This window comes from Pelodiscus sinensis, chromosome 2 (assembly GCF_049634645.1).
Source record: "Pelodiscus sinensis isolate JC-2024 chromosome 2, ASM4963464v1, whole genome shotgun sequence".
Taxonomy (NCBI): Eukaryota; Metazoa; Chordata; order Testudines; family Trionychidae; genus Pelodiscus; species Pelodiscus sinensis.
In genome coordinates, this window is record NC_134712.1 from 41,458,337 (window position 1) to 41,746,694 (window position 288,358).

Below are 288,358 nucleotides of genomic sequence, written 5' to 3' on the forward strand. Positions count from 1 at the left end.
TGCCTGTGTGAATTTGGGCAAGACTGTTACGTCTGTGTTTCAGTCTCTAACTATAAAATAGTATGAATCCCACTTGTTTTCTCCCATTCTTGGACTACGTTGTCCATTTAGCCTATAGACTCTTCAGGTGAGTGTGTAATGCACCTACCACAAAGGGACAGTCTTGGTAGGTGCCTCTAGGCACTACTGTCATACAAATTATAATCTAAAATGTTAAATTCAATTTAATACAACAGAATTTCACTAAACCCTAACTCCCTAATCCACAGACTTTGTAATTCACAGGACAATTGCTGTTTCTTTGTATTGATTGTAGAGTCCATATTATGGCAGTTGCCAAGGCTCACAGTCAAGAGGGAAGCCCATTGTGTGGGCATTGTACAAATACAATTTAAGACACCATTCTTGCCCAAGATACCTAAATATCTCTTCTGTCTTCTCCATAGCATACAGAGAGACCAGTGCAGAGAGAAGGAACTGAGGCGGGGTAGACCAGGGGAAGAATGGCTCGGCATTGGGTTGAAGACAACAGATTGCCTCCAGAACCATAGGTGCACAAAGCCCAAGGCAGTGCTATATTTTCCAGGTAGCCCCCCCGCCCCCACATACACACCTTGAAGATTGTGCAGGCTGTTTTAGCAAGGAGGTGCTCTGGGAGTGTGCTTCACCGGAGCTGTGGTACAGGGCGCTGGGCAGGGATGGAAGGCTGGGCTCAGAGTGAGCACGGTGACATTGGCCTCCTCTAGATCCTCTCAGGAGCGGAACTGTTAAGAATGTTTTTTAACTAGAAGTTTTTCTGATAAAAAATGGCCTTTAAAAGTGGTGGGAAAGGAACTCAGTTGTTTGTTTTCTGTAAACAATTGCCATGTTTCATCAAGCATTTTCAAAGGCATTCTCCATGCACATTTTTCATGTACTGAAAACCTAGTTTGAAAGGTTTCAATAACCATTTTGACAGAGATGTATTTTTTTTAATGTGCAAAACATTTAAAAATTGAAAAACAGGGCCCACTTTGAACCCCTTGAAATTGAAACAACATGAGCATTTTAAAGAATTGTTTTTCAACTAGCTCTGCGTGGAATGCTCCAGATGTGGAGTTGGTCCTTCAGAGGTCCAAACCTCACACTCTGAGGGGACAGTATGGAGGAATCTCTCTGTGATGATTCATGTTGAATTTTCCTCTTCCAGAGATACCCCTGCAACTTTTTGAGCAGGAAGGGATAATCTGAGCCTTTAGAGATTCTGCATTGTTTTTATGTGGATAGCACCATGACAGGTTGCACTATAAAACCCTGAAATAGATAGACAGTCGTCTGTCTATTGAAATGAAGTAAATCACTAGTGATTTTCTGTAGTTCACAGCACTCAGCTGTTCACAGCTAATTGTTCTGATTTTTGCCCTCAATGTTTATTCAGACACCATTTTGCACTATTATTCATACTGTTCGTTTTAATGGTCTTGTATAGGGCATTTATTTTCTTTCTGAATCTTAAATCTTAACAATCCCATGGTTCTCTAATGCCTCAGAGAGACATATTGCTTTCTGCAAAGAACCATCTGCCTTGAAAAGCCCTGCTGAATTCCTCCTCTTGGATTCAGTACGACTTCTCTTTAATGCAGCTGGGGCAGATCTTTCATTTTTCTCCAATAAGAAACAGATAGTAAAATATTTGACATCTTTTGAGTTACACTAGAATTCCTCTGCTGCTTACCACATATGGGACATCATCCATGAGGAGAGTAAAAAGGAGACTAGTTTGCTTTTTTTTTTTTTGTAAGTAAGCAATTAGATATGGCACAGACAACCTGCTCTTTTACAAACCTGGCACCATTTACAGTGGATGAAGCAGGAGTTCTCAATAGTAGCTTATTGTTAATTTCCTCTCATACAAGTAATGGTACTGATGATTTTTGACCATGTGACAGGTTTGTGAGTGATGAGCCTTGAGACCCCAGTAGTGACACTTTTCTTTCTCTAAACTGGTAAATTATTCATTATTGATGCAGCCCTGGGAAAGCATAAAAAGGAAAAGCAGGAGAGAGAAGGGATTATATTGCTAATGATAGAAACTGCTGACAAGTCCATTGGGGTTGGGGGTGGAAAATACCCATTGGCTTGTATGTGCCAGTTTAGGAATTCCGTTATGGCAGTTTCAAAATATACTATCCAAGGTTCATTTCACTAATCTTCCTTAGAAACATAAGCTGCAAGAGAAAAAAGTATAAAACGAGAGAAATGTTTTCCATTGGGGATCTCTCTTACTTTTATTTTTTATGCTATGTAAAATTGAGGTAATATCAGCTTGTGGTTCTGAAAAATTCTTGAAAAATTTCAAGTAAAAACTAAAGGTCTTAGCTCAGTTTGGATACTTGGATTCTATTTATGTGAAATTCTCCCTGCACTTTAATTTGGACTCTTTACTTCCTATCCTAAATTACCGTGTCACATTGTTGTGCATTGTTAAATATTTTCTGCATTCCACCTCAGAAGTGGCTGCACTTGAAGCTGGGTGAAGTGATTCTCTTATGCAGTTTGTGGAGCTCTTTTGGGGATCTTTCTCGGTGAAAGATTCAAATATTATCTACCAATATCTGCTTTACTATGTATGAGTCTTCCCCAGTTTTTTGAATATGCACTCTTCATTCCCAGTGTATTGATGGAGGCAATGATTAAGTAATATTAGACTTCTCCAGGTGAGATTATAGGGTGCATTACATGTCCTTCATTCCAAGCTGCTATTTTTTTTCTCATTCTTGTCCATGCACTCATCTCTGCAGCTGGAATGGAGGGATACTGAAAAACTGGATGCTTCATTTATTATTCAGTAAGGAGCATTAGTAAGAATTACATGTATTAAATTGTTATTAATATCCATTTCTATTCACCTCTGGTATACACTCATGACATAAATGAATTCCCCACTATAAACTGTTGAATGCCAGAGAGAGATTAAATAGACATGGCAGCTGTTTCACCTTTTGAGTCCCAGTCCATATCTGAAGGGAAATGGGTAAGGCAAAGTTTGAACATTCAGACATTCATTCAGCAATGGCAGTCTTTAATTAATCTGAACCTAAGACCTACTCACCCCACTAGCTTCTTTGCTTCTTCTGTGCTTCTTCGGCTATGCAGAAGAGACCTGGTACACATAAGCAGCAAGAGCCTGCAGCAGCACTATCAAGAAGAGGAACATCTACATTTTAAATGAACTGGACCATCTCAGGAGAGTAGAGAATGTGGGGAGTAGAACCCAGGGTTGATGTGGCTCCCCAGTAGGCTCATAAGAAGTGTGATATCTTGGATACTGGCCCTGCAGCTCCCTGTAAACTCAAAACCTGCAGATCTATTTTGACATGGGTTTGAGGTTAACTCAGGTGAAGATGAGTGAGGTTGTCCTGTGTTAGGAAGAAATCAGAGGAATAGTAAAAAGAGAAAGTAGCTTCCTTGGGTTGGGAGAGATTCTCTTGGATGGCTCCTGGCATTGCTGAGAGGATTTTGAAATTGCAGGATTACAGCTTTCAGGGAGACAACTCTCTTGGCCTGAATGGGGGAAACACTACCCCAAAGCTGAACAAAGCCTCAGCTGTTACCTAGAGAATTTGTGGCTGTTCATTTTTAGTAGCATTTTCAAGTAAAAGAGAGCAGGGGATGAGGGGAACACGGCTTTCCTTCCCCAGTGAAAGGAAAAGGAATATTTCCCCTTCTCCTCCTGAACTGGTTGGGGGAGGGAGGGAAAGAGTGCCTCACTTTCCTTGGCACATGGACTGTAGGGATACATTAGATGGGATGATGAAATGGTGGAAGGAAGAAGAACTAGTCTCTGGCTGAGAAGTTTTTTGGGGCTCCGAGGCTTCCTATCAGCAGATGGAGCAGAAACAATGTTTGTCAAGAGAAGTGTTCTCTCTAAGGTATCCTGTAACCTCCTCTAAAGGAAGCTCTCTCCCATTGTATACGTACATGGTAAATTTCATCAAAATAGCTGTATCTTCTGAAACACAGGAACTTGTTCTCATCATTGCTTGTTTTTTCACCACAGTACAGAAGTCTAAATGAAGGAATCGAACAAAATGGGGGCATGTGACAGACTATATTCTTCACACCCAACATGCTATTGCAATAATCTCTGGAAAATGTGTGCCTTGCAAGGTATCATGTGAAAATTCATAATTTGCTGCTCAGTATCATCCTGGTAAAATGTGTGACAGCATTGTATATGCAGAATTCCTTTGTATGGTGTTGTAAACACATGTTACAGCCCCACCGCCCTGCTCAAACAGAAGCTAGCAAACAGGTCTATTCTGTACAAAGGATGGTATGCACTGCTTAATTTGCATTTAAGCAGTAGACAGTCATCCAACAGGAAGGAAAGACAAAGGAAGTTCAAACAGATGAAAACAGCAGCAGGAAATATTCTTCCACATAGACTGCGTGGCTTCTGGTTCTCAGCTGGAAGTATTTTTCAAGAGGCAGACTGAAAGAGGAGGGACAAACATCCCCAGGCATCCTCCTTTTGCTCTCGCTGCCAGTTGCACTCACCACACCTGAACACACTAAGGAAGCAGTTGTTGGACTGTGGGGGAGGGACTGAGAGTTTGATCCATATGACTGCTGAAAGCATAAAGTAAAAGAACTTTGCTTTGAATCTTATAAGGTTTGTTATGATAGGTACTGGTAAGTGTTTTATCTTTGTTTTTTTAGTAACCATATTTTACTCTTATGCTTTATCACTTATACTTACTTAAAATCTAACCATTTTACTGTTTTTCTAATCCAATATATTCAAATTGAAGTGTCTGGGTGACTTGATTTGGGTTAACACATTGTGTGCATATTATTCCCTTACAGGAACAAAGGACTCAGTATAGCTATGCTAGGAAATACAAGACATATGTTTGTGAGGGGAAATCTGGGGCTAGGAATGTGAAGGGTCATCCTGTGGTGTTCTTTAAGGCTCATAAGAGCCACGGTCTGGTCAGCGGGCTGCAGCACACACAGACATAGCTCAGAGTGATTTACATTACATTAACAGGTATGTTGTCAGCAAGACACGAGAAGTCATTCTTCCACTCTACTCTGAGCTGGTTAGGCCTCAGTTGGAGTATTGTGTCCAGTTCTGGGTACCGCATTTCAAGAAAAATGTGGAGAAATTGGAGAGGGTCCAGAGAAGAGCAACAAGAATGATTAAAGGTCTAGAGAACATGACCTCTGAAGGAAGGCTGAAAGAACTGGGTTTGTTTAGTTTAGAAAAGAGAAGATTGAGGGGGGACATGATAGCAATTTTCAGATATCTAAAAGGGTGTCATAAGGAGGAGGGAGAAACCTTGTTCATCTTGGCCTCTGAGGATAGAACAAGAAGCAATGGGCTTATGCTGCAGCAAGGGATATTTAGGTTGGACATTAGGAAAAACTTCCTGTCTGTCAGGGTGGTTAAACATTGGAATAAATTTCCCAGGGAGGTTGTGGAATCTCCATCTCTGGAGATATTTAAGAGTAGGTTAGATAAATGTCTATCAGGGATGGTCCAGATAGTACTTGGTCCTGCCATGAGGGCAGGGGACTGGACTCGATGACCTCTTGAGGTCCCTTCCAGTCCTAGTATTCTATGATTCTATGACATGTGGAAAGGTATTTGTGACCAATCCAAGCTTTTGGTGATAGCAGCAAGGAATTGGAAAGGGCATCCCAGGTTACAGGCAGGGCTGACACAGCTACTCATTAGTCTGGATTGTACCCTGCTACATCACCGGGGTGGCCTTGCACAGGTTCATGTACACTTCGTTTTGACTAACTACAGCCGGTCCCCGAATTGCGAATGGTTGGGTTACGACTGTTCGCATTTATGACCAAAGCTCCCATGGAGCGGTTGTAAAGGCAGTCGCCGAGTTATGAACGCAACCTGCGCTTATGAACAGCATAGTTGCTATGTAACTCAATGGGGTCTGAGTTATGAACAGATCGAGTTATGGCCAAGTGTTTGGACCGTAACTCGTTCATAACTTGGGGAGAGGCTTTATGGGTCTATTATTTGGTGACAGAAACTTTTTCCAGCTACATCTCTTCTGTCTCCATTCCCCATCTGTGTCTGCATTGCATCAACACAAATTGATGCAATGCCACATCACCGCTTGAAATGGTTGCCAACTTTCTAACAGCACAAAACTGAACAACCTTGTCCCGCTTCTTCTCTGAGGACATGCCCCTTCCACCTTCTTTCTCCATGCCCTGCCCCACTCACTACATTCCCCCTCCCTTTGTGGCTCACTCTCATTCTTTTTCACTGGGTGGGGAGAGAGGGTTGGGGTGCAGGCGGAGGTGAAGGCTCTAATTAGGGGCACAGGCTCTTGGGAGGGGCCAGAAAGGAGGAGTTCAGGGTGCAGAAGAGGGCTCTGGGCAAGGGCAGGGGTTGTGTGAGAGGGGTTGAGGCCTGGATCCAGAGATTCTGCAAAATGGTCAAAACATGATTGAGTGGCAATTAAGGGCTCGCTGCACCTAATAGTTTCAGATATGGGTTTTCACAGAGATGCTGCAGAGCTCAGGAACAGTAGACTTGACCACATATGCTACAGATTGAACCTCTTTAGTCCAGCACTTTGGGACCTTGCCAGTGCCATACCAGAGGATTTGCCAAACAACAGCGGGACAGTATTGTCGGCAGCATTACCAACACTTCCACTGCTTACTGGGCACTTAGAAGACATTTAGGGGTAAATTAGAGCTAAGAGCTAACAGCACAGAACACAGGGGCTACGTCTAGACTGCGCTCTCTTGAGCAAGAAAATATGCAAATGATGAGAAGTGGTGGGGAAAAAAAGCGGCAGAATGTCTCTTGCGCAAGAGGGGGGGTTTGTGCAAAAAGGAGCTGTGTAGATGGCTCCTTTTTGCGCAAAAGTCCCTTGCGCAAAAATGGTGGCTCATTAAGTATGCAAGTGAGGTACCGTGATATGCTCCACTTCGCCTCATTTGCATATTTTCTTGCGCAAGAGAGTGCGGCCTAGACGTAGCCTGAGAGCCAGGCACGGTGGCTGCAAACAAACTCCATGGGGAAACTTGACCACACCCATGAGAAATGACCAATCAGCTACTAAAATAATGCTGGACCATGGATTTTGCCAGACTAGAAAGTGCCAGAATAGAGGTTCATTCTCCAAACTGACAGGATGACAAACCGGAAGCAAAGCACGGTATCAGGCAGTAAAGTCAGTTCAGAAGGAGAAAATTTCCATAAACACAAGTCAGACCAGGTAAGCAAAACAATAATAAACAAACCCTAGGCATCAACCAAAAGTCCGGGTAGACATTCCTAAACTTTTCCTGTGTCTCTCCAGCAACTCTACTTATATTCCTTTCACTTAACACCTGTGCAAGGAGAGGGCAAAGAGAAGTAGGAGTTTGATCCCTAGTTTGCTGGGGTCCAGGAAGTGCCCCAGGCCCCAGTCACTCAGATACTTTCAGTCAGACGGCAAAGCCTCCTGCTTTCTCTTGATTTAAAAAGGATCCCTGGTGCTATTGTACTGTGAGCAGTTTTAGTTTTTATTCCCTCCAGTTTTTCTACAATATAAAAAAGTTCAGATCTTACTGTGGAATAAATCCTTGATTTAAGATTGTATTAAAAAACCATCTTGGTCTTATGCTTTGATGGGTCCCCACTGTACTAGGTGCTGACAACTGGATGGGGCCTCAGATACAGCAAGGAAAATAATAAAACTTAATATTTGCTTAAAATAAAAATATTTTATTTTGGCTTTCTTTTTGTTCACAGCATAAAATCTCCTAAATTTCAGTTTTAAACTGGTAGAGTTCCCATCCTCCCTTAATGAGATTAACCACACATGCATGAAGATGCCAATAGCAGCATAAAGCTCAACAATACTGTCTTGCTGCTTTTGGGCTTTACTGGTATCTTAAAAAGCAGAGTAAATTTTCTATGCAGCCATGATCACCCATAAGGTGTAACTGAGGGCAGGTCTACACTAGGAAATTATTTCCAAATAACTTATTTTGAAATAATAACGCCCCAAAAAACTATTTCAAAATAGCATGTAGTATGGAAGCCTTGAAATTAGTCCAAGGCAGGCTCCCTTAATGTGGATACACTACCTCGACTTAGAGCCCCAGGAAGCACTGGGGAGTAATGACTTTGAATGACTCTGGGGAGTAATTATTTCAAAATAGCAGCAATGGAGTGTCCACGCCGCCACTATTTCAAAATAATTATGTCAAAATAAGTGTTATTTGTCATGGAAAGCATAAATTAGTATTTTGAAATAACCAACTCCTTTTTTCAAAATAACGGGCTTGATAGTGTAGACACTCTGCCTGTTAATTCAAAATAATGGTAGTTATTTTGAAATAACTCCCTAGTGTAGACCAGGGCTGAGAGAGGCTCCAAGTCCTTTTATATTCCAGTTGAGCTAACTGACTCTACCAATTGGTATGACTCAGCAGTGATTATAGTACTCTTTCATATAGTCTTCAAACTTGTGGTAACAGAATAGCTCATTAGTGGAGCTGTGTCCTTTTGTGGGGTTCTTAATTTGACCAAACTGATAAATGATAAACCCCTGGAAACTGAGTTTGATAAGGCATATGTTCACACAGCCCTTTGCTATTGCACCACGAACGATGCATATTAGCAAAGGAATTGAGTGCTCAGCAGAGTGAAGTGCAAGTTATAAGTACGTTATTCTGCTAACTTGCACAGGTGCCTTACTGTAAAAATATTTGTCAGTCTAACTCTAGCAAAGATTTCTTAAATCTATAAATGGAAAGGGGAAAAAAGATGACAGTTCCCAGGCATTTGCAGTTAGAAGGAACTCCATTTTTCATTTTTAGCACATCTGTAAAGTGAAGAAAGAAATTATTCAAGGTGATTCATAGTGGCAGTACTTAAAGAGAAAAATGAGCTCATGGCTAGTCATTTCAAAGCATGAGAAACTAACTTCAAGGAGAGATCTCTGGGCAATCCATTTGGGCAGATTTGCAGTTGCAACTGGGTGGGTTTTATTTAGTGGCTGCAGAGATGTGATAATGTTACATGATTGGCTAGGTTCTGCTTAAAGTTAGAGCTGATGTAGAAAGTGTCAGGCCAAAGAGACCTGGAAAACAGCATTTGTGCAAAGATGGTTATTTTATTTGGAGCCATTGAAATAATACAGATCTATTTTTAACAATGTTTCATAGAAGTCTCTTCCCATGCTCTGTTCCTCGGGAGGTATCTGAGCAAAGTTTGATTTATATATATATATTTTATTGATACAAATGTTTCTGATGGTTTTTGTTTTAAATTGAAACTTTTAAAAATAAAATTCTACATAGTACTCTTATCTATGTAGCTAATTTATGGAAAGATTGCAAATATTTATCTTTACATAGAATGACTATTCATATTAATTTCTGAAGTGTTTTAAAGTACATATAATATCACAGATGCTGCAGAAAAAAGAACTGGTAGCAAAACCCAGCACATTAGATTTCTGTTTACCCATTCATGTGGCATCTGATTCCAACTTTACAGGTGATGCTGAAAGACAAACACAGTTGTTGTGATGATCAGACGACACAAGGGAAACACAGATACCAGTAACTAGATAAGAGTGTTGGCTGCCAGGTTGGCCAGTAATATTGCAGTGTACAATCTGCCTGATTGATGCAAAGATCATTAACTCTAGAAAGAATCTACATGGAAAAAGGTTGGGCCTGATTTGGATGTCAGTTACGCCACTGAATGTGAGAAAACAGTTTAACCATTAATGTTTTGGTTTTAAAATTATATCTTCATTTGATGAGCAATAGAAAGTCTGATTTTTAACTTGTTAACAACTCTTCATGTCACATTCTACTGCAGGCACAGCATCACAGAAAAACTGAGGGATTCAATACAAGAACGTGCTTCTGTTATTGCTACTTATGGGCTTCCTGTGATTTCTCTTCCTTGCCAGCTCGAGGTAATATCCTGATTGCCATCAGTTTGTTTGATGTCAGGGCCGGCACTGCACTGGCTTGACATGTGCATTAAACACACTGACAGCAGCTAGGAAGTGCATTGATGCTGGTATGGCAAGAAATGAATAGAGTCCAGAAGCAGTAAAAAGCACTGCTAGTACATCACAGTGGAGGTTTCACTTTCCCGTGAGAGACTGGGCTATTTCTTGTCTGAGACACACTTCAACACAGTGTGTCAGGGTGGAATCATGAGAAAACTTGAGAAGTATTTTTCTTAAGACTAATTGATTTTTAAATACTCTATTATCCAAAGTTGGCATCTAATTATTTCTTTCAAAATCTTGACATGTTATTGGTAGTCACAAGAAGCGATGTTTGTTCATAATGTAGCACAGTGGTGATGGCAGAGGTTCAGCATGAAAGGAAAGGAGGAGGGTTTTTATATTTTTGTCTAGCTGACATGTCTGAGGCTTCTGCAAGAATTGTGGGGCACTAAAAAGAGGCACGAGATGAAGTGATGGGAAGTTGGTGGATGCAATCAGACTCCAGCTGGAATAGGATAGGATACAGAGAACAAACTGTTTGGGCAGATAAATTATTACGTTTCTGAAGCCAATCAGGCTGGCCTTTCAGTCATTAATGCTTGTAGTGAAGTATTAATTTGGATAATCAAACCCTGTGCACTTGAGAGATCATTTTTTAAAAATCACCCATCTTTTCTTGTACAGCTCAGCACAAAAAGAAAGAGAGATAATATTAATAGAATAAGGGCAGCTGGAAGAAGTTCAAATGTTGGCAATATGTCAGGATCAAGCAGGATTGATGTCTGTGTTGGGTACAATGAGCCTCATGTCCTGCCTCTCCACAGACTTGCCCCTCGTGCAGTCACTAATCTCTGTACAAAAAGGGTGTGGAAAGCTAGTAAATCAAAATGATAGTATTTTAGAACCACTTTGCTCAGTGCAAGTGAATGCACAAATGCAAGCATTGTGAAATGCGGAAATGGAAGATGCTCTCAAGTATATGTGTTTCTCTTGAAGCAGAAAGAAACACAAAATGGCAGCTGTCCTGTAGCAGAGAGACTTACCATTAAAATATACAGAAAACAATAGTAGCACAAAAATATACTACCAATGAAAAGTATTTTCATGATACATAATATTTATTCACAGGAATGAACAAATACTGAAATTTCTCATATTTACTGCTTGTCTTTTTTAGATGCTACAATTTCCTCTCAGTAACTTGACTTCCTATAGTAGTTGCTTCATACTTTATGACTCTCACTGGCTAGCCAAAAATAGTGTTTGCACAGATTAAAACTGTCTCAAGCACATATGGGTTTGGTTTAAAAGATATAGATTAAGTTGGAAACTAACAATTTCAGGAAATGAAATACAGTTTTGAATTTTCATAAAGTCTTTAAATATTTTATGAAGTACCAATGTTTGCTTGTATTTTTTTAAAGTATGTGTTTTATTAGGTATTTTAGTTGGATACAAACCAAAGAGGAATGGTAGGAGAAAATCCTACACCTATGTACAGTAAATAACCGGATTACCAATTTATATTGTAATCCAAATGTAAGAGAATAGCAGAAAGAATATAATTAATTTCCTATTTATCTGTTATTCTTATTGCTTTTATTTAAAATGCCTAGATCTCTGATAGGAAAATGTCCTTGCTAACATGAAGTGTCTGTATGATGTGGACATGAAATAGACAATACAAATGTCATTTAATCAAATTGTCTAATTGCCTGTTTTCCTCATGTGAAAAGATCACAGGGTGTTATTTGGAATCAGTCATGTTGCTGGGCTGGTGATATTCTCTGGGATCATGGTAGGATAAGTAGGTGGATAAGACAAGCCCAATTTTGGCAGTCACACAGAGACACATATACTGTAACTACAAAGCAGCATTTTCCAAGCCTATGCTTTCTCTAGATAGTAGTATTGGGAACATTGTGTTCCTTTAAATTAAACCAGTTCCTTGGATAATAACAAAGTAATTAAAGAAGCCACTTGAGGAAAAAGAGCCAATTTATTTGAATCATGTTCATAAAAAACCACAACAAGGGCCTGAAGGTACAAAATAATATAGTTAATATGGCAGATTGACAATTTTTTAAAATGCATCTTGATATTCATTTAAATTATTATCCCTAGTCTGAGAATAATGGACATGAGTGTTTAATTTTTCTGATAGCCTTTAAGTTAAGAGAAATTTGTTTAAAAATACACAGAAGCAAAACTGGCACATATGCTTCTAGACTACTTGGCCTCCAATTTAATTTAAGATTAAATTATTATAATATATTAATATTTTTATAATTATTACTGTATTAGAAAGAACTGCAGGCTCTTGTTCATGGAGCTTTTGAAATTAATCTTGGTTGATCTTTAAACATGCCAGCCGGGATCATACAAAAAGCTGCACTTGAAATTGTGAACTTTTCTTCATGTGCAAGATCATGTAAACTGTATTTAAGATTATGGTATCAAGCTCTTCTTATCATTCCATGGGAAAGGCCTTAAGCAAGTGAAAATGGGCTGACAGGTTTTCAAAGCAACCCATCACCATTTTCTTTACATTCCCCTAGCTTGTTCTTGTGTTATCCCCATAGAATCACAAAGGATAAAATGGACCTGCCAAAGCATCTTGCCTGTGGAGGAGAAGTGGGCCTGCTCTGTAGTAACTTGTGAACACGAGTATGTTGACTCAGTGGGATATTTTTTCTATGAGGTTAGGTAGGGGGATGTTTACTGTGTGAATCATGTTTTAGTTTAATAGCGGGCTGGTAGGGAGGCAAAGAGGAAGACAAAACAATGGCTCAAGGAATCCACCCATTTGCTAACATATTAGTGATAAAGCAAGCATCACTCACTTTCATATCCTCCAGCACTATCTGTTTGCCAATGTTCTTGCTAAGACTCTGGTGTGCTAAACTTTCTTTGTCTGCCTTTATGAGTACAGGCAGTCCCCGGGTTACGTACAAGATAGGGACTGTAGGTTTGTTCTTAAGTTGAATCTGTATGTAAGTCGGAACTGGCGTCCAGATTCAGCCGCTGCTGAAACTGACCAGCGCTGACTACAGGAAGCCCGAGGCAGAGTTGCTCTGCCCCAGGCTTCCTGGAATCAGCCTCTGATCAGTTTCAACAGGCTGAATCTGGATGCCAGTTCCGACTTACATACAGATTCAACTTAAGAACCCCAGGCGTCTCCAAGTCAGCTGCTGCTGAAACTGATCAGCGGCTGATTCCAGGAAGCCCGGGGCAGAGTAACTCTGCCTCGGGCTTCCTGTAGTCAGCACTGGTCAGTTTCAGCAGCGGCTGAATCGGGGACGCCTGGGGCAGAGCAGCTGGGGTGCTGCCGGGTTGGTCCAGTAGCGCCCAGAGCGGCGCTGCGGGACCAACCAGCAGCGCCCCAGCTGCTCTACCACAGGCGTCCCCCTGGTCTGCTGGTCTGCTGGTGTTCCGCGGCTTTGCTCCCCGTCTCCCTGGTCTGCTGGAGACCAACAGACCAGGGAGACGGGGAGCAAAGCGGAGCAAAGCCGCGGAGCATGCCGGCAGCGGGACAGCCGCGGCGCTTCTGGGCTGTCCGCTCCCCGCATGCTGCGCGGATTTGCTCCACGTCTCCCCATACCAGGGAGATGGGGAGCAAAGCTGGGGAGCACATGGGTAGCGGACAGCCCAGACGCGCCACGGCTGTCCCGCTGCCGGCGTGTTCCGCGGCTTTGCTCCCCGTCTCCCTGGTCTGCTGGAGACCAACAGACCAGGGAGAGGGGAGCAAAGCCGCGGAACACTCCGGCAGCGGGACAGCCGCGGCGCGTCTGGGCTATCCCGCTGCCCCCGTGCTCCGCGGCTTTGCTCCGCTTTGCTCCCCGTCTGCCTGGTCTGTTGGTCTCCAGCAGACCAGGGAGACGGGGAGCAAAGCCGCGGAACACTCCGGCAGCGGGACAGCCGTGGCGCGTCTGGGCTGTCCACTGCCCGCGTGCTCCCCGCTTTGCTCCCCGTCTCCCTGGTCTGGTGAGACGTGGAGCAAAGCCACGGAGCACGCGGGCAGCGGACAGCCCAGGCGCGCCGCAGCTGTCCCGCTGCCAGCGTCCTCAGAGGCTTTGCTTCCTGTCTCCCTGGTCTGCTGGTCTCCAGCAGACCAGGGAGATGGGCAGCAAACCCCATTCGTAACTGCGGATCCGTCATAAGTCAGATCCTCGTAGCTTGGGGACTGCCTGTACAGGCTCTCCTGGGCTTTACGTCTACACTGCACGATTATTTTGGAATAAGGTATTTTGGAAAAAATACAGGGAAGACTAGAAATTAGTTCAAGGCAGGCTCCAAGGCAGGTTCCCCTAATGTGGATGTGTTTCCTCAATTTAGAGCACCTGGAGCACTGGAGAGTAATTACTTTGAATGGTCTGGGGAGAAATTATTTTGAAGTAGCAGCAGTGGAGCATCCACACTACTGCTATTCCGAAATAGCTATTTTGGAAGAGGCATTACTCCTCGTGGAATGAAGTTTACAAATGTCAAAATAAGCTACCCTTTATTCAAAATAATTGGTTAGCTGTGTAGACGCTCACATAGTTATTTTGGAATAATAGATGTTATTCTGTACCTTACGGAAGTACCTGATCAGAGCATGTGTAAAACAAGGGACACTGCAAGTTAACTATGCATGGTAGTAGTGCTTCAGCTCTTGAATATTCCTATATCTAGATACAGCCTATCAAGTGCTCTGTGTGTGAGAAACAATGTATAAGAGAATACACATCTTATATAAACTTAAATATTTCTTAAATGCTATTCACCTTGAGGAGTTTAAAGTAACTCTTCTCTACCAAGATAAAATTCCAGAGGATAAAATGTCTGACTTACATCCTATTTTCAGAATGAACATTTGTCTGCCTTCAGATTAGCAGAGAAGAAACTGGAAATGGTGGAATTGATCATAAGTTTTAACCTATTTTTAATTTTGTATGTGGATGAATGTTGAGTGAATTTTTTGTTGTTATCAAAGAAGCCTAGCAATCAGCTATTTTACAGGACTTTTGTGTTTGAACTTGCCATAAACACAAGGTCATCAAAACATTTATATGTAGATAAAACCATTCCTGATTCCTCATTTTCAACTTATGTGTCCATTTTTTATGTATTTGGGGGAACACAGGCCTATAGTTTCTATTGTATGTGAAACACTGATTTTTTTTTTTAATTTCTGATTTTTCCCAAAATTGCTGCTAGTTAAGAGTGAGACCAAGTAGACAAGAGTCCAATGTAAACATCACACTTGACTCCTCTGATGACTTTGGAGCAGGGAGTTTCTGCTAGGTCGAGTAAGTGAAGTGAATAATTAAAGTTCACAGAAGACTCAAGCTTAAGGATGAGAAACCTCACCTTTTGGGTCAAAGAGCCACCTGAGGGAAGCCCGACCTTCCAAACCCCCCAACAACCAGCCACCTTGGGAAGAGAAAAAGCCACTGGAGACTGTGGCCAATTTCTTCTTCACATGGAGGTGGTCCACTAGGGAGAAGTGCTATATCAGGAGAGCATCACCAGCTGCCTTTGCTAGCAGTTCCAGCTTCTACTCAATGAGAATACAGAAACCATGTGCAAGCTGAAGAGTTCACAACCCTGCCACCACCATTTATCTCAAGTATCACGGTTTCTCCTTTTCTATGTTTAGTAGCTGGGAGATGACCCAACTTTTTTCATTCTGGAGTATGAAAATAAAAGTATGTGAGTACTCATAAAGTCCATGACAGAAAGGCACCAGAAAGAAAAATTATCCGGGGTTAAGTAAGTCTAAATGCTATTTCATAAAATTACTCATTTCTAATTTCTGGTAAATAAAACTTGTTAAACTTTTATTTAGCAAAAGTGTTTTGTTAAAGTCTGTATTATAATATATTTGCTGAGGGAAGGAAGAAAGGGTGAGCCATCACACAAGAATTGAAATCTAACAAGAGAGGCCTTACAGTTGGTTCCAAGATTATGGGTCAGACATTTCATAATTTTGATTTCAGTACTGAGAGATTTAACCATATCCAAATAATAGATTTCACTGACTTCAGTGTAATGTTTAATTAGAATTTAGAACCAAATGACCAGCTATTCAGACTCCTTCAAATTTATCATTATTTTTAGTATTAATTTTCTTTATTTCCAGTCAAATATTCAGACTAACAGGCTAATTGTAATGATGCATTTTTAAATTTAGTTTATTATTAATAGTAACCTTGCTTTGATTAGTATTTTCTTAGTTTTATTTTAGTTTGTTTTAAATAATATTTATATAAAGATATCAAGTCATGTTTCTTTCATTAAGTAACATGGGTCCAGAACCTTTGACAGCCTGGATGAAGATTAGTTAGCTGATTTAAAAGCCTGACCAGGTTTTCCTATTTAGGATTTGATTCTCTTACTTGTATAATCACCAAAAAATTAATATCTTGGTGTAAAATGCTACAAAGCACACTTTGGAAGCAAACAGACTTAAAATTTTGTGGCTAACATAAAATGCATCAGTGTTAATTGAATGTGTCCCTGTTGACAGGGATGGCTGGCAGCAAAATGAAAGTTTAGAAAGAGAATTGGCATTTGGGTTTTATTATGCTCTGTATGTTGGAAACAAGGTTTTCACCATATTTAAACCTGGGAGTTGGGAAACTGAAATTGACAGACCCCTAGAAGTGTACCTCTCAGTGCAGGACATCTCTCAGGACACTCTTTCTGGAATGTTCTTTGCTGTATAATTTCAGTGACTGTCCTTTTCCCACCACTGCCACAGAGAAGTACTGGACTATATCTATTCATTTAAGTGAGACAAGATTTTCCCCCAAACTAATGCCTTTTCAGTTGAGTTGATGGGGTTTTTTTATTTTAATGAAACACCTTACTTTAAAATGTTTATATAATGAATATCACTGAGATTCCTGCTATATCTAGCTGGATTTGGATTTTACAAACACTGGGAGTACAGTGGAGAGTCTGTCTTCTGTAACTATGTGTAGCCAAAGATTCCAAATGTTTGAAAAGCCTTGTTTTGCTTCCTAGTCTATAAGCCTGTTCTTCACTGATAAAACTTTTGTAGTCTAGTCATCTACTGTTGGGACCTTCCTGAAAGGAGGAGGAGTGAATGAGCCAAACAAGACTTGAAGGCTCATTCTTTGTCATTTTTTGAGGAGTAATGTTAGTTCGAACCAAGGAGTTTGATTCGAACTAACGCATCCCGGAGCGCACTTCCTGGTTTGAATCAGCAGTTGAGCAGAATAACGCAAGGGCGAGATTCTGCTAATGAAACGTGGGATATTTAAATCCCCGCTTTATTAGCAATTTCGGTCAGCTACATTTGCATCCCTAGCTCGAACTAGGGAGCAGGTGTAAATGTATCCTTAGTGCACATCTACACAGCAAGCCTGTTATTTTGAAATACATTCGAAATAATAGGCTTCTTGCTCCGACTTCTATAAACCTCATTGTATGTGGAGTAAGGGAAGTCGGGGGAAGAGTGCTCTATTTTGAAATAAGTGCTGTGTAGACATGCCCAAAGCTGAAATAAGCTATTTCTACTTAAGCTACGCAATTGACATTGCTGAAGTTGTGTAGATTATTTCGAGTTTAGACCTGCTGTATAGACGTGCCCTAACAGTGGCTAGTATCAGACACCACAGGAAGTGACACTATTGAGGAAAGGACAAAAAATCCTTCAGATGGCAACTATTGAATAACATGCCCACAGAAAAAGTTATTTTTAAACTCCCATTAGTTAGTGGTTGGCTTACGCCTTAAAACATAAGGGCTTGTCTCTTTCAAAACTCTTGGTTTGGTTTAATCTTTACTATTGTAACTCTGGATGTCTTTGTAATAATTATAAATGCCCAGGTCTTATCTTGTACTCTGTTAAGTTCTTAGGCTCATGATGGTGTTTGCCAAAGACTTCTACAGACTAATTGTGCTTCATAATAGTTAACATTGCCCAAAACACTGTGGACAGAAGAATAAAGTCCTCGGTTCCATGTACAGCTGCAGTCAAAAATAAAATATGATATTAGAATACATAAAGAACAGAGTGGAGATTAATATGTCCTTGTGTATTATAAAATGTTATTGCACAAATCAGTATTTTCCCCTCCTCTGGAATACTGTTGTAACCCCCCTGTTGGCTAGCCCAGTGTGAGGTTATTCAGCATAGGGGAAGCTTGTGACTTCTTAAACCACTGCGGGGGGGAGGGGGGGGGAGCTAGGGCTGAGGCTGCTCAGTGTGCTCTGTGTTGTGTATGTGTGAGTGCACCTAGACCAGACCCACTCCGACAAATCACCAGGAACAGGCTTTATTCTGTAGAAAGCATAAAAGAGGAAAACAGTTCAGCAGCCCCTTCTTTCAGCATGCAGCCTGTGTGCTGCTTCTAGTACAGTCCTTGCTGAGACCCTGCTGGGGCAGAGGGCACATCCTGGCAGGAACCAGGAAGTTCTCCCAACATGCCGCAGTTTGTAGTCCACAACTTGTAGTTCCCAGGGCTGCTGCTGAAACACACTGGACCTTGGGCTACACTGTGTTCAGTACTGGTCACCCCATCTCTGAAATGCTCTTGCGAAATTTATGTGGCTTCAGAGAATGATGACAAGGATTAGGAGAATGGAAAACATTCATAGCAAAAGGGATTAAAAACATTAGGACTGTATATCTGAGATAGAAGACAAATTAAAAAGGGACATGATAGTATATATATTTAAAAACTGATAAATGGTACTGTTATGGGGCACCCGGAGCCCACAAGCCCATGCCCTGCTGTCAGTCCCGCGGAAAAAAACCCACGCTGCGTGCTTCCCGTCACCCACCCTGCCCAGAGTCCGGTAGGGGTGGTCCTCTCCTAAAGTCCTCTCCTCTGGTGCGTCGACAGGCTGGCGAGGTGAGGTAGAGGGGCTCAAGCCCACCGCCACTCTGAGCCCTGACCCAGGGCCCTAAGGACTGGGGACCGCGCCCTAGTTCTGGTTGGCGGGGGGAAGAATCTGTCCCGAAAAAACACCAACCCCCCGGGGTTGCTACCCTGCCCTGGGTCGATTCCTACCTCCCCCACTGAGCCGTGGTGGCTGTGTCCTTTTAAGCGTCCCGCCACCGCGGTGTCCAGCATGCCAGGGGAGGGGCCTGCATCCGCCCCTCCGGCTGCTCCACCTCTCAGGCTCTCAGCTAACTCTGGCTTGGGCTGGAGCTGCCGAGAGCCCTGCGCATGTGCTGCCTCCGGCTGCGCCGGCCCTCCGGCCCCACGGCTTCCCTGCTCTCGCCAGGGCCATGCGAGCTCGGGCACTCCCTGCCTATCTGCACCCCCAGTCCTCCCTTTGGCCACGGCGGAGCAGGCCACACAGGGCCAGAACTGGCACGGGGCCGCCACTTCTCCCCAGCACGCCGGGGACGGCACCTCGGTTGTACGGGGCGCGGAAGAAGCTGCCCCGTCACAGGTACAGAGAAGATTGGACACTTTCTTGCAAGGTTCCCTGCATACTCTTCTGAAGCCTCTGCTGGCCACTCTTGGGTACAAGACTCTAGAAGATATAAACCATGTGTCTGATCCACTATCACACTTCCTGGCTACGTCTATACTGTGCTTTCTTGCGCAAGACAAAATGCCAACGAGGCGAAGTGGTGAAAATCGCTGCACCTCATATTTAATGAGCTGCCATTTTTGCGCAAGTAGCTTTTGTGCAAAAAGGAGCTGTCTACACTGCTCCTTTTTGAGCAAAAACCCCCTCTTGCGCAAGAGCTGTTCTGCTGCTTTTTTTCAGGCAGAACAGCTTTTGCGCAAGAGGGGGTTTTTGTGCAAAAATGGTAGCTAATTAAGTATGCGAATGAGGCGCAGCAATATTCACCGCTTCGCCTCATTGCATATTTTCTTGCACAAGAGAGCGCAGTATAGACTTAGCCCTGTGTTTCTATATTCTAAAACATAAGTAAGTCATACATAAAAATAACATGTAGAAATGTCTGTTTGAGAAGCAGTGGGATTTTCCACAAGGACATGTGATTTCTGGGTTTTAATAGAACAGAATCTAATTGTACAAGTGGTTGGTGGCTCATTGGCCTTGAGGGCTGTTAGCAGCCAACACTCTCCTGCTCTATTGCTGGATTATTGGTTTACAAACCCGTTATTACCATTTAATTTTATAATTGAAACAATAATTGGTGAAAAAATTGAGGTTATTTTCTATAGATATCTCAGTGGCCACTTAACTCTGCCCTTCTGCTAGTACCCCCATATTTACCATTCTCTTTTTTATTACAATTAGTTGAGATTCCAGTTACTCATATTTCTTTAACTGTTGACACTGTCTCTTGTAGGGAGGTGAATCACTGGGTCATTAATTTATTCCTTCTGTCTATCTTGGCAGAGTCTAAATAACTCAAGTTACTTTCCAGGCCCTAAGATTTTGAATCACCCTATGGTGACTCCACATCCTTACTTGCCACTGACTTAAATGAAAAAGACCACTACATTCACTGCACTGGAATTATACTGGGGCTGAATTTGGTCATGACTGTTTACCCTTTGGAGGCAGCTTTTGTGCCATGTAGAATGTTTCTATTTAGTCCAATACAAATTGAAAAAGTGATCTAAAAATAAAGCACAATACATATTGAAGTGGCTTGGAGCTGAGTCCTGACTGATCCCAGATGAAGGATTTTGCCAGACCAGGGAAGGTCATTTTTGTACCCCAGCCACTGGCCCCTCTAACCTAGCCTCTGGCCTCCCAGCTGGCTCCCCACCTCCTGCTGTTCCCACTGCCCTGCCAACTCACTGGGTAGCCATCGCTCTGCCAGGCAGCCCGATGCTGAGGCTCCAGGCAGCTGCGTGCATCACGTGTTGGGACTCTGGACAGCCATGAGCACTGGGGCTCCCTAGGCAGCCACACATACACCATGCACTAGGACTTCCTGCCCAGCGCTGAGCAGGCCCATCGTCAGCTCCCTGCAGGCAACCTACTGCCCTGCCAGACCAGAAGGGATCCTTACTGCTAGCCCTCCACCGGGACTCTCTGGTCCCGCAACATCCATGCCGGACCATTGATGTTGCCAGACTAGAGAATCCTTGTTAAGAGAGTTTCAACCTGTATAAATCAAGATGAGTCCCATTCTGTTGGCTTCATTTACATGCATCAGCATCACTTGGTGGCACATGGCATTCATGGCTGAGAATAAAGTATGTTGTTTATGAAAATGTTCCAAAAATGGCATTTCCATCTAGTGGAAATAGTTTGAAATTTGTTTCAGTACAAAATTATAGGCAAACATCACAGGAATGCAGGGGCAAGATTAGAAAGGCAAAGGCGCAGAATGAGCTCAAATTAGCTACAGGCATAAAGGGAAACAAGAAGACTTTTTATAAATACATTAAAAGCAAGAGGAAGACCAAGGAGAGGGTAGGCCCACTGGTCAGTGAGGAGGGAGAAACAGTAACAGGAAATTTGGAAATGGCAAAAATGCTCAATGACTTCTTTGTTTCGATTTTCGCTGAGAAGTCTGTAGGAATGCCTAACATAGCGAATGCTAGTGGGAAGGGGGTAGTTTTAGAAGGTAAAATAAAAAAAGAACAAGTCAAAAATCACCTAGAAAAGTTAGATGTCTGCAAGTCACCAGGGCCTGATGAAATCCAGCCTAGAATACTCAAGGAGCTGATAGAGGAGGTATCTGAGCCTCTAGCTATCATCTTTGGAAAATCATGGGAGACAGGAGAGATTCTAGAAGACTGAAAAAGAGCAAATATAGTGCCCATTTATAAAAAGGGAAAGAATAACTATCCAGGAAACTACAGACCAGTTAGTATACCTTCTGTGCCAGGGAAGATAATGGAGCAAGTAATTAAGGAAATCATCTGCAAACACTTGAAAAGTGGCAAGGTGATAGGGAACAGTCAGCATGGATTTGTAAAGAACAAATCATGTCAAACCAATCTGATATCCTGTTAAAGAAAGCTAACGAGTCTTGTGGGTAAGGGAGAAGCGGTGGATGTGGTATACCTAGACTTTAGTAAGGCATTTGATACGGTCTCGCATGATATTCTTAGCAATAAACTAGGTAAATACAACTTAGATGGGGCTACTATAAGGTGGGTGCATAACTGACTGGATAACCGTACTCAGAGAGTAGTTATTAATGATTCACAATCCTGCTGGAAAGGCATAACAAGTGGGGTTCCGCAGAGGTCTGTTTTGGGACCGGCTCTGTTCAATATCTTCATCAACGATTTAGATCTTGGCATAGAAAGTACGCTTATTAAGTTTGCAAATGATACCAAGCTGGGAGGGGTTGCGACTAATCTGGAGGATAGGGTCATAATTCAAAATGACCTGGACATATTGGAGAAATGGTCTGAGGCAAATAGGATGAAGTTTAATAAAGACAAATGCAAAGTGCTCCACTTAGGAAGGAACAATCAGTTTCATACATACAGAATGGGAAGCAACTGTCTGGGAGGGTATGTCTACACTACAGCACTAATTCAAATTAACTTAATTCAAATTAGTTAATTTGAACTAAGCTAATTCAAATTAGTGCATCTAGACCTAAAAACTAATTTGAATTAGCATTTTGCTAATTCGAAATAGCATGTCTACATTGAGTGGACCCTGAAACGAAGTTAAGTCTGGCTGGAACCAGTGCCGGCAGGCCATCAGGTTAGGACTTAGTGTAGGAGCTGCTGCCTCAGGCTAGCCGAGGGCTGTGCTTAAAGGGACTCGACTCCCACTCCGGACAGACAGTTCTCAGGGTTCCCTGCTTGCTTGTCTAACTCGATGAGGGACAGCAAAGCAGTCCTGTCTTGGAGTGCCCTGAGTGCCCACACTCGGCACATCACAGCACTCGGCCATTAGCCTGGCTGCACTTGCCGCAGGCTGCCATTCAGGGGGGTCAATCGGGGGGCTGTCAGGATCCAGGAGGCCCTGCAGGAGAGCTTCCACCCCGAGGAGCCCGCAGAGCCACCCCAGTCCTCCCCATCAGGGGCTCGTGCCCCATTCCTCCCTCACCTCCTTCCACTTATCCCTCCCTAGTCCCCCTTCCTGATGTAAAAAATAAAGGTCACGTGTTCAAAAATAGAAACTCTCTTTATTTAACAAAACCTCTGGATTAACCTCTGGGGAGACTGGGAAAAGGAGGTGGGAGAGGGGAAGGGGAAACCTGGGAGGAGGGAGATGCAAGGGGGAAGCCAGGGAAAGAAGGAGGAGGGGAAGTATAAAACTATGGTAAGCCATATATTCAGTACTGTGTACAGATGTGGTCTCCTCACCTCAAAAAAGATATTTTGGCTTGGAAAGGGTTAAGAAAAGGGCAACTAAAATAATTAGGGGTTTGGAACAGGTCCCGTATGAAGAAAGGCTAAAGAGACTGGGACTTTTCAGCTTAGAAAGAGGAGACTGAGAGGGGATATGATAGAGGTATATAAAATCATGAGTGGTGTGGAGAGGGTGAATAAAGAAAAGTTTTTCATTAGTTCCAATAATAGAAGGACTAGAGGACACCAAATGAAATTAATGGGTAGCAGGCTTCAAACTAATAAAAGAAAGTTCTTCGTCACACAGCACATAGTCAAGCTGTGGAACTCCTTGCCACAGGAGGCTGTGAAGGCTAGAACTATAACAGAGTTTAAAGAGAAGTTAGATAAATCATGGAGGTTGGGTCCATGGAATGCTATCAGCCAGGGGGTAGGAACGGTGTCCCTGGCATCTGTTTGTGGAAGGCTGGAAATGGATGGCACGAGACAAATCTCTTGGTCATTGTCTTCAGTCCATCCCCTCTGGGGTACCTGGTGCTGGCCGCTGTTGACAGACAGGCTACTGGGCTAGATGGACCTTTGGTCTGACCCAGTACGGCCATTCTTATGTTCTTATGTTCTAAGCTCAGGGCTCAGGGTTGGGGGTCTCACCGGACCAACTTGATTTTCATGCAAACCTGCTCCTGGGTTCACATGTGGCCTTTGGTATCCAGGCTGTCAGCTATCGTGCCTTAGACGGCCACATTCCTGTGCCTAGTGTGGAGGTTGTGGATGTTGGAGGCCTCCCCCCAAACCTTGATGAGGTCCACGATCTCTGCACTAGACCATGCGGGCGCCCGCCTCTTGCAGCCCTGGGAAGGCTCCTGGGAGCCACCAGCCTGGTCGTGGGAAGAGGCAGAGGGCTGGGTGGCAGCGGGTGGCTGGCTCATGCCGTGCCAGGTACAGGGTCTGCTGGCTGGGTGCCGGCAGGCTTGCAACTGGCACAAGCACCGTAACCAGACCGTGCCCCTTTAAGGGCTCCGGGGCCGGGAGGGAGGAAAAAAAGTTTCCCTGGTTTGGCCCAGAGTGGCCACCAGGGCAACCTGGGAAGGGCTAGCCCCCAACTATTTCGAATTAAGTGGCTACACAGCCCTTAATTCAAACTACTTAATTTGAACTAGGCATTAGTCCTCATAGAATTAGGTTTACCTAGTTGAAATTAAGCATTCCGTTAGTTCGATTTTAATTTGAACTAGCAGTTTGTATGTGTAGCCCCTATTACAGTTAATTCGAACGAACGGCTGTTAGTTTGAATTAACTTTGTAGTGTAGACATACCCGGAAGGGGTATGGCAAAAAGGGATCTAGGAGTTATAGTGGACCACAAGTTGAATATGAGTCAGCAGTGTGATGCTGTTGCAAAGAAAGCAAACATGATTCTGGGCTGCATTAACAGGTGTGTTGTGAGCAAGACACGAGAAGTCATTCTTCCGCTTTACTCTGTGCTGGTTAGGCCTCAGTTGGAGTATTGTGTCCAGGTCTGGGTACCGCATTTCAAGAAAAATGTGGAGAAATTGGAGAGGGTCCAGAGAAGAGCAACGAGAATGATTAAAGGTCTAGAGAACATGACCTATGAGGAAAGGCTGAAGGAACTGGGTTTGTTTAGTTTAGAAAAGAGATGATTGAGGGGGGACATGATAGCAGTTTTCAGATATCTAAAAGGGTGTCATAAGGAGGAAGGAGAAAACTTGTTCTTCTTGGCCTCTGAGGATAGAACAAGAAGCAATGGGCTTAAACTGCAGCACAGGAGGTTTAGGTTGGACATTAGGAAAAAGTTCCTAACTGTCAAGGTAGTCAAACACTGGAATAAATTGCCCAGGGAGGTTGTGGAATCTCCATCTCTGGAGATATTTAAGGGTAGATTAGATAAATGTCTATCGGGGTGGTCTAGACCAGTGGTCCCCAACGTGGTGCCCGCAGACACCATGGTGCCCGCTGGGGCATTTATATGCGCCCGCCGAAACATCTGAGCTGCCCCCCCCCTCCGGCGTGCGGCACATGCGTTGTGCTGGCCCCGGGCGCGTGGCGCATGGGCGGTCCCTACCCCGGGCGCGCGGCACATGCGTGGTGCTGGTCCTAGGCTCAGGGTGTGTGGGCGGCCCCCATCTCCGGGAGCATGACACATGCGTGGCCCCATCCCCGGAAATGCGGCACGTGAGCAGCCCCGTCCCCAGACACCCGGCATGTGAGCAGCCCTGCGCCTAGGCGCCCGGCAGCTACAAAAGTTTGGGGACCACTGGTCTAAACAGTATTTGGTCCTGCCATGAGGGCAGGGTACTGTACTCAATGACCTCTCAAGGTCCCTTCCAGTCCTAGTATTCTATGATTAAAACATTCATTTCATTTTTTCCTATGGAAAACTAAAAAAACAAAACAAAAATCACTAAAATTTTTCCAGGGAAAATTTGGATTTTGTGGAACCTGCATTTTCTGTCAAACTGACAGGAAATCTCTAAACAACTAAAATTTATTACACGATGTTGCAAAATAACAAGGGTTACTGTATGGTATTTTGGAGTGTTACAACTATCATGGTTTGGTAATTCACACAAACTGGGCACTAAAAGGAATTTCCAATTTATCTTTTCCCAATTGAATAGTGAATTTGTTTTCAGTTCAGTTGGTTTTTTGTTTTCTGTTTTTGTTTTGTTTTGTTTTTCGTTTTTGCATATAGAGGCTGCGTCTAGACTGGCATGATTTTGCGCAAATACTTTTAATGGAAAAGTTTTTCCGTTAAAAGTATTTGCGCAAGAGAGCGTCTATACTGGCATGTGCCTTTGTGCAAAAGATTTGCTTTTGCGCAAAAGCATCTGTGCCAGTGTAGACACTCTCTTGCACAAGAAATTAACGTGGCTGTCTACACTGGCCCTCTTGTGCAAGAATACTTGCGCAAAAGGGCTTATCCCTGAGCGGGAGCGTTGGAGTATTTGCACAAGAACCACTGATTTTGTGCCAGTGTTCTTGCGCAAATACTTGCGGCCAGTGTAGACAGGCGGCAAGATTTTGCGCAAAAGCAAGTGCTTTTGCACAAAATCATGCCAGTCTAGACACACCCAGAGAGTATTGAAAATGTAAAGCTTCTCATATATATCTGTACTACACTCTATATGCTATTCTCTGCTAAACCACAGCCATTTCTCCACTACATATAGGTTTGAAGCTTTGAGTTTGTAGTATTTTTATAAGTAGAAACCAAGAAAAATATTTTGTTAAATGCTGAACAATCTGCTACATCTTTTTCACGTTAATTTTGTAATGAGATTGTTGACCACATGAGAGCTGAAATAAGATCTGTTATTGAAAATGTTTTTAGCAATAGAATTTTTAAAAAATCTCCCTTCTTCGAATAGAATACTGTTGATAGCACTTTATTCCACTATGTTTTAACTTTTGTCATTTGTTGATTTTTTCCATTGGATATATGTAGTAATCTGGATGCATTTTTTCAGCTGTTTCACCTACTTTACCAGCAGACAGGCTTCTTAAAGAACTGAAAATAGTGACTTTTCTTCTCTGAGAGTTAAAACAACATCTGTTAATCTACAGCAACTAAATCACTCCTTAGAAAAGGTGGCTAGCATTTAGTAACATGAAATGTCTGTGCCAAGGAAAATTGAAATGGCAGTAAAAAATTTCTGGTGGTAACAAATATTGACACTCACACAATGTTAGTTTAACTGTTTCGAGAGGCAGAGTGGCTCAGCAGAGAGAGCAACAAAACTGCAACTCAGGAGAACTAGGTTTATACCCAGCTTTACTACTAATCAATAACTTCACTGCTGATTCCCCTCCCACTCTTTGCCTATCTGATTTATTTAGATTATAAATGCCTATGAGGCAAACATGGTCTCTTAATAAGTCTTTGGACAGCGTCTCACATAATGAAGCTGTGATCGCCTTTGGGACCTCTGGACTTTGTCTGGATACAAATAATAGCAGTTATCAACCATGCCATATTGTTTATGGTGCCCTATTTCTCTCTCAAGATGTACCGTCCATATAACAAGGTTGAAATGTGCAATCTGCTGCTGCCATATTTAAACCACTGGACCATCCTTTGGGCTAGATGGCCATGTGGAGCTCCAGTATCTCAGTGGGAGCTGTTGAATACTCACAATACCTACAGGAACACAAGTTCGTGGCTTCTTCACAATGCTCTGTCAGGTACTTATATATGCTGCTACTGCACAGTCTAGGGCCATGCCTTCTGGGTATCTGTAGAGTCAAGGTCTTTGATTACCCTGAACATGACACAGGTTCTGAGTATGGGTGCAAATGAAGTAGCCTTCCTGCACAGCTGGACAGATAAAATGAAGCTCTCCCCATCCTTAGCATTGCTCATGATTTAAGCAGTTTTCCAACTCATTCTGACACAAGAAGAATTGGGATTTTTTTTCTTTTTCAACAGCATATCAGATTATACATTTGTCAAGCTAATTTTTTAATCTGTAGCTGTTTGCATTAGCTATCAAATGGTGGATTTAGCACAGCCAACAGTATAAGTGGCTATGGTTACTTTTGTAGAAGTAAGCATTGCAATTTAATGAAAGTCAAATTCTCTCTTTCGACCTGGAAAAGTAATTGTACAATTAGGATTCCAGTCTTCTAGTTTGGGCCTGAGTCTTTCATTGTCTGGTGGAACTCAGGCCACAGACTTAGTGAGGGAAAGTCTAATAATCACCTGCCATTCCTTGTGGGCGCAGAATCTAGTGGCACATTCTGAAAATGGGCTGGTCCACCTGGAGAGGGGTAGTATCAGGGAAACTAGAGGTGCATTGAGCTAATACATCTCTTGGGAACACCATCAACTGCTTTCCTATGAATATAAAGTTATTGCCCTTACAGGGACAGTAGAGTACAAATAATACAATCAGGCCAAGATTTTGGTTATACCAGCTGCCTCCCTTTAAATTTGCTCAGCATAACTTCTAAGCGAAGTTTCACAACTAAAATTTGGAATGGCCAGGGCTCCTTTGTAGATTAAGCATTGTTCTAACGAGTAGTGAACAACAGCAATACTATATGGAGAGATGAAGAGAGTCCTTTTGGTGATCCAGACTTGCAAATTCTCACTCAGGAAAGCTGAGGGACCAAGGTCACACAAGGAATGAACCCAAATCTCCCAAGTCCCAAACTAATGTCCTAATTATTGGACAAACCTTCTTCGCATCTAACAGATATCTTTAGAATTCATTTGGGCATACCTGGCAAAATCCGGCACTTGCTCAAACCTGCATAATCCCAATTATGTAATCAGGTTTCACATGTGTAACGTAAGCAGAATCTAGCCTAGGGTGTATATTCACTGAAATGGCGGCACTTGGATGTGTCAATCTATATGAATTCTTTACATTATAGGCCATTAAAGTTCACTCTGTGTTGAACTCAGCTACTTCTGGGCTAAAATGTATCTTCCAGAAAAACATCCAATTTTGCTCTGAAGTTAGTAAATGGAGAATGCAGCTCTGCCCTTGGTGGTTTATTCCAATGACTCGTCATCTTCACAGTTAAAACCTGTATGTATATTTCTATTTTTATTTTTCTGGCTCCAACTCCCACTCATTGGTACTTGTTATGCCTTTCTCTGCTAGAGTAAGGAGTCTTTAATCAGTATTTTCTCCCCGTGATCTACTTATACACTGTATTCAAGGCATCTCTCAAAATTTTTTGACAAACAGATTAAGCTAATTAAGACTCTTACTGGAAGACCTTTTCTGCAACCCTTGATTCATTTGTGTTGCTCTTTTCTGTGCCCTCTCCAGGTTTCAATATCCATTTTAAAACGTGGACATTAAACCTCATGGAGAAATCCAATATCGGTCTCATCAGTGCACTATATAGAGGTAAAATCCCCTCCCTATTTCTCAATGTATGCATCCAGGGATTGCATTAGCTCTTTTTGCTGCAGCCTCATGCTAGCAGCTTAAGTTGAGTTACTTATCCATTACATCCCCTAAATATTTTTTTCAGGGTCACTTCTTTCCAGGATATAGTCCCACAGTCCATAGGTCTGGCCTTCATTTCTTGTTCTTTAGATGTATCACTTCACATTTGGTTTTACTGAAACACATTTTGTTTGAATGGGCCCATCTTACCAAACGATCCAGGCTTCTGTTCTTGATTGCAAATCCCAAATGGGCTACTTGCTAGATCTTAAAGTAGGGAAAGGAAACTTATAGCAGCAGCCAAAAAAATAAGGAAACACCAGTATAGATATACATCCAAGGACTAGCTTCTTAGCTTCTGAGCTGGCATAAATCTGCATAGCTATATTGATTCCCATGGAGCCACCCACTGTACACTAGCTGCAGTTCTGGCTCTCGAGTGTGAGGGAGTCACCCTTCCACAGCTTCTAAGGTCAGAAGGGACCACTGCGATCATTTAGTCTGACTGCCTGCATAACTCAGGCTTCCCTGAATTCATTCCTTTTGCCCTGGTCTACACTAGGACTTTATTTCAAAATATCCCCTCCCTCCCACAAATGTCATATTTATAAGCGGAGCATCCACGTTACCAAACCTGATATTTCGAAATAATGGGCCACAGAATTTGAAATCTGTATTCTTGCTTTTCATTAGGAGTAATGCTAATTCCAAAATAGTTATCTGAAATATCAGTAGTGTGGACTCTCCAGTGCTGCTATTTCGAATAATTACACCCCAGAGTAATTTAAACAAATTATACCTCGGTGTTTCCTGGAGCTCTAAGACCAAGGTAGTGCATCCATGTTAACAGAGCCTGCCTTGAACTAATTTCAAGGCTTCCCCTTAGTGTGGACACACTAGTTCAAATTTGTTAAATCTGGAGTTAAGTCAAATTTACTAATTTTGAAATACTTTCCTAGTGTAGACATGGTCTTTGGGACTAGTGTATACATCCCATTTTGATTTAAAACCTGCCATCTATCCTTTGAAAACTTCGGCAATCCTTATTCAAGGGGTCCTGAACTTTGGAAAGTAGATCATTTTTATGAGATTTTATTGCACCATTTATGCACGAGAATTGCATGATTTTTTTTGCATTTAAATTACACTTTCCCTTCATAATTTGATTAACTTGACTAAGATGATGGGACAGCATGCCATGAGAGAATCACGCAGCTCTAGAAAGCTTGCTGTAGTTAGACACAGATGAAATATTGCCAAAAAAATTCCCAGACATCCCAGAAGGCTGGCAAATATTTATGCAAAATGACTGTAGCAGAATACACTGGCACTGACCACACAATGTTCAGGCTCACACAATGCTGTCATTCATGTATGCTTATAATGCCACAGGCAAAAGCACTACACAATGTATTTTATACAAAGCTAGCATATTTCCAGCACAAGGTTCTTTAAATACCCTTTTGTAAGAAATTCTCTTGTCAGGGACGTGCTGTCTCCCTAATATTCTCCCTAAAAAGGGAAAAGGTACAGAAGAGAAAATAATACAATAAACTAACATGCAAAATTAAATTTCACTTTTAAATTGCATTAGTGAAGAAGAATATACCATACTCCCGAGCAGTCACAATGCAGGAGACATTGGTATGAAACTTATTCTCTCGTAAAAGAAATCAGATCCAGTCTGGTCAGTAACATCTAAATTTTTACAAACTATTGATATAAAAGAGCTTGAAGTGTAAGTTACTAAATATATTAATAATTGTGTTTATCATATGTGACACATTAATGGACAAATCATGCCTCACCTTGAGATTCATGAGAGTAGGATATCTGTACTATAATTGGAAAATATAAGAGCAGAATGAGCACAAATCTCAAGGATTTCAGAACAAAATGTTAAACTTACTTTTTAACCTTGATGCTCCTAATACTTTCCCCAAAACTACATTTAAAAACAACAACGACGAAGTTCTTACAATTCCAGGAAGAAAAAAGATACACACATAGATTTTTATGGGCAATACACTAGCAAGGTGCTTATACATTAAGGTATTGAAATCTCTATCCTGTGTGGAAAAAAAAAATGAACACATGCCTACAACATAATCCTTGGCTGCACAGAAAATAATGTCTTAAGGCATGACTACACTAGGAAATTATTTTGAAATAATCACATTCAAAATAATAACTCCTGAAATAACGGTCTCAAAATAAGCTTATTCCCTGCAGAAAAGAGGAGTACAGATTTCAAAATAACTAGCCTGTTATTTTGAAATATTGAGCTTGGTAGTGTGAACACTCCATTTATTTCAAAATAAGGGGGATTATTTCAAAATACCTCCCTAGTGTAGACCAGGGCTTAGTAATCTACTAAACAACACATGTGATTTGACTCCCAGACCTTTTGCCCACAAAGCACAGGTCTCTCTCACTTAAGTTACCAATTTAACTACCTGTCAATAGTATTAAGGCTTTTTGCATACCCAGTGTAGCCTGTAGGGGGCAATAGTAGTACACATCCCATAAATACTGGCAAGTCCTTTGCGCATTGGCAGGCTGAAAGGGGGAAGGACAAAAGCAGAGGAAAAAGATGGGGTGGCTGAAAATCTTCTGATCTCCCACACTGATGTGACCTTTTTGACTTAGCATAGCAAAATAAAAAGGGAGAAGAGTAGCCAGGGGCTTTCCTGTCACAAATAGAATTACAAAATACATTTAAAGTAAAATAGTAGAAGCATCCAGTGAGAAATCAGGTGTCTGTTCTCCCTGTCTAAGATACCAGAAGAAAATAAAATTATAAAATGTACACACTACGTAGTCTGTTTCAAAATGAATAAAACATTTTTTTAATTCCTGTGGGGCTTTTCTGTGAAATCCAGGTGTCCTCTCCACTGAAGCTCCCAAAAGAAGACAGAAATTTTACTATTCATTATCCCAGGCACAACATTTTCATAGAATATTCACCTGTCAAAATATCAGTCACTCTCTGGCATCAGCTCTCTGACCACCATTCATCCCTTGTGACACTTAGACACATTAGACACATGCTCCCTACACTATGTAAACTCCAACATGCTAAACTGGGCAACCAAACCAGAGGCAGTAAAAGCCTGCCAGCATCATGGAGATACCTTGTTTGAAGGTTTAGGCAATCTCTTTGCTGAGACCACCGTTGTTAGTAAAGCCATTGTACTCAAAAGTCCATACGTCTCAGATAAAAGCAGGCATTTATTTTAGAAGTACATTTTATGAAATATTGAACTTTGCTACAGAAATAAAGTATTCATTTAAAATCTATTCTTTTGTCGGGTCATTTTTCTTTTTACATCTTTTCGCACTGCCTCATGGGAAGTCAGTTTGTGGGAGCAAGTTTATTCTATTCCTTTAAGGGGGCTTCCCTATGTAATGCTGTTTCATTATGATGTATTAAATGAATGGGAGCTATAGGAAAATTTATTTAAAGGCACTCATCTGTATTACTATTACCTTAAAACATGTATGTAAATACCAGCCATTATTTATGAAGGTATTTCTAGCAGGCCCATCACTGTACTATATGACACAGATTATTAAATTGTAATTAAACTCATCAGTGTTTTGCATCACAAAAATTTGCCTCTGTGAACCAAAGAGTTGCACAACATTAAGAAAGTTAATAATTGTAATAACAAATAGTTCTGCAGCATCTTAGAGATTAACAAAAAATGTAGATGGTGAGCTTTTGTGGGCACAACCCTCTTCTTTATTCATCTGAAGAAGTAGTTTGTGCCCATGAAAGCTCATGATACCACCTACATTTTTTGTCGCTAAGGTGCTGCAGAACTATTGTTAGTTTTAAGTTTTTTTTTCAGTTACAGACCCCTCTGAGAAATATTTGTAATGTTATTGGAAGTCACTATCTTGTAGTTCTAGAGACAGCCTACAAGTTCTATAGGCCCACAAAACAGATATCAGACAAGATCACAAAGAAAAAACTATTTCTTGCCATTTCAACCAGAAAGGACACTGTCTCAATGACTTAACCACCTGCATTCTGCTACAAAGACCTTTTACATCTGCACTTGAAAGGGAATCCTCTGAACTGTCATTCATGTTAAAATTCGACACTCTCCGGGGGAGATTGAACAAAGACCCCAACTACCTTACCCATTACCAAGATAGCTTCCCCAATTATCACCTCTAATACCATTAGCTCACAGACATCTAATTTTCCCCACCTCTAATATCATTAACTCACAGACACTTACCTTCCTCCCCCCCCCCCCCGCATCCGCCTTCTGTTCTGAAATGAGATTTGTCCTTTTCATATGTGTTCTTTTTTTTTTAAGTGTATCCTTTGGTATATATGGTTGTGACTATTTTCTTCCACTATTTGATCTGAGGAAGTGGGTCTGGCCCACGAAAGCTCATCATCTAATAAACCATCTTGTTAGTCTTTAAAGTGCTACATAGTCTTGCATTTTGCTTCAGCTACACCAGACTAACACGGCTACATTTCTATTACAAGTTCTATAGAATTTACTGTATTAGTTCTTGAAAAAATGCATTGTTGTGATTCAGTTCCACATAGCAACTGTGTATATCTTTGCATAAAATGTTTCACTGTCTAAGTATGACTGGAATATTGCATAATAATCATTGTTAATAACTAATTAGTACCTTACTCTGATATAGCACTTTTCATCAGTAGATCTCAAAGTGCTTTACACAGGTGGTCAGGATCATTATCTTAAATACAGAGTTGCTGTATGCAAGATACCTATGCAGGCAAAACTAAACTGAATTGTGTCAGAAATATTACAGGATTAATAGGTCTGTTTTAGATTAACAGTTTTCCCATCCAAACACTCACACAAATTCAGCACTGCCAACCACAAGCATTCAAAACTCCTGAGATTGACTGAAAAATCATGAGCTTTTAAATCAACTTCTTATTTGCCTTCTAATTTTTGAGTCTTCAGTGTCCATGTTTTCAAGCTTTTCTCAATAACCATAAATGCTGTCAACTTGCCTTTTTCAAATGATAGCTGACATTCTTTTGTAATCGCAACTCTCCAGAGGCAGGAGCTTTAAGAAAAAACACCAAATATTTGGGACACAATTGCGAGAATTGGAGTTATGGAAGTAGAGCTGCTCTGTAATAATTTATGAGTACTGGACCTTGACTAGATGATCAGGAACTAGATCAAAAGGACCAGTGCTATTTAAGAAGGAACACACTCAAGTTGAGGGGGAGTTGGTCGGGGGGACAGACAGATGCACATGATCTGATAAGGTGTCTAAAGAAGCTAAATCTGCTTGGGTGGCTATCAGGGGATAAAACTTTGGTTAAGATCACATGTCGCTCATCATAGATTCCCACAGGAAAGAACTACAAGCACTGAACCTAGATGGACATACCAATAAACAGGGTGATGAGGCTCAGGATTCAGTTAAGAAGTGAAAGAATTGCAAATTCTACCTCAGCAGAGGTAAAGGCATTAAGCTCAACAGCTGAGGCCTTCAGAGATCAGAAAGGGGACAGATGTGCAGCTAGCCCTGCAACCGTGACAGTTGATGTCGCTGCACATTAGTAGTTAGCACCATAGAATCTCATCTGTCAGGTTTTTATTGCTTTTTGCTTAGCTGGTGGCATATCTTTGGATGATTGAATAGATAAAATCTGAATTCCTATAAGAAACCAAAAGAGACATAGAAGAACGAACTCTCAGATGTTCCATATATAGCTTGTGGCAAACAGTTTTTTTAATATCTTGCAGTGTCATGTAGGATGCAACTTCAAGATTTCCCCATTGCCTGGCTTTACTCTATGACTGGAAGGGTTTATTGCTGAGAATTCAAAAAAATCCACAAATCTTAAATGCTGCCCTTTCTGTGGATGCACCACAGACCCGATTCTGCTCACAGTTACACATGTGAAACATGGTTACATTTATTGGGATTATGCAGGTATGAGCAAGTGCAGGATTTTGCCTGGTATGCCCAAATGAACTTGACAGATTTGCATTAGATGGGAAAAAGAATTTTCCAGTAATTAGGGCATCAGTTTGGGACTTGGAGATTTGGGTTAATTCCAATGTTTAGATTTTGTATAACTTTGGACAAGTCATTTAGTCTCTCTGTGTCTCAGTTTTCCACCTGTGAAATGAGGAAGCCAGTATTTCCTTACCTCCCCGTAGTCCTGTGAAGGTAAATGCATCTTGCTTGTGTGGTGCTCAGATACTATGATGATAGGAACCATTTTAGATATATAATCTGTTAGTAATTCCCATATCATACATTGGGGAAATGTTAGAAATTCTGCAATGTTAAGGGCAACACTAAATTCAATTTTAGTCCCATTAGTTGAAAAGGGTGGTTTTCTTGTTTCAGGAATGCCCAGGGCAAAAAAATCTTCAGGATTTGACCAGAGTCATGCATGAAACATCTGTTTTCCTGAATAGATTTGTTGCAAGCCAGCCCCACTGCTCCTCTGGACAACCTTGTGCTGTGATTGGATCCAGCCCTTGAATCCCAAATGACTCTAAGCACCCTGGGTCAGATGATGACTGAGCATTGGCCCTAGCTCTGGCTCACTAAGATGCACTCCCAGGTGCAGATCCCGGTCTGACCTGATTCTTGAGCAGTCTGCCCAGACCCTGGTACCTAGTGTCACAGCCTTCCTGCTCCAACAGCTGATTATACAGATTCCCCTCAAAGTTCATGTAGCTGTGGGAACTCTGGTTTCTTAACCTCTTCAGAAACAACATGGTAGGAAAGCAAGAAAGCAAGGCTTAGTAAAGGAATTTCTTTCTACCCGCTCTTTACTCTTAAAAGTACATGACATTCACAGATCTATGCAAAACAACAAAGTTCTGACCACACACCGCGCAGTCTAATCTCACTGCCCATATGAAGTTTGGATTTCGTCTGATTCTTTAGTCTAGGCACCTGTTCTGGCCTTCTTAACCTGACCATCTTGCTTCTGGCACTGGAATGATCTCCCCTCCTTAGGTTTGTCTGCGTGGATGAATCAACTAAAGGAATGAAGTCAAAGCAGATAAAGCATGACAGGCTAGGTCTACACTATAGCCTTTTTTTGGAAAAAGCTACGCAGATTTTCTAGACGAGGTGTTTCCAGAAGAGTCTAGACTGGGCCAAATGGCAGAAAAGCCTCCTCTTTTGGAGGAACCCTTATTCCTTGTAGAATGATGTATACAGGGCTCCCTGAAAGAGTGCATTTGCTCTTCTGCAAAAAAAAGCGGAAGAGCAAACGCGTTCCCTGGACATGGTAGAGATTTTTTGGTATCCCAGAAAAATCCCGCAATCTAGATCTACCCTTAAGCCCCTCTGTAGCTGTTCTCATTTAGGAGTAAAGTGTTGTTTAGGCTTGTCTATTCTGACCCATAGTTCAGACTACATGGTTGTGAATAGCTGTGCCCTTAGTTTGCTACAACATGGGCCAAGTCTAGAATGGAGGCTTATGTCCGTATAACTACATCACTCAGGTCAGTGACAGATCCAAACCCCTGAGTAATGTAGTCATAATGACCTAGTCTGTTAGGTAGACAGCATTTCTTCTTCCTGACGGGTGGTGAACTAACTATATCAGACAAGAAACACCCCAGTGGAGCTGCACTGCCATTTCACTGTACATGAGGACAAGCATTGAATCCTCTTTGGAGAACTCTGTTCAAGGAGAATCAAGTTACAGAGAACTAAGGGCACTTTACTTTCCAGTGAGCGCATCCACACAAGATGTTAATGTGGGTTGGGGGTTACAGTGAATGAGAAGCTGGATATGAGTCAACAGTGTGCCCTTGTAGCCAAGAAGGCTAATGGCATATTAGGTTGCATTAAGAGGAACATTGCCAGCAGATCCAGAGATGTCATTATTCCCCTTTATTCGGCTCTGGTGAGGCCACATATGGAGTATTGTGTCCAGTTCTGGGCCCCCCACTACAAAAGGGATGTGGACGCATTGGAGAGGGTCCAGTGGAGGGCAACCAAAATGATTAGGGGGCTGGAGCATATGACTTATGAGGAGAGGCTGAGGGAGTTGGGTCTGTTTAGTCTGCAGAAGCGAAGAGTGAGGGGGGATTTGATAGCAGCCTTCAACTTCCTGAAGGGAGGTTCCAAAGAGGATGGAGAGAGGCTGTTCTCAGTAGTGATGGATGGCAGAACAAGGAGCAATGGTCTCTAGTTGTGGGGGGAGAGGTCCAGATTGGATATAAGGAAAAACTATTTCACTAGGAGGGTGGTGAAGCACTGGAATGGGTTACCTAGGGAAGTAGTGGAGTCTCCATCCCTAGAGGAGTTTAAGTCTCGGCTTGAAAAAGCCCTGGCTGGGTTGATTTAGTTGGGATTGGTCCTGCCTAGAGCAGGGGGCTGGACTTGATGACCTTCTGAGGTCTCTTCCAGTTCTATGGTTCTATGATTCTATGAGTCTATGGGTTAATGTATATACATTGACTTCAGATCTTTATTTGATTGGACTTGTTTCATGGGTGCCCCCACATAGGTAGGCCATTATAGAATAGTCTTCTAAAACAGCTTCTGTCACTCTTTTTGCCCCTGTACTTCTACTGGGGTATTTATACCATGCTCATACCCCCACAATCCTCTGCACCACTTCAGAGAAGAGAGTTGTTCAAAAGGCGTGGGTCCTGCTGGGAACAAACTCATTGTCTCACTAGTGTTTACAGCCCATTCAATGTTATTGGCCCTGTCACAACTTCCCAAACCTTGTGTCTCCATTAGGTAGCAAAGTCCTGAACACAGAACCAGAGATACTCGGTAGGAAGATGCCCAGAGAAACAACAGCAGGGACTAAAGAACTGGCATTCCAGTTATAGGATCCATGCACTGGAATTTGGTGTAGCATGCAGGGCTAGGTTCTCTGCCAACTACTGGTGTGGTGTCGGAGAAAACTGAGATAGAACTCAGCACAATCTAGAGATGGTATTTGTACAGTTGTTTGTAATCCTGGAAGGGATGGACTAAGTGGTGACCTGGCTGGAAAGCCAAGTTACCAGAAGAAAGATGATTGCACAGGGAGCAATGAGTAGCAAGGAGTTACCTAGTGCAACAAGAGCTACATTACCACCATACCTAGATACAAGGAAGCACACTGGCTTTGAATGGGAACCTTGTTACAATACTGTATGTAGGACTCAGTTGACAGGTGTCTGGCTTGTCTTCTTATGTCTATATCCTAAGATAATTCACTCTGTGTCATGGAAACTTCCTCAGTTACTGGCAAGGTAAAGTGTGCATTGCCTAATAATATTATCTATAAAGTATTATAAAAATAAATAGTTTGACTGCTTACTATATGGTAGGGAATATTGAGCACCCATTTAATCATGGAATCACAGGGTTGGAAGAAACCTCAGGAGGTCATTGAGACCAACCCCCCTGCCCAAAGCAGGATCGATCCCAAGTAAATCATCCCAGCTAGTGCTGTGTCAAGACAGGACTTAAAGACCTCTAGGGATGGAGATTCTTTCATCTCCCTAGCTAACCCATTCCAGCACTTCACCACCCTCCGAGTGAAATACTTTTCCTAATATTCAAACTCCCCCTCCCCCTCTGGAACTTGAGACCATTGATTCTTGTTCTGTAATCTGTCACCACTGAGAGCAGCCTCTCTCCATCCTCCTTGGAACATTCCTTCAGGTAGTTAAAGGATACTATAAAATTCCCCCTCACTCTTCTCTTCTATAGACTAAATAAGCCCAAACCCGTCGTCATCTCCTCACAAGTCATGTGATCGAGCCCCCTAATAATTTCTGTTGCCTTTTCATTTTTACAGAATTTAGCACAGCTGTAATTCTGATATAGGGAATTCTGTGAGATGTATAGCTTACAGAGGAGGTCAACCACAATAGATTTCTCTAAGGTACTTGGTACCTTGAGACATTTGACTTGGTACGTCACAACATTTTGATTAAAAAACTAGAACAAGATAAAATAACCATAATAACCATTACATGGATTATAAGACAGCTAACACATAAGTCTCAAAATGTAATTGTAAATGGGGAATCAACACAAAGTGGATGAGCATCAAGTGGGGTCTTGCAGGGATAGGTTCTTGGCCCTACACTAGTTAATATTTTGATCTATGACCTGAAAGAAAACAGAAAATCATCACTGGTGAAATCTGCAGATGACACAAAAATATGGAGAGGGGTCAATAATGAAGGGGACCAGGTCACTGGTTTTGAGTGGTCTGGACTGGTTGGTAAACTGGGTACAAGCAGACAACAAGCATTTTAATAATGTTAAATGTATCTGGGAACAAAGAATGTAGGCCATACTTACAGGTGGAAGGATTCTATCCTGGGATTTACAACCAATCAGGTGCTCCCAGTGAATGCATTTACACTACATCCGTAGCTCGAAATAAGCTATGCAATTTGAGCTACGCAAATTAGTTATTTTCAAAATAGTTTTTAAAATAGCTTATTTTGAAATTTGGCACCATCTATCCAGCACCAAATTTCAGTGCTCTGTAGTCTTAAACCTGTAGGAAACTGACAGACGTAGTAGTTTTAAAGTCAAATTGAAATCCCTGCCGATCAAGGCTATTCCCTGACTAAATCTTCGGAAAATATTCCTACAGTATAATTAGGGAGAAAACAAGAATAGACGATGTGCATCTGCCTTTTCAAATGCACAAAAAATTGCAAAATTCCTCAAATTGTGTGCCCTATCTCAATGTTACTAAATATTCTTTCCACGCCGGGCATGTTGTTTCCATCATTATGGTTCCTGATCATCATGATTTGAAAAAATCTATTCCCATTTGCTTCAGAAAGTTTTTAGAGCCTTGTTAACTGGTACAGAACTCCTTTCTTTGTGATAGGAAGTAATCCTCTCCCTCCCCCCCCCCAAATTGAGCCCAGACACCATCGGAAGAGATGTGCTATATGCATTAAATTATCGTTGGTTATTAGCTGAGTCAATTTGGTGCTGTCCATTCCTCACCAAGTCTTGTTAATGGAAGAAGGAAGTCAGGATTGTTGACAATGGGAGCTAAGGGGGCAATATCATTTTTTCCTAAGCTTTATCCTCTGAGCACTTCACTATAACTCCAACAAGAGTCTAATTGTTAATGCACAGAACTGTCTGAGATAAAAGACAGTAACGATATTCCCAGTGGAGAGTCCAACAAGCCCTCTTATCTAATTGCTTCCAAAGAGATATAAAAAGATCATGAGATCTGCTTCATAAGATTTACAAATTAAGTAGTCATATCTTCATGTATCAGGGATCACTACTGCCCTGCTAATACAACAACACCTGAAGAACACAAGTGCTTTATCTTGAGCTCTTTGTAATTCTCTTTTCCCCATAATTATTAAAGCAATCTGGGCCTCTCTTGTGTGGCAGGAGATGAAAAAATTCTCAAAGTGCAAACATTAAGACAAATGTTTCAACAGAGTAAATTCATCAGGAAAGGGAAAAGCCCTTAGTTGGCTTGCTTTCATTAAATTTAATACAGCAAGCTAATTTAGCTGTTATAACAGTGTTGACAACCTTTGGCACATGGACCATCAAAGTAATCTGCTGGCAGGCTATCAGACATTTTATTTACATTGATCATCTGCACACATAGCAAACCATGGCCACGGGGAACTGTGGAACACCATGCTTGTTTTGTTGTCTAAGAATGAAAAAAACTGTTTGCTGCTCTCTCTCTCTAATTAGTAGTTTACAAATGGCCACAGTGCAAACCACATAAGAACACGAGAGAGCCATACTGCCTCAGCCCAAAGGTCCATCTAGCTCAGTATCCCATTTTCCAACACTGGCCAATGCCAGGTGCTTCAGAAGTAAATAAAAACAAACAAACAAACAAACAGGTAATCATCAACCATTTTTGTTGCCCTGTCTGAACCTTTTCCAATTCCAGTGTATCTTTTTTGAGATGGTGACACCACATCTGCATGCAGTATTCAAGATGTGGGCATAGCATGGATTTATATTTTGTCTTATTAATGTACGCAGGGTCTGAACCACTGCTTCCAATGCAGCCAGCTGAAAGGGGAAAGGAGTCCTGGGTGTTGTTATGCTCACTCTGTTGTTTGGCCCTGCAAGATAATTAACTGTTGATATATAAATACAGTTCATGCTGGAATGGGAAAGAGATCCTATGTGTGGTTATATAAATCCAGTTCAGCCAGTACTATAGGCCTGATGGATGGTCAATTGTTAGAATGGAATGTGGTATATTGTACCTAATTTGGCTGTTGTAGGGTCACAAACCATGTTAACCCTAAATATAGGAATTGTAAAATATGACTACCAGTGCTTGCAGGAGAGACACAGTTATTGTAAAGAGTCTCGGATAGACAAGCCTGCCCGTTTCAGACTCAAGTGGACTGAATTGGGGGGAAGGGGCTTCAACCAGCCAGCTAAATGCCCCCCAAGTGTGAGCTGTAAGACTGGTTCAACCTGTCTCTCTTCCCCCCTGTTCTAAGGATAGACCTAAAACAAACTCCATAAGGAGTCTCTTTATTATTTTGAAATATTATTCCAGTGGAAGCTGGAATCTTTTAGCCAGCCAAGGTGGTGGGCCAAGAGCTGAAATCACACAGAAATTGACAAAGAGCTGAAATCACTAGGTTTGGCCCAGAGCCAGACCCATCCTGGAAGGAGCAGCAGGTAGCTGGCAGGAGCAAGGGGCCAGCAGGCAGCTGGTGGGAGCAGCAGCAAGTGGTCAGTGGGGCGGCTAGCAGGAGCAAGCGGCCAGCAAGCAGCTGGTGGGAGTGGCTGGCTGGCAGGAGCAGCCATCAAGAGCAGCATCAGGTGGCCAGCAGGGTGGCTGGCAGAAGTACCCAGTGGGCAGACAGTAGGAGCAGTGGCAAGTGGCCAACAGAGTGGGTGAGATGCCTCCTATCCACACACACCCCAAGGGTGAGAGCTGAGCTCTGAAAATCAACTCTGAGCTCTGGTCTGCCCTGACCAAGGGCAGCAACTGAGAGTGGGGTACAGAGAAAGGTTGGGCATGTAAATGGGACACTTACATTGTTGGACTTGTGAGCCTGAGAGGCAAAGGACATTGCTCAATCCTCTTGAGCTGGGATGTTCACTTGCGGGTTGGTTATGAACTCTGGTTGTGGTGTTTTCCCAAGTTATTGCCATGTTACTTCTCTGCCTCTTTCATTAAAAGTTTCTTTTCTATGCTCAGACTCTGTGCTTGCAAGTGGGGAAGCATTGCCTCTTGGTGGCACGTAGGGGTGTGTATGGATTTCCCAGGCTACTGGGTGGGGGGTTGAGCCAGTTCTGTGTGGGATGGATGAAATGGAACCCCTAGATATTGAACCCGGCCCTGGCTGCTGCCAGCGGTACCTGGCAGAAGGGTTACATTAGCTATCCCTTTTTAATGATTCTTATCATTCTGTTTGCTTTTTTGACTGTTGTTGCATTGAGTAGAAATTTTCAGAGAACTATCCACAATGACGTCAAGATCTTTCTCATGAGTTCCTTCCACTTAGGAAGAAACAATCAGCTGCACACATACAAAATGGGAAATGACTATCTAGGAAGGAGTACTGGTGGACCACAAGCTACATATAAGTCAATAGTGTGGTACTGTTGCACAAAAATCAAACATTATTCTGGAATTTATTAGCAGGAGTGTTGTAAGCAAGACACAAGAAATAATTCTTCCATTGTACACCACACTGATTAGGCCTCCACTGGAATATAATGTCCACATTTGGGTTTCACATTCAGATGTGGACAAATTGTACAAAGTCTAGAGAAGCATAACAAAATGATTAAAGGTCTAGAAAACATGACCTGTGAGGGAAAATTGAAAGAACTGGGTTTCTGTAGTCTGGAAAAGAGAAGACCGAGAGGTGACATGATAGCAGCTTTCAAGTACCTAAAAGGAGGAGGAAAGATTATTCTCCTTAATCCCAGTGATAGAACAAGAAGCAATAGGAGTAAATTGCAGCATGGGTGGTTTAGGTTGGACATTAGGAAAAAACTCCTATCTATCAAGGTGATTAAGCACTGAAATAAATTGCCTAGGGAAGTTGTGGAATCTCTATCAATGGAGATATTTAAGAGCAGATTAATGAAACACCTGTTAGGGATGGTCTAGAGAGTGGTTGATCCTGCCATGCATGTAGGGGACTGAACTTGTTAACTTCTAAAGGATCTCTGCAGTCCTAGAATTCTGAGAGTGGTAAAGACTAATTAGGCCCCATCATTTTATATGTGTAGTTGGGATTATTCTAGTCTGCATTATTTTGTGTTTATTAACATTGAATTTCATTTGTCATTTTGTTGCCCAGTTGTCCAGTTTGTGAGATCCCTTTCTAACACTTCACGATCTCCTTCACACACTGTTACAGTTAGCAAAGAGGTCTAATGATGGACTAGACAACGATTGAACTACACTCTACTGCTTTGATGTGATCCCTCTAAGTCAGGCTTGGTTATCTTTGAGGGTGCACAGCTGGGAAGCTCACATTGCCTCAGCCTATGGTTCACCTATTCTGTGGAGAAATGTCAGGCATTGATTCCTAAATCTATCACCCAGACACTTTTCATAAGCATTTACTTCACTCAGAAATACCAAGCAACTCTTCTCATCCTCGCCTATTACTTATAAATATAGCTTTATTACATATTTTTGTATTGTAGGTCAATGTGGATAACAGTTAATCTTATTATTATTGCATCGCAGGATCAAGGAATTCCAATGCCCATATAGTGCTGATTCAGTTTTAAAGTGTCTTTTCACACATTCACAATCTCATTCAGTGTCATAGTTTGTTCATCATATGAATGTGAGAGAGACACTTAAAGCCATAAGAATGATTGTATCACATCAGCTTAAAATATATGATATTATTAACAGCAGTTACAAATAGTTCAGGCATGAATGCAGGGCTGCATTTATTCTTAGGGCTCTGTTGCCATCCATAAATTACTTGAGCTGTACTCTGTTGGCATATGATACCAACTGAGCCCATTGAGTGAATTTACAGTCTAGTAATTACTTCATGTACATCGCTAGTATTTGCCTTTTTGGAATTATACTGTTCTGCTTGCAGTATCAGCTTGCCAAACTACAGCATGAAATAAACTGCATAAAATTTCCCTCTTGTGAAAGAGAAATTAAAGTACAGAAAACAAACTGAATTTCTCAAAGGTAATTTTATGTATAAGAAAGACCAACAACATCCTTTAAGGCCTAAAATGTCAAGCTTGTAAAAATACTATTCTGGGGAGTTGTGTTTGATCATTTGTTAAATACTGTGATATAAAATGTAGAAATCCATGTGTAATGCTTCAAATCCCTAATGTAGTTTAAAAGGTCAGACGAAGCCTAAAAGGACTTGACATTTTCCCTTTAAAAATTTGACTTCTTGACTCAGAGCTAACAACATTTGAGCTTGAATGACCTGAAGGAAAAATACAAAAGCTGATTTCAATTGAACTATTTAGAAGCAGGGGATCTTCTAATTTGTAAGATAGCATTGAGAGAGCTTTTTCCATTAAGAGCTCAATCGACTGAAAAATGATTTCCTTGCGTATTCCATGATCTTTCAATGCTTGTGTAAATTTTACACAGGAGGGGGTGGTGAATGAGGCTCAAGATGTATAACACTATGCCACAAAAGCAGAAGGTCCTTTTACGAGGCAGAGGGAATTGGTGTTTGCTTTGCAAAATTACACATTGCCCTTCTCTACCTATTCCACCTTCAGGTGGAAGGCAATGTGTATTTTAGATGTTAGGTAGGTCTCACAATCTGTAGAATTCAGAGCAATCCAGCCTTGGTGACTATTCAGAATATTCTAGGAAAATGATTACAGTATTTTACATAGACTCTCAAAACCTAACAACATTTTAATTACACAATAGAGCTCTGACTCAGGAAAGTACTAAGTACATGCTTAAACCCATCCTCTTTTAGGAAAACACTTAAAGGCATGCTAATGTGTGTAAGTCCCATTGACTTCAGTTGGGAGCCTCCAATCTATACATACTGGATAACTTCACCAAAGGCATACTGGCAACTGGAAATATACTGATTGTAGACACTTGAGTCACATTTCCCTTTTCCCCCAGTCAAACCCACCCTCCCAGGGCCACAAAGGGGAATGAATGGCCTAGAGCAGGGCAATTGCCAAATGAACATTTCCATTTCCATTTCCTTTGTATATAATAAACAGCCCAATGAAAAATTCCTTTCCTTAGCCATGCTGTAATAATAGTCCATGGTACTTCTAACTGCTGGATATAAAAGATGGAAACAAAGAGCGGCGGTTGGTAGAAAAGGATCCAGGAGAAAGAGAGATGGAGACAAGCCTTCTTGAGACACCAGAAGAGGAGAAATTTTCTTTTTAAAAAGTGGGGGATAAACCTTGCTGAATGAAAAAATGACCTGCCTCGCTGTATCATCCATGGGAAAACAGAAGGTTGTACTGGGACTGTACAGTTAAATCCAAGACCCAACCATCTAGGCATATCACAGGATGGAGTTGGATAATATATCTCCTGACATGCACTTCTCTTTATTTTACTGGGAAAGAATCCCATGAAATATGTAGGGGTGGCCTAAACCAGAAACCCGAATTCTAACTCTTGTCTTCATGGTTGGATCTATCCTAATAACAGACTAAAATGAACTTCCAGATGTGAACACTGTAATCAAGTTCAGGTCTGGATCCAGACTTTGTGGCTCCTCAAGACCGTCTCTAGGGATAGGAGTAACACTCATGTTATCATTATACCAAATAATCATTTTGTCATTTTGCTAACTGACTGAATGGATAACAATTAAATAAAAATATATGTAGCCAATCAGAAAGCAAGTTATACATAAAATACAGTGTGCTTTTGAAAACCCTATAGGATCTGTGGATTAGCTCTTTTATGGTTGGCTGACACATACAATAGCCTGTTCTCTAAAGCCAATCACAATATAACTACTCAGGAATGGTACAGTGAGCAACTTTCATTTTATTACACTGACATCCATCAGACAAAATGATTGCGTCTACAGCAGTCACTTGGTATAACAGAAATAAAGTCATTTTAACAGAACATTATCACAGGATCAATGTCTGCCTGCTTTTCTTCAATGTTTATTTTTGATAAATGCCTCAGCTTCAGCTCAGCATTTATCTAGCAGCTGGGGACTATTATACTGTGACAACCTTCCATTCTATTGTCATAGTGTCAGATTCTCGTAAAGGAAAATAGGTAGATATTTTTGCTTTTAGAATGTTAAGAAATAAGTGGCATTCCTATTCCTAATTTAACTATTTCTTAATTTTAATTAATAGTTCTAGTGATAATTACCAGATTTCTATATTGATAAACAGCTAGCATATACTGTATGTTAATAGCACACATTTTATATGTATGAATTGCTATTCTTTCACAAATATAGATATTTGGTAGTAGCCATTATGAAAAAAATCATTTACATTTGAAAAAACATCCTATTATCCCCTTTGTCCATTATCTTTTAATGAAGTAATATTGAGAACTTTAGTAGGATTTTATAGTCACACAGCACAGTCATTGTATTATTTACTATAAATACCATATAAAACACTATACAGTATAAAAACTTGCATTTCATTTCCGTTAAACTCACCATAAGAGACAGAGGGAAACTGAGAGTAAATTTATTCCACATCCCAGTAACCACTTCTCATCACGTGTTCTACCTCCATTGTCTTCCAGTCTAAATCATCTCAGACTAGGTTCCTGGTTCATGTCTCGGTTTTGCCAAGAGCTGTTCTGCTTTCTGAAGGTGCATCTCCACATATAAACCACCTACCATCCACAAATCTATGGGCAGTCAGAAAGAGTGGGCCAGGTATCAGAAAAATACCTGCCATGCTTTACCAACTACAGTACCACCAAAATAATTGGCCCTTATTGCTTCCAGATACAAAATTCACATAAAGTAACACAGACCATGCCAGTTTTCAGCATGTAATACCAATAATACCTACAGCCCCAGAAGCCTCAGCCCTGGTTCACTAAATCCATTAGACACAAGAAGAGTTTAAAATAAATATAGATACATCCAAGACAACATACAAATGTCATGCTGCCCATCATCAACAGAAGGGTCCTATGTTCACATGTGTACAAGAGGGTAGACTATCAGCAAAGCACCTCAAGACAGGCAGACTGTGACAAAGTGCTGACTAGGGAGCTGTCAGCCAGACCTCTGTCATACCAGGGCCAATTAAGAAAGGTTAATTGGAGCTGTCTGAGCAAACCCACTTCTTAGTGGCAAATGGGAAGCAGATACTGGCATTATTAACCAGGAGAGGCTATATAAGGCTGGTGGGAAGGAAATAGAGGAGGGGAGGAAAGGGAGGAGCCAAAGAGTCAAAGGCTGTGCTCTCCTGCTAGCAGTCCATCAAAGGCGGTGGGAACTGACACTGTCAATAAAGAGCACAGATAATTGCACCAAAGCAGAGGTCTCCAGCTGGTTTGTGGGTGCAGAAGTTGCAGAAGGGGAAAGGGCCCCCTTTCACGCTGCTACACAGACCCATATAGAAACTAGACCACCAGTACCTGGACCTTATTAGATTTGTAGGCAAATCAATCCAGTAACCTTGGAACTTTGACCTCCCTGTTACCTCATGGTGTACCTTCTATTACATATCTGCCGATTTTTCCACAATCCCTTTCTTGAATGAAAACCTCCCCCACTCCAGTCCAAGGCCAAGTACAAGAAGAGTACCCAGTCCATAAGATCCTGGACTTCCAGAATCAATGAAGGAAGATATGATACCTTCTTGACTTGAAAAGATATGGACTGCAAGGGTGGCCCTGGGAACCAACCTTTTCTCTGCATACTCCTGAAAAAAGTCAGAGACTCCTACAGAGTACATCTGTACAACCCCAGTCCATGGGTGCCTTGAGGTCATCCCCAGGGTTGAAAGTGATACTAGTACCATAGTATCTCACCCAAGCCTGTTAGGCCCTTAGGCAGAATCCGTGGATACTGTACCAAAGCAATACACTGAATGGGCACCCCTACCCACAACCTTAGTACTAAAGCTTACTGGCCCAGAGCAACCCCTGATTGGATGGACAGGCAGCACTTTCACTGAGTTCATTCTTACCTGAACCTGCATTGTTGCCTTGTAAAACCTCATGACTCCAGACCAATGAATCTTCTGCTACTGATCCCTATGGGACCTTGACCTTTGTTCATGACTGCCTCTGATACAGCCTGACCTGTTGGCTATCCATACTTGGCTACTGCTCTAGACTGGCATGGGAAAAGTCAGTGGATGTTATATACCTTGACTTTAGCAAGGCTTTTGATATGGTTTCCCACAATATTCTTGCCAGCAAGTTAAGGGAATGTGGATTGGATAAATGGATGGTAAGATGGATAGAAAGATGGGTCGAAGGCCGGGCCCAGCGGGTAGTGATCAACGGCTCAATGTTAGGATGGCGGTTGGTTTCTAGCGGGGTGCCCAAAGGTTCAGTTCTAGGACCGGTTTTGTTCAATATCTTTATTAATAACCTGGATGAGGGGATGGATTGCACCCTCAGCAAGTTTGCGGATGACACTAAGCTGGGGGGAGAGGTAGATACGCTTAAGGGCAGAGATAGGGTCCAGAGTGACTTAGACAAATTAGAGGATTGGGCCACAAGAAATCTGATGAGGTTCAACAAGGACAAGTGTAGAGTCCTTCACTTGGGACGAAAGAATCCCAAGCATAGTTACAAGCTGGGGACCAACCAGTTAAGTAGCAGTTCTGCAGAAAAAGACCTGGGGGTTACAGTGGATGAGAAGCTGGAAATGAGTCAACAGTGTGCCTGTGTAGCCAAGAAGGCTAATGGCATATTAGGTTGCATTAAGAGGAACATTGCCAGCAGATCCAGAGATGTCATTATTCCCCTTTATTCGGCTCTGGTGAGGCCACATATGGAGTATTGTGTCCAGTTCTGGGCCCCCCACTACAAAAGGGATGTGGACGCATTGGAGAGGGTCCAGTGGAGGGCAACCAAAATGATTAGGGGGCTGGAGCATATGACTTATGAGGAGAGGCTGAGGGAGTTGGGTCTGTTTAGTCTGCAGAAGCGAAGAGTGAGGGGGGATTTGATAGCAGCCTTCAACTTCCTGAAGGGAGGTTCCAAAGAGGATGGAGAGAGGCTGTTCTCAGTAGTGATGGATGGCAGAACAAGGAGCAATGGTCTCTAGTTGTGGGGGGAGAGGTCCAGATTGGATATAAGGAAAAACTATTTCACTAGGAGGGTGGTGACGTACTGGAATGGGTTACCTAGGGAAGTAGTGGAGTCTCCATCCCTAGAGGTATTTAAGTCTCGGCTTGACAAAGCCCTGGCTGGGTTGATTTAGTTGGAATTGGTCCTGCCTAGAGCAGGGGGCTGGACTTGATGACCTTCTGAGGTCTCTTCCAGTTCTATGGTTCTATGAATCTATGACTGGCCCTTAGTTCCTTGGTCACCAGAGAGGGTTGCCAACCATCGGTAAATTCTTGGACAGTCCAAACAAAGAACTAAAATTGGACCTACCCATAAAACATTTAGATATCAGTAAAAAGCACCAAGCTTTGCAGTGGAGCAGTGGAGTCCCTCCCTCTTTGCCCCAGGGCAAGCTTTGTGCTGCAGGGCAGCTCCAGGGAGTCTACAATTCTGAGGACAGGGGTAGAGAGGGGAATTCTTCTGGTGGGGGCTTCCCTCCGATCTGCTGCTGGCTGACAGGGGCTGCTCTTCTCTACCTCTGGCTTTAAACTCTTCTTCAGCATCACAAGCATCAGCACAGCAGCAACTTTTGGTGGGCATGCGTGCAGCACTCACCCCTGCCAGGCTCCCCTCAGTTCAGGGGGTGGGGAATGGGGTATGCTGAATGGGGCATAGCAGCCTCCCACAGGCTCCCTGTCGGTAAATCACAATGGGACCATCACTGGTGGCAGCCCCTGAGCAGCTCTTAAATCACAATGGGACCATCACTGGTGGCAGCTGAGTGAGCAGCTCTTAAGTATCCCTTCCCAGGGTGGTAGTAGGAGAGGCCAGAGAGGGATGGTTTGGGGTGCAGGTGTGGGTAATATGAATAGGATTGTGCCTGCATGTATGTGGAATATTGTTCACTTTTGTCCTTTGAACCTTCTTTATATTATGTAAGAATGTGTCTGTAAAGGAGTTTAGTTGTCTGTAATTTTGTCTATACAGCCCCAAAAAATAATTTTAAGCAGTTGGCAAACCTACCACTGGACATTATACAATTTTACATGAATAATGTAATACATGAGCTTGGACTCTGTTTTGAACCTTAAAAAATAACTTTGTTGCTCTCCCAAGTTTCAGATCTGTAATGTTTCACTCATCCTTAGTGTAATACATGTTCTCTTTGCAAACATTTTGTATTGCTCCTTCTAGATTTACTTGTTCTGCAGTCTGAAATAGACAGCTACATTGAACTCTGTTTTAAGGTGGACTGTCTGTTAGTGCAGTGCTTAATTACCGTCTTTTGGTAATAATAATAAAAAAGCAATGGAAACATGATTTATCTTACAAGCAATTTCCAAGTGGTTGCCAAATATCTGCTCAAAGCACCCTGCATTAAGGCAGCCATACTAGTGAATATGTTCTCAACATCTTTGTGATGCGGCAAGCGGAATAATGTAATATTCTTCCTCCAGATGCATTACATTGTTAAGCACTTAATCTCAAGGACCTTTTTGAAGTTCAGATAGTCCTACTTTATTCATCATCTAGTGTTTAGATAAAAGTAACAAATGATCGAGCTGGAAGTCTTTCAGAAACAAAATTCCTTTTTTCCCCATACATAAACAGAGTTGCAGCCCTTGCATTTTTCACCATCTGGCCTGCAGTGTGAAATGACATTAGTAGCATGTCAGGTTTATTCCCTTTCAAAAAAAACAAAAAAACCATAATCCTAATCTATAGTATGAAGAGTATTAAAATGAAACATCTGCCTCACTAAAATGAGTGGATGAACTTTGCAGTCTACAAGCTGCTGGAGTTTGTCAAGTATATGTTTACATTGCTGACTGTTGTAAATTTTCAGGATGGTGACAACATGTCTACAACTAAAATATCTTATTCATATGTTTTTAAACACATTTTTTTAACTTATCAACTCTCTTTTTTAAAATGTACATTTTCTTTTTAAAAACAGAGACCAGAACAATGCAGCATCCTTGTGATCACAGTCAGATTGAAGACATAATAATATCATTATTCATGTTGCATAATAAAAGTTGTAAAGAACTGATCTTGAGAGATTCTCATAACTACACATAAGTAAAGTTTCAAGCCTGATTTCTAAAATCAGTTGAGTGTTTTTAGGATAGCTGTAAAACTCAATCCAAAGGAAACACAAAATATGATCAATTTCAAATGCGCCCTAAAAGGGTTGCTTTTATTCTGGCACTTGCTATAGAGTTGATCACAAACTCCACTAACTTTGTCCTATACGTCTTCTAAAGATCAAAGCCAGTACATTCCTCAAAAGCTTTCTAAAAACAAAGGATTACTGGAAAAAAAGAAATTGGAAAGTCTAACCAACTAACCTTATCCCCTCTATAAAAGATTATCATGCACTTCTTCAGTTTCCAGTCCTAGTATAAACACCCCCTTTTCACCATCAATTTGATCTAGTGACAATACCATGCACCAAATAGCATTCCTTTTTTCTGTGACAAGTAAAACACCTAAAAATGGCCAGAGGTCTGAAAGGATTCCATTGCTTTTTATTTAAAAAATACAACTATTTCTTAGGTGAAACTTTGAGTACAGGGTAAAGTCATTACTAATGAGGGGAAAGTCTTAAAATTTTACTAATTTTTTTAAGCTCTAAACTAATTATGTGACATAATAGAACTTTCCCCCAAAATGCCTGAAAATACATGGAGACTGTTGTCCAAGTGAAGTGGACATTTCATTAGCTGTCCCCACCATTAAAGGGTAGCCAGACTCAGAAGATATTTAAGCTCTAAACTCAGTGAGATAATAGATTTCAATAACACCTCCTAATGTCTTTGATCAAATAAAACTGTGGGAGGAACTATTCAGGTCTTAATTATCCTACTTAGCTTTATCCTAAGCAGCTTAGTCTAAATGATTATGTGTTGACTCTGAAGTTTCCCAAAAAGATAGAACAAAAACAAGTAATGAATACATCTTTGCCATTAACTGACTGTTACCCTGAGCAAGTCACTTTGCCACTCTTTGGCTCAGCCTCCCTATCTATCAAATGGGTATAATAATACATACATTTCTACAGTACTTGAAATTTACAGATGAAAAATGCTGGCAGTTATCTAAAGACTGTTTGAGCAGCTGGATTCTTTGGTAGAAATGTCCATGATACGTGTTAAATGGCTGAATTACAGCACGTCTACCAGGGTGATGAGAAAGTAGAACAACCTACTTCCATATCAAATCTCCTATAAGGAGAGCTGTGTGGATGGAAACAGAAGCGAAAGAAGCTGGATTTATAAGCCAGGAACAAAGAAAGGAATGAGTGCCCTCTCAGCCAACCACCAACGATCAGAGGTTCAATCTTTGGGACACTGCTCAGGCAACACTTTCCACCAAAGAATGCTACTAAGTTTGAGTAGACCCTTCATATTTATCTGTAATGTAACTTTTAGGCAGCAAGGTCTACTAGCTCGCTCTTAATATTGTCTTTTTCCACATAGCACCATATTTCCTGACCTTTCTAATTTTGGCCTTGTAAATAGTGTATTGTTATGATTTATTATATCGTTTTCTTAGCAATGGCACCTAGGAGCCCACACATAGACCTGGACCCTATGCATAAATTGTATCAGTGTAACTCGTTTTGCGTGCACCATATTTCAGGAAGCAAATTTTCAAAGACTTTAGGTCCCTAGAGGATTGTCCTACTTCAGGATAGTTTTCAGCCATCACTTCAGAGCTACATTTCTTGTTTCTTTGCTCTCCCTCTCTGGCTGGAACAGGGACTGAAGATCCAGCGCCTCTCCATCCCACACCTCCCATATCACTGCAGCTCAGTCTTCGGTGTCGGAGAGGTTCAGGCGATAGCATATGAGGGAGTCCAGAAAGGAGATGATGAGACATCTGGGGAAAGACTCCATGAGAAAATACAAAAATATTAAGATGTTTATTCTAACAATAAAAAATTACCTTTATAAACATCTTTTGTCTGAAAGAATACCATTGTGCTTTACAAACTTTATATAGTATGAATAGTTCCAGAATCACTTCACTAGCTGTGTAGGTGCCTCCTCCTTAATGGAGGAACATGGAAATCATGACATGCCACCACACTGTATAGTTGATTAGAACTGGAAAGAAAGTTGGCATCCAGTTAAAACTGCAGGGGGGAATTTAGGGTATGTCTAGACTACAAAGTTAGTTCGAACTAACTTTCATAGGCGCTACACTAGCGCTCCATTAGTTCGAACTTAATTCGAACTAACGGAGCGCTTAGTTCGAACTAGGTAAACCTCATATTACGAGGATTAAGCCTAGTTCGAACTAGCTAGTTCGAATTAAGGGCTGTGTAGACCCTTAATTCGAACTAGTGGGAGGCTAATCCTTCCCAGGTTTCCCTGGTGGCCACTCTGGCCAACACCAGGGAAACTCTATTGCCCCCCTCCCGGCCCCGGAGCCCTTAAAGGGCCACGGGCTGGCTACACAGTTTGTGCCAGTTGCAAGGCTGCCAGCACCCGTGCCAGCAGACCCTGCACCTGCCACACCATGAGCCAGCCACATGAGGACACCCACCCCTCCACTGCTCCCCAGGACCAGCCTGGCGGCTCCCAGGAGCCTGCCTGGGGACGCAAGAGGCGGGCACCCGCTTGGTCAAGTGCGGAGATCGTGGACCTCATCGAGGTTTGGGGGGAAGCCTCCAATGTCCACGATCTCCGCACTAGCCACAGGAACATGGCCGTCTATGGCCACATGGCTGACAGCCTGGCCGCCAGGGGCCACCAGCGCAGCCAGGAGCAGGTGCGCTGCAAGATTAAAGACCTGCGGCAGTCCTACTCCCGGGCCTGCCTGCCAGGGGCCGACCCGGAGGCCTGCCCCCACTTCCACGCCCTGGACCGCCTCCTGGGGGCTCATGCCATCCCTGCCCCCCGGGACGTGATAGACCCCGGAGCAGAGGGACCGCTCCAGGAGACGGAGGAGGAGGGCTCTGAGAGCCAGGAGCCTGCTGGCAGCCTGCCCAGGACCCGGGACCCCCGAGGCACCCCACAGAGCCGCTCGCCTGTGTCGTCCGAGGCTGGGGAGGCGTCCACCTGTGAGTACCATCGTGCTCCCCTTATGTGTACGGGGGGCTGGGGGAAGAGGGAGCCCCGGGACCGTGCGCCTGGGCCTTGCCCACCACGGAGCAGCAGCTGGGGATCCTGCAGGGGCCCTGGCCTTGCAGAGGGGAGCTGAGTTTCACACACCTGGGCCCCTGGGGTAATTGACCGCTGGTCTTGTTGCACCACAGCTGCAGCACCTGGGCCTGCAGGGCACACCACCCCGCCTGCAGCAGCTGCCCGTGCCCGGGCAAGCAGGAGAGCCAGGAATGAGGAGGAGTACCAGAGGCGGCACCTCCGGTTCCTGGATCACCAGCTCCGCACCCAGGACCACTGGGTCCAGGAGGACCTGAGGCTGCGCCAGAGGAGTTTGGAGGCCCTCGAGGAGCAGGGCCGTGCCCTGCGAGGCCACCTCCAGAGCCTGCTCGACCGCTTCCCATTTCCTCCTGCTCCTGCTCCTCCTGCTGCTCCCCCTGCTCCTCCTGCTCCTCCTGCTCCTCCTGCTCCCCCTGCTCCTCCTGCTCCTCCTGCTCCCCCTCCTGCTCCCACTCCTGCTTCCTCCACACCCCCCGTCCCCCCTGCCCCCCCTCCACAACCATTGCCCACCGACGCCCCCGGACCCGCAGTGTGGCAAGATGGGAGAGGCAGCCGGACTCCCACCCCTGAGCTTTCCTTTCCCTTCCTCCCTTCCCTCCCCTTCCAGCTCCCTCATCCCAGGTTTTCCCCTCCCCTCTCCCACCCTCATTCCTCCCTTCCCCCACCCCAGTTATGTGAAATAAACATATGTTTTTGTTTGAAAAACAGGTGTCTTTATTTTACAGTAGGTAGGGAGGGGAAAGGGGAAGGGGGGTAGGGTGGAAGAAGGCCCCAGTGGGGCATGCAAGGGAGAGGTCAGTCCTCCTCCTCCACCTGGAAGCTCTCCCGCAGGGCTTCCCAGATCCGGATGGCCCCCCGCTGGGCTTCCCGGATGGCGGTGGTGCGGGGCTGACCGTAGTGTCCAGCCATGCGGTCAGCCTCAGCCATCCAGGCTGGCAGGAAAGCCTCCCCCTTTCGCTCACACAAATTGTGGAGCACACAACATGCTGCCACCAGGGGAGGGATGTTGTGCTCGGCCAGGTCCAAACGGGTGAGGAGGCATCGAAAGTGGGCTTTCAGTCGCCCGAAGGCCCCCTCCACCACGATGCGGGCCCTGGTCAGCCTGGCATTGAAGGCCTGGTGGGAGGGATTGAGGTGCCCCGTGTAGGGCTTCATCAGCCATGGCTTCAGTGGGTAGGCGGCATCCCCCACCAGGCACACGGGCATGTCCACGTCCCCGACCCTGATGTGGCGGTCGGGGAAGAAGGTCCCGGCCTGCAGCCGCTGGCACACGGAGGAGTTGCGGTACACCCGGGCATCGTGTGCTTTGCCAGACCAGCCCACATTAATGTCCGTGAACTGGCCCCGGTGGTCACACACGGCCTGCAGGAGGATGGAGAAGTACCCCTTGCGGTTGACGTACCGGGATGCCTGGTGTTCTGGGGCACGGATGGGGATGTGCGTCCCGTCGATGGCCCCCCCGCAGTTGGGGAAGCCGAGGGCGCCAAACCCCCGGATGACGGCGTCCAGGTCGGCGAGGCGGACCACCCTGCGGAGCAGCACCTGGTTGATGGCCTTGACCACCTGCGGAGAGAGACACAGCAAAGCGCCAATCAGTGGGGCGCCCGGATGGCTGGGAGCATTCGTGCCCTGGCAGTGCCCCGCGCCCCACTCCCAGAAGCAACCCCCCTGGCGGCGTGTAGTACAGCAGAGACAGACCGACCCCTCCGGTGCGGGGCGCTTTCGCCTCCTCCCGCCCCCCCCTTTGTCCCTGGGGCGGCCCATCCCCTCCTTGCAGCCCCCCTCCCCACCGGCTCAGTGGCCGACGAGTGCCATACCTGCATGAGCACCGCTCCGACGGTGGATCTCCCCACGCCGAACTGGTTCCCGATGGATCGGTAGCTGTCTGGCGTGGAGAGCTTCCAGAGGGCGATGTCCACCCGCTTCTGGAGGGGGATGGCGGGTCTCATGCAAGTGTCCCTTCTGCGCAGGGCAGGGGCGAGCCACTCGCAGAGCTCCAGGAAGGTGTCCCTCCTCATCCTGAAGTTCTGGGTCCACTGTCGGTCCTCCCAGCGCTCCAGGACGATGCGGTCCCACCAGTCGGTGCTGGTGTCCAGACACCAGACGCGGCGGGGCACGCCGGTGCCGGGGCGCTGCCGCGGCTCCTCCATGGCCCCCAAGGCGGCCAGGCAGAGAGGCAGGGGGCTGACGTGCACCAGGAGGTACCAGGCAGCCTCGAGCCATTGGTGGCAGGCTTGCAGCAGCAAGTCCAGAAAGTGCACCAGAAGGTGCAGGGTGAGCTCTGGCTCCATGTTGCCACCTGCGGCGGCCCCCCCGAAGGGAAGCACCGACACAGATGGGCACAGAGACCAACACTTTGCTGTCCCTCGGCGAGGTTGGCAAGCAAGCAGGAAAAGCTGAGAACCGGCTGTCCGGGGGGGTACCTTTAAGCTCGAGCCTCAGATAGCCTCAGACAGCAGCCACACAAAGCAACTACTGACCTGATGCCCTGCCAGAACCAGTTTCAGCTGGCCTTAAATGCCCCCCTGCGTCCAATCAGTGTGGACGTGCTAGTTCGAATTAGCAAAACGCTAATTCGAACTAGTTTTTAGTTCTAGATGCGCTAGTTCGAATTAGCTTAGTTCGAATGAACTAATTCGAACTAAGTTCGAATTAGCGCTGTAGTGTAGACATACCCTTAGTTAGTCAGAAAGGGCGAGGGCAGGGGCTTATGTCCAACATAAATGATGCTTTGGATTTTGTAGATCTAGTCCAAAGTAATTAAACACCTGGAATTGTGCCAGGTTACTGGGGACAGGTATACTGTCGAAGACCTCAATTTAGCATCATGTTTGAAAATAGGCACTTCTAACAGTTCTAACAAGTATTGGTTAAGTATTAACTGAAATAAAGGCATGCTATTTTCTACATGGCTTGCTTTTCCTTGGTGGCCAGATTACTGAGGATCAACCCTGTTCATCTTGTGAAATCTGATGAGATTACAGTCCCAGATAATATGATTCCAAGATAATACTGAAATAAGTTCTCCCCACTGATGTTTCTTTTCCTAGTAGTGCCTCCTTCTTTTCACTGTCTTTTCTGTCTAATTGAAACTAGTTGTATAATTGATCCTTTATTAGGAAAAGAGTTGATATCACATACACTTGTATACCAAATGTGCTAGTTTCCCCCTGTTTGTCAATGAGCAGCGTGCTAATTTAGACCTGGTTTCAGTTGGACTGAAAGTGATTGAGTGAAATTTTCCACTTCAAAAATGTAAGAGGTTTAAGTGTATGTGGATTTCTGTTTCACTCACTAAATCCATCCCCGTTGAAACCACAAAGCGTATACAATTCAATACAGCAGATAATGCTGGCATGCCTGATGATAGCCACAAATAATCAAAATGCATTTCAAACTTTAAATACAATATAGATTAGAAATAGTAGATAAATACCTGCAGAGATACCTTCTAATGACTTTGTGCAGTTCTACCACACAGCATTCCCACCCACATAGCACAACTTCATTTAAACATTTAGGTGTGCCTTTTATATCCTTAGGTCTCCTAAATGAGGATCTGGATCAAGTGCCAACATGTTTGAGAAATCCTAAGAAAACCCATACAGCCTTACAATCTAGCACTTTATTTGTGAGCATAAATCCAATTAATGTTAATGAATTTCTTGTGTATATACATTGTGGAGAGAGCTGACCAGGTCATCTGTTAAACAGGACTATGAAAAGGGTATTTATTTGACTGTGTGAGTACTAATGGGCAAATCCACTGAAAAACTTGGCCACAGTTCCAGTGATAGCGACAAGGAGTCCTGTGGCACCTTATAGACTAACAGATGTATTGGAGCATAAGCTTTCGTGGGCAAAGACCCACTTTGTCAGATGCATTTGTCAGAAGTTCCAGTGATGTGTTTCCACTATATGGGCTGGAACAGGATTTGAGGATTCCACACACCACATTGTACACAGAGTTTAATTTAATTCAGTATCTGTGTACAGAGCTATAGAGATGATTTATGGGTCAGGCCAATTAATAGGGCAGGGTATTTATTATTATGCAGAACCAATAACTGCATGACTCCAGGTAAGGGGAGGTACAACCCAAGAGGAGGCTACTGAATCTTCAAGTGAAGTCAGTGGTTTTCCAAGAGAAACAAATTTAGTCTATTAAATTATTCAGCTATAGGAGTGCATCTACAGTGCAAATTGCATACCTTATTTCAATCTTATTTTGAAATAGCTTATTTTGTAATTTGGCACTGTCTACACAGCACCAAATTTCAAAATAACCAGCTATTCCAAAATGTCCCTTACTCCTCATGGAATGAGATTTATAGGGACATCAGAAAAGCGAGCCCGTTATATTTCAAAATAACAAGCTTGCTGTTAGGATGAGGGATAGCTATTTTGGGATACCAGAAATAGTTGCAGTGTAGACATAGCCCTTGATACAGGAATTTGCAGCAAGGATGGGAGAAGAAGTCTCATCCTACCTCCCTCCCCCAGGCCCGACCTTGAACATATCAGTGAAGTTAAACTGGAGGTAAAGTTGGTCCAATGTATTGAATACATGGGGCCCAGTGGAGGTGCCATTAAAATGGAGAAAAAAGATGAGGAAGATGACAAGACTCAGGCAGTTTTAATTCTTCTTCTGTGGGCACAAGCATTACCACTTTAACTTACTTTTGAATTTATGAGTAGTATTTAATTTTTCCAGTTGTATTTTATAAATAGAGAATCATCTTTTTATACAGCTTGAATTAATCCATTTACATATTAACTTCAACATTGTTCTCTGCAAAAGAGAGTCGGGCAATCTTTGTATTTGAAAAATAGGGGAAGGAAACCTGAATAAAAAGGTAAATGTCTCCACCTACTTTTTCTTTCTTTCCTATGAATAGTTTTTATTTTGGGGGAGTGGCAGGATGGGTATTTTAAAACCCCAGACTTTGTGCATGAATTTAAAATATGTTAGCTTTCTGTTGCACCCAATGACTAAAAAAAAGCTGGTGATAGGAGATCACTTAAAAATGTAAATACTAGCAAAGGATCTGAAAAGAACTGGAACACTGGCTTCATGTAAATCATAGGGATTTGAATGAGTTGGAATTTCATGCCAATGGATTCATGAAAAATATAAAATAGCATTTATGATGTAATAAAAAGTAGATAGTTGACTTGAGGCTAAATGTTTTGGCAAATATTTCAGCCTATGTAAAAATATTCCAAAAGTAGAAAAACACACTGTGTTACAGCATACACTGTAGTGTTAAAGAAAATACCTAATTTGCCAAACTTCCTTTGCCAACTGTACTAGCCTTTACCTCAATTATAATAGGACAAAATCCTTGGTGTTATCACATGGAGTGTTTAATACTTCCTCAGAAGCCCTTCCCCCCCACCCCCCTCGGTTCTTCACAAGTATAAAATGTAACATGATAGGTCAGGCTTTACTAAGGAGACTCTCATCAAACTACTTGTGCTCGATAGTTTATCTAAAAGATAGATTATGAAAAACCTCTTCCTTGTACAGGAATTTTTTGTATTGTTTATATAGGTATCACAGAGAGATATGTTTGATACAAATTGTTTCAGTTGGAAAGAGCTTTGCCAAAGAAAACAGACAGGCAGCTGTTTGCATTGCATATAAAAAAAATTGTTAAATATGGCTGCACCTGTGTAAACACAAATTTATTTCCAAGAAGTACCCCTGCAGCTGCAAAAGCTTTCAGACACTGCCAGGCAAGTTATTTTTATTAAACCATGTAACATACTAAATAGCTCTTTGGTTGGTTGTCATGCCCTAAAACACATAATATATGAAAGTGTTCATTTTTAGGGCAGATATTTTTGTTCTCCTTTTTCACAATGCTAACTGAACAATGACCTGCTTCCTACTCCATTTTGTGGGTTTTAAGCAGGGGATATAAAATATATTTACCATGCAAACAGTATATAATAACAACCAGAGCTTTTTATTTTAATTTTTCTTCAGCATGGGTCTGATCCATGCCAACTGAAAGATTGCCACTGACTTCAGGGAATTTTGGATCAGACTCTTAAGCCAGTAACTTCAGGGCTGTGTCTACATTGCACGCTTCTTGTGCAAGAATGGCCGTTCTTGCGCAAAAACTTGCTGGCTGTCTACACTGCACGTGCATTCTTGCACAAGTAAATTTACAGTATAGCGTTGGAAAACAGGGCTTCTTGCGGGAGAACTCTGACGCTCCGTATCAGGAAGAAGCCTTCTTGTGCAAGTGTTCTTGCTCAAGAGGCCAGTGTGGAGAGTCAGCCAAGAGTTTTTGCGCAAGAACTGGCTCCCCGGGGGAAAAAGCCAAGTGGCCACTTGGACACTCTGTACCCATACTCACAGCTCCTGACTTCCTGGTTGTCGCGCCCCCCCCCCTTAAAGCCACATGCAGCCTGCAGAGTCCGTGCGGCAGCAGCAGCACAGCCAGCTGCCCCACCATCACAGCCAGCTGCCCCACCATGCGGCTCTGCCCTGTTGCACCCACGAGCCCCCCAGAGGTATCTGTTCCAGGGGGACAGAGAGAGCCTGCAGCCTCCTCCCAGCAGCCACCCCAGGGCTCTCAGCAGGCCCGAAGGGGCACAAAGCGGCATGCTCCTTGCTGCTCCGAGGCAGAGGTCGAGGCCCTTCTTGACCTGTGGGCCAAGGAAGAAGCCCTCCATGACCCACGTGCCCGTTGCTAGAATGTGGACATTTTTAGCCTCATGGCCCAGGCACTCTCCCAGCAGGGCCTCCAGCCTGGACCCTTGAACAGGTCCGGGCTAATGTTAAGGAGCTGTGCCTGGGCTATGTCCGGGCCACCGAGGGCCAGGGAGCAGGAGCCGACACCTTCCCCCACTGTGACCGCCTCCATGCCGTCCTGGGGGAGACGGCTGTGGAAGGACCCTCAGTGCCTGCACCCCCCAGTCATCAGGCCAGCTGAGCCGGAGGAAGAGGGTGACCTGCCCACCAGTTCCAGGTCAGAGGAGGATGAGGACGACCACAGGAGCACCGTCACCCTCCACCTGGAGCCAGTGGTGAGCAGCCAGGACATCTCCCGGGCTTCATCTGAGGCTGGTGAGGATCCTCCGGTGAGTGTTGTGCTTCTCACTCACAAGGGCAGAGGGAGCTGGGTACCCAGTGAGGAGGGGGAGGGAGCCCTCTGACTGTGTGGCATGTGGATGTGGCAGGCAGCTCCAGGGCACGCCTGGGACCCTGCTGCTAGCACATGTCCTGCCTGGGGGGGAAGGAGGGATGCCGGCTGGAAGCAGCCAGGGCCCCAAGAGCTCAGGCCAGACCCACACCTCCTGAAGGGTGCTGCACGCAGATAGCACGCAGCAATGCCTGTCCATGTGATACAGCAGCTGCTCCTGGGAAAACTGCAGTGAGCCAGCTCTGTGAGCACGGCCCCCACGGAGCCCCTTGTCTGCTTCCGGCCCCAAGGCTGCCCCCGAGAGAAGCCACACACTGTGGTCACACACTTCCCTGGGCTACTTGTGTGAGGGGTAGTGGGAGGGAGAGCGGGGAAGTGGTTGGCCTGGCCCTATGGCCACTTGAGTTTCGCTGCAAGGACGGGACACTCCCCAGTCACCCTGGCTCCGCCTCCGAGGACATCAAATGACAGGGGTCCAAGAACCCAGACCTCGTCTGCCACACTTGCTCCCATGCAATGTGGAGATGTATACGCAAACATGACTACGGCATCACTGGTGTGTTGCTCACACACGGTGACAACAGTTGAAGCCATGTGCTCTGCCTTGGGGAGGGAGTGTGCACAGTGCAATGCAGAGACACATAAGAACACAAGAACGTAAGAATGGCCATACTGGGTCAGACCCGAGGTCCATCTAGCCCAGTATCCTCTCTGCCAACAGGGGCCAGAGCCAGGTGCCCCAGAGGGGGTGGACCAAAGACAATGATCAAGTGATTTGTCTCCTGCCATCTATCTCTGGCCTTTCACAAACAGGGGTCAGGGGCACCATTCCTGTTATGGACCTCACCTCCGTGAATTTATCTTGCTCCTCTTTAAACTCTGTTAGGGTATGTCTGTACTTGCAGCCTATTTCGGAATAGGGCTGTAAATGTAGACATTCGGAATTGCAAATCAAGCCCAGGATTTAAATATCCCGCACTTGATTTGCATCTTCCCGGAAGCCATTTTTTGAAATTTACAAGCCCGGAATAACTGCCCACGTCTACATGCAACAGTAAAACGGGTGTTTGAAATAAAGCCCTATTTTGAACTACCTGTTAACCCTCATTGCAAACCCGGGCTTGATTTGCAATTCCGAATGCCTACATTTGCAGCCCTATTCCGAAATAGGCTGCAAGTGTAGACATACCCTTATAGTCCTAAGCCTTCACAGCCTCCCCTGGTAAGGAGTTCCATGGGTTGACACATCACATGCCAAGCGGCCAGGACACAGACAAGGGGTCTCCATTCACAGTGATGTCTCCCAAGGGTTACACTCCATGGAGGATCACTTTACTCCTCAGGGAAGTCCTGTATGCAGCCATACACACAGGGAACTGATTAGGTTCAAGCCACAGTAGTATGGTGTCACCTGGGCTCAGGGCAGAGGGCATGGAGTGCAGGGACAGTGTGGGCAGGGCTGCCTGACTGCCTCATCATTTTCTCTGTTCTCTGCAGCAGGACCACCCAGGAGTGAGGGACCCTCCAGTCCTGCAGCAGCGGCACCACCAACCACCCAGGCACCAGTCCAGCAGGCCAGGCAGTGGGACCAGCTCCTATGGCGGCATGTGCAGGCTGTGGAAGAATTGAGGTGGCAGTCAGCCAAAAGATCGAGGCTGACCTGAAGTGATGGCAGCAGTCATGGGGGCAGTTTCTGCAGAGCTGTGATCGAATGTGCGACGTCATTATCACCCTAACGTCGCACCTCGGTCACACTGTGCACTATGGCATGGCCTTGCCACATCTGCCTGCCCTCCTGCCATGCCCATGTCCCCTCCTGCTGCCCTTCCTGCTGCCCCTTCTTCTGTTCCTCCTGCTGCCCCTCCAGCCGCTCTTTCTGCTACCCCTCCAGCCACCGCCATGCCCCCACCTGCTGCACCCTGTCCTGCCCACATCCCTGTCCTTCCTGCCCCACCCCAGCCTGAGGAATGGTGAGGCCTCCGCACCCACGGAGGCACTGGCAGGAACCGTCCCTCCCAGCAATAGCTCCCCCTCCCAGTTGAGAGGCCCCTCCCACTGACCACCCTTCTTCCCTATTGTAAATAAAAGTAAAAGTTTTCTGGTTTTTCAAGAAAAAATGGTTTTGTTTATTGGGAGGTGAGGGGAGGCAGGGGAGGGAAGGGTTGCGGATGGGAGGGAGATGTAGATGGGAGACAGAAGCAACCCTACTATGGGGCCTGGAAGAACATGTCCTTCAGGGCCTCCCAGATACGCACCCCATCATGGTGCGCCTGGTGGATGGCGGCTGTGTGGGACTGTTCAAATACCCGGCCCTCGGCTGCCATCCACGCCGGGAGGAAGGCTCCCCCCTTCCGCTCCACGATGTTGTGGAGCATGCAACACGCTGCCACGACTTCAGGAATGTTCTGCTCACCCATCTCAAGAAGGGTGAGCAGACAATGGAAGCACGCCTTCAGCCGGCCAAAGGTGCACTCGACGTGGTTGCGGGCCTGGTTCAGGTGGTCATTGAAATGTGTCCATCCATCCTGTGTAGGGCCGCATCAACCATGGCACGAAGGGGTACTCCGCGTCCCCCACAACCCAGAGAGGCACGTTCCCGACTGTAAATGCGCGCTGGGGGAAGAAAGTGCCCACCTCCGTCCTGCAATGCAGGCTGGAGTTACGAAGGACGTGGGCGTCATGTGTCCTGTCGGACCACCCTACATAAATGTCTGTGAAGCGGCCATGGTGGTCCATGAGGGACTGGAGCATGACGGAGAAATACCCCTTCTGGTTAATAAAATGGGCTGCTCAATGTTCCGTGGCACGGATGGGGATGTGGGTCGCATCCAGGGCTCCCCCGCAACCCCAGAACAGTGAAGCCAGCCACCATTGTGCCCACGTCCCGAAGGCGGATGACTCTTTGGAACAGGATGTCATTGATGGCATGGACAACCTGCAGAAGGACACACAGAAACACAGTGAATGCACCGAAGAGGCGGGGTAGGTGCATGATCTCTTGGGGGGTGCCCGCCCCCCTGTGAGGCCCTCTGATGCCCTCTGTCCCCAAACACACCAGGGCCCCCTTGCCTCACAGTCCCCTCTCCCCCATACCAGCAGGCCTGTGTGAAGGAGGAATGGCACAAACCCCTGGGTGATGGGGCTTCCTCCACTCTCCCCATGCCCCCAGCCTACAGTCTTCCCTTCCCCCGGGCAGGGAGTGCAGCACCCCTCCAGGACTTACCTGCATCACAACAGCACCAACTGTGGACCTGCCCACCCCGAACTGGTGTCCTACCGAGTGGTAGCAGTCTGGGATGGCCAGCTTTCAGAGGGCGATGGCGATCCTCTTGTTCACCGGGATGGCGGGCTGCAGCTAGGTGGTACGTCTCCGGAGTGCAGGGGCGAGCAAGGCGCACAGGTCCAGTAACGTCTGCTTTCACATTCTGAAGTTCCGGAGCCACTGCTGGTCATCCCATTGCTCCAGGACCAGCCAGTTCCACCAGTCGGTACTGGTGTCCAGTCTCCAATAACGCCTCTCCACGGTCAGGTGGGGATGCCACAGAGACACCACCACATCCATGGAGAGGGAGTCCAGAGCGAGCTCGGTCTCGAGCTCCTGCGGGAGTTGAGCAGTGGCATGGAGCAGCAGCTGCAGGCACTCCAAAATGGCTGTGTGGGGCCAGAGCAGGCCCAGGGCCACCCCTCGCTCCATGGCACAGCAGCGAGAATGCCAAAGGCACAAAAGGCACTAGGGCAGAAGCTTGTTCAAAGAGGCTGAGGGCAACCACAACTAGAACTGCTATGGCTGTCAGTCCCTACAGGAGGTCCCAAAGCACGCAGCAGGAGAGAAACGGTTGTCCAAGGAGACCCCTTTAAGCACATGTCTCAAAAGAGCCTCCACCCCTGGAAAGTCCTGGTGCCCTTTTTTCCTCTGCAAAGTAGTTACGGGCTGAAGTTTTAGCACAAGAGCATCCCACCAGTGTGGATGCTCTCTTGAGCAAAAGCGCATGGCTTTTATGATGCGCTGTGACCAGAGTGGATGCTCTCTTGTGCAAGTACTTTTGTGCAAGAACTCTTGCGCAAAACAGTTCTTACGCAAGAAGCGTGCAGTGTAGACGTAGCCCAGATGTTTTGATCTAGCAAGAAAACATGGATTCTCTGCCATAGGTGCTAAAACTGGGAGTCCTGGGGGGCAAGGGGTGCTGCCACACCAGTATATTCAGAGTGTACAGTTTTCTTCAGTGGCTCTTAGCATCGCCATGATAAAAATGATTCCAACACCTCTGTTTCATGTCCAAACCCAGCATAAACAAAGATGTGAATTTGAAGATTACAATACGCTGGGGCAGCTCTTAGTCTGTACAATGCACAAACCCAAGGGCGCAGCTCCCCTTACCCCATATTCCCTTGTGCTAATGCGCCATGCCACCACTTCAAGCATGTGGGAAGAAGTAGGCTCTGCAAGGCCACTCCATCTCTGCCATGGGGAAGGGGCACAGAAGCAGGAGGATGCATGGAGTGGGTACAGCTTGGACTCTGCCACCTCAATAGATCTGGTGACATAGCTCTGTCCATGCTTCAGGGAGGTAGGCTGCAACACAAGGAGCCCAGAAACAGAAACAACAACAGGACAGGAATTGCACAGTAACAGGAATTGCACAGTAACATGCTACCCCTTGCTATGGTGAGATGGGGATTGTGAAGGCCGAAAGTATAACTGGGTTTAAAAAAGAATTAGGTAAATTCACAGAGAAAGGTCCATCAGTAGCTATTAGCCAAGATGATCAGTGAAGCAATCCCATGCTCTGAGTATCCCTAAACCTCTGATTAACTGACCCTGGGACTGGATGATGTGATGAGTCACTTGATAATTGCCCTGTTCTATTCATTTCCACTGAAGCATCTGCCACAGGCTGCTGTTGGAAGACAGGATTCTGAGCTAGATGGAACATTGGTTTGACCCAGTATGGATGTTTTTATGTTCTTATTCAGCCATCTGTTAATATATTATTGAGAGGTACATCTCAGTCCATGTGGATTTTTCAGTCTTTCTTCATAAAATAGAAAAGAATGAGTAAAATTCTTGGGGTTTATTTTTAAAGAAATGCCACTCCTTTGAGTTCCTGAAGGGATGTACAAATAAGATCTAGCCAGCATAACCCACTGAATATGAAAGGGACTCTTTAGGAAAATGCATGTTGCTTATTTTCATGAACTAATTAGTATCTAAATTAATGTGCAAAAATTAGATCTAATGAATCAATTTCTGTGCTCAGTTATATTGCAGCAACTGAAGATAGGAATTGGTCCATTGAGGGCCAATAGCTCTAGCCTGGGCATTAGCAATTCAGATGGGATTTTATTCTTATATTTCTTGTAGAGGTTATTTAATTTATATTTCTAGGCAGTAGATAAATTCATTAAACATTCACAGGACAAAAGCTGGAAAGCTCTGTGCCTGCATGCAAATCAGCAGACCTATACACCACAGTGGGACTTAGGGGCCCATTCTGATCACCTGTTGTAGTCCTCTTAAAAATTCATGCAAAGATCCCTCCGCAAGTCCTGCAGAGGGGTTTTCCTGGGAGGCATGTTCTGACTAGAGATGTGATCCACTGTTATGGATACATATTCCCTAAACTTGCAGTGATCTCATACACAGATTTACCTGTCTGGTGTGTATGTGGATTGGGTCTATGTATAGAGCTATCTGCCAGAATATAGGTGTACATTGTGCAGTGTGTATAGCAGCACCATTTTGCTATAGTTCCAAAATTTGGCCCCAAATATGTATATCATTATTGAGCTCTATGCATGTACCTGCCGTATATATGCAATGCACAGCTCTTCTTAATATACTCACGTATCTCCCTTTGACATTTATGCTAGTTACACATGTGAATCACGTTCAAGGAGAATAGAAGCCCTTATATTCTGTAGGTTCTGTAACCATCTTCCTCTAGAAAGCTGAAATCAATAGCGCTTAGTAGTTCAATCAGTGTAAGGTGCAAAACTGTTCCAAAGGTTAGGGCTCCTGGCTGTAATGATAACAGTGCTGGTGAGTCCGTGTGAACTCAGTTTTCTTGCCTTTCTTTTTTGTGAAGATTCACAATAAGGGGCAATAGGTCCACTGAAAGCTGAGATCCATGAATTACAAGTACTTTGTTCACTCGTGCACCATATTTGAACTCAGATATGATCTGGCTACTTGTGGCTCACTTTTATGAATATTTGTAGCAATTAGTACATTGCTACAAAAATGAATAACATGTCTATTACTAAGTATCAGGGTGCACTGCACACATTTTAGATCATGTACAAGAGAACCATTTCCCGTGAACAGAATATTTTATACTGCAATCTCCTTGGAATCATCCAAAGATTTCAGAAAGCAAAACTAATCACTGGGCTGGGTAACAGAGAGATATTTCAACTGCATTTAATGAAAATCCTAAACAGCAAGTCAGGTTTAACAGGAATGTGATCTGAATCAGAAATATTCAGTGTGAGTACACCTGAAATACTGAGAGAAAAGCAATGGAGAAAAAACAATCTTGCCACAGTTTGCATTCTGATACAGTGCTGCTGACGTGATCATTCAGAATATTTATAGGCCTAAAACTCTGGGATAGGGGTGTGGCTAGGAAGAAAAGAAAAAAATGAAAATGAGATGAAAGGGAGAGAGTAGATCAAATATGGCAAAAACAGGGTTCACAAACATTCATTTAAATTCCAAACAGCTGTTTATTAGAACATGACAGGGTTTCTTTCTGTTATTCACAAACATTCCTGTGAATCATTTGCATGAATGTTTGAGAAATGTTTCTTTGTACAAACAGCCATAATCACAAGTAGAATCAGAGCTGGATCAGAACTATGTCCATCTTGCCTAGTATCTAGACCAGTGGTCCCCAATGCGGTGCCCGCGGGTGCCATGGTGCCCGCCAGGGCATTTGTGTGCGCCCGCCGACAACCAGGACCGGTCCCGCCCGTGGCGCACAGGAGGCGCCGGCCCCAGGAGCGCAACACGCACCAGTGCCAGGCACGCCGCACTCGGGCGGCCCCAGTCCCGGGGCACATGCGGGCGTGCAGCGCTCGAGCGGCGCCGGCCCCGGGCCCATGACACAAGGCGCTCGGGTGGCCCCAGCCCCGGCTCTAGGGCACATCCGGCGCCGGGTGCAAGGGCATCCCAGTCCCCTGGCGTGCGCCCGGCGCGTGAGTGGCCCCCCTCCCGGGCACCTGGCGCGTGAGTGGCCGCACTTCCCGGGCACCAGGGAGCTTCTAAATGTTGGGGACCACTGATCTAGACACTGAGGCTACAGCTACACTGCTGTTTTTTTGCAAAAATTGATATGCAAATTGCCTTCTCATTTGCATATCTTCTTCCGATTCTTTTTGAGGAAGAGGTTTTGCCGCTAAAAAGCCCTGTGTAGATGGGGCCATTTGTCGGGAAAACCCCCTTTTTCACAAGATCCTGTAAGCCTCATTTTTTGAGGAATAAGGGATCTAGTGAAAAAGGATTTTTTTTTCTGATAAATGGTCCCATCTATATGGGGCTTTTTAGTGGCAAAACCTCTGCCAAAAAGGATCGGCAGAAATTATGGAAATGAGAGCACGATTTGCATATCTTTGCCCCCCAAAAATGGCAGTGTAGACATAGCCTGACAGTGGATAGCATAAAGTGCTTCAGAGACAAGTACAAGGAATTCTGACATAGATAGAGGGATGATACCTTCATGAGGGCCAGATTATCCTACTAGTCCTTAGCACTGATTGACTCAAATCCTTGAAATGTGCACTTTCATATCCCTGCCAAAATTTTGGTTATCCTTAAATATTATATCTCTTGATAGTCATATTATAAAAATGATTAAGTATTCATGGACTAACAAGAATGGTTGTTATTCATCATTTATTAGTCTCCTGTTCAAAAAGCTTTTGTTAGCCAATCAGGGAGCAAAACAAAACAGAAGAGCCAAAATGAACAGTTTGCAAACAAAAAGCTGAAATTTATTCACAAATACCTGCCTGTTAGCCACTCACAAATAGTAAAATAAATAAATAAAATTTGTAAAAATGGTGACTAATTCAGGAAAGGGAATAAAGGGTTACATTCAAAAGACAGAAGCGACATTCATCTTGATTTGGCTGATGTGCACTTTGACCGTGAGCCTCAGCTTGTGTGTGTAGCCTATCTCATACATAATAGGTGAGTCCATGTTCTGAAGTTCAGATCCAGATGAAAATTTCCTCAGAGTTCCATGTGATCCAAACCTGGTGTTGTTGGTAAAGTCTAATTCAAGAAAGCACTTGTGTCGGAATGATACTAAAATCTGTGGCATAGTCTGCATTCCATTCTACGCTTATCTAATCCGAGCCATCTTTTATGGTGTATCTGTATGATGACAGGGAGCAGTTCATGCTTTATTGGTTCCTTTAAGAGCTTGAATATCTAAGGAGCATTACAGGTCTGTCAGGGTACGTCTATACAACAGAGCTAAAGTTGAATTAAGCTATGCAACTTCAGCTACGTCAATTGCACAGCTGACGTCGAAATAGCATAATTCAGCTTTTGGCACTGGCTACACAGAAAGAAGTTGAAGGAAGAACACTCATGTAGGAGTAAGAAGTCTTCTAGCTCAACATTATTTTGCAATAAGGGCTATGTTATTTCAGAATAACATCAGTTATGCTGAAATAATGCTGCTGTGTAGACATACCATCAGTGGCAATAATCCTAGTAAAAAATTCCCTTAATATGAAGTCCTGGTTCCAATTTGCTGAAACAGGTTCTAAACTGTCAATAAAACCGTGAGTCCTAGATGTGGAAAAAGCAACAAATCACTCAAAAAACAACCACGGCCCTTTAGTATTAAAATTCCCCACAAACTTCAATGGCAGTTCTCTGTGCCAACCAACGATGGGGCAGGTAGTGGTCACCAAACTTTCTACTGAAAGGAGCACACAATGTATTGAAAATTGAATCAGTCTAAATTCAATCCTTACAATGAAGAAAAGAGCTCTCCTTCTAGTTTCCCACACTGGGAATTTACTATGGTCATTTCTGGTTTTGCGGTCAGTGTACAAAATGAAGTGTGATTGAGAAAGCAAAACTGTGCAGAGAAATCTCGGAACATGTTGCCCACTCACGGATGGTAATTCATGTTTTATGGAACAAAGCCCTGAAATATAAAGTGTTAGCTGATTATGCGTAACCAAATTATGTTAGATGTCCATGGGCAATTATAATAAAATATTAAAGCAGTTTTATAGCCTAGAAAAAAGATAAAAATATATAGCCATATACTTTTGATTTAGTTGTTTCAATTTCCTTTTTTGTACATTAAAAATGTATATTAGAGCTGCTATCTCAATTGCATAAGATATGAAGCCACTTTATTTTTTTGAGAAATACAAAGTTAACTGAAGTACAGTTGAGTTGTCCAGAGTGGCAAAGAGTTGCTGCAGCTGATCTGTATATAAACTGAGTCAAGCTCATGATCCTTCCTTTAATAATAAATTTAGAATCCTTATTAGAAAAATGTGTTGCTGTCTAGCACTTGGATATAAACTATGTTGCAAAAGTCTCTCAAAAAAGAAAGAAATAAGTCGCTTAATAAAGTCTAAATCATTCCTTAGGTTAGCTAATAGAAGCACCCGTGGTTATAAAATTAATCAGTCCCTGCTATTACAGCAAATTGGTGAAGATTGTATTGACACATCTTCATCTGCATGTCTCATCAGAGGTGTCCGTGCCATTTAGCTACAAAACCCTGGAGGCTTTACTCTGCACAGAATCTTATAATACTTCAATTAAGGGACACCAAGCTGCCAGCCAGACAGCAGAGCATTTATTTCTTGATGACTCCTTAAGTTGTGCCACAGGCCTATCATTAAGAGAATATTTTTCACAGCATGTTGCAAAGATCCTCATGCCATTAAAAGGAATTGAAAAAGCATCAATTTGTTGTTTTCACCTAACAAAGATATTTTTCATTGCTGGAACAGCCATTAAAAACAATCTGTTTTATTGCATTCTGAAAAGATCACAGGAAGTACACAGTGATTTATTTTAAATAAGACATTAGTATTAAAAGCATTGTGAACCTGCAGTATTTGAAATAATATTTAGGAAAACAAAGTATTAAATATGCTTTTTCCCTGAAGAATTATTTGCCCCATTTTATTTGATACCTTAAATCAAAGATTCTTAAATGCCCTTGAGGGGATACTTTGCTTCTGAGAGAAGAACTGGGTCATTGTGGCATTGTGATGGTTCAGACAGCTAATAGGAGACTCTACACAGTGAATGTGGTGATAAGACATGGAGTTTTTGTGCTCATGCCTCTTGTAAAGCTGTGACCCTTTCTCAAAGCATGGAAATGCATTTTAGCCCTTTGCACTTCTTACATCTTGACAGCCCATTCAGTAGATAACAATAATTATTATTACTGATTGATGTTTTCACAGCCTTGTAACAGCGTGTGAGGCACATTACAAACCAAATATCACTGCCACATAGAGCTTGCAAACTAATTTCAGTGTGATGTGATGAGTGGAGGTAACGGCTGATAGGAAGGTAACCGGTTGAGGACCGACAGGCCATAACACATTAATGCACTTATTTACTTGAGGCTTGAACCAATGCTGGGTGAAGTCAGTGGGAAGATTTCATAGACTTTAGCGGGCTTTGGATCACTTGATAGCTTGATTTTCATTAGCATAAATCATGATGGTATTCATGGTAGCCAGCACTGGTCAAAGAGGCTGCTTTAAACTGTTTCAGATTCACCAGGCTCAGGCACTTTCAGCCCTTTTGAACTCAATTCAGCCTTTGCTCACTCAGGTGCAACGGGAACAGCGTCTACAACTAAGCTCTCTTGGTGTTTTAAAACACTGTCCATTCCTGCACCACCTCCATTTTGAAACTAAGTGAAACCTGACTTTAGGTTCCTGTAATTAAGGACTACATGCCCAAGTAAAAGTTCCCAGGATCAAGTCTCCTATTTGTAGTAAGTGGCTTTAGGATACATCGTTAAGAGGAAGCAGTGCCTCATTTTTAAATCAGCAATGAGATACCACACTAATAGGCTCCTTAGAGAGAGAGAGAGAGAGAGAGAGAGAGAGAGAGAGATTAAATTATTTGGCCTCCTGCTCATATTCATAAATTCAGAATTCTGGATATATATTGAAAGGAGCATCATTTGCAATTTCATCTACTCTCCAATTAATTTGTTTAAAACTAATGTAGATGCTGAGTGTCAGTTTTGTGGAAAACAAATTTATTGTATAGACTAAGGACCAGACCCCACAACTGTAATGCATCTAAATAGTCTTTACAATGACTATTCAATGGACTATTCACTTGAGTTCAGTGGGATTACTCCCATGAATAATACCCTATGTTATCTGCGATGAAAAGTGCCATATAAATGTAAACTATTATAAAAATATTAATAATCTGCATTTTTAAAATGCTGTTGCTACAGCCAAATATACATGTTTCCTACTAGAGTCATTATAACCGATAAAGTAAATAATGCTTCTACCAAGAAATGCCTACTACACATACCAAAATACTTATTTAACTGTGTTACTAATAAGTAGGTTTTTTGTAAGGACACGCATATGCATTCAGAAGAACACAAATTCTGCATATATTTCTGAAAGAGCCTTTCAGGGCTTTCAGGTAAATACTGTGTGTTTCCTTATTTCATGAAAGCAATTTTTTTTTCCTTTTTAAGAATAAACAAAATATCAAGGACCAAATTCGTCACTGCAGTAATATTATTGTCTTCACAGGAATAATTTCATACAAATAGGTAATTTCATACAAATAGTTCCATAAAATCTCTATTACAAGCCATTTCAAAGCTTCAGTCCACACAAAGAGCCCCAGTGAATGTTTTGTTCCATGGAGGATCACAAAGTCATAGTTGTGAAATTCACAGATAGAATAAGATGCAGATCTTTCCTTAAAACAAGTTCCTGCTTTATTCACAATGCTAACAGTACTGGAATATATCAACAGTCATGGAGTTTTTCTTGGCTTTGTGCCAACCAAACATTTAATAAAGCACATTTTTGTATGCATGTTTTCAGTGACATTTTATTATAAGATGATATGAAGAGTAGGTTTAACACCTTCTATTTCAGATTTAAACAAGAAATGGTCAATCTATCTCTGCATGAGCAGTCCTCCCTTGATACAATAATGCTGATCAACCCCTATGAGACCCCCAACTCCTCCTTTTAGAAAAGTAGAGTCACATGTTATGACTTGGATTTATTCCTATTTGTAACAGGTGATAATTTTAAATAAACTCTGTTCTCTAGGAAAACTGTATGACTTCTAGACCAGGGGTGGGCAAAAATTTTTTACTGGGGGCCACTTCAAAAATCTTTGAATCTTCAAAGATTTTTGAAGTGGCCTTGGGCTGACCTGGGAGGGGTGGGGCCTCAGGCAGAAGGGAAAGGGCCAGTACATTTCCCCCTGCTTCCCGACCCACAGACCGTGATTGGTCTGGCGGCGGGGGAATGCGTGAAGTCTTTGCCCCCTCAAAAGTTCCCCCTGTGTGACCACATCCCTGGTGGTGGGAGGAGACTTCACGTGTTCCCTCTTCTGCCCCAAGGCCAATCAGGGCTTGGGGGCAGGGGAGCATGTGAAATCTCCTCCCGCCCTGCCAGGGGTGCATGGAGCTTTTAAGGGGGCAGGATGGGGGCGTGGAGCAACTGATTGGCCTGGGGGTGGAGGAACGACAGGGCCTCTGCAGGCCAGACCAATCCATTTGGTGGGCTGGATCTGTCCCACGGAGGTCCTTTTGCCCATCCCTGCTCTAGACCCTGCCTTACACAAAGTAAACAAATTGAAAAGTAGGGACAAGTACTGTAATAATGTGGAGCATAACTTATAACAATGGTAAGGGGGAGAAAATGCAAACAAAGGTCCTGATCCTGCAAACAGGTATCTGAATAATTTTATTCATCTATGCAAAATTAGAAGTGTTAAAGTAGGGTGACCAGATGTCCATTTTCAAAGGGTCGGACCCACATTTAAGCCCTCTTGCAGGTGTCCCATCTTTTTCTTAAAAACAGGAATATTATCCCATATTTTCTGCTCCTCTCCCCCAACATCAGTACTGGTAAGTCCTGTTACTGGCTGTGCTCGCCTCACACCAACCCACCCATCAGCAGTGAATGTGTCTGTGTGGGTCCAGTAGCCCTTAATAGGGGGGGAGTGTGCAATTCTGGTGCTGAGATGAAGATGTACTGTGTGGAGCTGTCTGTTCCCTAAACTGGTCCCCTGCTGTGCACCTGCTCTCAATCAGCAGGGCCCTGCCCTCTATCCTGTTTCCAGCTGGCACTGGCTGTGAGCTGTGGTGGCTGATGAGTGTGGGCAGGTGCCAGGCAGTGGCCAGTTACATGTCACTTCTGCTGCCCACCCATCAGTCATTTACAATTTTCCTTTCACTGATCTCTCCCATCTTTGCCCCATCACCCCCAATTTCCTAGTACAGTGTTCCCTGAAGTCCTAAAATCAGCTTCCTTGTGCACTGTGCATCCTTAGGCCTTAACTCCTTCTTGCCTATGCCATAGCCAGGGGAAAGGAAGTGGCTGGCTTATGTCAATGGCCAGCAGCATCCTGGAGGAGTTAGCTGCCTCTTGATACTGTGCTGGTAAGAATAGACAAGCTGCTTCCAGCCACACAGTAGTGTGTGTATGTTGGGGAGGGAGGAGGGGGGTTGAGCTCTGCAGAGATACAGGTCAGCTTATATTTTTCTTTCCCCGCAGCTGGAAGCAGCTCCTGTCCCTTCCCTTCAGCACATGCTGAAAGATGGCTGGTGGTGGCCATGTTCAGGTGTGAACCCTGGCAGAGAGCCTAGGAGGGAGGTATGTGACTGCATGCCCCCTGACTTGCTGTCTAGGGAAGATGTGGTGCCAAGTACCAGAAGAGGTGAGTGTCTCAGGGCCCAACCAGGGATGCTGGGTGGAGAGCACCAGGCGGGGAGGGGTGCGTCGGTCAGTCCCCTCCATGTGAGAGAGGTGTATAGGAGTGTGTTGGTGTTACCTCTCCCCATAGTGGAGGTATGAGGAGATCTATGTTACCCCTCTGTGTGAACCCTAAAGCCTTAAAAATAGGAAGGCAAATAAAAAGAATCCAGATATACAGTATTTCACTTAACATGGGCTCACTCAACTTGATGTTCATTTGAACATTTGATTGATTGCTGTTGAAGTTGCTTGAATACGAGTAATTTTGTCCAGTGTCCTGTATTCAGCATAGCGAAATAAGGTCACCCTTTGTTAAAGTATCTGCAGGTATAACCCACGTGCCTAATAGAGAGACATCTCTTTAAGAGACCTAAGGGGTGGGGGGAGGGGAAGGAATTAGGAATAAGTTGTTTCTGAGTCCTTATTGCTACACAGATTTATAATTAGCACTCCATACCCAGAAGTTTCTGGAACTGGGTGTGGTAGTTTTTGGTCTGCTCCAAGAGATTCCTTGTTACTGGACTCAGACTCCGGGACAGCAAGGAGTCAGCGTAATTGCTTTACAAAAGGACACATGCCCAATGAGGTTAGAAGAAGAAGCTGAGGCACACAAGCAGAAAAGCAGGCTGTTTTCTCTAACACTGAAATATTTTTCAACAAGTTTTTTTTTTTTAAATCTATACACTCAACTGAGTGGCCAGTTGGTAAATTAATTAGTTGGTTAGCTAGTGATTGCACCTGAAGCTGGAGGATTGTTGTCCAGACTTACCCAAGGAAGGTAGCAGTGTTTTATGGGTAGAAAGTTAGACACTGCTGCAAAAAGATAAGAGGGGGTCCAGAGAAGAGCCACAAAAAAGATTAAAAGTCTTGAAGATTGAAAGAATCAGGTCTTGTTTAGTTTAGAAAAGAGAAGACGGAGAGGGGACATGATAGCTGTTTTCAGGTATCTAAAAGGGTGACACAAGGAGGAGGGAGAAAAATTGTTTTCCTTGGCCTCTGAAGATAGGACAAGAAGCAATGGGCTTAAATTGCAGCAAGGGAGGTTTAGGTTGGACATTAGGAAAAACTTTCTAACTGTCAGGGTGGTTAAATACTGGAATAAATTGCATAGGGAGGTTGTGGAATCACCATCACTGGAGATATTTAAGAGCAGATATCAGGGATGATCTCTAGACAGTGCTTGGTCCTGCCGTGAGGGCAGGGGACTGGACTCGATTACCTCTCAAGGTCCCTTCCAGTTCTAGTATTCTATGAGTCTGTTATATTGTAGAAATATATTTATTATTGCTATTACTATTATATATTTTTTAATTTTTATACAGTCAATATTTAAGAATTAAATCCAAAAAGAACAATAGACATTAACTTAGATGAGTAAAGATTAATCATGTGCAATAATTTTTGAAAATTCTTAGTGACTGGATTTTAGATCTCCGGATGCTTTTCTATGGAAGTTGGGTTTTTTAGGCTCTAGGAAAAGTGCAGAAAAAAAAACAATAGTGGTTGTAATGGGATGTTAAATTGTACAGTAAACTTCCGATAATCCGGCACCTTTAGGACTCAGGGGGTGCCGAATTATCAGATATGCTGGACTATAGGAAGAGGGGGCTATGAGGAATCTGGGGTGGAGTGGGTGGGAGATGCGCCCCTCTGTGCTGCAGGACCAACCCAGCAGCACCCTAGCTGCTCTGCCTCAGACTTCCCCAAGTCAGCCGCTGCTGAAACTGACCAGCGGCTGACTCCAGGAAGCCGGGGGCACAGCACGCTCTGCCTGGGCTTCTGGGAGTCAGCCACTGGTCAGTTTCAGCAGCAGCTGACTTGAGGAAGTCTTGGGCAGAGTAGCTGGGGTGCTGCCGGGTTGGTCCTGCAGCGCCGAGGGGCGACGCTACGGGACCAACCAGGCAGCACCCCAGCTGCTCTGCCCCCAGCTTCCAAGTCAGCCGCTGGTCAGTTTCAGCAGCAGCTGAATCGGGGAAGCCGGGGGCAGAGCAGCTCCAATTGTCCGGCTGCCCGGAGCACTTCCGGGTTCCAGATGGTGCCAGGCCATCAGGAGTGCCGGACCATTGGATGCCAGACCACTGGAATTTTACTGTATTATGCTGTTCTGCCATTAGGTAGCAATGTGTTTAAAATACCTCATTTAAACTAATCTGAGCCATACTTGGGGGAGCATTAAAGGATCTTATGATGAACACATCTTATGTGTAGAAGCACGGTCTGTACCCAGGTTATATCTGGAATAAAATGTCAGCAGTAAAGTAAGAGGAACATAGCAACAAAGGTTGTGGGCAGAAGGAACCGCAACAAAAGTTGCAAACACGCAGAACAAAGCAACAAAGGTTGTAAGATCTCATCCATGTGCCACTCTACCAAGTCCCAGAGAACTTCTGCTTTGACAAACCTTTGGAATGGGCTGACTGGAAACAATATTTTGCAAAAGTTTGCATTGCTATCACGTTGCACAAAGAATCTGGGGATATACAGGTATCTTTATGCTATGGGGATTGTCATGGCTCCTTCCCCACTCTGGCATGATAAATGCAGAAGTGGGGGCCAGCAAGTGTACCCCAAAGCCTCATCTACCAGGCTTTGGTATAAAAATTCCCCCAAGATCTTAAAAACCTAGATCTTGGGACTAAAACTTCCGCTGCCACCACCCAAATGTTGATAAAGAAACCAGGGGAAAGATCATTTGGGAAATCTTACCCCTAAAATAAAAATCAAGGCACACAATTAACCACTGGCAGGTTAATAAAAAGAAAAGAAAGAACTTTTATTATTACAACAATATTCCTGTTGCAATCATAATGACTAGATAGGGAGGTAACAAAATATACTCATGGAGAAACTCCATGGGCCTAGAACTTAGTTACAAAGAAAAGCCAAAACATCTTTTAAACAGTGCCAGATCTCAGATCCCATACCCAATCCTTAAAACAATAAAACCTAACGAAACTGCCTAAACTTTACCCTACTTACAGAGAATGAGAATGGTGTCTTGGAGAGAGAGAGAGAGACATGCTTGTCCCTCTCTGTAGCTGCAGAGAACTCTCTGAGAGACAAAAGGGAGAAGAGAAAAAAAACCAAATTCCTTTGTCCCAGTTTGAAAAGTCCCACCTACATTCTTATTGGTCACTCCACCTGGCTAGGTGTAGTTAACCCCTTAATCCCCAGGCTGCTGGCTAACCCTCATAATCATGACAGGGATATAAACAGAACATATTTTGAAATCCTTTGACTTTACTGAAGGCAGTCACAAAGATGACTTTGAAAGGATTCTGGCTATGTTTCATACATACTGTATACCTGAGAGAAAGAACATTTTTGCCACAGAATTCAAGAACCTTTTTTATGTAGAACATTTTATAAGAGCTCTACATATATTGGGTGAAAACTGATTTTGGGAACGTAAAAAATGAAAATATCAGACAGGCTAATTGTTGGATTAACAGATAAACATTTTTCACAACAGCTACAACTGAAGAGAGATTTAACCCTAGACATAGTTATTCAAATGCAAAACAGTCTGAAATAGTGAAACAGCAAAATTTAAACTTGAAAAAACACAAACTAGCTTAGAAGACATCTGAGTATTATAAGTTATTACCATAACATCTCTGAGGCAAAGAAAGAGAACTCTGTGGCTCGGAATGGCAAACTCCTAGCTACACAGACAAGGTATGGGAAAACTCATCTCTAGGAGATGATTCATCTTCAGCCAAAGGTACATGATCTAATACATGCAGAAAAGATGGACATTTTGTAGCTGTTTTCCATGCCTAAGCAGTCAGGGAGTTGATTCATGTTACAAACAATGAAGAACTGTTGTTTCTGGAATCTATCATTTATGATGGCATAAAGCCTATGTAGAGAGTTTGAAAACTGCTAGGTTTACAGCCTGGTGCCTGTGTTAATGTCAAATTGGCTGGAGAAAAAGACAGCACCAAAATTCAGCACCAGATCATATGTGATCAAGACCAACAGTGGAAAGTTCAGCAGAAGACATACAAATCTACAGTATATTCCTAAAAAAGAATGATCAACAGGGCAAATTCTACAGATAGCAAATACATAAGAACATAAGAATGTCCATACTGGGTCAGACCAAAAGTCCATCTAGCCCAGAATCCTGCCTGCCAACAGTGGCCAATACAAGATGCCCCAGAGGGAGGGATCATAAGAGGTAATCCTGACGTGATCCCTCCTGTCTCCCACTTACAGAGAAACAGAGGCTAGAGATACCATTCCTACCCATCCTGGCTAATAGCCATTGATGGACCTAACCTCCATGAATCTATCTAGCTCTTTTTTGAATCCTGTTAATGTTCTAGCCTTCACTGCATCCTCTGGCAAGGAGTTCCACAGATGGACTGTGCACCAAATGATGAAAAACTTCCTTTTGTTTGTTTAAAACCTGCTGCTTATTAATTTCATTTGGTGACCCCTTGTTCTTTTATTGTGGGAATAAGTAAATAACTTTTCCTTATTCACTTTTTCCATACCAGTCATGATTTTATAGAACTCTATCATATCCCTCCTTAGTCTTCTCTTTTCAAAGATGAAAAGTCCAAGTCTTTTTAATCTCTCTTTTTAATCTAGAATGAGACCCATTCTAAACCCCTAATCATTTTTGTTGCCTTTTTTCTGAATCTTTTCCAATACCAATATATCTTCTTTGAGATGAGGTGACCACATCTGTATTCAGTATTCAAGATGTGAGCGTACCATGGTTTTATATAGAGACAATATGATATTCTCTGTCTTATTCTCTATCCCTTTTTTAATGACTCCCTATCATTATATTTGCTATTTTGACTGCTGCTGCACACTGAGCGAATGTTTTCAGACAACTATCCACAATGACTCCAAGATCTTTCTCTTTTTAGTGCCCATCATATAGTATATATAGCTGGGATTATTTTTTTCTAATGTGCATTACTTTACATTTATCAACATTAAATTTCATTTGCCATTTTGTTGCCCAATCACTTAGTTTGGTGAGATCTTTTTGAAGCTCTTCCCAGTCTGCCTTGGTCTTAACTGTCTTGAGTAGTTTGGTATCATCTGCAAATTTTGCCCCTTCACTGTTTACCTCTTTCTCTAGATTTTTCACAAATGAGTTGAATAGGATGGGTCCCAATATAGACCCTTGGGGGACCCTGCTAGTTACCTCTCTCCATTCTGAAAACTTACCATTTATTCCTACCCTTTGTTTCTTGTCTTTTAACCAGTTATCAATCCATGAAAGAACCTTCCCTCTTATCCCATGACAACTTACTTTACTTAAGAGCCTTTGGTGAGGAACCTTGTCAAAGGCTTTCTGGAAATCTAAGTATTTTATATCCACTGGATCCCCCTTTTCCATATGTTTGTTGACCCGCTCAAAGAACTCTGGCAGATTAGTAAGGCATGATTTCCCTTTACAGAAACCATGTTGACTTTCCCCCAACAAATTATATTCATCCACGTGTCTGACAATTGTATTCTTTACTGTAGTTTCAACTAATTTGCCCGATACTGAAGTTAGTCTTACTGCTCTGTAATTGCCAGGATCACTTCTAGAGCCCTTTTTAAATATTGGAGTCACATTAGCTATCTTCCAATCATTGGGTACGGAAACCGATATAAAGGATAGGTTACAAACCAGAGATAATAGTTCCACAATTTTACATTTGAATTCTTTCAGAACTCTTGGGTGAATGCCATCTGGTCCCGGTGACTTGTTATGGTGAAATGTATCGATTTGTTCCAAAACCTCCTCTAATGACACCTCAATTTGGAACAATTCCTCAGATTTAAAGGAATGGCTCTAATTGTCACCTAAAAAGAATGGCTCAGGTTTGAGAATCTCCCTGATATTCTCAGCCATGAAGACTGAAGCAAAGAATTCATTTAGCTTCTCCACTATGATTTTATCATCTTTGAGTGTTCCTTTTAGCATCTTGATTGTTCAAGGGCCCCACTGGTTGTTTAGCCGGCTTCCTGCTTCTGATGTACTTAAAAAACATGCAGAACATGCAGAAGCTGACTTAAAGATTCTCAAACAAAAGGAAAAAACTATATAGTACTTTAAAGACTAACAAGATGGTTAAATAGGGGATGAGCTTTCGTGGGCCAGACCCACTTCCTCAGATCATATTCTGGAAGGGAATTGGCATGACCATATATACCAAAGGAATACAATGAAAAAAGTGAACATATTATTAAACTGACAAATCAGATTTAGTACAGAAGGTGGGGTGAGAGGGAAGGAGCGAGGGAATAGCTGTTTGAGTCAATGAATGGCTAATCAGGGGTGATAAGTGGGAAGCTATCTTTGTAATGCTTAAGGTAATTAGCATCTATGTTAAGGCCCATTCGTAAAGTGTCAAATTTAAGGATGAAAGAAAGTTCTGAAGTTTCCCTCTGTAATCTGGTGTTAAAGTCTCTTTGAAGTAAGATGCATGTAGCAAGGTCGTTGAGACTATGTCCAGGTAGGCTGAAATGAAAAGCAACTTGTTTTTCCTTGTGAAGATGTCTGATGTCTGATTTGCGGGCATTAATTCTTTGGTGAAATGTCTGAGAAGTCTGTCCAATATACATAGCAGAAGGACACCGTTGGCACATGATGGAATAAATTATATTTCTGGATGAATAGGAATATGTGCTCTTGATCATATAACTGGCATGGTTAGATCCAGTGATGGTGTCACCAGAGTAAATATGTTGACAAAGTTTGCAACGGGGTTTGTTGCAAGGGAAAGTTCCAGGATTGGTATTAATGTGGTATGTCCTGTGATTGTTGGTAAGAATCTTTCTCCCATTCTCTATAGGAGACTATGGGTCTGTACCCCAGAGCCTCTCGGAGTGCAGTATCCTCTTCCAGTTTAGGTTGTAGGTTATTGATAATGCGTTGGAGGGGTTTAAGTTGGGGGCTATAGTTGATGACACGTGGTGTTCTATTGTTGGTTTTCTTGGGCCTGTCTTGAAGTAGATGGTTTCTGGGTATTCGTCTGGCTCTTTCAATTTGTTTTTTTATTTCCCTAGGTTGGTAATTGAGATTTGCAAATGCTTGGTAGAGATCTTGAAGTTTCTGGTCTCTGTCAGTGGGATTGGAGCAAATGCGGTTGTACCTAAGGGCTTGACTATAGATGATGGATCGTACGGTGTGTCCTGGATGGGAGCTGGAGGCATGTAGGTAAGTGTAGCAGTCAGTGGGTTTTCTGTAGAGTGATATTTAATTTTCCATTAGTGATTTGTACTGTGGTATCCAGGAAATGTATCTCTCATGTTGAATGGTCCAGGCTGAGCTTGATGGTATAGGTTGTTAAAGTCTCTGTGGAATGCGTCAAGTGTTTCTTGGCCATGGGTCCAGATCATAAAGATGTCATCGATGTAGCGTAAGTAGAGGAGGGGTAAAAGGGGATGGGATCTGAGGAACCATTGTTCTAAGAAAGCCATAAAGATGTTGGCATACTGTAGGGCCATGCGGGTACCCATGGATGTGCCACTGGTCTGGAGGTATAAGTTGTCCCTAAATTGGAAATAATTGTGGGTGAGAACAAAGTTACATAGGTCTGCTACCAGATTGGCAGTGATATCCTCTGGGATAGTGTTTCTAATTGCTTGTAATCCATCTTCATGTGGAATATTGATGTAGAGAGCTTCTACATCCATGGTGGCAAGGATGGTGTTATTAGGGAGGTTATTGATATTTTGTAGTTTTCTCAGGAAGTCAGTGGTATCTTGGAGATAACTGGGAGTGTTGGTTACATAGAGTTTGAGGAGAGAGTCTACATAGCTGGATAATTCGGTAGTGAGTGTGCCAATCCCTGAAATGATGGGACGTCCAGGATGTCCAGGTTTATGGATTTTGGGAAGCAAATAGAACAATCCTGGTCGGGGTTCAGAAGGTGGTTCTGTGTGAATTTGGTCCCGAGTAGAGGCAGGGAGTTCCTTAAAGAGATAGTGTAGTTTCTTTTGGTATTCTAAAGTGGGATCAGAGGAGAGAGGTCTGTAAAATGTGGTGTTGGAGAGTTGTCTAGTTGCCTCCTGGTCATAGTCTAATTTATTCATAATGACCACAGCGCCCCCTTTGTCAGCTGGTGTGATTATAATGTCACGGTTGTTTTTGAGACTCTTGATTGGATAGCATAGCATTCAGTGCAGCTGAGATTGTATGTCACTTGCTGTTGTTTGTGCACAATGTCAGTCTGTGAATTGTTGTGGAAGCATTGTATATAGAAATCCAGATTGTAATTATGACCATAAGGGGGAGTCCACATAGAATTTTTTTCTTTTGGTGTTGATAGGGAGGATCTGGTTGGTCAGATTAATGTTCATTGGTAGTTTGGAAATATTCTCGTAGACGGAGGCGGCGAAAGAAAGATTCAAGGTCACCGCAAAATTGAATGCAGTTTGTGGGGGAGGTGGGGCAGAAAGAAAGTAATTTTAAAGATTCTCAAATTACTATAGCCAGTGATTGCAACTAATGGACATCCAAACGACTAAGTTGTTTTATGTTTGGGTCATGTACTTTCTAGAGTACATACAGTAATATACACTATTGTGTATAGGCAAAGTCTGCAGCAAGTCTATATATGTTACAAGAGCATAACACTAGCATAATACAGAGATGAATGGGCATTCATGTTGGATGGTTAATAGCAGACTTACAAATCAGTGTCATGTGATTTGTTTTAATAAAATGCATCATTCTTCAGACAAAGATAGCTCCGGACATAAGCATTATCTTGACCTTAAAAAAACAACAACTTTTCCTCATGTATAGAATTTTGTCTTACTCTAGCAAAACTCTCCTGCTAAAGAACCAAAGTGCTTCAAACTCCCCACTAATGGTACAGTAAATTACATTTTCTCATTTGGAACATTGTAATAGATTTCTCTACAGAGTGATTTATCATGCAACAATTAGGAGCCCCAGGGAATTAGATGACCATTTTACATTTTATCAGCTTGTTTCAATAAACTGTTAATGTGACCCTAATGTTTGGGAAGCACTTTAATATAATCAGATTTCAGTTGTTCAATCTACTGACATTAATGGCTACCTCATTAATCATAGGATTCTCACTGAGACCTAAGAGGCTGTGCAAAGTTCAGTGGACCAGTTCTTACAATAATAAAAACAGGCAATTTTCAACAGGGAAAAACTCTCCCTTTAACTTCAAAATGCTGTTTTTGTTATCCTCCAAGAGTTGACAAGGCTGTGTAGTAATTTTCTAAAGCTTGGAAAAGCAACATTTGTAGTTAGTTCAGATTTACTCTTCAACTGCGCAATTAAATATGGTGCAGTTAGAAACATTCTGATCCTTTGCTATAAACAAATATGGGTCTTTGTAAGGAGATTCAAAATATGAAAGGAAAACTTGAGTGGTATGTTTAAGATTGTGGACCCTTAGCACTTGTGGCTTATAAAAGTCACCCTGTAAATCCAGTGATTGTGATGTTCTTTCATTAAAAATACAACAGTTTGCTACAGTGATGGATCAAAGCACTCTAGCTTACAACAACACTACTATGCCGTTTAAGCCTTTACTCTGGTATACTTCAGAGGTTTTTAACATTATGAGTGGAAATGAAAGTACAATAACATCCATTTAAAGAGCTTGTTTTTCTTAATTAGTGCAGTTTTTGTTAATGGCATCACCTTCTCTTAAATTAAAACTAAAGACTACGCACAAACCTTACTCCTAAGAAGATTAATGTTTGGTTACCAGCCTCTCAGGAACTAGTGAAATAACTGTCATGTATGAAAGCCTTGGTCCCATAAGCCCTTTGAGGGCCAGTAGCAGGAAACACAAGGTTGTCGCACTCCAATGCAAATCTGAGCAAAGGCTAAGTATGGCTTGAAGAAAAATTAAACATTAGACATGGTCCTCTGCACTGAAAAGCAAATATCCAGCCACTTGAGCATCTGTTCCTTTACTCTCGAGAATGGGGTGTGGGCTGAGAATGATGGATGTTACTAAAGTGGCTTCTAAGAAACCAGCAAAAATTATTGGAATCTTATTAACAGGGCTGGCTTTAGGCTGATTCGACCGATTCCCCCAAATTGGGCCCCACGTCCTAAAGCCAGAAGTGTGCCGGCATGCTGGGTGTGCTGCGAGAGGGGGCGTCGGCCCCAGAGGAGGAGCGCGGCGGCTTCCCTATGCCACAGGAGGGGTGAGTCGAGCGCAGGGGTTTCCCTGAGCTGCGGGGGGGGGGGGGGAGGGGGAAAGGGGTTTGGCGGGAAGGCGGGACATGACTCTGCCCTGTAGCTGGGGATTTAAAGGGGCTGTGACTCTTTATTTGTATGCGATGGTTATTTTGGGGGGGGTTTTTCCTCAGCTGTTCGAATTGGGCCCCACACTTCCTAAAGCTGGCCCTGCTTATTAAGACTCCAATATAGGTGCATTAGGGAAGGTAAGCTTCCAAAAGATTTACTGCAACTGCACAGATTAATTCAGTCACCTGAAGACTCTTCTGATACTGACTCATTCATTCTCTGAACTCTGATGGATTCTCTGAACTTCTGATGAATCTCCAATGTCTCCGATTGATAACTATTTCTTCTAACAATGTATGCTGAAGGAAAGTAGACAACATAGTATGTGATTTGGATTTGTCAAACAGCATTCAAGGAGTTCATTGTAGAAGTTGATTTTAATAGCATTAGGTTTCTGTATTGATACTGCAATGTAAATTATGTACATACAATTTATAAATTATTCACGTTACTGTCAACATTGGTTAATGCATACTTAGTTTATCTGTACAGTTTGTGTGTCCAAAATATTAAAATGTTAGCCAGACAGAGAGTGTATAGACTACTGACATATTAATCAGATGTATTGTGTAATTTCAATACAATTTGGTTAACCAAGTTAGACAGCTAATAGTTCAATACATTAGCACAAGTGGTTTAGTATAATGGCAAGAACGGCATGTGTTTTGATTTCCCCTTTGTTCAGTAACATAGTTAACAATGAACAAAAAATGAAATCTGATCTGCTGATTTATATGACAATACAAATTTAAGGGCCTGATCTTGCCCTCACATAAAGTATAGACACTAACTGGAATAAAATGATGTGTCCAAAATGTCAAGAAGGGAAACTTTAGTAAAGTTTTGGATGTCTGGAAAGTAGCAAAGTGAAGTGAAGCAATACAACAAAAAGGGAATTGCTTATATAAAATGTGAGAATGGAGTAAGTACAGAGATTTGAAGCATGTCTTTCAAGGAAGTCTGTACCCTGTAGGGCTAACCTGTTAATTTATTATTTCCTTATAGTTTTGATTATGTTTATTGTAATAAATTTCAATAGGTTTATATTGGCAGTTTGGCTAAATTCCTCGTGATACAAAGGCCATACTCTGTATATTGAGCTAAGCAAGGCAAAGCTAGCATGGCACATTTGGGACTTTCACCCAAATATCAAAATCAATGTGCACATATTTGGAACCTTTCACTTGGGGCTCATTTAGACTACGTGGAAGATTTGAAAAAGGAATCTTTTTATCTCATTTTTGAAAAAGGAATCTTCTGATCTCATTTTCAAAAGCAGAGCTTCGAAGGGAAAGTATTCAAGATGTGGGTTTTTTTGGCAACCCCCCTTTTTCGAAAAGCCGCTTTTCCTCAAAAAATGAGGTTTATCTGGCTTTTCAAAAAAGGGAGGGGTTTGTAAAAAAAAAACGCATCTTGATTACTTTCACTTTCGAAAGCTCCACTCTCAAAAGTGAGATTGGAAGAAGATATGCAAATTTCCATGGAATTTGCATATCCTCTTTCGAATCCTCCACATAGTCTAGATGAGCCCTTAGATAAAGCAGCAGTCAGTGCCTTGGGGCTTCCAAGAATACCCTCAAACTTAGTAGGTACATCACTACTTTGAAAGGCCCGAAATAACCAGGTAGGGCATAAATAATAAATATGACAGACAACCATAAAAAGCCCATGGTAACGAAATGACGTATATGATAATAAGTTGAAATCAATGATATACTGACCTATATGAGAAAGACATGTCACCATTAGTAAGGTAAGAATATACAAATAAGGAGAAAATACAAATAAGGATAAAAGGAAACAACCAGCCCAATTCACTAATCACAACTGTAGCACCCCCTCGGAGATTAGTGGGAGATGGTGTAAGGGGTCCACCCTCTCCACTGGGTCCCAGCCCAAGGCCCTGTCTGTGGTGAGCATGCCCCACCATTTGCTCAGTGGGGAATTCACCCAAAACATGCTGAGCTCTTGGGGATCTAACTCCCCACCCTGGACTACTTCCTACCAGTCCCACTGCAGTCAGCTTCTTCTCCAGTTTCCACCGGGCTGAGGACATTCCCTGGTGACTGGCCTCTGAAGTTTGGTCGGTCTGTCTGTCCTTCTTCCTCAAGAGGTCTTCCTTTCTCTATGGCAGTCTTCCCTGACTGAGCTGCTCCATCAACTTTTATACCTGCCCTCCAGCTGGAGCATGCCCAGCAGGGCTGGAGGGTGGGGCTCTCTCAGTCAGTAGTCCTGGTAACTCTTTCAGGCCCAGTACAGTGTTGGTATACCCTGTCACAGGGGGAGAAATGAAAATATAGAAAAAGGTGACAATTGCAATCATGAAATAAGCTACTGTACTCCTCAAGAGCTTGAATGTTAGTGGTGTATATTAGTGGTGTGGGGTTAGACATCAGTGTTTTGACTGTCATAGTTAAATAAGTTAACATATTAATATTAAATAGATAGCTTGAAGGAGCCAGCATTAGTAAAAGGGCAGGAGAGGTGGAATGAAGGCCCTCCCCTGAAGGCCAACTAAACAAAGTAAATCTGGAGGTGAGAACTCTGAAGGCTGTAGCCATGAACACAGAATCAAGAGGTCACTGAAGTAACATGAGAGAAGTTGTGGAATGGTGTGTGGGAGATGGAGACAAGGGGGAAGCAAGAGCTGGCAGAGTGTATTGCACACACAGAACAGTAGGAGGGGATAAGAGAAGATGTGTAGAAAAGAGCAGAACGATGAAAACCTTGGTGAGACTTGAAGCACTTTAATTTTGGCAATAATCTTTAATATTTTATTTTAAATCCTAATTAATTACTGACTAAATGGATGACTTGACTGTGGATCCATCACAGGAGGTACATAATTTATGGTTTTAGTGTGATATGTGGCATTATTGGGGTGTATTAGCTGCAGTGATTCATCACAGAATAATATGCCAGATTATCCACTGGAGCCCTGGTCATTTTGCTTCAGGTGTTTTTTGTTTACAGTTGATGGAGGCGCAGCTGAGGCAATGAAATCAGGATGGCATATGATGAGCAGAACAAACAACATACATGATTAATGGGAAAGTGCATTCAGTTATATAGGGAGGCAAATGCAGACATGGAACTCGAATTTGAATTTACACCATCATTTGGTCCAAAAAACCCCAGTCTGTTAAACTCCTGGATTTGTAGAATGGCCTAACTATTTACCTGGGCTTTTGGGGAGAAAGGTTAACAATATAGAACAGTGTTTCCAGGGGAGGAGAATATTGTTTGAACTTCATGTATTTTGGCTACACATTTTCTGTTTGGAATGAGTTGATATACTAGCTTTTACTTTAGATTTCACTGTATATTTAATTTTAACAAAGGAGACTGCACACCAGGATAGATGGGTCTTTCTTATTTAGAGACCTAACTAAAGGCTCTGGAGCTGAGTGAGTATGAGCCAAAATCCTGATATGAAATCATTTTGAACATTGACAAATTTTGACATTGAATCCAAATCCAAATGTGGCTTGGTCAGCATCCGTGGGGGAAGAAACACAACAAGGCATACAGAAAGGACATGCAGCAAAAAGGTAGTGGAGAAGGAGTATTTCACAGCAATTCTTGCAATGATCTGAAGAGCTTCTTTGTAACGTGAAAGGAAAGGAGGAAGACAATAGAAACTACAGGAGCAAAAGCTAGAAAAGAGTGGGTTTGTACTGAAAGGGTAATGAAGACCCTAAGGATTAATGGTCTAGTCAACTCTTGATGCACTAGATTTTTATGTGGGTAGCACTTCTTAGGTTTAATGTGAATAATGTGCGAAAATCCTCTGTGCATTGAGAGAAGAATGAACTTAACATTTCCATGAGGAATACTTTGAAACCTTCATAAAACATTCATATTAGATGGAGAGAATAACCTGCTGTAATAAACATGTTTACCACTATTACACTACTCAGCAGTTGGTATTTAATCTGTTCAAATATAATGTTCACCATATTTGCATTACTGGTGCATGTTGTAAGACTGAAATCACTTTACACAAGATAGATAGTTTGTTTATCTAACAAAAAAACTCCATTTTTTTCCAGCATACTTGAAAAGAAATATTTTATCTAAGAAAGCCAGGATTCAGACTCTCATGTTAAAATAACTGTTTGTACTTTCCTATTCCAGGATTATATTTCTGAACCTGGCTTCAGATAACACATACTTGTACCAATATTTCTGACTTCAATATGATTATTATTCATCATTTGTATTGCAGTAGCACTTAGAGCACTACTAAATCAAACCCTACTGTGCTAGGCACTGTACAAGCATATAAGTCGTGATAGCTTCTACCCAAAGAGCTTCAAAATAGAATCTTGCTATGGGACTGGGATCCTATGGGACACACTAACATAAGAGCAGGAGCAAATAAAACGTAGTTTGTGGTAGGTGGGATGGGTGGGCAAACCCCGCTCCCCTTCCCCGCACCCCTGATTGAGGTAATTTGCAGGAAAGCATTTAATCTCTTGTCAGTTTACTACATTTAAATTATGTCTGAATTCCAACTATATATCTAATATACTAGGGTATATTTAGACTGCATTGCTCTTTCGGGATACCAGAAGTATCCCAAAATAGTAATGCTGCGTCTTTAAAAGCACCCACTATTTCCCAAAATAGTGGGTGCACTATTCCGGCCTTCCTGTAACCCTCATTAAGGGATTTGTCAGAATAAAGCCTTATATTGAAATTTGGCACTAAATTTCAAAATAAGCTCTTTTGATTTAGATTCAGAATAAGCTAAGCAATTTGCGTAGTGCAAATTGCGTAGCTTATTCTGAAAGAAGATTGCTGTCTAGACGTACCCTAACTGACCATTGTTATTGTTTTAAGTTGCATGGGAGAATCTGTCTCTCTGACAGGATTTGTGGGATCTAAGGTTTTGTGGCTGGGAGCGAGATAAAAATTCAAGAAACAATGAAGAAATAGGTCGGAATGGGTATTGTGGGGTGGAATAACAGTCACACACAAGATTCTGCTTCAAAACTACAATTATACCAATTTTAGTATTAAATGCTAAAATACTAATCAGATCCATCTTTCACTGAATTGTTTATAAAACTATTACTATTTAAAATATAAGTTTGTATTCAGAGTAACTGAAATTTCTTTTCCATACATTTCTAATGCCACATCTGTAATGTTTAATTTTATCTGAATAGAAACTCGAAGAACTACCATAGATACTTGAATATAAGACAATATTTAAAGATTTAGAAACAGCAAATATTACTAATCTTGTATAAACAAGATGATGTCCACAAAAGGTGACACAGCAAGATATAATTACATATATTTTAATTTTTATAATATAAAATGCTAGCATTTTTATCATTTGTGTAGTCATACAATCACTACATCAGAATCATTAAACAACACTAAATCCTCTTTTATTGGAATCATTTTCCTTTTTATAATCATCGACCTTGTAGACTGCATCTTCCTTGAGACTGATACTATAATTTTCTGGTATCGGCTAAAGGGTGATCTTTAAATTCTCTCTGAAGAAATGGCTTGACCTTGTGTATAATTCGTGGACACCCAAAAATTGCACTGAATGCCTCTTAAATTTGCAATCTAATAGACAAGTATATATGGTAGAAGAATTTGGTTGTTTGATAATATGAATCAAGGTATTGCATCAGAATAAAGATCTTCAGTAGTAAGGCAAAGATGCCAAAAAGTGAACATGTAAGCGGTAGAGATGAAGAAATGAAAGACTGCATCAGAAAGAAAAATAAATGGAAAATGTGCTTAGACTCTATACTCAATTAAACCAGAGTCAATTTAATTGGGATGGACACTGTATTGGGATAGCTCGAAGAGAAATTGTAGATAGATATCTAGTGAACAGAGTGGGTGCTTCAAAAGTCAAAATAAAAATAAAATTATGATAGCTTATTGCAATTATTTCTGTTTTATGGGGACAGAATTAATAAATGGGAAAGAATTAGCAAAAAAACCCTTCTTAGATGGGATTTATTCCTTATGATTAGGTGATATTTAAGCAGGTGCTAAATAGGGCCTTGATCCTGAAAACACTTACACATGTGCTCAACTCCACTACCATGAGGAGTACCATTGGGTAATAAAATTAGGCACATGTGTTACTGTTTGTAGGAACAAAGGCAATGTTAAAATTTAACTTATAACTTCTTTAAGAAAAGTTATAAAGTAAACGTGAAAAAGAAATGAAATAAATGTTTTATTTTTTCTTATGTTTTTAATTTTATGTTAAGTCTTTACTTATCTCCTATACATTTGAGAGAGTGTGTCTATCTTTGGGTATGTTTACACTGCAACACTATTTCAAAATAACTAGCGCTATTCTGAAATAACTAAGTCCATGTCTACACAGCAGGCGGTTATTTTGAAATAGTGTAAAAATACTGTCAAGCTGGAGGACATCTTACACTGGCTCCAGTAACCCTCATTGTATGAGAAGTAAGGGAAGTCGAAGGAAGAGTGCTCTATTTCAAAATAAGTTCTGTGTAGATGCTCCCTATATTGAAATAAGCTATTTTAAAATAAGATACACAATTGACATAGCTCATTTGCGTCGTTTATTTTGAGTGACTCCCTGAAGTGTAGATGCACCCTTTGTTTAAAAACTCCTCTTAAATGCCAAGACCTAGGATCACCAAATTTGGTATTCCACTTCCTTTTACCATAACTGCTGGAAAGGGATAACAAGTGGAGTTCCGCAAGGGTCTGTTTTGGGACCCGTACTGTTCAATATCTTCATCAATGATATAGATATTGGGATAGAGAGTACGCTTATTAAGTTTGCAGATGATACCAAACTGGGTGGGGTTGCAACTTCTTTGGAGGATAGGGACATAATTCAAAATGACCTTAGTAAGTTAGAGAAATGGTCAGAGGTAAACAGGATGAAGTTTAATAAAGAGAAATGCAAAGTGCTCCACTTAGGAAGGAACAATCAGTTCCATACATACAAGATGGGAAACGACTGTCTAGGAAGGAGCATGGCGGAAAGGGATCTAGGGGTCATAGTGGACCACAAGTTGAATATGAGTCAACAGTGTGATGCTGCAAAAAAAAAAGCAAATATGATTCTAGGTTGTATCAACAGGTGTGTTGTAAGCAAAACTCGTGAAGTCATTCTGCTCCTCTACTCTGCACTAGTTAGGCCTCAGCTGGAGTACTGTGTCCAGTTCTGGGCGCCACATTTCAAGAAAGATGTGGAGAAATTGGAAAGGGTACAGAGAAGAGCGACAAGAATGATTAAAGGTCTAGAGAACATGACCTATGAAGCCAGGCTTCATGAACTGGGCTTGTTTAGTTTGGAAAAAAGAAGATTATGGGGGGACATGATAGCGGTTTTCAAATATCTAAAAGGGGGAAGGAGAAAATTTGTTCCTCTTGGTTACTGAGGACAGGACAGGAGTAATGGGCTTAAAGTGCAGCAAGGGAGGTTTAGATTGGACATTAGGAAAAAATTCCTAACTGTCAGGGTGGTCAAATATTGCAATAAATTGCCTAGGGAGGTGGAATCTCCCTCTGTGGAGATATTTAAGAACAGGTTAGATAGACATCTGTCAGGGATGGTGTAGACGGAGCTTGGTCCTGCCTTGAGGGCAGGGGGCTGGACTCGATGACCTCTCGAGGTCCCTTCCAGTCCTATGATTCTATGATAACTTAAAGCAACATAAGGGTTTGGTTGTGCCAGGAAAATGGGTTGTGCCTGGAAATGGAACTGCTTCTCGTAAAATCCATCAGAAAAAGAGACAGAATCACCAAATCAAGTAAAGTGATCAAACCTGACATAAGTGAACGAATGCTGAAAGAGGACTCTGGGAGGGCTCAGGGATAGCAGAAGCTCAGGACGGCTGCGCGGAGTGCTATATCCCTGCCCGCCACCCCAGCATAAAGCTGCCACAGCAGCTCCATTCTGGGCTGGTGAGGGGCTGTGCCAGTTCTGTGCTGGGGCTGTGTGAGGGGGTGCCTCACCTCCCTGGCCATGGCAGCTCTGTGCTGGGGATGGGGAATGAGGTGCCTGTCTTCACACTTAACCTCATCTGCTCTATGCTGGGACGCCTCTCCCCCAGCCATAGCACTCACTTAACCTATCCTGGATCTGCCCCAGTTGGGGGCATGAACCCCTCCTCTGGCTGTGCCTGCTGGAACTGCAGCAGACATGGAGAGGTGCTTCTCACCTGGCCCTAAGCTACTGTGGTGAGAGAGGGCTGGGGTAGAACTCCCTCCCTGGGGCAGCCTGCATACTGAACTCCTCATCCCCAGCTCCACCACAGAGTAATGATTCAAATGAAGAATGTCCATTTTCATTTTAATTGGGATGATAGGCTGTCCACTGGTATGTCCCAATTAAGAGGATTCTGTTGATCTAATTTAGTTCAGTAACAGATAATTTGAACATGTTAACAAATATGATGAATTACTTATTTCCCTTTCCTCAGATTATTTTAGGAAAATGTGGAACCCAGACTCCATTCAAACAAGTAATCAAAATCTGTCTAAATAACTGTGGGTGAAACTCATGCCTGAACAAGAACTTCTGTACTGCCTGCACTTCCTTTGTCCTGATGTGAATTTCACCTTGCATAATAAGCAGAGCCATATGTATATCTTTTAAACTAGATTTTATTTATCATAGATTATTTTGTTAATGTGTACACAAATTCACAAATTAAATACAAAATATAACCAATTTTATATTAATAGTTTATGTACAAATGTATTAACTCTAATATCATATGCCTTTTGATGGCTGCTGCTATTTTAACAACCCTGAATTTAAGAGTAATGCACTTAATACACACATATCATGAGTAAAATCTGCAACACTTCTTAAGGAAATGTTAAAATGTTCAACATCCATGTTCTCAACAAGTAAATAACACATTATATAGCTACATTATGACCAGATTATATCTATTAGTTACTGCTGTGCTCCATGTAAATCTCTGGATTCCCCTGGGAAATGAGAAAATCATTTCAGACTTCAATAACTAACAATCAGTTATTGCTCTGGGCAATAATAAAGCTGAATGCAATTACCTAAAGTGAAGTTAGCAGTGTAACAAATGAAATACAGATTTCTTTCTCCCTTAAAATAAATGTAGCATCTCCTCATCACATGCTGCTGCATAGCATAACAGGGTCTTCTAAACAGTGTATTATCTGAACAGCCTATTTGAGATTTGAAATATATGTGATTAAAACTTACAAAAGTTACTTTTTATGACATCACTTGCATGATTAGTGTTGAAAAAGACTAAGGACTATAAAACTGTAAAAGTGAAACACTCATTCCAGGGAAATAGATTTTTAAAAGGCACATTCTGCTCCCAGTAGTACCCATCACTTGTTAGTAGAGGCAATCTGCACAAAAAGGGATAACAGAATATTTCTGTTCATAAAAGGCCTTTTGATAAGTTAATTCACAAATCAGTCTACAATTGTGTAGACAGAATGTTTAGATTGCTGTTTTCAGATTTTTATACCAATTTCTTCTATCTTCATTAAAGTACAATTTTTAGGAGCAAAAATTATTAGTACTTAAGTACAGTTTCTTCTATAAAATAGCTGCCTGTTAAAATAACTGCCCTAATTCTTCAAACACTTATGAGCATATTTAATTTTAGAACTATTTGCTGTTGTAAAATTAACCACATGCAAAAGTGTTTGCAGGAACATGACTTTAGAGTGTGACTCTAGTATCAGAGATTTTTCTTGTTAGAATGAAAAGAATTCTTCAACAAAAATTCATGACTCAGAATAATGCTTTTACATAGATTACTTTATGCTTTGTTACTGAGTATCAAGTATTCATTTTCTATCTTGAATTTGTTTCTAATTAATAAGTAAGTTGCATGCATATCCTCTTTGTCATAACAGAATTCAATTAACTTGAAATAGATTTCCCAGCTGAAAGTTAATTCTAAGTCCTAATGTTTTGTGAAACCAATTTTTATATATAAATACAGTCTGAGTTCGAGTAGCAAATGCTTCACAAACAATAGACTTTTTTGCATGGTTACTGTGGCTTTATGTTAGATGCTTTAAACAAAATTTTCCTTAGTGTATTATTCTACAACATTCTATACTTCTATTCATAACATAATTGACATTTTTTTCTGTCTTGGGAGCTAATAAAATCAACCTTGCCTCACCTGTAGCATGTATCCCCTGGTTTGTAGTTGTAGGGTTGTTCACCTATGTTAGGTTGCTCATTACTCTTTTAGCCATGGTCTACACTGGGGAATTATTTTGAAATAACTTTCCTTATTTCAAAATAACAAGTGGAACGACCACACTACAAAGCCCATTATTTCGAAATAAGGTGCTGGTCTTGTTTAAATAGTAACTCCTTCTTTCCACAAGGAGTAACACCTTTTTTGAAATATTTATTTTGAAATAGCAGTAGTGTGAATGCTCCACTGCTGCTATTTCAAAATAACTATTTCCCAGAGTCATTCAAAGTAATTACTCCCCAGTGCTTCCTGTGGCTCTAAGTCGAGGTAGCACATCCACATTAAGAGAGCCTGCCTTGGACTAATTTCGAGGATTGCCTGTAGTGTGGACACACTATTTCAAAATAGTTATTTTGGGAGTTTTTATTTTGAAATAAGTTATTTCAAAATAATTTCCTAGGGTAAACATGCCCGTTGAGCCCTTCAAGTACGGAACATTTTTTTGTTCTGTGTTTGCATGGTACACAGTGAGGCTTCCAGAGGCGAGTGCAATACAAATACTAATCTTATTTTTAAAAGAGCATTAGGACATTTATGGACAAAGTCTGATGGCCTTCATTTCAATGGAAGTTGTACTTGAATAAAGATGAAATCTTCTCAGTTTGGCCTTTATTGAATTACAGGACTTTGCAATAGCCAAGAATGAGAAGATGTGTCAGAGTCTGTGCTTACTAGGGCTGTCAAGCAAATAAAAAGTTAATTATGATTAAGCATGCGATTAAAATACCACAATTAATTGTGTGATTAATTTTACTATTAAACAATAATATACTTCCATTTATTTAAATGTTTTGGATGTTGTCTACCTTATCAAATATTTTTATTTGAGTTACAACAGAGAATACAAAGTGTGCAGTGCAGTATTTTTTATTACAAATATTTGCATTGTTAAAATCCAAAACAAAACAAAAGAGTATTATTCTATTCCTCCATTACAAGTGCTGTAGTGCAATCTCTTTATCATGAAAGTTGAACTTACAAATGTAGAATTATGTACAAAAAATAAACTGCATTCAAAAATAAAACAATTTAATGCCATTTATTTTTGTACTTAATTGTACATTTGTAAATAGAATTTGTAAAATAAAACAATGTAAAACTTTAGAGCCTATGAGTCTGCTCAACCCTATTTCTTGTCCACTCAGACAAACAGAAATGCAGGAAATAATGCTGCCCGCTTCTTTTTTACAATGTAATCTGAAAATGAAAACAGGTGTTTGCGTTGCACAACTGTAGCCAGCATCGCAAAATATTTATGTGCCAAAGATTAGTATGTCCCTTCATGCTTCAACCACCATTTGTGAGGATATGTGTCTATTCTGCTATTTGCTTGATAATGATCCAAAGCAATGTGGACCAACACATTTCATCATCGGAGTTCAATGCCACAGGCAGAAGGCTGATTTTCTTTTTTGGTGATTTAGGTCCTGTAGTTTCCACATCAGAGTGTTGCTCTTTTAAGGCTCTGAGATCATGTTCCATATCATATCCCTTAGATTTTGGAAAGGACCTCAGAGTCCTTGGATCAAGTACTGTAGTTATCTTTAGAAATCTCACATTGGTACCTTCTTTGTGTTGTGCCAAATCTTTATTGAAAGTGTTCTGAAAATAAATAACATGTGCCGATCAAGATAGTTAAGACCAAAGTGACTGTGAAGAGCTTCAAAAGAATCCCACAAAACTAGGTGACTGGGCAACAAAATGACAAATAATTTTTAATGTTGATAAATGCAAAGTAATACACACTGGAAAACATAATCCCAAGTATACATGCAAAATTACGGGGATTAAATTACCTATTACCACTCAAGAGAGAGATCTTCTAGTCATTATGGATAATTCTCTAAACATTCACTCAATGTGCAGCAGCTGTCAAAAAACAATATCAAAACTTTTTTTAAAGGATATCGGAAGCAGCAAGCCTGCTATACAACCAGTGGGGCCACTGGATGATTGAAATGCTAAAGGAGCTCTCAAGGATGATAAAGTCATTGTGGAGAAACTAAATGAATTATTTGCATCCGTCTTCACAGCTGAGGATGTTAGGAAGATTCCCATTCTTTTTAGGCAATAAATCTGAGAATTTGTCCAAGTTTGAGGTTTCATTAGAGGAGGTTTTGGAACAAACAGATAAAATTGCTTTTTGAGTTTTGACTAGCTGTTCTTCAAATTCCTTTTTGGTCTTCCCAATTATATTTTTACACTTCATTTTAAAGAGTTTATGCTCCTTTCTGTTTTCTTCACTAGAATTTCACTTCCACTTTTAAAACAATGCCTTTTTATCTCTCACTGCTTCTGTTTACTTTGTAGTTAATTGTGTGAGTTAATTGTGATTAATCAACACTCCAGTACCTACTAACCTTGTGAATAGCCCTTCAGGATAATATCAGATATTCAGAGCAGTTTGACATAGATATCTTTGACGTATTATTCAAATATTTAATGCATGCAGCCAGTGGGGCTGACAGCCGCCATATGCCCGGGGGCAAGGTGTGGTGGGGGCTAGCTCTGCACCCCTGAAAGGATGGGGCGAGGGCAATCAGAGCGTGGTATCCCCCCCAGCCTTCAGAGCAACGTGGAGCATGGCAATTCAAAGGGGCACAGTTGTGCCACCATCACTACTGTGGTAGCAGCAGTGGCGGAGCTCTGAGTCCCTTTGGGTATGTCTACACTATAAAGTTAATTCGAACTAACGAACGTTAGTTCGAATTAACTTTGATAGGTGCTACACTAGCGCTCCGCTAGTTCGAATTTAGGTAAACCTCATTCCACGAGGACTAAGCCTAGTTTGAACTTACTAGTTCGAATTAAGGGGTGTGTAGCCCCTTAATTCGGACTAGTGGGAGGCTAGCCCTCCCCAGCTTTCCCTGATGGCCACTCTGGGCACCACCAGGGAAACTCGTCTGCCCCCTTCCCGGCCCCGGACCCCTTAAAGGGGCACGGGCTGGCTACGATGCCCGTGCCAGGTGCAAGTCTGCCAGCACCCAGCCAGCAGACCTTGCACCTGGCACGGCTCGAGCCCGATGCCCCCCAGCCCTCCCCCTCTTCCCGGGACCAGGCTGGTGGCTCCCGGGAGCTTCCCCAGGATCACAAGAGGCGGGCACCCGCCTGGTCCAGTGCAGACATCGTGAACCTCGTCCACGACCTCCGCACTAGGCACAGGAAAGCGGCCGTCTAGGGCAGGAGAGCTGCCAGCCTGGCCACCCAGGAGCAGGTCTGCATGAAAATCAAGGTGGTCCACTGAGACCCCCGACCCTGAGCCCTGAGCTTAGAATGGCCATACTGGGTCAGACCAAAGGTCCATCTAGCCCAGTAGCCTGTCTGCCGACAGCGGCCAACCCTAGGGACCCTGGAGGGGATGGACCAAGGACAGTGACCAAGCCATTTGTCTCGTGCCATCCCTCTTCAGCCTTCCACAAACTTCGGGCAGGGACACCACTCCTACCCCCTAGCTAATACCACTCCATGGACCCAACCTCCATGAATTGATCTCACTTCTCTTTAAACTCTGTTCTAGTTCTAGCCTTCACAGCCTCCTGCAGCAAGGAGTTCCATGGGTTGACTATTTGCTTTGTGAAGAAGAACTTAGCTGCCCCTGTTTCAAGGCCCTGGACCACATCCTGGGGGGCGGGATAGTGTGTACTGCTGAGGTGGTCGTCAAGCGTGGAGCAGAGGGCTCTGACTAGGGCATGGAGAAAGAGGAGGAGGAGAGCCAGGCACCTCAGCAGACCAGACGGATTGTACTGAGCAGCCAGGACCCTCGAGCCACCCCATTGGATGTGTCCCCAGTGTCATCCGAGGCCAAGGAGGCAACAACAGGTGAGTGCCATCACTGTCTCTTTACGCGGGGGTGTCAGCCGACGGTCAGGGCAGTGTGTGTGTGTATGTTTCCGAGAAAAGGTTTAACGTCCGTGCCTTTACTGCTAGGACCGGGGTCCCATCGCAGAGGGTGGCCAGCAGGCCAACAGACGCCCCATTATATAGGAAGAGCTTATTACATCTTAGATTTCAGCTGCTAGAATTTCATAATTCCTTCGCAGCGGGCAGCCTTGAGGAAAGACTGAAAGATGCCCCAGTGGGTCCTGTCACCTGGGAGTGACACAGATCCAAACGCCCAAGCTCTTCCTATAACTGTCCCTTTAGACCGGCTGAAGTTCTTTTAAATTGTGCTTGGTTCTGTTACAGCAACTGAAGGAGGCAGGTTAAAGCTTAAACAGTTACAGGTTTATTGAGGAAGCTTATAAATCATATGGTTGCAATGGCTATTGTTCTATTTCTTAACTATTAGCAAAATATAGGTCTTAAAATGGTTACAAAGAAGATAAAGATAGAAAAATAGAAATAATGGTACCAAGTAACAGCTTACTCTTGCTATGTGTACACTTAAGACAGAGGACCACATCCAGGTACCATTTTTACCCCCTTCTGTGCCTCTCGACTCCAGCATGTCAGGCCAGGGCCGGTCCCTCAATTCCTAGGAAAGACGAAAATACGAGGTGGGCGTCCCCATAGAACCTCGGGAGGTCAAACACCTAACCCGACCAGCAGGTAGAGGGTAGAATGACACTCAAAGTGAGTGTGTGCTGGGCCCATCTTATATAATCATGGGGTCACGTATTTCTCTTTCTTATCTGTCATGCCAATTGATGCTGGTCTGTCTGCTGTGAGACCAGTTCTTACAAGGGAGTTGTGAACTTAATTTACACTTGTAAGAGAGAATTGAGGTGATTAAATTTTGAAGTACAGGACATTGTTTTCTCAGTGGGAAATTCCTCTTCCTGGGACTGTGTGTTCGAATCAACATAGGTGCCAGCCGCAGCCTCGAGGCCAGCTTATTGACTTAGCTGCTCTCTATCCACATATCTGTGTTTCAGCTTCTCAGGATCAGATGAGCCAGCATAGACTATGCTGATATTATTGCTCCTTCTCTGTCCTGTATGCTTCAGGAAGGCAAATAAGATGGATGATATGGAGGCAGGCTGTCTGGCCACAGGGGGTGGGGGTGGGAGACAGAAACCAGGGATTGCGGGCATTAGCCTTCCTGTCCACGGATCACACAGCAACCTGTGCATGTGCGAGCATGTGCCATGCCACCCCTGGGCATGTGGCCCCAGCTGACTGCTACACAGGAGCCTTACCCTGTTAGCCACATGCGTGTGTGAAGAGGCATGACATTCTTCTGGCTCCGGGGTGGGACATAGCAGGACGTCCTTCCTCCACAAGGCCACTCTACACAGAGGCAGGGGACATCTCCCTCCCACCCACACTATATATACCACAGGGGCATGGGTGCGGTCCCGGGGCAGCTCCTACTCCTGGGGATAGTAGGACATTCCGAACATGGCCTCCGTGCAAGCACATCGGCTTTGATGGTGCAGGGCACGGTCATCCTCGCCTGGCAAAGGGGAGCTGGGCTTCACTCAGTGGGTATGTCTAGACTGCATCCCTCTGTCGGCAGAGGGATGCAGATTAGGCAGGTCGACATTGCAAATGAGGCAGGGATTTAAATATCCCGTGCCTAATTTGCATAAAAATGGCCACAGTGTTTTGCCGACTCAGCACTTTGTCTGCAAAAGCGGAAGTCTAGAGGGGGATCTGTGGAGAAAGAAAGCCTTTTTCGACAGATCCTATAAGCCTCCTTGCAGGAGGCATAAGGGAGCTGTTGAAAAAGGCTTTCTTTCTCGACAGATCCCCCTCTAGATTGCCACTTTTTGCTGACAAAGTGCTGAGTCGGCAAAACGCTGTGGCCATTTTTATGCAAATTAGGCACGGGATATTTAAATCCCTGCCTCATTTGCAATGTCGACCTGCCTAATCTGCATCCCTCTGCCGACAGAGGGATGCAGTCTAGACATACCCACTGTGTCCCCAGGAAGAACTAACCACTTCTCTTGTTTCTCCACAGCTGTACTAGCTGCGCATGTAGGGCATACCACCCCGCCCAGGACATGCTCCTGCACCCGAGGGCTCCGCAGGTCCACCCAACAGTGCAGGGGTACCAACAGCAGCACCTGGGGGTACTGTGAACCCTGCACTGCACCCTCCAGAACTGGGTGCAAGAAGACCTGCAGCTCTGGCAGGAGCAGCTTGCCCAGGGCCGTGCCATCTGCCAAAACCTGCAGGCCCTGGTGCAGAGTATGCTGCCTTCTGCTGTTCCAGTGCCTGCTGCCTCCCCAGCTACCACTCCCCCTCCTGCTTCTCCCTCCACACTCTCCTCCTCATTCCCCCGGGGATGCAGAGGCCCTGCATCCACTATGCTGGGAGATAGTTGGCCTGGCGAGACCTCCACCACTGAGATTCCCCTCCCCCTTCTTCCCCTTGCTTCCCCCTTCCAGCTCCCTCCTCCCAGGTTTCCCCTTCCCCTCTCCCACCGCCTTTCCCCAGTTTCCCCAAAGTTTCCTCTCCCCTCCCCCATTTTATTAAATAAAGACTGTTAGTGTTTGTGAAAAAACATGCATTTTATTTGACATCAAGGTAGACAAGCAAGCAGGGAAACCTGAGAACCGGCTGTCTGGGGGTGGGGAGACCCTTTAAGCACAGACCTCAGTTAGCCTCAGGCAGCAGCCACAGAAGGTAAGTCCTGACCTGGTGCCCTGCCGGAACTGGCTCAGGCCAGCCTTAAATGCGATTCACAGTGCACTCAGTGTGGATGCGCTATTTTGAAATAGCAAAACACTATTTCAAAATGCATTTTTGTGTAGATGCGTTATTTCAAAATAAGCTATTTCAAAATAACACTATAGTGTAGACATACCCCTACTGAGTAGACTTGAGCCCAAAGACTCCTCATTGTCTTGCCCTGCCCAGTAGGTCAGAGCCCAGACTGAGATTACTCTCTGCCCTAGTTAGGAAGCTTAGGCCAGACACTAATTAACTTCTGTTTGTTGCCTGATACAGCAAATTAGTGGCCTTCTTTTGAACAGAGTCCTGCAAATCTGTTGATCTCTGCTTTGTATCCACTGACCTGGTGGTGGATTAATGCATAGACCCAGGGAGCCCAGGCCCACAGGCCCTGACCAATTTAGGGGCTCTGGGAGCACCAGAACTGCGGCCTTGTCCCATGCTCCTCCTCTTCCCCCTCTCCAGACTGGAAGGGAGCTTGAGGCAATGAGTGTGGTTGGGGGAAAGGATATCCCATCCACTTTGATCTTGACCCATCATTTACAAAAACTCTGGCACTCTTGGACAGCAACCTGTCTCCCTGGGCAGCTGCCATAGCTCTTATCCTTGCCCAGCACCAGCTTCTGGTCTGGGCAAGGAGCAGGGCATCAGGAGAAAGGAGAAGGGAGCTGGGCCTTATGGCAAGGTAGTTATGGGATACCCAAAAGTTCATTGTGTAACAGACTCAATAAATCTTAATCTGTCTCTGTGATGATCTGTTTGCAGAATGGATGCAAATTTTGTATCTGTGCAGGGCTCTGCCTCTGAGCCTGACATGAAGGGACAAATATAGGATAAATCAGATTGTGTAGGGGGATTGTGAAGAGAGATGTTGTCTGAGGGACGCTGTCCTTATTTGTTGCAGGAGATTGAAAGTGGGTATTGAATGAGGTAGTGGACTTCAGGAAGAGAAAGGACAAATTGGTGGTTAAGGCAGTTGAATGCCGCCTTGAAGAACAGGGATGTAAATGCGTTTAATTAATTAATTGTGTAACTGCTGAAACATTCAGCAATTACACACAGGGAGCGAGTGTGCAAGCAGCTTCCTGCGTATATTGGGAGCCTGTGTGCAACCGTCTACATGGTTACACTTTCACATCCCTTACCGGAGAATGTGATTCTCTCTCAGTTTCTGCCAGATTTCTTCTGTGATACTAGGCATGCTGATTAAAGCAAACTTTTCATAGGTTACTAATTGGCTGTGTCTAGATTGGCCAGTTTTTCCGGAAAATCAGCCGCTTTTCCGGAAAAACTTGCCAGCTGTCTACACTGGCCGCTAGAATTTCCGCAAAAGCACTGACTTCCTACTGTAAGAAATCAGTGCTTCTTGCGGAAATACTATGCTGCTCCCGTTCGGGCAAAAGTCTCTTTTGCGCAAAGCTTTTGTGCAAAAGGGCCAGTGTAGACAGCTCAGATTTGTTTTCCACAAAAAAGCCCCGATTGCGAAAATGGTGATCGGGGCTTTTTTGCGGAAAAGCGCATCTACATTGGCACGGACGCTTTTCTGCAAAAAGTGCTTTTGCGGAAAAGCGGCCGTGCCAATCTAGACGCTCTGTTCCGCAAATGCTTTTAACGGAAAACTTTTCCGTTAAAAGCATTTCCAGAAAATCATGCCAATCTAGACGCAGCCTTCGTGTTTTCTCTGGGTGCCTAGCTTGATACCCTCAAATCTCACTTGCAAAAATGTTGAGTACTCACAGTGGCAAATGAAGTCAATGAGAACTGTGCTTTAAACTTTAAGTACTGTATACACTCAATACTCTGAAAAATCAGGTACTAGTCATCTCAGATTGGGCACTGAAAATTAGTGAAAACTTTTGACTTTATTCTCTCAATGCCTCAGCTCTCAATCCCTTCCCTCAAGTTGTTAAGATATATTGATCTTTGTGAAGCATTCAGAGACTAATGATGAGTGCCTTGGAAAAGATAAGTATATTAATCTGTTTTCAGACCAAGGTTTGAACAGTACACCGTAAATAAGGCATGAGAGCAACACACTGAAAAATGAAAATAAAACAAAATATTGAATAAATGCTTATTTAATGAGCTGTGTACTGAATGAAGAGGTGGTCTAGTGCAGTGTTTCTAAAAGTGCTTCTTGAAACCACTTTGAGAAACACATTAACTGGCTGCCCCAGTTTGTTTATTTACTGGTGCTGCAGCCACATAGCCTCACGGCTCCCATTGGCTCAGTTTCGCTCTTTGCATCCAGAAGGAACCATGGGAAGCAGCATTGGCCAGGCCACCACTTCTCTTTGCTCTACTTGACTGCAAAGAGCGAAATGGAACCAATGGGAGCTGCGAGGCTCCGTGGCTACGGCACCAGTAAATAAACAAACCAGGGTGGCCAGTTAATGTGTTTCTCAAAGTGGTTTCGTGGAGCACTTTCAGAAACACTAGTCTAGTGGAAAAAATAGTATGTGGCCATGTGACTAATATTTCATAATGCATATATACAAGGGGGCTGACTTCAGATTGTACATGAAATCTAAAATCTAGAATTTTCTAATTTTTCAGTGCACCTAGTATTCTTTTAACATAGTTTTTGTCTGTGTGTAAATATAACTGATATTTTTCTTTTTAGAGCAATCTTTAAAAGCAAATGTTTTGATACAGAAATAAAATTAAGAGTATTGAACAACTTACAACAATTGATGGGTTTGAGCTACAATTATGTTGTGATTAAATATTTCTTTATATTTGATAAAAATGTGTTAGTGTGTTGACAGGATCTAGAGAAAACCTGGAGTTAGATAAATGTGCACAAGATATTTTTAACTATTTATTTTTCTTGATTTTTAGTACCTAAGGTGAAATCTGGCCCCAAAGAAATCTATAGCAAAACTTTCATTGATTGTTTTGGAACTAGGATTTTGAACCTTGTTTTTTTAAATGTTGTAATAGGTAACTGATCATGCCACTTAACAACTGTAACAGATTTTTGAAACAATAAATCAAACTGAGCTCATATTAAATGACAAGTAATGTAGGTTTTCATTTTTTCTTATATTTTATTTCTTTTGCAATATTAGCACAAGTTACCACATAGAATATAATTTCAGTTTTTCCAAATATGTCACAGGCATTATCTAAGTTAATGTACTAGATATAACCCTGTCATACAGTATACATTGTAATATTATTTAGGTGTCATTAATTAGAGAAGTTCTCATAGAAAGAGCCTTAGAATTCCCAAGATTGCACAGAAGAAAAGTATCACATGGGGGAAATCAGTAAATATGTAAGCAGCACTCTAAAAATTGACTCAAAGTAGAGTCTAAACTCAGTGGATAAAAACAAAACTTCCCCACTCTACTAAAAACATAATACAATAGAACAGAAAGTTTAATTTGTAAATTCTACTAAACAAGAATCCACAGCATACTTTTTCCCCTACCCAAAGTCAAATGAAGTCAATGGGAATTTAAAGCAATAAGACCGCTTGTTTAATGTTTATAGATAACCTTTTTGTCAGTGTTGGCTTATATGTGGGAGGGGGTGGGAGAAAATAAATTAAAAGCATCTTCCAGTGACATAAGCCTCATGAAGAATTAACTAGGATAAGCACTTATTCTAGTTGGTGCAGTGACAAGCTGAACAATGCAGACAAAAATAATAATTAAAACATAGCTTCATGCTGAGATGAAACTTTCAAGAGTCTCAACTGTGTTGAGCTTATGATTTTTCCATTTTTTTGTTTGTGAGCATAATTATGTCCCAGAGGCAGCAGGAGCTAGTGCTTGTCATTCCTCATATCCTCCCTCTGAAAGGAGATTAATTTCTCTACACAGAAATCCAAAAGTTGATGCCAGAGCAGTAATAATAATGTAAACAAGCCTTTTATTCTTTTAATCTGGAATGCATAATTTAATGCACAGTAATATAAATAATGAAACCACCACATATACTTTATACAATTAAGAGTAAACTGAAAGGTAACATTTAATGTAGCACTGATTGACTATATCAACAAATGACATCAGACATCTGTATGGACTACAGCATTTAGAAAAATGCTATAAAGTATATCAGTACAGAAGTAGTGGGGGTGGAATGGAGTAGACTTGATGGCTCAGAAAACTGGTAATGGAAAATGGAGCCTTTCACCCCTAGATCACCAATTCAAATTGGCCCAGGTCAATAGTGACTGAAAGTCATTACCATCTGATGGTTTTCAGTGGCCTGTGTGAAATGAATTGTCCCTGTATAGCTCCCAATAGACAGGTGTTCATGTCACAAAACCATCATCTATCACGACTGTCATCCTGTTGGGACTCTGAGATGGGGATAGGAAATAAAAGGGTACAGCGTCTGAATTACCTTTACCCTCCAGATCAGGGATGAGAAGCATTGGCGGATTGGGGTGGGGTAGAGAAACTTGTTCTCTAATTGTCTACACTGTCCATGTTATACGTATAAGATATAAGATTTCAGTTTCTAGGGGTATCAATATAGAATTTTTCATCATCACTAAAATAGCAAGTCCTGCACAGCCAACCTACTCTTAGAAACAAAAGTAAAAAAGCACAAGGATTTAAACAGTGATGGTAATTATGCTGTTAGGGAGTTAGGATAACACATGCATTTTTTAGTAGTAGAATATCACCCTGCTGGTACTTTATCTTATTCCTAATCAGGATTGAAAGTGTGTGTTTTAAAATAGATCTGACCTACGACAGTTTTCTGGGATGAAGCACAAATTATAGATTTCTTCAGTAACAAATCTGCAAATTTAAAAGCTATTCTTGTGTGTGGCATCAAAACTGTTGTTTGCTGTGAAACTCAGGCTCGCTCTACACTGCACTCTTATTTCAAAATAAATCATGTTATTTTGAAAGAACAGAGTGCGTGTCTACACAGCAAGCCCATGATTTTGAAATAATTTCAAAATCATGGGCTTCTTAATCTCACTTCTGTAACCCTCATTTCACGAGGAGTAAGGGAAGTCAAAGGAAGAGTGTAGCTGAAGTTGCGTATCTTAAATTGACTTTAGCCTGCAGTGGAGATGCACCCTCCGGGTGCGTCTAGACTCCAGAGGTTTTTTGAAAAAAGTGGCCTTTTTTCAAAAAAACTTCCCCTGCATCTAGACTGCTGCCAAGTTCTTTAAAAATTAAACAGAAAGAACCCAGCGGATTTTTTGACAGAGGTAAACCTCGTTTTATGAGGAAGAACACCTTTTTTCAAAAGTGCTCTTTTGAAAAAAGGTGTTCTTGAATGCAAACAGGGCTTTTTTGAAAGAGAGCATCCAGACTGTCTGGGTTCTCTCTTTCGAAAAAGCGGCTTGCTTTTTCAAAAAAAACCAAACAAACAAAACGTTGCAGTCTAGACACTCTCTTTTGAAAGAGGCTTTTTCGAAAGATTCTTTTGAAAAAGGCTTGTCGTCTAGACGTAGCCTCAGTGACAGTATTCTTGCCTTTTTATAGATTAATACTGATATGGTATCAGTGCAGAATACGTTTTCAAAAATGTTGTCCGTTAAATGTTAAAGAGACAGAATAGGGACCACTTCTGTTGATCCTGGACACACAGATTCCCACCAGCCTGCATGACGTATAAAATATATTGGAAGACTCACGCTATTCTTCTCATCCAAAAATCTTAAATATTTTAATATTATAAGCTCCTGTTTCACCAAACAAAATTTGAAGAATAGAGACAATATAAAGAAGAAAAAACTGAAGATGAAAAAACTGTCAATGGGTAACGTAAGTTCCTCCCAATGGAGATATAACATAGATATAGTAAGATAAAAGCAAACTTTTATTTTGAAGTTGCTGGGAACACAAAAGGTTTGTTTACAATGGGAAAAAATAAGACTTGGTAAAAATGAGCATCACAAATAGGTGCAGCTAAATTGATGTTCAACACAATTTAGCTGTTTGTTCATACAAAATGTGTTTAGCAACATTTCAGATAACTCAGAACTGTGTAACAAGGTATCTGGCTTCAGATACCTATACAGGCTTATTTTCTGTTTGTTTCAGTGTTTAATAATCAAGTAAACATACAGTATATTTGACTATGACCCCATGTACTATACATACATACTGTACTTGAATGTGCAATTGCACAAACATTTTTTGGGCTTAACTGAGTCTCAAATATTAAAATATTTTTACTTTAAATGTGCACTCATTGTTCTTTATCAGATAAGGATATTAAATGGAAAACAAGTAAAGAAATATTGTAGAGAAAATTTTAAACATATGAAAGTTATGAAATTCATTTCTAATACTAGCAGCAGAGTCATAGATTCTAAGGACAGAAGAGAATCTCATTGTGAACATTGAGTCTGAACATATAAACATTGATCAAAAATGTCATTTTTCAATATAGCCCATTTCCTACCATATTTGCATACAGTGCTTATATTGAAAGTTCTTTTGATTGTTTGTGTGGAAGAGACTGAAGTATAGGTCGATGTACAGGAGTGGTAGAGCTGGATTATGAGTTGACTGAACTGTGCATTTGTTTTTGTAATTTTGAGTAACTGGTATAGGCTCAGAGACTGAGTGTGGGTGCTCTTTATGTCAAAACAAATGCATGTTTGAAAAAGACTAGCGGTGAGCAAATTTGTAAAAATTTTGGTGGTGCCCAGAGCCTCACCCCTTCCCACAGTAAAACTCCTTTCCCCACCACCTGCCTAAGGTCCTGGGATGCAGTTTGGGTGCAGGCTTTGGGAGGGAGTTGAGGTACAGAAAGGATGAGGGGTCTTGGAATATGGATGTTGTAGGGGTGGTCTGGGTGCAGGCTCTGGGCTGGGACATGGTTTGGGATCCAGAAGGGGGTGAGGGGTGCAACCTCTGGGAGAGATTTTGGGGCCAGGAGGAGGGAGTTTGGGGGATGGGCAGGAATGCAGGCTCTAGAGGGAGTTTGCAGGTGCAGGGGGGCAACACTAAGCAGCTCCTAGGCAGGTCCCCACACAATGTAGCCTGCAGGCACTGCCCCTGCAGCTTCCCATTAGCTGCAGGGCTTTCAGCACAGGAGCAGCATGCAGTGACACACCTCCCTCCCAGGGCCATGTGGACAGCCATATGGAGAAAATGGGCAGAAAGCCACATTAGCAGCACCCACAGTGTTGGCAATCGTGGAGGCAGGGACCCCCTGGCTCAAATCACCTTGGGATCACAGGGGATGTGCAAAGGCAGCAGGCAGAGCCAGAGGAGAGACCCAGACCCAGACCTGACTTTGTTCAACCAGGGCCCCAGGGGCCAGGAATATTCTGGTACCTTTGGCACCACTGACTCATACAACTCACCACCCCTGCTTATCGGGTAGTTGAGTAGTGAGTTGACTAGTTGCTCCCCCTCCCTTGCTGCTTCAATCAGAGAGAGGCAGCAAGGGGGGGGGGGGGCGGAGAAAGTACAAACCGGTGCTGGGGGGGCAACCTGCTTTAAGACGGCTTCCCCCAGTACAGTTGCTGGGGGGGCAGGGGGAGGAGAGGCAGAGGCACAGCAGGGAAATGGCATGAACAGGAATACCCTGGTTCTGACTGCTCCACTTCTGCCTTTGAATGTAACAAGAGCCCATTTCAAAGGCTGAAGCGCAGTGGGGAAACATGGGGTGAGCAGAGACTGTTTGGCTATGTCTACGCTGGTGGGTTCTTGCCGTAAAAAAGGCTGTTCTTCTGCAGTGCATCCACACTGCCTGCCTGCTCTTGTGCAAGAAGATTTATAGTACGGAGTCAGAAGATAGGGCTTTTTGCACAAGACCTATGCTCTTTGCTAACAGGTGTAAGCCCTCTCACGCAGGAGCTCTTGCGCAAGAGGGCAGCGTGGATGCGCAGCAGGGACTTCTTGTGCAAGAAAGCCCTATGGCTAAAATAGCCATCAGAGCTTTCCTGCACAAAAGAGCATCCCCACTTCCATGGATGCTCTTGCACAAAAGCCTAGTTTGCACTATACCAATAAAAAAAGAGTAACTGGCATAATTATGATAGTCCTAATTTGTGTTGCCAGAATCTCAATTAACATTTGGATGAAACAGGTATCTTGATTATGTTGACCTGTGTGTGGGTGGAAAATGGGGAGGCTGTAATTCTGTTCTATGCAGTTTTTAGGAACACATACTACAGACACATACCTCCCACCAGGAGCATGCTAAAGTCCTTATTGATGGCAAAGAAAAATACGGATGACTTTGAACTAACTGGACACCAAGAATCTTTTGGACGGCCATGAAAATAGCGATTTTCTAGATTTTAAAAGAACCAGCGATGATGCCTCTCAAGCAGGCACGGCCGGCGGCAGGCAGGAGCGCTGCTCAGGCAGCTAGCGGCAAGGTGCTTTACAACGAGGTGAAACTGCAGAGCACTGACCCACCTAATGCACAAAGAGGCCGCGTTTTCTAGGGAGCTCGGAAAGGCGCAGCTGCACGTTCAGAGGCAGGACCCTGGAGAGCCCGGGGAGCCCCAACGGGAGACAAGAGCCCGCACCTCCCGTCTAGCTCCGTCTGCTGGCGGGGGCGCGGCTGGCCCGGGGGCTCCCCTCGCAGGCGGCTGGGCTCGCCCGTGGCTGGGCAGCGACGACGGGAGGCCGGAGGAGGCGGAGCTTCCCCGCTCGGCCCAGGAGGTACCGAGCCGCCGCCCACTCGTCGGGGCGGGTGACGGAGCCGCTGCCGTTGTCACGCTGCTTCCCCCGGCCTGTCGCCTCACCTGGGGAGACCCGACCCGGGGACTCCCGCCGCCGTTAGCGGATCGTCACCCGCGGTGACCCGCCTTCTTGCGCCTTTGCTTTCTCTTCATTGGTGGAGCAGAACCGCTCGTCTCCGCGATTGGCCCAGGCTCTCTGCTCGCGGCGGTGCTGTGGCCGCGGCGGCCATCTTGGTTCCGGGCGGGAAAGGGCCTGGCGGAAACAATACCAGTCGCGGGGGGAGGGGCGGGGAACAGATCGGGCCGAGGCTGCCTAGGGGTGCAGCGCGCCCCCTGGTGTTACCCCAGCCCCGCGGCCTGCTCTCTGCGCTCACACCCTCGGCCCCAGGCAGGCAGCAGGTGTGGGCGCTGCCCTGCGCGGGGCGTCCGCGCTGCTCGCGGCTCTTCCCGGCCGGGCTGCGGTGGCGACGTGGCCGCTGATGCTTGCGAGAGATTAGCTGCCCCCCGACCCCACCCCTGAGGGCTCGTTCGCAGGCACTTCACCTGCCCGTGCTAAACCTGCTAGGCCCGGCCTGCGGGGCAGTGGGGGGCTTGTTCCCAAAGACGCTCCTTGGCAGACGCTGGGGTTGTCATGGTTGCGTTTGATCGCGAATCAGTACAATTTACCCTCCTAGGAGGACATGGTTTGTGCCTACGTGGAGCCCTCAGAGATATAACACCGCCCCAGGTCAGTATATTAAATATGAACGCAACTGGCAGATGAACAACACTTGCTCTGGCAACTGATTGTTCTGCTGGGACTGTTAGTCTACATTTCTGGGAAATGACCATTTCCCCCTTCTGTCCTTGTTCCTTACCAAATAGTGAATTCTATTAGCCTTTTAATTTATTAATGCCAACCTGCTCAGTAGAAACAAAGCTACTGAAAACTAGACTTTGAAATCTCTTGAATGACTATATCTCTGTGGAAAACCAAAAACTTCAAACATTTAAAGTGCTTTAAGGATATAGTACTTTGAGAGAGATTTGTTTTTTAAAACAGAGAATACTACTGAAATTGGTAATCTTTTGGTGGAAAGAAGTTAAATATGTTTTCATAGAGCCCAGTATTTAAATACTACTATTCATGAAGTGCTTGTGATGGGAGCAGACCAGGCGTCAAATCATTAATTCATTTATCACAATTTATTGTTTTTGGCTGCTCCACAGCTTTTTTTTGCAAAACTGCTGGTGGCAAATTGTAACTTGTTGAAGCAAGGCATATATCTTTATAAAAAAAATTATGTAGTGAATTTAATGCTTATGAAAATAGGAGACTAATAATTTGAGCTAGAGTTGAGGGCATGTATCATGCACATTCCTACATACTCCTCTGACAAATTATCTCAGTTCTGAACTAAAGCTCTTGCTCTTTCATTTTGGAGCTTCTCAAGAAAAACATGCCAGATTGTTTGTTAGCTTTGAATTATGGCTGAGGAAGAGTGAATCAAAGTAACTGTTGATCCAAGGCAGTATTTGAGCACATGTCCCTACAAGAGGTGTGTACTAATCTTCAATACCACAAAGCCTTCTGAGGCCATAATTGTTGACTAGCTTGTAGGATTTACTGTATTTAAATAGTATGCAGTGTTGGTCCCAGAATATAGGAGAAACAAGGTGGATGAGGTAATATTTTTGTATTGGACCAACTTTTGTTGATGAGGGAGAGAAGCTTTCAAACTTAGATTGAGCTTGAGTCACCACCAAAAGTTGAGTCAAAAGATATTATTTCACTCACTTTATTTGTATTTAATAGTTCAGTGAAGATCTGGTCTCCCTAATCTTGAGACATATCTGTGGATTCTTGGGATAAAATTAACTGTTTTCTTTCAGCATGTTGTGTTGTATATCTGCTATGCTTTTGCTTTTGAACCTCAATTCATTTAAAGGCAAAACTTTAAAAAGGAATTAGGAAGTTTTTTGGTTGGTTGTCTGGGGCATCTTTCCATATTAACCACTCAAAATGTTTATTATGCAACAGAAGTTCCTACAGAGAATAACCTTTTAAAATAGCATATTTTGCAGTGCCTTTATGAATTATTATTGAAATTAGGGTGCTGACTGTTACAAATAGTAGTATTTCTAGGGAAAGGATTATTATAATGGCAAGTACCAGAGAGGACTGCCCTGGTTTTGTATTTATAGTATATGTAAAGTGTTATCTGAATGAGTCGTATAAAGAAAGTGGCATGTAAATAGTGAGTTGGAGGGAACTTTCCTTGTCCCCAAGCCCTCTCCCGCAGCAACCAACACAACAAAAACCCAACATATATACATCACAGTACATACGTATTCCTGAGAAACAAGATTGTGTTTTCTACTGTGAAACCACAGAAATATATAAGTTTTGGCACAATTCAGGTCTGAACATGTTCTATGTTTCATTTTCTACCAATAATGTTTCATTTTCTATCAAGTTCCCTGTATTACTAAATAAGAAAAAGAAGAGAATTACATGAAGTATATACAGCCAATCATTAACATAAAAAAATTAAGTGTTTTCAGTGATATGGATAGCTTCATTTAAAATGAAGTCTGCAAATGATTAAATATTAAAGTGATTGATGTTTTAAATTAATGTAAGAACTTTTCAGAAGATTATTACAAAGATTAACTTTTGTAGTGTTTAAATACCACATTTTATCAATCACAGACATTGAAACTGTTTTCACATCACCATACTGATGATATCATGTATCATTGCAGTATTATACACTAACTGTATAAACAGCATGGTAATATTAGTACAGAAGATGAAACATAATTCATGTTATTGCTCTTTAATATACAGTTTTGGTGTTGAAATATTCTTTTGACATGTGAATGAGTGAGTATTTTTCTAATGCTGAAGATGAGATGGAAACCTAGTCCAAAGAATGAAATTAAAGGAACTTTTTCATGTAATGACAAACCTAGGTGGTCTGTAGCAGAAGCTGAAAGAAAAAGCAAAAGCCCTAGCATGTGCTTTCTTAGGAAGGACACACATGAATGCAGCCTTAGTATCCTAAAATTGTCTGCAACTGCCTATGATTAAAGATACATTTTTACTCTTTCTGTCTGAATTATGTTTGTGGGTCATGAGAAAATGTCATGGCACCCCAGGTGCTTTTGTTTCACTAGCTGTATGTAGCTCTACCGCTATAATTCAGAGGATTGACTAAACATTTACCCCAGGCGTTCTTAAAATGGAGGATGCTAATTTCTTTGTTTTGCATTTCTTCTGCATTTCCTTAAGCAGTAGGTTTAGCAATCCACTTTAGTATTATTTTGCTTGATTTCACCTAGCTAACGATCAATCCAGTTGTACTATACAACTTTATTCTGTGTAGTTTATATATCCCATGACACTTTGCAGAGCCAAACACAGAATAGTATGTGAATAAATTATCTATTTGAGTGTCGACTTTGTTCTTGATGCTATACCAAACAGAGAAGACATGATCCCTGCTCTGTTGTGCTTGCAATTGCAAACATAGAACAGTGACAGAATTATTAATTCAACATCATGCAGTGTCTAAGTTCAATGAAAGAGGTTAGGATATAAACAGGCATAGTCCGAAAAGAAGTGATAACATTATATTAGAAAATAGATGAAGAGTAGACAAATTAAATAACTACAGAAAGATTGTTCCAGATGGCAGAAGCTATACCAATGAGTTTTTGCACCAAATGTGAAAAGTTTGAGAGAAGGGACAGAGCACAGGTGGGTGCCAGATGAATGTAGAGAATGGCAGTGGGAAGAGTGATCTATAAGGTGGACTGGAAAGGACAATAATGTATACAAGAAAGGCATTGTCTTTTATATAGGCCAAATTGATGTCAGCTTTAGGAAGTGCTATCAGTGGGTTTATGTCTTCTAACAAATGGGCAAAATCCTGGTATAATTCCATTGAAATCAATTAAAAAAACAAATAGCTTGTACATTCTGGATTGTCCAAATATTACTCTCTTAGTTCAGTTTTTAATATAGCAGGAAAACTGATCTGGTGGAAAGTGTAGAAAATTTCCAGTTTTCAATAGATTTCTCTCAGATTGTGGTATTTGGTATAAAGAAAATAGAGATAACTAGGCCCATGGTAATTGTCTCTCATAGTCATAGTTAATTTCTTGTTTTGAGTAGTCCTGTTAACTTCACTCTGTGTCACGCTGTTAACTTCCACTACAGTTTCACATTATTCTTCACTTCCTGTTTTAAATGCTCTTTGTTTATAAACTGCTGCTACATTCCATCTCAGAGATGGTGACATTTCAATGTTAAGTATACTGCATATCTACATCTCTATTCAAATCTCACCTTTAAAGTGCAGCTCTATTCTGAAGAGTAACTATGTAACAGTGATATTTACTTAGAAAACAGAGATGTTCCTTTCAGGTGGTGTGTATGACAGAATCAGGAAATTATATAACCAGTAGGCAGATTTAATTTTCTGACCCTTGAAATCTCAACTTTAACAGTACATTCATTATAGGTTGATTTGATACTGTCACCTGTTGTTAAGGTTGCCTTACTCTTCCAATTGTCAGACCCTGTTTTCAGTTGCTAAGCTTTTCTTGCTCAGACTGAATTTTTTCATGCTGCATGTGTGTTCCAGACTGCTGTTACTGATGATGACTACTAGTAGTAAGACTTCATCATCCTTCCAGATGATGTTAAGGATATCTCTTGACTGAGGATACCTCTCTAGCGGAGGGAACTCCAGTCATTAGGAAAAGGCAGGTGTTAGTAATGAGGGATTCAATCATTAGAAACATAGACAGCTGCGTTTGTGATGACCAGGAGAACTGTATGGTAATTTGCCTGCCTGGTGCAAAGGTTGCAGGTCTCTCGAGACATTTAGCTAGACTTATGTGTAGTGCTGGGTAGGAGGTGGTGGTCGTGATACATGTAGATACCAGTGATATAAAGAAGGGTAGGAGAGAGATTCTGGAGGTCAAATTTAGGCTGGTAGGCAAGAGATTGAAATCCAGGACCTCTATGATAGCATTCTCTGAAATGCTTCCAGGTCCCCACGAAGGGTCAGGTAAGCAGGCAGAACTTCAGAGTCTTAATGCATGGATAAGATGATGGTGTAGGGAAGAGGAGTTCAGATTTATTAGGACTGGGAAAACTTCCTATACAGGAAGGATGGGCTCCATCTAAACCAAAATGGAACCAGACTGCTGGCATTTAATATTAAAAAGCTAGTAGAGCAGTTTTTAAACTAACGGCTGGCGGAAAGCCAAAAGGTGCGGAGGAGCACATATAGTGAACAGAAACATCTCTTAGGGGCGGGTCTATTAATGGAGATTCTCTATGTTCTAGTAAGGCGGAGAGGATGAAAAATGATAAAATATGAGTAAAATCAGATGAGAAATAATAAAATAAAAAACACATCAGGAAGTGGCAGACAGAAAAATATTGTCAATTTTTAAAGGTGTTTATACACAAATGCTAACATTCTAAATAATACAGTGGGTGAACTAGAGTGCCTTGCATTAAAGGAGGATATGGATCTAGGCAAATGGGGAAGCCAAAACAATACTCCTTGAGGAAGAGTGAGCGAAAGAGAAAGAAAGAGAGAGAAGCAACCAGCTGAACAATGAAAGTTATTTATTTCTGGGTAGTGAATATATATATATATATATAGGGAGCCAGACACACAAAACAGTTACAATATGAAATCTAAATTGAAACTGATTACAAATGTTAGGCCTAGCTAACCATATAACAGTTTACATAGGGATGAGTCATGAGGTTATGCTTAGAGAGAGGTGTGGGGGGGGGAGAGGGCGGGGGAAGAGAGAGAGACAGCACCATATCATGGAGCTTGCACTGATTGGGTTTCCCAGATGGTGATGGTAGCCCAGGGTCCAGAGGGCAGGAGATGAGCAGAGTCCCCAGCATGATCAGACAGGAGATGACGAAGTCTCAATGGAACTGATGCAGTTTAAATCCAGGTATCAGAACAGTTTTTCTTGGGCAAGGGTAGGAGTTTTTATAGGGATAGGACAATAGTTCAAAAAGAATTCTGGATTTTTTTATGGGTAAACAGTGGTGAGACAATAGAGACTGATCACCCCTAGTTATGGGTGATGTTCCTTGAAGGAGCCCACAAATGCAACTAGGCAGTTTCAGTATTTGGGATGCCAGTAGGATCATTACTAGAATTGGTCTGATAATGACTAATTTGGGTGTGAGCAGGCCTGGGTTCATTAGCATCTGGAGCAGAGATTTCCCATCAGGCAGTGCTTCTCTGCTTTTGGTATCCCATAGTGCAGTGTGGTTCCTGCTTTGGAAGAGCTGGTCTCCATTCTGTATGCTAATGAGATGTCCTTCTGTTCTATCTTCAGTGCAGATGAGGCTGGGGTGTTTCCTTAATTAGTTTAGGTGTGCCTTCCCCGGCCTTTTCCTTGCTTTGTCTGATTCTAGCAGAGGCATAGGGGAAGAGGAAGATGGTTTTCCATGAATGTCACTTCTTGGCTCCCCAAGAGCACAGGGCTGGTAGGTAACAACATCCCAGGGAAGCCGGTGCAAGAAGGCACTATCATGGCCCCTGTTCCACAGGTCTTTTTTCATTCAATAGACCTCACACATCCAGCTGCCATGGGAAAAAAGAGCCATGGAGCAGGGGCCGAGCCAGTGCTTATGCAAGCCGGCTTCCCTGGGCTTTACAATGCAGAGCAGCAGGTGTGTGGGTGTGTGTTCTGATGAATTAAGAGAGACCCATGGAGCAAGGACCGAGCTAGCACCTTCGCGTGCCAGCTTCCTTGGGCTTTACAATGCAGAGCGTCAGCTGCGGGGAAGCGACTAGTCGATAGTACTAATTGATAAGCTCCAGCTGATCGGTTAGTCGACCAGATACTAACATCCCGAATTTAAAAAGGGATAGAGAATAAGACAAAAAATATCTTATTGCCTCTATATAAATCCATGGTACACCCACATCTTGAATACTGCATACAGCTGTGGTCACCTCATCTCAAAAAAGATATATTGCCATTGGAAAAGGTTCAGAAAAGGGCAACAAAAATTATTAAGGATTTAAAACAGGTGCCGTATGAAGAGAGAGTAAAAAGACTGGGGCTTTTCATTTTAGGAAAAAGGAGAGTAAGGGGAAATATGATAGCGGTCTTTAAAATAATGACTGGCGTGGAAAATGTGAATAAGGAAAAGTTATTTACTGGTTCCCATAACTTAAGAACTAGGGGTCACCAAATGAAATTAATAGGTAGCAGGTTTAAAACAAGCAAATGGAAGTTTTTCTTCACACAGCACACAAGTAGACAAATTAATGGAGGTTAGGTCCATCAATGGCTATTATCAGGATGGGCAGGAATGGATGACTGGAGAGGGATCAGGCAGAGGCTGGAAATGGATGACTGGAGAGGAATCACTTGATGATTACCTATTCTGTTCACTGCCTGTGGGGCATCTGGCATTGGTCGCTGTCAGAAGAAAGGATAGTTGGCTAGATGGACCATTGGTCTAACCAAGTATGGCTGTTCTTCTGTTTTTTTCTGAGAACATGATCAGGGAAAAATATTTTGCTTTACCAATGTTAAAAAAATCTTATCTATTGTGATGAGAACCTCTAATACTTCCATGCTTTGAATCCCACTGGCAAATTGTCCATTTCATCCCTCGGAATGTCTGTAGAATCTGATAGTTTACTACTACTGCTGCTGTTGGTTATGATGTCTGAAAGGTTAGAGGTGGTATAGTGGATCAAAAAGTTCTGATGACCTACGTGTTTATGAATATGATGCCTCATGATGCAGTTTGTTTTTGCAGTTTGCTTCTTTAAAAACGTAGCTTTTTGGATGTAATTTCCTTAATTGAAAGAATGCTCGGTTGCATAATGAAAAACTCACAATATTACAAAATGCCAGATTGTTTGTGCAAACTTAATTTAGCCCCCTTGTGAGTATATATTATGATACATTTTAAAATTATGATCACATGCTATTTTTCCACAGGACCGTTAGCTTACTCATTGTTATTGGATATACCACTGAGAATTTATCAGATTTATGTAATGAAAGAGGCTATTATTTGTGGGACATGTTCCTTGTGTGGCAAAAATTGGAAGTTGTGTAGTGAATGAGGCAGGGACTGCAGGAAGAGAGAGAATAGTCTAATGTTTAATTGAATATTAAATGTTGCCCTGGAGAATTGGCTTTATCCTTGCCTTTGCCATAGAGTCTCAGTATTTTGCTAGGCAAATCTCAAACCACATTTTTCACAATTGGCTGCTAAATGTGGTGTTCATTTTCTGGGTGCTGGGGGATCTGATTTGCAGAAGTGTTCTGCACTTGCAGCTGTAACTGAAGTAATAGGGAACTGTGCTTTAAACATTTGAATTCCCACTGTTCTCCAGAGTCAGGGTGTAGGTATCTCAAATTAGGCAACCAAAATTAGTTGACACTTCTGATATTAATCTCTTTATACCTCAGATCTCCATCTGTAAAATGGGAATATTACCATCCCTTCACATCGTTGTGGTATTATGAAAATCAATTAATGTTTGTGAAGCACTCTGATATTAAAGTAATGAGCACCAGAGAAAACCCCACAACAACATTTATATTGCTGCCTTCAGAGCAGGGTTTGAACACATATAGTAAAATAAGCCTAGGTCAGACAAAGAAGAGAAAACAAAATACTGAATTGCTGTACATTCAGCAAACACCACCCATTCTGTGCACTATATGATGAATGATTGCTGTGGAAAAAATAGTACGTGATCATGTAATTAGGCTATAGTGTAGGATATAATGTAGTATTCCTGTAAATCAGTGGTTCCCAACCTGTGGGCTGCAGACTCCTGGTGGTCTTCAACGGTACTTCAGGGCATCAGTGGAAAGCCAAAAAGAAGGATCCTTCTGATCCTTTCTTTTCCTTTTTTCCCCTCCCTCGGGGGGGGGGGGGGGGGGGGGGGGAGAGGTGGGAAGGAATGGTCCATGAAATTTTAATATATTGCAAAGGGATCCCTATTAGGGATGTTAAATTTAGATTAATTAACTAATCGAATAGTTGATGGGATTTCCATCGATTATTCAATTTGTCTTTAAGGGCACCTCTGCCTTTGAACTGTAGCAAGAACACTGCCATACAGTTCAAAAGCGGAAGCCCCACAGGGAGCATGGGACCAGCAGGGGACCCCTTTGGCCCCGCATTCCCTACAGGACCTCAGCTTTTGAAATATACAAGAGCCCCAGCATTTCAAAAGCAGAAGGGAGGGCGGGACCAGCGGGGGATTCCCCTGCTGGCCCTGTGCTCCCTCCATTGCCTAAGTCTTTGAAATGTACATGAGGGGTTCTCAATGTGAACAGGATGAGAAGGCTGATAGGTTAGTAATTTCTTTCTAACACTTAATAAGGAGACCTGCTATGCATGTGCCTCTAAAAATGTGTGAATGTGTAATGGAAGTTGCTGCTATAATGTGTATATACGCTCTCTATCTTTTGTGTGATCCAAATCCAAGGACCAGATCCTTGGCTAATGTGAATTGGCATGACTTCAACAGAACTATCCAGATTTTCGTCATCTGAGGATTTGGCCTTCATTGTAATGTATTCACATTGTAGGAGAAGGGGCTGTTGCGTACTATTCAAAGGTAATTATTATGAACAGAACTTTCTGTAATCTGCAGAAGGAAAAGTGAACCCTGCATCCTCCAATTTCTGTAACTACTTGTCACCTATTTATTGAGAAATATGCATCAATATATTTTGTTATCTAATTAGGAAAGCAATGCCAAAATCACCAGGCCAGGTAAGAATATCTGGAAAATCAGTGTGTAGCCATTATAGGTAAAGATGAAAATTCAATTTAAAATGGAAGTAGCCTTTTTAAAGTACTCCATGAGATTAAATAATATTAATAACCTGTTAGCGTAACAGAGCATAATAACTTCATACAAAAGATCCCAGTGCACTTGCTAATATCTTTTATGGCTTGAATAGACTAGACCTGAAATGATTTACAAAGCCAAGATTTTGGATGAAGTCTTTCAGTTGTACATGTAAAGCAAGCCTGTTTGTCTTTCTGTGAGTTTATATATACCCATTGTAATTATGATCTAAATTTGGGTACAGCACTAAAACATAACCATATATGCAGAACAAAATAATGGAGTCAAGAATTCAAGGCACTTGCATTCTGCCACTTACTGTACACGGAAAATGTGTATTGGACAATCATGTTAAATTCTGTGTCTTGACCATAGAAGGACTGTATAGAATTTGCACCATTTCCCTATGTCATTTTCAAGGCTAAGGAATAGTATGTTTCTGTTATACGAAAAAGCTCAGTGCATCTACAGCAAATCTATCAGTCTCTTGTCAGGTGCTCAGACACCATAACTGCCATGAAATAGCTGGGAGCTGGAAGAATATTCAGTGTATTGACATAAATGAACTTTTCTTCATAGTTCTTCAAAAAGTTAAACTGTCATTTGCATTTTACCTCTTCCGCCCCTGCCTACGCATCTGACTAGTGACTTTTCCTCCACCTCCTTTCTCTCATTCTTTGTTAGTTTATCATAGTCCTCTCTTGATATTTTGTCTCTGAGGGTACGTCTAAACTACACCCCTCTGCTGGCAGAGGGATGTAAATTAGATGTATCAAAAGTGCAAATAAAGTGGGAATTTAAATATCCCGTGCTTCATTTGCATAATGGCGGCCGCCGCTTTTTCTGGAAACTGGGCTTTTCGGAACCCCCCCCCCGGCAGTTTAGAGGGGGCATTTTCGACAGAAATGCCCGTTTCGAAAGATCCTGTACTCCTCAAAAAATGAGGAGTAAAGGATCTTTCAAAAGGAGGCATTTCTGTCGAAAATGCCCCCTCTAAACTGTTATTTTTCGAAAAGGCCCATTTCGATATTTAAATCCCTGCTTCATTTGCACTTTTGATATGTTTAATTTACATCCCTCTGCCGACAGAGGGGTGTAGTTTAAACACACCCTGAAGTACCTCCTGCCATTATGTAGCTTCAACACCTGTTATAGCCTGGTCATTCACAGATCTACTTCTTCACTTGTGACCTCCCCTTTTCTAATACAGTTTGCATCTCTGACTCCCTCTCCCAACACCTGGATTTTTCATGGTAAACTCGCACTCAATTTTGGTAACAATGGCAGTGCCTATTTCCTTGTCTTACTGTGGGAATACCAACAGTCTTCCTGTCTCTGTTTTGCAACCACCTAGTCATTTTGAGTCTGTTACCCGCATAACTTCTGTCACTAAATCTTGCTGTTCATTTTTATATAATAAGGGAAAAATCAATCATTTCCTTCTGTCTGTGGATGCTGCTGGTGTGAACTAAAGGGCATGTCTATATTAGGAAATTATTTTGAAATAACTTATTTTGAAATAACTCCCAAAATCGCTATTTTGAAATAAGCTTATTCCCGAAGGAAAACGGGAGTTGTTATTTCAAAATAACCAGCTTGGCCGTGTGGAAGCTCTGCTTGTTAATTCGAAATAATGGGAGTTATTTTGAAATACAGGAGGCCCCCGACTTGCAACGTGATTCGTTTTGGAGGAAGCGTCACTAATCAGGGGCGTCGTAACTCTAACCCGCAGGTGTCGTGCGCTGTTGTAAATGCGGGCCGAGGGTGTAACTTGGGGGTTTCTGGCCCCTTCTTCACTTACAAAAATGATTGTAAGTGGGGGAGGGGGTTGCATCTTGGGGGCCTATTGTAACTCCCTCGTGCAGACCAGGGCTAAGGATACTACTTCACAGTTATGTAATCCCCTTAGAATGATTTGAATGCAATCTAAGAACTTTTTAGTTTGTACCCACAGCATCAACATGAGGGGGTTAGAGTGTTGCATTTGAAGGATACCAATATCCACACCCTTGTAGTCTGGACTGTGGGGTAGCTTGGGTGTACCCTTAGTTTTCTGTAAGGATGATCATCACTCCAACAGTAAACAGTTCTGTTGGGGCTAGAGAGCAAAATTATTTCTAGTTTTTGAGATTTCATCATATGAGGTGATCTTTAAGACAATGGATTTTAGGAAGGCAGATTTTGGTGAACTCAGAGAGCTGGTAGGTAAGGTCCCATGGGAAGCAAGACTTAAGAGGAAAAACAACTGAAGAAAGTGGGCAGTTTTTAAAAGGGACAGTAGAGGAGGGTGACAACCTGGGAAGCAGTGATCATGAGATGGTAGATTTCAGGATCCTGACCAAAGGAATAAAGGAGAGTAGCAAAATACACACCCTAGACTTCAGAAAAGCAGACTTTAACTCCCTCAAGGAAGAGATAGGCAGGATTCCCTGGTATGCTTACATGAAGGGGAAAGAAGTCTAGGAGAAGTGGCAGTATTTTAAAGAAGCCTTATTAAAGGCACAGGAAGAAACCATCCCGATGCGCAGCAACAAAAGCAAATATGGTAGGCGACAAGATTGGCTTACCGGGGAAATCCTTGGTGAGCTTAAACACAAAAAGGAATCTTATAAGAAGTGGAAAACGGGACAGATGACTAGGGAGGTATATAAATATATTGCTTGAGAATGCAGAGGAGTTATCAGGAAAGTGAAAGCTCAATAGGAATTGCAGCTAGCAAGCGATATGAAGGGGAACAAGAAAGGTTTCTACAGGCATGTTATCAATAAGAGGGTGATCAGAGAGGGTATGGGGACCTTACTGGATGAGGGAGGCAACCTAGTGACAGATGACGTGGGAAAAGCTGAAGTACTCGATGCTTTCTTTGCGTCTGTCTTCATAGACAAGGTGAGCTCCCAGACTAGTGCACTAGACAACGCAGTATGGGAAGGAAGTGGACAGCCCTTGCTGGGGAAAGAACAAGTTAGGAATTATTTAGAAAAGTTAGACATACACAAATTCATGGGTAAGGATTTAATGCATCCAAGGGTACTGAGGGAGTTTGCAAATGTCATTGAGGAGCCTTTGGCCATTATCTTTGAAAACTTGTGAAAAAAGGCAAATGTGGTGCCCATCTTTAAAAAAGGGAAGAAGGACAATCCATGCAACTACAGACCAGTCAACCTTACCTCAGTACCCAGAAAAATCATGGAGGTGATCCTCAAGGAATCCATTTTGAGGCACTTTGAAGAGGGGAACGTGATCAGGAATAGTCAACATGGATTCACGAAGGGCAAGTCATGCCTGACCAATCTGATTAGCTTCTATGATGAGGTAATTGTCTCTGTGGATATGGGAAAATCAGTGGATGTGATATACCTTGACTTTAGCAAAGCTTTTGTTATGGTCTCCAAGAATATTTTTGCCAGCAAGTTAAGGGAGTATGGATTGGATAAATGGACTGTAAGATGGATGGAAAACTGGCTAGACTGTTGGGCCCAATGTGTAGTGATCAGTGGCTCAATGTCAAGTTGGCGGTTGGTTTCTAGCGGAGTACCCCAAGGATCTGTTCTAGGACAGTTTTTGTTCAACATTTTTATTAATGACCTGGATGAGGGGATGGATTGCACCCTCAGCAAGTTTGCAGATGACACTAAGCTAGGGGGAGAGGTAGATACGCTGGAGGGCAGGGATAGGATCCAGAGGACCCCGGTAAGCCAATCTGGTCGCCTACCGTATTTGCTTTTCCTGCTGCGCATCGTGATGGTTTCTTCCTGTGCCTTCAATAAGGCTTCTTTAAAATACTGCCAGCTCTCCTGGACTCCTTTCCTCTTCATGTAAGGTTAGAGGATTGGGCCAAAAGAAATCTGATGAGGTTCAACAAGGACAATTGTAGAGTCCTGCACTTGGGACGGAAGAATCCCAAGTATTGTTAGAGTCTGGGGACTGAATGGCTAAGTAGTAGTTCTGAAGAAAAGGACGTGGGGATTACAGTGGATGAGAGGCTGGATATGAATCAACGGTGTACCCTTGTAGCCAAGAAGGCTAATGGTATATTAGGGTGCATTACGAGGAGAATTGCCAGCAGATCCAGAGATGTCATTATTCCCCTTTATTCAGGTGTGAGGCCACACCTGAATTGTTGTGTCCAGTTCTGGGCCCCCCACTATAGAAAGGATGCGGACGCATTGGAGAGGGTCCAGCGGAAGGTGATCAAAATGATTAGGGGGCTGGAGCGCATCACCTATTAGGAGAGACTGAGGGATTTGGGTTTGTTTAGTTTGCAGAAGAGAAGAGTGAGGGGGGATTTGATAGCAGCCTTCAGCTTCCTGAAGGGAGGTTCCAAAGAGGATGGAGAAAGGCTGTTCACAGTAGTGACAGATAGCAGGACAAGAAGCAATGGTCTCAAGTTACAGTGGGAGAGGTCTAGGTTGGACATTAGGAAAAACTATTTCACTAGGAGGGTGGTGATGTAATGGAATGGGAGGTGGTAGAATCTCCATCCCTAAACGTTTTTAAGTTTCGGTTTGACAGAGTCCTGGCTGGAGTTGGGATTGGTCCTGCCTTGGGTAGGGGGCTGGACTTGACGACCTCCTGAGGTCTCTTCCAGCTCTATATTTATTAAGGGCCCGAAAGCAAGCCATTCCACCGCATAGTAAAGATATAAATTATGGCAAAAGACTGCCTTGGCTTAACCAGGAGATCTTGCATGATCTCAAAATCAAAAAGGATTCACATAAAAAGTGGAAACTAGGACAAATTACAAAGGATGAATATAAGCAAACAATACAGGGGCATGATTAGAAAGGCAAAGGCACAAAACAGCCTCAAACTAGCTACAGACTTAAAGGGAAACAAGACTTTCTATAATTCTGCTAGAAGCAAGAGGAAGACCAGAGTAGGCCAATTGTTCACAGAAGAGGCAGAAACAGTAACAGGAAACTTGGAAATGGCAGAGATGCTTAATGACTTTTTTGTTTCAGTCTTCACTAAGAAGTCTGATGATGAAGGAATGCCTAACAGTGAATGCCAGTGGGAATGGTGTAGGTTTAGAAGATAAAATAAAACTAGAACAAGTTAAAAATCACTTAGAAAAGTTAGATGTCACTAGGACCTGATGAAATACATCCTAGAATACTCAAGGAGCTGATAGAGAAGTTATCTGAGCCTTTAGCTATCATTATTGACAAATCATGGAAGACTGGAGAGACTTCGGAAGACTGGAAAAGGGCAAATATAGTGCCCGTCTATAAAAGGGGAGATAAGAACAACTCAGGAAACTACAGACCAGTCAGTTTAACTTTTGTGTCAGGAAAGATAATGGAGCAAGTAATTAAGGAATTCATCTGCAAACACCTGAAAGATAATAAGGTGATAGGTAACAGCCAGCATGGATTAGTAAAGAGCAAATCATGTAAAACCGATCTGATAGCTTTCTTTGAGAAGATAAGTCTTGTGGATAAGGGAGAAGCGGTGGATGTGGTATACCTGGACTTTAGTAAGGTATTTGATACAGTCTCGCATGATCTTCTTATCAATAAACTAGGAAAATACAAATAAAGTAGATGGGGCTACTTTAAGGTGAGTGCATAACTGGCTGGATAACTGTTCTCAGAGAGTAGTTATTAATGGTTCACAATCCTGTTGGAAGGGCATAACAGTGGGGTTTTGCAGGGGTCTGTTATGGGACTGGTTCTGTTCAATATCTTCATCAACGATTTAGATATTGACATAGAGAGTATGCTTATTAAGTTTTCAGATCATACCAAGCTAGGAGGGGTTCCAAGTGTTTTGGAGGATAGGGTCATAATTCAAAATGATCTGGACAAACAGGGGAAATAGTCTGAGGTAAATAGGTTGAAGTTTAATAAAGACAAATACAAAGTACTCCACTTAGGAAGGAACAGTTAGTTTCGCATATACAAAATGGGAAGCAACTGTCTAGGAAGGAGTACTGCAGAAAGGGATCTAGGGGTCATAGTGGACCGCAAGCTAAATGAGAGTCAACTGTGTGACATTGTTGCAAAAAAAAGCAAACATGATTCTGTGATGCCTTAACAGGAGTGTTGTGAGCAAGACACGAAAAGTCATTCTTCCGCTCTACTCTTCACTGATTAGGCTTCAGTTGGAGAATTGTGTCTAGTTCTGGGCACCACATTCAAGAAAGATGTGGAGAAATTGGAGAAGGTCCAGAGAAGAGCAACAAGAATGATTAAAGGCCTAGAGAACATGACTATGAAGGAAGACTGAAAGAACTGGGCTTGTTTCATTTGGAAAGGAGAAAACTAAGAGGGGGCATTATAGCCGTTTTCAGGTATCTAAAAGGGTGTCACAAGGAGGAGGGAGGAAAAATGGTTCTCCTTGGCCTCTGAGGATAGGAGAAGAAGCAATGGGTTTAAACTGCAGTAAGGGAGGTTTAGGTTAGACATTAGGAAAAACTTCCTAACTGTCAGGGTGGCTAAACACTGGAACAAGTTGCCTAGGGAGGTTGTGGAATCTCCATCTCTGGAAATATTTAAGAGCAAATTAGTTAGACATTTATCAGGGGTGGTCTAGATGGTACTCTGTCCTGCCGTGAGGGCGGAGGACTGGCCTCAATGACTTCTCGAGATCCCTTCCAGTTCTAATGTTACATGATTCTGTGTCTCTAGCGGTAGCTATTTACATCTGGACACCAAGGCCTTGAACTTGATGCCATTTTCTCAAGGCCAGCTCTTGGTTTTCTGGGTTCTTTGCAATGAAAACAGAAAAAAAAAAAATTGGGAGGCTTTTCTACTTTTAGCTTGAGCTCCTGTATTGTGTTTCTGAGCTGATAGTTTCATTGTGGACATTTGTACTGTAGTTACATTAGTATCTAACACAACTGATATGAAAGCCTATCAGAGAAGTAAAACTAAGATATCAGGCAAAAGGAGAGTGTGAGGGGGAGGGAGGAGCATTTCATACACATAATTTTCAATAAAATGGAAACAATTGTAATTAAACTCATGCACAAAATTGATATAGCTCTCTTCTGCTCTTCACATCTGCTTACAAGGTAATAGGATGTCAAGTATAGGCGTGGTGGAACAAATTGATGACACTAGGAAGAGAGTAGCCTTTGTTAGATTTCTGATATTGGTATTGTATTTCATCAGCCTTTTTATTTGCTCTGATGCAAGCTGGCCAGGACTTACATTAGCTAATGCCCTGTATTCTTTGTTTTCTGTAGAAACTACAAGGCTATATTTCAGACACTGTATTCCCTCCTCCCCTCCCTGCCCCCCATAAAACCTTATGGTAATATTGAAGTGTATATTCTCCTTTTGATTCCAGCCCAGGATGTGTTCTAAGTTAACTCCTAATGCTTAAAGACATACACCCAGATATTAAAGTGGGCTATTTTATTTTGGGCTATCGCTTCTGAATGGATCTTCATGCCCCTATAGCAACCCACTAAATGCTCACACTGTAGAGACTGAAGGTTTCTCTTCTGCAATTGCCCTGATTTCCCCCATTGCTACTGGTTTGAAGCCAGAAATCAAATAAAGAATGGCTTATTGGGTCATGACCCCAGCTTTTATGCCTACAGAGTATTCTTACAGTTTTAATTAATTAATTATAGCATTGCCTAAAATATTGGTGGAAGTTGGGTAACTGGGAAGTAATACTTAGTCATGGTTTTAAAAAATAGAGTTAGACAGACTTTAATCCAATTTGGAGATAGTGAAGTTTGGTATAACATGACTACATTTATCCTAACTACATTTCTAAAACTTTGGAGTCCTGTCTCTCTGACTCATGCCAGAGTCATGGCATTGGTTACTCTCCACAGGGTATACAGCTACAATAGCAGTTTCCTGTGCTGCACCTCCCACTTTTTAACTTATTCAAAAATAGCAGAAATACTTAGCGTGTAATGTTAACAGAGCCAAAAGGTTACAAAAGATTTAGTCCATTTTTTATATTTAATTTTTAATGTACTTAGTCTGGGATTGTGACTGGAGCTTTGAGTAGAGAACTAAGATCAGTATTAAGAGCTAAACCTTTTAATTTAACATTTGGAAGGAGAATCCAGTAGATTTACAACTTGATTGTTCATAGCCAAAATTAAAGAAATATACAGAAGAATGTTTTACACTAGGGTATGTAGGTTCAGGTTGTCTTCTGATCTCTATTAGGAAACACTAAGGGTACACCTACACAGCAAATAGAGACTCACAGCTGGCCTGTGCTAGCCTACTTGAGCTCTTGGAGCTTTGGGACCCTGCAAGGAGGACCCTGCCTAGTTGCTGTGCAGACATACCCAAACAAGCTGGTATTTTTAATAATTTTTTAAATACAAATTAAAACTATCCATGCACTTATTATTTATTTTACTCTGGCTAATATATTTGTATAAACCAATTCACTTTCCTGAATACCAAATATAATATGAAAATCAATAAAGGAGTATGAGACTTTTTCCATTCATAAATCAGTTTATTTAATATTTATGGAATTATGATAGTTTCAGAGTCAGGGAAAACATTCTTAACATAGGATGGAAAGATTATATTTTAAATAATTTCAAAGACTTTTTCCAGAATGGAACTAATCATTCAAGTTTGCTGAAGTGTTATGTTCTCATATGTTAAATATTATGTGTCATAATAACTTGCTTTTAGCCTTTACCCATTTGTTTTAGGTACCAAGCAAAAAAGGGGTTAATATCAAAATAGGAAAGGTTGGTCACCAAGGATGTTAAAAGTCAGTTAACTAAGTAGCTGGGTAATCCCTGAGATTTTCAGCGGTTACACGGTTATATGCTATGGTTCTGTGTATAAAGCTTAAATAAGCTTTCTACTGCAGAGTCTGCAGTGAAACCTCCTTGGGAGCTGCTCCGCCAGCCTCTGTTGGCCCAACTCCCAAGGAGGTGGTTTCCCTGCCTCAGGGAATCCTCTTCCCTGGGGGCAGAGCCAAAGCCGCCTTCTCAAGAACCAGCTGAGTGTAACCAATACCATTAACTAATAAGCACCAGCTTGTTGGTTAAATGGTTAGTCGCTTACACTCTAACATTCCTGTTGGTCACCAGTTTTGTTGATCATTATGATCAGGGCTTGACAAATGGCAGCGAAAACCGCTCACCAGCCCCGCACTGCGCATGCGCAAGAGCCACATTGTGCATGCGCGCACCGCCAATGAACGGGGCGCGTGGCTGAAATCTACTCACCACGGACGAGTAGATTGTATAGTTTGTCCAGCTCTGATTATGATAGATATTGGTGGTGTTGTGACAGTGCATCATATTGTGGTGATAAGATTCACCAAAGAAACACATTTGCCTGATGTCTAGCCTTTGGGTAATGGCTTTATTTTGGTATTTGTAGAAGAAAGAAAGAGAGCCTGAAGCATGTGCCTGGTGATTGAACCAAAGTAAGCAAAAGTTATACAGACAGGCGGTGTCAAATGTCTCTCAGCACTGGAACTGCTAGCACTGTTAAAAGCACATAAATACATTCCACCAGGACAGTACACGGACACCCAGATGAGTACATGATAAAATAGTTGTAAACAGCACGAGTGAAAGCATAACAAGGAATAAATTGCCCAGGGAGGTTGTGGAATCTCCGTCTCTGGAGACATTTAAGAGTAGGTTAGATAAATGTCTATCAGGGATGGTCTAGTATTTCGTCCTGCCACAAGGGCAGGGGACAGGACTCGATGACCTCTTGAGGTCCCTTCCAATCCTAGTGTTCTATGATTCTAAGGGGTAGTGAATGCTTTGGAGAAAAGTACAAGAGGAGGTACCAAACGTGTCATTAGTGCGTAAGATGATACGTACAGTATGTAGCATGGATTGTTCATTTCTCTCTCTAAATATTGGGGTACCTTGACTAGGGAAGTGAATGGTTAACCTTTAAGCCTCACCATTAACAGGCGAGGCTTACCAGTTCTGGTTAACTGATTGGGGCTGGAGCAGTCTCCTGCTACACGCCATGAGCAGGAGACTGCTCCAGCCCCATGGGGCCCACCATGGGTGGGGGTGTTCTAGCCTGGCAGGAGCAGCCCCTATCGGCAGTGGGCATACTGCTCACCCCCTTTTTAATCGGTTAACCAATTAAATAGGATTTTACAGCCCTAACCTCAACTCAATTCTTTGCCTGGGAAAGGGAGCAATAGTGAAATCCATACTATCCGATTGAACTGAGTCCTTGTCCCAGGTACAGATATGTAGAGGTTCAAAGGCCATCTGGTTACCGACAACTGTTAAGGTATTCTGATAATAAACATGACTCGGGTGCCTTCGTATCTTATCTGAGTCTGTGGTCTTTGCGGGCTCTTGTGAAGTCTATTATGCCAGCTACCTGCGCAGAGCTGGAACAGTATACTAAGGAAGCATACAAAAATGCATGTAGCCAAACGTTTATCACCACTGATGGAGCAGGAAATCTGTCAGGATTCCACACCAATGAATCTTGAATTTACTGTGTCGCTGTCCTGAGCTACTACAGTATTTTCTCCAGGTCTCCTGGCCTCCAATTTATGGTGGGCTGCCAGGGAGAGCAGGTCCAGTTGCTTTTTCTCACTTCTTCATTTTAGTGTAATGATTATCTGGGATAGTGAAAGGAGTTGAAATTGAGAATATTTATCAGTAATTGAGGATCACAGTGTTAATGGGAGTTTGCAATTAACTCTAAATCAAGCATTCTAAATTCAGAAAATTCAGAATGACGCTTAAACTTAAATCCAAACATGTTAGGGCACCCCTGCAACCTCATGGTAAGAAAAAACACGGGAGGAAAATGTGCTGCAACTTCTTAAGTCAGGGCAAGGGAGAAAACAGAGGTTATTCTTGTCTTTCATCAGAATGGGAGGAATTGTGTTGCTCCTTAGATAATATTTGAGTGCAGCAAAATAAAAGTTTTAATACAATGGAATGAGATACCAGAGATACAGCATGATGCTTTTAATATATTAATTATATAAAAAAATTATTGTAACTAGGGTCCTTAGAAGAATTTAGTTAATTTTGAAATTTGTGACGTACAATCTATATTATGGTAGTTTTAATTTAAATGATTTCCTTGCTCAAAGGAAATGAAAAACAAAAGGTGTGAATATTAAGGATGCAAGAGGGAATGGAAGAGCCTCTATTGAGCTATACTGTGGCCTGTTTGCTCTTGATATCTTGAATCACTGAGGCAGAACACATAATTGGTTCTAGTCATTCTTTTTGACTCAATAAGCTTTTAACTTGCACAGTAAAAGGTACATGCTTTATTTTCATATTGTGCAAGAGTGACAAATGCCTTTGCTCTCCTTATCTACTCTCAAATCACAATCAGCTTTGTACACCCTCTGTATTTGCTTTTAATGCTGCTGATGTATACCAAAAGGTTACATTATTTTAAAAAAAGTTAGTATTAAAGATCATATTTAGTCATATCTATATATATTGAACGAGTTTGTGAGTGAGCAAGACTGTCCATCCATTTATTTAAGAACCTTTAACAGCAAGAGCTAGGACCCCACCACATTTGGTATATAGCTTCCTCTTATCATAACTGAAAGCAAGGATTTTAAAATGATTTAAAGGAAGAAAAATTGAGTTAAGGTAAATCTTTTAGTATTGTATAATTTTTCTTTCAGATTGAATTCCCAACCAGTGCTTCGTTTTTGCATTGTGGGATGATGAAAACTATATGGAATAGGGATGTTAGATAGTGTGTAATTGAATAGTCGTGTAACCGCATCAAATTTTAGTGGGTACATGACTATTCAGTAGTCCCCTGGGGCAGGGTTGGCAGCCAATGCGCTCCCAGCCCCACTCCTGGGGAGCCCCCTTCAATCCCACACTGCTGCCTCTATAGCAGCTTTCCTGAAACAGAGGAAGCTGCATAGGGCAGCAGCAGCCACTGTCCACAGGGAGCTGTGTCTGTCTGCGATGGGCTTGGACCCCCCTCATGGACAGAGGCCACTTCTGAGGACCCACAGTCTGATTTTATATATTTTAATTAAAATTATAGCACTTAAGGTAAATTTAAAATAAAATTATTGATAATAATGATATGATAGCCATGTCTTAATTTGTTGGCATTCTTTCCATCTTCCAGTTCTGAGAGATGGTTCTGATCTTTATTCAGGCAGATAATCATCCTTCTACAGTAGGTGTAAATACAGCATTTTGTTTGTTGTTTGTATATCCACAAGGCTAGCTGCTGAACAATGCAGTATGTTTCGTTGAGACAGTTTCTTTTAGTGTCAAAAGTATAAAGACTCTTTTTTTTTTAATTGCAAATATTCAGTATTTTTAAGTGATTACTTGGGTCCCAGTGTTACTTGGGTCCTTAAGTCAATTGTTTTTTGGAAAATAAAATGAAAATGTATATGTTTAATTTAAATAATTGCTCTGGGGTGGGGCACCAGGGAGGAGGACTCAGGGCTGTAACAGTACTAAAGTGGGACATGCCTTCAGCCAGCCCCCTTCACCTGCCTGGTGATTTTGTCTTTCCTGTATGGTTTTATGAGACTCAATCCCATTTTCCTGACACAACCAAACCCTTCCCCTTACGAAGGAAGCTGTGTACCAAATTTGGTGGTCCTTAGGAGGAATTCTTGAACAAACAAACAGAGGAATGGACAGACAAACTCAAATATATAGTAGATTACATTGAATAGTAGGCTGAATTTAGGCTAGAAGACAGCTTGTATTGAGAACCCCACTAGAACATATACCAAGAGCCCAGTGACAGAAAGGCATACTACTCTTGCTTTCCCTAGCATATTAGACTTATGCTCTTAGGCAGCAAAGCATTTAGATACATACTTAACTTTAAGCTCATGAGATGTCCTACTAGACGAGTGGTTCTCAAACTTTTTGGGCTCTGGAGCCCTTTACATGCGTAAAAATTTATGTGGAGCCCCAGTGGACCACTGATTGTGTGTTGTACCTATCGATATTGCCAGTTTGTCAACCTCACAGAGCCCCTGGAGATGTCTTGAGGAGCCCTGGGGCTCCATGGAGCACAGTTTGAGAAACACTGGATTAGACTATTGGCATTCCTAAACACATGGGCTGTGTTTACTTTTCCGAAAATCAGCCACTTTTTCGGAAAAACTTGCCAGCTGTCTACACTGGCTGCTTGAATTTCTGGAAAAGCACTGAGGATCTAATGTAAAATCATCAGTGCTTTTCTGGAAAAACTATGCTGCTCCCATTCGGGCAAAAGTCTTTTTCCGGAAAACTGTTCCGGAAAAGGGTCAGTGTAGACAGCACAGTAGTGTTTTCCGCAAAAAAGCCCCGATCGCAAAAATGACGATCGGGTTTTTTTGCGGAAAAGTGTGTCTAGATTGGCCACGGACGCTTTTCCGGAAAAAGTGCTTTTCCGGAAAAGCGTCCTGCCAATCTAGACATGTTTTTCCGAAAATGCTTTTAACGGAAAACTTTTCCGTTAAAAGCATTTCCGGAAAATCATGCCAGTGTAGACGTAGCCATGGGGTATGTGTCTGACTATACAAGCCTGTCTAGAACTTCATTTATGTGAGCTCAAATTCAAATCAGATAGGGCAGAATCCTCCATTGTGTGATTGCAGAGTCCATGTGTTGTGGGGTTTTGTGAGAAGAGATACAGAAACCCAGGTAGACCTCACTTCTTCAACATGGAACCATAGTAAGGCTATTTACATGCAAATACCATGTAGGTAACATTTTTATTATATATATTAAATAAATTACTATGAAAAAAGCATTTTAATATGCTATACTCAATACATTAATAAAACACATACATATGTCTGTATATATATTTTATATTACTGCATATGAAACAGTTATGCGAACAGGAGCTGTTAACAGGGAGTATTGGGAAGAGGAGTGGGAAGGGAGTGAGATACACTCGCCATTCTTTCACATATTTTTCACTACACTCCTTCCCTTCAGGGAGGCATTGAATAACAACTGAGGAATCTCTCAGAAGGAATGCAGGTATGAATGGTGATAGCTCTGCTGTTGTAACCTGCACAACATGTGCCATGTTTGTCTTCTTCCGAGAAGAAAGAAGGGATTTCATCTGCACTAAGTGCAAGCTGGTCACCATTTTGGAAGAGAAAATTAGAGGTCTGGAGGCCCAAGTATTGACCTTACATTCTATCAGAGAGGATGAAGACTTCCTCGATAGAAGGCAGCGTTTAATCCTGCAGCCACATTAGGCTGAAGAGCCAGTCAGGGCAGTACAGGACAAGGAAGAAAACTGGCAGCATGTAACCTCTAGAAGGAGAAGGCGGCCAACTCAGGTATCCCCCATTCCTGTAGAGGAAAGTAACCACTTTCAGGCTCTCTCCACAGGCACTGCTTTGACAGGGACCTCTCAGGGAAGAAATCAGAAGAGAACACCATCTACTGGAAGGCATGGGATGTGCAGTCCTAGGGATGGGGGTTCCATGACCCCCCTCCCAAAAAGAAGACAGGTTGTGGTGGTTGGGGACTCCCTCCTAAGAGGGACTGAGTCATCCATCTGCCATCCAGACCTGCAGTCTCGAGAAGTGTGCAGCTTACCGGGAGCTCGCATTCAGGATGAGACTGAGAGTCTTCCAAAAATGATTAAACCTTCGGATCACTACCCCTTCCTGCTTCTCCATGTAGGAACTAACAGTACAGCCAAGAATGACCTTGAGTGGGTCACAGCAGATTATGTAGCTCTGGGAAGAAGGATCAAGGAATTTGAAGCGCAAGTGGTGTTCTTCTCCATCCTTCTGTTTGAAGGGAAAGGTCTGGGTAGGGATTGTCGAATTGAGGAAGGAAATGCGTGGTTGCACAGGTAGCGCCGGAGAGAGGGCTTTGGTTTCTTTGACCATGGGACTCTGTTCCGGGCACAAGGCTTATTAGGAAGAGATGGGATCCACCTAACCAAGAGAGGAAAGAGCATCTTTATGGGCAGGCTTGCAAACCTAATGAGGAGGGCTTTAAACTAGGTTCATTAGGGAATGGTGACCAAAGTCCTGAGGTAAGTGAGGAAGTCGGACACCAGGAAGAATCACAAGGAGGAATGAGCAACAAAGGAGGACCCCTGATTCGGATGGAGAAAGCAGGGCAATCAACTAGTTATCTAAGGCGTTTGTACACCAATGTGAGAAGTCTGGGAAACTAACAGGAAGAATTAGAAGTTCTGGCCCAGTTAAAGAACTATGATTTGATTGGAATAATGGAGACTTGGTGGGATGACTCACATGACTGAAGCCTTGTCATGGAAGGGTATAAACTGTTCCAGAAGAACCGGCAGGGGAGAAGAGGAGGAGGAATTGCATTGTATGTAAGAGAGCAGTATGATTGCTTGGAGCTCCAGTATTTAGAGGGAGAAAAGACTGTTGAGAGTCTGTGGGTTAAATTTAGAGGTGGAAGCAACAGCGGTGATGTTGTGGTTGGTGTCTGCTTTAGACTGCCGGGTCAGGTGGATGAGGTAGACGAAGCTTTCTTCGGACAACTCAGAGAAGCTTCCAGATCGCAGGCCTTGGTTCTCATGGGGGACTTTAATCACCCTGGCATCTGATGGGAGGCCAATACAGCAGTACACAGACAATCCAGGAAGTTTTTGGAGAATGTTGGGGATAACTTCTTGGTACAAATGCTGAAGGAACCACCAGGGGACATGCACAGCTTGACCTGCTGCTCACAAAACAGGGAGGAACTGGTAGGGGAAGTAGAGGTGGGTAACAATTTGGGAAGCAGTGATCATGAGATGGTAGACTTCAGGATCCTGACCAAAGGAAGAAAGGAGAGTAGTAAAATACACACTCAGGACTTCAGAAAAGCAAAGTTTGACTCCCTCAGAGAACTGATGGGCAGGATCCCCTGGGATGCTTACATGAAGGGGAAAGGAGTCAAAGAGAAGTGGCAGTATTTTAAAGAAGCCTTATTAAAGGCACAGGAAGAAATCATCTTGATGCGCAGCAAGAAAAGCTAATGTGGTAGGCGACCAGATTGGCTTACTGGGGACATCCATGGTGAGCTTAAACACAAAAAGGAAGCTTACAAGAAGTGGAAACTTGGAGGAATATATTGCTCGAGAATGCAGGGGAGTTATCAGTAAGCCAAAAGCACAACTGGAATTGAAGCTGGCAAGGGATGTGAAGGTAACAAGAAAGGTTTCTACAGGCATGTTATCAGTAAAAGGGTGATCAGAGAGGGTATGGAGCCCTTGTAGTGCCCATCTTTAAAAAAGGGAAGAAGGACAATCCAAAGAACTACAGACCAGTCAGCCTTACCTCAGTCCCCGGAAAAATCATGGAGGAGATCCTCAAGGAATCCATTTTGAAACACTTGGAAGAGGGGAAAATGATCAGGAATAGTCATCATGGATTCACGAAGAGCAAGTTGTGCCTGACCAATCTGATTAGTTTCTATGATGAGATAATTGGCTCTGTGGGTATGGGAAAGTCAGTGGATGTTATATACCTTGACTTTAGCAAAGCTTTTGTTACGGTCTCCCACAATATTCTTGCCAGCAAGTTAAGGGAGTATGGATTGGATAAATGGACTGTAAGATGGAAAGAAAGCTGGTGAAACTGTCGGGCCCAATAGGTAGCGATCAACGGCTTGATGTCAGGTTGGCGGTCATTTTCCAGCGGAGTGCCCCAAGGATCAGTTATTGGACCCGTTTTGTTCAACATCTTTATTAATGACCTGGATGAGGGGATGGATTGCACCCTCAGCAAGTTTGCAGATGACACTAAGCTGGGGGAGAGGAAGATATGCTGGAAGGCAGGGATTGGGTCCAGAGTGACCTGGACAGATTAGAGGATTGGGCCAAAAGAAATCCGATGAGGCTTAACATGGACAAGTGCAGAGTCCTGCCCTTGGGACAGAAGAATCCCAAGCATTGTTACAGGCTGGGGACTGAATGGCTAAGTAGCAGTTCTGCAGAAAAGGATGTGGGGATTACAGTGGATGAGAAGCTGGATATGAGTCAACTGTGTTCCCTTGTAGCCAAGAAGGCTAATGGCATGTAAGAGTGCATTACAAGGAGCATTGCTGACTGGTCTGTAGTTGCCTGGATTGTCCTTCTTCCCTTTTTTAAAGATGAGCACTACATTTGCCTTTTCCCATGAGTTTTCAAGCTAATGGTCAAAGGCTCCGCAGTGACATTTGCCAACTCCCTCAATATCCTCTGATACATTAAATCTGGACCCATGGATTTGTGAATGTCTAGCTTTTCTATAGTTCCTAACTTGTTCTTTCCCCACCAAGGGCTGTCCACCTCCTTTCCCATTGTCTAGTGCATTAGTCTTGGAGCTGACCTTGTCTGTGAAGATAGAGTCCAAGGAAGAATTGAATTCCTCTTCTAGTAAGAGAAGAGGAATTCTGGCCTTCTCTACCTTGAGGCCCAACCAGGGCAGAAATCCAAGTAGGAGCCACCAGCCAGGGAATAATCAGGCCCTCCTCTTGTGGTGATTTCGCTCTCTCCCAGCTGCCCAAAAAAATGTGGCTGTGCAGCTAGGAAGGGGCACTTCACCACTCTTGGAACTTTCCTTTGCTTCTTCATCAGAATTAATTTTCCTGCAGGGGACATAAAGCTGAATGTGCAGAGTGATGCAGAATTTTCTCTGGAGTAATGACTTGGAAAGAAGCCATTTATTTTCGTCAGATGTCCCCTTTTTATCAGATTTTACTGACGTGAACATCTTGATTGAAATTCTGATAGGAATGTATTTTAATTAAAATAATTTTTTTTCACATGATCAAAATCAATCATTACATATTTAATCCTTATCTTTTGTATGAGGGGGTCTAAAATATTTTAAACTACTTTTGAAGAATAAAAAAGAACTTAGATACTTAATTTTTTTTAATCTCTTACAGATTTCAAAATGAACTAAGGAGAATAGAATATTAAGTTGCTAAGTATTTGTGCCATTTTTATTGTGTGTCATAGCCATAGGCAGTGTTTCTTAAACTGTGTTCCGCAGCACATCGGTGTGCTGTGAGGCAGTCGGAGGTGTGCCATGGAGAATAACAGAATTCAAAATGGCTGCCCTTAAAGGGACAAGCGACCTTTTTTTCTCAATAACTTTTCCCCCGACCCTTTTTTCCCCTCAATAGCTCCCCTCCCCCGACAAAAAATCCTTGGTGTTCCTCATAGGAAAAAAATATATTGTTTGGTATTCCTCAGTTTTAAAAAGTTTAAGAAACACTGGCCATAGGCATAATATTACTAACAGATAATGGAATATTTCCTTTCCCTAAGTGGTAGATACCTGAAAGCAAGAAGCTATGAGTTCTAGTTCTGTTATTGCTATGAAGTTCTGAGTTACAATGCAGCATATGATGACAACTTTGACTTCTAGATGGTTATGAAGTTTGTTACACTTCCTTGTTCTTTTGTCCTTATTTAAGGAATTAGATTTGTCATTAGCAATATTTTCCCACTGCATTTATGGATCATTATGGTCTCTCTCCTTTGGCTAACTCCCATGAAAAAAACCGTGGTTATTCAACAAACTATGCAACTTATTGTCAAAAAACCTAATGGAACTCTATCCATTGACTTCTATAGACTTTAAATCAGACTCAGTTAAGACTCAGCTGCCTTTCTAATCACAAAACATTGGCTACATTGCATAAAAAAGAGTGCTTGCCTATTATATGTCATACATTTATAGTAAACGCAGAAGGATAGCAACATGTACAGATACTCATTTACACACTATGAGAGTATCCACATTGATGCATGGCTAAATTAGACTAAGATGCTAGTGTCTGAAAATTTTGTTAATGTTCTGTAAAGAGCCCTTTCAGTCACTGTAATTCAAGGTGGGCAATCAGACTTCAGTGGTTGGCCAGGGTTAGGCCCTGGCAGGCTGCTGCAGCTGTATTACTTGTTCCTCTGCAGGTACAGATGCTTGCAGCTCCCATTGGTCAGAGATTGCCATTCTTTTTTTTTTTTTAAATGGAGATTGCCTATCTCCTAGAACTGGAAGGGACCTTGAAAGGTCATCAAGTCCAGTCCCCTGCCTAAATGGCCTCCACAAGGATTGAACTCACAACCCTGGGTTTAGCAGGCCAATGCTCAAACCACTGAGCTATCCCTCAGCCAATGGAAATTGCAGGAAGTGGCACAGACCAGGACACTGCTTCCTGTAGCTCCCATTGGCCAGAAACAGCAATTTATGGCCAACAGCAGTTGTAATTGCCCTTACCTGCAGAGAAGCAGGTAAATACAGCAGCGACCTGCCAGAGATTAACCCTGGCACACTGGATCTAACCTGCAGGCCAATATTTGTCTGCTGCTGCTGTAACTGGTTGGACTCACCACCCTGGAGACTCCTGATGGCTGTCTTGGGAATTAGTTGTGCAGTTGTGTGCACCATCTTTGGGTTGTGTCTTGACTGTCTTCCCTCCACTGTCTCCACCTTGTCTGGGCCTGCATCGCTCCCAGACCATGGGGTCCTTTTCAGGGCACTCTGCCCCCCAACTCTATTCTCCCTGCTTCTGGAGGATTTGGCAGTCCTTTGCTTGTCACTCTCTCCAATGGCTAATGGGGAGGAGCAGTCTTGCCTACTACTCCAGGCCCAGAGATTCTCAAGCAGCAGCCTCTTACTGCCCTCCTCCACTGCCTACCTTCCCTAAGCCATTCCCTGTAGCCCTTATGCAAAGGGCCCTAGTCTGGCAGTGGACAGACAGCGTGCCTGCCACTCTGCCCGGCTCTGTTCTGTTCAGGGTGCTTCACTCAGCAGCCAGGCCTACTCTCTTGCAGGTCAGGGAGAAACATCATTTGGCTCTGTTGAGACTGCCGCAGCAAGCCTTCTCTCTATTGGCTTTCAAAATGCTCCTCCCAGATTGACTGGGTTCTGCACAGGCTTCCTCCAGCCTACCTTAACCCCTCTCTTCTGTCAAATGAGTAATTACATTTCAACCTTTAAATATCTTTATTGCACAAAAATACTGCATACTAATATTTTAACAACTTTTATAGTTGAAGAATCAGAATGCATTATTTAATACCAGAGCTCCATTTTCATGACATTTTGCATGCATACAGCTCTTGATATGTTCAGTGGAATTCACTTAAGATTTTATTATTGCATTAATCATTTACACAGCACCATAAATGTACAAAGCACAGTGACATGTGCTTTATAGTCCCTATATTTATTTTTTTATTAATTTTAGTCATTCACAATATGCTTCTGTTCCATTAATGAAAGGAACTGTATGACCCCTTTCATGGCCAGAATAATATTTTTTGAAATTCCTATGAACTGTAAAAAATAAGTATATTTCAAGAGTAGTGAGTTAAATTCTCTCATGGCCAGATCTTGAATGAACATATAAAAAGTTCTTTGTCTGTAGGTCTCATAAATTGTCAAAATCAGAAATATATTACTGATAATGGAGGGTGATATAGTCAAATTATTCATATCTAGTAGTGATCAGTATTGGTAGAAAAAGATTAAAAAAGACAAAGCACTCCTCTTGTGGTTCAAGCCCTCAAAATGTGGGGAAAGAGGGGGGAAGACCAAGTTAAAAATTGCCCTTTAAAAACCTGGAAACAAACCAAGAAACAAAATATTATTCTAATCACTTGTTCATAATTTACAAAAATATATTTTGTAGAAACTGAGAGAGCAAGTAGAAACCTCACATTGATTTCTGATGACCTGAAACTATTCCTTAAGTCTTTTTTTCTTTTTAGCAATATCTAAAAGAACAGTGACTAACTCCTTTAGATGTTTTTAAAATGGAATATACCGTAAAATCTCGAGTATAATGCGCACCTATGTATAGTGAGCACCCTGAGTTTAGACTCTTAAAACAATGAAAAACCCGAACTCCTATGTATAATGCGCATCCATTATACAGGAGAACGGGAGGGAAGGAACGGGAAGGAAACCTGCGCCAAGCTCATGCCTGCAGGGGGGGGCCTCCCCAGCCCAGCTGCCCGTGCGCCGACCTCACGCCTGCCGGGGGAGCCTCCCTCGCCCAGCTGTTGCCAGCATGCCAAGCTCACGCCTGCCAAGGGAGCCTTCCCCACCCAGCTGCTGCTGGCGCGCTGAGCTTGTGCCTGCCGGGGGAGCCTCCCCTGTCCAGATACCTGTGCGCCGAGCTCGCGCCTTCTGAGGGGGCCCCCCTTCCCATCCAGGTCCTTGCCTGCTCCCCTCCCACCCAGCTCGTGCTTGCCAAGGATGAGTTTAAAACTTTTAAAAAAAACCTCCTATAGATAATGCGCACCCCATCTTTGATGCTAAAAAAACGGGGAAAAAGTGCACATTATACTCGAGATTTTACGGTAGTCATTAAAATTCCAGGAACCAACACAAGCTTCAGAGTATATACAGCACTTTATGATTGTGCAGAATTCAGGTTAAATAAAGAAACAGAAAAATGGGGCTTGATCCAGCACCAACTGACATTAATGAAGTTTTGCTATTGAGTACAATATAAGTAGAATGAAGCCCATACTTTGTTAAACTGAGTTAATTATTTTGAGAAATAATAGATATACTTGTGAGTGAAATATTTCTGTTTTAAACAGGGGTGACAATTTTCACTTCAAAGTATTTTGTGAGTCAGAAAGATTCCAAGCTTTTTTTCTTTTAGAAATCTGATCTGATGGTTGCATTTGAAACCATTCCTGTAGCAAGATTCATAAATAATAAATATTATCTCTTATTAATCCATATTTTAGCTTAACTCTGGCTCATAGGGAATGCAGAATTCTTTACAAGGGAAGGTGATGAGCTACAGCCCTCAAGGAATTAAATTGTGAAAACAATCTTGGTTTTGTACATGCTAATATAGATCTGTTATTCCCTTTCCACATTTATCACAACACATTTTAAATTGTGGCTGATCTTTTATGCAAATAGCTATCTTATTAGACATTGTGGCTGTATGTGCTAATATCTCTATGGGTTTCTCTGGTGTTTGCTATCTAACCATCAAAGCAGTAGAAATGAATGATGATTACTGTGTGGCTTTGAAGTACAAAGAAAAGTCACAGCATTTTAAAGGTTCTAGATGCCTGAGTCAGTGACAGTTTGAACCACTCAGATGAACAAGAATATCTCTGTGGCTCTTATTAAGCAGGCCAAATATATATTTTAACTAATGGGAAATAATTGTTCTGCACTCTTGTGTTTTATTGGCAACATTTAATTGCAAGCATCTTTCACAGCTAATATGTTTTTAAACATTATTAAGCCATTGAAATGCAAAAGGGAAGTCCAGCATTTTTTCTAACACCAGAATAAAGTAAGCCAAAAACTAGATTTTGGTTAAAAAAAATTAGTATTATATACTCTGCTAGCTGAAATATTAACTTTATTTTCTATTACTGTTGCCATGGTGTAAGTGTTATGTGGGATTCAGGTGACTTTCTTCTCAGATGGGTTATGATTCTACAGGCAATAGGGGCAAGGGACTGGAAAAAAATACCCAAATGTAATACTTTACCCTAAGTTTCATTCAGTTTAGTATTTGTTATAGATATGTAAATGTGGGTATTTACTGAATTAAATCTGCTTAGCATATAAACATCATTAGAGATATTAAGAGTGACCTGCACTAAAAGTCCAGCAATGTTAATTTGTACATTTCTGTTCCTCTTGAACACTGTAAAGTATGCACTGAGTTGTGAAGACTCAGTTTCATTCTAAATCTCTTGGTTCACACCTTAAGATACAGGCTCTATTTCTACTTCGTTGAAGTTAGTAGAAGTTTTGCCATTGGCCAGATTCTTCTGTCATTTATGCCAGTTTATATCTGGAATAACTCTTCTTAAATTAATGGAGTTAATCTGTATTTGTACTGATGTAATGGGGTGCTGATTTCTGGTTAGTACTGTCAGCAAAAAGCAGAATTGGGTCCTATATGACCAAACAGACAATAGTGAAAATAATTGCTGTGTTGTCTGAAGCATGAATAAGCCCAGGGATAATTACTGGGACTGTGCTTTAAACTTCCCATTGACAATAGCTTATTTGACAGTTGTCTTGATGGTTATATAGATACAGATATTTGCATGGATTTCAAGCCAGATTTTGACTCTTAGAATAGAGCATGAAACTGATTCCATTATTAGCATCCTTCTGTACCAGGTAAACCATGTGTTGTTACTGGGTGGGGGAGAGAAGCGTACAAAGGAAGCAGCTGTGTATATCATTCTAATACCTCTTATTTAACACACAGCTGGTGTGTTTGGATTGAGCTAGAAGGGTTATTGGAACCATGATTGTGTGGATCTAGTAGAGAAAAGTGATACTAAGGGAGAGGAAGCTATGATTATTGGTGGGAATAGCAGCCTCAGTGGGACCATAGGGCAGCTCTGCAGCCTGCCTGCAAGGTGAGAGATGGATTCTACCCCCTCCATTCTATTTGGAGTTCTTTATACAAAAGGCTGATTAATTAGACTTTGGAAGGTGATTGGTGATTCTCATTCTTGTTGTTTTAATTTTACAACATCTGTACATTTTGATACATTACTTTGAACTTTTTAAAAATAACGTTAAAGGGGAGATAGTGGATATGAACTCTGGAGACCTGGGTGAGGTTGTAAATTTGTAGTCCTCATTTGTACACATCCCAATTACTACACATGTATAATATGATATGATTTGTTATCTCTGGTCAAAAGAAACGTGTAATTAAAATACCTTAAATGTGCACATTTGCTATCTCAGTTCTGGACTAAGCTACAATCCAGGAAAGTCCATGTGGTTTCTGCTCCAATGTTTTCTTTGAATTCATCTGTTTATTCCCTGTATTGGAAGAAAATGTATTACATCCACACCTCTTGCTAATCCCCAAAAACATGCAGGGATTTTGTGTTTCATCCTGGGATAAAAGGCCATTAATGTGGGGTCCCTGCATCTCTTGCACCAGCTCTGTATTCACGGGAGCTGCCCAGTGGTTCCCTGACATGGCACTATTAAGTTTTCCCAGTTACTGTACATGAGACTGCCTTTTAAGAACAAAATCTTCAGAGAGGTAGCTGAGTTGGTCTGTAACAGGAAAAACTTAAAAAACAACAAATAGTCTAGTAGCACTTTAAAGACTAACAAAATATGTAGGTGGTATCGTGAACTTGCCCATGAAAGCTCATGATACCATTTACATGTTTTGTTAGTCTTTAATGTGCTACTAGATTATTAAGAATGATATGGGCTTGCCGAACCACGGCGAGCCCCGCTCACCAGCTGCACCGTCTGGCAATCTGCGCATGCACAGATCGCCCGAACCCGGCTCTTCCAGGTTGCAATCTACTCGCCACAGGTGAGTAGATGGCATTATTTGTCGAGCCCTGAGAATGATTAAAGGTTTAGAGAACATGACCTATGAAGGAAGGCTGAAAGAATTGGGTTTGTTTAGTTTAGAAAAGAGAAGATTAAGGTGGGACATGATAGCAGTTTTCAGGTATCTAAAAGGGTTTCATAAAGAGGAGGGAGAAAACTTGTTTATCTTAGGCTCTGAGGATAGAACAAGAAGCAATGGGCTTAAACTGCAGCAAAGGAGGTTTAGGTTGGACATTAGGAAAAAGTTCCTAACTGTCAGGGTAATCAAACACTGGAATAAATTGCCCAGGAAGGTTGTGGAATCTCCATCTGCGGAGATATTTAAGAGTAGGTTAGATAAATGTCTGTCAGGGATGGTCTAATCAGTACTTGGTCCTGCCATGAGGGCAGGGGACTGGACTTGATGTCCTCTCGAGGTCCCTTCCAGTCCTAGTATTCTATGATTTTATGATTTGTGGTTTAAGTTTTTTAAGAACAAGGAGATATAAGAAATACAAGAAAGTGAATACAGTCTCTGACAGTATTTATTCTCCTCTGGTTTTGCTTCTAGGTGAAGTTAGAGGACAATCAAGGTGACTCCACCTGTTCTCCACCCTTTCTTCACTTCACAATTTCTAGAACTATGAACAGGCTTCCTTGGGTGACAAGGATGTGAAGGCAGTGAAACTCCCCCTTCTACTTTGGATGGGGGAGGTAAATATATGAGAGCAACAAAAGACAGCAAAAAATCACTATTTTTTCTTCCCAGTGGACAAGAGTCCATATTTGTTGACAGATGCGCTTCTACTGCCATGGTCAGATAACTGTGAACAAAAACAGTTTCTCTCCTGCCCAGAGTTCAAACCTAAGCTGGACTACATTCATCCTATACTGATTGCTTTGTGGGGATGGTCCTTTCAACACTGTTTTTTTTTTTTCAAGCTATCAAACAATCAAACCTATCAGTCAGTCCCCTATTGTTATTTCTGCTACAAATGGGCTTGATTTCACAGAACCCGGGTTACCTCCTCCATCTTAATCTGCAGACCCTTCTACTGATGGCTCAGAAGCTTCATGGCTAATGATTTCAGAGAAATCGTATTCTAAGGTTGTTCAGGAAGTATTGCTGAATAGTAGAAAACCATCAACTAAGAGTACTTATTTGGATAAATGGAAGGAGTTCTCTGTCTGGGTCAGAATGAAAGGATCTTCTCTGGTGTTTGATTTTTGTGTCTCTAAAACACTAAGCATTGTTGATTAGTTCAGTCATTGTACATTTTCTATCAGCTAGGTGAATCGGGGGAACTGATGGCATTGGTATTATTAGGTCCTCAATATACAATTTTCTACAAAAAATTTACATTCGTCTCCACCCAAGATTTCTTCTTAAGGTAGTTTCCAGTTTTTAAATTAACCAGTCAGTAAACTTATCAATCTTCCCTAATCCTCCTGATCATAAAAGTGAGGAGGGGCTTCATACTCTAGATATTCGAAAAGCATAATTTTTTTGGACTAAAACTTGTATGTCTGTGACTACATATGGTAGTCTATGCTGTATTCAGCCAAAAGATCGCATTTTGGATATCTAGATATGTTAACAGTTGGCGAATGTGAAGACTCTGAATAGAGAATTGGGTCATTTGACTCCATTCTAGGGAGCCTCTATTGCATGTCTGGCCCACATTCCCATATTAGACATTTACAAAGGGGCAACCTGGTCATTATGGCAAATTTGCCTCTAACTGTGCTATCGAGTCTATAGCACCACTGATAGATATGGGTGCTTCCAGCTCCCGTTAGCTGCAAATCACTGTTCCCAGCCAATGGTAGCTGTGGGAAGCAGCGCAGACTGGGACACCACTTCCCACAGCTCCATTGGCCAGGAGCAGTGATCCGCAGCCAGTGGAAGCTGCAATCTCCCATACTTTTGGAGGCAGAGGTAAATATAGCTGTGGCAGCCCACCAGGGGCTAACCCTGGTGAACCAGATCCACCCTGCAGACAGGTATTTGGCCGACCACTGGTTTAGAGACATTGTTAAGTTTGGAGAAGTTGTTCTGCAGTCTTTGTTCAAATAGACTCTGAACCCAACTCTAGGTTGGACTGCTTTTGAATCATATGTGCAATCTCTTGAAAAAGAAGAAATGGCTGCTAACATGTACAGTCACTTGAAAATGAAATGGTTACTAACTTTTCTATAATTTTGTTCTTCAAGATATGTTGTACATGTCCATTCCATGACCTGTCCTCCTCCTCCTCTTTTCTATTGGCATCTTTCTGGTTAGAAGAAGCTGAGTGGGATTAGTGGTAGGGATATAAAATCCCGTTTAATCAGTTAAATGGGTAAACCTTAGGTTTAACCAGTTACCCGATTAAACAAGATGGGAGGGGCACACTCCAGCCCATGCGACGGATGCCTTCCCACCCACACAGGACTCCTGGTTCCGTGTGAGGCTGCCAACTTATGCCCTGGTTCATGGTGTAATGGGTCCAACAGGGCTGGAGCAGCCCCTTCGCCTGCAGCCCAGCTGCTCCTGGGCACTGGTTAACCATTACTTGGTAAGCATCACCTGGTAAGCATCACCCTTGAAGAAGAAATGGTTTCTTACCCGTTTATATCCCTAGTTGGTGGCAGCTTTGTGCTTTATGCCGCATGTAGTGCACAAGACCGCAAAGGGAGATTGTGCTGCCTCTATTGGTACTGCTAAGGAAAAAGCTCTGACAACTGTGGTTGGGGTACATGTACACCTACAGCAGAGTGGGTGTGTGCAAAGAACAGTGGTTACACAAAGGTTAATAACCATTTCTGTTGTTTACAGTGTATTTCTTTATGGAGTTTAGATAACTGTTTAATTGTTGAAGATTTTGTATGATATGCGTAGAATTCATTGGTTTGATTAGTTAACTCATTTAAAAATTAATGTGATTTTTTCCCCCTTCCTTACTTAGTGGCTTTGGATTCAAAAAAGATGGGGAGAAAAGATGCCTCTGCCTCAAGAATTCCTGTTGAGCAATACAGAAAACAAATAGGTAAGGAATAGAGTTTGTCTCCTTTTGGGACGCATCCTTTGTACAGTGTTAAGGGCCAGCCTATTTAGCTAAGATTTCTGATAGAATAAAAATGCATAATTTAAAAGAAAATAATATATTTTATGCTTGAAAATATCAATAAAATACTAAAAGTAAATGGTTAGATGACACTCATTAACAGGTAATGCTTTGTATTATTACATATCTAGATAAATATATATGCCTGGCAAATTCAAATTTAAATGAGGTAGTCAATAGCTGTTTTTAATGTATTGTGTGGTGTAAGACTTTATATGATACTACGAAGTTCAATCAATCGTAACTGAACACTTTTACATAAAAACAGTAAATATAACAACATTTTCCCTCAGCTGATTTCCTAGGTAGAGGTGCAAAATATGTAGAACACACTTCTTCCCTACATGCATACCTGGTTCCCTAAATGTGAATTTAGGTGTTTACCATTTGTACTGACTTTTAAAAATGTTTCTCTTTCTGAAATCTTAAATGAGACCCACATTTTCAGATGTGATTGCCTAAAATTAAGTACCTTTTATCCACAGTCATCTAAATAAATGGCCTTATTTTACAGTTGCTGAGCAACCACAGCTGCCATTTAAATCAACAAGAAAAATTATTTGTGATCATATGAAAATACTGTTTTTAACATACATGTGATAGAATAGTTAAGGTTGTGCAGTTAATCTTCACTTTATTTCCTAAATTTTTAGTGTGCCATTTAGAACATTAATATTTTGGACATACAGTAAAAGTTCTGTTATCCAGTCCTGTGCCAACCAGAAAGCTCTATGAAACAACATTTCTAATATTCATAAAAAATTGGGTTGTCTGGTTGGTATGGGAACAGCATATTTCCTATCTGACTCCCTGTGTCTCCCCAGAAACAGTACAAGATGCTGCTGCTCCTAGGCAGAGGAACATTCATGAAGGGTTCGGTATCAAGGATGGAGTATGGGGCACCGACTCTGGGAGGGAATTTGCATGCAGAAGGGGGTGCAGGGCTAGAGGTTGGGGTGCGGGTTGATGGATTCAGGAGCAACTCACCTTCAGTGGCTTCCCACAAGCTGTCCATGCTGTTCCTGGTAGAGGCATAGCTAGACAGCTGTACACTCTACCCACACCTTGCCTTAAGCACTGGCTCCTTAGGTCCTATTGGCCTTTGGAAGCTGTCGGGGTAACGCCTGTGGGCAAGGCAGTGCTCAGAGCCATCTAGCCTCACCTTTGCCAAAAGCAGCAGGGACAGATTGCAACTTGTGGGGAGCTGCCCAAAGTGTGCATCCCCTGAATATAGCACCCCAAAACCCCTTCTGTGCCCTTGCCCTGAGCCCCCTGCCTCACCCAAACTCCCACCCTCTCAGTCAACCAGAATTTTTCACTTACTAGTACTGCCCTGGTTCTCCCAACATGTGAACATTTTTTTTACTGTAGTAGTTTAGTGATATTTTATATCCTTAAAAATAAAGTTGAACAGTATGGATTCTTCAGTCTAGTAGAGAAAGATATATTACAATCCATTGGCTATATTGAAACTGGCTATAAAGTATAATTATTTTTACCAGTAAGGGTAATTATTCTCTGGAACAACTTGCCAAGGGTCATAGTGGATGTTTCATCACTGACAATTTTAAAAATCAAGATGGGATGTTTTTGCTAAGAGATATGCTCTAGGAATTTCTTGGAAGTTCTGTGGTCTGTATTATACAGGAGGTCAGACTAGATGATCACAGTGGCCCCTTCTGGCACTGGGATATGTTGTATTTCTTTGTTCTATTTTCTAGATTGCATTAGAATTCTCTGTGGAATGCTTTCTACTACCCGGTGCGGTTTAATCAGTGAGGCATGATCCCATGCCTATTTCACGAAAACAGTGGAATTATCTTCACACTCACTTTCCAAATGAATTTGTCTCCCATCTGTCAATGCACTTGAAACATTTCCACCAAAAAGACACTCTGGCTCTTTGTGACTTGATTCCGATGGTGATCTAGTCCAATGTAGAAATCTAGGTCGATAGACAGACTGACAGGGTGATAATCCAAAGATTTCATCATTTTTTGAGGAAGAACAACCCTTGCGCAAAAGGGGTTTTTTGCACAAAAAGGCGCCGTATACACAGCACTTTTTTGTGCAAAAACCTCTTGCGCAAAAGGGAAAGGAAGAGGAAATGCAAATGAGAGTGTGAAATATGCAAATGAGTGCTCAATTTGCATTTCCTCTTCCGTGAGAGGATCGTAGTTTAGACGTATCCTTAGAGTTGAACTTTGTACATGTTTGTTTTAACAAATATACTTAAAGGTATAGTAAGTACTGCCTAATAAATATGAAAATCTTTCATTCTCTTCTCCATTACCTAGTCATACGTTCTAAAGTTAAGGCCAAAAGGAACCATTAGATCATCTAATCTGACCTCCTGTATCTCACAGGCCAGAAAATTTCAGCCAGTTCTGTATTGTATCCAATATTGAAAACAGTATTCAGTTTAACTAAAGCATCTTCCAACAAGGCATCTAGTGTGGATTAGAAGCCATTAGGAGATGGAGAATCCTCCATTGCCCTTTAGAGTTTGTTTCAGTCATTAATCAGCCTCACTGTTAAAAATGGGTATCTTATTTCTAACTTGAATTTGTCTGGTAAGAACTGTTAACTATTGGTTTATATTCTGCCTTTCTCTACTAGATTAAAGATTACCCTGTATTTTCTCCCCATGAAGGTACTGGTGCACTATAATCATATCACTCTGGAACTTTTTTGATAAACTAACCAGATTGAGCATTTCAAGTCACTCATAGTAAGACATTTTCTCCATCCCTCAAATCAATTTTGTGGCTCTTCTCTGCACCCTCTCCAGCTTTTCAACATCTTTTATAACTCTTTTTTCCTTAGAACTGTATACAGTATTGCCAGTGCTGTATCCAGAGTTAAAATGAGAGACTGTCCTGAGATAACTGTTGCAGTAAAAATCCTTCTTCTATAGCATAATTACACTGCTAAAGCTTTCAAATGTGGATGAGGTCTGACAGGACTTTCCTTTGTTGCTGACTCCTGGGCTTAGAGATTGGTGGTAACCTGAGGGCATCGGGGACAAAAAAGAGTCATGAGTGTGAAAGGGAGCAGAGAGATTGAGCTCCTTGAGGCACAGGACTCGCTGGAGGAGCAGGCTGTGATGTTTCTGAACTAGGTATCTGCCTGCTATTATTTCAACTGTGGTCTTGGAAACATGACTTTCCATGACATGACTTTGGAAACATTCTGGGTAGATGAACAGCGATCACACCAAGAATTTATTTGCTTCCTATCCTTAATTTTGCCTTCTAATAGTGACTGCCTTGTGAGATCCCAGGTATTAGCTAATTACTTGGCCCCAAGGCAACAGTATTCAGTGAGTAGAGGGGTGTTTCCATGGCAGACAGCTGTCACAGCAAAACAGCTATGGAGAGATGAACAGCCTCATGTACAATCACCGTATGCACCATCAGTGATCAATATCCAAATATCCAGGACTGGAAGAATGGGCCTTGGGTAAAGGTTCAGGGCTGGGAATCAGGATTCGGGGATAGAGCATGGGTACTGGGAATCAGGACTCCTGAGCACTATTGCCAGTCCTGGAATGGTGTAGTGTCTAATGAATAAAGTGCAGTTTCTGGGCTCCATCCCCAAACTTGATAAGGTTGTTGGGTCCAGCAGGCTAGAGCATGGTGCTTTCAGCAACAGCTGAAACTATTGGGCTTCCATCCTCAGCTATGTGAGGCGAGTGGGGTTCAGTAGGCCAGAGTGCGTATGGGAGTGGATCTGGGAGCCAGGACAACTGGGTTCCATTCCAGCTCTGGGAGGGGAGCGTAGCTCCTTACATTTCTTGATCTCTGAGACAATTCTGCACTAGTGAGGGAAATTTTACTGTCTAATTTTTCATGATTCCACTTTACTTCCTACAGAATTGAAATTACTATAAAAATTTGTCTATTCATCAAAGAAATCTTAAATTTTGCAGTTTAGATGTCTTTGCAACAGTGATGTATGCTATAGTGTGAGAGGCTTGGGTTCTGGAGGAATCTTAGCTATGTCTCTTTCCCTGTCAGGACATGTCCAGACAGTTGGCAATCTAAATGGATAAGATTAAGACTGTAAGAGGCAATGTTATCATCATTTTGCAAATGTGGCACTGAAGCACAAAGGTATTAAGTGATATGCCTAAAGCTCATCCCGGAAGTCTGGCAGAGCCAGGAATTGAACCAAGATCTGTTTCCTAATCCAGTGCTCTAACCACTGGACCATTTTGAAATTTTTGATATGCTAAGGTTCTTGAAGAAAGCATGATGGGCACTTGGTACAGAAGTGCCTTTTGCTGTCTGATCTTTGGTGTTTTAAGTTTTACAGTGCAGTACTTGCGACAAGGAGTCCTATGGCACCTTCTAGAGTAACAGATTTATTGGAGCATAAGCTTTTGTGGCCAAAGACCCACTTCATCAGATGCCACAGGACTCCTCATCGCTTTTGCAGATTCAGGCTAACACGTCTACCCCTCTGATACAGTGCGGTATTTATGTACCTTTCTGGCTAGAAGGTGAACACCTTTCTAGCTGTCTAGTAGGGGTGCCTGTCAAGAATTCAAAGTGAAACATGGTAAAACATCTTTTTAGGTAGGAAAGGGGACAAGAAAGGGGGGATTAAAGCTAAAGGGAGACAAATGACAACCCTTGTACAGGCTGTCCTCCCTCAAGTCAAGAAAAAAAAAAGGAGAGAATGCTCCTAAGATTATTCTGAGACAGTAGAGAGCTGTGGACCAGGGAGCAATTCACATGTAAGTGTGCGTATATGTGTGCACACCATAAATTCACTCTTTAATTTTTAGTATGAGAGTATATCTCACAGAAAAAAGCAATACAAGACATTTTGTCCTCATGTTAAGAGTGTTAGGAAAGATCTATGCAATTTTCTATCATAGGAATCCGACTTTAGAACTGTGCCTGCATTTGCCAGCACTTTGTCCTTTTTCTGTTTGCTGGGAGGAATAATGGACAGTGCTTTCTTTCCAAAATGAAACTTGATGCTTTATTCATTTCAACTTCATGTTAGTAGACACTTTTTCATTCCATTTGAATCCCTGAGTGAGATCAAAGCTAACAAAAACACTATTATCAAGTGAAAACAGTGTTGGTAATGTGATCTAAATGTTGTGTTTGTTATGCTATTATTAAACATAACTTAGATATAGCAAAGAATATCTTCTATGAATAGTATTGATGGATTTTAAGCATGTATAGTATGAAAACACTGCTAGTAAAAGATGAGAGAAGTGAAAGCAAGTATATTTTTTTACTATAGTACAGGTTCTCCTACCTGTCTCAATTGAGCATGTGTGTTATCCATCAGAGAGCTGATTAATTGGATTTTTCTCTAATTAAATTAAAATAGAATGTTTTCTACAATAATTTTAGAAATAATGTTTACAATATTTTTGACTGCATGTCAAACGGAAAATGAAAGTTCCTTACCTTTTTTGCTTAGCTTTTATACTGTAAACATTTTTTCTGTTGTTGTCATGTCTGTAATACAGCTAATATTTGTATCTATATTGATATTTTAAATTGTGATTATTCTTGGGATTATATTTTTTTCTCAAAAAATAGTAGTGATTTCTAATTACAATGTACATTTTGTTCCCAAGAATTAATTTTCCTATACAGTGTCAGTAAAATCATGTTAAAGCGTTTTATTGCTAAAAGGGGGGTGGGACAGGGTGGCTTGGAAGATGATTGGTAAATGGGATGTTGCAAGTTTCAATACTAAATTACAGGTTGAAGTTACTTCGGTTCAAGTAAACTTTCAAGGAAAAAGTGGTATTATATGATATATTGGGTAGCAAATAGTGTGGATAAAAATCCATTCAAAAAAGATATTTATTGGATTTTTTTAAAAATTAAATACTGTTTTATATTTTTATAATAAATCTATTTAAAGTTAAATGTGAAATTATAATAACGTTAGATTTTAAAGGATGTTATCATAATCTATTAAAATTAAGTTAATTGCATACAAAAATAATATTAAGCAATAAATTAATCTGCCAAACTTTAAAGGAAGTCAAAACACTCCTTAAGGAATTCTGTTCCAAAAAATTAAAAATTCTGCACACAATATTTTAAAATTCTGCATATTTTATCAACATTATATAATATAATCATGTCATTTTAATTATTTTGATAATTTGTTTTCAAATACCAGTTACCAAGTTTGTGTATAAGAATACAGACAACACTTAAGTTAAAGGACATGGGTTTTTTTTTGACAAATCTATTCCTTATTACAATTATTAGCATACCTATGTGACTCCCCAGAGCAGATATAGTAGTAGGCATTCCATGGATGTATATAGAGGTAAAAAGATATTCTCTGTCTTATTCCCTATCCCTCTTCCATGATTCCTAATATTCTGGTGGTTTTTTTGTTTTTGTTTTGTTTTTTGTTTTTAAACTGCTTGTCACGAATTCCCCTCTCCCGCCCCCCGAGCTCGTGTGGGAGTGGGTCCTCGCGTTAACTGCACGGAGGCCCCGATCCCTAGCTTTGTTCTGGGCTTGTACTGTGAAGGGGGCTAGGTATCAGTCTACGCCAAGGTACTTGGGAGAGACCAACCTACCGCGCAGCAAGCCCTATAGTTCCCTGTGATTGGTGCAGGATCACCAGTTGTCTGGGGTGGGGAGATCTTGGTGCCCGCCGTGGGGTTACTCACGGCCCTTCCGAGTCTGTCAGCAGTGTTGTCAGGGTTGGTGTCTTCGGACGTCGCAGCCACGGGTCTCGCGTGTGCCCCGGGGTCTGTCTTCTGGTGACCTCCTGTCCGCCTCTGCCGAGTCGGCACCTCTGGCCGCCCACCCGAGGTGCTTCCCGCCTGTCTCTGCCGGCTTCGGTGTCTTCGGCCACTTCCTCCACCGTCCTGCACCTGCGGCTGCCCGCCGGGATGCCCGCGCCTTCTTCGCGCTCCGACGCCCCTCGATAGCTCCAGCCGCTGCCTCTGCTGCCGCGCATCCCTGGCTGCTTGCGGGGACTCTCGCGCCGACTCCCCGCTCCCGGCTGCTTCCGCCTCTGCCCAGCTGGTCTGGCCACGTTTTAAATGCGGCGCGCGGACCTGGGCGCATGCGCTGCACCATCGGGGGAGCGAGTCAGTCTCCCCTTCATGTCCCCGGATCTCGGGGCTGTCCGCGGGAGTGCACGGGGCCGAGGGCGCCCTGTCACACTGCTGCTGTACATTGAGTAGATGTTTTCAGAGAATTATCCACAATGACTCCAAGCTCTCTCTCTTGAGTTGAAATAGCTAATTTTGTCCCTATCATTTTGTATATATAGATGAAATTATAATTTCCATTATTCATTACATTGCATTTATTGATATTAACATTCATTTGCCACTTAGTTGCCCAGTCACCTACAGGTTGAACCTCCCTTAACCAGGACTCTCTGGTCTAGCAACATCCGTGGTCTGGAAGGACCAGGGATGTGCCAGGACCAGAGAATCCCATGGAGTGGGACTGCCCTGTGGCAGTGAATCCAGGAACCCAGCAACAGGACTGCTGCCTGGCAGTGACACTGTTTGTGGGGAGGCTGTGGGGGGCTGGAAACTGCCCGGCGAAACTGGAAGGGAGTGGGGTTGCCTGGCGGCAGGGCCGGGAACCTGGCAGCACAACCAGGAGCCCAGCATCCCTGATGCCACCCCATGGCTCAGCTGTGTGGCATGACTGCTCCCCGACCCCTGGGGCCAGGAGCCCTACTTCATGGCAGCATGGTGGCAGGGCCAGGAACCCGGGATTGGGGCTGCTGAGCAGTGCAGCAAAGAGCCTGGCAACCCCACTGCTGCCTGGTGGAGCTTCCCGGTAGGGCAAGGAAGCAGTGTGGCTGTCCAACTAGGCTGAAGTTCAAGTGGGGCGCTCGCCTGGTGGCGCAGCTGGATCCCAGTAGGTAGGCTGCCCCTTGGGGTTGGGAGTTCGGCAGCAGGTATGTGCTTGCGGTGATGGGGCTGCCACAGTGGGGCTGGGAGGCTGGCAGTGAGAATATAGCTGGGGAGATTCAGGGTGGTGGTGCAGAAATGACCTTTCCTGGTCTGGCAAAATCCCTCATCAAGGACTGGTCAGGTCCCAGGGGTGCTAGATCAGGAAGGTCCAACCTGTACTTTTGTGAAATCCTTTTGAAGCTCTTCACAGTCTGTTTTGGATTTAACGATCTTGAGCAGTTTAATATTATCTGCAAATTTTGTCACCTCAGTGTTTGCCCCTTTCTCCAGATTATTTATGAATATGTTGAATAGGATTGGTCCCAGGACAGACCGATATGGGACACTACAGGTTAACTCTCTCTATGCTGAAAACTGATAATTTATTCCTACCCTTTGTTTCCTATCTTCTAACCAGTTATCAATCCATGATAGCACATTCCCTAATATCCCAAGACAACTTGCCTTGCCTAAGAGCCTTTGGTGAGGAATCTTGTCAAAGGCTTTCTGGAAATCTAAGTACACTGTATCCTTTGGATTCTCCTTGTCCCCATGATTGTTGACCCACTCAAAGAATGCTAGTAGATTAGTGAAGCATGATTTCCCTTTACAGAAATCATATTGGCTTTTCCCAGCAAATTATGTTCATTTGTGTGTCTGACAATTCTGTTCTTTACTGTAGTTTTAATCAATTTTCCCAGTACTGAAGTTGGGCTTAATGGATCAGCTCTAGATTCCTTTTGAAAAACTTTCACATTTGCTATCTTCCAGTCATTAGGTACAGAAGATGATTTAAAGGATAGGTTACAAACCACACTTAGTAGTTCTGCAATTTCACATTTGAGTTCTTTCAGAACTATTAGATGAATGTTATCTGTTCCTGGTGACTGGTTACTGTTTATTTTATCAATTAGTTCCAGAACCTTCTCTAATGACACCTGAATTTGGGACAGTTCCTCAGTTTTGTCACCTTAAAAAAAAAGGGGGGAGAGGGGGTTCAGGTTTGAGAATTTTCCTCACATCCTCAGCCGTGAAGACATATTTAAAGAATGTATTTAGTTTTTCTGCAATCACCTTATGATCTTGAGTATCCTGTGCAATGCACCCATCATTCATTTGGCACACATGCCTAAGCCAGCGGAGGCATCTCTGAGGAGTGTTTGTAAACTAGCTTGCTTGAGCACCTTGGTGTCAGTGATTCCTGTCCTCCAGGAGGTTCCAAAGATTCAATGAAGACAACAGATATGAAAGCTCTTGTGCCTCTTTTCCTAGTGAGATTATAAAATCTATGTCTCACTCCCATACAAAACTGCGCCGGTAACATATGCACAATACATACAGATCTCTGTGTGTTTTGTCAGTTATTTTGCCATACCTCTACAGAGCAGATGGAAACGCTAATATTTTCATATCAAGAAAGAGCACATTAAGGGTATATCGACACAGCAAAGAAAAACCCACAAAACCCACGAGCTTCCAGGGCTCCTATTGCAGGTCTGTTTCATTGCTGTGCACAATACCATGCTCAGATTAGAGCCAGAGATCTGGGATCCTCCCACTCTGCACGCTCCCGGAGGCTAGGCTCCAGCCTCAGTGTGGAAGTCTACAGAGCAATGAAACTAGAACCACAATCTGAGTTTTGCATCCCAAGCCTTGTCCGCTTGAGTTGGCTGGCACAGGCTAGCTGTGGGCTTTTCTTTACCACATAGACATACCCTAAATGGCAGGACATCCTTAGGGCTGAAGTTAGGCCATAATCTGGCACAGCACTTAAAAAGTTCAGCAACTGTGTAGCCCATTGAAACTAATGTTTTGCCAGATTGGGGCCTTAGTGAATGGCCTGGCTAGCAGAACTCAGTAGTATAGACACTTGACTAGAATTGAAATGATTGCAAACAATAGAGTAGAAGGGCAATGGGACTAGAAACTCCAGCCTAGTAGCGGGGAGCGCAAGCTGCTGGTGCACAGAGCGGGGTAATCACCCTGCAGTCCTCCAAGACATGGACTCAGCAAGGATGTACCCAACTCTGACAGTGTAGGGGTCAGACCTGCTCCATACATACCTCAGGGCCCTATCCCTCCTGTTTGGTACACCACTGTAGCAAGAAAAGAGGGATGGAATCTCACATGCAGTCCCTGTCCTGTTCCCGATCCAGATCTGAGGCAAGTATGAAGGGGCTTAATGTTGAGGGATCCAGCTGTGGGGTAAAAGGGTTCTGTGTGGGAAAGTCTGATGTGAGAGCCTTGGTGTGGGTCCAGGTGCAAGGGGGATCTGAATGTATAGGGGATCATTGGGGAATTCTGGGTGCAGAGGAAATGGGATTTTCTGAGAGGTCCAGATAAAGATGGTTGGCATGATAGGACTCAGCAAGGGGGCTGGGTAGGTACTAGGGACTCATAGAGGGTCCAGGAGCTCGGGGAGTGGGGCTTGGTGGAATGGAACAGCTGCTTGGGGTTCAGTGATGTGGAGGGGCTGTGTGCAGAGAGCTTGATGGGGTGATTCAGGTATAAAGGTGGGGAACTTGGTGGGGGAGTCTAGATTCAGGGGGTGGGGCTTGGTGGGGCTGAGTCTGAGGGTCCAGATTTATGGGGGTTGGGCAGGAAGCAGGAGGAGTTCGGGGCTTTCTGCATCCAGGGTGTGGGTGCCCCAGCCTGTGCAGGGAAATAGGAAGTTCTTTGTCTCCTCCAGCCCAGCCAGGACTAGCAGCTGGAGGCCAGAATAATAGGAGCTACTGGCCAGGGCATACTCAGCCCTACCTTGCTCTGACTCTGGGCATGTTGCAATAGTGAGTGAGAGGGAAAGAGTCTGACACGCATGCCCACCGAGTCAATGATTTATGCCTCTCGCAGCTATTCCTGACACCCAAACCAGATGTATCTGCTTATAACCACTGCCTTGGAGTGGTGTGTGAATTAATTATTCTGCAGAGAAAGAGTAAAATCGGAGGGAGACATGAATTCTGCACTTATGCAGTGGTGCAGAATTCCCCCAGGAATAAACTATTGGAAATTACTACCTAACACCCAGGAGTAGAGTTTCATAGAACACTAGAACTGGAAGAGACCTCAAGAGGTCCTTGAGTCCAGTCCCCTGCCCTCAGAGCAGGAGCTGATACCGTCTAGACCAGTGTTTCTGAAAGTGTTCCACGGAATCACTCTCAGAAACACATTAACTGGCCACCCCAGTTTGTTTATTTACTGGCGCCATGTCCACAGAGCCTTGTGGCTCCCATTGGCTCCATTTCATCTTTTGCAGCCAAGGGGAGCCACGGGAAGCAGTGGCCTGTTCCACGCCACTTCCCACGGCTCCCCTTAGCTGCAAAGGATGAAACAGAGCCAATGGGAGCCATGGGGCTCCATGGCCGTGGTGCCGATAAATAAACAAACCGGGCAGGCCAGTTAATATGTTTCTGAGAGTGATTCCGCGGAACACTTTCAGAAACACTGGTCTAGACTATCCCTAATAGATGTCTGTCTAACCTGCTCTTAAATATCTCCAGAGATGAAGATTCCTCAACCTCCCTAAGCAATTTATTCCAGCGTTTAACCATCCTGACAGTTAGGAAGTTTTTGCTAATGTCCAACCTAAACCTCCCTTGCTGCAGTTTAAGCCCATTGCTTCTTCTCCTATCCTCAGAACCTGTCCTCCAAAGCACTTGCAACCCCTCCCAGCTTGGTATCATCTGCAAACTTAGTAAGTGTACTCTCTATGCCAATATCTGAATCGTTGATGAAGCTATTTAACAGAACCAGTCCTAAAACAGACCCCTGCGGAACCCCACTTGTTATGCCCTTCCAGCAGGATTGTGAACCGTTAATAACTACTCTCTGAGAACAGTTATCTAAGCAGTTAAGCACCCACCTTTGTTTAAGTGCCAAACCAGTTTTTGATAGCAGTAGCCTATTGGGCAGGTGCAGAGTGTATTTTTTCCGTTTTGGGTAGTTCAGTTTGATTATTTAATTCAAAATTATGAAACCACTTGGGATTTGAAAAAACAAGGATGTTTGCTTTCCTCTTCCAGTCTATGAAGAAAAGCTAGGTATGATCTTCTGGTTCTAAAATCTTGAAGGACAAGATAACCATAAACAATCACTTCAATTCATTAATGATAGATAATACTTCAGATGGGTAGCTATGTTAGTCTGTTTCAGCAAAAACAGCAAGGAGTCTGGTGGCATTTTAAAAACTGATATTTTATAGGGCATAAGTTTGTGAGATACAATTCGCTTCTCTGCCTGCTGCATCACCACATGCTATTCAAAGTGGCTGGCTGCAGGGGGTCAGAGTCTTCACCTCTGCATGCTTTTTGAGGGAAAGGGGAGGTCTCCACATGCTGCTCCCACCTTCAGAACAATCCTCACACCTCTTGTTGACTGGAAACTGACAAATGGGAGCTGCCTGGCCGTGCTTGTTGGTACGCATGCTGCACAGAGATGCACATGCTGGCCCCAGCAGCTGGTTGCTGTGCATGGTGTGTGAGGGCGTAGCAAGCAGGCAACCTTCCCGAGGGTCCTGCTGGACAGCTGTCTGGCAGCTGTCTAGGGTAAGCGCCTCCTGGCCAAAGCCTGCATTTGGTACCCCACCCTCTCCTACATCCCAACTTCCTGACCCAAGTGAAAACCCAAACCCTTTGCACCCCTCTTTGCCTCTCTGCCCCAGGTCCCAACCCAAAACCTCTGTAACTCCTCCTCCTCCTGCACCCCTACCTTAGATCATAACCTAAACCCCTGCACCTCCTCCTGTACCCCTTCCTCTGGTCACAACTCCCTCCCAGACCCTACAGACCCTCCTATACTTCTCCCCCAGGTCAGGAGCTACTTCTGCATATCTGTCTCAGACCCCACACTCCCTTCATTAATGTAATAGAAAAGTGCAGATTTTTGGCATGCCCTCCCATCAAAAATTGTTGCTTACACCTGCTTGTGAATTTTGCACACATGGACTACCTGTGTCTAAGGGAGTTGATGCGATTTATGCATACAGGATCTGGAAGACGTTGCAAATTAAATTGGGGGCTAATTTGACTTGCCTATTCTTCTAGCTTTTCAGCAGGGTATTTTACACTTACGTAGACTCACTTGAGCAGTGGTAGACCACGTTAGTAGCTCTATAGGGGTATGTCTACACTACCCTCCTAGTTCGAACTAGGAGGGTAATGTATGCATACCGCACTTGCTAATGAAGCCCGGGATTTGAATTTCCCGGGCTTCATTAGCATAAGCGGGGAGCCGCCATTTTTAAATCCCCGCTGCTTCGAACCCCGTGCAGCGCGGCTACACGGGACTCAAACTAGGTAGTTCGGACTAGGGTGCCTATTCCGAACTACCGGTACACCTCATTTCACGAGGAGTAACGGTAGTTCGGAATAGGACCCTAGTCCGAACTACCTAGTTCGAGCCCCGTGTAGCCACGCTGCACGGGGTTCGAAGCAGCAGGGATTTAAAAATGGCGGCTCCCCGCTTATGCTAATGAAGCCCGGGAAATTCAAATCCCGGGCTTCATTAGCAAGTGCGGTATGCATACATTACCCCGCTAGTTCCAACTAGCGGGGTAGTGTAGACATACCGTAGGTGTCTGATACTGTAGAATAGTAATAGAGAGGTAGCTATGTTAGTCTGATCTTGCTAAAACAAAAGGAAAAAATATATAGGACTTTAAAGACTAACAAGATGGTTTAATAGGTGATGAGCTTCCGTGGGCCAGACTCACTTCCTCAGATCATATTCTGGAGGAGAATTGGCATGACCATATATACCAGAGGAATACAGTGGAAAAAAGTGAACATATTATTAAACTGACAAATCAGATTTAGTACAGAAGGTGGAGTGAGAGGGAAGGAGCGAGGGAATAGCTGTTTGAGTCAATGAATGGCTAATCAGGGGTGATAAGTGGGAAGCTATCTTTGTAATGCTTGAGGTAATTAGCATCTTTGTTAAGGTCCATTCGAAAAGTGTCAAATTTAAGGATGAAAGAAAGTTCTGAAGTTTCCCTCTGTAATCTGGTGTTAAAGTCTCTTTGAAGTAAGATGCATGTAGTAAGGTCGTTGAGACTATGTCCAGGTAGGCTGAAATGAAAAGCAACTGGTTTTTCCTTGTGAAGATGTCTGATTTGTGGGCATTAATTCTTTGGTGAAATGTCTGAGAAGTCTGTCCAATATACATGGCAGAAGGACACTGTTGGCCCGTGATGGCATAAATTATATTTCTGGATGAACAGGAATATGTGCTCTTGATCATATAACTGACATGGTTAGGTCCAATGATGGTGTCACCAGAGTAAATGTGTGGACAACCACTGTAAGAGACCAGAAACTTCAAGATTTCTACCAATCATTTGTAAATCTCCATTACCCACCGGGGGGAATAAAAAAAAAACAAATTGAAAGAGCCAGATGAATACCCAGAAAGCATTTACTTCAAGATAGACCCAAGAAAACCAATCATAGAACACCACTTGTCATCACCTATAGCCCCCAATTTAAACCCCTCCAACGCATAATCAATAACCTACAACCTATACTGGAACAGGATACTACACTCCGAGAGGCTCTGGGGGACAGACCCATAGTCTCCTATAGATAACCACCTAAGCTCAGGAAGATTCTTACCAACAACCACAGGACATACCACATTAATACCAACCCTGGAACTTTCCCTTGCAACAAACCCCATTGCCAACTTTGTCCACATATTTGTCCCATTCTCTTCCAGAATGTGATCTGAGGAAGTGGGTCTGGCCCACGAAAGCTCATCACCTATTAAACCATCTTGTTAGACTTTAAAGTGCTACATAGTTTTTCCTTTTGATACTGTAAAGGAATTCTAATTTTGGCAACACCTGAATGTTGTTACGCATGCTGCAATATAAATAAGCTATATACTGAAGACCCCAAAGTGTAGTGGCCAGCTCATGCTGGCTCTGCTCCTGGGAAAGAAGCTTTGTTACTGCAGCGAAGCCACCCCCTGGGAGGAGAGCTGGCAACCCCTTGGGGTGGACAGGGAACTGCTCCAACTGCTACCATATAACCAGAACTAGTGAGCCTTACCCATTCAGGGTGCGGCTTACCCGTTAACCTTTTATATCCCTAATGTAAGCAACATCAAGATAAATTGCCTCTAGGATTTTTCATACTCACTTAAATTATGCCTCTATCAGGATAAAAAAATCCACAATTGGTCACCTGATTTGGGCTCGGAGAGCTCTGTGTAGATGTTTGGGATCAGGCTGGAGCCCATTTTTTGTCATTGAGCCTGAGCCCCCGAACACAAATCAGCTGATCTGGGCCAGAAGTGGCTGTACCTCTGGTCTTTTATCCCTGTGTAGATTTACTCTGAGACTCCTCTGTGCTTTGGGCCTAGAATAGTTGTAGAAAAGGTCAGCTCTCCCCTTGTAGGGTTAAAGTAAAAACAGCAAATATGATAATTTATTTCAACACTTTTCAGAAGTATTTTGTGATATCCCCAGGCAACAGTAGTGTATTCCATATGTCTGACAAGTACTACCAGACCAGACTGGGGTTCTTTTTGCCCAGAACCGGTATGGGGTGTGGGTGGGGGGTGAGGGGTGGTGGTTTTGTTTTTTGTTTTTGTCATGTGCAAGCATGGTGTCAAAGCTGTGTTGAGTACCTCCTTATTGAAAAAGAAGAGAGAACAGACAGGTAGGATTATATCAGAATAAATACGTCTTCAGAAAAAATAAACTACCATAGTTGTGTTCCCTGGAGTTGATAGAAACACTGAATACTGGAATAAACTTCTCAAATATGTGTGTGTGTGGGGGGGGGGGGGGGGTGGGAGGAAGCTAGCAAGGTTGAACAGATTTCAGAGCTAATAGAACTGAAGGTACAAACCTTTAACAAATTCTATCGGCAAAACAAACTATTATTTAAAACAGTAACATAATGGAAATTATGAGTAGAGTTACTGGAAAATTAGGCTTGTGCCTGCAATGTATGAGTTCAAGTTATCTTGGTAGGTAGGATGGGAAACAACAGACCCCATAGCATATACTTTATGGGAAAGTTACTGCCCAAATGACTTAATGGGAATACCAAATACAACCTGCTGAATGGGTAGAGAAAAGCTATTGAATTTGTATGAGGAATCAGGATGAAAGGAACAACTTATAATGTTCTGTTTTAGTATTCTTCATGGATATAAACTGATTTTGGCAAATATAATAAAGAAGACAAGACATTTATCTTCTCTGGTCATAACTCTACCGCTAAGGGGGGAAAAAAGAATGGAGAGAAATTAAACAGAATTTCATAGCATACTGTATTAGGCACCTCTGCTTTTCCCAGCTAAGCTCAGGTAATTTTCAGTAGGAGTGGATATACTTCATAGTACTAGGAGAACATTAGTTGACTACTGGAAATAATTTATCTGGGGAAGCCTGATTTTGCTCTCATTCTAGTTTGATGCTGATGTAATTCCATTGGTTTCAGTGGTGTTTCTACAGATGTGCACTAGTGTAATTAAAGTAGAATCAGGCCTTACGTATAAGGATCAAGCGTGAGGACAAATTGCGTTCAGATACTTAAAAGCCTAATTATGTTGTTTCGGGTTTTGCTGATTGTTTTTCATGCCATATTAGTAATAGAAAGCTATGTTTACTGATGACTGTTTTGTACTTGGGTTGGAGAATTAATTTTGAAAATGCAACCAGTGCTGATATAGAACTATAACAGTATTAAGAACCTACAAATGAACAGGACACAAGTGGATCTAAATATTTTGGGTGAAGTTCTGAGACCATTTTTGTCAACATAAAAGGTGCTAAAATAGAAGACAGAGTACACTTCTGTTAGTTGGAAGGACAAAGCAGCAGAGTGCTAGCACAAGAGATATCTGTACTTCCTAAATTGCAAGTCTTCACACAGCAAAGCATAAGTTGTGGGAGTCAATATCTTACCCTTCTAAATACGTTTTATAGATATAAGTATAGGTCATAGTGTGGTGTTGTGTGTATCAAGAAATTAGCTCACTGTAATTGTATTTAGAAAATAGAATAGTTTGGTTGGTTGTTGGATGTTTGCACCAAAAACCAAGTATAAATTTCAAAAAAACTAAAGAACATAAATCATGAGTTCATCAGGCTGTTTCCTTTTGCTGAACAGAAAATGTGGAGAGACCAGGAGGGAAAACAAGACAAATTCCTGGGGCTACTATTAACCTTAATCATGTAACCTTTGTGCTTTCTGCACAAAATAGTAAAACCATTAAAGTAGCAGAGGTTAAAGAATCAGAAATGTAGTCATTGTCAATACACCACTTTTAAAATATGTTTTTTAAATTGCTGAATACATTCCTATTTGTTATTGCTACCATATTTATTGAAATGTAACATTTATAAACCAGTTACCAGGTACAATATGTGTTTTCTAGGGTTGCCAGGTGTCTGGTTTCACCCGGACAGTACGGTATTTGCGGGTGCCGTCCGGTAAAAAAAACACCAGGAAATACCGGACATGTGCAATGTCCAGTATTTCCTGTTTCCCTGGGATGGAAGCCTAGTGGGGACAATTTTCCCCTGCTGCATCTAGCGGGGGTCTGAAAGTGAGGAGCGTGACAGAGTCTAGCAAAGGGGGGGCAGGAAGGGGCAGTTGCCGGGCGCCTTGCTAGGGGGGTGCTGGGCTGGGGTGAGAATGGAGCTCACTCTGCTCTGGCCCACGTGACCAGCAGAGATCGGGGAGCTGGCTACGTGATGCATCCCTCTCCCTACAATGCGAGCCGAGGCAGCCAAGCTGGGCAGCAGGAGCAGCCATTTCAAAAGTCAGATTGTTCCTCCATGCCTGGCTCTGCAGGGGAGAGGGGAGAGATTTGCCTGGAGCGGGGGCTCTTGATGCTGGGGATGCCTGCCTCAGGGGGAGGGAGGAGTGCCCTGGGATGGGGGGACACTAGGGGGACCTGGGTCTGAAGCAGGGGTGAGTGCAGTGGGATGGGGAGACTGGGGGGCCTGGCTCGGGGAGGGGTGGGTATATTGGTGGTTAGTGTGTGATCCCAAACTGGAGGAAGTGGTGCAACTTTTGCTTAACAACTTTGGCTCCCTCCCCCCCCCCCCTTTTTTTTTGCTTAACAACTTTGGTCTCCCCCAACCCCCTTTTTGTGTGTGTGTCTGTGTGTAAGAGTGAGGGGGGTGTTTGGTATTTTTTGTTAAACCATCTGGCGACCCTGGTGTTTTCTTGAGACATGCCTAGCTATACATTTCAGTCTTGAATTTCCCATTTAACTTTTTGGTCTAATTTGTTACAACATGTCTCATTTTTAGCAATAGCAAGTGACCCAGGTATTTCTGACATTATAGGTTTAATGGCAACACACGGAAATTTGGTGCATATTATTTCCTTGCAGTGGTTAGCAGTCTCAATGAAATAGCAGAGAGAACATAAGCTAGTCATAAGCTACAAGAGAGCATAGGTTTAGACACCCATTTTAATAATCAAATAGGATACAGTTTGCAAATTGTAATTTGCAGTGTTTACCAAAGGTTTCACAACTAGGTTATGTTAATACTTTGAGAGCAAGGTTGTTGAAACAGTTTCCATTTTCAGTCAGTGTTACTCAGTCAGTAAGCTGAGCTCTCATATGAAATGGAAAAGTTTCCTTTGTATGGGCGAGTTCTTTTATATACATCTCTAGTCAAAGCTCAGACCAAAAACAGGAGGAAGGAAAAAGATAATATTTCTACATGTTAGTATATGCTACAGGCAGTCCCCGGGTTACATACAAGATAGGGACTGTAGGTTTGTTCTTAAGTTGAATTTGTATGTAAGTCGGAACTGGCTCCAGATTCAGCTGCTGCCACTGAAACTGACCAGGGGCTGACTACAGGAAGCTGGAGGCAGAGTTGCTCTGCCCCCAGCTTCCTGGAATCAGCCTGATCAGTTTCAACAGCTGCTGAATCTGGAGCCTGGGACAGAACAGCTGGGGTGCTGCCCGGTAGGTTCCCACAGAACCAACCCGGCAGCATCCCAGCTGCTCTACCCGAGGCGTCCCGCAACAAAAGCCTGGTCTGCTGGGAGGGGGGGGGGTGCACTAGCTGCGCTCCCTTCCCCCCCAGCAGACCAGGGAGACCTGAGCAAAGCCGCCCAGGCGGCGGGACCCCCGCTGCCTGGGCGGCTTTGCTCCTGTCCCCCAGTCTGCTGGGGGGGTCCAGCAAAGCCACTGGACCCCCCCAGCAGACCAGGGGGACCGGGAGAAGCTTTTCTCGCCCCAGAGGACACGGGTGGCAACCTGCCGCCCGTGAGCTCCGGGGCGAGAAAAGCCCCGTTTGTAAGTGTGGATCCGACATAAGTCGGATCCGCGTAAGTCGGGGACTGCCTGTATATTTTTTTAACCAGCGTGTGCAAAACCTGATATTTCTGAACAATGGTTTTTGACATAATTTAACTCTTTTTTGGGATGGAATTCCCTACAATTCAGGTCAGCCCAAGGCTGTGTGCACCATTTGGCACTTAGAACAGGAGTGGGCAACCTGCAGCCCGAGGGCCATGTGCAGCCCATTGGAGTTCTGTGTGTGGCCTGAGAGACATTTTACAAGGTTGCCAGATTCTGCTGGTTTACATCTGCATTTTTTTTCCTACCTGGTATTACTAAAGTGACACACAAGTAAAGTGAAGTGCATGTTAATTGCACACAACACTGACTGTGTGTACTCCCTTGGCATCTAATCAAAGCACTGCTAATCAAAGTGCTGCTGTGATTCAGTCTGCACACTCTGCAAATTCTAGATACGCAGGTGACATTAGCAAAACCAGCCTATCCCGTAAGATTGTCTTGTTTGTGACAATTTGTGGTCCGCTGAGATGGAGGATCACTCACGCAACCCACTCATTAGCCTAAGTTGCCCATTGCTGACTTAGAATGAAATTTACCCTGGCTGTAGAATGGGTCAAGATGGGGAGGAGTTGATCATTAGTATGCCATGGAACAGGTATGTGTTGGTCTTCATGGGCAATATAGGAAAAATCAGGAGTGGGTTAGCAGAGGAGCTATGGTATTTACATTTGTGGAGATCCTCGTCCCTATTATCACACTTATGCACCTGCTGTCAACTATGCTCTGTTTATAGGCAGAGGCAGTGGTGAACATAGAACCTACATGGAGCTACTACATGCTGGGTGCATAACTGGTTGGGTAACCATTCCCAGAAAGTAGTTATCACTGGTTCAAAGTAGGGATGTTAGGAAGTAAGTAATTAGCTAATTGTGTAGTCGACAGAATTTCTATTGACTACATGATTAGTCGATAAGGGAGGAAGTGCTCAGTCCCAGCTTGCACCAGGATCCAGGACTTACCCCTCACTGCAGCTCTGCAGTTTAAATGTAGTAAGAGCCGGGTGGGCAGGCAGTAGTTGATAAGATTAACTGATAAACCTAGGCTTATCGGTTAGTTGACCACTCAACTACTTTTTTACATCCCCAGTTCACAGTCATGCTTGAAGGGCATAACAAATGGGATTCCACAAGGATCAGTTCTGGGTCAAGTTCTGTTCATTGGTGATTTAGATAATGGCATAAAGAATACACTTATAAAATTTGTGAATGATATCAAATTGGTGGTGTGATTACCAGTGCTTTGGAGGATAAGGATTATACTTCAAAATAATCTGGACAAACTAGAGAAATGCTCTAAGGTGGTAAATAGGATGAAATTCAATAACAACACATGCAACATATTGTTCCTCTTAGGAAGGAACAATCAGTTGCATGCATACAAAATGGGAAATGACTGTCTAGGAAGGAGTACTGTGGAAAGGGATATATAGAGGTCACAGTGGATCACAAGCTAAATGAGAGTGAACAGTGCAACACTTGCAAAAAAGCAAACCTCATTCTGAGGTGTATTAGCAGGAATGTTGTAAGAAAGAAACGAGAATTCATGGGGGGGGGGGGCTAAGAGCAGGTTAGACAAACATCTGTGAGAGAAGGTCTAGATCAGTGGTTCCCAAACTTTTCGGCATCATGCCCCCTTTTTGATTTTTGAGAAAACCTTGCGCCCCCACCCCCAGCTAAACTTGTTGGGGGGAAAAAAAAGGGACTGACCAGGCTGGAAAACAAAAATAGCAGCAAAACTTGAGGCGTGGGGATGGGGGGAGGGGAGGAGAGGAGGGCAGTCACCTTGTGCCCCCCTGGAATTTCTTCGTGTCCCCCTGGGGGGGAACCCATAGTCTAGATGATGGCTGTTCCTGCTATTAACACAGTAGACTGGACTTGATGACCCCTCAAGGTGTCTTCCAGTCCTATGATTTTATTATTATTTTTAACAGTGAACATGCTTAACTGTTGGAACAACCACCAAGGGAAGTAGTGGATTCTTCATATCTCTATATATTCATATCTATACTTTATGATTTTTTTGAAATGTGTATCACATGCAAGTTATCAGGCTCAATACAGGTGTAACGGGGTGAAATGTAATTGTGTTTTACACAAAGTCAGACTACATGATTTGGTGGTCCCCTGTGGTTTTTAAAATATAAGATCTATGAATACTATATAAAGGGACACTTCTTGCAAGGAAATAGGCATTAAGCACTTCACAGGATCAAACCTGTGTAATTGTAGAGCATTTTGTGATCAAATAGGCATTGCCAAATGCTGGCTTTCTGTTTGGTTTTATGATACCTTTAGGTTTTTTGTGTACCCCACACTGGGAACTGTTTAATTCCAGAAACTGAAATCTTTAAGCAAGTGTTTATAAATATTTCATATACATTTTTAATAAATTAGTAATTGATTTAAAATATAGTAATTGTGGGAGCTCGTTTGAAAGAAGTAACCTTCAGTATGAACCTTTTAAAGTAAATTAACATATGACATTAGAGAAACATCTCTTGCACAAAAATAAAAAAACTATGAAGATTAATACTTTGTACTTTTGTAACACCTTCTAACCAAGCATTTTGATAGACAGTGTTTTACAGATGGAAAAACTGAGGCAAAGGGAGATTGCCACTTCCTTGTGTTAATGCAGGTGGGCCAGTGAAAGACCCAAGAATATAAACCACTTTTATGCATTGATCCCTTCACTGCAATTTTCTTTCAGGAGGAAAAACGGCTTTCTCTCTACATGGTTATGATTCATTATATTGCTTGATGGAAGCAACGTTCTTAGCAGACTCAAGTACTTTGGAAGAAAGTTTGAAGAACGATACTAATAATGCTAATTTTATTTGGAAAATGTCCCTTACACCTTGAACTGTACAAGTTATTTAAAATGAATTAAGCTTTAAAACAAGATTATTTTCTGAAACCAGTCATCAGGGTCCCCTCCCCCAAGAAAGAAGAATTAATAGGGGAATGTGCAGCCAGCAGTGGTCAAACTCAAAACATTTATAGAAATAATAAAAACAAAAAAAGATTTAAATACACCCATTCCCTGCATTCTGATAGATGATTGATTGGTAGTGAGGTGATTGATTAAATTTTGCATGCAAATTAATTCATTGCTATATGTCTGAAGATGGGTATGTGTGGGAACCAAACAATTTCCTATATATACCTTAAATGGCAATATGGGCAAATTGCATGTCAGACTCATGAAACACTGTTTTTACTTGAAGCACCTAATTCAGGGATGCAGGGTGAAATTTCACTAATCTTAAACACTTTAATATGGACACAGAGACCCTTCTTGTGGACAGTCACCAAAAGAAAAATAATATGGAATAATGAATCTGGGAAGAGATGAACATATAGACAAGTTTAACAGTCAGCCAGTCTGTCATCTTTTTTTATGCAGTAGCAGATGTTAATAACACAAATACAGATCTCATCATTAGCTTTAGCCCAGTTTTGCTTTTGAAGGCAGAACTGTGTCTCCCCATACGTGTTCAAGACATCGTTTCACCTTTATTTGTGAGGTCCATAAACCAAACTCTAGGTACTCATAAATATGCATTTCCTTTACTCTTTTAAGTCAGCTGCTATTGCTGTCATTCACTTTTAGTTAAGACCTGTCAGGTGCTGTTTATATTGAAGTAAAGGAGTTTAAATTACAAGGGAACTGAAGAACTGTGTTTCTTTGGAGCTAAAATTATGAGTGACTTGGGAAGATTATTCCTTACAAGTAATTTTAGGATCCCCAGAGATCATGGTGACTTGTAAAAGAGATATTCCTGTCCCATCAAATTCCATTTAAACCATCTGATTTCTCCACTCGTGGTGAATGGGTCTACAAGAACTTGTTTTGATATAAATTTTCCATCTTGCATAATCACTTTCTCAATATCTAATATATACTTCTGCTTAGTGTGTCTCCATTGACACCTGAAGTGACAGTGATCTATAGATCTGACAAAGCATCCTTTGAAATATGCTTCATTGATGTGAAAATTTAAAATGCTGACAATATTACTGGAAACATTTTACTTGGACAGAATTAACAAATTGCACTGACACAATATAAAGCAACTCAAACTCACAGTCCAGTGATCATCTGCAGCTCAAGCAGTTCCACTATCCACTCTGCACACAGCTTCTGGCATATGAGTTCCTTCAGCCCTAGAGATGTGTGTCCTTATTCTTCCCCCAAATCCAGAGTTTGCTGTGCCCCCACCCTGCCTCTTCATGCCCCTGCTCCCCCCTCTCTCCCCATTACATCCCGTCTCTCAAGTTCCCTTACCTAAGGGACAGGGCCTCGGGGATTACCAGAGGGCCTGGAGCAAGGTGGCAGCAGGAATTAGGACCCGAGGTGGTGGGAGCCTCTGGAAAGCAGAGCAATGCAGAAGCCTCTTCTCTGCTCCATGGCCATCTCCCAGGCTAGCCTGGTCACTCCACTTTGCTGTGGTGGCAGAAAGCAGAGTGCCCCAGCCCTAGTGTGGGCTGGCTTGGGAGATGGCAGTGGAGCAATGTTCCCTGTAAGCTGGGTACTTGTGCAGCCACTCAGGAGAAATTCAAATACTGCCCAGATAATTAGCAGAGCATGTAAATATTTTGTTTCTATTGGTGGTGTACATTCACACATGCCTCGGGGCACATAAGAACAGCCATACTGGGTCAGATCAAAGGTCCATCTAGCCCAATATCCTGTCTGCTGACAGTGGCCAATACCAGATGCCACCTTTTTAATTATTCTTAACATTCTGTTTGCTTTTTTGACTGCCACTGCACATTGAGTGGAAGTTTTCAGAGAACTCTCCACAATGACTCCAAGATCTCTCTCTTTGAGTGGTGATAGCTAAATTTGTCCCCATCATTTTGTATGTGTAGTTGGGATTTTTTCCCCCCAATGTGCATTACTTTGCATTTATCAACATTAGAGTTCATTTGCCATTTTATTGTCCAGTCACCTAGTCTGGTGAGATCTTTTTGAAGCTCTTCATTAGTCTGCTTTGGTCTTAACTATCTTGAGCAGTTTGGTTTAATCTGCAGATTTTGCCACCTCACTGTTTACCCCTTTCTCTAGATCTTTTATAAATAAGTTGAATAGGATTGGCCCCAGGACAGATCCTTGGGGGACCTCACTAGTTACCCATCTCCATTCTGAAAACTGACCATTTATTTCTACCCTTTGTTTGCCGTCTTTTAACCAGTTATCATTCCATGAGAGGACCTTTCCTCTCATTCCATGACAACTAACTTTACTGAAGAGCCTTTGGTGAAGGACCTTGTCAGAGGCTTTTGGTTAATCTATGTACACTATATCCACTGGAGCCCCCTTGTCCATATGCTTCTTGACCCCCCCCCCCAAGAGCTCTTGTAGATTAGTAAGGCATGATTTTTCTTTACCGAATCCATGTTGACTTTTCCCTCAACAAATTATGTTCTTCTATGTGTTTGACATGTTTATTCTTAAATACATTAAATATGTAAAATATTTATTCTGCACGTGGACGGAAAAATACGCACATGAATGGAAAAGATTAAGGGATACAGTGTGGGGAGGAGACTGACCACTGCTGCCGGCCCCAGCCTGCCTAGGGCCCTGCAAGGTAACCTGAACATGGAGGACCATCCCATCTATAGCGTGGGGCCTAAGGCAGTCTCGCTGAACCATCCTATGGATGGGACAGCTCTGCCTGTACTTCCTCTGGGCAACAGGGACATGCTGGCAGTGGCACAGAGCTAGCAGCCAGAATTGCTCTAGATCCGTTGCTCCACTGGTGATGGCCTTGGGGACTCCTGGGGTGGGGAGGAGTTCAATCACGTGGGGGTAGCAGACAGGGAAGGGGGATGCAGTGGAGAGTGTGCAGGCCAGCAGGCAGGGCTGGGAGATGCATGGGCAGGGGAACACATGGAACCCCTCCCAGGTGCCTTGCCAGAGATGGTTTGCCCCTAGCCTACTAGAAAGATTTGAGGACTGGCACTGACCCTAAGGTAGTCAGTTTGAGACCTCTGATACAAAGGATCTTGTAATGATCTTGTAATGTGCAGCTGGTCTGAATAACATGATTCCTTTTACTGAAAAGTTGTAACATAGGCAGATTGCAGCTAAGAATTTAGAGCCTCATTAGATGCATTTAGGTACATCTGACACAGTGGGTCTTTGCCCATGAAAGTTATGCTCCAATAAATCTGTTAGTCTAAGGTGCCACAGGACTTCTCGTAGTTTATGCAGATTCAGACTAACACGGCTACCTCTCTGATTCTAAATTGAGAAGCTGTATAATCTGCTGTGTGAGGCATAAGATTAGTAATTAAGACTAGGGATGCAAGCGACTAATTGACTAGTCGACTATCGAATAAGCAAAAGCTTGTCTGCTAGTTGACACACTAGTCAACTAGTCGCTCCCTCCCCTCCCCCCCTTGTTGCTTCTATCAGAAAGAGGCAGCAAGGGAGGAGAAGAAAATGCTGGGGGGAACCAGTTTAAAAGCCCGTTCCCTCAATCTCCCACTCCATGGGAGGGGGCAGGGGGCAGGGGGCAGGGGGCAGTGGCAGTGTTCCACCTTTGAAATGTACAAGAGCCCCAAGAGAGGCTCTTGTGCATTTCAAAGATTTAAACGTGGCATGGAACCCAGGGCTCTTGTGCATTTCAAAGCAGAAGCACCACATGGAGTTTGGGGCCAGTGGTGGACTCAGAGTCCCCCCCTAGCTCCAGGATCCATGCAACACTTCAGTCTTTGAAATGCTCAAGAGTCCCTGCTGGGGCTATTGTACATTTCAAAGGCAGAACTCTGTGTGGCACTTCCGCCTTTGAAATGTAGCAACAACCAGGTGGGCTCATGCTACATTTCAAAGTGGAAGCTCCCTTATTAACTAATTGAATAGTCAATAGAAATTCCACTGACTATTTGATTAGTCTAATTTTAACATCCCTAGTTACATTCAGCTGCTATTTTCAGCTCTGCTGTGTGACCTTGGGCAATTCCTTTCTCTGTTTTCTCCCTCTCACATTCTTTGTCTTGTCTATTTAAACTGCCACAGTTAGGGCCATTGGCACTTTTGACCCCACTCTTATATCTCTGAGTGCACTCCTCTCTCAGCTGACAGGCTTTGCATCTTCATCTCTGTCTCACTGGGCCATTCTTGTACTGAGCTGCAGGATACAGCACATTTTATTTACTGTGGCTCCTCAACAGGCTCAACTGGCTTCAGCCCCTGGAAGTCTTCCCTTCAGGGGCTGTGATCCATGGTGAACACAGTGAGCCAAAACAGTCTTTTCAAAACAAAGTATTGTTTAATCTCAACAGAAGGAACACAGCATAATAAGAAAAGGGGTTTTAATACAATGAGCGATTTATAAATATCCATTTTATGCAAAGCTTAGTAGGTCCAGCTTCTCCAGGCATCTCCACCTCGGGGACAGGGTTTCAAATCTGCTTCCCTGCAATCCCTGTTTTCCTCTATCCCTGTGCTTCAGATGACCTTCTGTCAATCTCAAAATTCTTTCTTTGCTCTGGGTCTTCTAAAGTTGGAGAAACCAATGTATATGGCCTGTTGTAGAAACAGGGATAGACTTCATAGTATCACAGTTTAAGGCCAGAAGGGATCACCAGTCCAGATGTGGGGAACCTCTAGCTGCATGGGTCAGATCCAGCCCCCACCAAATTTCCACACCATAAGCTGAAAGTCCTGGCACGTCCCTGCAGTCCCTAGGCATGGGAGATCAGGGAAGCTCTACATGCTGGCCCCACCCCCTGGGCTGGCTCCACAGCTCTGACTGGCTGGGAACTGCAAACAGTGGGAGCTGAAGGGGTGGTGCTTCTGGGCACCAGTAACACACACCATGCAGCACCATCTAGTCCTCTGCCTAGGGGCCGGACAGGGTAGCTAGGAATGTTGGATAATAATTAGATAGTCATGTAATTGCATAAAATATTATCAGTTACATGACTATTTGATAGTCTCCGGGGGCGGGGCCGGCAGCCAATGTGCTCTGACTCCACTCCTGGGGAGCCTCCTGCCACCTCTCTATTAGAGGCAGCAGCGCGGGGTGCCAGGTGGGAGCTGGTCCACAAGGGGAGCCAATTTAAAAAACAGCTCCTCTCGTGGATCAGCTGCCTGCTTCCCTGCTCTGATGCCTCTGATACAGAGACAATAGTGCGGAGTGGTAGCCGCCCCTGTCTGTGGGGGTCCAAGCTCTCCAGGGACAGAGACTGCTCCATAGGGAGCCCAGACCCCCACAGACAGGCTGCTGCCTCAAAGTGGCCTCTGCCCGCTGCGGGCGCAGGCTTACCGCAAAGGCTGCTCAGTGAGATGTGGAGCAGCCTCTGTCCGTAGGGAGTTTGGACCCTCCACTGACAGAGGCTGCTTCATGGCAACCTCCCCTGCCCTCTGTCCCCACTCCACCTCTGGCACTGCTGCCTCTGCACTGGTGTTGTGGGGAACTGGCTTTTAATCTGGCTCCCCCTAGCACCAGCTCCTGCCTGCTTCCCTTCACTGCCTCTGTAGGAGGCAGCAGGGGGGATAGAGGCGGGTCTGTGTGAGCCAAAATGTGCGGAGAGGCAGAAGCATGGGTATGGGAGGGTAGATGAATCAGGTGCTCTTCGTCCACCATCCCCTCCCCGCTTCTAATACAGAGGCAGCAAGAGGGGTGGCGCATGTAGTCGATAGGCTTATCAGTTAATCATTTACTTGACTGTATGCTGACATCCCTAATGGCAGCCACTTCTGGGAGCAGCATAGAGCCAGGGCAGGGAGAGAGCCTGCCTTAGTTGTGCTGCACTGCCAACTGGAAGCCACCTCAGGTAAGTACTGTCTTGCTGAAGCCTGCTGACTCCCTACCTCAGTTAGGAACCCTTCCCATACCCCCATCTGGAGCCATCACCTCCTATTGCATTCCAAACTCATGTCCCAGCACAGAGCCCCTTCCAGCATCCCGAACCCCTCATTTCTGGCCCCACTATGAACCTCTGTATCCTTCCCTGTGGTGCTGCATGTGACCCACAACTAGATATGGGTCGTCCCTGCTATAAATTGCCCCAGTATACATCCATTCCACATTAAAGTAGTTGACTCTTGTAGGAACTGATGTGTTATAAGTCCTCTGATTCCCTGCTCTTAAGTCGCGTGCAAAAAAAAAAAAAAGGCACAAATGTAAGACAGCCGTGGAAAAAAATTCCCTGTTTTGAGTTGTTTTGCTATAAGTCCAAGTTTTTTGGAACCTATCTTGGACTTATAGTAAGGACAGCCTGTATGTGAATGGGTAACTAAATGGTTAACCGGTAAGCATCACCCTTACCATCAAAATCCACCCACTCCCATTTAATCAGTTAACCAGTTAAATGTAATGTTTAATTATTTAGCTAATTAAATGGTATTTTACAACTCTGTCCACAGCTGATTTATTCTATGGGGGCAGTGCCCCCTGATAGAATAAAAGTTCCCCACCCCCTGATCTAATGTGAGCTCTTCTATATCACAGGCCACCAATACTACCCAGCACCCACCAGGGTTGGCAGAAACTTCCTCATAGTGGCAGGGACGCTGTGGTCTCCCCACACACAGCCTCTCCCCCACCTCAAGCCCCTCACATCATCCTTCCCTTCCACCCTTTTCTGTTCTAACATGACTTGCGTGCCAAACCCAACAGTCAAAATTAGACCAAATTTACAGTCTATTTCAAAGCTGTTGGGTCTCAGCTATGTTTTTATGTAATGGCAACAGGGGGCTATCAGAAGCATGTGTCTTCCTGCCTGTTTTCATATTAGTTATTTCTGGAATTAACTCTTGGTAATCACTTAGCTAACAACATAACAAAGGGACATATGGAACACATAATACTCATAAAAAATTACAGATACAGGCATCTTCATCTTTCACAGTGTGCTCAGGACAGGGCTTGTCTGTTGTTCTGTGTTTGTAGATAGCCTAGCCTAATCTCATTTATGTCCTCAAGGAGCTACTGTAATACAACTAGAGTAGCATAATAGTAATACTCTGTTTGCTTTACTCTTGAGCGTATATTCAGAACATTCCCCATAGTCCTTCTTGCTTTGCTTTCTGCTATAATTTTAAATAAACTTTACGTGTATCTCAAATAGGGCATAGTCAAAAAAGTTTGTCTCCTCTCTGCTGCAGAGAGCATTCCATGCACTTGTACCATTGTAAAATGGATGCCTAGCGTACTGTATCCATCTTGCCTCAGAGGCTTTGAGCTTGATTCTTTTTTCATTTACTCCAGGCTAAATATTATCACTCTATTTGAAGTCAACAGATTTAGTAAAATTGGCTTAAGCAAATTGGCTTACCATATCATATCAGCTCTGTCTTGCAAAAAATCCAGGTGTGCTTTTTGGCCTGTACATCTACCCCTCCTCCTCAGTAATGCACTGCCTCTGTACATCATAATGATCCCAACGATACTTAATGTTAAACTAGTTACTATAGTTTATTTTGTCCCCCCAAACAGTCTGACCAATTATTTGGTATAACTGTGGTTTGTAAATTATGATAATTGTTAGTACTTTACACTGGTTTCTAAACAACAATTATTTTGTTTTGCTTTGTCCACAATTCTAGAACTTCCCAAGAAACCTGCTTCTTTACATGGCAGTAGAAATGCTTGTAGTTTTCTTTGGCAATGTATAAATGAGCAAGAGGGAGGGGCAGTACACTCACAATGAGGTCTGGTTCAAATTAATTGTATTAATTTGTTTTTAAAAGCCTTAACATTGTCATTGTTGTTCATTTTAGTATAGGATTGCCAGGTGTCCCATTTTGAACCAGACAGTCCAGTATTTGAGTTTTCTGTTCAGGAAACTAATTGAGAAAATATAAATGTCTGGTATTTTCTAAATAAGATGTAATGTAGATTGTGATGTAATGTCAAGTGTGTCCAGTATTTTTGTTGAAAGCATCTGGCAACCCTATTTTAGTATAAAATGTTAAAATGGTCACTGGAAAGGTTAACTGAAAAATTACAGTAGTGTGTGTTCAGGAAACTCCTACTAATGGATAACTGCTATATTTCTAGTACCCACAAACTAGAAACTGTTGTGACCATTAAGCCTGTGTTAAACTTTTGATATATATAATTATTTATATATAATTATGTGGAATAATCATTTTAGCACAATTTTAGCACAATGTCTAATAAAGATCAATATTGGTACGAGTATTTTTTATAACTATTTAAACTTTATACAATTAATCTCATATTCTCCGAGTGTTGGAAATAGAATGAAAATCACCTGGCATTTGACTTAAACTGATTTTAAATAGTAGTCTCATTGCTTAGTATTTGTTTTTAAATTATGTGTATTCCATTTTATAAAATTCCTTTGTAAATTGCTTGCATGGACTTGTTAATAATGTTGCTTAAAACAAATGATTGCAGGAAAGAAATTAAATAATGGAAACATTTTTTTTTTATTATCTGGTGTAGGATGCATAGTCCGAATGCAGAGATTTTAAACATATGTTTCTTTCTATAGCAAAACAGCTCTTTACAGCTTCTGGAAAGAATAGGCTGTTTGCAGGTGTTTTTTATTTGCAGCTTTAAAATTGTATTTAAAATGTATTTCAAGAATTCTAAGTTGGAATCAGGAGAGGACTGAAATAGTTAGATGGGAAGATTTTGTTATACTTGAAGAAGCCTTATATTTAGACAAAAAAATCTTGCAGATAATACAAAAGAAACTTGTTCATTTTAATGCATCTTTCTTGCTGGCTTAAAGCTGAAAAAGTAGTTGCTCTAAAATTAATTTACCTTTTAGGAATGACTGGTTGGATTATCTTTGTAGCATTAAATGTAATGATATGTCAACCCTGAGCTCTGAGCACGTTGTGTCTACTGTAAAAAAGTTGTCTCTGAGCACTTAATGTTGTGTTAAATGATGATGTGTCCTTTGCAAATGTATTATTAGTGTCAAGCTGTTCCATCTCTCACGATTGAAAAATGGTCAGTGATTTGAGCTTCCATTAAACCTGAATAAGAGAGAGAGGCTGTGGGGGGTTCTCGTGCTTTTTTTTTTTTAGCAAATCATACTCTTGGGAGTCTGTATATGTATCAATGTTTGCGTTAGCCTAAGACTCCAAAACATCTCTTATTACAGCAATCTTATGTTTTGAAATTGTATTCAAACATATCTTTCTTCTGCTTTTTGGAGAGAGGATGGAAGAAATCACTGAAGATGTTAGTAGGGTAGTTTGAGAGGGCAAAAAGCAGCACTAAATGCTATAAGGCCAAATACTACTACTATCCAAGACATTAGGGATTGTTTCAGAGGGATAGCCATGTTAGTCTGTATCTCCACTTTAGTTAGTCTCTAAGGCCTGGTCTACACTAGGACCTTAGTTCAAAATTAGCCCCCCAAGGTCGATTATCTAAGTGATACATCCACACTACCAAGCTAGTTATTCCAGAGTACGGGACCACGGAATTTGAACTTTGTAGTTCTACTTTTCATGAGGAGTAACGCTATTCCCAAACTTATAAATCCAAAATAACATTAGTGTGGATGCTCTGGTGCCGCTAATTTGAACTAATTGGTCTGCAGGAGCCCTCCTGCAGCTCCCCAGGGTGTTTCTTGGGGCTCTGAGTCTGAGGCAGGCACCATTAATGTGGATGTGCTACCTCGTACTATGTTAGATTCTTCCCCATAACAAGGACATAGAACTTTGAATTTGTAAAACAGGGTGCCCAGAAGTCAAACTTAGTAAATTTAAAATAATTGCCTAGTGTAGACATGGCCTAAGTTGCTACAAGACTCCTCTTTGTTTTTATTAGGGACTGTATATCTTTAACTTTCATTGCAGCTGGGATTGGGCTCTTAATAGTCCCTGGGATTTTGTCTTGCTTACATTCCATTAATATTCTAAAAAAATGTTATTTTTATTTAGCTCTTCAAGTTAGATTAGTAATATGTGTTGTACCTTGGCAGTTCATCTATGTGCTGTTTAAAATGTAGATAAGTTGGCATTAGGTTGGAATTCTATTGCTTATTGAATATATAGTAAAATGGCTTAGTACCTACTTGCTTGAGAGATACCCCTTCCCCACAGCATACTAGAAGTTGAGATCAGCAGGTGCACCCAAGAAGATGGCTCTCTATTATACAGCTGGCATTCTCCAGGATGCTGCGAGAACAATGGGGGAAAAAAAGAACAATAATTTTCTGACCCACAGAACAGGTCAGACTCGCAGTATATTGGAGACAGTTCAAACAGTGCCTCCATTATAGGATAAGGAGGGCAGGGTAGCCAATTTAGTAGAGTAGCTGCACATGTGGGTGGGTGGTCTTTGCATGATACCTAAGTGGGACACACTGGTCTGTCAGCTTTTCCCTTGTGTCCCCTTTCTGACCAAAAGTCAACAATGGTGGGGGAAAACCATCTTCCTCCCTTCCCACTGCACCTTGCTCAATCTCTTTGCACATTCTGGATCAGGGAAATAGTGGTGGGAACTGCGCTCTCTCCCTTCTTTTTCAGGACCCCCAGTATTTATCTTTCTCCTGCCAGTCAAATTAAATGTTCTACTCATTCCTATTCTCTTCCCTCCTGCTGCCTTGAGATGCAGCAAGGGTAGGGGTAGGATGTAATATATCCATTTGGAATCAGACTGTGGAAACCCTAATTACATTGGTGAGAAGTATCAGAGGGTGAGACTTTGCACCATTGGGACCATTGACTTCCACTGAATTAGTTATGCCAGTAATTATTTAAAGTGTGAGAGTAAGGATTACCACAGCCTGCCTTAGATTTGTCAGTATTTTAATTGACCACCAATACTTTTTTAAACACGCTGTGTGTGGTAAAACATAGAATGTTGTTACTTCTGATATGTAAATGACTAATATTTGCATTTTTGTAACAGCATAACTTAACTAATTTTAACATCTGAAGTGGATCTCTATAATGTGGAATGTTATTACAGTTTTGATATGATTGTAATACCAGCCCGAAAAGATTCAGGACATCAGTTTGCTTGTGGTTACAAATTGGACTTGAAAGCACAGAAAGGAGTTTTAAATCTGTAATGGTGATTAGCAACTTTTAGTATCTGTCAGTTTTTTGGCATGCTGTAAATAACTCATCTTCAAATAATTCATCTAAGTAATTAAATTTAGATTGCATGTTTGAAATGAGAAATATTTTGACTCTTATCTGCTTGGTTTTCTATTGTGGCTTAATTGGTGTGGTCTATATAAACGGACAATAAATTTATATACCTTTTGTTATAAAGATCAGTCAGTGAATAGAACTTGGTATTCATCCCAGACAGAATTATGATTGAATGTATTTGCAAGATTAAAACACTGAATTTACTTTTTTCTAATTAAAGGCAATTAAAGATTTGCAGACACAAATAAAAGACAATGAATTGAGGAATAAGTGTAGGAGCAAGTCCATTTGCAGGTGAAAAGAAGTGCCTTTGAAGCAGAACCAGCTGTATTTTCATTGAAAGAATTACAGTTTAGGAAGCTTTTCTGTATGTGCTTGCTTGATAGCATAATGTACTCATAAGCAGCTTATGCAGTACAGTATTCAGAAAATAGCAGTGCATTAATTTTTAAAGAAGAAAATGCAGGCGAAGAGCAGCACTGCCACATGATGATAATGAAGGTGGATATTGTAAAGTCTACTGAGGGAAAAGAAAGCAGGGGGATTCTGAAACATGAACATTTATAAAACAATAACCAGATATTCATATGATAATAAGCTTGGACAGCAGTATCAACAAAGGGCAAAGATGCAGCCCCATTTCTGGTTCAGCCTGATGAATTGAAAAGCAGCTGGATACTCTTCAGTCTTTTATTCAATCCTAGTAATAAGCTATTGTTAAAGCATTGGTTTATTCAGTAAATGTTGGTGTCCCTTCCCTCTCCTTTAAAGAAAGCTAATTTGCAGAGTTTGGCCAAGTTGTATTTCAAATTGTAGTCTCCTCAAACAACCACACTCTTATATGCACTCAAATTCCTCAAAATAATGTTCTCGGTGCAAAACATTCTTAGTCACTAGACTATCCAGTAGTTGGAATGATTACAAAAATATGATTGCATTTATGCCAGCAAAATAGTGATTTGGTAACTAGGGATATGACTCATGTACACATCGATTAACCATCACAGTTGCATGCAGCGCCCTCCCCACTCCTCACACTGCTGCCTCTGTATCAGAGAGAGAAGTGTGTGGAGGAAGGTGGGAGCCGGTGCGCGTGGGACACCAGCTCCTGTGGAGCTACCTCCCACAGAGGTAGCAGTCGGGGGGAGGGAGAGGCAATAGCCAGCTGCCCACGTTTACCGTCTCTCACCGACCTGACTGCCCCTCTCCACTCTGCTGCCTTTGCATCAGAGGCAGCAGCGTAGGAGAGGGGTGGCAGGAGCCAGTGCTTGCGGGAAGACAACCAGCTCCCACCTCCCCACCCACCCCCATGTGTAAACTTGTATTTCTCAGCGGTTACATGTTTACAAAAATACATGCATTTTAACATCCCTTATTGGTAACAAAATATTCCTGATGCCTAAACAAAAGGGGTCTCCAGCACTTAATGAACTTGCCCAGTTCAGCTTTAGTGTTTAATTTAGGTTTTGTACTAACTATGGGTATGTCTACACTACAGCGCTAATTCGAACTAACGGATCCAGACTAAAAAACTAGTTCGAATTAGCGTTTTGCTAATTCGAACTAGCATGTCCACATTAAGTGGACCCTGAACCGGGGTTAAGGATGGCCGGAAGCAGTGCCAACAGGGCATCAGATGAGGACTTAGAGCGTGGAGCTGCTGGCTCAGGCTAGCCGAGGGCTGTGCTAAAAGGGACCCAACCCCCACCCCGGAAAGACAGTTCTCAGGGGTGCCCCACTTGCAAAGCAGTCCTGGCTTGGATTGCCCGGAGTACCCACACTGGGCACATCACAGGACTTGGCCATCAGACTGACTGCACTTGCCGCAGGCTGCCATCTGGGGAGAGGGGGCAATTGCGGGGCTGCAGGAGAGCTTCCACCCCCAGAAGCCCGCAGAGCCAGCCCAGTCCTCCCCATTGGGGGCTCGTACCCCATTCCTCCCTCACCTCCTTCCACTTACCCTTCCCTAGCCCCCCTTCCTGATGTACAAAATAAAGAAAACGTGTGTTCAAAAACAGAATCTCTCTTTATTGAACAAAACTGGGGGAGACTGGGAAAAGGAGGTGGGAGAGGGGAAGAGAGAGGGTGGGAGAGGGGAGGGCAACTACAATGATCAGAGGTTTGGAAGAGGTCCCATATGAAGAGAGGCTAAAGAGACTGGGACTTTTCAGTTTAGAAAAGAGGAGACTGAGGGGGGATAGGATAGAGGTCTATAAAAGCATGAGTGGGGTGGAGAGGGTGTATCAAGAAAAGTTCTTCATTAGTTCCCATAATAGAAGGACTAGAGGACACCAAAGAAAAGGAATGGGTAGCAGGCTTCAAACTAGTAACAGAAAGTTGTTCTTCACAAAGCAAAGAGTCAACCTGTGGAACTCCTTGCTGCAGGAGGCTGTGAAGGCTACAACTAGAAAAGAGTTTAAATAGAAGTGAGATAAAGTGATGGAGGTTGGGTCCATGGAGTGGTATTAGCCAGGGGGTAGGAGTGGTGTTCCTGCCCAAAGTTTGTGGAAGGCTGGAGAGGGATGGCACGAGACAAATGGCTTGGTCACTGTCTTTGGTCCATCCCCTCCAGGGTCTCTAGGGTTGGCCGCTGTCGGCAGACAGGCTACTGGGCTAGATGGACCTTTGGTCTGACCCAGGACGGCCATTGTAAGCTCAGGGCTCAGGGTCAGGGGTCTCACCCTGGACCACCTTGATTTTCATGCAAACCTGCTCCTGGGTGGCCAGGCTGGCAGCTCTCCTGCCCTAGACGGCCGCTTTCCTGTCCTAGTGTGGAGGTCGTGGACGAGGTCTACGATATCCGCTCTAGACCAGGCGGGTGCCCGCCTCTTGCGGTCCCGGGCAAGCTCCCGGGAGCCGCCAGCCTGGTCCCGGGAAGAGGCGGAGGGCTGGGAGGCATCGGGTGGCTGGCTCGAGCCGTGCCAGGTGCAGGGTCTGCTAGCTGGATGCTGGCATGCTTGCACCTGGCACGGGCACCGTAGCCAGCCCGTGCCCCTTTAAGGGGTCCGGGGCCGGGAGGGGGGCAATAGAGTTTCCCTGGTGTTGGCCAGAGTGGCCACCAGAGAAAGCTGGGGAGGGCTAGCCTCCCACTAGTTTGAATTAAGGGGCTACACACCCCTTAATTCAAACTAGTAAGTTCGAACTAGGCTTAGTCCTCGTAGAATGAGGTTTACCTAGTTCGAACTAAGCGCTCCGCTAGTTCGAATTAAGTTCAAACTAGCGGAGCGCTAGTGTAGCGCCTATCAAAGTTAATTCGAACTAACGTCCGTTAGTTCGAATTAACTTTGTAGTGTAGACATACCCTATGTTATTGCATGAAACACTACATTTTGAAAACAAAACAAAATTCTAGGTCAGGTCAGCTCTAATCTGTTATTAATATGATTAAATAAAAAGATGTATGGGGCCTTATTCCCACTTACTAATAGTGGTATAAATGACACTAATTCCAATGAAATCAGTGTATTTTAATACTGTTTATGTGAGAGGAGAAACAAGCACATGTTGTGTGTTATATGAAAACCTAGCATTTGTTCTGGGGGAGGAATGTTGGCATTTTTCACTGTGAAACTGTTTCATGGCAGAAATGACAAACTGCCTTTGTCTTTACCCATGTCTAAAATTGCAAATACTAGCAGAGGTCTCAGCTTGTGTCCATAAAAAATCTTAAAGCAGAATTTATGGCAATGCACAACTTAGTAAAAGTGGTTTCTATAGCTGCTGCACTAATGAAAGAGAAGAACGAGGAGAATTGTGGGCAGATTAAGAAGCAAGGTAGGAGAAGGACAGGTAGTGTTTTTTATTTTGTGCTGAATATTGAAGTTTCATTATTGACAAATTTTCATTTCAGTATTCCATTTTTGAAATTCCTTTAGATCAGGGCAGATAGGTTTAAGATATATCTGTGCTACAGGAAAATGTGTTCCTAGTCATCTTGCCATCAGAACTGCTTTTGGACATAGTCCAGTGCAAGCAGTGTTGACTGATATGCTGCAGCACTTTATATGTGTTTTGCAGAAATCTTTTTACATTTGCACAGTTCTCTCCATCTCCCTGTTTTGAGGATAACATGGACTTATAATATGTTCAAAATCAAAATCCTGTGTCAATAACTAGGGATGTTTCAGAGGTAAATTGAGTTATCTTATCACATGGGAAGACTTCAGAAACCACATGTCTTGCAGATACTAACTTTAGTTTATGGAAGACTTGTGTCAATGAGATGTGTATGAGTATAGCGAAGTTGATATAGCTGGAAAAGAAATTGACTACAATAATAAATATCCTTAGCAGAAAAACAAATGTTATCCTTTTCCAATGTCTTTAAGGTAGCTCTGTGGTGAGTAATGGTTCCAATGATTGGTTTTTGTTTGTTCTTTCCTTGATACATACTTCAAAGGCTATAGCTCTCTACTAAAGTCTGAATTTGCCTGTTCACTTTGGGCTACATTATGCATTTCTGGACTCAAGCCCCATACTTGTTTGCCCTTGGTCTCCCTTGTGGATTTTGGAGAGCACCTCTTTCTGAGGTACCATAGGGATATAAATGTGCTGCTCTTTCTGAAGCAGGCCACGTGAAGGTCATTTTGGTCCCACTGATATGGCAATAAGTCTTTTGGAAGTTGACTCTCTTTGAACCCCCCCCCCCTTCCTTTTGCAGAGTTGAATAAGATTCTGGCAGGTCTTGTCCATATATCTAATTTGCTGAAGTTGGTTGGCAGATGCTAAAAATTGCTGCCAGAATGTAGACTCTGACATCTTTATTAAAACCTTTTGTTCATCTGCTGGTGGCTGCATAATCAGAGCTGTAGGTGGAGCATCTGCTGCCATGAGTGCTGTTTCAGATATGTGTTCAGTGTTGAAGGAAAATTACATCAGCCACATTTGAACTCTGAATCCTAGGCAGGCCATCTAATGGTTTTCCACTCAATAATGCCAGTAAGGACCAGTGGTCTGTTTCTGTGGTAAAAGCCAAGCTGAACAGATAGCGACACTGAGCCAGGCAACTGCTACAGCTAATATCTGGTCAGCTGCAGGAAACATACATCTCTCTCTGCACACACACTTTTGTTAAATTGTGTAAGGTCCACAATGTTGATTTTTGTCATTGGGTTTCAGTCACTGGGTTCTTTTATCTGGGAAATAACCCCTATGATGTACATTTTCTTTAATTATTCTTTGATTCCCCCCCCCCCAAGAGTATAGAGCTGTGGTATGGGACTTTGAGAGCAAAAAGTAGTTGCTCTTGGCACCCGTTCTATTTTGTACTCCTCTGATAGCTGACTAACTCAGTGAAGATGTGTGGATATGATACATCTCCTGTTTAGTTTGCTTTTTTCCATTATTGCAATCTAGTTTCTCTATTTGTTGTAGTCCTTACATTGCTGGCAATCCTAGTTCTTAGTCCTTGCATTACATATATTTAGGGGGCCTACCAAATTCTTGGCCAGGAAAAAACATGTCATGGACCATGAAATCTGGCGACCCCCTGAAAAAATCTGGTCTTTTGTGTGCTTTTCCACTATCCTACACTGATTTAATGGAGGAGACAAGAGTTTCTCAAATTGGGAGTCCTGACCCTAAAGGGAGTTCACAGGTGGGGTTGCAAGGTTATTTTAGGATTGATTGTGGTCTTATAACCCTTTCTCCTGCACTGCCTTCAGAGCAGAGTGGTTGGAAAGTGGTGGCTATTGGTCCGCTGCCCACTTCTGAAGGCAGCATCCCATGAGCAGTAGCTCAAAAATAAGTGCCATCCTTTAGTTCTGCACTGCTGCCTTCAGAGCTGGGTGGCTATATGAGGGCCAAACGCTGCAGGCAGCAGCACAGAAGGTGGCAATACCATATAATGCTGTCCTTCTGCACTGCTGCTGGCAGCAGCTCTGCTTTCAGATATGGGATCTCAGACAGCAGCCACCATTCTTCAGCTACCCAGCTCTGAAAGCAGCATCATTGCTGGCAGCAGCACAGAAGTAAGGGTTAGCAGTACCATGTCTCCACATACAATAACATTGTGACTCTCTCACAACTCCTTTTTGGGTCAGAAGCTCTTCAATTACAACACTCTGAAATTTCAGATTTAAATACATGAAATCATGGAATTAGTATTTTAAAAATCCCATGACCATGAAATTGACCAGAATGGAATGTGTATTGGTAGGACCCTACATATAATTTTGAAGAACTTTCCATCCTTTCTCTAGTATCCTGAAACATCCAAGGTAGGGTTACTAGCTTTATGTAAAATCTTATTTGCAGATCTCCATCCCAGGACTGATATCTTTTTCTGGCATTGCACGGACTGCTGCCCCAGTATCAGTATTTATATTTAGGGTTTCAGTATTTCACATTTATACATATTTACCTAGGTGTAGTCTGTTCTTTTGATACTGTAGTTCCTATTATGGATTGTCATTTTACAGTAACACCCCCTTTTGGATTGGTTTCCATTATTCTGAGTGACTAGTATGCTTTTGTAATATGTCCCATTTTATTGCATCTCCTACATTCTTTCTCTTTTGCTGGATGTTTTTAGCTGCTGTGACTTGATGCTTGCCACCTCTTCCACAGCTTTTCCAAACTTCCCCATTACAGGGTTCTTTGATTTCGCACTCTCTAGTTGTATACTATTCTTACATTATAAATTTGCTTGAATTGCTCCTGTCCTCTTTACAGTGTTGGTAATATCTGATGCAGTCTCTCCTATCCTGCTAGTAAGTAAATCATATTGTTTCTTTGTGGTTTCTTTCATTTTCACCTTTGCTACAGCTTTTGCTAGTGTGATATCTGGGTCTGCTAAATTTAGCTGTGCTGCTAATTTGTCATCTTTTATATCAACAAGTATCTTGTATCTTTAGTTCTTCTAATGTTTCATATTTACACTGTCCAGCAAGTTTACAAATTGCAATAATAAAAACCTGTGCTCTTTCCCACTGTTCCTGACATTTCCTATTACATCTTCCTCTTTTATATCTAATATTCTGCGGTGCCTGTGAAATGGGCATGAAAAGCCTCTTTCATTTAGGTGTATTCTGGAAAGGGCTCCAAGGATAACAAGCTGCAGTATCAATGATAACAAATATCAAGAAAATTGTCTATTATTCTTGTGTGTTTTCTGTTAAACCAGAGAGTGTCCAGAAACACTTAGATCTCCAGATCCAACAAGGCCAATTGCCTGAGGTGCCATAACTAAATTTCTCTAACAGTCATTTGTGTTCTGGGCTCCAGTGCTGTGCTGAGACATATCTCTGCCTTCTTCTTGTGACAGCTTTTGCAGATCTCCCCAATTTTCCACTTTCCTTACCCACTGAAGCAGAGGTCTCCTCTTCTTTCCATTACTATTTCTGTAAGCAGCACCTTAGAGACTAACAAAAGATGAAGAAGTGGGTTGTACCCACAAAGCTCATGATATCATCTTCATTTTTTGTTAGTCTCTAAGGTGCTGCAAGACTATTAATTGTTTACGGGGTTTTTTTTCCAGTTACAGACTAACATGGCTCCTCTGAAACATTTATTTAAGGACAGGGATGCACTCACTTTGACACCATGTACTTTGAAGATAGAGTGAGAAAGAACTGTGCCTTAAAAGCAGAAATTAGAGAAGCTCCTCTCTTCATTGCACTCACTACTACATCATGCCCTGGTCATCTTATGGTAACTGTGAAGGACCAGCGACCCTCCCACTCTACAGAAGATAATGGAAAAGGGATGGAAAAGGGTTTTGCTAAAACAATACACAAGGTCAGATTTAGTCTGGAAGTATTTCAGCTCTATCCTCTGAAGTTTCTTTGCCTATGCTCCCTTAGGAATTCACTGTCTGTTAAATAAACATTGGGTAGGAGACAAATGTGTCTTTGTCTGATGAATCCCTCTTTTCCGGCTTTGACTGTCACTTCCTGAGAAGAGAAGAAGAAACAATTAAGACTGATGATGACTGATATATGTACAGAGAGAGCTTGCTGTATGAGCAAGATGAAACAGGAAGGAATTAGAACTGTGTCAATGCATATTCGAACTTGTTGAATTTGTAGACCCAAAGAACCTAAGAAACTTAGATTATTTATCTGTGCAGTGTGTTACAGGTGATAACTACCAGTTTTATGTGCCAGGGACTTTACATTTCATAGTTCTTTGAAGGCCTGTGCAGATGTCTTTCCTAAGGATTTAGAAAATTCAGATATTTAAAGAGGGTTTTTTTAGCACAATTGTAGAATCTGGTTTTCATTGCAAAAAAAATGAACAGATGCTCTTTAAAACTTTTGCACTTAGTAGACCCAAGACTCTTCTCCAGCATATGTTTTTTTTCCTTCTAACTGTCATACTTACCAAGGAGTGGTAAATTAATAACAGGTGCATAGTTTTGGAGAATTAACAGCTGTACAGTCATTATTAAAATATTTATTATATAGGTGATTTAAGTTCATATCAGTTTTAATATAAATCTGAAAGCATTCTCTATGTAACTGCAAGCCAGCCTTATTAATGATCACGTTACAGTAGTAAATAGTGTCAAAGTGCTTGCAACTTATGAAAAGAGAATTGTAACAAGATGGTACAAACCTTAAGGACTGGTTTGCTGGAGCTTCTGGTTACAGAATGAGCCAAACTGGGAAAGATCAGGGTGATTTCCCTATAAAGAATAGCGGTGGCATGTGGTGGTTTGGGAACGCTCAAGAAAGTATAGAGATGGAAGGGAATGTGAAGGGTTCTTGCAGGGAATGGCCTGAGACCAATGGAACAAGAGGCTCCTATGGGAAAACCTGGGATGAGTTTGGACCTGAGATAGAAGAGCTCTGGCTATGAGAGAAGAATTATGACTGTCCAGAGCTAATTATGGACTATTGTGTGGTGATATACTTTAGTTTTGGACCCTGAGGATTGTTTTTGTTATTAAACTATCTGCAAGTAAGTGAAAACCTGTGTGCAGATCTTAAGTGGTCCACATGAGTCAGTCAAAAGGGCAGTGTGCCTGAAAAGCAACCCCTGGCCATGAGGGAGTGACTACATGGTCACCTTGCTACAAGAAATAATAGAATTTTACCTTGTAGTAGTAGATTTGATCTTAATAAATGAACTTTAATCAGAGATTACGTACTCTATACCAATGTAAGTCACCTTTGCTGTTTACGCTTCAGAGGGAATATCAGTAAATGGGGGAGATTTCATTTGTTGATATCAGTAGCTTCTGGTTCCCTGTGCTCTTTCAAAGCCACATAATTTTTCATTACCTAATACTGTTGCATCACTGGAAAAGCAGATATTTGAATGTAAGTAATTCTGTTGGTTGTTCTGCTTTATTTACCATGGAAGGAATGACAGAGAATTTGAGTCATGAGAGTTGAAACTGGAGCTAGCAGTTCTCAATTATCTTTTTTTTTTAAGCTGAAGATATTTTTAGTGCTTAAAAATCCCAAATGGATAGGTTTCTATAGTTTGTTCACAAGAAAGTTTGGAACAGCTGCATCACTTTATTGAAAATTGGCTCAAAAATATTCCAAGCTGGGATAGTTCTGTGCCAAATTTCACCCTGGAGTGAATTTTTATGAGTTATAAATTCCTGCAATTTATAATGGAAATTCTGACAGTTGCTTAACCATTGCATATTAAACCATGCTATTATAATACTTTGAGGGTAGAAACCCCTGTTGGTTCTGTTTCCCCTCTTCTCATGAAGTAACCTTTGGGTTGTTTGTCCGATTGCTTTAGAAAATGTTCTTCTGCTCTGTGGTGCCCTCATATCTTTGGAGGTTAGATTCTCCTGCATTATAAATCTCTAGGTGCCTTTTACTCAAGTGGAAGGAAATGTTTCTTTGTGATGCATTGTCTGGATGAATGTATTGGTGTGTAGGATACAAGCTCTCAGATCCCAATTCTTTCCCACCAAGAGACTCTCTTCGGTTTCCACTGACAATAGGTGCTGGGCCTTTCCTTTTAGCATCAAATGCATTCTGATTATTCACATCCTTCATGCCTGATTTTTGACCAAGTATAGAGAGTCTTCGCAATATCTAATCCCTAAAATGTGGCTGTTTGAGAAAGGAGAATTTATACAAAGAGAACATCCCCTGTATGCCTCAAAGGGGATTTCTCCACTGAGTGTGAATAGACTGGTGTACGGACTCCTGAGAGAGGATGTTTCCTACATATGTGCCATCAGATGGCTACTTGAGCATTGCAGTTGCTATTGTAGTAACCAACATACCATTGGAGGCCTATCATAATTTGCAATTTGGTAGCTCACTGGACTATCATACTCAAGTTGATTTGTTAACTACCGTCTTGGTTTTCTGGTTGTTGCTGACACTGCTGTTGATCCAGTTCTTATGTCATAACTCTTTCTATCACTGAACTCTTTAAAAAATTTAGATCTGCCACTGCAGCTAAAGTAATTATAGCTGTACTTTATCTTCCATGCATCATTTACAGTAACTTTTTTTTTTCTACCTTAGGAAAACAAGATTACAAGAAAAACAGGCCAGTGTTAAGAGCAACAAGATTAAAAGCGGAAGCCAAGAAAACTGCACTGGGCATAAAGGTAGATATCTGTTTGATAGCTTCTTATACCATGTTGAGTTTCCTTTCCCCATAGATGTACTGTGTGAATATTGATTTTTCAGAGATATTGTTTGACACTTCAAGACCTAAGTGGAACACCAGAATCTAAAATATTTATGAGGGATTGCTTTTACTTAACCTTCAGATAACTGAAACTCTAAAGGACATTTAATGTTCTTGAGATGAATCATACTTTACAGTGCCAGTGGAATATATATAGTTCAGAAACAGGATTTTTTTAGACTGGTTCTATATAAACAAAAAAGCTTTAATGATTTTATATAGTTATGGAAATTGCATAGCAACTCCTGCCTTCCTCTACTATGTCATATCAATGAGTTCTATATAAACAAATATTGGTATAATCCAGTGTTTCTCAAAGTGATCTGCGGGTCCACTCTGATTAAAGCTGCCAACGGGCTGCTCCGGTTTGTTTATTTACCGGTGCCACAGCCACTGAGCCTCGTAGCTCCCATTAGCTCTGTTTCTCCATTTACAGACAATGGGAACTGCAAGGCTCTGTGGCTGCAGTGCCTGTAAATAAACAAACTTGAGCGGCCCATTGGCAGCTTTCTCAGAGTGTATCTGCGGACCACTTTGAGAAACACTGGTATAATCTCATCATTAATAAGAATAAGATATTATGTGGCTACATCCATTCACTTGGACTCCAATGTGGAAAATGTTTTCCTTCACTATCAACAAAACAGGAAGGAGGGTACTGAACCTCAAACTGCTTGAAAACTTCCTGTTATCAAGTGTGTGTGAAGTTTAATTATAAATAATTACTAAATAGAAAGTGCAAAAAATAATAGCATGAAGGACAAATATTCTGTGCTGCTCATCATGCTTTTAGATGGAATTTGGCTAAACATGTTGTTTGTTTAAGTTGCATGCAATATTTATCCCCAAAATTTATTTTTGAATCAAAATACAATAATACAAAATTAACTTGGCAGTCATGCTGAGAAACGTGCAGAATAAAAAATGGCTCAAAAATCTCTCTCTTCTATTGAAAGAAACTCAGAAATTTTAAAAGGAAAACATATTATTGTTTCTGGCAGATGAGAAATCAATTTTTTCAGGTTATAGTTTATAGCAAATGCCAAGGTATTACTACCAAGCTGTAGCAGCTGTTGAGCTGCCAGATGATGTATTTGGTTGTCTTCCAAAATTTGCTATTATAATCATGAAACAGTACTTTATTTTTACTCCTGATTGCTGATCTCGATCAAGCACTGCCATGCGATGCAGTATGTTTTCACAACATAATCTCCTCAGTTAGTGCTGTGTGTCAGTTTTTAATGAGAAAAAGTAGACTGCCTTTTTTGTTTAAAGAATAGATTACTAACTTTTGGAGTTCTGTTTTTTCCTGCCTTTCTTAGGGTATATCTGTACGTAACAACACTGCAGTGGCACAGCTCTGCTGATAGCTATGCTGCTGCAACACATCTACTAAAGACACTCTATGACAAGGGGAAAGACCTCTCCCATCGGCACAAATAAAAACCCATCTCCACGAGCAGCATAAGCTACCTTGCTGACATAAAGCTGCGTGCACAAACACTTACGTCGGTGTAACTAATATTACTCAGGAGGTACAGTATTCACTCCCTGGGTGACATAAGTTTTGCCAACATAGGCTGTACCTAGACATAGCCTTATTAAATTTACTATTTAAAAAAAAATTCTGTGAGGTGATCTTTTAAAATTGGTGTTCCACCTGGTCATTTTTCTTGTACATTCAGCTCCCAGTTAATTTTTTTTTAAATCTCTCTCAATAAGTGGGGGATGGGGATTTTGGAGATTTCTTTAAATATTTTTTACAGATGAGAATACTGTGTAACTGTGCACTCAGAAACTATATCACTTATTTTTTTTCTTGTATTGCCCAATTGTTACTTTAAAAGTACACCAAACTGAGAATAAAGACGCAGAGAATCGTAATACAAATAATAGTGACTGAGGAAAATAAAAGAGAATTTTATGTAGCAACATGTTTCTCCCTGTTCGTGGCAGTTTGGGCTGGCTATGGACAGGGGATACTGCCAAATAAAGGTCCATTTAACCCAGTAGCCTATATTCTGACCAAGGCTAGTGCAAGGTGCTACAGAGGGAGTGAACAAAACAGGCAATCATTAAGTAATCCATCCTCTGTCATCTACCTCTAACTTTAGACAGTAAATAACTTTTTTAAATCAAATTATAGCTTGGATCTTCACAACATCTCTTGGCAATAAGTTCTACAGGTTGACTGTGTGTGTGAAAAATTACTTCTTTTTGTTTATTTAAAATCTGCAGCCTATTCATTTCATTTGAGAGACCCTGGTTCATGTGTTTATAGGAAGGGGTAAATGATACATCCTTATTCTCTTTCTCTACACCAGTCATGATTTTATAGACCTCTACTGTATCCCCAGCATCTCTTTTCTAAACTGCAAAGACCTCATCTTTTTAATGTCTCTTCGTGTTTCATACCTGTAATAATTTTGGTTGCCTTACTTTATAGTAGGTCATAGTTTGGAGCTGAGAACACGTACACTCAGTGCATGGAACAGGCATACCATACAGAGATGGGGATGAGGAGTGAAATGGGGCATGTTTGGTGCATGGTACAGTTCACAGCACTAAGACTATTATTGGGAGCTGAGAACTGTCATGACCAGAGCACACACCAAAGACAGTGCTGAGAACAGGATGAGAAGCTGACAACTGGCTTGCTTAGAGCTAGGGATGTAAGAGTTTAACCAGTTAACTGATAAGCTGATGCTTATCAGTTTCTGTTACCTGCGGCCATGCCCGCTCCCTGTGTGTACTGACTCCCAACTGCTAGCCCTGTTGCCAAATTTGTGATCATACATATTTAAATGTATTTTCTAAGGATTTTATTTACTCATAGTATCTTCACATGTGGTGTTCTATTCCTCCCTTTCAAAAATCTTGTAAATTACTAACTTGTAGATAATGGAAGTATTATGTCATGGATGAATTTCCCCTTATAACTGCAGTTGTTGTAATTATTATTTAATTAGAGTATTAAGTTATACTGCAGTAGTGCCCTGCGACCCCCTATCAAGCAACAGAACCTCATTACAGTTGACTCTGTACAAATGCATAATAGACAATCTCTGCCCTGAGGAGCTTGCAGTCTAAGCATGTAAGGTGAGGCAATAAGTGGATATAAAAAAAGGAAGAGGTTAGAATGTGAGGAGAAGGGAGAGAAGAGGGCAAATTGTCTCCTCATAACCAGGGAAGTTAACAGGGGTGTATTTCTCCCAAAGACTTTACTAGGTTTGTTTGAAAAAAATGAAGCAAAAGGCCTGGAAATAACATGAAACTTTTTGGAATCCTGATACATTTCAAGAGATAGCATACTTATTTGTTTGTCATGTTAAACCTTGATTGGTTTTCATTTTAATGCAGGATTTAAAGTAAAACTGCCATTCATAATTGTACAGATCTCTGTCATATCCCCCGCCCCCTTAGTTTCTTTTCTAATCTGAACAGTCCCAGTCTTTTTAATCTCTCCTCACATGGAAGCTTTTCCATACTCTTAATCATTTTTGTTTCCCTTCTCTGCACCTTTTTAAATTCTAATATATCTTTTTTGGAGACACGGCAACCACAACTGCATACATTATTCAACATGTGGGTATACCATGGTTTTATAAAGTGTCTTCTTATCCAGACCTTTCCTTTAAAGATTCCCAAAATTCTGTTAGCTTTTTGACTGCTGCTGCACATTGAGCAGATGTCCAAAATAACTCCAAGTGAGTAATAACTAACTTGAACCGCATCATTTTGTTTGTATACTCTGGATTATGTTTTCCAATATGCATTATGTTGCATTTATCAACATTGAATTTCATCTGCTACTTTGTTGCCCAATCAACCAGTTTTGTGAGATCCTTTTGTAATTCTTCAGAGGCTGCTTTGAACTTCGCTGTCTTGAGTAGTTTTTTATAATCTGAAAATATTGCTGTCTCACTCTTTACCTCTTTTTTCCAGATGATTTATGAGTATGATGACCAGCACTGGTCCCAGTGCAGATTCCTGGGAGACATTGCTATTTATCTCTTACCATTTTGAAAACTGGCCATTTATTCTTACTCTTTGTTTCCTGTCTTTTAATCTGTTACTGATCTATGAGAGGACCTTCCCTGCTTACTCTAACAGCTTTTGTGATGGATCTTGTCAAAGGCTTTCTGAAAGTCTAAGTAAGCTATATTCTCTGAATCACTCTTGTCCATGATATGCAGCAGGTAGCCTCAGGTCTAGGAAGACAGAAAGAAACATGCCCAGTGTTTTTGCCTGAAGCATTAATAGGGGCTCAGGGTAATTTGAGCTTCTGGTGGTGCAATCTGAATAGAGTGCAGAGGTGAACCAATGGTGTGAGGGAAGGTGGATTTTTTTGGTATTGCTATTCAAATGTAGGGGGCAGTTTTTCACACAGATTGCAATGACTTAGAGAAAGGAGCAGCCGTTTGAATCCTCCTCACAGAAGGACTTGCCTTCGGTAGCCTCTGCAGACTGGAAATACTAGGCTGGCAAAATGCATAGAGACTGTGGAGGTAATCAGCTCAGGTAGCTAGCAGCAAAATTCTTCCCAGGATAGAGCACAGAAGTACAGGATGGCCTAGTGCTAAATTACCGGTACTTTGTTGCTAATGTAGGCAGACCAAGGAGACATCAGGATACAGCTGCAAAATGCAAAGTACTCAGCAAAACTGTCATATAAGTGAGTCAGAACAGTTCTATGAGCTGCAAAATCATGAAATAGTAGAATCAAGGGTCCGTGGCCCCAGACCTCATCAATGAATGTTGAAAGATCAGTGTTACAATTAAGTCTACAGGAAGTAATGGAAATGTAGACCAGGAAAATCAGATAGGACCTATCGTTCAAAAAGACCTGTTTTAGCTATCTGGACAAGTGGAGTTCAAAGGACAGAATGAAAAGGTCTGTCATTTCCCTTGTGTAGTGCTCCTGGTGTAGCAGATGCTACATGTGATTAGGTAGGAGACATCTTGAAAAGACAATATCATGGGCAAGTACCAGCCAGGTTTTATTGGCCAGGATAGGGAGTAACTTTGGAACAACAGTGCCAAATCTACACTGACTCTATTGCCAGAAATTTAGTAGAACCCACCACCTGAGCACCACTAACTGTCAGGATGGTTAAACACTGGAATAAATTGCCTACGGAGGTTGTGGAATCTCCATCACTGGAGATATTTAAGAGCAGGTTGGATAGACATCTATCAGGGATAGTCTAGAGCCATCGTCACCAACCCGGCTGGTCGATCACGAAGCCTCGACCAGTCGATCGCGAGGCGTTCGGGCACTCCCACCCCTTTTTTCCTCCACCCCCGAGAAGCCCCACTACCTACCTCAAGTGTAGTGCTGGTTTCCCGCGGGGTGGATGTAAGTCCTGTTTGAAGCCCGCGTCAGTTCCGGAAGTGCGCAGGCTGCTCCCCTCCCACAGCTCTGTTGTGTGCTGGCGGAGGGGGTGTCAGCCCTGGAGGAGGAGTGCGGCGGCTTCCCTGCAGCGCCGGCGCCGGATGAGTGAGTCGAGTGCAGGGGTTTCCCTGCACCGCGGGAGCGGGGGTTGGCCCTGGGGTTTGGCCACACTCTGTGAGGGGAGGGGATTGGCCGCGCCGCGAGAGGAGGGTTTGGCCCCGGGGCAGGTGCCCGCAGGAGTTGGCCGTGCTGTGGGAGGGGATTGGCCGTGCCGTGCCACAAGAGAGGGGGTTTGGCCCCGGGGCAGGTGCCTGCGGGGGTTTGGCCCTGCTGCGGGGGGGGGGGCGGGGTTTTGGCCCTGCTGGGGGGAGGGGGGTTGTCCCTGGGACAGGCACGCACGGGGTTTCCCTACGTCGCGGGGGGGGGGGGGGGAGAGTCGGGCCCGGAGGAGGCACATGCTGGCTTCCCTCGAGGGGGAGGGGTAGAATCCTGGGAGGAGGCAGATGCAGGAGACTCTATGCTGCCACTGGCACCCCGCTCCCCTGTCCACAATCCCCGCTCCCCTGACTCCACTCCCCTGTCCCCAGCTGCAGAAACCTATCCCCACTGGCACTCTGTCCCCTGCTGCAGAACCCTGTCCTCTGCCCTCCCAGCACCCAGTTCCCTCTCCCCTGTCCCCCAGCTGCAATACTCTGTCCCCACAAAATGTATAATTATAAATGCTTCATTTTAGATTTAAATAGCATCAATAAAAAACAGACCATTTATTTCATAACTATAAACATGTGATTTTAATTTTATATATCGAATAATTTAAAAATAAACTGTTTATCAGAGTGTGTAAATAAGGGCTGCAGATAGCAAGTGATGGACAGGAGGAGAATAGAGAGGGCGGGGCTTCAAGGGACTTCGCCTGTACTGAGATTTAAAAAGTGATCTTGGGTGTAAAAAGGTTGGAGACCACTGGTCTAGAGAGACCATGCTTGGTCCTGCCGTGAAGGCAGGGGACTGGACTTGAAGATCTCTTGAGGTCCCTTCTACTTCTAGGATTCTATGATTCTATGGAGGAACCCTTAGGATACTTTTAGTTTGGAAAAGAGAAGATTGAGAGGGGACATGATAATGGTTTTCAGGTATCTAAAAGGGTGTCACAAGGAGGAAGAATAATTGTTCTCCTTGGTCTCTGAGGATAGAACAAGAGGCAATGTGCTCAAACTGCAGCAAGGGAGGTTTAGTTTGGACATTACGAAAAGCTTCCTAACTATTAGGGTTGTTAAATACTGGGATAAGTCGCCAAGGGAGGTTGTGGAATCTCCGTCTCTGGAGGTATTTAAGAGTAGGTTAGATGCCTATCAGGGATGGTCTAGACCAGCGTTTCTTAAAGTGTGTTCCGCGGTACACCAGTGTGCCGTAGAGAGAGCAGAAGTCAAAATGGCCACCCTTAAAGGGACAAGCCTCCTTTTTAAAAAAAAATATATATATATATATATATATATGTTTGTTTGTTTGTTTGTTTTGTTTGCTCAACAACTTTTCCCTGGGGGCTTTTTTTTTCTCAACAAAAAAATCTTTGGTGTTTCCCATCAAAAAACATTATTGTTTGGTCTTTCTCAGTCTTAAAAAGTTTAAGAAACACTGATCTAGACAGTACTGGGTCCTGACATGTGGGCAGAGGAGTGGTCTCAATGACCTCTTGAGGTCCCTTCTAGTCCTAGTATTCTATGATTCTATAATCTTGCCCATGTGGAGGGAAATCCATTGTTCTTCTGAATGATGGTACCTACCAAAATGGAGCTGATCACATGATCACCATATCCTTTTTAGGCAAAGAGCCACAGTTATGTCCTTCTCAGGCAAGGGGCCATTGTATGCTCTTCAGGTGTCAATTGGCAATGCATAAGAGCCATTGTCCATGCAGCATTTATTGGGCTGCCACCCCTCCCAATAGGAGGGTGAGGCCTGCCTCTGTCTCCCAAACATATTAATATGTATTTAGATTTTAAATATTTTCTAAGTACTTATTAACAAGTACATATTAATAAGTATATTAGTAACTTTACATACAAAAATCATACAAGTATATGAGTAGCATACACAGAATCGGCTAAGCATAAGCTTTTATTAGACACCTCACTTGGCCTACTTTGCATAGAATTTGGGGCAAATACACAACAGTGAGTGCAACGATGATCTGCATTTTCCTATTAAAATACAATAACATCACTCCTGCATTTTAACATCCCTAGTTCTTAAGCTTCTGAGTAAACCCAGTTTGCCAAGATGTGTTGGGGATATTTTGTCACCTACATGTTTTCATGTTTGTTCCCCCAAAAAGAAATACCCGATGTCATTGTCACTCCTTTTTTCTCCCTTCTCAACATGATTGAGTTTATGCTAACTGGAACTTTTTTAGAATTAAAGGGACACACACCTGAGATATTCAATCATTTTGAATTTCAAAGTGATATCTGTTCAGAGATTTATATTCATGGATTGGGAGAGTTTAAAAAATAAAACATTCGTATATATTTATTTCCTGTGAGTACTGTAGTTCTCTATGCATAGCATGAGAATTTGTCTCATGTCCAGAACTGACTGTCCCATATTTTTCTTCCTCAGCTGGCCCCAACTCTGCAAATGGCTCAATATGCATAGGCCTCGGTATTCTCAGAACCATACTGATTTCAGTGCAGTTTGTGCCAGTGCTGGTGTCTATTCACATAGAGTAATTTATAGGATCAGAGACTTAGGCTGGTGTAAATCATTGCAGCTAGTTGAATTAAAATGGTGCAAACTTGACAAACATGAGAGAAGAGTCAGACTTATTATACAGTAATTACTTGTTTAACACGTGCCCAGTTAACACATTTTCGCAATAGCACGATTTTTGGGGGGGAACGTTTTTTGAATAATATGACCGTCCCTGAAATAACAGAAAAATAATCAAGTGGAGGACTACTTTGTGCGACAGTATAAGTTGGTGAAAACAGTGGTAATATGCATGAGTAGATGAATACACGTGGGTCACAGCACTCCTTCACTCACTCACGTGTTTATCTTTGTGTTTTAACAAACCACGGCAACTTGTGTTGCTGGAAATCTTGTGTTGCTAGATATCTAATGTTGATGTTGATGACTGAGCACCAACAAAAAATTGACTTTGCCACCACCACCTGAAACGCAACCCCCACCTTTTTCATTTTTTTTAATGGGAAAATTGACCCCCGCATAGCATGTTTTCACTTAGCACAAACATTTTCAGAAACGCATCTATAGTGTTAAATGAGGAATTACTATATACAGTAACTAAATATGAATCTTTTATGGAAAAGTCCTATAGAACTTAATAGATCTGAAATTAGTAGGTTTCTACAGAAAAAATTACAAGACACAATTGAAGTTTATAGAGGATTATGTCCTTTCTAAAAATTTGTTTAACCATTTTTTAGTGTTTTATAGCAAGGATATTAGACTAATAAATTCTCTGTAATGGTGAGAAAACTTGATGACCATTTTCAGTTAATATTTGTAGGTCTTTTTCCATAAGAATTAATTATTGAAAGTGAAAGTTATTCTCAGTAAAATAACTTTGAGGAGTGATCCAAAAATTACCAGTTATATATGGCTCACAATTTACAAAGGCTGATATAATATCAAAAATTAAAATGACAACTTTTACTCGTGTTGCAAAGAAAAACCAGTTTTGTAGTAATTTCAGTTGTACTTTTCATTGCAGTATTTTTATTTGAAAGTTTACAAATTAGACACATTTCTAAGATATATTTAGGGTTAGAAGGATTAGCTTTTTATTGGTAAATGTCAATTTCACTGTGTACACACAAACCAACAAAAATATTACCGTTAAGATAATCAAAATTTACAGAAAGGCAAAGAAAGAAAAATGCTGCTTGAAAACTTGAGTTCAATTTACTTAGAGCTCGATTTACTTTGTATATGTTGATGTGTGATATTGATAATTTTGTGTTTTAATGCTTTTTTAAGCTTTAATTTTCTGAATCTCATTAAATAATTATTGGTTGAACCCAATTATATGACACCCGCTTGAATTGCCTAAAATGGCAAACATTTAAATTGATAAAAATAGGAAATGATGCTTACACCCATGGTTTTTCACAACTGTGAAAATATAAATTAATAAAAAATGAAAAAATGCTAAAAAATCTGTTAAAATTATTCTTAAAAATCAAATTCCTGCAACACTGGACATACTAGACTTCATGTATAATTTTGAATAATGTATTTTTCATTCTGTTGGAGGAGTTTGTTACCAAATAAAATGTGTTACTCAAATATTTGCAACTACACCACCAGGGGGTTGAGTTTTTTGTTTTGGGTTTTTTTTTTTATCTGCCACATTTTTCAATAACTCAAAGTTAAGTTCTTCTTATCATTCTTAAGCCTAGAATTTTAATACATTAATTTCACTTCTCTAAGTCCTTTCGGTACTAAGATCTCTCAGTGTTTTATATGTGGCAAAACTACAGGATAGAGAAAGATAAATTCCTAAGTCACATAAATCATTAGATAACCTGGGAATAGAATCCAGAAATTCTGACTCCTAGTTTTCTCTTTTAACCACTAGGAAATGCTTCTACATTATAAAATATTGTCAACAAGTTTTTTACATATGGCACAAAATTTTTAAGAATGATTATGGAGAGAGGATTTGGAGAAGGGGAAGGGTTAGCTTGTAATAAAGTGGAAAATCTAGTATCCAAATGAGAGAAAAATATTAATAATATTCTCTGTGTCAGTACGAATGGTGGCTGCATTGTATGATATTGTTGTCCACTCTTCTGACCAGATGGAATTTGTAGTTGTGTCACTTGTTCATTACATCCCCTTAATATTAGTAGCTGTGTGGCCAGATGGGTCTGGGAGCACAGCTGTGGATACAAGAAAATAAATGAAACCTGTCTGATGCTGCCATGCCTTTTTGAGATACTCAAGTGTTGTAACTGCAATAAAGCAAAAATCATGTTCATTTAGTATGTTAGGAAATTAGATGCAATTTTTTAAATCAAATTATATAAAATGAGAGAATAGGGTTATTTGATCATTCTAATGGGAAATTCTAGTTACAGCCTATAGCAAATGTCCTCAACAAATTTATACAATTTAAACATTTGTTTAGAAGAATAAATATCACTTATAAATTAGAGCAACAAGATAAGTGAGGTTATATCTTTTATTGGACCAACTTCTTTTGGTGAAGAAGAGCTCTGTGTAAGCTTAAAAGCTTACCTCTGTCACCAACAGAAATTGGTCCAATAAACGATAATACCTCACCCACTTCATCCCTATAATATCTTGAGACCAACATGGCTTGCAAATTAAAAATAAAACCGCCCTCTCTGTAGAAAATAAACCCATGGGTTCTCAGAGAACAAAGATTCATACAGAGCATAAGCCGAATAAGCAGTAATATTTCAGTTTATTATGTGACATATGTTTAATTATTGATCCGACAGTCTGATTGAATATAAAATGCATTTATATGAAAGCAAATGAAAGTACTGTTCTAAAGAAGAATATCCAGATCATGGACCTGATTTTAAAACAAGGCTAGTAAAAAATGTAACTCTGGGTTGGGGACACAACGAGGTATGGCTGTACTTCGTCTAAGATGCTACAGCAGTGCACTGTGGAGACACTAGTGATACCCATGGGAGGGATTCTTCCACTGGCAGAGGTAATCCATCTTCTCAAGAGGCAGTAGCTATGTTGGCAGACGAATTCTTCTGTCAACCTAGTAGTGTCTATTCAGGGACTTCAGTCAGTTGAACAACACTGCTCCGTGGGTGTGGTCTTTCTGAGTAACACAGTTATAGCAACCTAATTCTCTACTCAGAAGGCTGAGGTGGGTAGCCAGGTATATTGACTCCCTACTATAGTGCCCTTCCCACTGTGACCCTGTCTGGAGATCTTTTCTTGCTGACAGTGTCTACCTAACTCCCCCCCCCCCAGGTTTTCATATTCGCCTTTCATAGAATCATAGAACACTAGAACTGGAAGGGGCCTCAAGATATCATCAAGTCCAGTCCCCTGCCCTCATGGCAGGACCAAGCATCATCTAAATCAGTGATCACCAACCAGTAGATTGGGATCTATTGGAAAATCCTGGAGCCTCTGACAGGTGATATTGACTAGTTTGACCAAGAAACTATTATCAAGCACAGCACTTCAGTTGCCCATCCCCCCACTGCTGTGCCCCTTCTGCCCTTTGCCTTGGAGCTCCCCTCACCCCCCGTGAGCCTTCTGTTTGCCCAAGACCAGAGCCTGTGCCCCAACCTTCTGCCCCTGCCTGGTGAAAGGGAGGGAGAATGGGGGAAGGAAGCAGGACAGAGTGAGCAGGGGCAGAGCCTTGGAGAAGGGGTACAAAGGAGAGGGGCAAGGTTATTTGAGTTTGAGGTAGATCTTACATTGTACTTACATTCAAAAAGTGATCTTGTGCTTAAAAAGGTTGGAGACCACTGATCTAAATCATCCCTCACAGATGTCTATCCAACCTTCTCTTAAATATCTCCAGTGATGAAGATTCCACAACCTCCCTAGGCAATTTATTCCACAGTACTTAACCACCTGACAGTTAGAAAGTTTTTCCTAATGTCCAACCCAAACCTCCCTTTCTACAGTTTATGCTCATCCTCACAGACCAAGGAGAACAATTTTTCTCCCCCCTCCTTGTAATACCCTTTTAGATACTTGAAAACTGCTGTCATGTCCCCTCTCAGTCGTCTCTTTTCTGAACTAAACAAACCCAATTCTTTCAGTCTTCCCTGATGGCTCATATTTTCTAGGCCTTTAATCTTTTTGTTGCTTTTCTCTGGACCTTCTCGATTTTTTTTCACATCTTTCTTGAAATGTGGTGCCCAGAACTGGACAGAATACTCCACCTGAGGCCTAATCAGTGCAGAATAGAGCTGAAGAATGACTTCTCGTGTTTTGCTCACACACTCCTGTTAATGCGTCTCAGAATCATGCTTGCTTTTTTGCAACAGTGTTGCACTGTTGACTCATGTTTAACTTTTGGTCCACTATGACCCATAAATCCCTTTCTGCAGTACTCCTTCCTAGACAATGATTTCCCATTCTGTATGCGTGAAACTGATTGTTCCTTCCTGAGTGGAGTTCTTTGCATGTGTCCTTATTAAACTTCATCCTATTTACCTCAGACCATTTCTCTAGTTTGTCCAAATCATTTTGAATTATGGCCCTATCCTCCAAAGCACTTGCAACCCCTCCCAGCTTGGTATCATCTGCAAACTTAATAATTGTACTGTCTATGCAATCTGATGAAGATATTGAACTGAACCATCCCAAAATAAATCCCTGCGGAACCCCACTTGTTATACCTTTCCAGCAGGATTGTGAACCATTAATAACTACTCTCTGAGAATGGTTATCCAGCCAGTTATGCACCCACCTTAGAGTAGCCCCATCTAAGTTGTATTTCCCTAGTTTAATGATAACAAGGTCATATGAGACCTTAACAAGTGCTTTACTAAAGTCACGCCCACCATTTCTCCCTTATCCACAAGACTTGATATCCTATCAAAGAAAGCTATCAGATTGGTATGACATGATTTGTACTTTACAAACCTATACTGGCTGTTACCTATCTTCTTATTATCTTCCTTATGTTTACAGATGAATTCTTTAATTATTTGCTCCATTATTTTTCCTGGCACAGAAGTTAAACTGACGTGTGTCATTTCCTGGGTTGTTCTTATTGCCCTTTTTATAGATGGGCGCTATATTTGCCCCTTTTCAGTCTTCTGGTCTATCTCCCAACTTCCATGAATTTTTAAAGATGATAACTTAAGGCTCAGATACCTCTTCTATCAGCTCCTTAAGTATTCTAGGATGCATTTTTTATTGTCATTACACCTATTTAGCTCCTCTCCTTTTTATGTATCTGGATTGGTGATTTGATGCAGATGTTTTATAGATGGACCATTGAATCAAGTTTTTGGAATATTTTGTGGGGAGAGGCAGAGGGAACAGTGGGGATTTGTTTTGTTTTTTTCCACAGGGTTCATCTGTTTTTGTTGAGGGCCCTCGGTACACGATTTATAAATAAATCACCGTAATAGACAGTGAAGGTAATGTGTAATCACTCTAGTCACCAGTGGAAGTGACAATTTCCATTTATTGTGGGCGATAGCAATACAGTATTCAAAATCATACCCCATATTTCATTGCCTTTGAAAATGGTAGTCAGCACTTTACACTGTAGAGTAGTATGTTGCCCTCTCTAGTGAAATGAAAATATTGTGTGTGGTTTTTTTTAAATAGAACATTGTCTTTGGAAGTCAAGCGTTTTGTGTGGTGTAGAAATAATGCTATAAGGATTGTTGTTCTACATTTTAATACATTTGGGAGGTTACGTTAAGTAGCCCTGAGAAAAAGAGGATATGATAATGAAGAGCCCTGTATCATTTACTACAAAAGTATTTTTTGAATTCTAAAACTCACTATAAATCAAGAACACTGTGGAGGATTCATTTATTATAATTAAGGCAGCTATACAAGGGTGTTTCTTTGGAGAGAGTGAGTCACGGGCAAATGCAAACTCTGATGCTTTCTGCCAGCATTAAGGAAAGAGCATGGGAAAGTTTTTTGTTCTGCACTGAAGTGTTTTGCAGATTGTTACCATGGCATATTGTTTTCTTCTAGGTTGGGAGGTGAGGAGCATTTTTCATTCATACTCACTGTGGTCTGCATGCATCATTAATAATTTGCAATCTTGTTGCTAAAAGAAGAAAGAATGTAGACCTTACTTACAGAATGGTGGACTCTGTCTTGGGAGGTAGTGATTCTAAAGCAGCAGTGAGCAACCAAGAATGAGTGTGCCACATTAGTGACTCTCCTTCATCTTTGTGGGCCGCAGCAGCCCACAACCCACTAGGGTTCCAATTATGACCCACGGTCCTCCTGTTTGCCCTCAAATGCCTCTCGTGCACTGGGACACTGGAACCCCTCACTTCTTACTCCTCTCCGTCCTGCCCGATACTTGAAGAGCACCATGAATTGCCTGATTTGCACTCTGTTCCCACTCCTCCACCACTCTCCCAGAGCTTGAACAGCTGATTTGTGGTTGTTCCAGCTCTGGGAAGTAGTGCGAGGAGTGGGGACCGAGTGCAAATCAGGCAATTCATGGTGCTCTGCAAGTACCGGGAGGGAGCGTGGGAGGAAGGAAGGGAGGGAGAGGAGTAAGAAGTAAAGGGTTCCAGTGCCCCAGTATGTGAGAGGTGTGTAGGAAAGAGGGGTAGACAGGGAATCCGCTGGCAGCAAGTGGAGCCCCAGTGGGCCACATGCAGCTTGTGAGCTGAAGTTTGTCTACAACTGCTCTAAAGCCACTTGGTTGTGTAAATGATATAAGTCTGATGAAAAGATATCTTCTGCAGGCTTTATACCGATGGGAGATAACAATTGTTTCTGATTTATTTGAAATGATGATACCGTATCTGACATTTTATCATTTTGAAAATTTTCTCTTGTTTTTGCAGGAAGTTGCTCTTATCCTTGTTGCTATACTGATATTTCTGTTGGCCTTCTACGCTTTCTTTTATCTTAACCTATCAAGTGAAGTTGACATTGATTTGGATCCAAATGAAAACTAGCAGATCCAATGTATCTATCCTATCATCGGAGTCTCTTCAGGAAAAGCAACTTCTTTGAACAACACTGCTTGGGAACACACAGTTTTAATGCCTAATAATACTATGAATATCTCAGTTACTCTTAAAGATAAGCAGAAGAGGCAAAGAAGACTCATGCAAAGGAAGCTGCTTATGTTAAAACAAAAGCTGTACTATTGTGACTTAAATTAACTGTCTGCATTATTTTTTTCTCAGGCTGAGAACTCTGATTCCAAAAACTGTGTTTTGTATATTGTTGTTGGTATTGGGAAAAGGTAGATGTTGACTTCTAGGTAGTCTGTCCTGACTTTAAATCATGATTCTAAACTTCCCAATAGCCAAATTAGGTTTCCTTTTTTAAAAAAAATACAGGAAAAAAACACAAGCCCCAAATAAAACTTGCTTTGCTTATTTGTATTGGCATTTGCACCACCCTCAGTCTTGCACTTTCCTGCTTTTCACACATGGAGAAGTCATAGAAAATTTCTCTTTTTAGATATAGTCTCCCACATCTTGAGTGGCCTATTTTATATCCTAGATTATGCATAAATATCTACAGTAATCGTTTTCATTCCTTGCCAACTGTTCAGTGCACATGTGCTCTTTCAGAAATGACACCTGGATGACAGAAGCTCAAACATTAACATATGCCTGTGAAAAAGAGTTTCTTGCCTTTTGGACTGTCTGAACTGGTATATGTAGAAAGTTCAGTTGATGTTGATTTTAATTAGTATACTGCTCTATTATTAATATAAAGTTGAAATTCTATTTTAATTATACTGTTCCTGCTAATTGCAATAGCAACTTGCTTTTCTCATTAGGATGGTGTGGTAAAAATGTGTTTTCCAGTAATATACTTTTCCCCATCAAATTAATATAGGGGATTGCACCAGCTAGCATATCTTTTTCAAGCATATTCCCAAATGCCAGAAGAGCCTTGACTAACTGACATCTGTTAGCAACTCTATTGACAAATTAACCCTAATTTATCTTGTATAACAGTCTCATTAGAGTTTCCTTTGCTTACTGACCTGTTTTGGAAGTGTTCAGATTAAACTGAGTTTTGACCTAAGGATATTAGAGGCAAAGAGAAACCAAGATATAACTAATATTGTAGAGTATAAGACTGTGTTTATTTTAAATTGACCTACAGCCCTATTATCACCACTTAAAACATGGTTCAAGAATTTAGATCAATACGGCTAATTTTTGGAGCATTCGGTATTGATGCCTGTATACATTATGAGTCTCTAAGGATACACTTTTTATGTTATGTTCCTTATTTGGATTGTGTATATAGGATACCTCATCTAGAAATGCAGAATACTGTAGTACCTCCAACATGTGTATGAAAAGGAAATATATTTATTGGTCATTCTCTAAATTGTGACTTTTGCACAGTCACCAAATCCATAAAATCATACTTTCATAGGATTTATAATCCAGTAATTTATACACTACCAAATGTGTAGCAAAATACAGCACATAGGGAGAAGCATTTTGTGACATGTCGCATTCCTTTTACTATGGTGAAAGGCAATCACAAGCTGACATTTTGGATGTGACATACCTTTCACTTCACTGAGTGCCATATCACAAGTCTCCCAGTGTTGCAGTCCTCTCTTTCATTTTGCATGAGCAATTTCCATCTTCTACTAACTCACAGGATGCTGTAAGGATTATTTAGCTAATGTTTGCATAGTGCTTTGTGAGAGACATACAGTAGAAATACTAAATACTTTATATTGCTGGATTCATTGAGTTCTGAAACTATTACATGAAAAAAATTCGAACTTAAAATAATAACTTGAAATTATTAGAATTTTCCATATTGTGTGTGTCGCCCTAAATGAAAACAAAAATACATCTGTGGGTGTATTTATTGGTTTATGGACCAGGAGACCCCCTACAATAGAGAGTATCACAAATCTCCTTTATGTTAAAGTGCTACATTTCGTATTTGGCTATTTTTCACTCCTGTAAACGACATAACTAAGTGACATGTAATTAGAAAGTTGCCTATTGCTTAGAACATCTGAGGAGATTCATGCCCAGTTCACATGGGAATACATGGAAAATATCGTAAATGGGTTTTCAGTCCATTAGTTAGAGAGGCTTGTTGATAGCATGAGTGTAGGCTTAACCCCCCTCCCCCCTCCCGTCCCAGTTTCAGTAACTATTCCCCTCTTTTGTTGTTGTTGTTTGTTGTTTTTATTTTTAAACACAAATGCGTTAAACATAGGGCCTGAATTGGGTCTTGTTTACACTTATTTTCACTGACTCCTTTGATTTCAGTGCTTACTCCTAATTATGCTCACTAATGTGAAATAGAAATCAGGTCTGTTATTATATCTTCCAGTATACCTTTTGGAGCACAGCAGGTATACAATAAAGTTGCTTTTAGCTCCTCATACGCATGCTCCTGCTCTCTTGTCACTTGGGCTCCCAGCCAGTACTCCCTGGTCCACGAACACCAATGGTCCTGCTGGACCACGGATGTTGCCAGATGGAGTCCCAGCTTTGGGAGGTCCAATGTGTATCTGAGTTTTTTTTCTTTGACAAGTATAAGCAGAATGTTGACAATTTCAAGAGTACAGCAGAAGCCTAAGAACTCCGTAACAGGAGGCATACATTGCCACTTAGTTGTTACCTGTTTGTATTTGTATTATTGGAAGTGAAGGATTCACTGTAATTATAAGTATTTCTCTAATAAAGACCACAGAGATTTATTTAAAAATTTATTGAAGGATGTTTTATTTAAAGATCACTGATACTTGTTAAATAGGCATCATGTGATCCTGTGTACATCATAGCCTCATCAATTTATCCCATTAGCTGTAGCAGCAATGACATATACAACATTATGCATTTACATCTAACTGAGAACATATGAGAGAGTTCTTTTGTTTGCTGAGGTAGCCTGTGTAGTGCTGAAATCTGGATAATAATTGACTTGCCCACTTGGTCACAAATTATATTTAAATTAAATAGTAATTTAAATTATCCTTTCTAATGGAGTACAACAGCAACTGTACTTAAAGGCCAATACTGGTTCAATCAAATTTATTGCTATTGAAAGACTTTACCACTTAATTTAGGGCTAGATTATGTGTGACTTCTTTGCAAAAGAGCAAGAAACCTTTAGCAGTTCCCAATGGGGAAGTAGTCTTTACTGTTTCAACATTGGCTTGTGCCTATAAGGCACAATTGAATCCTTATTCGTCAAGGTCAAGTGGAATGTGCCTAATATCTACTTAGAATCCCAACAAACAGAATGATTAAGAATTTATGGCATTTAGAGTTTTATATAAATTGTATAATAATCAGTGATTCTCATTACTAAACAAATAGCAATATAGGACATCAGTAAACACAGGAATATGATGTGTGAACTTCTTCTTAGGCCAACTCTATCTTGACAAGTTACAGTGCAGTAAATAAGTGCTGTAATGCCAGAGTGCTCACACTGGCAAGGCATTTAGTGCACACTAACTTCACAGTTGCTAAGTTCTAGATAAACCACTTGGACGAGAGGCACAGAACTTGCTGTACAGCACTAAAATGCCAGTGTGGACACTTCAGTTGTTTGCTGCATTGTGACTGGCCTTCTGTACCTATCCCACAATGCCTGTTCTTACCTGTCTGGTCATCTGTTTGAACTCTACTGCCATGCTCTCAAGTGACCAAACTTCAGACCCACTCTTTACATTCCTCTGAAATTTTGAAAGTCCCATTCCTGTTTGCTTGGCAACATGTGTTGCGCTCTCAGTGCATCTTTCCAGCTGACCAAGCTTGTTCCACACACTAGGAGATTTCCCACTTGTAGCCATGCAGAGGTGATGGACTTCTTCAGCATTTGCTGAGAGGAGGCTGTGCAATCCCAACTGTGCTCCAGGCAGAGGAATTATGATGCCTACAGGCAGATATTGATATGTATGGCTGAAAGGGGCTGTGATCAGGATGCACTGCAATGCAGGGGCGTAGTTAAGGAGCTTCCGCTTGCATACCACATGGCGTGGGAAGCAAACTGCTGCTCCAGTACTACACTCATGACCTGCTAGTTCTACAAAGACCTGGATGGGGTACTTGGGGGCAACCCCTCTTCTGCTTCAAAGACCCTCATGAATGCTTCAGGCCATCCCAGGACCCTCATGGATGACTGGGCCAGGAAAAGGAAATTGTGGATGAAGGTGCTGAGAGGCAGAGGAACTCAGACCCAAAGGATAACTCAACATTCACAGATGCATGTAGTCAGTCAATCTTTTCTGTCCTGGAGGAGATGAGCCAGTTGGAGTTTGGGGAAGCATAATACAGCAGAAGATGTGCCTGGTAAGTGCCTTTGATTTCTAGAAGCACTGAAGCAAGTTTCTGGGAGAGGAAGCATTGCAGACAATAGGCTTGGTTCGTGTGTTGCTGCTACCAGCATAGGCTATTCAGACCAGGAACAGCATGTTGATGGAATTTCTCACTTCACAGTAATCAGCCTCACAGATTTCATCAAAAGTGTCACGCAGCTGCTGGGCAATTCATCTCCGTAGGTTTCTTGGCAGGGCTGCTGTGTTCACTGTCCCATTAAGAATAACATTCCCTTGTCTCTATGCTGTATGTGGTGGGGAGACCATTGCTGCACTGAGGCAGCCTCATACGAGCCCAGATGGAACCCACAGTTAATTAAAATACCCTTCCTTGCTTCTCTGCTAACCTTAAGCTGCAAAATGTCTTCCAGGATGAACACAACCTATGGAAAATGAGTGACCATTACTAATGATATGCCCCCCACCTACCCAAGGTGCTTTACCCAAGTCACATGTGCCTAAAATACAGTATGGCCCTGCACCAATGAATCCCCCTGCTCCAGTGCGCCAATTAATTCCTCTTCCCTGATAGTTAACTCACCAGCGAATTCCCATGCACCAATGAATTCTCCTGCTCTTGTGGTTAACTCACCATTTTGAGGGTCTTATGTGCACTTGCCCTGGAGCAGCCAGTCTGATAGGTATGTGAACAATGCTTGTGTTTATAATGGGTTATGGCAGTGCTCCGTCTAGTGTTAACAGTGGTCTCTCTCTAACATGTTGTAGTTTGTCTTCACAGATGTATCCTTAGGATACTTGCCTGCCTTGCTATTCTGCGCAGAACAAGGAAGCGGGCTCGTAAAATTCAAGAGGACTTTTTGTGTGATGTCATGATTCAGGCTGCTGCTGAAAAGAAAGGAATAGAGGGATAGTGAAAGGTAAGAATGGAAGGGGAACATGGAGCAGCTCTTAAACATTATGGAGCACCGAGCAGACATGTGCCAGGTACTGCTAGTACTTCATATGGAAGAGCTGTGTGACTGCCTCCCTGTCCCCAGCTGATGTCCCATATTTTCCATACTCTACCCCTACTGGAACCCAATGCACTCAACAGCCATCCTGTGCAGCTTAGTTTTGATGTACTGTAGCCCCTGTTACATAGCATATCAGACGTCAAGGCTGCATATGAAACCTGGACATATATAACTCTGTAAAAGTCTTGTGGCCTCATCTCCTCCCCTCTTCTTCCTCCCACAAAGTGCACATGTGTTATGCTGCATGTGTTCTTCATTTGTTGTTTTTGATAAATATAATTCTTATGGTTCAAAGCAATCTTTATTCCATTCCATGCAAGCAAGTAATCAAGAAAGCATACCCTAGCAAAGCAACGGTCAGTTTAAGACTAAGTGTATTGTACGGACTGATCATAGTAAACCCATAGCAACGCAGTCACTGCATTCCTGTGCATGGCAACAAATATTGCTGACTTTCAATATCAGATTGCTGCCTCAAGACATCCCTGATCTTTAAGGCCCTCTGCTGTGCTCCTCTGATAGCCCTGGTCTCAGGCTGTTAAAACTTGGCCTCCAGGTGCTGTACTTTAGTGGTCCAGTCCTGAGTGAAGCTTTCACCCTTCACAAATATTACGGAAGATACAGCACGCGATGCTAACCATAGGAATGTTATCATTGGCCAGTCCAGCTTCCTGTACAAACAGTGGACCGTTAAATGTCCAAAAGCACACTCCACAGTCATTCTGCACTTGCTCAGCCTGTTTTTGAACTTCTCTTTGCTGCTGCCAAGGCTCCCCTTTTATGGCTTCATGAGCCATGGGATTAAGAAGTAAGCTGTGTCCCCAGAATTACAATGGGCATTTTGACATCTTCTATGATGATCTTCTCTGGGAAGAAAGTCATAGAATCATAGAACACTAGAACTGGAAGGAACCTCAAGAGTCATTAGGTCCAGTCTCCTGCCCTCACGGCAGAGCCAAGCACCATCTAGATCAGGGCTACTCAACACACAGCCCATGGCTTGTTTGTGGCCTGCGATGTGGTTTGGTTTTACGTAGGGCTCAACATGCAGCCCCCAGGTGGGATCCTTTGAACATGGCCTCCACTGGGAACATGCTCCACAATGGTGGGGTGTTTCCCAGGCAGGGTGAGCACTGAAAGACGCAAGCAGATGGACAAGCTAAAACAGACAGGTACAAGCTGTTGGCATTTCTAGCCCCCAGGGAGGAGGTGCCAGGAGCTTCGGAGCATTGTGGGAAGTGCTTTGTATCATGTCCCATCAGTGTGAAAGAAGCTATTTGCTTGCATATGCAACCACACTTAGGTTGTAGCGCTCAACATGCTCTGAGAGTATTATTGTGGCATCCAGGGCTTCCAAAGTTGAGTAGCCCTGATCTAGATCATCCCTTATTTACCCTGTTCTTAAATCTCTCAAATGATGGAGATTCCACAATCTCCATAGGCAATTTATTCTGATGTCTAACCTCGCTGACAGGAAGTTTTTCCTAATGTCCAACCTAAACCTTCCTAGCTGCAATTTAAGCCCATTGCTTCTTGGAGTTAAGAAGAAGAATTTTTCCCTCCTCCTTGTGACACCCTTTGAAGTATTTGAAAGCTACTAGCATGTCCCCTCTCAGTCTTCTCTTTTCCAAACTAAACAAACCCAGTTCTTTCAGTCTTCCCTCGTAGATTGTTTCTTCTGTGAGTGATTGCTCATGTCCATTCCAATTAGGTGTGTACGCACAGCGTGCACACGTCGTCAGAAGTTTTTCCCTCAGCAGTACCCGTAGGGCCAGCAGGGGAGCCCCCTGGAGTGGTGCTGGTATACCGGCCCATATATACACGTGCTGACCCCCTCACTCACTCAGCTCCTTCTTACCGCTGTGACGGTCGTTGGAACAACCCTCAGCTCTTTACAGCAGTCGTTGTCTTCAGCATTGTTCTTATTTTTTCAATTAGTCTCCAGCTAAGTAGCTGCAAATTAAGTTAAAGACTCTTTTCTGTTATTTTCTGTTTAGTTACTCCCCACCACGGCGCGCCCACAGCAGCACATGTCCCATCTGCAAGGCTGTAAGCCCTGCAAAAAGTGTCACAGGCCTATGCCTTGTGGTGATCCCCATTCATCGTGTCTAAAGTGTCTGGGAGAGTCTCCCCTCATAGAAGCCTGCAAGATCTATAAGGCCTTCAAACCCCGGACTGAGCGTGACCCACAGATCCCCTTAGCCTTCCCACAAAGCTCAGCAGCAGAAGAGGAAGAGGTGCACTCTGAATGCCACCGTAAGTGCCGCAAGAGTGGTCGCGTTACTGTGCTGGCAGCTGACAGCGTGAGCAACACAGCAGTTTCGCTGCTGCACTCTGTGAGCAATACTGTAACTGCCAGCACTTTACATCTGCCAGTGTAGACACAGCCACCATGTAGTAGATTATGCTTGTATTTATAGAAATGCATCCATAAGATGAATAAACTGGCAAAAATTATGCATACAACATTAACTCTGCTGACACACTAAGGAGGGGAAGGGGCAACTAACTTTCATTTTTTGCAGCACAGTGCTTCTTCCTCTCATCCTGCCTACTGCCATAGCACACCATGCTATATATTGCGTACATATTTCCAGGAACAAAAAACCATTTTATACAGCATGTCAATGCATTTAATTGACAACATCCTCTCTCTCTTTTTTTTTTTTTTAATGGCAACCAAATTGGTGAAGAGACAGCCAAAATGTTAGGTACCAGTGTGTCTCAAACAGATGTCACACCATTATTTTTTAGCTCGTTTACATGAATAAACATGTAAAACTGTGAAGTATTACATTTAGATTTTTTCATTAAAAATAGGGACAATCTGTTTACTGTCCCTAATTGAGACAACAGTCTTAGTGGTTGCCAATTTGACAGTTGTAACAATGAACTATAGATATTGGGATCAATCAAATAACTGGTGATAGTGAAGGATGGTTCATATGAAAAGCTCCTTTTTCATGGACACTTGTTTCATGGATGTATTTTTTCTAATGTCTGGAAATATGTAATATTGATTTTGCTTGATAACTCCCCCACCCCCAATGATTCAAACAATAGATTTGTTTCTGTCTTTTTATTAAATCACTAAAAATGTGGATCCAGGTGACAAAGGCCATATTTTACTCCAAACACTCAATGTTTGCTCAGAACAATTATAGAAATGGGCCAAGTACGGAGTTTAGATCTGCTGTAGCTTGGGAAAAAATTGTAAGGAAGTTCAGATTTGGAGGTTTGACAATGATGGAATGTAGGGATTTTAGAGCATAGTGGCATGAGGAGAGAGGACATAGAAAATGTGATGACTGGCTGATGTAATCCTGGTGTCATAATCCTATTGTGACAGAGAAAAGAAGGAGAACTGATGTCATGTTCTCTGATGTCAGCAGTCTTTTCAGGAGGATCTTGGGGGTTTGGATAACCAGAGGGGGCGAGGGAGAGAGAGAAACTTAAATTCTTCCTTTGCACTCCCCTGACCATGATGCCTCTTCTTTGCAGAATTTATCACCTGTACTGAATTAGAACAGCCATGGGTTGCTGTCATGTATGCCAGCTTCAAACAGGGACTGAAATTACAACTGAGTATTGACATGACACAGGGCATCCTGGTCATGTTCTCTTTTCTTTGGATCCACCTTGTTTCCTTCCTTCCCCTCGCCTTACAACATCAAAGGGTCACCCATGCAGAGTTGAAGCTCCCTGGGCCTATTTTCCTGGCTTTAGAACCAAATTCCACTGGTTCATCTGGGTTTACTTGTTCTTTTGGGGAAGGTAAAGCACAGCAGAGCTTAGTTCATCATATGTGGCGAGTCTCCCCTTACCACTCTTCATTTGTTATCACAAATAATTAGAAGCTGTGATATTTGGGATGAATGTTCAGATGGGAAAAATTCTAGAAAAATATTTTTCCTATTCAAATTTCAACAATCATGACCAGAGCCTGTGTCTGCACAAGAGTTTTACTTCATTAACTGTGTATGACAAGTTGTAAAATCACTCTATCTTGAAAGGAGGTACTAGGTTCATGCCTATCACTAGCTTCTTCTGCTGAGACTTATAAAAGGGAAGGGAAAGCTGGTGCAATGGGCACTATCCTGGGGAAGAATGTATCCTATCTTCTTCCTGCCAGGTTGTTGAAACTGGAAAGGCATCTACCGGTTATACCCAGTAGTTTGAGATTATTTGTTCTGGGTTTTGTTTGTGTTTTGGAACTAAAGAGTCCTGAAAAAAAGGGATGTAGAGAAACTTCTAGCTGGGACTTTATTTTTCCTTCCCTGGTTGATGAGTCTGCATATCAGCTTACTGTTGTAAAAAATGCAATTTCTTAAGATTCCTCTTGGGTTGTCATTTTAAGTCTCTAATGTGAACTAAGATGCTACCATTTTGAATGCAAAGCAAGGCTGTTTGTAACAGTTGTCTCAAGAGTTCTCACCAGCTTAATGAGCTGGTAGCAGCTCGTTCTAAAACGGCGGGCAATCATATGTGTCTTTATCTGTTCATTAATCACTGGGATTCTCAAGCTTCTCTGCTCCAGAAATTCTTTACCTTTGTGCCACTGTATCTAGCCTTCAAATGCTAGCAGTTTATGATATGTAAACAAAAGAGCACAGGGGTTCCTCCAATTCTTTATTAAATTCAAGAATGAATTCAAGCACAACTTCTGCCTTTCTTAGGGCAGATTATTCAGTATTTAAAATGATTTATGTTTATTTTAGTATGCGTCAATTTACAACCTGATCTATACTTGTGAATACGTGATAGTCTTGCTTTATGCTTAAAGACTTTGAGTACGAGCTTAACTTTAAACATGAGTAACATCATTGACTTCAAAATTTGGCTCTGTTAGCCATGAGAATACTTCACAAAATAACCATTGTCTGCTTTTAATTTATAGGAAATTTGCTTTGTTTTTAGATAATACAACTTGGTCACAGATACCACACACAAGATGATATGGAGTAAAAAATAACCCTTCATAGTTAAAATGATGCAGTCATCTGAAATTTGGCATTTATGATTTTGCCAGAGGGTCATATTATGCTCCAAGTCACAGTTGATCTTAAAAGAGATTTCTGAGATAGGGGAAGTAGATGTGGGTGGCAACTTGGGAAGCAGTTCAGGATCCTGACTAAAGAAAGGAAGGAGAACAGCAAAATACATACCGTGGACTTCAGAAAAGCAGACTTTGATTCCCTTGTGGAACTGATGGGCAGGATCCCCTGGGATGCCAAAATGAAGGGGAAAGGAATCCAGCAGAAGATTCCTTCCAAAAGAAGCTTTTCTGAAGGCACAGGAACAAACCATCCCAATGTGCAGTAAGAAAAGCAATATGGTGGGTGACCAGCTTGGCTTAAAAGTGAAATCCTTAGTGAGCTTAAACACAAAGAGGGAGCTTGCAAGAAGTGGAAACTTGGACAGATGACTAGGGAGGAGTATAAATGGCAGAAGTGTTCTTCACCAATAAGATTGATGGTGATCGATGCCTAACATAGTGAATGCTAAAGGAAATGGGGTACGTTTGGAAGTTAAAATTTAAAAAAAGATCAAGTTAAAAATTACTTAGAAAAGTTGAATGTCTTCAAGTCACCAGGGCTGGATGAAATGCATCCTAGAATACTCAAGGAGATGATAGAGGAGGTATCTGGGTCTTTAGCTATCATATTTGAAAAATTATGGAAGTTGGGAGAGATTGCAGAAGACAGGAAAAGGGCAAATATTAGTGTCCATCATTAAAAAGGGAAATAAGAACAAACCAGGAAACTATAGACCAATCACTGCACCATCAACCTTAGCCTGGACCAGTCCACACAAGAGATCCACTTCCTAGACTAAAAGAACAGTTACATGACGGACACATTTCCACCACCTTATATAGGAAACCTACCAACCGTTACACTCACCTACATGCCTCCAGCTTCCATCCAAGACACATTTCCCAATTTATTATTTACATCCAGGCCCTAAGATACAACCCAATTTGCTCCAGTATCACAGACAGAGACACCTACAGGATTTATATAAAGCATTCTTAAAACTGAAATACCTACCCGGAGAAGTGAAAAAACAGATTGACAGAGCCAGATGAGTACCCAGACATCAGCTACTTCAAGATAGGCCCTACAAAGAAAGCAAGAGGACACCACTTGTCATCACCTACTGCCCCCAACTTAAACCCCTCCCATGCATTATCAACAATCTACAACCTATCCCAGAAAATAACCCCTGACTCACAAGCACTGGGGGACAGACCAATCTTCTCCTACAGACAACCCCCTAACCTCAAACAAATTCTTTCCAGTAACCACGCAGCACATCTCCATCATACTCATCCATCAACTCTGATGAGGCAGAGCTTGTTGACTCCTGCTGCTCCAGCCCCAGCTACCGCTTCTCCTCCCACTCCATCTCCCTCCCCCCGCTTCTTTCTCCCCACACCCCCAGGGACACTGAGGCCCCTGCACCCGTGGTGCTGGGAGACAGTTGGGCCGGCAAGACTCCCAGCCCTGAGCTTCTCCTTCCCCTTCCTCCCCTTGCCTCCCCCTGCCAGCTCCCTCCTCCCAGGTTTCCCCCTCCCCTCTCCCACCCTCCCTCCTATCCTCTCTGACCTTCTTTCCTCAATCTCACCTCAGTTTCATTCCCCCCCATCCCAGTTTTGTTCAATAAAGAGGCTTTGTTGTAATGAACACATGTGTCTTATATTGTACAGCAGGAACAAGGTTTAGGGAGGGGTAAGTGGAAGAACATGAGGGAGGAATGAGACACAAGTCCCCAGTGGGGCACACCAGGGAGACTGTTACTGCCAGCAGAATGTGCTGCCAGGCTCGTAGCAACACGTCCAGAAGAAGCACCAGAATGTCTATGGATGGCTCCGGCTCCATGCTGCAGAGTGCTGTGGTGTCCTGAGTGACGGCAACCAGAGCACGCAGAGAAAAAAATTCTTTGCTGGCCTTCAGCAAGGTAGGCAAGCAAGCAGGGAAACGTTAGAACCGGTTGTCCGGGGGAGGGTCCCTTTAAACAGAGGTCTAAGATAGCCTCAGGCAGCATCCACACAAGGTAACTCCTGACCTAATGCCCTGCCAGAACCAGTTCCAGCTGGCTTTAAATGCAATTCAGCGTCCTATCAGTGTGGTCTAGATGCATTATTTCGAAATGAGCTATAATGAAGACATACCCCCATTCTTCCTGAAAAAATGTCCATTATCTTTGAAAACTCGTGGAGATTGGGAGAGATCCAGGATGATTGGAAAAAGGCAAATGTAGTGCCCATCTTTAAAAAAGGGAAGAAGGATAATCCAGGCAACTACAGGCCAGTCATCATTACCTCAGTCCCTTGAAAAATCATGGAGGGGATTCTCAAGGAATCCATTTTGAAGCACTTGGAAGAGGGAAAATTGATCAGGAATAGTCAACATGGATTTATGAAGGGCAAGTCATGCCTGACCAACCTGATTGCCTTCTACAATGAGGTAACTGGCTCTGTTGATATGGGGAAAGTGGTGGACATGATATACTTTGACTTTAGCAAGGCTTTTGATACAGTCTCCCATAGTATTCTTGCCAGCCAGATAAGGAAGTGTGTATTGGATAAATGAGCTGTAAGGTGGATAGAACGCTGGCTAGATTGTCAGGCTCAACAGGTAATGATGAATGTCTCAGTGTCTGGCTGGAGGTCAGTATCAAGCAGAGTAGCCTAAGGGTCAGTTCTGGGGTTGGTTTTATTCAACATTTTTGTTAATGACTTAGATGAGGAGATGGATTGCACCCTCAGGAAGTTCGCAGATGAGTCGAAGCTAGGGGGAGAGGTAAATACATTGGAGGGTATGGAAAGGGTCCAGAGTGACCTAGAGAAATTGCAGGTTTGAGCCAAAAGAAATCTGATGAGGTTCAACAAGGATGAATGCTGAGTCCTACACTTGGGACAGAAGAATCCCAAGCACTGTTAAAGGCTGGGGACTGACTGGCTAGGTAGCAGTTCAACAGAAAATAACTACAGGATTACTGCAGATAAGAAGCTGGATATGAGTTTAGAGTGTGGCCTCATAGCCAAGAAGGCTAACTGCATATTAAGTTGTATTAGGAGGAGCATTGCCAACAGATCTAGAGAATGTATTATTCCGCTTTATTTGGCACTGGTGAGGCCACAACTGGACTATTGTGTCCATTTCTGGGCCCCTCATTATAGAAAGGATGTGGACACATTGGAAAAAGTCCAGCGGAGGGCAACAGAAATGATTAGGGGTCTGGAGCACTAGATTTTGGCTTATTTAGACTACGGAAGAGAAGAATGGGGTGGGATGTGATCGCAGCCTTCAGCTACCTGAAGGGAGGGTTGCAAAGAGGATGGAGAGAGGCTGTTCTCAGTAGTGATAGATGGCAGAACAAGGAGCAATGGTCTCAAGTTGCAGTGGGGAGGCCTACATTGGATATTAGGAATAACTATTTCACAAGGAAGGAGGTATAGCACTGGGAATGGGTTACCGAGGGAGGTGGTGGAATCTCCATCCCTAGAGGTTTTTAAGTCACAGCTTGTCAAAGCCCTGTCTGAGATGATTTAGTTGGGGTTGGTCCAAGTCATTGGACTTGATGACCTCCTGAGGTCTCTTCCAGTCCTATTATTCTATCATTAAATGATTCTATGCACTACCAAAAGAAAAGTTTTAATAATACATAATACCCTTTTTCATACTATGTGTTAAGTATCCAAATACCTCATGAACAAGGTTTAACTTTTGCCTTCAGAGGTTTCCAACCAGATAGCATGCGAGATGGGAAAGTCTGAAATGCAACATAAAATAGAACTTGAACGTAGTCTTTCTTTACTACACTGCATCTATGGCATATTCAAAATGTAAGGTGTAGCATGTGATATAAAGGTTACATCACCACATTTGAGAGCATTTGTACTATTCAGCCATCTCAGATGCATGGTGATACAAACATTCTGTCACACCATGTCATTAATAAAACCATTGGTCGCCCAAGTGGAAAGAAAAAGCATACTATTGGGAGAACCATTGGGAATTTTCACTGCCAAAGCCATGATGGCCAATGATGTTCTTCCAAACTACATGATTATGACCGACCCTGGCATTAAAATCTCCTAGGATTGTTTATCACTGCGTAAAACTGATCTAATGATGTTTTTTAGGCTTTAGCACAAGAAAATATCAAGACTGGTTTGATAAAAATACTTCAGAAATAATGCATGTACATGACTCATGGCATGTAGCATATAAGGCATGTTTATCTGACAAGATTTGCACCAGCAAGAAAGCTGCCCATCACAGCTTTAAGGAACCTTATCGCTAAACTGTATACAAAGAAAGATAATGGGTAGAATAATACAACAAAAATATCCAACAGGCTGCAGACCAGAAAGACCTTAAACGCTGGAATGATCAATTGAAATTTTTTTGTCCTTTATCTCACAGTAAAGTTTCCATCCATAGTGTATGTAGAAATATACTACACACATACAAGAAAAACATTGTCAATTGTGCTGTATACTTTAACAGTCTACTCACTATCGATGTTCAGTTTTATTAATTGATATTATTGAGATAGAATCCACCATCAAATATCTGTATCAGGGAAGGGAATCTTGCTTAAACATCTATAAACATAGTCATCATATGTTTTGAATGCTCACTTGGCTCTTCAGCATCATCCTAGAACATGAAGTCATGCTTCAACAAGGTGCCTTAGTTGTCTGTGTGTGTGTACACACACACACACACACACACACACACACACACACACACACACACACACACACACACACACAAAATCAAAGGTGATAGAGCAGTCTCTGACAACCATTGTGGTATCTTGCTTCTTTCCATTGCTGGGAAGGTTTTGATGCATCTTGCTCAATAGACTCTCCACCATCACTGATAACCTCAGAGAGTTAGGGTAGGTCTTCACAGCCACTGTAAATTGACCGAAAGTATGCAACAACAGCTACACGAATAATGTAACTAGAGTCGATATATCCGAGGTCAAGTTACTGCAGGATTTACACCATGGGGCATTACCGGGCAAAAACTCTACTGTTGAATACCTTACTCTTCTTGTTGAACATAGAGAACGGAGATCAACTGGAGAGCAATCTTTAGTCAAATTGACAGGTCTTCATCGATCTCAGAGGGTCAATCCCAGCTATAGTGTAGATGTAGCCTTAGTGTGGCTTGTGATGTGGGATGCAGAACAAGAAATACAATTTTTGCTACTCACCAAATATAGAAAAGTGCTGGGAACAAAACCATGACTTCTCTATACGGTTAGTAGGCTTGACTCTGTTAATCACAAGAGAGAATATTGCAAAAAGTTGGATGCGTCCACAAATTCATCACCATTGTGCATTCGTTCCTTGCTGGCATGCTGGATAGGATTCTGGATCAGAGCTTTTCTTTATCACAAGTGACATTAAGCAGGGCTGTGTTCTCACACCTACACTATTTGCCTGATTCTTTGGTGCTGTGCAGCTAGATTATTTCAAAGATTGGAGTGATAGGGTATTTACATTCAATTCCACACAGATGGTAACATCTTCAATCTCCAGCATCTTCATGCTTGTTGCATATACCATCAAAGACACAAGGCATCTAATTGACTTTTTTTCTAGATTGGCCAAAACAATTTGGACTCTAGGGCTATGTCTACACTAGTGGGTTGTTGCACCAGAAATTTGCAAATGAGGCTACGTGTGGAATATTGCCGAGCCTCATTTGCATAGCAAATGAGCTGCCATTTTTGCAGAAGAGGCTCTTGTGCCAGAAGGAGCATCTACACTGCCCCCTCTTACACAAGAAAAACCCTCTTGCACAATGCCGCTACGCTGATTATTTTCAGGAATAACGGCATTGTGAAAGAGGATTTTCTTGCGCAAGAAGGGGCAGTGTAGACAGCTCCTTCTGGTGCAAGAGCCTCTTCCAAAAAAATGGCAGCTCATTAGGCATGCAAATGAGGCTCGGCAATATTCCACACTTAGTCTCATTTGCATATTTCTGGTGCAACAACCCACCAACCCACCAGTGTAGACCTAGCCTATGAGTCTCAGGAAAACCAAATTTCTTTATCAGACTGGTCCATGAAAAATGTAGTCTGCCCCCCAAACTGCAATTCATAAAACTCTGCTTAATGCAGTAAAAACGTTTTGCAGTATTTGGAGTACTCTGTCTAATAAGGCCATGATTGCCAATGGAATCATATAGCTTATTTCTAAAGCCCGTTCTGTCTGTGGTCAACTTAGTTGCTATCTATGAAGTATGAGAGTCATTTAGCCTCAAGCCAAGATGAGTGTCTATCATGCTATCATGTTAAGCATTCTCTATTGCTGTGAAACAAGGACACTCTGTACCAGGCACTTTAAGCAGCTGGAGCAATTTTACATGTTCTGTCTGCATCTCATATGTAACATCTTGCTGTCTGACAGGATACCTAACTAGTATTGAATCCATAATCATACAAGCACAACTTCCCCAGACTGGTCACCTTGTACATATGAATGACACATGACTTCTCAAAGCTGTATTTCATGGACAGTAGAAAATGGGAGCACATACACTGGGAATCCAATTTAAATTATATAAGGAGACTCTCAAAGCTCACCTAAAAACTGGCCAAGTCAACCCAAACACGTAGGAAACTGCTGCTTCTGCTGACAGACCAGAATGATGGCAGATCTTTTCTTTTGCCCTAAAAGACATTTAGAATAGAAGAACAGAGAAAGCAAAAGAAAAGTGTTAGTAAAGAAAGCATGCAGTGGCAAAAACATGCAACCATATCTGTCTGACATGAGGACACGTCTGCTATGGCTTCATCAGTTTACATATATGTAAGAAGATGCATTGAAACTGATTTTTAGGCACCCACCACAATAGGAGACTCCAGCTGTTAGATACCAGCTCCTATGCACCCTTCCTGCAATGGAATGATTCCAAGAAAATTCTGTGGGGAACGCCTCATGACATTTTCCTCTCCATGGTTGCTCCTTAGAAATGTTTTCACATGAAAAGATGACCAGTCTCTGGCATTATGGGAATTGTATAGGTTGAGCTACTCATTCCAGGATATAACAGTGAGAGTTCATTTGTGAATATCGTCACATCTTTGCAAAATATAATGGCATATGATATAGCCAAAAGGCTTAAAACATGTCACAAGAAAACCCATTTAGCTACACCCATCTATCAGAACATGAGAGGTAAAACAACATTTCAACTACAAACATTTCTATTCTGTTCAAGAACTAGTAGAGGCACTGACTCGGATGGAAGTTGGAGATACTGTATTATGTACTAATGATGTCTGCTTCCTTCATTATCTGTCAATGATAGAGCAACATGTCATTCCACACAGCTAACACGAACATTTTAATGAAAGAAAAGACTATTGCAAAACTCTAAACTCAAAACTCTTCTCTATTATCTTAGAGGTTAGTGCTGTAGAAACATTGAATTTAGTTCATTAAATCAGAGCTTGCAGAGGTACCTCACTATTGCATTCCCTCCCAGCCAAATATTAAACTCAGATCTATAAGCATCACTTTTATGTACTTGCAAGATCTGCATAGCAGAACTCTCAAGGAATACAGGGAATCTCACATGTATGGGCCCTTTTGTCTTACATTTCTTCCCCTACAAAACAAAGCTTGAGCTTACTGTTGATAAACACTAAAATGAAAAGTTTAATGAAAAGTTACAGCATGCAGCAGCGGACAATGGAAATATTCAAATTAAATAGAAGCAGAGGAGGCAAATGGAGCAGATTACTCTTAAGAGCCACATCTAGGCACAATTTTCAAAATTAACACACTCAATGCATATGTATCCAGTTCACAATACTCCATATTTCTGTAGCAAGGAATTTGACAACTCACGTGGTTGGTTGATAGTTTAAATATTACTGTTACTCCTATTTTATCTGTCACTTACCAGTGGCAGATGCCATATTTTCCCTTTGAGATCAAGTAGTAAAACATCCCAGACGACTGTGCAGGTGTTCTGAAAAAAATACTCTTGTGTTTTCTCCCCATGTCTGTGTCCTGTTCTGACCACAGTGTTGCTTATCTGTAATGAAGCTAAAGAGGTTGGGGGCTTTGAAAGTCAGTTTTCCAGAGGAGGCAAAATCAATTATGTGAAGCCTGGGTATTAACTTGATTTATTTATACCAGCATGCCAAGTAATACTTTTTCTCAGCCAAGCCAAAAGTCAATGCCTAGTTACAAGGGATTCACTCTACCTCAAGAATTGCCTCTAATCAGAGGCCAAAGATGAACGCAAACTCTCTTGCTGTTCACACCACATCTTCTTCCTGAGGCATTAGCTGCAGAAAGCCCTGCATAACCAAAACCAAAGAGTAACATAGCATATTGTTCCAAGAGTCACAACTTGGTCACATACTAAGAAAGGGAACTTGGAAGACTGTGCATAATGGCACCACCTGCTGATGTTTGCTGTTTAATTCCTTTTTGAATAGCATTAGCCCCATCCCTGTGAGCAATAAAGATGGCTTGACTAATACTGTAATGTTACAATAATGTGGTTGGGATGTGGGAGAGCTGCAATTTAAAAAACCGTATGCATCTTGGAATTATATCATATCTGCTGGCACAAGGGTAGTGCAACTTACACCTGTCTTCATCAACAAAGGTAGCACCTCCAAAGGGGGCATTTATGCTGGGAGAAAGCAGGTACTGTTTTCACTGCTACTTTTCCCACGGGTTCTGCCAGTTTTAATATACAGGGGTATGTCTACACTACCCCCCTAGTTCGAACTGGGGGGGGGGTAATGTAGTCATACGGAGTTGCAAATGAAGCCCGGGATTTGAATTTCCCGGGCTTCACTTGCATAAAGCCGGCCGGCGCCATTTTTAAATGCCGGCTAGTTTGGACCCCGTGCCGCGCGGCTACATGCGGCACGGACTAGCTAGTTCGGATTAGGCTTCCTAACGGAAAAACTTTTCTATTAAAAGCACTTGCGGCAAATCATGCCAGTCTAGACGCAGCCCTGGTGAACGAGTTTTTCCTAATATCCAACGTAAGCTTCCCCCTATAAGAACCTACAACACATCACATTTGTAATTTACAAAGGAAGACAATTTGTGCCCAAGCAGGTGTCTGAGTAGAGTTCTCCACTGTGTAACCCTTGTGAGATTTGCCCTTCTTTGTTAGCTCTGACCTTCAGACCCAACAAGGTTCAGCTGTAACCACTTCCCCCTTTTTTAACAGTGACTCTAGGTTTCAAGCCTGATTGGAGTACTGTTATTGGCTTCAATGGCTATAGTAACAAAAACCCATCTCATCAGAAAGTAGCCAGAGAAGGCTGCAAAAGCTCACCAGAGAATTATTGAACCAATCAGAAGCCAGGAACTTTTCACCAGAAGAAAGAAGAATAAGGGTATGTCTACACAGCGGCTAGGAATGAGTCTTCTAGCCCATGTTAGCAGGGCTCATGCTACTCTTCTAAAAATGTGGCCATTCAGGCTCGAAAGTCCCCTCCTTGCCCATCTGCCTTTCTTCAGAGAAAAGGACCAACTTGAACCTGAATGTTCAAGAGCTGTCTGTGTGCTCTTTTTAGTATGCTACCCAAGTCCTCCTAGTGTGAGTCTGTCACCCCAGGCTGTGGGACTTACTCCCAGCAACTGTGTGGACATATTTAGAAACGCTGAAGGAGAAAAGTCAGGGATCTCCAAGGGGAATGAAAGCTCAACCAGAGTTCTTGTGTCATCCTCTGAAAGCTCCAAATAGAGTGGCAGTAGCTGGTAGATCTTGCTGCTGACAAAATGCTTTCCCATGTCAACAAGGACTCTCCGATAGAATGTCGGGTAAGAGTACAGAGCCCGGAGCCCCGTAAATGCAGAGGAAGAATGGCAGAGAATGGCTGTGTTGTTGCAGCAAACGTTCCGAGAAAAGAGGACATAACTTATATGTGAAACCTAAATAATCGAAAGGAAAGCTACAAAACAAAGGAAATCTTGTAAAATAACTTTGGGGAAAGGAGAATTTTACCTTCAAGCACCAGGGAGATCTCAGCAGAAGAATTATTTCTCCCACACGTTCTCTCTGTCTTTCTCTGTACAGAACAGGGTGATTTCCATTAACTTATATTTTGCATGGTGTGAATATTAGAGAAGTGCAGTGTTTGAAGGGAAAAATAAAACATTTAAAAGACCCAATATTTTGTATGGTCTGGTAACTGCCTAAAAGTCCACATACCTAATCCCATACTGCCCTGGGCAGCCAGCCATCAGGTCTCAAAAGCTAAGCATGGCTGGACTGGTTCAGAGCTTGGCTAGGAGACCTGCAAAGAACATGTGGCCCAATCCTGTCAGGCACTTAGAATCTTCAACTCTCGTTAATGTCAGTGAGTGTGACTGAGCACCACTCTTCTGTGTGAATCTGTGCTGAATGGTGTGGGGAACACTGTGCAGCTGGATGTTCTGTATTTAGATGGAATGGTATGGAATATCCTCAGTATGGTTACTAAACAACGTATGGCACGTGTTTCAAAACTAATATTTTAATCCTGATGCTCTACCCAAGTGCATCTCAAGTAATTCTTCGGTATTTTTTAGTTACAGTTTGTTTATTATTTCTGATCCTGCTTCTATGATGTACTGTTAATAAGCTGCCATGTTTCACCACAGAGATGGCTTCATTTCAGCATCAGGGTAAACGGATTCCCTCAATACCATTTTGCTAAGTTTATAAAACCCTTTTTGGAGGACAGGTGTAAATTACTGTATTATTGTCTAACAGTAGGCGTAGATAATAAGGATTTATCATTCTACAGTGGCACCAAAAACAAGCACACAAAGGTGTATCTGAGGAGTATTTGTTCACCTATTACTTAATATGAATGGGCTTACATTTTATTACCACTGCTGTGTTTGTTACATTGGCTTAAATTATAGTAAAGACAATAAAAGTGGTCTGAAGATAATTATGTGGATTCAGTAAACAACAGATTTTTAACTGCTTAAAGCATGAATTTCACTTTACAGCATTATTATCCTGATAGATTTTGTCATTCATTTGTAGGACATCATAATATTGACTATATCAAACAATCAAAGGAAAGGTTGTAGGTATGTCTCACCTCATGCTCTGTACTATTAGTCTCATATCATGAAGACAATGGTTATAAAACATCCTCGCTGGAAATCTGCTACCAGTTTAACTAAACATGACAGTAAAGAACAGATTCTTAATGTAAGCATGGCTTCTCTTCATTTTCTAGCAGGAGTTCCAGGAATAGGAAAATGTCACCTTTGCTCCTCTGAGGCGTTCAAACAGAGTGAAGTTAAGTGGAGAGTTCCTCAGATATGCTCCCTGTAAAAGGCAAGAAGAACCTAGGAGGAATGTGCAGGACCAGTTTTCTGCTGCTGCTCCAGAATGCATTGACTGTTTGCTTCATCCACTTTTTAACTTCCCTCAGGCCATGGAATGTTTTTGGACATATTTAGCCAGCACCTCAGTTTAGCAATCAAGGGAATATTAAGGGCCCAGCTCTTTAAAGATAAGTGTCTAACTCCCATTGAAAGCACTGTAAGTTAGGTGCCTAAATATCTTGGAGTATTTTAGCCTGAGGCTACATCTCACTCTGGGCTTTTTCAGATGCCCACTCTCCCTCTCCCACCCACAATACAAAATCTCAGGGCAGAATTTTGTCCTTAATTTCCACCTGTCGTGTGCACCACTGTAAAATGATGTAGCCTTTGTGTTAGCAAGGGCAGGGCTGTGTTCCCAGATGTTACCTTTCCAGTTTTTTTCTAAAGTGCCAGTGAAGAAATGGAAGAGGTTTCTATGATGCTGCTGCAAAATAATAAATATAGCTAAGCCACTCTGCAATCTCCAAATAATATTGATGGGTCTTTTTACCTGTTAATGCTATCCATATTGCTGTCCAGTGTCAGGATAATACAGCTGTGAAAGTATTTAATTAATACAGGCACAGAGTTTAACAATTGCACATGAGTCCTGTAATTGCCCAGTGGCTGCTGGTAGGAGCTAAAGTACAGATAACAGGTCACTGCCATTGTCGTCACCTCATTAGCAAATTAGCGTTTCATTAACAGGAATAGTTTTTATGTGATTAATGTTTTTACACAGCATCCCTTGGAATGCTCCCATCCTGCTGAGAAGCACAGCAGGATCCTTAGCTGGTGGCTGTTGGCCCACAAAAGCTACACAGATGCTCTATGGTCCTTGCTTCTGATCTGGAGGGAAAGGGGAAGGATCCCTTCACCAGCCACCACAGAGATCATTTTAGGCATTGCTCAGATGCCTAAATGTACTCTCTTTCCAGTGGTGGAGTCAGCTTTTTTGTTGCAGGCTGCATAAGAAGGATACTGTGGACTCATAGTGTACCCCTAATATCCTAATGCAAGACCCCATGACAACCTGTTATTCAGTAAGATTGTTGATGGGCCATGGGGCTGATTCAAACTGGATCTGAACCTTGGAACCTTTCCACTGATGTCAGTGGATTCTGGATCAGCCCATAGGGATCTCCTTGACTAATTGCTCCAGTTCTATGATGAACCAGATGAAAGAAAGTTCAAGCAGCACTTTGTTCATCTTGGCCTCTGAGGATAGAAAAAGAAGCAATGGGCTTAAACTGTAGCAAGGGAGGTTTAGGTTGGACATTAGGAAAAATTTCCTAACTGTCAGGGTGCTCAAACACTGGAATAAATTGCCCAGGGAGGTTGTGGAATCTCCATCTCTGGAGATATTTAAGAGTAGGTTAGATAAATGTCTATCAGGGATGGTCTAGACAGTATTTGGTCCTGCCATGAGGGCAGGGGACTGGACTCGATGACCTCTCGAGGTCTCTTCCAGTCCTAGTATTCTATGATTCTATGAAAAGTAAATGGTTGTTCATACAGAAAAGGAAGAAATACGGCAGGAAAGCAGATGGGCTCCTAGAATCAAGACAATTGGATTTTGACACTGCTAGTCTCGTGTCACTGGTTGAGCTATCAGAGAACTAAGTGGGGTGATTTCATGGTTTAAAAGATCCTCTTTAAATGGTACTATGGAAAGTGGGCTTAACTCACCCACCAGCAAACACAAAATGTGCAAATGTGAGTTCTAGGGCACTTTTTTTCTGGCCGATTACTTTGTGTGCTTATGCAAAAATAGAAAAACAACTAGGTTAAGTGCTACATTGACTCAGAGAGCTATAATTGACACCCACCTGCACCAACAGAGCCCTCTGCATTTATGGGGGATTCACCGAAGTGAAGGTAAGTGGTTGTATCACATCATGTTCTCTCTTGGGGTTGGGAGCAGATTCTGCACACCCTTCTGCACATACTTAACTTGTAAATCTGTGTATGTGTGTCAGCCGACGGTCAGGGCAGTGAGTCCCTTATGACCGGCTGAAGTTCTTTTAAATTGTGCTTGGTTCTGTTACAGCAACTGAAGGAGTCAGGTTAAAGCTTAAACAGTTACTATTTTATTGTTACAGGGTAAACTTAGTTGTTAAATGCTACTGCTGTGTTACAGATAACACAGACACTACGAAGGACAGGACAGAAATTACACTAATAAGTCACTTACAGGTACCATGAAACCCTTTTGGTTCTCTGAGCTCTTATTAAATGCATGCAAAATACACATAGCAGGTATATAGTCTCACCCCTGCGTTCCAGACTTGGCGTGGCCAGCGTCTTTCTCTCAATCCCTCGGGAAGAAGTAGGGCGAGGTTGGGCGTCCCACAGACCTCGGGAGACAATCAATACCTGCCAGCAGGTATAGATGATTGGAGCTCAAATTGGGCGGGCTGCTGAACCTCTTTTTATACCCCTTGGGTCATGTAGGCTTCTTCCTGGTTTCAAGTGGCCAATTAGGAAAAATGGCTTTGAATGCCAAGTTTCCCACGAAGGGTGCAAAGCATAATTCACACCTGGGAAAATGCAGACAATGGGCACCTCTGGTATGTGATGGGCGAAGATTCCTCTCTGGGACAGTGCAGGCGTGTCAATTACTGGTACTAGCCATCAGGGCGACGGGAGGCCCCGGGTCGTCAGCTAGCCCATTTACTGTCTGGTTTCTGTTTATGGTAGAGTCAGGGACAGGCAGCAAACCTGTGTTCCCAGGGCATCAAAGGCTGACTGCCTTTCTCTTGCTCTCTGGGGGGGGGGGGGGGAAACAAGATGGGGCTCGTGGAAAAACAAGATGGGGTTTTTGTGTCTGGCTACAATGTGACATGTAAATAGGCACACGTATGTTTGCAGGATCAGGGCCTTAGCTTGCACAAAGCTACTCAACAGCCCTGCTGATAACACTGTGAATCAACACATCCCAGGACTGTTCTAGTCCCATCCCCTCACTGACCAGTATATGCATGTACTGGGCTCTGCTGCATCAGCCTCCCCCACAGAGGAGACACTGTGAGCCTGGAATCTGCCCAAAATCCCCCAAATTGATTTTCCACCGCTGGAGGCTCTCTGCACATGGGGTTATGACAGCAGAAGCCATCTTAACTCTAAGCTGAACTAGCCAGTCACATAAGCAAGTCTCTGTGGGCTGTAATCTCTCTGCTAAAATGTGTAAAAGCTGTCATTGGCCTTGCCAGGAAAAATAGAATTTCCAGCTCTTCAAATAGTCCTTTCCCAGCCTGTGAAGTAGATTACCACTTGCTGGGAGATCTGCAATGGGATATTATATTCTCACTGAAAGGGATGGGTGGGCTGTGTTGTATAAGTCTGTCTCCCAAGAGGAGAACTCATTCCTTGTCAATGCAACGAGCTGACAGGTAGAGAACGACAGCACCCATCAATCACACCTTTAACTGCCTGAAATGCTGTCATTTCTCTTCCAGAGAGCAGCAGCCAAGAAGACAGGCTGCATAGTACTGTCAATGAAGTAAAAGTCCTTGGTGACAGAACTTATCCTGAGGGGATCTCCCATGATTGTGCATGTTTATCCAGAGCAGCTGCCCCTTTTCCTCCCCTAGCATAAGGTGAACAAATAAAGTGGTTGGAGAAAGGGATTAAGAGCAACTGTTGTGAACAATCCAGATGCTTTTTAATGCCCACACTAGACTGCTTGACATACTACTGTACACCTTAGGACATGAGGTAAGGCAGGTAGCTAAAATAAAATGGCATCCATTCACATACACCCAGGAGAAGCCAAACTGAGGAGTACTGCGAAGGGCTGTGCATATTTGTGTGCTACAATTTTAATTGGCAGCAGCTATTGAAAGCTGTTTATGTAATTTACTGACATTGTGTGAAACAAGCAGTGTAAATGAAAATAAGCAGTGAGGTTTTTCCATTGGTTACAAGGAAACCCATTCTTTGTTCAAGAAACACCAATATTCGATTGTTGCTGAAACACAAACTGATGCTTTCAGAATAAGGAAAATAATCCACAAGGAAAAGGATTAGAAATAGCGTAGTTCAGACTCATTTGGTTGAGGCACCATAATGAATAAACACCTGAGTGGGGAAGCAAGCAAATTGGGAAGCAGAACAAAACCAATACAGCCTTACCTGGGGCATGGGATTCTACATCTTCGTAATGCCACTCAAAACTCTGGCTGTTCCCTGGCCTTAGAATGATTCTCAGGCAGTCCATTGCGATAAGTCACAATTAAAGCTATTTAGTGCCTCAAGTGGCTCAGCATATTCCCATTTATGGTTACTTTGCCACCTAGTGGCATCTAATGGTAGCAACTTCTCCAAGCGGAGCTTGGTGGAGTGCACATGACCCCTCTGGCTCCTCCCCTCAGCATCTCCAACATTGAGGCTGACCTCTCTGTTCCTTCCAACTGCCATGGCAGAAGGAAATGAACCACCACAATCCTTCAGATACAGGGTTTTCGGTATAAGTTTCCTTGTTAAATTACATTTTGTAGTTGTTCGTAGGATAGTCAGAATAGGCTGGTGTTTAGTACAGATAAAGAATTCTTAAGGATGGTTCACAATATAAGGTGTGTTATGGCAGCACTGCAGAAGGAAAAGAAACCAGGCTCTGTGCCAGTCTGTTTTCCCAATGTTGGATAATTACAAGTAGCTGGGCAAAGGAGACACACCCCGTGGATGCTCCTTTAGCAAAACTTTCATTCTCATAGCACATAGGCAGATCAGGCTTCATGTACTAGTGCTTAAAGGATCTCTACCTGTTAAACTGTGCTGTTCTGGGAGTTCATTGGAACAAAAAACTAAGAGCCTGTATTCTAGTCTAGTAGCTTCCTTGAGTAAGGAGAATTTTGAGTAATCAGATCTGAAGAAGAAAAATGTAGTGTCTGATGCCTGAGCAATCATTGGAGAGACTGACAGGAAGTTGACACCGGAGAAAAGACAATCTTTGTCAGTTTCATGATCTGCTTCATCACCACCTGGAAATAGGAGAGAAGAGAAGATTGTTAGTCTTTCTCTGGTCCCTTCTGTGCCTCCTCTCAAGACTCCTATGGGATAACTCAGCAGATTTTTCTCATTCTTCATTTATCTTCATCTTCTGGTGCTTCTAAGCTGTCTAGTAGGTCCATACTGGATCTGGGGTCTGATCCATCCCTACAAAAGGACAGAGGAAGAGTCAGAAGACTTGCTTCATTTTGGGTTATGCCACCTTATCCTTTTGCTGATACGTTTTCATATCAGGGATTCATCTCATAAGGGGATTTTATTTATGGAAATTCACAACCCTCCAAATGGGCACTTTTGAGGAGGTATCCACTTATCTTTAGGGTCAGGAGTTCTATTTGAGAAATTTTTGGATTCAGAAGAAAGATAGGAGATTTTGTTTGATTTTAAACTTGAGAAATTTGAACTAATACATTCAAAAATTCTGGGTTTGGATGTTAATCCTGGCACTAACATTCCCACATGTATAGTTATGGATTTGTTCACCATTCTTGATTTAGAGGACACACATTTTCATATTGTATCTAGAATAGGACAGTAATGGGCTAGCCGGTCTCAGAATAACAGGACTGAGTATTTCATGAGATCTTTACCAATTGGGGTCTGTGACAGAACTCAACAAAAAGTATCCCCTCTTCTGTTCAAGAGGAGGAAGTACTTTTAGTCCCTTTGGATGCCTTCCTTCTTCATTGAGGAATGGGCCTCCCAATGCTTTCCCCACCTTCCTATTGACTCAGAAATTAGTCAAGAAGAATTATCCAGACAGAACAAACATTATAATGATTGCTAGTGCTACCCTGAGACAGCCATGTTACACAGACCATCTTCAGTTTTCAGGTGTATGGTATGGTACATGCAGCATACTGTCTCCAGATATTTATCACAACAAGGCAGGATTCTTCATCCTGATCTGTTGTTTCTTCATCTGGCGGAGTGGGCCATCCAAAATCTGTATGCACAAAATCTATATGTAACCATTTCTAATAAGGAAAGTGAATACCATATAATATGACTGGAGTCAACAAACATGATTAAATAGTTTAGTCTATTACAGAATATGTTTGTATGAGAGATAATTACAGCCCCAGTCTTGCAAAGACTAATGAATGTATTTAACATTGTGTGTGTTAGTAGTCCGACTGGTCATTGGTTCCTCCAAAACTATTTCATTCACATTGTCTTCTTTGCTCCTATTGTTCTCTCATTCCTTTAGGTTTACTGCTTTTATCAGTAAACATCTATGAGGCCAAGGAAGATTTTCTTTACATTTTGGTTTGTTATTTCTCCATAAATAGGGCATCAAAATATTAAGACTATTTTTGACATGTCATTACAAGGATGAGAAAAAACTAGTTCAAGAGCCAGGTACTGCCTATTTCCTATTAAATGTGGGCCTGTGTAAATAGTGATGGCAGTAAAGTGCTCTAGAATAGCTTTGTCAGTTCAATGGAAGGACCTGAAATGCATCACTTTTTCTTGGTACTTAAAACCTGTCAGACTGCCTTGGGTGATGAAGAGTGGTAGCTAACAGTCCTATAACCAAGCTTTGAGTACAATGCACAGTACATGTGCAATTTTTATTACTAAAGTGGCTATAGAGAGCAAGTGAGAGGGAATGAAAATAACAAATGGGACAATAAGACAGAATTTATATATACAAAAGAAAAATGGCTTTGATCAGGGAAACAATCTTGCTTCTCCAAAACTATCCAGAATTGACTGCATTCTGAGCCAGAACTGTATATATGAAGTCCAAGGCTAATAGGTCCTTTCCAAGGTGTGTATGTGTGTGTGAGCTATATATATATAATTCTGTAAATTGCCTTTCTTCCATCTTGGATGCCTTCTTCAAATAAAAAGAGCCCATAATGAGGAGAAAACATTTAGAAGCAGGTAAGATTTTGAACAAAATGAAGGAGGGGTGAAAGAGATGGGAAATACTAGTACAGTGCTTACACTCTCTGTCGTCTTTTCTCTCTCAAATTAGAGAGGCAAGTAGGAGAAGGAACTGGACGAATTAAAATGGTCTTTACTCCACAGAGCTCTCTCGGAAATGGGACACTTGAAGTCTCCCTGCTCAATGGAGAGTGGAATCTTTCAAGTCCAAACTTGTTAGAAGACTGCTACTGATTCTCCATTTATTATCCACCCTAAAAAGACTGGCAAGAGGTATAAAAAATACCTACAGTAAGCCAGATCTTCAGTGGTGCAAGTCAGCGGAACATGAGGGAGGGGCAAGGATTAGCATTCACATCTCACTCCCCATCAGTACCTGGAGTGGCAATGGCTGGGGAAGCTAACTACTCCACCAATGGACCAAATTCAGTGATGGACCCTGGTCTCATGCCACCTGGGGCACATTGTGCACATGCTGACAAGAAGTGCAGCTATGCTGATTTGTGCAGCAAAGAAGTTGAGCCAATACATTAAAATATTCTTCTAGGAAGATTAGTATAAATGTACCCTGTTTTTTCTAGTTCATGTTTCCTAAATGCACTGATCTCTGAAACATGCAAGAGAGAACTTGCACAGGTCAGTTCTAGTATCTTTACATTGACTTGATTCTCAGATCTTCAGAGGCTGTGGCTAACATTAGCAAGACATGTCTCTGTGAACAGATCTGGTTGAAACAGTGTATGATTATGTATTCTGCCTATGTTTATGTTCAGAATTATATTTGAGTGCTTCTATACAGATGCTTCAGATAGCTGTTACTTTGTAGAAATAAACAGAGGTGATGGTCCAGTCACCTTCAACTGCTGGTAGCTAATAACGTGTTAATTGAATCACCAACAAATAGCAGCAGATTAGCACTTGGTTGACACCTGAATTTTAAAACAGACAGAGTGTAAATAAACTGTGTTTGCAGTGAAAATTAAAAAGGAAACTTACAAAAACACTCTAGTAGCTGAGCAGTTTTGAGGGTATGTCTACACTTTACACTGCTTTGTCTGAGCTTGCTCCCTCTAATGAAGACGCTCTACACCAACAGGAGAGTGCGCACCTAACTTTGACAATGAGTGAGGCTATATCTATACTTACCAAGCCAGAGATCAACCTGGCATTCCATTTAGCAGGTCTAGTAAAAACCTGCTTGTGATGGACCCGGCAGGGTCCGCACTAGCCGCGGGAGAAGAACTCCCCCCCCCCCCCCCCGGCCCGGGGAACGGCTGCTGTGGACGGCAGCGGTGGAGCCGGCTCGGCACTGCCGGAGCCAGGACGCAGGGCAGCGCGGGCGAGCACGCGCCAGGGAAAGCGGGGGCGGACTCGAGCTGCAGAGCAGCATCCTGCTGGGGCGCCACGACCCGCCCCAGGGGGCGGAATCTCGGGCACGCACCAGGGAGAGTACGGAGGGGGAGGCACAGGGGGGACGGGGCTAACTCATCTGACGTCAATCCCCGGGGACTTTAAAAGTGGCGGCTGGACGCCTAGGACGGAGGGAGTGAGGAAGCAGCCACCCTGGCTTCCAGGGGTACCAAGCCTCCTGCCCTTCGGGCAACGAAGAAGGACAGCACCTGCAGTTGGTGGATCGCGTTGGGACAGACCCGGCGTCTCCGGCGGGGTGAGTGACCCAACACACACCCTGCCAAGGGAGCTGGCAGGCGGGGAGTGGAAGGGGCCCGAGACGGGGCCTTTCTGGTGCCTGTGGGCAGACGAGTTGAGGGCAGCGGCCCCGTCTGTCATGGAGTGCGGCCTGTAGATGCCGAGCTCCACTTAGTGCCTCAGGCTGGGACCTGTAGGAGAGGGCGGGCCCGGGTCCCCCACTCCCCACCCTCACATGTGCAACCCCCACCCTGAAAGCACCCCGCAAGTGACCAAACCCCCCTCCCACCGCGACGAGGGCACCGGGAGGACAGTGGTCACGACCCAGCCCTACGGACGCACAACTGCCCTGGAGAAGGGCAAGAAAGGGGCCAGGACCCCAAGGCGCGCAGTCAGGCCGAACCTCTAGCCCTCCAGCGGTGACGCATTGACGGGTCCACTGAACCCCCTCTGCCAGCTGGGGGCAAAGGGGTGATCGCACCCAGCCCGCATACCGGGAAGACCAAGGCGGAGGGTCCGTGGAGCCCCCTCTATCCCTCGTAGAAGGAAGTAGGGGAGCGGTGCTTGCACCCATAAACCCGCCACACTGCTAAATCAAATGCTTTGGTCTGTAGTGTAGGCCAGACTTTTTGAGGTAACACCTGATCATTATATCTTAGCGATAGTGACTCTCGGTCTGTTGTCATTACCTGAGAAATATGTTAGCAGAGATTTGACATTTCCAGTCCCATCTTTACATATTGCACTTTTGAGACACTGTCTCGGTTTAGGGCCAAATTGTGATAGGCTCTTACGTGAGTGCACAAGGAGCACTCCCATTCTCTTTGCGTGTTCTGTGCACACCATGCACCCAGGAGACAAAGGGAGTGCCACCTCATAGGCAGCAGAGGGGCAATAGCTCACTTGCTTTCTCTGCACTGAGGGAAAGAGGCTGTAGTAGTTAATGCCTCGATACCTTCCATCACCAGGCAATTTTGACAGGTGCCCCACCCCTTTTTGTGATGTCACCAAGCCCCTCCCCATGACATCACCTACACCTGCCCCATGACGTCACCTGGCCCCGCCCCCATCGGCACCGCCCCCTTCCTGACTCCTCCCCATGACATCATCAAGCCCCATCCCATGACCTCACCTAACCCCGCCCCTACCAGCTCTGCCCCTTTTTTACTCCTCCCCATGACATCACCAGACACCAACCCCAATTCCTAACCCCCCATGACATCACCTAGCCCCTGCCCCTTTACATTACGCGGGCTCCAAGATGGTGGGACCATCGTTTTCCGGGATGGGCGCCTCCTCTGAAAAGAAAAGAGAGACACCAGAGAAGGGAGCTCTCGTGCGGACCGCCTCGACCTGCGGGGGCGGAAAGAGGGACTGGCCGGAGGCCGGATGGAGAGCCCTAGGTGGTGAGCCGCCCGTTAGGCAGAGCCAAGAGAATTTCATCTCCGCCCTTGAGACCGGGCCAATAGAAGTTAGAGGGCGGCGTTTTTATGCCTTTATTTTGTATAAAAGCTGGTTAGTTTTAAAACCAAATGACACGGACCTATGGGAGGAGCCCAATACAGAACTATGGCAGGTTTAAAGGATTTTGCAGACAAAAAGGGGCGGGGCACCTGTCAAAATTGCGTGGTGATGGAAGATATCGAGGCATTAACTACTGGCTGCCTTCCCCCTATTGATGGTGCAGTTTGTGTGGTCACTCTGTGCTTTCCTGAGGAACAATCCATCCCTAAGATTCTCCATGGTATCACCTACTCCAGCCAATAACAGTTTGGCTCACAGGGATTATGTGATTTGTGGCTCCCTCCCTTGTGTGGAGCATATAAATGAAAATTACAAGAAATTTGCGGGAAAACCTATTGAAAGTGCACTAGACAGACAGGGAAGTTGCCTGGGCCTCAGTGTAATTGAGCCAGGAGACCAAAAAGAGGACAGAAGAACAAGGAAGAGATGGCATAGAGGAGGATGTGATCAATGGTTTTAAAGGAAAGTAGAAAAGTAGCAGGATAGATCTTTGGATTTAACCAGGAAGATGTCATTAGGAGCTTTGCTTGAGATTGGTCCCTAGGGAATGAAAGGGTGGAAGCTTGTCTAGAGTGGAGCTTGATATAGTAGTAAAATTGTATTATTTTACAAAAATAAGACTTATGTATTTTACACACATACATCTTTATAAAAATACAAGTGTGCAATTGTTGACAGTTTTTCCAGGAAAATATTTGAGACATCACTTTTGAATAATTACTGGAGAACTGTTTATTTTGTAGTTGAACAGCCTGCTGGTGAAGATTGTTTGCTAGTTAGGAGAGTCTGTGGTAGGTGAGTGCAATTCAGATTCTAACAGCGAGGTTATTGAGCCTACAGTTGGAAGGATTTTAGTTGTATAAAATGATTATATATTAGTAACTTGATTCATTTGATTTTTTTATTTTCCCTCTCCTGTGTCACATTCATTCATAGCAAACCTTCGTGTAATGTATCTCACTGGCATAATAAATCTCCTTTGGCACCCATACCGTATAATGATCTCTTACAGTATATTACAATTGCAAATTAAAGTTAGCTTTAATTTAAATTGTAAAAAATTCATTTTCATTATATAAGTATTGTCAGCATAAAACCTGTGGGTGTAATACACCCATGGGTATCCACACTTCTGAAATGCTGAGTGAATGAAAGACACAAAGCCTATATTTTCACATAGAGTAAATAATGCTGCACATAAATATTGAGGCATTGAACATAAAACACTCTATGCAAAAATATAGACTTTGTTTGTTTGAGTTCTCTAATGCTTTAAAAAAGCTTTCACCCAAGGGTACTGTAAGTGCTGTATTTAAAATGAATTCAATTTAAGGATTTCATGTTGTCTATAAATTTCACTATTGAATTACTGCCTTATTTTCAATTCAAGGCAATACATTGTTTATGAAGAACATAGCATGATGTGCAGCTATCTATATCAATATATGATGAGATACACATCGTGCTATGTACTTGACAGACATTTTGAAATACATACCTTATGTTAGTGACTTCCATGCAATAATATATTGATATGTTAATTAAAGCAGCTTTGGAAAATGGTTTAATCCTTAGTTATAGACTGTCTTTCAATTAGACACAGAATAATTCTGCATTGACATTAATTAATACAATTAGCATTGTTTGCATCTTTAAGTAAGTTGAGAAGGATTTTATCAGTAAATGTCAATAAAAATCTGTTTCTTTGTTGACACATACACCCCTGAAAATATATGTCCATCGATGCTAATAGAAATTTACAAATAGAAAAAGTAAAAAAAAAATGTTTGTTGAGAATGTATTAGAGTTTGGAAGGCTATTTATTTTGTATATTTTGACAATCTGAATCTGAAGTTATAAAAATGTAACTTTTTGAATCTCAACATCTGCTCTCATTAAATTATCATTGCCAGCCCCTTCCATTGTCTGACATTATAAAAGTATTGAATCCTACCAAACTTAGACATTAATTCTGCACAAGCATTCACAGTTGCATGCAGCCACTCTTGGCAAGCAAAAGCAATATGCATGCATGCAGTAGGTTAGAATACAGGCTTTCCCATCATAGTAATTGAGAAATCTAGCACAACAGCATTATCCTTCTTTGACCTGAATCTGATAATTTTCTGTCAATTTAACTTTTTAGCTGTTCTGTTTAAAGAAGACCTGGTCATTTAGATTTAGACCTCAGCAAGAAAAGCTCTAGTAGTGTCTGTGGCCACTTATAAAAGGAGTCATTAGATACAATCAAACCAGAAGAGAGAAGAGACCATGAGAAAATGAAAGAAGAGCAGCTTCAGTTTAGCGAAAAAATGGCAGAAAATAGAGTAGAAGGAATAGATGAGGAAGAAGTACTAGCAGAGACAATTGGGTGAAAAAAATCTGACTTTCCCAAGATGTTTTAAAAAAGGGCTAGCAGAATTGGCATACATCTTTGTGGTATTTCCCCTCAGCATTCAGATTTGGGACTATTTTGTTGGTTCTTGAACTTCATGGAATGTGGATTGCAAGAATCAATCATGGGCATGTAACCCCATTTGGATATGACTCAGTCATTAGTCCTGTGTGTTACTTTGACACAGCTAACTTTCAATGTCTTGCACAGCTTCAGACTCTCCATATCTACTGTCTTACCTCAGGGGAAGAAAGGAAAGAGGCCTCTAGCTTTGCAGGCTAAGAGTTAGTCAAAGGAGGAGGAGATGGGGAAGACCATTCCTTCCTTTCTTTTGGTTGCTGATATATCTTTAGTCATTGTGGTCAATTGGAAATTCACTGGAGCTTTTCTGCCAGGTTATTGTTGGGACACAGTTACTTCAAATAATGGTTAATTGAAGAAAGTTGCAGTCTTTGTGGGCAGCCCATTCTGCATCCATCTCTCAAAGTGTCTGTGTCCAGATCAAAAGATTTTCTGTTATGAAGCAAGCAGCATGACCACACTACAAAGAGTTGAATTGTTTTTAATTAGGTCTTCCCAAGATTATTTTCCCAGCAGACAAAAACCAGAATTATCTTGTGTATTGTCTACTTCCTGGCATTCTGCATTAGTTTCATTTAATTTGTCAGCAGTCCAAAGACAGGAGATAGGAGTAGTTTGTTAGTAGATATTATCTGAGGATGGAGAGAAGTTGGTAATTTTTTACTCAGGTCTGCACAGTGAAGGTGTTCATTAGATGCACTCTGACATGAACCCTTTCCTTTTGCTTTCATCTCCTCTGTTTGCTTGGTAGCTCCTGTTTTATTCAGGAATGTTGGGTATTACACAGCTAGGTTATCAATTTGTAATAGAGTGTCATAAATTTATTGAAGCTTATTAAAAACTTAGAGGGGTTTTATTTGCTTGTGGGTGATATTTTAAGAGCTTTGCACCCTAAAAACTAGTTCAATTGTATCAAAATTAATGCAATCCTATTATTTAACCCTCTTTTATGTCACTTTTTATAAAATCTTGTTGTGTTTCTAACTTATGAAACCATTAGAATGTCACACAGAATTTCAGCAGGCCTGTATCTCTATAATGGACCAAACCAACCCCCTGGCTCTGTAATCCACCAGTCTTGAAACTTGGCCTGGAAATGTTTTCCTGGTTTAAAATATTAGTTATGTAAGAGATCTTCTTTTCTCCTTTTATGCTTATTCAGTATACAGTATATAGTTGTCAGCTAGGGTGAAACTCAGCCTTACATGCAGGGCCTAGCATGTGGGTTTACACCTCTTAAGTCCTTAGAATAGGCTATGGTGAAAAACTTTTTCAAATTAAAGAGGATCTTGCAACAATGACCCATAGGACTCTAAATTAGTCTGACCTCTTCTGGAGTTTTGTTTCACAGCTTCATACCCTTTACACAGAACACCTGCTCTGTATATGTCATAAACTTGCATCGTGGGTTCAAGTTGCATTATCCCAGCGGAATGCTGATGGATGGAGCTGCAGTCACTGATGTAGTTGGTATCTGACCTGTGGATGTTTTTGAATGTTAGAGTGTAGAAGCTATTTTATGTTTAGGTAGAAACCATCTTGTATATCAGAAACCATTTCAGCTTTTCTCTCAAGCACGTAGACCAGAGTGAACTTTCTGTCACCCCGTGAGAAGAGGCCTACAGGATGGGCGATTGGTATGTGTTAATTGGGCTGGTTGGGACAGGAGATGTACTCCCTCGTACCTGTCCGCCATCTTGTTGATAAGGCTTTGTTTTTCCAAATTTAATTGAGGATTTCTGTAATTGGATGCCCTGACGTCAGACTGTTTGGCTAAGGGTATAAAGATACTAGGATTGATTGTATTAGCGGCTTTACTGGGCCCGACTTTGCTGGGACCACGTTTGGCTCACTTTGCTTTACTGATCAATAAAGCAAATCAGTTGTTAGCCGCCTAAACAGAGAGGAGCGTGTTTTTGCTTCGACAAGAGTCAAGATCCTAACTTGGTCATGGAAGCAGACAAGTTATGTCTTCTTGGGTTGTCTATTTCATTTCTGGCTATCAAAATTGAAATTTCAGTTTTTTCCATAACATTTAAGCTACTCCCAAAAGCCCTTCAGATTTGCTGATACGTAATCATTAATTTGTAATATTTGATTTGTTTGTTAAACAGAAAAAGATATTGGCTACTACAAAGCCATTTTGCAGTTTCATTAAGGCTGTGTCACAACACACGCACTCTAACAAAAGCCAAATACTTCAAGCTGAGAGTTCAAGCCATTGATTCTTCTCCACCTTCCAATTTTTCACAATGGTGTTATTCAGGGACTCAACCATTTAATTAATTCTTAATCTTTTGTCATTAATCTAGAAGAGAATAGTCATAATGCTATTTGAACCTACTTCTTTGTATTTACATTGATTTATTTCTGATAAAACTGTCATGTTAATAGCCAGAGAATGGAAAGGAATGAGTGGGATGGTTCTCTAGGGAGTAAGAAGTAAGCACACACATAGGTTAGATTGGTAGGGAAGGGAGTGGTGGGTTCAAATTCACCTGAACAGGTGGGAAAGAATTTGATGCTCAGGATCTGTGACTATGCAAATAAGTGTTTGGCAGAGAAATCTAATAGGCAGGGATTCCTAGTGAAAAAATAGAAGCACTAGGCATCAGAAACAATGGCAGCCTATCCCCAATAAATGATGTTAAGATGTTTAAATGAGGCTATCAAGAAGCACAGAGAAAGCTTGGTGACGATGAAGAGGCTAGCTATATGGAATCAAGGGTGTTCATTGATCACCAGTGCTTAAGGTGCTTGCATGCTGTGCATAACAGCAACAACTCTTTGTCTGGAGAGCTCAGCCCTTGCTGCACAGGCCCAACTACCCCTATAGGGTGTCTCAAACTGTCCTTAAAATAAGATCTTTATGAGTTTGGGACCCACGCTGAAAGAGAAAAACCCCCTTCTTAGCCCATCTTGGAGACTCATGATACAGCTATTGTCTTTCCAGCTGTGGAATCCCAGACAGCTATTCCTCAAATGAAAGTAGGGTGTAAGTGTAGACTTACAGATGCTACAGAGTTGTGCCCCCAAAGTTAGGAAGAAACATATGTACCAGGGGAATGGCAATGTGATGAATCCTTCTGACCAGAGCATACCATATAATAGCCTTTGCCTATGGTACAATACATGATGTTATGTAGTTGATTTCTGTTTCCTGTACCCAGCAATAGCTCATTGTTAAATTAATTCAAAGGTGAAACTTAATTGGGCAATAAATAGACAGTAAACATGAATATTTGTCATTTAGGTATTCAAATAATTCACTTTGACCATATGTTGCATTCCAGCAGGAAATAGTGGGCTTTGTGTGGGGGCTGTGTGTATATTACCATTCAGTAACTTTCTGAAAATAATTAATAAGGAAATAAGGTACCTATTGTATGTAAAGTGCTTTTAATTGTAACAGTAAATAAATTCTTCCTAAATCACCGAGAAGATAGTTTATTGATCAAGTGCATTTTGGCAGGATTTCAGATTAGATAATGACCAACTCTTGTGTGTCAGGATTATAACTTAGCCCAATAAATTATTATGGGTACCTAGTGCTGCAGTTCAACATCCATTGCAGTTTATTGAAAAGCTAGAGAAGCATAGAATGTCTGTTGGAAGAAATTGCATGTGTTCAAATATTAGGACACAACCCTTCTTTAAGAGTATACAGTAACCATACGACAACTTGGAGAGCTCTAATATTATGCTGGGGATTGAGTGAAACTGGGGTGAAGCACATGAGAGTGATACCAACCCACCCTTCATTCAAGGTCAGTGTCAGAAATAGGTAAGCTTCTTTTAGGAGTAAGGTAGCTGAAACAGTAGGAGGCAGTTGCCCATCACACAGGCCATGTACAATATGGATCAGAAGCTAAGCTACATGGGCAGAGAGTTCCTGGGGTCCTGGGAATTGCTTGGTAGAAATATATATATGTCTGAGTACAACCAATCAGAAGGATGAGGAAACAGAAAAAAACTCACAACTTTAAAGTCCTGTAGAAAAAAATAGCATGTGGCCATGTAATGAAAGGTTGTAGCATAATACATGGGCAATTATGATTGCTCAAAGAACCCCGCTTCAGACATATTACCTCTTGAGTGCTTGAACTTTGCAATCTTAGCATTCTTTTCACAGTTTTTGGATGTAATTACTTATTCAAAAATGATCAAACATAAAAAAATGGATTTTAATTCTGTGTAATCATGTTGAGCCTCAGTTTGGGTCATCACCAATGTTTGGACCATTAGAGCCACAACACAGATTTCTGCTACTTGAGCTAACAGAGGAACAGATAGCAGTAATAGGCTGTTATGTAGAGTGAGACACACATTTTTGCCAGTGGATTTCACAGTTATTTGGTGACAACAGAAGAATATAGAGACTGAGGACTCCATGTACAGTAGTCTCTAGTGGTTAGAGGCGCTTCTGCCCCTGTGCCTGCATCCTGTCACTTTCTCGCTCTGCTCCCTCTATCCCCACATCCTAGCGCCTTGCCTTCCCCCTCTTCTGCTGTTTTTGTTCTTCCCTCCCTTGTCCTCTGCTTCTATATCGCTTCCTACTCTGCCATCTCTCTGCTCTTTCCCAGCTCAACATTCTCTGGCTCCTGCACCATCTCCATTTCTCATGCTTCTGCTTTGTCCTCCACATAGTTTGTATGTCAGCAGGGGCAGGTGTGAGAGCACTAGATCCTCTCCCTTCTCTCAGTTCTGGTGGCACAGAGATCCTTAGCAGTTGGGAGCCAGGATTGCCAGCTGTCCAGGTTTTCCCAAGGTCATCCTTTTTCTGCGAGAGCCCCCCGAAGGAAAACTGCAAGGTTGCTCAGTGCATGCTGCCAGTTGTCCAGTTTTGTAGGCTTAGGATCATGCCAGAAGTCCCCTATATTTTTTAACCTCAGAGGTTAAGTCCTGCTTACCTCCAATAATCTTGTAATGAAACATGCTAACAGATGTGGAGAAATTGGAGAAGGTCCATAGAAGAGCAACAAAAATGATTAAAGGTCTAGAAAACATGAGCTATCAGGAAAGACTGAAAGGCTGTGTCTACACTGGCACCCTTTTCCGGAAAAGGGATGCTGATGAGACAAGTCAGAATTGCAAATGCCGCGGGGGATTTAAATATCCCCCGCAGCATTTGCATGAACATGGCTGCCGCTTTTTTCCAGCTCGGGGCTTTGCCGGAGAAAAGCGCCAGTCTAGACGGGATCTTTTGGAAAATAAAGCCTTTTCTGGAAGATCCCTTATTCCTCTTAAAATCAGGAATAAGGTATCTTCCGGAAAAGGCTTTATTTTCCGAAAGATCCCGTCTAGACTGACACTGTTCTCCGGCAAAGCCTCGAGCTGGAAAAAAGCGGCAGCCATGTTCATGCAAATGCCGCGGGGGATATTTAAATCCCCCGCGGCATTTGCAATTCCGACTTGTCTCATCTGCATCCCTTTTCCGGAAAAGGGTGCCAATGTAGACACAGCCAGAGTTTGGCTTGTTTAGTTTAGAAAAGAGAAGGGGGACATAATAGCGGTCTTCAGGTATCTAAAAGGATGTTACAAGGAGGGGGAACAAAAATTGTTCTCTGTGGCTTCTGATGATAGGACAAGAAGCAATGAGCTTAAACTGCAGCAAGGGAGGTTTCGGTTGGCATTAGGAAAAACTTCCTAACTTTCAGGGTAGTTAAACACTGGAATAAGTTGCCTAGGGAGGCTGTGGAATCTCATCACTGAAGATATTTAAGAACAGGTTAGATAGACATGTATCAGGGATGATCTAGATGGTACTGGATCGTGCCTTGAGGGCTGGGGACTGGACTCGATCTCTCAAGGTCCCTTCTAGTTCTAGTATTCTATGATTCTATGCTCAGTCCTTCTGCTGGGATGGCTCATGCACAGTTTAGGCAGCATGTAGCAGCTGTGATGGGATGAAGCATATGAAGCGGAGATGGAATCCCCTAAGAATTTAGCTGCCAAACTTAGAGTGTTTGAGTGGCTTATAGCTTGGATAATTTTAGGCAAATTTTCACAGGAATGGCAAAAGACACATGCCTGACAGTAGGGTGAGTGTCCTGCCAAACGTAAAGCCTCTGTCCCAAATCTTGTAGGTGCTAGAACCTCTCAAGAAAACAAGTAAGAATTGTTTTAACAGGGCCAAACAATGTATTTTTCCTAACCTTATTCTAAGGAGCAATAAACCTGTTCAAGCTGAAATTTCCCTAGTTTTAGCCCAAACTGTTTATTTGGCAAAGTTTTAAGCAACTGAAAACAAGGTCTTGTAATGAAAAGTGACAGGCAAATTAGAAATAGGAAAGGTGATCAATCATTGGAATAAACTACCAAGAGAAATGATAGCTGTTCACATGATGGCTATGTTTAGACTACAGGTTTTTTTGTTTTTTTTTTTTTTTGGAAGAAGCTTTTTTTGGAATAGATCTTCTGGAAAAACGTCTTCCAAAAGAGAGCATCCACACACAGAAGCACATCAAAAAAGTGATCTGCTTTTTCGAAAGATAGTGTCCACATTGAATGGACTCTATCTCACATTTAAGCTGTGATTACTATGGATGGAATGGCCACCAGGGCACCTGTGCTTTTTCCTCTTTCCTCTTTTTTTGAAAGAACTCCCTCTTCCCCATCCACACACGCCTTCTTCCGAAAGAGCTCTTTCGGAAAAAGGCTTCTTCCTCATAGAAAGAAAATTACCAACACTGGGAAACCCCCACTGTTCTTTTTATTTACTTTCAGGAGTATGCAATTGCAGTGTGGATGTAAGCGAAGTTTTTTTCAGCCATTTTTCTGACAAAACTCTGTAGTGTAGACATACCTGATGTTTTCAGATCAAGATTGGATGGCTCTCTCGAAGATATGCATTAGTCCAACACAAGTTGCTGGACTTAATTTAGGGATAACTGGGTGAAATTCTATGAATAGTATTACATAGGAGGTCAGACAAGATGATCAACTGGTCCCTTCTGGCATTAAAATCTATGGAAACCAGTGTTCCGTGTAAGCTATGCACTTTTGTGGCCCCTCAGGAGACATTCAAATGCCACCCAGCTGATTAGCAAACCATCCACTTCTAGATTTTTTGTTTCTATTGGCGGTGCATATTACACATTAAACTTTTCCTTCCATGTGTGGAATATTTTTGAGGGAACATGAATGAAAACCTAAAGTATTGGTTGTGCCTCCAACTCTGATTATAACAAAATTTAAAGAAATAAAATTTAAAAAATGCATTCTTTCTTTTGCTGTTCTAATATAACATACTATGCTCTTCCCTTCCCCAGATTTGAATGCAATTTCCATAGTTTTAGGTTTGCTTTTCTAACCAATCCAAGATCCTGTTCTTATGTGAAGTGTCTTCTGCAAAATACTTCTTTCCTTCTGTTACAAACCACATGCCATATACCAAGCCAAGGGCAAAGAATACATCCTGCATTAAACAGCATTTGATTAGGTGGTAATTACATTAATTGCCAATCAGAATACAGTTCGCTTTAGGTGCTCTGAAGCGCTAAAGTGCTAGGGCTGCTAAAACTCTGTTTTTAGTTAAAATGCTTCCTCAGTCTAGGGAACACTGGTGTTCCGGATAAAAGTTTACTTTCTAAATGGTGGACTTGTACATTGAGATTCCACTTTATTACTCTTCAGCTGTCACTTAACGAAAAATGATTAAACTATTTCTTCTTTCTGTCATTTATAATATATTTTAAAATTAAGCAGCAGGACTTAAAAATAGAAGTCTTCTCTAAATCTTTTCTAAACCTTGTTTGTCTGCAAAGCAAAGAAGACAAAGGAGATACTGAAGGTTTTTTTTTAAATTTAGCACCATCCCTGGAGAAAAGCCATGTGAATAAAAAGTTCTTGATAGTAAATGGGTGACTATTGATTACTATGGTTTTGTCATGGAGAGGCTAAATTCACTGGCATTCTATTCAATTTCCAGAGTTGAATTACAAGTAAGATTTAGGTATGTCCTTCCCATTATGAGGGTCTCCAAACTTTCACAGGGATATTTCCATTGGCTCCAAAGGACCACAGCTACTGACAATTGAAATATAGGGGCTAGAGACTATAAGGACTACAACTCCCATGATGCTGTGTTAAGTACCCTCCGGAAAGAGTTATCTGTAAGTTGAGTGCTTGGGCAGCCACCCAGGACAGATTCAGATGCAGCCTGGCTAATTAGCAGAGCACTTACAGTGCCCACAGCTAGTGACATATGTTTCTACTGGTGGTGCACATCTGCACATGCCTTGGTACACATAACAAAATTTATTCTGCACATGGATGGAAAAAATTTGAGGGAGCATTGCCTTCGGGACATATTGGTCTTGGCTCTGTAATCCTGTTTCAAGGCAGAAGTGGAAAGTCAGGTATCCTGCAGGAACTGCAGTGACAGGCTGCGATACTGATGTGTGGGGCACTGATAAAGGGAAGCTAGGGTGGAGAAGAAATTGAGGGGGGAAATTCAAGCACCTCAAAAAGAGTTTCATGGGAAAGGGAAGCTAGTCCTGGAGCCAGCTGAGCTGCCATAACAGGTTTATGTATCTGAAGGGATAGGAACTAGTAGCAGTTGTTGTCTGTTTAAATACGGAGATTTAATGTCTAGATGGCCCTGCTGAGACCACACCACACCCATAGGTTGCTAGAACTGAGCTCCAGCACATTTATTCCTTCTCAGCAGCAGCCAGCCAGTGAAAGTGGCAGCTAGGAAGCTCTGGTTGTACTGACAGATCCTGAGCTGTACCCACAAACAACTGTGGAAAGTGAGAGTCCCCAGAAACTATCCTTGTTTGGAGAGACCTGTCAGTCCCCTTGGTGGTCTGGAGTTAAAGTCCCTGTGCTAGGGACAGTGTCTTATCACTGGGTAGCTGAGGGGAAGCCCAGTTTGTAAGAAAAGCAGTTGCTTAGAGCTTGTAGCTGTTGTTTCATAATTAAGATTACCAGCTGTGGCTGTCTCAGTTTTAATTACCTCTGTACAAAATGTCTCACCCTTTTTATTGGGACTGCTCCTGTTAATTCAGAGACAGCTAGTGCTTCCTGAACTTCCATTCATCAAGTGTGCCAGCTTAAGAAAGGGTCTGCAATTTTAAAACTACGGGGGAGTGTGCATTCAGGATGGGTTTAAGTTTGAATAATGTTACTGGTGAATGTTCTTGTGAACTTTGTTTATTTAAAGCTGAGCCTCAGTTGCAGTGAGTACTGGCTATATTTATGTTCATGTTTTTAAGTCTCAACCATTAGCTAATCTGTTGTGATGCCACATATTGACTTGTCACATCACAGCAGGCCCTCTAATTTATTCTGTTACACTTTGAGTGTATTTTGCTATATGACATCTATGTGAAGCTGTGCATGGCTCATATTTATGTATTTAATGCTTTCTGTAGAGCAAAAAGTATCCTTTGCCCTTATCTGCATGGTTTAGGCTCAAGTTGTTCCTGGAAGCTACCAAGGAACCCTAATGGAGTTATACAACGTTTATCTTCCTGTGCGGAGACAGGGAGACAGGCAGATGGGTGGACAGAAGAGCCCTGCTTATCCATACTCACTACTAGGACCTCCCCAAGATCTCCATTATCTTCAAGACATCAGGTGCCCAGGAAAAGGCAGTGACTACTTCCCACAGGTCTTCTGCATAACCGAAGTCTGATTTTCTTTTTATAACCTTTTCACACTAGAGTAACTTCAGTGATTTTAGTGGAGTCACTACTGAATCGGAGCAGGGTTGTGAAAGGGTGAACTAGATCCAGAGGACCCCTGCTGGATGTTAGGCAGCCCTGACACTCTACCCCTGATTGGAGCAGTGGAAAGAGTTCTCTAGGATGTCTTGAGTCGTGGTGTGGGACATAGCCAATCAGGAGGGCTGAAGCAAGCAGTCAGTCAGGGCCCAAAAGGCCAGTATAGGAGTAGCAGGGTTAGCATACTGTGAGTTCCTTATTGGAGCTGGAGTAGTGTGACAGGCTGAGGAAGCTGCAGGACCTTGGACAAGGTAGTACTGCCAGAAGCTGAGAAGGGATCTGTCAGAGCAGGGGAGTAGGAGTGAAGATGGTGTGGCACTCTGGGGAAGTGGTCCAGGAAATGCAGCAGTGGTGTATCTTAGATAAAGGGACATACTGAATGGTCTTTGACTACAGGGTCTCTAGGCTGGAACTTGGAGTAGTGGGTGTGGTTGGGTCTTGCCGCCATCAGCTGCTGTGAAAATGGCCTGCACTTTGAGGCACCCAAGAAGAGGAACTGAATTGTAGTGACTCAGCTGGAAAGCTGTGGCCAGAAAAGTGCTGCAAAGGCAAAGATTTCGTCCAGGTAGGGCACTTCTATATTGGAGCAGGGTCAACTTACAAGAGACATTACAGAGGATAATGTTGGATTTATATCCTGAAATGAGTTTGCCTTGCTTTTATCACGCAGACAGACTGCATCTGTTACTTGGCTGGAGGGCTGAATCACCAAAGACCCACCACAGAAAGAGAGAGAGAGAGAAAGAAGACAGGCACATATATTTGGCCAGAGGGCTCTCGCAAAAGGTAAGTGGGATCCTCTTACAAGTGTAAAATCTGACTTCCTATAAATTTCCTGTGTGCTGAGGGAGAAATAGGGGTGAAGATCAGGTTGGAAGAGGGCAGATGGTGGGAAACAATTGTGGATGGTGTTGCCAAGCTACAGAAATGTATTTTTTTTCTGGCCTACTTCCCTCTGTTTGATTTTGAAATAGTACTTGACTCTCACTCTGGTTTTGCACATGTGTAGCTCTGTTCTTATCAACATGTCTACACTGATATAAAGCTAGAACAATTCAGTGATGAATTACGTCCTAGACACAGTAGTTAGTGATATCTTCAACAAATAAAGAATATTTCCTACATACAAAACTGCATTATAGAACTACAAAATGAGCCCAAATTCTGGCTCCAGGCTATGGATGGAGGGGGTCTATTAGTAGTAGTAGGTTAAGGTTGCATGGGACCCTGGCCCAGAGCAAGTGTGGGGCCCTTCCCCACCCTTTCTGTCCCCTCCCCCTGAGGCCTTCCCCATTCCTCCCACAGTCTGACCCATTCTGCCACAACCCATTTACTCCTTTTTCCTCTCCCCACACGGCAGCCCAAGATTGGAAGAGGTCTGTCGCCCACCATGGCCCAGGTGCCACAGTGGGGAGTGAGAGCTTCCCCAGTCCTAAGACTGTGGTAGGGAGCTAGAGCACCTCCAGACCCATAGCTGCAGCTGGAGTCATGGTACAGGGACTTGCCCCATCCTGCCTGCTCAGTACTCCTGCTGGGGAGCAAGGTTGGGATGCAGGGGTTCTGATTTTTTGGGACCCCCAATTGGCTGGGTCTCTTGGGCCTGGGCCCACTAGCTAACATGCCACTGACTATTGGGCAAGGGTTCCAAGCTGTATGCTCACAGCTTGTGGTTAGGAGATGAATTGTGGAGTCTTACTGTTTCTTCCCAAACTGGGCTTCTGTGGCACTGCAGAGTTGACAATGTGTGCTGAATTGAGGAAGAGCAGGCCAGTGCTGGGTTAGAGGCTAGTGCCATAGCCTGCAGGTTTGATCAAGTTCCTCTCTTTCATGCATCTCATCTACCAATGGTCCCTTCATCTTCCTATGGTCAAAATAATTGTGGTCCTGGCACAAGCTAGCTGTGTGTGCAGTTGTTGCGTGGGCATCTTCTAGGCAAGCCAGGATTCTTCTGTGCCCATTTTGTGAAGAAAAAGTGAAAAGAGTGAAAATTTGTTCTTTGAGATCTTAGATTTTTTTCTTAAAATAATGAACAAACATGGTAAAATACATAATCATGTGCATCAAATAAAACTGTTTGAAGATAACTGCATAAAATGCCATTGAAGAAATACTGTTATACATGTTTGCCATATTACTGGAATTCCCATGCAGTGCTTGTAGGCACCTCCTTTTATATAGCCCCAAGATGACTATGTGTACAAACACGACAAAGATCTAATTATTTTTTTAAAAACTTTGTTACATAGTTCGTGTAGGTTGATCTTCCTGAACAACGAAGGGGTTTGTTGTCCTATGAAGAACAATGTGGATTGCTCCAGGCATGGGAAAGAAGAGCTCTGTTAGAAAAGTATTGCACTTATAATGGAAGTAGATTACTAAGTGGATAATTAATGGTGTTAAAAATACAAGATCTTCCCTCTTCCCTGGGCTCATTCTCACTCTGATGATGTAATGTATAGCCTCAAGGAAATGTCTGTCATTTAAAGATTCTCCTTTTGGAACTTTTGGTCTTTTTAGTGGTTTATTGGGTTGGCCCTGGAAGTTCAAGGGGGTCAAACCAGAAGATATCCTCTCCAAAAGATTAAATGGGCTTTAAAGGAACAAAGCCGGTTTGAAGTGTTTCCAGAGGTCATCCTCAAGATTTTAATCTATAAAGGTTCTCCTCCCCCACTTTCCTAAGGGCTCTAGGATTCTTTATTTGTACTAGTCTGTCTTTTAGACAGATAAATTGATCAAGTGAGACTATATAAATCAAAATTAACAATGCAACATGCCAAGAGTAGAAAGGGCATTTTAAAAAAGTGTTTGTGCTTGGATGATTACTCCTAATCATAAAATTACCATAATTGTTAATATCGTTGACCAACATAGGGATAATCCGCAGTTTTATGAATAGCAGAGCTCCAGTTATTTAATGGTATAATACTATTTTCAAGCTGAAGTTTCCTTTAATGCTGTGTATACACTTAAAAGTTTGATTCTCAACTATTAGCTTTATTTAAATAAAACTAGCAAGAAAATTAGTAAAACTCACATTTTAGCAAATGATTTCTGAGCCATGAACGGTAAAGCAAGACATATCAGATATTTTCCATGGAATTTTCCCCACACCTAACTTGAGAGAATTGTAGTACAGAATTATTTATAACTATGTAAATATGAACAACATACATATTGAAGTCAAAATAACTTTCCCTTTGATTTTGAATCAGAGTCAATTAGTAAATGTATAAACAAAGAGCAAGAGATATGACTCAGTGAATTCTTCTTGCTACCTGACAGAATAATATTCCTTTAATTCCTGACCACAAGAAGAAATCCTCACAAATATACATGTGAGAACTAGGGAACACTTGTGAGCAGAATGCAACTTCACCTTGAAGTGCTTCAAAGTTATTCAGAGTAATCAAAACAGTAACTCAAAGTGCCATCATAGCAGTAAACGTTATAGCATTTCATAGCAGTGTGTAAATAATCAGACCAGAGCAGCCCATAATGCATTATGATCACACACATTCTGTATCAACCTATCAACACTCTTATATGTGCTGAGATAATATATGCTGTGTATATCCCCGAACTATTTCAGAAATGGACGCCTCAATTGTTTGTTTAATGTCTTATGTTCAAATATTTTCTTTTCCATGATAGTATTAAATATGAAACGTTACCAGTTGACTGCGAACTGAAACGTATGTTAAATGTTTTGCTGGGGAGGAGGGTCAAGGTAATGGTGGGTTCGTTCATAGATTCATGGATTTGGGGCCACAAGGAACCATTATGATCATCTAGTCTGACCTCTTGCATGACACAGGCCATAGAATATGACACAGGCCATAGAATTTCCCCAAGTTTACTGAATGATGTTGATTGTGTACAAAATGTGGATTTATACAAAAATATAAAACATTATCAATTGATGGTAAAATTATGTGCATGGATTTTCCTTTGTGGCTGATCAATATCTGTAATTAATGCATTAATTAATTTTTCTAGAGAGTTTTCTGATGTGTTCACATTTTGAGATTGTTGGTAAAGTAATAGTTTATTTTGAGACAGATTAAGGTTGTTGTGTTGAGATAAACTATGTATTTTAATACTTCAGCAAGCATATTATTCTGTTATTAATTTCTTCACTAACTATTTTGTTATATACCTTTAAAAGATTTGTTAAGGCATTTTTTGTTGTTTTTTTAGTTTGAATTGGAAAACTTTCTTTTTTATACTTTTCACCTCTTTTCTTTAACTTGTCTTTATGTAGATTAATGAAGACATAGTTTTAAAAATATAAAAAGTGTAATGGGTCTTCAAATTATTAAAGTCAAGAAATAATGTATTCTGTCTAAAAATGTGACTTGTAAATAATTCACATCTATGCTATTCTTATTCATCTATAAGATCTCATTGTTATCCCCATTTGTTGGCATAACTGAGTAAAGAGGTTTAAATCAATGTATGTGTTGTGGCATGGGATACTGATCTGCCACATTGGAGATCAAAGGTCTGGGTCTGCTACAAACTTCCTATGTCTCTACTGGCAAATCAGTTAAACTTCCTGGCTACGTCTACACTGCAGGTTTTTTGTGTAAGAATGGCTGTTCTTGCACAAAAACTTGCGGAGCATCTACACTGCATTCGTGAGTAAATTTACAGTAAAGGCGTCGGAACAGAGGGCTTCTTGCACAAGAGTTATTCCTCTCCCCATGAGGAATAAACCCCTTTGCACAAGTGCTCTTGAGCAAGAATGCAGTGCAAGGGGGGTTTCTTGCACAAGAAACCCCTGTGGCTAAAATGGCCATCAGAGCTTTCTTGCACAAGAGAGCGTGGTGGTGCTAACAGCTCCCTGAGTGGTATCCTTCCTGTTTTAGGAATCTATCTATTGACTTTGATTTTTATCTGCTTAGGTTTAAGTATCCATTCTCCAGGTACTTAATGATGATGTGTCTCCCACCCTCCTCCCTTTTTTCTTTCTCTCCCCTCTCCTATTTATTTTGAGTTTTCATATCCCCAACTCATAACTCCGGTCATCTGAAGAAGTGGGCTGTGCCCACGAAAGCTCATGATACCATCTACATGTTTTGTTAGTCTATAAAGTGCTACCAGACCATTTCGGCTACCCCCTGAAGTTCCACACACTGCCATGGATGCTCTTGCGCAAAAACACATCTCTTGAGCAAAAGCATATGGCTGTGTGGATGCGCTCTTGTGCAAAACAGTTCTTGCGCAAGAATCCTGCAGTGTAGACATAGCCACTGTTCTTCAGTTACCTCGTCTGGAAAATGGACTCATTTTCCCATAGTTCAAAGGACATTTTGACAGAGAATATAGGAGAAGAGGCAGTTCTACCTTATCCTGAAGTTTACTTTTACTTCTGAAAAATAGCCCTGTCTTATTCTATTTTATTTTAATCTGGTTTTTCTCCATCAGCTTCACTGAGACAGTCATGTTTAATTTGAAAAATACTTACTCAGACAAATTTCTAACAACATGCTTTTGTCAATGAGACTTAACCTGAAACATTTGAAAGCCTAGGGAATATTTTGTTTTGTTTGTATTACAAGAGTGGTCAAAATAATCCTGCTGACAAGACAAAGATTAAAATTTGAACTATAGAGAGCTTATTTCCTTTCAATAATAATAAAACACATACCTATCTGCAGAACAAAATCTGAAACCTGCTCCTGCAGCTCCAAAACCAGTCCTCATCTACTTGTCGAGGAAAATTTCCATTAGCTGCTATCTGTAGAAATATAGTTTTTCTTATCAAGCCTTGACCTACCAATAAATAGGACAGATGCGCACACACACATACAATCATGGAGTCCAACCTTATTTCAGCTATTACAGATTGAGGGTATGGAGTGCAAAGGTGATTATAAACCCATTTTGCTCTTCTCCAATTCTTTGTGCAACTGGGTTGCTGACCATGTCCACTGGCATAAACAATCACTTGTCAGGAATGGTCTGGCTAATACTTAATCCTGCCTTAATTGAAAGGGACAGAACTAGTAGGACTCTCTAGGTCCCTTCCAGTTTTATGGTTCTATCATGTAATCCTTGGTGACTTCTGGCAGTTTTGTGAGGGCATTCCAGAAGTTAGAGATTAGGAACAGGCCTGTCCTGACTATACCATTGGTTCCATGTGTCATGGGCTGAGAGAAGGTAGTGTAAAAGCTGGTAGAGTGGCTGTATACAGCCAGAGGGTTACCTTAAGCCAGGGTAAGCTTCCACAGGCTTTATATCAGCTTTATATATTTATATCAGCTTTTCACCAGAATACTGGTTTATAATCTGATTTTACTCCCATGGAAGTCAATGGCAAAAATTGCCACAGACATTAATGGATCCCATTGAAATAAATGAGCTAAAACCTAACAACACTAACAATTGTTAGTATACTTTGCTTTATCACAGCCCATTTTCTTCAGTTATAATTATGGCATATGTTCTCATGAGAACATAAGGAAGGCCATACTGGGTCATATCAAAAGTTCATCCAGCTCAGTATCCTGTCTGCCAGGTGCCCCAAAGGAGATGAACAGAAGAGGTAATCATCAAGTGATCCATCCCCTGTTGCCCATTCACAGCTTCCGGCAAACAGAGGCTAGGGATACCATTCCTACCCATCCTGGCTAACAGCCACTCTTGGTTTCTGAGGACAGGACAAGGAGTAATGGGCTTAAAGTGCAGCAAGGGAGGTTTAGATTGGACATTAGGAAAAAATTCCTAACTGTCAGGGTGGTCAAATATTGGAATAGATTGCCAAGGGAGGTGGTGGAATCTCCCTCTCTGGAGATATTTAAGAACAGGTTAGATAGACATCTGTCAGGGATGGTGTAGACGGAGCTTGGTCCTGCCTTGAGGGCAGGGGGCTGGACTCAATGACCTCTCGAGGTCCCTTCCAGTCCTATGATTCTATGATAGACCTATCCTCCATGAACCCTGTTATAGTCTTGGCCTTCACAACATCCTCTGGCAAAGAGTTTCATGGGTTGACTGTGCATTATGTGTGAAGAAATACTTCCTTTGTTTTACATCTGCTGCCTATTAATTTTATTTCGTAACCCCTGGTTCTAGAGTTATAAGAAGTAAATAGCTCTTCCTTACTGGCTATCTCCACACTAGTCATGATTTTGATTTCAGTCATATCCCCCTTAGTCATATCTTTTTCAAGCTGAGAAGTTCCAGTCTTATTAATCTCTCCTAATTCAGAAGTCATTTCATATCCCTAATAATTTTGTTAACCCTTTCTGAACTGTTTCCGATTCTAGTACGTCTTTTGAGACTGGGTGATCATGTTTGCATGCAACATTCAAGATGTGGTCATACCATGGATTATACAGAGGCAATATGATAATTTCTGCCTTATTCTCTATCCCTGTAACAATTTCCAATATTCTGCCTTCTTTTTTGACTGCACCTGTACATTGAGTGGATATTTTCAGAGTAATATACACAATGACCCCAAGATCTTTCGTGAGTGGTATCACCTAATTTAGACCCCATCATTTTATATGTATAGTTGGATTATGTTTTCCAAATGTGCATTACTTTGCATTTATTGACATTAAATTTTATCTGCCATTTTGTTGCCCAGTCTACCAGTTTTGAGAGATCCTTTAGTAGTCCTTCATAAGTCTGCTTGGGACTTAAACTATTCTGTGTCATCTGAAAATGTTGCCACCTCACTGTTTACTCCTTTTTCTAGAGATTTAAAGAGTTTTAACTGTATGAAAGGTTCAGTGACATTGTTTTTCAGTTGAATAGAGGTGAATATTGGAAAACTTAACATTTCAAAACAAGGTGAACTTTATGGTATGCTGTAATTTAACAACCATTTGAGAAACTTCCTTCAAGCTTTGCAGACATATTTTGCTTTGACTTCAGATCAAATCTAGCCATTTTGAGGCTGAACAAATTCTCTAAGACAAAGTTATAGGAGTACAACAGTGGAGCTTCTGAACTTCCTTAGCAATGGAGAAGTGACAGCCTCTCTGCACTGCTTTAATGATCTTGGTTGGTTGGATTTAAATCTGAAATGATTGAAAGTCTTGAGCATTTTTATACTTATAATTCTTAGCACATTTAATTGGCACATTACTTTTGAAATTGTAGTTAAATCTCCTTTCCTCAGGTAATTTGACTCACCTGCCTCCCTAATGTCACTGCCACTAGTTGTTCCTCAGTATGGAAAGGCCAAAACAGTGCCTGTGCCTTTTATAAAGACAGTCATTTTCACCATTGCTATCTTTGCGGTTAGAGATTAATTTCCTTCATCACTTGCATATGCCATTTTCCTAGTTATAATTGCCAGGACCAAACTCCAAATGAAAGAATTGAACAGAAAGTACTGGAATATGCTGCAGGATGCTTCCAGAAAAGATACTCTCAGATTTGGCCCAATTTTTCTTTCATAGGAAGACAGAGGTAGGAAAATCCAAGCTACGCAACTGCCCCTGTTCAGCCAAGCTCATCTTCTGATCTAAGATTTTTTAACATTAATTTCCCATTCCCACTGGTAATAATGTTGTGAGCACTAGTGTAGACAGCTGTCATCATTTTTAGGACCAGGTAGTTTATGCCTACTATGTCTACCTGTTGTGGTTGTTAAAATGCTGGCAGCTCTTTTCAGAGAATGGAAATCCTCCCATTAACCCTAACTCATGATATGTCACTTTTGTTTTTGATGAGTAGGTAGATGAGCTTGATTCTGCTGTCTTTGAGTAAAACTCCCACTGAAATTGTCCCATATATAGGCATGTTTATATTGCCACTGGGAGAGTGCCTCTCAGCTCAGGTGGACAGACATGCAGTTGCTCTGCTTGATCTAGTCTGATAAAAATAGTAGTGTGGCTGTAAGGGAATGGGTGGAGACATGGCCTAGCTATTCGACATACCGTGGGGGGGAGGATGGTGGGCTTGCCTATGTTGCTGCTATTTTTAGTGAACTAGCCTGAGCAGAGCTAACTTGTGTCTGTCTGCCGGGGCACACTCATAGGTGAAGGAAAGAATACACTCTGATGCTTACTAAACAGCTAATCACTGAAAATAGACTAATAGACCAGTAGCAGTAGCTGTTTGTTCCCTAATGTGGTGTTTGAAATGCTTGCTAACTTTTAATTCATTCTGTCTTGTCAAAGTCCTGACCAAGACACACTAATTACTTATTAGCTTCTTTTAAAATCTCATCTCCACTTGATAATCCCCTTTCCAAAATTACATTGATACCTTTGCATCCACTTAGATGAGTTCATGATTCTTCTGCTCTATATCGTTATTAACTTTCAAAGGAGCTCATCCTTTGTCCACCTAGTTAAATAGAACACTAAGCACCTCCACTCTGAGTGACAGTAAAACAAATCCTTTGCTTATTTCTAATTAACCCTCTCTTTGTCAGACTAAAGGCTTCCTTTCACACAATCCCTGAAAGTTAATTGGACTGCCTGCAGAGGAATTGTGCCTAAGGGGATGTCATTTATACAGAGTGAAGTTGAGTTGCAATGTTCTGGATTATAACTTAATTCAAAATAGGCAGACTTTGAATAATATTAATATTGGGCAGGGTGGTTACAATATGTAACAAAATACTGACTAGTGAATGCCTGCAGTACCCCTGTGAGGAGGATTTTGTTTAGCCTAGAGACTTTTTTGACTACCCAGTCTTTAGGTGCTTATTGAATATTTGTTTTTCCTTTTACATTCCTGTTCAGCTTTCCCCTTGATATTTTTATACCCACTACCTCTTCTTGTTCCCCCCACTCCCATTTTTTTCCTTCTCTCTTATCCCCTATTTATTTTAGTTCTGGGCAGCCAACACTCTGGTCATTTGAAGAAGTGGGCTGTGCCCATGAAAGCTCATGATATCAGCTACATGTTTTATTAGTCTTTAAAGTGCTACCAGACTATTTGTTGTTTTTTAAGTTTATCCTGTACAGACTAGCTCGGCTACCCCTTGAAGCTTTTCTACATTTTTTTTAGTCTCTTAGGTGCTGCAGGACCATTAATTGTTTTTTATTTTGTTCAGTTACAGACTAACATGGCTATCCCTCTGAGACTTTTAAACATACTTACAGAGGGCATCAAGATCAGAGCTAAGGAAGTAGAAAAACGAACCGTGTAACTGTTAAAAATCCTAGCAGTTACATGTGCTGTGGGCTCTGCAGTATGAGGCTTGCATTGCAGTGCCTGTAGCGCAGCCTGGCTCTCCAGGAACAGAGCCAGCAGCCAGAGCTGGGGCACACCGGGAGCCAGTTTATAGTACGCTCACCTGGTCCTGGCTGCCAGCCCCGCTCATGGAGAGCTGCCTGTCACTGTGTATTACAGGCTCTGTATTGGAAGCTAGGAGCTGGCATGCACCAGTGAAAAATGTAACCTTAACAGAAACCAATAAACTTATCCGTTCACTGTGTAAACGGTTACATTCTTGCTTCTCTAATCAGAGCCAGGATTAGAACTCAGCAAAGGCAGGCTACATACCAAAGCTCAGACCACTTCACCACATCTGTCAGAAGTTAGTAATAGGGAGAGATTCTGAAGAAGCATTGTAGCTGAAAAGTATCCTCTCCTTTTTGGAACATTTATGTTACTAGTGGTATATTAAAGAAACCAACCCCTCCATATGGAATTATATTATTATTCCTGTTTTGTATTTATTTTATTTGTATTACAGTAGTCAGCCCTAACTCCAAGAGAGATCAGAGCACTTGTGTTGTGGGCAAGAAGTGAGGGGTAATGCCCGCCTTGAGTAGTGCTTTATCTAAATAGACAAGAAAGATAAAAGATGGGGAAAAGCCAGTGTCATTTCATAAAAGGGAAATGGGGACAGAGAAATTCATTGAATTGCCTGAATTCATATGGGAAGTCAGTGGTAGAGTCAAGAAATGAATCCAGAGTTGAGCCCCACTCCACTGGCTTATCCACAAGCCCAGCCTTCGTACTTCAATTCTGAATTCATAATAGTTCTAACATCACAATAAAAAGGGCCTTTAACTTCATTTCCCACAATACTGGCTGGTAGTTCGTGTGGGCCTGGTATCTTTTTTTAATTGCTTGGCATTTGGTTGGAGTTCAGACTGCTGAACAATATGGAGTTTTGTCTTTAGGGAAGCTGAGGTGAGAATTGAGCCCAGTGGGAGCTGCTTGAGAGCAGCTGATCGGGGGCTTGAAGTATTAAGTGCTTACTGAAGCTTTTTTAAAATCAGATCTACCTCTATCTACCTATTTCGCGTAATATAAGTGACTATCTAATTTTTCCATGGTTGTTAGGCTATATTTTTGTATGAAGTTGGAGAAAGCAGGCATAACAGGAACTTGCCTGACTCTCTGAATAATCTACGTCCGTTTATGTCAGTAGGCCAAAATACCTGCATGTTACATTCCTTTTCTTTAAAAAAGTAACAAAGTTAGAGTCTGATTTGTTTCCCCACCACATTCACTCCTCTAATATTTTCACTAGTATTGTGGGCAGTCTGGCTTGATAGTCTGTTCTTATTCTTAGCCTACATCAGTCAGATTTTTCTCTGTTTCTGTTCCATAATTAAACTAAAGTAGATCTAAGAAAGGAAGTGTTGCAAAAGTCAATATGTAATCATTCTCATTAGTGTTTTTTTTAAAATTTGTAAACAGTAAGGTACTGTATCTTAGTTCAGCTACAGTGAGTGCAGATAAGGGCATGCTTTAGTATCTCTTTTCACCCTTCTTCACGACCCTTCTACCACCTGAAGATTTGTTGAACAGTATATGAAGGTAGAGATTCTTTCTAGCCTTATTGGAGTATAATGGGTAAATCAATAGGTACAGTGCGTCTCTAGTTTAAATAGCACAGGTAGTGCTTGCCATGCAAATTTTAACCTTGATGTATAACCTGAAAATATTACCAGTTGGACTAGAGTGCTGTGCAATTATCTGATGTAACCATTCGCCATGCGTTATTCAGAAATAAACATTTATTAAACAAAAACACATTGCTGGTAAGTTTTTTCGTGTTAAATCCATAAAAGGGATCAAACTGACAACTAATCAGCCATCGTTTGTAAAAAAAAAAAAATGATTTATGGATTATTTAAAAAGAACACAGTGAGAAATATATTGTTATTGAGCAAATTGGTTGGGTTTTATTCTGGAGCAAACTTGTCCAGATACATTTCAAATGTGGTAGCTCAGTATTAGATGGGGAGCAGGCGGGAACAAGCAATGAAACAAGCTGAATGTGCAGAAAGCACAGTTTGTTTTAGTTAAGCATGTGGTGTGCTTGGGTAATAGAACTCAGTTACGTAGCCTCCACTTTTTAATGAGGATCACTTCACTATGCTGCTGTAGTGAATGTTTCCCATTTGCAAACATCTAAGAGATTTTGTATATGGTTCTATGGAGAAAGATGTACTCATCAAATTGTAATGAGGTCAGCATTCCATTTCCACTATTTTTTTTAAGCGTATAGTAAAATAAAATGATTAAATTGCTCCTGAATCTGTGTATACAATTTCATTTTTGCAATATTCATTTCATCCTACTAGAGAGAAATGCTGTTTAATTTGAATGTGATTGTGAATTTTGCAAAATGGAAATAGAATAGCATTTTACTTAAACTTATGGCATCTTCTACTCATATTGTGTGTTTCAGCAATAGTTTTTTCATAATTAAAGTGTCAGAAAACACATTTATAACAAGAATGATGAAATTCATTCACAGCGATTTGCCAGAGAATAATAACTTTAAATTTCCTCCCCTGAAAAAGGATCATTTAGTACTCTCCAATCAGTTGTCAATGGTTCTCTTATCACTTTCCCTTCTCTGTTACTCATGGAATGAACTTCTCTACCAGAATGTCTGAGGTCTGCATTTATTTTGTATTTTATGTTTTATGGGTCATTTAATGGAGACTTTATTTGCCAGCCATGTACATGCGTTCTAAGTGTTTGAATAAATAGTAATGATGCTCTATCCCACTAAATGCTTCACAATTCCAAACCTCCAGCAAGGTCATGCCTCCAATCACTGATCTAAGGGTGTATCTATACTACGCACTTATTTCGAAATAAACTATTTCAGAATAATAGCTCCTGGAATAGCTATTTTGAAATAATGTGTCCACTCACAATATCCAAATAGCACAGAGCTATGTTGAAATAGAGCAGCCACTCTGATTGGAGGTTGAATCACATTTAAGGCCCCTGGAAGCACTTTGGGCACAGCATCAGGACAGCACTCACTTCCTGGAGTAGCTGTAGCTTGTGCTTAAATGCTCCGTCTCCCCCCATACAGTCATGTCTCAGTCTCCTCTCCATTGCTTGTCCTTGAGGGACAGCAAACTCTTCTCACTGTGTGCTCTGGTTGCCCTTGAAGACGCCACAGCACTTCTGCCATGGAACTAGACCTACTGCAAAGCACTTGCCGGATTGTTAGACCTCCTGGTGTTTTACTGATGCTGCCCACATGGCACTGCAGGACCAGGACCAACAGCTCACTCTGGGGCACCTCCTCACTCTGTTCCATGTGCTGTTCATGTAGCACAGCCCCTTCCACCCTTTGCAACACAGCAGGCACTGCTGCTTCTGGTGGCTGGATGCCATTTCTGATTGGTAGGACCAGATTGTCATGGATCAGTGACTCCAGAACTTCTGCATGGAGAAGGACACCTTCCTGGAGCTCTGCGAGTGGCTCATCCCTGCCCTCTGGTGATGGGACACCCACAAGTGACCCACCATCCCCCTCCAGAAGTGGGTCGCCATCGCTATTTGGAAACTCACCATGCCGGACAGCTACCGCTCTGTTAGGAACCAGATTAGCAAAGGGAGATCGACTGTCGGGGTCATGCCCATGCAGGTATGATTTTCTTACTATTGTCCCAGGAGGGTGGGGAAGCACTGAAATGAGGTACCCTCAGGAGGAGGGAATGGACTCTCCCTCCCTGGAGGTTTTGCAGTCCCAGCTTCATAAAACCCTGTGGGGAACCTGGGGGTTGATTCTGCTGTGGGAAGGGTGGAGGATTTAGGGAACTCTTGAGGGCTCTGGCTACTCTGTGATTCTCTGTTTGTATCCTTGTACAGATGGTGAGAGTCATCAACACCATCCTGATGCACTGGATCGTCATCCTGGGCAACGTGGACCCAATCATCACCAGCTTTGCCACCATGGGCTTCCCCACCTGCGAGGGGGCCATTGATGGCACCAACATCTCCATACGGACTCCTGACCTGGGCCTCCATCGACTGGAAGGGGTACTTCTCAATGGTGCTGCAAGCCCTCGTGGACCACCGGGGCCACTTCACCAACATTAACGTCAGGTGGTCAGGGAAGGCACATCACGCCCGTGTGTTCAGGAACTCCAGCATCATGTGCCTTCCTTGACCACTTGAAGATGCCGCCAGAAGATGCACGCTGGCACTATTTTCCCCGACCACACCATCAGAGTCAGGGACTTGGGCATCTTCATGTGCATCATGGATGCAGCAGCCTAGCTACAGGAGCAAGGGGTACAGTTATCCCAGAACACACTGTACCTGAAGCCTAGCCCTAATGTGTGAGCCAACACCAAATGTTCTCAGTTCAGATGATGGCGATGCGCTTTGAGCAAGGCCATCTGTGGTATAGACAGGGACACTGTCCTGCAGGGGCATGAACATCCCAGGGGAGCCTTGCTATCCCCACATCTCAGGGGCAAGCAGACCTGGGAAGGTGCCACCCAGGCCAGGAGCCTGCAGGTTGGAGGGAGGCAAAGGGTGCTGTGCAGTTGCTGGGTCTGGCAGTGGGGGTGTAAAACAGGGAGAGGACACCTATCCCTGAGCACAGGAGGATGGGGAGGAGGGTGTTGTGGGAGGCCTCTCCAGAATCCCTGTGAGGAGGAGTGTAAGGTTCCTTTGTGGCAGCCTCATGCGGCTGTCTCCTCCAGACTGATGCTCCATGTGCACCCAGGTGCACAGGCTGCTGTGTAATCTCCAGGCTGAGTGAGGAGTGTGCAGCCCCTCACCGCCCACTGCCTCTCTCTGCATGTGTCTAGTGAAAGTAATGAAAGTCACCTGATGGGCCTTCCCTGGCTTTGTCCAAACCCTGGGCAACATCCTGAGGGGGAGTACCGGCTCCAGTGCCCAGAGGATCTCCTGGCTGGTGGACATCATGTCCTGGTTGGCTGCCTCCTCTTCCTCCTGTTGCATAAACCTGCCCTCCAGGAGACTGACAATGGGTATCTCCAGGACACAGTCCATGATGAGAGTGTGGAAAAGAACCCCTCTCCCAGGATGCGATGCAGCTGCTCAAAGTAGTGGCATGACTGGGGTGCCACCCCTGATCGGGAACTGCGTTCCCTGGCATTGGTGTATGCTGCCTCAGTTCTTTAATTTTCATGTGCACCTGCTCCTGGGTGCGCATGTGGCCTTTCTGGCCCAGGCATGCAGCCATCCGGCCATAGATGTTCACATTCCTGCATCTGGTGTGGAGATCCTGGAGGTTTGCCTCCTTTCCCCAAACCTCACTGAAATCCAGGATCTCCACACCAGACCAGGAAGGGGCCCTCTTCTTCTGTCCCTGGGCAGAGACTTGGGAGCTGGCTGTTGGCTTGCTGACAGCCCTGAGGGGCTTGGTGGAAGCACTGGGGTCAGCCATTGCTGCAGAATGCATGAAGTGCTTCAGCAGTTTGGCACACGCCTGTCAGGGCCTTCCTTGTGCCACGAACTGTTTCCCATGTGGCTGCAGCTTTAAAGCCTTCAGGGGAAGAGAAACAACAGAGTCCTGAGGGGTGTGGACAGAGTGGCCATCAGGGCAGCTGGGAGAATCCCTGGAGGCAAATTATTTTGAAATAAGCACAGCTGTGCTGTCCACACACACCCTATTTCGAAATAGGCGTTATTCCTTGTGAAATGAGGGGTTATTATTCTGGAATAAGGAGTCTGTTATTTCAAAATTATTTCAAAATAGCGGGCTTGCTGTGTAGACGCTCACCTTTTTGTTGCGAAATAACGTTAGTTATTTTGAAATAATGCTGCAGTGTAGATGTGCCCTAAGTTATACTCTGTAGCCCACATTTTTCAATAGCTTAGCCTCTGTACTGTAGCACTGAAGTGGATAGATTCGTATGAAGCATCAACATAGAATACCATATGTGAGGTATATGCCCTAATACTCCATGGATACAAATAGAACATACACAAAGTGGTGCGATGTCTCTGCCCCTGATTCCCTGGATCACATGCTGATGTGCTTTGCTGAACTAGGGCCTGTGGGGTGGATGGTGCATACAGGAACAGAATGAGAAAGGGATTTTCTGTTTCTGACCAATTAAGGTGAAAGTGCTGAACTCATAAAAGTTAAAGTTCTGTCTTGCTTACACTACTGCAAATCCAAGGTAATGTGTTTCAGTCAAGAGAATTATATATGTAGAAAAGTAGTCAATCTAAAAGGAGAATTTGATCTATAATTTTCATATTCCCTGGGAGTGTACAGTTATTGATTTTGAGTAATATCTGAAATAATGTCTTACTAGAAGACTTACCCAGGATTGCTCAGGTCCTTAAGGGCAGGGGGCTGTGGATGTGGGGGCTACAGGAGTCAGGATTGGGGGTGAGGAGCGACTCAGGGCAGGGCGCTAGAGGTGAAGGGGTTGCAGCAGTCAGGATTGGAGTGTGCAGGGACTCAGAGCAGGGGTGAGGGTGCAGGAGTTAGGGTATGGGGTTGGGAGGTGTGGGGTGGGGCTCAGGGGAGGAGTTGGGGGATGCTCAGGACATGGGGTGGTGGTGCCCAGAGGCTGCTCTCTGGGGCCAGTAGGGGGCAGCAGGGGCTGCACAGTCTATCGGCCAACTTCTCCCTGGGGTTGGCCTGGAGCGGCCCAGCCAGTGGCTGCTCTCCAGTGCCAGCGCAGGCCAGCAGAAGCCCATCCGGCAGCTGCTCCCAGGAGGTGGTCTGAGGAGTTCATGCCATGCTGGCTGTCTGGCAACTGCTTCATGACTCAGGCTATGGTGGCAGGGGCCATGCTGCCAGCCATATTGCCAGCCAATGACTACTCCGCAGAGCTGGGGTGCTTGTTGTCCCACTGTGATCATTCTGGGGTTTGGCTATCCCCTGTGCTTGCTGTTTGGCTATCCCCTGTGCTTGCTCCCTCCCCCAGTGTGGTCATTTCTGAGTATAACTTTCCCTGCTATTACACCCCTCCCTTTCCATTTGATGGGAAGCAATCACATTCCATGCATATCCCATTATCCTGGCACAACCAAGGCCTAACCTTGCATTAATTTATAAGAGGAAGCTGCGTATCTACTTTGATGTTCCTAGCTCTTACCTTTTAGTAGGAATTCTGGAACAAATGTACTCACAGATGGACAGACAGACAGACACACAAACTCTTTTAAATATATAGTTGATTATACTAGAAAAAAACTGAATTTTGTTTTCTCCCTGTCTCCCTCCCTCCCTCATCGGTCCTGTAGGGGAGTATGTATGTGCAAACATGCACTACATAAAATTTAAACTTCAGAATTTACTGTTGGATTTAAAAGTAGTCATTATTTCTGCCTTTCTTGGTGTGATGTTCAAATATTTAAAAGATCCCTATGTTAAGCTAAACACTATCCAAATAGAAAGTATTTAGATCAATGTAACTTGCGGGAAGTGACTTTATAATTAATATAATATAAATTATTACCAACATTATCTTGTTTTTAGAATTAGCCAATGGCTCTATGCTAATGTGTTCCAAGTTTTTGTTTGCCTCTATAAAGATATATCTGTCTGATTTATACATCATGTTCCTTTTCTGTTTATCTTTCTACTGTATATTCACCATAAACCTAATCCTGCAAAGTGCTGAGCCCCTTCTCTGAGCTGTGAAGCATTTCTGTTTCCTGTGGAAGTCCATGGGAGCCCAGAGCACCCTGCACCACACAGGATGAGACTTGGCAAGAGACAAGTAACCATAAACGGGCATTGTAGCCAGTCTTAAGATTTTACCCAGGAAAGGTCAAGCATAATTGTGCAGTGCAAATAAAGCATTTTGAATAATTTATTCCTTTTAAAGTGTTTGTACCATCCATGCAGCTGCAGAGCCATAATGCTTTCATTAAAAATCACATCTGGACTGAATTAAAACAGGAGCCTTTTCCAGCCGGGGAGTGTTTGTCAGGTTGAAAGTTTTTCTCATAGCTGCTGAAGCTTTTCCAAAAACTCAGGGCTAAGACAGAGTGCAGACCTTGTCACGAGCTGGTACCAAGGTTTAAGTACATTCCTACTACGTTATTCAGCGTCTGGCTCTAATTTGGAGGTACATCTCCCTTGTGTTCACTTTATTAACTTACATATGACTAGCTCTTTTGTTTAATATGGAAATGAAAAAATAGAGGTTGGAACAGAGAAAAGTATCTGAAAATTACTTTTTCCAGGGTTTTGCTCCTTAAGGTATTGAAAATTGTTGCACAAAGGAACATTTAGTTGATGAAGTATTAAAAATAGCTATTTTATGATAAGCAAATATATGTAAACCTTTTGAAGAAGCTTCAGATGTCTGTCTCCTGTATATGTCTAATAGGGATGGTCAAACCAAAGAGGAAACAAACAGATGTCTGTTAATGAGTCCTGTAATTGGAAAGACTAGTTGAGTTGGGGTTCTAATATGTCAGCAATTGTCTTCATGATTGTCGTGCGAAGTTTGAGTTAAGTAAGTATGGCAACCTGTCGATTGAAGTGAACCAGAAAGAAAAGGACTGACTGACCTTTCCAGTAGTGAATGAAAGAAAAACTGCAGTGGAAGTATATATGAGAATGTATATCCAAAGCCCTGAGTGTTCTTGACACTCATCAGTGTATTTTTGAATAAGTAAACAGTCTGAATTTTCCCAGCAACAAAATTCAATTAAATATTCCCCGTCAGTGCTGCAGAGTCCCACACAACTGATATCAGTCCTATCCTAACGATGAACATGTACATTCTTGTTTTCCTCTAAGGCCAGTAATGTCAGATGGAAAGTTGTCCCAGGATTCTCCCCAGATCTTTGGCTATGAAGCTTCACGAGGAAAATATTTGAAGAGAATTATTTTGATACATTACAAACAGTGCTAAGAGCTTTCCTCCTCTGTGACGGAAAAATACTTAAGCAATCTCTGCCTTCATGACAAGTGGTCTGTGTTCAGAGTATGTTTAATACTCTCCTGTATAGTTAAAATATGTACCTGGTTGTTTCCTGCAGACCTGTGGAGAAATCCTGGCTCCACTGAAGTTAATGACAAAACTCCCATTGGCTTCAATAGAACCAGGATTTCACCCCAAGTAAAAGTGATATTCTCACAGAAGTCAGTGGGTGATTTATTTATTTGTTTGTTTGTTTTATTTATTTGGCCTATGTAAATGCTGTATAATCAGGTAAGAAGACATTATTTACACAGCACGCTCATTGGCAGATCCTCCTTTTGTCTGCCATTCCTTTTTGTTCTATGGAGAAGGCTTGTCCAAAACCAGTAATAATTTGGGGGGAAGAGTTTGGACATTTTTAAAAAAATCATGATTCTTAATGAAACTTAGTTCTTTGACAATATTTGAAATGATTTTTGAAATGTTTTGTTTTGGTCCAGATCAACAAACGTCACATTTCCTCTGACTTGACTCTGATCTTCCCTTCTCCCACTCCATCTTCTTCCTTTCTTCTGTCCGTGTGGGAAGCGAAATAAAAATGTGGGGATTTTTCTCACTTGCAGAGGGAAACCACACAAATCCCACTACCCAGTAAGCCCGCACAGTTTGAGAAAAAGGGCAGGATTTCCCCTTACATTTATTTTGAAGTGAGCACTCTCATTCTCCCTTTCTCTATCTAAATCACCCCTTGTAGTATTTGCCAGTATGAGAAGTGGGATGTGGGAACTCTCTGAATTCCACTGTCTTAAGTCAATGCTACTACATAGGCTCAAGGTATTTATTAATTATTAATTAGTGGTAGTAGTGCAGTATTCTGAGATGATTTTCTTCAAACAAAAATCTGTCTCCAATTACAGCATCACCACAAAGTAAAGGACTAAGGGATGGTGGAGTTGTTTCCTGCCATAAGAGTATCTTCATCTGCTATAGAAATATGCAAACTGAATGGGGGATGTGAAGGAGAAATAAAAATGCTGGTAAAGTTGGATAAATAGGCTGATTGGTGTGACCTGTTAGCAAGGGATTAACATTAAGACTAAATTATTTTAATGTTGACCAGTTTATCTCCAGTTCCAATATATTTGGTCAGCCTCACCCATTAAGAGATGGACATTTTTTACATAACAAAACTGGTAATTTGTATATCAATTCCTTCTCTGAGACTCTTATCACACAATCCTAATGTGAGTGTCAATGTACTGTAATCACTGCCACACTAAGAAGGGGGCACAGAACAGTCTCAGGGACAGAAGGCATTTTTCCTTTGTTAAGAGGTATGGTTTTGTTGTCTCATTTTATATTGAAAGTAGGTATAACATGGGTGGTGGGGTTTTTTAAACCTAGTGTTAGATAGTAGAATAATACTAGTTCTGTTTGCTGTTTTTATCACTGCCTGGGAATGAAAATGTACATTGCTTGTGATGCATATGTAAATTATTGATATGTGCATGATTTTTGCCTCCTATCACACTGATGCTCTTTTCTGAATAAAAACTCAGGAAAAAACACTAGGCCTAATGTTTCACAAGGCTTACCTTTCTGTGATCAACCCACAAAAGAAAGAGTGGTCTTTTTTCATGTGGGTTCACAGAAGGGCCCACCAACTAATCTCATGGATCACAAGGGAAACAGCACATGATCCCATGGATGTTGGGCCATCCTCAAATTTATCTTCCTCATCAGCTGTTCTCTGACCTGGTCATGAACTCATCTGCTCACATGACTGCCACTGAGTAATGGCAAGACCCTTTAGTGCTCTACTTCTCTGAGTCTATGTCTACATTGGCGCTTCTTGCGCAAGAACATCTTGCACAAGGGTTCTTGTGCAAGAAGTCTTGCGCAAGAAAACGTCCACACTGCCATGTGCAAGCTGTGCTTTTGCGCAAGAGCTCCCATGGCCATGTGGATGCTCTCTTGCGCAAGAAAGCTCTGATGGCCATTTTAGCCATAGGGCTTTCTTGCGCAAGAAATCCCTGTTGTGCATCCACACCGCCCTCTTGTGCAAGAGCTCCTGCACATGAGGGCCTACACCTGATAAAAAAGAGCATAGCTCTTGTGCAAGGAGCACTCTCTTACCACGCCGTACTGTAAATTTCCTTGCACAAGAGCAGGCGAGCAGTGTAGACACTCTGCAGATTCTTGTACAAGAACGGCTGTACTTGCGCAAGAAGCCGCGAGTTTAGACATAGCCTGAGAGTAGCAGAAATTGCAGCGGGAAGATACTGCTGCTAACAGCTTGGAAATCCATCAGATCCTGAGGAAATCTTCATACAGTAGAGAGAACTTTGTCTTTGCCTCCTGTTGCCTAGCACAACTTTCAAACCCATGGAATTGTGTCCATCTGGAGTTCTGTAACCTGCCAGAATGTGGAGAAGAGCCTGACACACAGCTAGAGTGGGTAACATTTCAAAAGTGCCTGTGTGATTTCAGAGCCAAAGTGCTGTTCTCAAAAGTCACTTAAAACACCGTAGCTCCTAAATGACTTGGCTCCCAAGTGTATAAGCCCCTCTTGAAAATAGGATTTAGGTTTCTAAGTCAGTTAGCAGCTTTCCAAAATTTTACCCATTGTCTCATTTCCTTCTGTATCCTACAGTTCCACACCATAGATATTTGTTTCCCCTGTTCAGATTTGGAGCATGAGAATGAACCACTTTATTTTGTAAAAGATTTCTAATTATCAATTTTAAAACCTTGTACACGTGGGCTGGATGGATGTTAGATAACTGCACCACATTTTCATTAGTTTACAATAATCTGTAATGTTCAGCCCTACTGGTACATCTTTGCAACCTCCTGACTTCAGTTTTTGTTGAAAGTGGCTGTATGTGGATATATTTTAAAAAAGATGGGTAGAAGTTCTGCCACTGATGCATTCATGGCTTCCGATGTCAATAAGAACCACACATGCACATTCAAGGTGGGTTGTAACACTTAGATTCTTAGTTCTTCCTTATATCCAGTGCTTGAATAATTAATATCTAATAACTTCTTTTTGTCCTCCCTCTGCATTTACTTTGCACTTTCATCTATAGCTCATGCTTTAACAAGGAAAACTGCATTCTCCCCAGTTGCCTCTCACTTCCAGATCTGATTACACCTGACCTTTTGGATCCATGCAGAGCTGAAGAGAGTCAGCACATTCCTTATATACTGTTCAAAGCTCTCATCGGAGGCTTGATGATCGTGCTAGATATGTGAGCACGTATCACCATATGTCTTGAAAAATCATCTAATGTGCTAATTTAGGTTTACGACGTGATATCACAGAAGATCGCTGGTCCTAGATTTTCCCAAACAGCTGATGTTATCCCAGAGCCTGCTGCCGTGTCACAACTTTCATTTCCTTATAGATGAAAGCTATGCAATGTGACTGCATCTCTAAATGGAGCACAAATTCTAAATAGGTCTCCAGCTAGTGAATAGCATGTCCTTCCACCCATCTCGATCTACAATACTACAGATGCATGCCTTGAATGCCAATACCATGGGTTGGAACTTCATTTAGTCCACCAAAACAATAAATGGGATTTTGTATATGATATTTTGAGATGCCTCTTCAATGAGCCCATATCTATGATGATCTAAAGAGTTTAAACTTGTGTCTGCACAGTACATGTTCACTTTTTCTTGGTGAGATTATTACAAATTCAAAACAGGAAGAACTAGATAACTGGACTATTAATGAGCTCTGAAACATTTGTTTAATAGTACTTAGGAAAATTCTAGCTATATAGTTAGTCATTTTTAGGCGCAGTGTACTGCCATGCCAGTTGATTGCAGAGGTGACTAATTCTTTAACTATATCTGTAGGCTATGCTTTAACATAGCTTTCTGATATGAATGTAGCAGATTTGTTTCCTACCTCAAATTAGTTTTGCTTAAGGTGCATTTATATCTGAAATTACTACATAACTAACATGTTTTTCAGTAGTCTCCTTAAAAATCCATTCTTACTAGGTTGCAATCTCAAACCAATCCACTCTGACTGTAGCTATGGCAAATTGCTGTCTGAAAATGACTGCTCTATTCATCTGTTAATATTGTTAGAAAGAAAGCTACAACTGCACCTATCAGTGTAACTAAATTAGAGCAGGTTCACATAAGGCAGACACACATAAAAATGTACTTATGAAACAGATGTATCCCTCAACAGGAAAATGACAGCAATTCTGATAAAATGCTTTCATTATTTACTTTCAACAAGTATCTTTAGTTGCAGCTTTACTACAGTTGAATCATTTCAATAATCTTGTTAGAGGACTGGCAATAAAAGGAAAAGCACTTCAGTAGAGTGAAATGGTCTTCCTTCTGACACATTCAATGGTATATCAGTGATATGTAGATTTTCTTATTTTTTTTAAGCCATGGAAACAAATAGCAGCTTTGTCCATAATCCTAGTATGTCTGTACTTTGGACTGAAGAACATCCATTGCTTGGGACGGCTTATAGGAAGGTTCCTGTTGTAATTTACCCACTACCAGTAGGTGTCACAGGCTGCATGGTATGGTGTGTAAAATGCATTCCATTTGCCAAATACAATGGCAGCTACACCAAATGTGTCTTCTATTGAGTCAACAAGCCCACATGAAAGATTACATTTGAAAATGAAAAAAGCAGTTTGACCTTACTAAACAACAGAAGTACAAATATCTTTAGAATTCTCTTTAGAGTATATTGTACATTTCATTATCCATAAGGTAAGTTTGCTTCTATGTTAAAATGTAGTGCATCACTTATATGAAAGCTAACTTTTTGTGGTGGTGGTGGGGAATGGGAAGCAGGGATATTTTTAAAACTATTGCTAATGCCAATTAAGACTTTGCAGTGTCCTATACATTTCCCTCTAAGGATTTCAAAATACTTAGCTCACAGCACTTAAATATTCAGATATTGCAATTAATAAGTTTTTTTTTAATAAATGAGAAAAGTGAAGCATAGGTAGACTAAACGACTTGCCCCAGGTTGTTTTGGTAGTCTGTGGATGAACCAGAGATATTTACAAACTTGATTATTTACTTGATTCTTTTTATCCCTTGGAAGATATTAGTAATTCCACTCTAAAACTGCTAGATTCCCCCACCTCCCTCATACCACCTGCAAACTTCTCAGGGCAGAGACAAAGCCTGGAAAATTTCAGGCCAAGAAGTGAAAGTCTATGAAGATGATGAGTGCATAGAAACATATTTGGAATGGAGGGCATGATGTAATATAAATTCTACTAGCTGCTACTGCAACTGCTATAATTTCAATGAAAAGCATTGCACTGAAACAGTCAGGTACTAATCAAGTTCATTTTTCTATAGCAATGATGACTCTTAGTGAAAATACTGTGTTTTGCCTGCATGCTTTTCAATTTTAAGTAGTAGTTAAAAGTACTACCTATATTCAGGGTGTGTTTAGACTACAGGGTTTTTTTCGAAAAAACTTCTCCTGCTTCTAGACTGCTGCTGAGTTCTTTCAAAAGTAAATCAAAAGAACTCGGCAGTTTTTTTGACCGTGGAAAACTTCATTTTACGAGGAAGAACACCTTTTTTCGAAAGTGCTCTTTCAAAAAAAGGCGCTATGTAATGCAAACTGTGCTTTTTCAAAGAGAGCATTCAGACTGCCTGAGTGCTCTCTTGCAAAAAAGCGGCTTGTTTTTTCGAAAGTACTGGTTGTAGTCTAGACATTCTTTTGAAATAGGCTTACAGTCTAGCTGTAGCCTCAATGTAAGAAAGTTTCGTTTGTGGTTGAAATCTTAATCTTTTCAATTTTTAAAAAATATTTTGGTGTGTGGGTTACAGTTTGCAATCCTAGTGTTGCATTTGAAAAAAAAGTTTGCATTTCATTTCCTTATTTATCAAAATCCCTTAATCCATTTTTGGTTTATGGGGGAGAGAAAAAATATACCTTTGTTATGACATGAAATTCTAACCCTGACTTTGCAAATAGCTTCAAAATTCAGCAAATTTTCTTGATGGAATGATCATGGTCCTTATTGCAGAACAGTATGTGCTTTGATGCTTTTGGGAAAATTAATAATAATAAAGATTTAAGAAACTGTCTAATAATTTCCAAACACACTGAGTGGCTACTTTCTCAGGTACTGTAGTACAGCCTAGTTCAAATAATTTCTGCTTTGTGATCTCACATTGCCCACTTTCCCTGCTCAACCTGACAGGCCTTTAAATGGGGGAAATTATGAATATCATACCAAAACATGCATAGTAGAATTGGCAGCAAAACTACTTTTAAAATGAGGAATGAGGAGAGAATTGGGGGTGGGAGAGGAGAAAGTGGTTCTCCACGGGGGATCTCCTCTTAGCAGGTGGCTGGCTGGCAGTGTAACTAAGCTCTAACTTTAGATCTCTATCTTTACACAATATATTGTAATTTTCACTGTCAGCATTACTGGATAATTCCAATTATTCTGAGCCTTACCAAGCTGTTTCCTTGAAATGCTATGAAAATTATTTTGGGGGCATTTTAGGATGTTTGGTTTGACCAATGTCTATAGATGTGGAAGTTAATATCCTATCAGTGAAGGTTGGCAAACATAGGGGAAAAGGGTTTATTCATTCTGCTTGCAAGGGCTGTGTAAACAAAAACAAAACATTCTTTCAGGAGAGAACATGGAGAACTGGCAAGGAAACAAAAGCGCAATGGAGAAGATTTCTAGGCCACCCAGCTGGCTAATTTCTGGCACCATCTCTGGATTTTTACTGCATGTGTCTCATAATATTGCCTTCTGGAAAACAAAATGCCATGTTATAGAAATGTAGTTTCAAATATAAAGCATTTTGTATCCTGTAGATTTTGGTTTTTACCTACTGTGGAATTTTAAGTGACTCAGACTGCATATTGAATTGAATAGTGCAACATACTGCTATCTATTTGTGCCGTATTAAAATTTAATTCACCAAGATGAAAGCATTGAGAGTCTGCTTTCATTTTCCAACTTGATCTGGAGGACAGTCGTGGCATTATGCACAGTTTCCTGGGGACAATAATGAAAAAGCAAGACTCCGAACAGCCTTGCACTTAAGGTGTCCATACTGTGTTGTTGGGAAATGATTTAGTAATTCCCATGAGTGTTCTCAGCAATCTTCTATAACTGATTCCTTAACAATCATATTAAAACTTGAACAGATGAAACTGGTTTATTTTTTGAGTCCTGGTGGAAGACAGTGTTAAGACAAAGCAGCATTGTAAAAACACAAGGCCAGCCAATATGTGACGTGGTTCCTTCCTAACTGCAGCAGTGCCTGGTTACATGATGGAAAGTCCTTCCTCCCTTGTTCTAAGAATACATTCACAATCACAAACATCTGTATGAAACAGTGCAGATGTGTGTAATTATAAAAGTATTTAAGGCTTATTTAAGATTTCTGGTTTTGAATCCTCCCAGTCTTTATGGTTTAAAAAAATGCCAAAAGTACATTTCTTTATTAGGAAAAAACTTTTCTCTTCAGTTCTGAGCAACGTATCCAGCAACACATAACTTTTCTTTTGCTCATGAACTACCCATCAAGTGATACACTGTTGATGCTATTAATACTTTGCTACACTGACAATGAAATCCACCACTGAATCACGAGTGCAGCTTATGGATGTTTACGGAAGCAAGTCTTTGATGACCGTGACATCAAGACGCAGACCAAGTCTACAATGCTGTGGTCATCCCAATGTTGCTATATGGAGCTGAAGCCTGGACTCCCTATAGACATTATATTAAATATCTGATATTAAAGATCTGGAGAAATTTCACCAAAGGTACCTGAGGAGAATACTGGGCATCACGTGGCAGGACATTAGTGTCCTTGCAAAAACTGATTCCTGAAGCATTAAGATAATAATTGCCCACCGGATGCCTGACAAAACAGATTTTCTACACTCAGCTGAGGACCAGAGTGAGGTCTCGTGGTGGGCAGAGGAAGCGCTACAGAGATGTCCTTGAGAACACCTTGGTAAGGTGCGACATTGACGCTGACACCGTAGGAGAGGCAGGTGGAGGATCAGGTAACCTGGAGGATTACCATCAAAACAGGGAGATCAAGTGTTGTCTCCATGAAGAAAATCAGAGAGCCGGCTGTGAGGAGCATGCCTGTGCCCACATTGGTGTTGCTGGTGTCAGCGCTGATGAAGAGAGAGCCCTCATGCACAGCCGCTGCCAGAAGGGGTTTCTTGTCAGATATGGCCTAATTTCTCATCTGTGTCCTCATCGGTTACAAGCATCCAAAGGGAAATCTTACTCAATTTGAGGGATCCCAGAGAGAGATGTATTAAATATTAGCATAGCATTACTGGGAGGAGTAACTGGACAAAACTCAAGTAGTAGGTTGCTCGTGGCTGTCCCAGGTGACAGCTGCTAATTAACTTTGGACCAGAGGTGAAAGTAAGTGAATGTACCCAGGTGTGCAGCTCTGGTAAGAGCTGGCTGAGCTGTGGCAAAAGCCAGCAGAGGGCTATTTAAAGAGCTATGTGATGCGGCTGGGGAGAAGACCTCATTCAGGGCAGGATGCAGGTGCCCCTCTTGCACCAGTCACTCTCATATTCTCCACTTTTTATCCCCCAGTCAGTGTCTCAAATTCCTTTCACCAAAGTCTGTATACTTCCAACCCACTGTCCCTGGGATGGAGTGACCCAATGGTGAGAGTCCAACTTGGCCCTATTTGCAGAGCAGCACAGTTCAATAGTCCCAATGTGACCCAGGGCTCAGTGTCTATCAAGGTACGATAGATAGGGGAAAGGTTTACATCCCCCAGGAGGGAGGTCTAGGCCCTCCTGTTCCACCAGATCCCAGTTTAGAGCCCTGTTAGTGGCTTGCTCTAGCCACTGAGTCAGCGGGGAAAATTCCAGCTGCAACATGCTGACTCTCCAGCATTGGCTCACTCACCCTGTAGCTGTCGCTGTCCCTGGGCTGCTTCCTGTTTCAGGTGTCTCTGCATACTGATGGGTCTCCAGCTCCCTTCCTTCATCTGGGACCTTGCTGTTTCTGCTTGTGTCTGGAACATGTGAGGTCTTAGATGCATCTGGCCTCCCGCCTGCATGGTAGCATTTCGGTAGTCTCCGTGGTTTGCCCGGAAATGGCAAGGCATGTCTTCTCCCTCCAGCCCCAGCTGAGCTGAGCTGCTCCCTTTTATAACATTGCAGCTCGAGCATGCCCAGTAAAGCCCAAGGCATGTGGCCTTCTTAGTCCTCAGAGCAGGTTTAACCCCCTCCTGCTCAGTGCAGACAGAGAACACCACATCACAAGCTGGCAGGGACCCAGGTTGCAATAGGACAGTATCTGTAAGAAATTTTAAGTTACTTTCATCGCTACTCTGGCCTCATCTTTGCTATAAACATACATCGTTTAAAACATGATTGTGAAACAAATTGTGGCTCAGGTATACATGGAGACTATAATATAGGCCTTTTTGACAATGGACAGAAACACATTTATAAGTATAAACAAGAAAGGTCTGTGTTATAGGGTATGTCTACACAGCAAAGTTATTTCGAAATAACTTTCCTAGCGTCTACACAGCCAAACTGCTATTTCAAAATAAATTCGAAATAGCGGAGCACTTATTTCAAATTTGGTAAACCTCATTCCATGAGGAATAACGCCAAATTTGAAAATAGCTATTTTGAAATAAATGCTATGTAGACACTTATTTCAAAATAGGGGGCCTCCAGCTTTCCCAGGGAGCCCTGGTGGCCACTCCAGCCTCAACCAAGAAAACTCCACTCCCTACTCCCTCCCTGTAGCCCTTAAAGGGGTAGACTCTGGCCACAGTGCCTGTGCCAGTTCCAAGCCTACCAGCCCAGAGCCAGCAGTCACTGCCCCTGACCCAGTGGCCCCAAAACGTGAGCCAGCAAGCCACTGGCAGCCAGCCTTCCACCGCTCCCCAGGAGCAGTCTGCCAGCTCCCAGACTTTGTTGTAACGAACACATGTGTCTTTTATTGTACAGCAGGAAGAAGGGTTAGGGAGGGGTAAGTGGAAGGACGTGAGGGAGGAATGAGGCACAAGCCCCCAGTGGGGCAGACCAGGGAGGCTCTTAGTGCTCCTCAGGGTAGAAGCTCTCCCGCAGGGCCTCCTGGATACTAACAGTCCCCCGATGGACCTCCCAGATGGCAGCCTGCAGAAAGTGCAGCCAGGCTCGCAGCAACATGTCCAAGAGAAGCACCAGAGTGCCCAGGGGTGGCTATGGCGCCATGTTGCAAAGTGCTGTGGTGTCCTGAGTGAGGGCAACCAGAGCACACAGAGACAAAATGCTTTGCTGTCCGTCATCGAAGTAGACAAGCAAGAAGGAAAACCTGAGAACGGGCTATCAGGGATGGGGGGGGGGGGGGAGGAGGGGATGTCCCTTTAAGCACAGACCTCAGATAGCCTCAGGCAGCAGCCCCACACAGTAAGTCCTGACCTGATGCCCTGCTGGAACTGGTTCTGGCCAGCCGTAAATGCGATTCAGAGTCCACTCAGTGTGGATGTGCTATATTGAAATAGCAAAATGCTATTTCAAAATGCATCTTGTGTGTAGATGTGTTATTTCGAAATAAGCTATTTCGAAATAACACTGTAGTGTAGACATACCCTTAGTCACTTAGATTCATAGCCTCTTGATTGCATTAACAATGGAGTCAACAGGTAGGATACAGCATGGTTGTCCTCTGATCCAGCATAGCCACAGTAGCTTAGTGTCCTTTTTCCCCCCCACACTGAAGAGTCTGAATTGTCCTACAAACTATTCTAGTGGATTCTGGGTTTGAGTTTTGTTTTTGATCAATGTCATGATAACATGATGAAAGGCTGGTGATTTACAATTTTCCTTTCTTCCCAATGGCCACTGCCACCTATTATTGTTGACAAGGCTGTAGCCAACAATACAGTGACCATTTCCCTACAGTCTAGCTGCACTGGAAGTGTGACAGCCCTTCTGAATAAAGTTGACAGCCACTTCCAGCTTTTTTCAGTCAGGAAGGACCCAGGCACATAGGTAACATTGCTGCCACTCTACGGTCCAGAGGGTAAGACAGGACATAGAGACTGAAAGGTGGATGGGAAGAATGAAGGGGAATAGGAAACAGATTTAAGAGTACAGAGGAATATGTGTTGGGAGAGGGGGTGGGGGGAGAGTGGGGAGGGATCCCGGGCTGGGAAAAGCAGAACTGCAGTGGAAAGTGGAGTAGAGGCAAGTGGTCCAGAGCAAGAGGCGGCACTTGTATTGCTCTCAGTAACAGATCAGAACCCAGTGCGTATCATATAATTTAGCTGTTGTATGTTCCCTGCAATGATCACTGCTACACTAAGTCACCAGGCAGTTCTGCTCTAAAAGCCAGATCCAGTAAACAATGATGTCAGTGTAAGTTTTCATTGACTTCAGTGGGTTTTAGATCAATTCTAACTTATATTTTTCATGAAGTCTCCAGAAATAGCCCTATATAGAACTCACTAAAATAAAGTAGTTTGGAGACGATATAGATGTCTGATGCTGATGTGAAATCCGCATCCCCACAAAGAAATTCTCACCCTGAGCAGATGCAAAATAGGGTTAACTCCATCAACTGAGAGAGCTGATGCTATCCTCATCACTTCTTCCAGTTGTTTCTACCAAGCTGGGATACCAACCAAATTTGAGTCTTTTCTGAACTAAACCATAGTTAGCTGAACTCTCATTCCAGCCTTTAGATCAGGCATGTCCAAAGTCCAGCCCGCGGGCCAATTGCGGCCCGTGTTCCGGTTTAATACGGCCCCCGCTTCCTCCCCCTCTCCTGGCTCCCCGGCGCTCTTTTGAACCGGCGCACCCAGCGCACCGCTTCCGGCCGCCGCCGCCCATGGCCTCCGCAGTCCTAGAGCCTGCCCTGTAGGGCACGTCCGCAGCCCCGCTCCCCCGCTCGGCTGCGGGTTCACCCTGCCCCCCGGGCCACCGTGAGGCCGGCGTGCCCTGCGCTCTCCACCCACCTCCGACCCCGCGGGCCCTCCGCCTTGGGGCTGAGAGTGTAGGGACGGCCCTCACGCATGTTCACTTCTTCAAATCTGGCCCCCTTTGAAAAAAGTTTGGACACCCCTGCTTTAGATACTAGGCTAGATATTAGGAAAATTCATAGAATCATAGAATCCTAGGGCTGGAAGAGACGTCAGGTCATCGAGTCCAGCTCTCTGGCCAAAGCAGGACCAACCCCAACTAAATCATCCCAGCCAGGGATTTGTCAAGCCGAGACTTAAAAACCCCCTAGCATTCCAGTGCTTCACCACTCTCCTAGTGAAATAGTTTATCCTAATATCCAACCTAGACCTCCCCTGACTGTAACTTGAGACAATTGCTCCTTGTTCCGCCATCCATCACTTCTGAGAACAGCCTCTCTCCATCCTCTTTGGAACCTCCCTTCAGGAAGTTATTAAACCTGCTATTAAATTGCCCCCCCCCCCCACTCTTCTCTTCTGCAGACTAAATAAGACCAAATCGCTCAGCCTCTCCTCATAGGTCATGTGCTCAGCCCCCTAATCATTTTGGTTTCCCTCTGTTGGACCCTCTTCAATGTGTCCAAATTCTTCCTGTAGTGGGGGTCCAGTAATTGGATGCAGTACTCCAGATATGGCCTCACCAGTGCCAAATAAACGGGAATAATCACTTCTCTAGATCTGCTAGCCAATATGCCATTAGACTTCTTGGCTACATATCCAGCTTCTCATCCACTGTAATCTCCAGGGATTACTAGCCAGTTGATCCCCAGCCTTTAACAGTGCTTGGGATTCTTCTGTCCCAAGGGCAGGACTCTACACTTGTCCTTGTTGAACCTCATCAGATTTCTTTTGGCCCAATCCTCTAATCTTTCTAGGTCACTCTGGAGCCTACCCCTGCCCTCCAGCATATCTGCCTCTCCCCCTAGCTTAGTGTCATTGGCAAACTTGCTGAGGGTGCAATCCATCCAGGTCATTAATAAAGATGTTGAACAAAACTGGCCTGGCTTGGGGCACTCCTCTTGAAACCGACAGTCAACCAGACATCGAGCCGTTGATCATTACCTGACAATCTAGCCAGATTTTTATCCATCTGTGACGTAGTGGGGGTACCTTGCTAGGGCAGTGGTGACCTTGCTAGGGCTGTGGGCGACCTCTGCTGTCTGTAGCAAGACCCAGCAGGGAAGGGGGGAGTCATTATGCAAAGGTGGCTCCAAACTGGTCTGACCAGCCACCCCCCATGGGGAGAAACAAAGGAAGGTGGAAGGCTGCCCTGGCTGGGGGCAGGGCTGGAGGAGAGGTGGTTAGTTCCTGTCTGGAAAGCAGAGGAGAAGGAGCTGGGGAGGGGGGCTGGGACTCCCCCATCTCAAGGGGGGCACTGAGGCCTCTTAGCCCCAGTTCCTGTAACCAGATTACATCTGTGCTGTGCTATATCCTGGAGAAGCAATAAACTACCTCCATTCTACTGTCTGGGGGAGTCTGGTCGTGCCATTTGGGGGTGCAGGAGATGGGGACCCCAACGCGCCGTCACACCATCATACAGTACATTTATCCAACCCATACTTCCTTAACTTGCTGGCAAGAATATTGTGGGAGATCATATCAAAAGCTTTGCTAAAGTCAAGGTATGTCACATCCACTGACTTTCCCATATCCACAAAGCCAGCTACCTCATCACAGAAGCTAATCAGATTGGTCAGGCATGACTTGCTTTTCGTGAATCCATGTTGACTATTCCTGGTCACTTTCCCCTCTTCCAAGTGCTTCAAAATGGATTCCTTGAGGATTCCCTCCATGATTTTTTTGGGGACTGAGGTAAGGCTGACTGATCTGTAGTTTTCTGGATTGTCCTTCTTCCCTTTTTTAAAGATGGGCACTACATTTGCCTTTTCCCAATCATCTGGGACCTCTCTCAATCTCCATGAGTTTTCAAAGATAATGGCTAAAGGCTTTGCAAGGACATTCGTCAACTCCCTCAGTACTCTCGGATGCATTAAATCCGGATCCATGGATTTGTGTATGTCTAGCTTTTCTAAATAGCTCTTAACTTGTTCTTTCTCCACTGAGGGCTGTCCACATCTTTCCCATACAGAGTTGCCTACTGCAACTAATGCAGTAGTCTGGGAGCTCACCTTGTCTGTGAAGACAAAGGCAAAGAAAGCATCGAGTACTTCAACTTTTCCCACATCATCTGTCACTAGGTTACCTCCCTCATCTAGAAAGGGCCCCACACCCTCTCTGATCACCCTCTTATTGCTAACATGCCTGTAGAAACCTTTCTTGTTACCCTTCACATCCCTCACTAGCTGCAATTTCAATTGTGCTTTAGCCTTCCTGATTACTCCCCTGCATTCTTGAGCTATATATTTATACTCCTCCCTAGTCATCTGTCCAAGTTTCCACTTCTTCTAAGCTTCCTTTTTGTGTTTAAGCTCACCAAAGATTTCCTCAGTAAGCCAATCGGGTCGCCTGGCATATTTGCTTTTCTTACTACGCATTGGGATGGTTTCTTCCTGTGCCTTCAATAAGGCTTCTTTAAAATACTGCCAGCTCTCCTGGACTCCTTTCCCCTTCATGTTAGCATCCCAAGGGATCCTGCCCATCAGTTCTCCGAGGGAGTCAAAGTCTGCTTTTCTGAATCCAGGGTGTGTATTTTGCTGCTCTCCTTTCTTCCTTTGGTCAGGATCCTGAAATCTACCATCTCATGATATCTGCTTCCCAGATTGCCACCCACATCTACTTCCCTACTAGTTCCTCCCTGTTTGTGAGCAGAAGGTCAAGCTGTACATGTCCCCTGGTCAGTTCCTTCAGCACTTGTACCAGGAAGTTGTCCCCAACATTCTCCAAAAACTTCCTGGATTTTCTGTGTACTGCTATATTGGTCTCCCAACAGATGTCAGGGTGATTAAAGCCCCCCATGAGAACCAGGACCAAGGTGATTTTGCTTAGAACACATAGTTCCAAGCATTGCATTGTGTTTGTCAGTTTCTAAACAAACTACGGAAAATAAAATTGGGAAGATCAGTAGTGCCAATTTCTTTTGGGACACATTAGCCATAGACTCTGAATTAGTTGCTTCCTATTTTCTTTCATATAAAGTTGATCATGTGGTCAAACTGAATAGGTCACATACCCAACACATGAACTTTGAGGTGAATTGAATTTCACAACATAATTTAGCCATATTGTCACAGAAAGCAGGGACACAATGATAGCAGTCATCAATGGATCGGTAATGTTGGCAGATTGTCCTCAACTTAATTTTTAAATTGTACTGTTCACGTATCATAGTCCCACTTACAGAAGATCAGAAACACACAGAATTGTTGAAATCTGAGTGGCTATGACCTCCCATTTGTCCATCTTCACCCTCCCTTCCCTTGCCTGCACATTACAAATATTTCTCAAAGATGGCCAGTCTGGTCTGCATCAGAGTGATTTGATCTGCAAAGTAAGTGGAAAAACTCCCCAGACCCAGGAAAACTTGCTCTGTATTTGAGCTTAGGCACTTGGCTCTTTAAGCATCAAGATTAGGTCTCTATTGGTTGAGAATTTGCAGATCCTCTGATGGTCAATTAGAAAATATTTATCTCCATTTCAGCTAGAATATTTGGTTTTTGGAAACACTTTTTATTTGTCTGACTGAAATTAAATTCTTGTTTTCAACTCTCTGCCTGCATGACTCGTTCTCCACAAGTCATCTGAATTCCACATCAAAGAGGAGGAGACATGCAAAAGCCACCACTCTGGGTATGTCTACACTACAGCGCTAATTCGAACTAACTTAGTTCGAATTAGTTAATTCGAACTAAGCTAATTCGAACTAACGCATCTAGAACTAAAAACTAGTTCGAATTAGCCTTTTGCTAATTCGAACTAGCGCGTCCACACTGATTGGACGCAGGGGCGCATTTAAGGGCGGCTGAAACTGGTTCTGGCAGGGCATCAGGTCAGTAGTTGAGTTGTGTGGCTGCTGTCTGAGGCTATCTGAGGCTCGTGCTTAAAGGGACCCCCCTGGACAGCCGGTTCTCAGATTTTCCTGCTTGCTTGCCAACCTCGCCGAGGGACAGCAAAGCATTGGTCTCTGTGCCCGTCTGTGTCGGTGCTTCTCTTCGGGGACGCCGCCGCAGGTGGCAACATGGAGCCAGAGCTCGCCCTGCACCTTCTGGTGCACTTTCTGGACTTGATGCTGCAAGCCTGCCAGCAATGGCTCGAGAATGCCTGGCACCACCTGGTACACGTCAGCCCCCTGCCTCTCCACCTGGCCGCACTGGGGGCCGTGGAGGAGCCACGGCGGCGCCCCGGCACCGGCGTGTCCCGCCACATCTGGCGTCTGGACACCAGCAGCGACTGGTGGGACCGCATCATCCTGGAGCGCTAGTAAGACCGACAGTGGACCCAGAACTTCAGGATGAGGAGGGAAACCTTCCTGGAGCTCTGCGAGTGGCTCACCCCTGCTCTGCACAGAAGGGACACTCGCATGAGGCCCGCCATCCCCCTCCAGAAGAGGGTGGCCATCGCCCTCTGGAAGCTCTCCACACCGGACAGCTACCGATCCGTTGGGAACCAGTTCGGCGTGGGGAGATCCACCGTCGGAGCGGTGCTCATGCAGGTATGGCACTCGTCGGCCACTGCGCCGGGAGGGGAGGGGGCTGCAAGGAGGGGATGGGCCGCCCCAGGGACAAAGGGGGGGGCGGGAGGAGGCGAAAGCGCCCCGCACCGGAGGGGTCGGTCTGTCCCGGCCGTACTACACGCCGCCAGGGGGGTTGCTTCCGGGAGTGGGGCGTGGGGCACTGCCAGGGCACGAATGCTCCCAGCCACCCGGGCGCCCCACTGATTGGCGCTTTGCTGTGTCTCTCTCTGCAGGTGGTCAAGGCCATCAACCGGGTGCTGCTCCGCAGGGTGGTCCGCCTCACCGACCCGGACGCCATCATCCGGGGATTTGGCGCCCTCTGCTTCCCCAACTGCGGGGGGGGGGGGGGCAATGACGGGACGCACATCCCCATCCGTGCCCCGGCGTCCCGTTATGTGAACCGCAAGGGGTACTTCTCCATCCTCCTGCAGGCCGTGTGTGACCACCGGGGACAGTTCACGGACATTAATGTGGGCTGGTCTGGCAAAGCACACGACGCCCGGGTGTACCGCAACTCCTCCGTGTGCCAGTTGCTGCAGGACGGGACCTTCTTCCCTGACCGCCACATCAGGGTCGGGGACGTGGACATGCCCGTGTGCCTGGTGGGGGATGCCACCTACCCACTGCAGCCGTGGCTGATGAAGCCCTACACGGGGCACCTCAATCCCTCCTGCCAGGCCTTCAATGCCAGGCTGACCAGGGCCTGCATCATGGTGGAGGGGGCCTTCGGGCGACTGAAAGCCTGCTTTCGATGCCTCCTCACCCGTCTGGACCTGGCCGAGCACAACATCCCTCCCGTGGTGGCAGCATGTTGTGTGCTCCACAATTTATGTGAGCGAAAGGGGGAGGCTTTCCTGCCAGCCTGGATGGCTGAGGCTGATCGTATGGCTGGCCACTACGATCAGCCCCGCACCGCCGCCGTCCGGGAAGCCCAGCGGGGGGCCATCCGGATCCGGGAAGCCCTGCGGGAGAGCTTCCTGGTGGAGGAGGAGGACTGACCTCTCCCTGCATGCCCCACTGGGGCCTTCTTCCACCCTACCCCCTTCTCCTTTCCCCTCCCTACCTACTGTCAAATAAAGAC

At 42.4% G+C, this 288,358-nt stretch overlaps 1 protein-coding gene across 4 annotated transcripts; it reads left to right on the forward strand.

Annotated features, from left to right (window-relative positions):
- Window positions 1-111,245: 111,245 nt before the first annotated feature.
- Window positions 111,246-210,047, forward strand: LOC102455503 (triple QxxK/R motif-containing protein). 4 transcript variants are annotated; one of them, XM_075920390.1, is made up of 5 exons: window positions 111,667-112,122; window positions 146,043-146,185; window positions 148,420-148,500; window positions 192,394-192,479; window positions 207,491-210,047. In XM_075920390.1, the coding sequence occupies exons 3-5, from the start codon at window positions 148,440-148,442 to the stop codon at window positions 207,602-207,604; spliced, it is 261 nt and encodes an 86-aa protein (XP_075776505.1). In that variant the 5' UTR covers window positions 111,667-112,122; window positions 146,043-146,185; window positions 148,420-148,439; the 3' UTR covers window positions 207,605-210,047. The 4 variants fall into 4 exon arrangements, with proteins under 4 accessions (XP_075776506.1, XP_075776505.1, XP_075776502.1 ...); XM_075920391.1 differs by lacking the exons at window positions 111,667-112,122; window positions 146,043-146,185 and adding an exon at window positions 111,246-111,375; XM_075920387.1 differs by lacking the exon at window positions 146,043-146,185 and having other exon boundaries at window positions 111,673-112,122.
- The last annotated feature ends 78,311 nt before the right edge of the window (window positions 210,048-288,358 follow it).

Coding starts and splice junctions, on each gene's coding strand:
- LOC102455503 (XM_075920391.1), top strand. CDS start 148,440: ATGGGGAGAAAAGATGCCTCTGCCTCAAGAATTCCTGTTGAGCAATAC. Junction 148,501..192,393: donor GCAATACAGAAAACAAATAG/GTAAGGAATAGA, acceptor TTTCTACCTTAG/GAAAACAAGATTACAAGAAA. Junction 192,480..207,490: donor AAACTGCACTGGGCATAAAG/GTAGATATCTGT, acceptor TTGTTTTTGCAG/GAAGTTGCTCTTATCCTTGT.